Genomic DNA, 288,358 nt, shown 5'->3' with positions numbered 1-288,358 from the left:
AGAGTGGAGTGAGGTGTAGGTGAGTGGGGACTGGCCAGCTGGAGGAGGGTTTTGGGGAAAAAAAGAGGTTTTTTTAAACCCCCTTCAGCTTCACAAGATGAGTTTTGCTGGGGAGGAGAATATGGGTGTCTGCCGATAGAAGCTCTGAGAAATTGATGAAAAATTGATATGTCCATGTACACACTTAAGGAGGCGTCTGGATTTGTGTGTAAACAGAGTGGAGAGGTGAAGGAGCGCATGGAGGGAGGGGGCTTAAAATAATGTCTTATTATCCCTTTGGCTTTGGGGACTCTCATCCTCTGTTCCTCCCCCCCTTTTTTGACCTAGGGATCCAGCTGCATTAGACACGAGTGACCTTTTAAATCTACGCCCACCCTTTACCTGGTAAAGCCCGTTGACAGTTTGGGGTGGGGTGGGGTGGGGTGAGGAGAGTGGTAGGGGTGTTTCGAAGACATATATATTCTCTCTCTCTCTCCCTCTCTCTGCCCCCCTCTCCCTTTCCCTCTCCCCCTCTCTCCTCCCTCCTCCCTCCTCTCCTCTCCTCCCCTCCCCTCCGTCTCCTCCTCCCTCGCTCTCCCCCCATCACTCTTTCTCTTCCTCCCTCCCACCTCCCTCACTCCCTCCCTCCCTGCTGCATTTTGCATGAGCTATCTAGGTCATTAGCATTTTAGCGTATGCAAGACTTGACAAAGCTGATGAGGGGCCAGATGGGCCTCGCTCTTATGGGTTTTTTTTTTTCCCTTTTTTTCCCCCTCTTTTCCTTTTTCCCCTCCACCACTTGGGACCTGAGCAAGAGGACTGCAGCAGGCGAGTTTCGGAAGGCTGATCCCGGCCCGGAGCGCGGCAGTTCGCCCCTGCGGCACGCCCGGCCAGGCTGCGCCCGCACTCAGCCAGCGAGGTAAAGGCGGCGGCGGCGCGCCCTGCTCTGGCAGCCGCTGCCAAGCCCCCGCTGCCCTCCGCTTTCTGTGCCCTCGACTTCCTCCTCCTGGCCCCCTCAGTTTACTGGGCTAAACTGAGAGTGAGAGATGGGTGGGTAGGGTTTGCTGTGCTGGGGCGAGGTGGGGTTGGTGTTGTGTTTTGTTTTTTTGTTTTTGTTTTTGTTTTTGTTTTTTCATTGTCTGGAGCTGCAGGGGAGGCGAGGCGTGAGGAAGGGGGTAAGGGAGTCGGGGTAATTAACACGGGGGAGGCACCCCTCCGTCTCCCACTTCCACCCACACCCCCAACCCTCCACCCCCTCCGCTTTGCAGGAAAAAGCCTGGATCCGAAAGGATGGGGGAGAACAAAGAGCCTTTGGAAGACGTCGCTGTTATCTCATTGTCTGTGTGATTGGGGGAGCTGCGGTAGGGAGGATGCTGTGGTCCTGTTCTCCCTGCCTCCCCACCCCCAACCCTCTCCCCGCTGTCAGTGCGCACGCACGCGCCCTTCTTTTTACTTATTTTTCCTTGTTTTTTTCATCCCATCTTCTCCCCACCCCCCTTCCTTTCTTCCACCTGTCCTTCCTTCCTCCTTTACTTCCTCAGGAGAAAGGCCTCTCTCTCCGTGTTCACAGCGGACCTTGATTTAAATGTCCATACAATTAAGGCACGCGGTGAATGCCAAGAATGGGGCTGGCTGAGCACCGTCGGTCCGCGAGGGCCCGCCGGGAAGGAGCCACAGAGCCGAGGCGCCCTCCGCAGAGCTCAGCGCCGCGGCTTCGGGCGGGAGGGGTCTCGGGCTCCCGCTGGCTGGGCTAACCCTGAACCGGAGCCCTTGGGGCGGGGAGGTGTGCAGCTTGTGACAGACATGGGCTTAGAGAGGCAGACAGACTCAGGGAGAGAAGCTGATTCTGTGACAGAAACAGATCTGTGCAAGCACAGATGCGATGGGGGCGGAGGGGGGGTGCCTGTGAGCGCATTACGGAGTGCTTCTGTGTGCATATTTTTCTCTGGGCTCGGGGCGCATTGTATGTGGGTCGACACCTTCCGTGGCTGTGTTTTTGTTCTGGGCTTAGCTTTTGGTTCGCCCTTTAAAAAAAATAATCTGGCATCCAGAAGACTGGCAGTCTGTGCCAGGGCTTGGACCACAGATATATTGTGTTCTCCTTGAGGCTGGGGGTATGGGGGGGGGCGGAGTGGGTAGCCAGTTGGAAGGGAGGAGGGAGGTGTTTGTCATTCTTTGCTGTCGAGCTGTGGGCACCTGACAAGCTTAAGGAAGTCATTGGGATATAGAAGGAAGAAGGAACAAACTCCTGGAGGGTTCATAAGCTCAATCAGGGCTGAAAGCGTGGCCAGGGCTCTTAGGAGCATCTCACTTCCTCCTTGCGGCTGTAATTGTAGTTTCAGGCAGAGATCCAGGAGATGCAGAGGAAGGGAGAGGCGCAGTAACCTACATGTACCAAAGGGGGGAGGGGATGAATTCCTTCTTAAATCTGAACTGAAGGAAAAACAGAATGTGCACAAGTGTTGATTCTGAGGAAAGCCTCTTTTGAAAGGGGCTGTCAGGAAATGGAAAGCGCTAACCCTCCTTCATTCTGAAGAACCTGCTTCCCAAATCAAGCCTTCCTCCCCAGCACTCGATACAGACCAGCAGCTGATTCTAGAGAGCCCCCGTAGCTGCAGTGGATGGTGGCAAGACCTAAACTCATAAATTTCCAGGTGGAGGAAATGGGAGAGGGACAGGTCCCTGCAGAGAAAGGAGGCCAAGAGCTGGATCATCCTACCAGGAAGCCGGCTGAATCCCTTTTCCCACCCTTGGCAGAGGCCTGTCTTTGCAAGACCAAGGCCATAAGGGATGCACAGGATTTTAGTCTTGATTCTTCACGCGTTAACCAAGGCCTAAAGGAGTTTCGGGGTGAAGCTTACTGAGGCATTCTTTCCTCTGCAAAGCCTCAGTCTAGCCCACTTAGCAAATTAGCATTTAAAGATACCATGGATCCCAAACCTCATTTCCTCCCAAATATTTATTAAGTACCTATTATGTGCCAATCACCGTGTAATGATTATATCTTAGGTTCTTCCTCTGCCCTCCTAAAGGAGTATCTGGAGTCAGGAGAGGTTAAACGTGCTGTATCCCATCTAGATACTCCCAGAACCTTCTCTGCCACCACCTGCTTACCCCTTCTCTCTAGAAGGCTGCAGTTTCCATCATGCAAACTGCAGGCATGGTGCTATCCCTCAACTCCCAGAAGGCAAGTTTGGCTAAAGGACAGAAGAGAGCGCAGTTTCTCTGCCCCCTGAACCTTAGCCAGGGTTGTCCTAAGAGGCACAGGCAGCCACTGCCTTCAAAACAGATCATCCTCCAAATGGTGCCTCCTTGGGGTATAAATCCCCTTGCCTCCCTCCTCCACTAAGAAGGCTGCTTTTGTGGTTTTGGGGCACAATTTAAGCCTCCGATGACCAACCCTTTGCCCTACGGTTGCCCACGATAGTGAGATTCATCTCTGATTGTTTTCCCATAACTCCATCAGACAGGGCTGTACCCTTCACTGATGTGCCTGCCCGTCAGCACAATCTCCAGATGCCTCCCCCAAGTAATGGCCCTTTTAGGTGGAAACCTAACACGCTTCTCCCTGAGAGCTTCAACCACAGGCACCATGGACAAGGCCTGCCAGGTTCCTGCTGCTGATAAACTATGGAAGGGAGGGGCATATTTTTTATTACTTATGTAAACTCTTGTTCCAGAAAGCTTTAATGGGTGTGGGAGTGTTCTAGGTTTGCCGGGTCTGTGTGCATGGGTGTGGGGTTTTCCTGTGTTCACCAGGTCTCACTATGAAATGTATTTTTATGTGGGGCTTTAATGGCTGCAAATGGCAGAGATGAATGTACACTCTGCTCCTGGTGTAATTTCAAGGCCCCCTTTGTGTTCACCAAACAGAGGTATCTGAGTGAAGGTCAGTCCTAGCTTCTTCCCTTCTGCTATATTCTGGGCCTATTTATGCCCAGTGATATTTATGTAAGAAAACTGAAGACTGATGCTCTTCCAAGGCATTTCTCAGATCCCCTCCCTGTCCATTTGAGCCCCTCTAATTATATCCTGTGACTTAAACGAAGGGAAAAATACATGATTTTTAAAACACAGGACACGTTGAGGCAGTGTGCTGACTGAATATGCTAAGAAGGCCCCCATGAGTCCACACACATCACCATCATTATGGTCCTCGTGACCATGGGAGCTCATATGTTGCCCAAGGTGACTGTATGAGATACATTAAGATGGATTTAGAAATGTATCAAAGGAAAAATTGGTAATATTCTTGTCTCCCCTGCCAGCGACAGCCCAGGCTGAGATCTCTGTTTAAGCAGAAAAGAAACTGATCTTTTAACAAAAGCTAAGGTAAACTCCTCTGTCATTTCTATCACCAAAGGGGTGGGGAGCAGAGACAATTTTTGTGGCTGCATGAGGAGCCTTAGCCAGAGAAATAAATAATTGGGCGGAGGGGTGCTCTCTGAGCAGGCATATGCCCGTGTATGTACATATATACATACATTTTCTCTCCTAACCACATCCATCGCTAACATTTATAGGAAAGCATTTAAACACACACACACACACACACACACACACACACAGAAATCTATCCATCTATACTGTCTCCACAGGGAAATAATTTTCTCTTTGCCTCTACTGAACTTACATAATACCCCCACCCCCTTGTTCCAACCTTAGAATGGAGTCCTCTGGGGGCAGCTGCAAAGCACTCTCCCTAGGACAGATGGAGCCTCCCTCATCTACTCTGTGGGTGGTTTTAGAGCCCCATGAGTCAACCGGGACTGAGGGCTGTGCTGGTAGTATGTGTTTGAGGCTCGCCTGGCTGATTCACAGTGATGAGTATGTCAATAATAACAATTATGAGAATTATGATGCCTAATAAAGATTTTTTTCTTCCAAGTCCCATCTACAATTCTTTCATTGGGGTGTTTTTGCCAAGTCTTACTCAATTTGACTCCAGTTTAAAAGAAAAAAAAAAAAAAACTAAAACATTTAATAGTTCATTGCATCTCCAATGTAGACCTAAAACAAGAGAAAGGACTTCAAAGGGGCTGAAGTCCAGTCAATGTGTGCTGCTCTGTGCCACCTTATCCTGGATGCCTGGGGCCTGGAGAGATCTGCACCAAATTTAGATGGCCTGGAAAAAATGCAGGCCTTATTGAGAGCAAAAAATGTTCCAGGTCAGAAATGAAGTGTCAGCAGCTCTCATTAGGGCTCACCTCATTTCTTACCCTTCTCCCTTTGTCCTAAGAAGTGTTTCCCCAGAAATGAGGACCTGGGTCATTGCTGCATAAGCCCCCCAAAATAAACTTCAAGGATCACTAGGGGCTTTCTCAGAATTAAAGTGGGGGCAGGTTTATTTTAAATTAAAATCCAGTCTATTTCTTAAACATGTCCAAATATTGAGACTTAGAACCTAGGAGGCAGTACTGTCGGGGGAAGTTCAACTTGCTACTTCGCCTAGCCCGTTTAAGGCCGTTCTTTGCAGAAAGCACGTGTGCAGTCCAGCCTCGGTAGCGGTATCGGGGGATACCCAGCTAGGCCTCGCCACCCACCCGGCCTGCGGCCCCACCCCCAGGGCTTCCCAGTGACCTGCTTTCCAGCGTGCAGGAGGCTTTCACTTTTCTCTTTCTCCAATGCCCCTGAGACCTCTAAATTGAGCAAGGCGAAGAGGAGCAGGAGCTGGGCCCCAAGGCCCTGGGTCGTCCTGCATTTCCCAAAGCTTCGGACCGATCCGAGGTTCAGGGGTAGCCGCGGAAACCCCCACGGTGAAGACAGCCCTGGAGGGCCTACCTCTTTCCCCCTGCCGCTCACCTCCGTTTCTCAATTTGGCTCAAGCGCCAGATGGACACACGACAGTCAACGTTAGAGACGATTACGGAGTCAGGGTGGGAATAGGGGGAGGGCCAAGGCGGGGGTACATCTTTAGCTTTGAAAAATGGGACGTGGCAAACCTAAGGCCTTGGCAGAATGGAATGTCCTCCCTTCTCGGCACCCCAGCGCTTGCCCAGCCGCAGGCTGCGGCCTAGACCCTGTGCCTTCCCGCCGTGGCCCCCGGCCTGGCCTGCGCGCGCGCGCGCGCGCGCGCGGGGAGGGCCAGGGGCCGTTCTTCTCCCCTCATCCTCCTCCAGGCCGCCTTCCTGTCCACTCTAGAAGCTGCAGTCTCCACAGCCTCATCCTGCACCCCGGAAAGCCTCAGAATGTGCGAGAAAGAGGGGTGGGCACAGCCCAGGGAGGAGGTTGAGACTGGGGCTCTACCGAAAGGTCACTGTTCAGCCACTCCCCCGACTCCCCACCAACCCGGCGGCAGAGTGAAAGCACTTTAAGGGTGGATTTTTGGAAGGGGAGGGATTTCCGTCCCAGTGCATCCTACGTGACTCCCCTTTATGGCGCCCAGCCTCCCCTATCCCCATACCCACGGTGACCTGGCCACGGGGCCGGGGCAGCGGGCACCTTCCCCCAGGACCTAGCAACACATCCTCATCATCCCCAACACCCTCCTTCCGCACCCTCACAGCACTCTTTAGAGAAGCCAAAACAGCAACACAAAACCCTCAACCCAGAAGGAAAATACACATTTCTCCTTTAGCCTTGATGCTAGTCTTACGCCACAGGAGAGGGAGCCGAGAAATTGGCTCTGAAAGAGAGAAGCAGACATGCTCTTTCTTCGTGAACCTCCGAACCCTTGCCGCTCTCCCAGGAGTCCTTCCCGTCCCCTGGGCGCGGTCTCTCTTCTAAAAAGAACTTAATTCCCTCCTTTTCCTCACCTGCTAGGCCCACCAGGGTGCAGAGTCCATGAAGTGAGGCTCCTTCGGATTAACAGACCAGTGCCCTGAGATAACCTTTAGAGCCCTGGTCTCAAGGTCATGTGCCCCAGGAAAAGGAGGACGACTGGCCTCAATAGACCACAGGTCAGGACCAGAACGTGCCTGGCAAAGGTCATGCCACGGAAAGCTTCTGACATACAGGAAAGTGCACCTGGACTTCACAGGGGGCCTCCCTTCAGCCCCCTCTCACACTTACACAGATTGATGTGGCAATATTTATTCCCATTTAATTGAGACACTGGTTTAATTTCAGATTGCCTCGGTTTAAGGCCCAATGGGGTTTTCTGCAGCTCTTTTCCCTAGTGCCTCTACAGAAACTAATTGCTGTTAATATCCAATTTTGGCTTTATTATTCGTTAGCCAATTATGTATCCCATAGCCCAGGCCCCTTGCTGCTTACTGCCTCTGCTGGAATCAGCTAACACTATGCCTGGCTTCTGCTTTTTTCCCTTTGCCTGATTCAGACCCCTCCCCCACCCCTAGATGATTTACAGGGCACATCAGTCATTTTGTTTGTCCCAGCACTTAGCGCAGTTGGGGTGGGGGGGGGTTACTTTGAGACTTTTTTTTCTCCTTTTGAGAGAAATTTCTTCTTCGCAGGTGAAGTATACAATCGGCACTTTTTAGAAAAGAAAAATTTAAGTTTTTCAACTCTCTCTTCACCACCTCTGGGCTTCCTTGTTCTGGAGCGGTTTTTGGAGTAGCCTGTTTCAGCCAGAAGCAAGGGTGCCTCATCCTTAGAGTTTCCCCTGCAGCCTGGCTCTCCTGTCACCTCCCCCAGGGGCCGCCTGCGAGCTACCTACTGCATGTATATGACACCTTGGACTCTAACAGTGCCCAGACCATGTCATTTCATATTTCAAGGAGGGAAACTTGAAAATGCGATTTGAAAAAGGAACCATTTTCAGAGATGAGGAGGCAGCTTTTGTCTCTACCACAGATACCCTGGAAACCGCTCCTGCTTTCACTCCTTAGCATGTGGAGCTGATGCAACTGGGGACAAGAGCCTTAAAAAAAAAAAGTAGTTTTTTGCCTCCTTTTATTTGTGTGCCCCGAGTTCACTGATACACAGAAGCAAGCACTTCCCATTACTGGTGCTCTGGAAACAGGAAAATAAAAGTAAAAATCATAACGACAGCAGGAAGATCCTTCTTTGTCTGTTTTCCCTTCTTCCAGCCCCCCTTTGAATTAATGCTTTAAATGCTCTGATGTGCTCTTACATTTATCTCTGGCAGTTCTATAGCAACCTGCATAGTGTCAGCATCGGAATCGAATGGAGAGAAAACAAAATGTCAGAGCAACTGGTTTTAGCTGAGGCCTCCCTGAGCCACCTGGAGGCCCCCTCCCCTTCTGATAAAGCCAGAGGAGACTGAAGGCTTTCACCATGGCCTGGGAATCCCATGGTCAGGTTTTTCAGAGGAAGGAAGTGAGGGTGCATGTAGGTCTGGAACACTGTTAAGAAGGTGCCTTACACATAAGGCTCAGTAAATACCACCAAATTGGATGTAATTAAATTAGCAGCAGCTGTCCTGCTTTTCTTGCAGAAAAGCTCCAATTGTGCATTCAGGGCTTTTGGGCAGAGAATAGAGTGACCTCACAGAATGAAGGGGTCTAAAGATGTTTCTGGTTTGTCCCCTAGCCTCAGCCTTGCTTAACTCATCCAGGTGTCTGGAGTTTGATTTCCAAGTGGTCCATGCGTTGTAGAGACTGTGTACATGCCCAGTCCCAGACATAAATTCAGAGTAAAAACAAACAAACAAACAAACAAATCCTTCTATCTTCCTTGTAGAGCACTTCTTTCACTTTCTAATTACCCTTCTATGCAAATCTCTCCAATTCGTGGCCCCCAGTCACATTTCATCCAAGGTCTGCCCCATGGGGGTGTGCTATAAGTAAACACAAAAATACCAATTCTATTCCCTTCTACTGTCCTCCTCCCAGCCCGCTGAAAACATCTATATTCTCAATGGTCAACAGGTGTTAGGAGAAAATCAGTGATGCCAAGCCATCTCATACCAGTATGTGAATGGCTCAGTCTCTTAACTGTCCCAGAGATATTTCCACTTTAGAAGAGATGCTTAATGTAGCAAGTGGGATTCAGTTGTTGGAGTTTCTTGTAAAGGCATTTAAAAGTGGGAAAGCAGAGAAACATCAACTTGGGAAAGTTGGGAAATACCAGCTTTCCCACTTTTTGTGTGAGGAAAGCATCGTTGCCAGACAGACCAATGCTCCAAACACATAGATATGACATAGTTCATTAAGAAACACATTCCAAGGGAGTGTCTGGGTGGCTCAGTCGGTTGAGCATGTCCAGCTTCAGCTCAGGTCATGATCTCATGGTTCGCGAGTTCGAGCCCTGCTTTGGGCTCTGTGCTGACAGCTCAGAACCTGGTGTCTGCTTCGGATTCTGTGTCTCCCTCTCTCTCTGCCCCTCCCTGCTCATGCTCTCTCTTTCTCTCTCTCTCAAAAATAAATAACATTTAAAATTTTTTTTAAAAAATCCCACATTCCAAGAACCCCAAATGAATCCTTGTTGGTTCCCACCTTAAGCTCTGACATTATACTAATCCGTATAGAAGGCAGGGAGGAGCACCTAGAGCCTTTAAGAAAAACACCTGTGATTTTTGCATAATAAATGTCTACTGGCCCAGGCTATGGCCACCACATTTAAAACCAGCCCTTTCATGTCACTTTGCACAATTGTGAATTCTGATTTTGCTGTTCCATGAATCACAATTAATTATTCACTTAAATGCTGGCCTATATGACATGGTGATCCCACTTCACTCCAGAATCCAAAGCAGACTCAAAGGAGTTCCAGGCACAATTGGAACTGGGTAGAGCTTGACTTTGCCACAGTCCAGCATTGGTTTTGTTCACTTTCCTCTCTCTAATTGACCCTTCCCTTGTCTAGTGGAGCTCCCTCTTCCCCTTGACACCCTGACTGTGTCCTGTCCCCACAGCGCATCCATGTTTCAGACAATGGCAAAGTCAGGACCCGGAGCATGTTCTTGTAGGGCAAGAAGCAGAAAAGGTTGTGACTTTTTTCCAGCACATACAGTAACTGCCTTCTCAGCTTTTTGCCAACCTCTTAGAAAACTTGGATTTGGAAAATGTCAAATGTCTTTCATCTTTCCACTCTTCCTCTTCTACCTCAGCATCTTGCCACCTTCTTGTGGACAATTAATCAATAGCAACAAGGTAGCATGAGAAGTTAGGAGAATAATCTTGCTGTCAGGCCATACTGCATCCCTGTTGCGTTAAACCTTGTCTTATTCAATTCCCGAATCACTCATCATTCTATTGACTAAAACCTATCCAAGACAGCATTTGGGGCATCTAAGAACATTATTTAATGCAATACCAGAGCCTCCCAGAAGTCTGGAGGGATTTGGTTTTCTCCATTTTTTGAGGCCTCCAGGATATTATAAAATTAAGACGTGGCGAAGGCAGGGTTACCAAACTTGTGATGTACTTTATGTGCTTATAGTTAAGAATTTGATGGGTATTGAGGAGGGCACCTGTTGGGATGAGCACTGGGTGTTGTATGGAAACCAATCTGACAATACATTTCATATTAAAAAAATTAAAAAATAATACATGAAATAAAAAGAGAAACTATCAATTTTTAAAAGAAAGAAGAATTTCAAATTACATGGTTAATGTCTGCTTTCAATTCTGCTACTCAACCTGGGTGGTATGTATAGCATCTTCCAAAAATGTTACCAAAAAGTCTGCATATGAGACCCTTTGTGACTCTGGCACCCGAGCAGAAAATCCTGTATGCTCAGGCATAGCCCTAGGCCCCCAGAGAGAGCATAGCATAGGGTATATGATTGCAAGCTCTAGCATCAGACCACCTCTGTTTGATTCTTGGCTCCATCACCGGGCTATGTGACATAAGGTACGTTGCTAAACCTCTCTGAGCATATTCTGTAAGACAGTGATGATAATTATGCTACCTACTTTATAGAGTTGTTGTCAGGATTAAGTTAGACAACGCGTGTTAAAATGTTTAGCGTAGCACGGAGCAGTATTCAACAGAATTATATGCAAGCGTATATGGAATTTTAAGCTCTCTGGTAGCCACATTTTAAGTAGAAAGAAACATGTGACATGAATTTTAATCATGTTTTATGTAACCCAATATAAGTAACCCAAAACATTATAATTTCAACATGTAATCAATATAAAAATTGTTACTAAGATATTTAACATTCTTTTATTCATCGTTAGTCTTCAAACTTTGATGTGTATGTTATACTTACCATTTTAGTCAATAGAATGACTCAATTCATATGCTAAATTTTCATCAGAAATACTTGCTTCATACTCCAATTTCATACAGTGTATAGTTAAAGAGGTAAATTCACATGCCCAAGTTAGTTCTAACCATTTTTAACAGTTTCTAATAACCAAACAGAGCATGTGTTTTTAACCTTAAATTAAAGATTCCATTCTTCAGTTGTAGTAGTCATATCTCAAATGCTCACTAACAACATGTAGCCAGTGGCTCCCATGCCAGACAATGCAGGTTTCAGCATAATACTTGGCACACAGTAAGTGCTCAATAAATGCTTACTGGCCATTACTCTCAGGGTCCATCCCTCCCCAGACACAGGGAATGACTCCTTCTCTTCCCTCAGATTCTGGATTGGACCAGGCCTGTCCTTTGCTCTACCCAGGGCCTGTGAGACGAGCCCTTCCTGACCTTCCCCTCTGTGATTTCATGAAGCCTTCTGCAATTGCTAGGAATATTTTGCTATGTGCATGTGTAAGGAGCAGGGAGAGCAAGGCTTTTGTGGAGGGTTATTCTTGGCAACAATAACTTGGTACATCTGTGCAACAGAAATGACAGGACTAACGTGGTCACACTAGTGACTGACATTTGTTCCTATTCACAGACCAAATTGTATGTGAGAGAAAATAGACACGAGTATGGGACATGCTCCTAAATTTAATTCTGTGCTAATTTCTCATACTGTTAATTACGGACCTTTTCTAGCTTTCTCCATATTCATTTTTCAAGCAATTTTTATTAAAATCTTGCTGTGTGTCAAACATTGGTGTCAGCTAGGAGGAACTTGTAGATACATAGGATTCACTCCCTCTCTGCCCTCAGTAATCTTACAGACCAGTAGAAAAACTAAGATAAGTGTGATTGGTGTCATATGAGAGAGACAGTCAAAATGCTAGGAGAGTTCAAACAAAAGAAAAATGCCTTTTCCAATGAGAGAGTTAGGGAAACTTCAAGAGGCAGGTGGGATATTGAGGGGAGGGGAGCATCTTAAATGGAAAGATTAGCTTGAGGACCATCCCAGGGATGTGAAGACTCTGCAAGACTAAGCCTAGGTATAATGACAACATACCAGAAAGAAAGTGTGGGGCCAGATTGCATGTGGGAATTGCTGGATCATATAATGTCTTAGTCAGCTCAGGCTGCCATAACAAAATACCACAGACTGGCTGGCTTAAACAACAGAAATTTATTTTCTCACAAGTCTGGAGGCTGGAAGTTCAAGATCAGAGTGCCAGCATGGTCGAGTTCTGGTGAGAGCTCTCTTCCCGGCTTGCAGATGGCTGTCTTCTTGCAGTGTCTTCATGTGACAAAGAGGGAGAAAGAGAGAACTCTGGTCTTTTTTTATAAGGGCAATCATGATAGTCCCACCCTCACCCAAGCCTAATCGCCTCCCAAATACCATTTGCCAAATACTATTTGCCATCTCCAAATGCCATCACGTGGGGAGTTAGGGCTTCAACATATGAAGTTGGGGTGGGAGGGACACAATTCAGTTCATAGCACATAGTAATCCTATTTTTTAATTTTTTGAGGGACCACCATACTGTTGTCTATAGTGGCTGCACCATTTTACATTCCCACCAACAGTGCACAAGGATTCCAGTTTCACCACAACATTGCCAACCCTTGTTATTATTCTGTTGTTGTTTTTTTCTTTTTTAAATTTTTTTTTCAACGTTTATTTATTTTTGGGACAGAGAGAGACAGAGCATGAACGGGGGAGGGGCAGAGAGAGAGGGAGACACAGAATCGGAAACAGGCTCCAGGCTCTGAGCCATCAGCCCACAGCCTGACGCGGGGCTCGAACTCACGGACCGCGAGATCGTGACCTGGCTGAAGTCGGACGCTTAACCGACTGCGCCACCCAGGCGCCCCATGTTGTTTTTTTCTTAATAGCAATCACCCTAGTGGATGTGAGGTGGTATCTCGTGGTTTTGATTTGCATTTTTCTCAAGACTAGTGGTGTTGGAGCATCTTTCATGTGCTTATTGGCCATTTATATATCTTCTTTGGATAAATGTCTCTTCAAGTCCTTTGCCCATTTTTTAATTGGGTTTTGTTGCTGCTGTGACAATCATTACTCTGAGGCAGTTCTGACAAATGGAGTGGAGTCAGGAGTCCTAACCCACTGAATAAAATTTTACTGCCCTAAGTCTAATATCAGGTAGTCGCCCTGGTCACCTGCATACCCTCTGATCATCACGTGTCTCCTGCCACTTTGTGCTTAAATCCTCAAACGTTCCTCCTTGGTTGGATCTCTGAAACCCTTCTTGCCTGCCTCCAATTCCTCAGGGCAAGGCTTGACCACTGGAGGATTCCTATTCCAAATCTGATGAAGGACTTCAAACAGTAGTATGTTTACATCCATGACCCTGACCTCTGGCATATTATTCAGAACTCTGATGATTTCAAGTGACAGACACCCAATGTGAACCAGTTTAAGCATGAAGGGGAATTTAGTGACTCACGAAACCCTGTACAAGAATCTGTTTGTAACTAAAGGACGGCTGGAAACATGCACTCTTTTAGTCTTCTGTCTCTATGCCTTTCTGCTTGTATTTAATTCTTCTCTTTCTGCAAACTGGCCTCTGCTTCCCAGGTCTTCACAGCAAGACATGTGGCCATTGGGATTTTCCTGGGTTTTACATTTTATAGCCTGCCTAGCTCAGATGCCCACCCCTGGGCCAATCAACTTGACCAAAGAGATGGAAAGCCCCAACTGGTTAAGTGTGAGTTAGGTGTAGGCATGGAGCTCCCATGTTAACTGTGGATGTAAGGGAGGGGTGTCCACCTAGAAAAAGGTACTGGCTAGTTAATACCACAATGTCCTGTGACCACCCATGTCCTGTGAATGGTGCCCTTGGACTTGTGATGGAGGTCCTGGTAGAATATCCTATTTCTGGACTCAAAGCCACCAGGCTGGTATCTCTCTCCTATATCCTCCCTCTTCAGAAGGCCTCAGCACCAGAGCCCATTACATCCTCTGGAGTCCTGTAGTGTATTTATTTATTTATTTATTTATTTAATTTTTTTTAACGTTTATTTATTTTTGAAACAGAGAGAGACAGAGCATGAACGGGGGAGGGGCAGAGAGAGAGGGAGACACAGAACCAGAAGCAGGCTCCAGGCTCTGAGCCATCAGCCCACAGCCCGACGCGGGGCTCGAACTCATAGACCGTGAGATCGTGACCTGAGCTGAAGTCGGACGCTTAACTGACTGAGCCACCCAGGCGCCCCTGGAGTCCTGTAGTTTAAAATGCTAATCACTTCTGACCCTGGTGCCAAGCTCCCAGCAAGCTTCAGGGTCAAGTTTAGTTTATGAGAGAAGCTGGTTGTGAAGACCACAAATTGTTACTTTTTTTTTTTAACCAACTGTATAACATTTGGTGATTTTCACAACACCACCCTGCTTCTATCTTACTGTGCTCTCTCCCTCGCAAGCCACTAATACTTCTTATCTCCTCCCTAAGAAAGGAAAAGGTGGGGGGAGCACCAGAAATGCCTATGGCCTCATCTCCCAGGGGTTCCTGGACACAGAGTAATTTGGGACCTGAAGGAAATCCCCACAGAAAGGCCCTGCCTCCAGGCCTCACTAATTCTGGATTTAATTCTCTCCTGTGAGCCAGGCATTGAATTACTGTCCCCCAGCCCCCATACCTCCTGTTTTCCATTGTCTCATCTAATAAAAGTTCCAGATCTGAAAGTATCTGAGACCCTAACCCTAATCCAATTAAACCTGCAAAAGCAACTAGACTTGGGAAAGACAAAGAGGTGAAGAGGTTAATAGCAGACAGAACCTCCACTGAAGAGCTAAATTAGCCTTGCCCACCTCAGGAGAAATGTTAAAAGCAGATTACTAAGACTGCTGTTGGTGATTAACATTTGCTCAAAATTCTAAGTAGCTGATTTTTTTTCCCCAAGTTAAATGTTAACCTGAGGAAAGAAGGACAGGAGCTATGGGAGAAGAATGTAAAAGAGAAAACAGAAAGAAAGGCCTGTTGTGTGGATGTCTTCCTCCCAAAGTAGTGGGGATTGAGAATGTTTAGGAACCGCTTCCCATTCCCCTTCGTTTCCTTCTCAGGTAGGAAAGATGGAGATTTTCACCACCTTCATTCAACAGAGAAGCTGTGCTCCAGGATGGGAATGGAAGCAGGGTACCAAGCCTGACCTTGACAGGGAGGTTGGGAGCTACCTGGAAGCCTTCCAGTTTTGTATCCTATCTTGGTCAGTTAGGGCTACTATAACAAATACCATAGGGCACCTGGGTGGCTCAGTAGGCAAGTGTCCAACTTCCATTCAGGTCCCCGTATGGAGCTCTCTGCTGTCAGCGTGGAGCCTGCTTCACATCCTCTGTCTCCCTCTCTCTGCTCCTCCCGCACTTGTGCTCTTTCTCTCTCTCTCTGTCTCTCTCACATAAATATAAATAAATAAATAAATAAATAAATAACATAAAAAAAAAAGTACATAGCCTGGGTAGCATAAACAACAGACTCTTACTTCTTACTGTTATGGAGGCTGGCAAGCCAACTCAATTGCTGGTGAAGACTCTCTTTGTGGTTTGCAGATATCTGCCTTCTCCCTGTGTCTTTAAGGTTTGTTTATTTATTTATTTATTTATTTATTTATATTTTTTGAGAGAGAGAGAGACAGAGCATGAGTGGACGAGGGGCAAAGAGTAAAGGAGACACAGAATCTGAAGCAGGCTCCAGGCTCTGAGCTGTCAGCACAGAGCCTGACATGGGGCTCAAACTCACAAACTGCAAGATAATGACCTGAGCTGAAATTGGACGCTCAACCGACTGAGCCACCCAGGTGCCCCATCAAGTCAATACATTCTTGCCTGTCCAGCATCACATCCCATGTACTTGATCAAGTACCCCTAAAATCCAATCCCAGACATGCCCCCCGGCTCCTGCCAGTATATGTCATCTAGTTTTTATAAATCTTTAGGTATAAAGTCTCTTTTCTCCTTCATCTTGCTGAGCACATCTCCAGTCAGATTTAAATCTATGCTGAAATTTAACTAGTTATCAGCCTGGCAGCCAGGAGAGGAGATGAGGTCAACTCCTTAGGGGAAGCACCTGATTGTAGGGGAATGATTACTGCAGCATCTTCCAGCACAACAAAAGTTCTGGGCCTTACTAGGGAAGGATGAGCTACCTTTGCAAGCCCAGAAGGTCCTATGGTGGTTGTAGAGTTAATATCTTCAACATCCATCCAAATGCCCAGTCTCATGGTTTAGGGTCCCAGGCTGCCATAACATAATACCACAGACTGCACAGTTTAAACAACAGAGAGTTATTTTCTCACAGTTCTGGAAGCTTGGAAATCTAAGATCAAGGTGCTGACCGATTTGGTTTTTGGTGAGAGCTCTCTTCCTGGCTTACAGATTGGCTGCCTTTCTGTGTCCTCACATGGCAGGAAGAGAGATCTCTGTTTCTCTTCTTGGAAGGCCACAGTCCTGTCAGATTAGAGTCTCACTCTTATTATCTAATTTAACTTAATTACCTTCTAAAAGTCCTGTCTCCAAATACAATCATGCTGGTGATTAAAGCTTCAACATATGAATTTGAGGGGAACACAATTCAGTTCATAGCACAGATTTTCACAGTGCCCTGTCCTTTGTATAATGCACCTGCCTTAGCTGAGCATTCAAACATATTTGGGGCTTTGTGACTCACAATGAGGTCTTCAGCCTGCTGCTCAAGTGTGTCTGCCTTTTCACTCTGGGTGGAAAAAGTCTCTTTGTGAACTACCACCAAGGCATTCTGGATCTTGCATTTAGCCATTATCTGCTTTTTAATAGCCTTCAGTCTCTCATTATCCTTTTGCAGGATACCAGTACAACTTTGCAGTAATCAGTCAGCTCCATTGTCTCTGTAGGCACTGTTTTCCCCATTTTCTCCCCAAATTCCTGTATCATCACACCGGCCACAGAATTACCCTCCACCATGACATTTTCTCAAGTCACCACCAGTGATAGCTTTAGCAATTGAGCCACCACATTGAGGTGACTATTCGTGACCCACCTACTAATCAAAATGGCTTCCTCTTTCTATATTGGGTGAGTGGTGGGCATACCCATCTTGCCCCTTATTTTCTCACACCACTCTCACACCACTTCACTTGTGTTAGTCCAAGTCCTCTGAGAATCAAACCCATGAAAGGAATAAGCATGCAAGGGGAAATGCCTATGGGAGAGCAAATGGGAAGAAAGCCCCAAAGGCTAGAGAGCCATGTCAGATCACTTCTCCCAGGTGAAGGAGAGAGGGAGAAAAGAAGGTTAGATGGAAACATCCTGGACTGCCATGAAGTCTAAGAAAGTTTCAGCAAGGCCACTAAGAAGTACTGGAGTCAACATCAACTATCAGTATCCTTGCACATTTAGTCACTGACTGGGAGTACCCAATGGGAAGTCCTGATTCAGCACAAATGCTGCTGCAGATTTCAGAAAAAAAGAGCCAGGGAAATTGGTCCCTTATGATCCCTGTAGCTAGAAGTCGGCCAAGCTCAGTCACTACTCCACAGTGCTCCAGGCCTTCTCTGACTCCAACTGGGAAGAAAGAGAAAAAAAAAATGTTACATTCAACAAAAGAATAAACACATCATGTTTTTAAATCCTTGAATGTTGATCTCAATATCCACTTCTTCCAATTAATTGCAGAGGTAAACTTCTTATCACTGCATAATCTCCACCATATTGGTAGGTATTTGTTATTTTCTCCTACAGGTCAAAAACAACACTGATGGCAGTCCGTGAAGGCAAGGGTGCTAAAGGCCATCTTCACATTTTTCCCCCATAATTTTTTTGATAATTGCCTTCTGAGAAGCTCACCACTGAGAAGTGTTCACAATGATTTGCCACTGCCATGGCATCATTTTATAATGTTCACAATGTGAGGCTAATCTCTGTGCATGAAAGTTTAATGGTCGATCAAAGCATATCCCCATGCTACCTCTGAAAGGAAAGGAGTGGGCAGGTGGGATCGTGTCCCTTTACCCAGAAAGGAGAAACTCAAGTCCATGGGAGCAGAGTGGCCACTGTGCAGAGTTGATCTGGTGCAGGCCTGAGTCCCTCTGGTTGACAAAGGCATTCCCCGGGTGCAATTACATGTCAGTCCTTTGTCAATGGTTTTTTATATCTCTACTCAGCTTTTTTCTTTTATTTTATATCCCGTTCCAGATCCTTCTGACACTAGTCAAAATCAATTCGCAGCCATGAAAGGCAAGTTCATAAGCTTCTCCTAGCCTAACTCATATAAAATTAGAGAAAAAGATCCTCTAGGTTGTCAGTTCAGCATTTATCGAGCTCCTGCTGCATACCAAGCACACACTGTTAAGTCCTGAAATACAGAAATAAGATGCCGGCCCTACTTTCTGAAAGCTCCCAATCAACTCTTCCACAGTCCTCATGCTCCTCACTGCATTTGGAGTGCCAGGGTCTAAATTATTCACAGAGGATAAAATGGTCTATTTTGGGGTAACTCCTATCACACTTCGTGGTGGCTGCTTCCATTTTTAAAATAGCCTCAAGTGTGACTATTAATCAGGATATCATTAAAAATAATATCTGTCAGGATGACATTCATTTCTGTTCCATAAATAATGTCACCAGCATTGAATTCCTGAACAGTGGAACATTTACAGAGTTACAGAAGAACTCTAGGTAATGAGCTTCTGGAGGACAGGGCTGTGTCATTTGCCTTTCTGACACAGAGCACCTAGGACAGTGCCTGCCACAAAATGGGAGCTCAGCAAAGGTGTTCTGAATAAATTTAAAAATTCCTACATCTCACATTGTGACCGTGTTGTGAAAGTGTGTAGCTCTTCTTTGTGACATCGAGCTCCAAGATTCAAAAAGTTTCCAAAACATCTTAATGTGTCTTAGAGACCATTATTGCTTTTTAAAAGTATATTTAAATCTTTAAAAGTGTGCTTATCTCACATCTCTTAGGTGAATACATTTTGTAAGTTCATTACTCAGTGTGTGAAAGGATACATAGTCTCATTGGTTTTAAATCTACTTCTATTAAAGGTCAAGAGCTGCCCCTTTTTGAATGGGATAAAAATCAATGTCAGTGTTGCTTTGTCCACTTCTAATTTTCTCTAATGCTAATATTGTAGGCTTATTTAATTTTTTAAATTAGATTTTAGATAATTGTAGATTCACATGCAGGGGTAAGAAATAATACAAAGTGACCACATGCACCCTTCACCCAGTCTCCTACTAATGGAAGCATTTTACATAACTACAGTATAATATCACACCTGGGAAATTGGCATTGCTACAATCCACTGACCTTATTTAGACACTAGTTTTACATACACGTGTGTGTGCGTGTGTGTGTGTGTGTGTGTGTGTGTGTGTTCAGTTCTATGTGATATTATCACAGGTGTAGATCTGTGTACTCACCACCCAATCAAGCTTTAGTACAGTTCTCTTGCCACAAAGATCTGGCATGCTACCATTCCAAAGCCACCTCCTTTCCTCCCTTCCCTCCCTGACCCCTGGCAACCACTACTTTGTTCTCTAGCTGTATTTAATAGAATGTTACATAAATGCAACCATATAGTAGGTAACCTTTCAAGATTTGAGATCCACCCAATTAGCTGCAAGTTGTCAATAGTCTATTTCTTTTTCTGACAGAATAGTATTCCATAGTATATATGGAATACTATTCCATAGTATATATGTATATATGGAATAGTATTCCATAGTATGTAGCACAGTTGAATAATTCACCTGCTAAAGGACACTTGGGTTGTTTCCAGTTTCAAAATCTATTTGATTTTATAAATTTTTTTTCAAAAAATTAGGTCTTTGGGGGCACCTGGTTGGCTCAGTCAGTTGAACATCTGACTTTGGCTCAGGTCATGATCTCACTGCTCATGAGTTTGAGCCCCACGTCAGGCTCTGTGCTAACAGCTCAGAGCCTGGAGCCTGCTTCAGATTCTGTCTCTGCCTCTCTGTCTCTCTCCTGCTCAGGCGCTCTCTCTCTCTCTCTCTCTCTCTCTCAAATATAAATAGAAACATTGAAAAATAAAATTAATTAATTAAATAAATAAAATATTTTAAATTAGGTCTTTAGCCATCAGTTTTATCATATTCAAAAGCCCAACTACTTTGTTTCCTCTCTTATCCCTATTGTTGCTTGTTCCTTTAACTTTTTAAAATCCTAGCATATTTTTCAGAGTCCTAGCATATTTTTCTGAGGTTTATTGACTAAAATTCCACATAGAAATCAGAATCAAGAACGCAATACTTTTAAATGATAGTACAATGATAATATTTTCTCTTACGTTTTTAATACCTTTCTTGGTTGGGCCCACACTTAGTTAACTTTTTTTGGCTACATGAAGCTGATAAACTCAGAGAACAGTCTAATATTTTCCACAAACAATTAGCCCAAAAAGCTGTAAGTATAGTTTGGATTATTATTTTTCTCAATATTCCATCTTTTATTTAGCCATGCTGAAACTCATTTGATACTTTTCTGCAGCTCAAAGAGTCTGGCAAGAGATTCTTCCATCCTATGACCCTCAGTTTGTGTTTTCACTACCTGGTAAGTTCTGTGCAGTCTGCATACTTGGAGACTGCACCTTGCAATCCCCTACCCTCCTTTTGTGTGCAGATCCAGGGCTTCAAGCCAGCTTTTCTCAATTTCCTGTGACTGTGTCTCTTGCTAAGGAGTATCTTATTTATGACTGCTTTCTGTTCATCAGAAGCAAGGGATTCACTTGACTTTCCAGAACCCTGAACCAGATTTCTGAGCTCTGGTAAACCAGCCTCATTCTTGTCATAGACTGAAGAAGAAAGGTACCAATAAACTACCCCAGTGGTTCTCACATCTGTCTGCACATCATGTCCAGATATTAAATCTGGGGCAAACCCAGAGCATGAGCATTTTTTAAAAGTCCTCAAGAGTCACATAAATTATAGGGGCTCCTGGGTGTCTCAGTCAATTGAGCATCTGACTCTTGATTTGGGCTCAGGTCATGACCTCACTGTTCATGGGTTTGAGCCCAGCAGCAGGCTCTGCCCTGACAGTGCGGAGCCTGCTTGAATTTCTCTCTCTCTCTCTCTCTCTCTGCCTCTCTCTCTCAAAATAAACAAATAAACCTTAAAAAAATTTAAAGATTCACATAAATTATAGTAAATCCATATATTTTGAATATTATGCAACCATAAAAAAGAGATCTTAAGGGGGACTCTGTGAGTGAAATGTTACAAGGACCACAAAGTACCAGAGACATCACTACAAGCATGAAACCTACAGACATCACAATGACTCTCAACCCATATCTTTCTATAATAACACTGAATGTAAATGGACTAAATGCGCCAACCAAAAGACATAGGGTATAGGAATGGATAAAAAAACAAGACTCATCTATTTGTTGTCTACAAGAGACCCATTTTAGACCTGAGGACACCTTCAGATTGAAAGTGAGGGGATATAGAACTATCTATCATGCTACTGGAAGTCAAAAAAAGCTGGAGTAGCCATACTTTATCAGACAAACTAGACTTTAAATTAAAGGCTGTAACAAGAGATGAAGAAGGGCATTATATAATAATTACAGGGTCTATCCATCAGGAAGAGCTAACAATTATAAATGTCTATGTACCAAATACAGGAGCCCCCGAATATATAAAACAATTAATCACAAACATAAGCAACCTTATTGATAAGAATGTGGTAATTGCAGGAGACTTTAATACTCCACTTACAGCAGTGGATAGAACATCTAGACAGAGAATAAAGAAAGAAACAAGGGCCCTGAATGATATATTGGATAAGATGGACTTCACAGATATATTTAGAACTCTGCATCCCAAAGCAACAAAACATACTTTCTTCTTGAGTGCACATGGAACGTTCTCCAAGATAGGTCACATAGTGGGTCACAAAACAGCCCTTAATAAGTAAAAACCTTAAAAAATTTTTAAAGAGTCACATAAATTATAATAAATCCATATATTTGGAATACTATGTAAGCATAAAAAAGATGGAGGAAGTCATTCTGTGCACTGGAACATCCTTTGAATAAGAAGGCAAATTCCCTCTTGCCCATCACCTTTCCAGTCTTCTATCCTGAAATAAGAACTTGATGTCAGGAGATATGGCAACCATCTTCTGATAATGACAACAAAAGTAAAAGAAAGATCAGGCAGGCAGCTACAAGGTATCTAGGTCTTTGATGATCTAGAACCATGGCACCAACCCTGGACTGCCTACCTTCAGACAAGTCTGCATGAAAAGAAACAAGAAAATAGAAAAAAAGATGCATGGAGTAAAGCAGGGATGAGGAACAGGGAAGGTCTGATGGGCTTGAGTGTCAAGTCCCAGTTCACTGCTAAACCTGGTTGCATGCTGCTCTCACACTTTGCAATGCACCTGATCTTCTCATAAATCCTTCTTCCTTTGCTTATGTGAGCATCGCTGGATTTCTGTTACTTCAACCAAGGGTCTCACCAAAAGCAGTACTTCAGCATTGTGTTATCACTAATGTTTATAATTTTGTCTCTCATCAAGAAAAGGTTAAAATATACTTGATAATCTGGGAATGCAAGCTGGTGCAGCCAGTCTGGAAAACAGTATGGAGGTTCCTGAAAAAACTAAAAATAGAACTACCCTATGACCCAGCAATTGCACTACCAGGCATTTATCCACAGGATACAGGTGTGCTGTTTCGAAGGGACACATGCAACCCCATGATTATAGAAGCACTATCAACAATAGCCAAAGTATGGAAAGAGCCCAAATGTCCATCGATGGATGAATGGATAAAGAAAATGTGATATATATATATATATATATATATATACACACACACACACACACACACACACACACACTATGAAGTATTACTCAGCAATCAAAAAGAATGAAATCTTGCCATTTGCAACTACATGGATGGAACTGGGGGGTATTATGCTAAGTGAAATCAGTCAGTCAGAGAAAGGCAAAAATCATATGACTTCACTCATATGAGGACTTTAAGAGACAAAACAGATGAACATAAGGGAAGGGAAACAAAAATAATGTAAAAACAGGGAGGGGAACAAAACAGAAGAGACTCATAAATATGGAGAACAAACTAAGGGTTACTGGAGGGGTGGGGGGGTGGGCTAAATGGGTAAGGAGCACTAAGGAATCTACTCCTGAGATCATCGTTTCACTATATGCTAACTAATTTGGATGCAAATTTTTAAAATTAAAAAATAAATATATACTTGATAATCTCTAATTTGTAAAAAGTAGGAGAGTTATCACAGTGTGGTAGCAATAACATTGGCTTTGGAGTTGGACAAAATTGGATTCAAATCCCCATTCTGGCCTTCACCCAACATGTGATTTTAGCCAAGTGACATAAGTTCTGAGTCTCCGTTTTCCTTACTGCATAGAGGGTTGCTTACTGCATACCCATTTACAGGGTTGTTAAGGGCTGAATACAATAATGTATGTACATGGCTATTATTATTATTATTCAATAATAGGAATTTTTGAAAAAAGGTGAAGTATGTATTATATCTTAGAAATGTTTACCTTGAAAGTGACTTTCCTATGTAATAGGATTATCATTTTTTTAGAGAGAGGATTACCCTATTTTCCTAATGATCCAGATGGTAGACCATCAGTGCATACTGGCCCAAACTTGGAATATTGCAAATATTATTTTTGAGTGTCAATAAACCATCAGAAAAATTATATGCTAGCTAAACAATATCCTTAAAGTAAGATTTCTAAAATTTATAGTCACTGTGTAAAGAGATTGGCAGCCAAAGGCTGCTCTGAACATCACTTGCCAGAGCTCAGGGACAAATTGGGTGTCTCAGAACACCAGATGACTTTACAGACCACACGCCTCCCATATTCATCTAAGCCCCAGAGACTTTGTGCAATCTCTGCACTAGAAAACCACATCCACAGGTCTGCTCTTCATCATAAACAACCATAGCTTTAAATACAAGACAGAACTTTACAATCAAACAAATCCAGATGGACAGTTCTCTCAAAGCCAAATCTATACCCAGGACACAGATTTCTAGAATAAAATGCAGCCAAGACTGATACAAAAACAACCCAGGGAACAAAAAGTCCAGTCACTATAAAGTCATCGATCACTCTGCTACTCAGAATTGAGCACCACGTGCACATAGGGTGGGGGAGTAGGGGAGGACCACAAAGTAGATACCAAAGCCCTGGAAATGTGCAGGGTGAGTGGAGGTCAGTAGAACACAGTGGTAACAGAGGGAGGGCATATGCTCCTCTAACAACACAGTCCACTTGATCTCCATTCCTTGTTAAAGAATTAGGGCTTGCCTTCACACATACCCATGGCCCTGCTAAGGGCCCTTATGCTACCCATGTAAGCCACCATGGTCATATATGATGCATCAAGAAGGTGAACTGTTTAGAATACTTCGATCTTCCAGGAGACACAGAGGTTATAGCTCCTTCTCTCAGCCTTGCAGGCTAGGACTTCAACTTGATCAGTTTGCTCCAAAGTGGCCAGGCCCTGCAGGACTACCTTGTGCTGACCAATCTTGTAAGAGACTCACTAGTAAACCAGATGTCTGTTGACTGACTCTTTTATTAGGAGAATGCATATCCTGTAGGCTGTCCTCATTTGGTAATAACCTTTGCTCCCAACCTTCTTCTTTCCACCAACATATCTTTACCCTATATCCATGTCTTCAAAACCCTTCTCTTTGAGACAAACTCTTAATAAACTGTTAATGATGGTGGTGGGTGCTCAAGGATAGGCTATTTCTTTTGTAACTACAATAATAATGGTTACCATCTATTGAATAATTGTTATATGCCAGGCATTTGGTAAGCATTTTACATACATAATCTCATGTAATTCTCAACCATATGTAATGGGCCTATTATTATTATGGTTTTTATAGATGAAGATGATTTTTATAGATGAAGAAGTGGAGGCTCAGAATGGGCAAGTAACTGAATTGTCCCAGATTGGGCTGCCCAGGAAGCAGACCCTGGAGTTATTGTGCTGGATGTTTGTTAGGGAATGCCCTTGAGATTAGGACCTGTGGAGCAGAGGGGATGGTAATGGGAGTGGGTAGAAGGAGAAGTTGAGCTATGATGCCCATTGATAGCCTCGGTCAACCCATGGGTAGCTCTGGAGCCAGAATGGTGCTTCAGAATTGCCTCAAATTGGGCTGAGATGTCCAGGTCTTTATATTCCCTCTCAGTCATTGGACATGGATCCTTCAGAAGGGTGGACTTTAGGTAAGGTGACTCTGCAGCTGAAGTAAATCCCAAAGAGGCCGACAACTGGAAAAAGTCTGCTCATCACACTTCCAGCAGCTGGGGCAAAGAGTCCTTCATTGACACAGGAAATGCGTGGCACATCACCCATTTGATGAGTCTGGAATGTTAAGAAGGTCCAAACCTAGTGAGTGGTAGAAGCAGACTTGGAACAGAAGCCTCTCTGACTCCAGACCTTTCCAATGAACCAGCTTTCTACAGCACCTCCCACAACTCTTTAAATTGACTGTTTAAGTTTCAGCTCTCAAAAGATGGTTTTCTTCTTTTATGCGCTTTGCCTGCAAATTGGTATCCTCCTCCAAGATAGTAGGGCCCTTGGGCACATTTATGACTCTTGCTAGAGAAGAATGACTCTCCTCCCCTCTATGGAAGAATAGTGGCCTCAGCAGTGTTGACATCTTGAGCCTTTAGCCTGCAGAAAAATCAACAAATACTTATGTCCCTCTCATAACACACTCAGTGGTTATTTTAGCCTCAAGACCAGACATGCATGCTCACAGGATGAAACCAAACATTTCAGCACTTCTACTTCATCCTACTGCTCTAGAACAATTTCCATCCATTTCCCTCTTTAAAAATTTACTTTTGAGACCTTATTTAATTTGCTTTTCTCCATCAGAGCTATTAAAGTAAACAGCAGTGCGTCAAACAACGTAAGACTCACAGATCAATTTTGTAAAAGTGACACTTTAACTCTGTAAGAATTTCAAACCATATATTAAGTTCCTCAAAATGACATTACCCAAGGTTAACCACCGTTAACATTTTTTAGTACATACTTCCAGTATATCCTGTGCATATATTCAAATTAAAATATAGGTATTCACTTTTACATAAATGGGAATAAGCCATAAATATGATTCGGTAATCTGCCCTTTCCCTCACCAGTGGGATAGGGCATCTTTTCATGACTACAGATTCTCACACTGAAGCATATGAGTAGCTTACAATGACCCTAGAGATACAGAGAGAGTTGCAGAGAAGGGGGTAAGTTGTGATAAAGCTTTAGGATTTTATCCTAAGAATAAGGAGAAGACATTAAAGGACTACAAAATTTAATCTATTTTTTTTTATTTTTTATTACATTTAGTTATTTTTGAGAGATAGAGAGAGGCAGAGCACAAGTGGGGAGGGACAGAGAGAGAGGGAGACACAGAATCCAAAGCAGGCTCCAGGCTCTGAGCTGTAAACAGAGCTCAACATGGGGCTCGAACTCACGGTCAGCGAGATCATGACCTGAGCCAGAGTCAGATGCTTAACTGACTGAGCCACCCAGGCGCCCCTAATTTATTTTTTAAGTGGCTTATTCTGACCACTGGTTGCATCAAAACAAGTCACTATTTGTTTGCTTATTGCCATTATTCAGTAAAAAAAAATCTACATTGAAATGATGTTCCCATGGTGTTCAACCTTAGACATGAGAAAGGTAAATGTGAGCAACCTCTACTCAATCCACACATAAGCTTTTGGGGTTAGAATTTATTAATTATCAGAGAAAGAACCATCAAATCAAAAGGGTTTCCTCTCTCTATAAACCATATCTGCTTCCAGAAAGGATAAATGTTTGTGGTAGAAAATATAGAGAATTGAAAGAAAAAGAAAAGTTAACTGATTTATAATTCTACCATCCAGAGATAACCACTAATCATTACCATGTTGGTATATGTTCTCCCAGTCTTTTATCTAAGAATATTTTTTTTCTTTTACAAACAAGAGCAATCATTTCACACAAACTTTTTATATTTTAATGTATTGTGAACATCCTTCTTGATCATTAAATATTTTCCCATGACTTCATTTTCAGTGGTCATCTAGTATCCATTATGTGGTACCATTATTTGTTAAAATGGTCTCCAGTTGTTGGCAATTGGGTTGTTTCAAATCACTGTGATGAACAACCTTGTAAGTAAATCACACTGTGATGAACATCCTTGTAGAAAGGTATTTGCATGTATTGCCATTTTAAGATTACAGCCTATTCTTACAGCTCCATCCCACATCATCCAAACATTATAAAATACACCTCCAGCTCACATCAAACATCACTGTTTTTGCAGTAAAAATGTAAAGGATTTTTATAAGTTGCTTTTGAAATAATTTAGCTGTAAGGAGCACATTTAATTTGGCTATGACTTTTCAGCAATCATTTACCATATAGCAGAATTCTTGTAAACTGAGAAAAATCAAACCAACAGATAGCTTTTAAATATAATGAATTTTAGGGGCACCTGGGTGGATCAGTCAGCTGGGTGTCTGACTTAATTTTGCCTCAGGTCATGATCCCAGGGTTATAGGATGGAGCCCCACCTCGTGCTGGGCATTGAACCCGCTTGAGATTCTCTCTCTCCCCTCTGCCCTTCTCCCCCGCTCATGCTCTCTCTCTAAAGAATATATATATATATAATACGTATAATAAATATAATGAATTTTATGAACAATAACTTTAATAATTTATTAAATTGATATAAAATTATATTTTGTGGATATTTAGTTCAACATCTGTTAATTTCTTTTTTCTTTTTTTTTTAAGTTTTGGAGCCATGCATTTTTTTTCTATGTCTCATTCCATCTGTTTTGTAGGCTCTTTATTTTATTTATTTATTTTTTTTAACATTTATTTATTTTTGGGACAGAGAGAGACAGAGCATGAATGGGGGAGGGGCAGAGAGAGAGGGAGACACAGAATCGGAAACAGGCTCCAGGCTCTGAGCCATCAGCCCAGAGCCCGACGCGGGGCTCGAACTCACGGACCGCGAGATTGTGACCTGGCTGAAGTTGGACGCTTAACCGACTGCGCCACCCAGGCGCCCCTTTGTAGGCTCTTTAAAAGCTTACAAGCCTCAGTCAGTATGACTGTAGATCCTAATATAAAAAGTGACATTGCAAATTGCTAAAAGGGGCCAATAATATAGAAAGGTTTTTTTTTTTTTTAAGTTTATTTGTTTTTGAAAGAGAGAGTGTGCACAGGGGAGAGGCAGGGAGAGAAGGAGAGAGAGAGAGAATCCCAACCAGGTTCTGTGCTGTCAGCATAGAGCCTGACAGGGAGCCGATCCCACGACCGTGAGATCATGACCTGAGCAGAAATCAAGAGTCAGACCCCCAACTGACCAAGCCACCCAGGTGCTCTAGAAAGATACTTTTAATAAAGCATGGCCACTATCACTCTTGATAAATTGTAAACTATGTCTGTGTTCCCCTCCTCTTCTTCTTCCACCCCTCTGCACATGAATTTAACATTGACCACCTGTAGGTCAATGGGTGTCCCTGGGAGAAATAAGAGAAGAAAGGCATATGGCTTCTTAGGAGTTGATGGCCTGCTTTCCACTTTTTGGTGGAAGGATCATATGGGTCAGCCCACACATTAGCACTTGAACTTGCTGTTGCTGAATAGACATCTGCTGAGATGGACATGCTTATGTATTTGCATGGATACATATCAGCAGGGCTTGAAGACGTGGCATAGTAATGGAGGCACAGGCCACCAGTAAACAACTGGACCCCATATCCTCCACTCTGCCCAGCATTGACTTTCTACACCCAAGGAAGCCGACTTCCCCTTTTGTGTTTTCATAAGGCCAAGGGGTCCTCATTCGAAAGGCATCTTTGGCACAGACACAAGAGGAAAGAAACTCACCCCCATCCAGCCATCTGGGATTAGACAGGCTTTAACATGCAACCCCCAGTATATTGAGGCAGGATTTCTCAAACTACCTCCAAATGTCAAGTGGAGGAATGTATTACAGCTCATCAATAGATGTTTTTTTTCTTTGAAGAGACATTTTAGGCAGCAGAAAAAGTCACTGCCTGTCCCTACCCTTCCCTTCTCACTCATTTTTTTAGTGCCTTTATTTTTTAGAGCAGTTTTAGGTTCATGAAAAATTGAGGAGAAGGTGTAGACATTTCCCACAGACCCCTTGCCCCACACATGCATGGTGCCTCAGGACTCTTCCCTCTTCCAAAAATGCCTCTCCTTTCATTTCACATTTTGTTCTTTGTGTTTTAGCCCCTTATCACTGGCATGGAATCTCTGAGGTTTCTTCCTTACATCTTTACCCTAGCTAAGTTTTCTCTACCAAAAATTTCTCTCATTATTCTCTGAGTTTATTAGCCATGCATTTTCTTCTTATTGCATTTTATTTATTTTTAGTTATAAGAGAAATAATATTAACCGAGCATATCTTGGTATTTAGCTATGATTAAGCCACCCACTCAACCCACCTCCACTAATTACTACCACCAATCATATATTCAACAAACATTTACCAGATTCCTGTTGGTACTAGGGACCACACTAGGAATTGCATAAGACAAGAAGCAATGGATTTAAGTTGGAGCAGATACGGTTTTTATGAAATAGAATTGATGTAATAACTCTTTACGGCTTAGCCAACGTTTTCACCAGAATGACCCCCGTTTACTTCTTATGACAACTCTAAGGTTGCCTCGAACCACAGAGCCAATATCTACATGTGCCAGACATCTGTTGTTGGCCCCTCCACATCCACTCTTCCCACCCTATCAGTGTCACAGAAAGTTGACTTTCATGTGACCAGCAGGGTCCTGTGCCATGTGACTTTGGTTGAGTCTGGCCAGTGAGGAGCTTGGCAAGGGATTAGAAGAAGGAAGGGAGGGGACAGAGGTCAGGATATTTATTCCCCTGGTTTCTCTCCTTAAGTTTCCTCAAAGGGGGACGCCGGGGTGGCTCAGTCAGTTAAGCGACAGACCTCAGCTCAGGTCATGACTTCTCAGTTCATGATTTCAAGCCCCACGTTGGGCTCTGTGCTGACAGCTCAAAACCTGGAGCCTGCTTTGGATTCTGTGTCTCCGCCTCTCTTTCCCCCTTCTCCACTAGTGCTCTGTCCCTCAAAAATAAATAAACATTAAAAAAAAATATTCTCAAAGCGCTATGAATCTGGACCAAAGGTCATTGCTCTGGACCAAAGGTCAAGGCAACCTGTTCTACATAACTTTCCCTCCCAGTTCTGGAAACTTCTTCCCCTCAACCTTAAGAGTGGTAACACCTTCAGTGCTGCTAGCCCCATGTTCCTACAACATTCTTGTAGTTCCTCTTCACCTAACAACACTTTTGAAATGAGTTACTCTGTAAACAAAGCCCTCTCAAATTGTTTTAATTTGAAAGAGAGAGTGGAAGCGTATCCAAATGTGGTATATGTTAATAGGTGACGTGTTTATGAGTGTTTCTTGTACTATTTTTCTACTTTTCTGAATTATCTTAATTTGCGTGGTATAATTTATTTATGTTGATCCCTAACTGATACAGTAGTCAAGCCAGAGTCCAAATCAAGGCTTTGTAAGCAGACGTAGAGTGACCAACCGTCTTGGTTTGCTGGGACTGTCCCAGTGTTATCCCTGAAAGCCCTACATTCCTGAGGGGAAACCCCTCAGTTGCAAGCACACTTTTCTACAACCCCAAGCATTTATCCAAGAAAGAACCAAACTGGTTGTGGTACAGGAAAAGCCCAGGCAAAAAAAACCCTGACTATCTTTTTGGTTAAATAGTGAGGCTTCAGCCTAACTTCCCAGCCTGGAAATGAATATGGAGAGAATCTTTATTTCTAAAATACTTAGGTTGTTTTGATTGCATATTAATGATAAAACTAACTCAACCCTGAAAAAAATGTGTTGAACTGTAGAGCCTTATGATTTCAAACTTAACATTTCACCTTATATACATATTTTATAGTAGCAAAGTACGATAAGATGATCAATGAAGAATCTGCCAACACACGAAAAAAGTCACATTAGGATAAAATTCTGTGCAGGAAGTATAGTAAAATTATAAGTTCCAAGGAGAAATGGAATTATGTGAAATTTCTAATTATTAAAGAAATGTTTAATTTAGTTTTTTAAGTGGGTAATTCTGGGTATCAAATCACCATAACATTTATGTTCCAAAGGATATACTAAGAGTTATATAATAGTTTGTTTAAAATTTTCAGTGTTTGCAGTATATTGGATTTCATGGCTCTTGCAAATATTTAAACTTATAATGAAACATTTTTAGTGTCAACTTTAAAATGTGTCAGAGAGAACATAGTTGTTTTTAATTGTTTAAGTTTTTTAATGTTGATTTATTTTTGAGAAAGAAAAGGAGCAGGGAAGGGGCAGAGACAGAGGAGGACAGAGGATCCAAAGCAAGCTCTGTGCTGATAGCAGACAGCCCAATGTGGGGCTCAAACTCACAACCCATGAGATCATAACCTGAGCCAAAGTCTGCCGCTTAACCAACTGAGCCACCCAGACGCCCTGAGAACATAGTTTTAAAAAAACCAAAAAACCAAAAAACCAAAAAAACAAAACAACAAAACAAAACAAAAATCCTTAAGGGCTACATAAGCACGTACATTAACATGAATGAACATATGATCATCATAATAGTGACTTTTTGATCACCTGCTGCATTATCAGGCACATAACATTTCATTTCTCTCCCAACTTATTTGTTCAAAAAAGTGATAGACTAGCATAAGAAGCTCCACAAACCCTTCACTAGTTAATATTTGCCATTTTGCCCATTCCCTTTTCATATTGTGATATTTCTTCTCTAAATATTTCAATAATGCATTGTTTAAGAAAAGAACATCTCCTATAGAACCACAACAGCATTATCACACTTAAAAACTTCACCATAATTTTACATTATCCAATATACAGTTAGTATTCAAATTTCTCTAGTCATCTAAGAATATTTCCACTGGTTAGGGTATTGTTTTATTTTGATCCAAGATCTAATCAAATGTCATGTTTGGTATAATGACTTTCTACTCTATTTTAAGTTAAAATGGTCTCATTGCCTTTTTAATATATTGTCTTATATTACTTATATAATATTATTATATTATATTATATTATATTATATTATATTATATTTATTATAGTTTTTGACAAGTCTGGGTCACTTGCCCGATTGTCTTATAGAAAGCCTCATGTTTGGGATTTGTCTTATTGCTTCCTCATAACTTAGTTTCAAGTTAGACATTTTTGGCAAGAGTACATCCTAGGTGATGTTGCATCTCTTGTCCATCACTCTACTTCAGGAGGCACAGAATGTTAGGATGTCCCATGACTAGTGATGCTAAATTTAATCTCTGAGCTCCGGTAATGGCCCACTCTAAAGGTCCATGTTGCCCTTGGTAATTAGTAAGATTCTGAGGGGGGAAACTTTGAGACCATGGGAATAAGTTATTCTTCAACAATTGTATTCATCCACTCATAATCCGTACCTGAATCAACTATTACATTAGAGGTTTTTTTTAAAAAAAATTTTTTTTAACATTTATTTATTTTTGAGACAGAGAGAGACAAAGCATGAACGGGGGAGGGGCAGAGAGAGAGGGAGACACAGAATCGGAAGCAGGCTCCAGGCTCTGAGCCATCAGCCCAGAGCCCGACGCGGGGCTTGAACTCACGGACCGCGAGATCATGACCTGAGCCGAAGTCGGACGCTCAACCGACTGAGCCACCCAGGCGCCCCTGTAACATAAATAACATAAGAATAATATATAAATATATATAAATATAACATAGTAGCAATAGGGGATAACATGTATTGAGCATAAATATGTGTCACGCATTGTGCTAAGCTCTCTATACATCTTTGATCATTTACTTGTCATAAAAAGCCTGATTCGTGGGTGTTATTACCATGCCCATTTCACAGATAAGGAAAGTAAGGTGTAGAGCAGCTGGGTCACTTGCTCAAGATCATACAGCCATTAAGTGACGAAGTCAGACAGGGTGGTTCCACACAACAATGCTGCACAATGACAGTGTTTGATGGTGCTTGTTAACAAATGTTGCACAGAGACAATGAGTGGTTGTCAGTAAAAGGGCAGGTTTCAGTGAACGGAAGGATCAGTGAAACCAACAGTCAGTAGAAGCCAATGTTAGTTTTCTTATCAACAAGATTGTAACCCTCTTTGGGGATAAGGACCCTACTGTACATTTCTTGCTTGCCAACACTTAGCATAGTCCGTATGCGTAAAAGCTTCTGCTGCTCTGAGAATAATGCCCAATTCAGTTGATGTCTCTAACCCAATCACATGGAAATAACCCTCCCTCACCCCCTAGCCCCACCCACATCCCATGAGTCACCTAAACTGGGTCAATTCCACTACTGAAACAGTTTTCCAATCCCTCATCTCTTCTCCATCCTCACTGCTACTGCTCCAGACTGGATCCTGAGCATCACTTGCCTGGCTTGGGACAACATTCTCTTCGCTGCCTGGGACACCCTCACAGATTCTGCAATATCCAGGGCTCCCTTGACTCTCTAGATAGTGTCTGTTACTCTTTCCCAGCAGGGCTTATTCCGTTATATGACAATTCCCTATAAACACTTTTGTGGTTTCCAGTTAGACTGAGTTCCTCCAGCAAAGGTGCTGTGTCTTTTCACATCTCATCTCTTCTGCCGAGGACAGAGTGTAGAACACAACAAACGTCAGGAAGTGTTTGCCGAATTAATGATGTCCCAAAGAACTTTACTAAAATATTTTAAATTAAAAATCATACTTAAAAAAGCAAAATGTAAAGTGTTCGAGCAATACAGAAATTACAAAATAAAGATAGATCTCCCTCTCCAACGCCAGTTCTCCCCAAAGATTACACACATACACACACACGCACACACACACGTACATATATTTATAAAAAAATGGAATTACCCTGCATATATGTATATATACAGCTTGCTTTTGTTGTATGCATCTGAGAGATTTTCTACAGAATTTGTCTCACTATTTAATTTTTTTTAATATTCTTTTAATGTTTATTTATTTTTGAGAGAGACAGAGACAGAAGGTGAGTGGGGGAGGGGCAGAGAGAGAGGAAGACACAGAATCTAAAGCAGGCTCCAGGCTCTGAGCTGTCAGCATAGAGCCCCATGCGTGGCTCGAACCCAAGGACTGCTAGATCATGACCTGAGCCAAAGTCGGACACCCAACTGACTGAGCCACCCAGGCGCCCCTGTCTCACTATTTTAAACTACTGCATAGTATTCTACCACATGCATATTTACTTAACCAGCTCCCTACTGGTGGATATTGGGTAATTTTCAGTTCTTTGTTGTAATAGTGTTCCAATGAAGTTGGCTTGAGGTCCCCATTTTAAGTCTATTTTTTAAAAAAGAGTAACACGTCACATGGTTCAAAATCCAAATGTACAAGAGGGTATAGAGTAAAAAGTCTCCTCTTCTTTCCTATAATCCCCATTCCACCAACCCCCAGCCACCCAGTTGCCCCATCCATAGAGGCAATTAATGTCACTATTTTCTTACCTATGTCTACATTGCCATACAGTGAAGAGAACATCCAAGAGCTATATTCCAAGTATAGCTTGGAGTAGTGGGGTCTTTGTTGGGTCAAAGAATAGTGGTTTTGTGGGGTTGTTAGGTGATACTGCAACTTGTCCTTCAAAAAGTTTGCACTCAGTCATACAGAGAAAGACAGATACCATATGTTTTCACTCTTATGTGGATCCTGAGAAACTTAACAGAAGACCATGGGGGAGGGAAAGGGGAAAAAAAGGTTAGAGAGGGAGGGAGGCAAACCATAAGGGACTCTTAAAAACTGAGACTAAACTGAGGGTTGATGGGGGGGTGGGAGGGAGGGGAAGTGGGTGATGGGCATTGAGGAGGGTACCTGTTGGGATGAGCAATGCATGTTGTATGGAAACCAATTTGACAATAAATTTCATATAAAATTTATGATATAAATTTACTCACATAATTTGACAATAAATTTCATATAAAATTTCTGATATAAAATTACTCACATAATTTGTAAATATTGAGTTATTAATAAACATCAATTCAATAATTAGTAATACTAATTAGAACTTAGTAAATACCAATTTGCACTTCTACCAGCCACAAACAATGTTTATTTCCCTACACCCTCACCAACCCCAGCTATTTTCAAACCAGTAAATATTGGCCAATCTGACAGGTGATAAGAAATAGCTCTGATATACAGTTCTTTAATTATGAGGGAAAATGAGCAGCTTTTCATATGCTTATTATTCATGTGTTTGAATTTCTTTTTCTGTGAACTGCCTACTCAGGTCCTTTGCACATTTTTCTATTGGATTGTTCTATCTTATTGCTTTGTAAATTTTTTTGGCACTCTATCTGCAAATATTTTCCCTCTTAATACATTGGTGATTAAAACCCCATAATTCAAAATTCAAAGTTTCCATTCAGGTGTCAGTTTTGTCTCCCCAGTCAGATTGAAAATTCTTTGAAACCAGGGACCAAGAATCTCATCTAGTCCAAGATTATATGGCAAATTCTAGTTGATCAGCTGCAACCTTCATTCTGGGCACCTGACATGGGCTGAGATCCTCTGGGGAAGAATTGTATCTTCTGTAGTTACAGAAGAAGATGAGATTTGCCTTCCTGGGTCAGCCCCTCCATCGATCCAGTCTAGCTTTCTATCTGACAGCAGCAACAAGAAACATGTTGAAGGGAATCCAATTACCCTCTTTGACATCCACTTCAAAAGGTTAGGAATTTATCTTATGTATCACCACTTGAGATCTCTCTTCCATCAATTCATCTAAACCTCTCCTGAACCTCAGCGTATGGTCCCACTCCAGGCACTACTGACAATGAGTTCTTTTGTTTATAATGCAGTATATCAACTTCTGGGTCAGGAGGGCAGTATTATATGTAAGCACATATAATTCTCCCACTTCACTCCAAATACCTATAAATAATAAATAAAAGTGGGTTTAAAATATTAACACAATGTTCCTTGTATTGGTTCCAAAAGTTTCTTCAAACTTTTCTTTGACCCTTTTTTATTGTGCATTATTTCATGCAGAAAAAAACCAAAAATGTATAAATATACAGCTTAATGAACCATGCTAAAGGGACAGCTATGTACTCATACCACGTCAAGAAAAAACATTGCCAGGGTCTCCAACCCCCCTGTGTGTCCCTTTCCCACAAAAGGAAGGTAAACACCATCCTGACTTCTGAGATAATCATTTTCTCACATTTCTTTTTGTTCTACCATCTATGGATATACTCCTAAATGCTAAACTTTAGTTTGGGCTGGTTTGGGCTTTATGTAAATGGACTTTGTATTTTTGTATTTTGATTCTTTCCCTCAACATTGGGTTTTTTAGGATTTATTCATGTTTGCTATGAATAGGAGTTTTTAAATTTTAAATTTTTATTTTTTTATTTTATTTGTTTTGAGAGAGAGCGCACATGCACACATGTGTCTATGTGCTTGAGCAGAGGAGGGGCAGAAAGAAAGAATCCCAAGCAGGCTATATTCTCAGTGCAGAGCCTGATGCAGGGCTCGATCTCATGACCTTGAAAGCATGACCTGAGCTGAAATCAGAAGTCTGACGCTCTACTGACTGAGCCACCCAGGCGCCCCAAACAGTTTTATTTTTTAAATTTTTGTTAATTTATATTTTCTGCTGAAAACAGTTTTAGATCATTTCTTTTCTTTCTTGATAGTCTTCCATTATATGGCTATACCTTAATGACACATTCTACTGATGATGCACATTTGGGTTGTGTATTACAAGTAATGCTGGTATTCCTGTAAATGCATCCTGGTATGTGTGTGTACAAGTTTCCCTAGGGGTACACTCAGGAGTAAAATTGCTGAATCAAGGGTATGCATATCTTCAACTACTAGATATTGCCAGACATCTCTCCAGAGAGGTTATACTAGTTTCCACCCCCAGCAACAGTGCCTAAGATTTCCCATTGCTCTATATAACCCTTAATACGTGGTATTGTCAGAGAGTTTTTTAAAACAACTTTGTTGAGATATAATTCACACACCATACAATTCAGCCTTTCAAAGTGTACAATTTGATGGGTTTTAATATAGTCACAAAGTTGTGCTTCTGTCATCACAATAAATTTTGGGGAATATATATATATATACATATATATATATATATATATATATGTATATATATAAAACAAAGCATCAAAATGTGTACTTCAAACATCTCACAATTTTATTTGTCAATTATACCTCAATAAAGCTGAAAAAAGAAGAATTAATATCTTTAAATTCTTAGGACATTTTAATTACCACCCAAATAAAAACCCAACACTCCTTAGACATCATTGCTCAATCTTCCAATCCCAGCCCTAGGCAACCATTAATCTACTTCTGTCTCTACACATTTCCTGTTCTGATCATTTCATATAAGTGGAATCATACAATATGTGGAACTTAATGATGGCATCTTTGACTTAGCATAATTTCTCAAGGGTCATCAATGTTGTAGCACGTATTAGTGTCTCATTTCTTTTCCAAATAATATCCCACTGTATGTGTATACCATATATTATTTATCCATTAATCAGTTGATGGACATTAGGGTTCTTTCTCTATGGGGCTATTGTGAACATATGCTATGAAACGTTCACATACAAGATTTTGTGTGGACGTGTGTTTTCTTTTCCCTTGATTATATACCTAGGAGTGGAGATCCTGATCACATGGAGTCTGTGTTTAACCGTTTGAGGAACTGTCAAACTGTTTTCCAAAGCAGCTGTGCCATTTTACATTCCCACCAACAATGCATGATGGTTCCAGTTTCTCCACATCCTCTCCAACACTTGTTATTATCTCTGGTTTTTTATAATAACCATTCTAGTGGATGTAATTTGGTATCTCTTTCTAGTTTTGATTTGCATTTCCCTAATGGCTTCTGATGTTGAGCATCTTTTCATGTGCATATTGGTCATTTGTATATCTCCTTTAGAGAAGTGATTTTTTTCTGTATCCATTGACCATTTTTTAATCGGGCTATTTGTCTTTTTATTACTAAGTTGTAAGATAGATATATCTTCCTTACTGGATACATGATTTGCAAAAATTTTCTTCCATCCTGTGGCTGTCTTTTCGCTTTCTTGTTAGTGTCCTTTGAAGCACAAGTGTTTCAAATTTAACTTCCAGTTTACCTATATTTTATTTTATTGCTTATGTTTTTGTGTTGTATTTAAGAAATTATTGTGCCTAATTCAAGACCATGCAGATTTACATCTACATTTTCTTCTAATACTTTTATAGTTTCAGCTCTTACACTTAGATTTTTAACCTATTTTGAATCAATTTTTATATATACTGTGAGATAGGAGTCCAATTTTATTCCATGAGGATATCTATTTGCATATAGATATTCAGTTTTCCTAGTATTACTGGTTGAAATGACAATTCTTTTCTCATTAAATTGTCTTGACGCTTTTGTTAAAAATCAACTAACTGAAAATGTGAGGGCTTATTTGTAGACTACTCTCAATCTATTCCATTAATGTATGTGTCTATCCTTATACCAATATCACACTGTCTTAACTACCACAGCTTTGTGGTAAATTTTGAACTGGGAAGTATGAATCCTCCAACTTTGTCCTTTTTCAGAATTGTTTTTGGATCCCTTGCATTTTCATGTGAATTTTAGGATCAGCATGGCAATCTCTGCAAAGTCAACTAGGAGTTTGATCGTGACTGTATTGAATATGTATATCAATTTGGGGAGTATTGCCATCTTAACAATATCAATCATGATAACAAAATCAATCATGAACATAGGATATCTTCTCATTAAAGGCCCAAAGAATGAGCCTTTAATTCCTGTCAACCATGCTCTGTAATTTTTAGTTTCCTTGCCTAATCCTCCTGGCTAGCACCTCCCATACAATGTTGAATGGAAGTGGTGAGGGCAGACATCCTTGTTTTATTCCTGATCTTAGGGGAAAAGCTTTCACATTAAGTAAGATGTTAGCTGTGGGCTTTTTATAGATGGCCTTTATCATATGAAGGAAGTTCCCTTCTGTTCCTGGTTTGTTGAGTGCTTTCATCATGATGGAATGTGCTGGATTTTGTCAAATGCTTTTTTCCACATGTTTTCAGATGATCATGTTCTTTATTCTATCGATGCTGTGTATCACACATTTTTTTTTAAATGTTGCACTGATTTTTGAATGTTAAGCCAAACTTGCATTCCTGGGATAAATCCCACTTGGTCACAATGTAAAATCTTTGCATATATTGCCATATTCAATTTCCTAATTTTTGTTGAGGATTTTTGTGTCTACAGTTGATTCTCGAATAACGTGGGGACACTGACCTCACACACAGTCAATGTAAGCCTTACCAATAACAGGAACAGTCCATTAACATGTATTTTGTATATGTATTATATACTGTAGTCTTACAATAAAGTAAACCAATAAGACATTATTAAGAAAATCATGAAAAAGAGAAAATACACTTATAGGACTGTACTATAAAAAATCTACATGTAAATGGCCCTTGTAGTTCAAATCCATGTTATTCAAACCCATATCAACTACATATTCATAAGAGATATCAGTCTGTGGTTTCCTTTTCTTCTGATGTCTTTGCCTGGTGTTGATATGAGGATAATACCAGCCTCATAAAATAAAGTGTTCCTTTCTCTACTGTTTTTTGAAAAAGTTTGTGAACAATTGGTATTAAATTTTCCTGACATGTTGGATAGTTGGCAGATTTTTTTATTTCTACCAGCTGATGAATGCATATTGGTATCTCACAGTCATTTAAATTTGCATTTCTCTGGTTACCAAAAGTTGAATAATTTTTTATATTTTCATTGGACTTTTGAATTTTCTTCTATTCAAGTGTTCTGCTCATTTGGGGAAGGCTGTTTGTCATTTTATTATTGATTTACAGAGATTCTTTTTATGTTCTAGATCTATCTTTTGTAAATTATATGTGCTGAAACAAATATCTTCTTTTCTGTGTCTTTTTAAAAAGGCTTTTCATAGCCTTGATAAATATAAATTCTTATTTTTCTTTTTTTCTTTGACTATATTCTTTTTTAAACTTTATTTATTTTTTTTAATTTACATTCAAGTTAGGTACCATATGGTGTGATAAATAGAAATTCCTAATGCTTATGTAGTCAAATATATAGTCTTTTCCTCATCATAAGATTAGGAAATTTTGTATGTCCTACATAAAAAAAATCCTTCTCTTCTTCAAGATTATTAAAATATTCTCTTATTGTATCTCCTAATTTTTCTTCTTCTCATTTTAAAAACTTTTTTCCACCTGGGATGCTTTATTGCAAATGATGATGTTACATAGGAATCCACCTTCATTTTTTCCCCCAAATGGGTATCCACTCATCCTAACACTGTTTACTGAAAATACCATTCCTTCTGCACTACTCTGCAGAGCCAACTCTAGAATACATGTAGTATCCTTAAATGTTTCTGGATATCTCTGCAGTTCCAATGATCTATCTGCTTATTTTTATCCCAATACTACCCTTTTTAATTATTATAGCTTTAGGGGAGCTTGGGTGGCTCAGTTGGTTAAGCGTCAGACTTCAGTTCAGGTCATAATCTCACAGTTCTCAGGTTCAAATCCTGCCTTGAGCTCTGTGCTGACAGCTCAGACCCTGGAGCCTATTTCAGATTCTGTGTCTCCCTCTCTCTCTGTCCCTCCCCCACTCATGCTCTCTCTCTCTCTCCCTCTAAAATAAATAAACATTAAAAAAATTTAATTATTACAATTTTAGAATTATTTTCAATAACTTGTAAAATAACTGCTTCAACCATGTTTCTTTTCATGAGTGCCTTGACTCTTCTTGGCCCCTTATACTTCTATACATGTTGTGGAATTGGCTTCATCAAGTTCCCCCCAAAATTTGTTTGGATTGCACTGAATCTACTGATAAACTTGAGTAGAAATAACATTTTATTTTATTTTTTTATTTTATTTTTATTTTATTTTATTTTGATTTTACTTACAATTTTTTTTAACATTTATTTTCGAGAGACAGAGAGAGACAGAGTGCAAGTGGGGGAGGGGCAGAGAGAGAGAGAGAGAGACACAGAATCCAAAGCAGGCTCCAGGCTCTGAGCTGTCAGCACAGAGCCCCACGCGGGGCTGGAACCCACCAACCGTGAGATCATGACCTGAGCTGAAGTCGAACACTTAACCAACTGAGCCACCCAGGCACCCCAAGATAACATTTTATAATATTGAGTCTTCCAAACTACAAGCATGGTATATTTCTCCATTTATTTAGGTATGCTTTAATGTCTCATGCTAAAGATTTTTATTTATTTTGGTAAAAGTATTATACAGACATTTTTATGTACTTCATGTTTTTGATGTTATAAAATTATATTCACATTAAATATTTTTCATTTTCTGTTTGTGACTAGTAGAATAGAAACATAACTGTTTTTTGTATCTAGTCAATTGGCTAAACATTCATTGATGTTAACCTTTGAACCATAAATTCTTGGGGAATTTTTATGCATACAACCAGATTACATAAAATGATGACACTTTTTGTTCCTCCTTATGAATTTTGTTTTTCTTGCATTACTGTGCTAATGAGGACTTCTATTTACTGAATACAGCAGTGATAGTGGATCCTTATTTGGTTCTCCATCTCAAACAGAAAGTGAAGTTTCGTTAAGTGTGTGGCTTGTTGAGGATTTAAAAAAAATTTTTTTTAATGTTTATTTATTTTTGAGAAAGAGAGAGAGACAGAGCGTGAACAGGGGAGGGAGAGAGAGAGAGGGAGACACAGAATGTAAAGCAGGCTCCAGGCTCCAAGCTGTCAGCACAGAGCCTGACATGGGGCTCTAACCCACGAACCGTGAGATCATGACCTGAGCTGAAGTTGGATGCTCAACCGACTGAGCCATCCAGGGGCCCTGAGGATTTGCTTTTTATTTGTTTGTTTTACTCTACTGTGTTTTTTTTTTTTTTTTGAAGACAGTTTTCATAAAGTTAAAAAAAAATCTATTCCCATTTGGGTATGAATTTTACCATGAATGGACACTAAATTTAATAAAATGCCTTTTCTCTAACTTTTAAAATGATCACAAGTGTTTTTTCTTTAATCTGTTACTGTGCTGGTTTACATTAATTGTTTCTCTAATTAAACCAACCCTAGTATCCTAGAATAAACCAACTTGGTGCTAATATATTATCCTTTTTACATTGCTAGATTCTATTTGTTATTATATTGTTTAGAGTTTTTGTATCTGTGTGCGATTGGCCTAGAAGTTTCTTTTCACATACTATCTTTATCAGATTTTTTTTTTGCAAGTGGTCCTTAAGCCGAGTGCAGAGCCTAACTGGGGGCTTGAACTTATGACCCTGAGACCAAGACCTGAGCTGAGACCAAGAGTCAGATGTTTAACCGACTGAGTCGCCCCATACCCTTATCAGATTTTGATAGCAAAATTATGACAGCTTCAGAAACGAATTAGAAGTAAACTCTTTTCCTGTTTTCTGAAAATTTGTTTAAGACTGCCATCACTTGTTCCTTGAATATTGGGTCGAACTTTCCAGTGAAGCCTGTGGGCCTGGGATTTTGCTTGTAGGAAGATTTTTAATTACTAATTAAATTTCCAATCACTTCTACAAATTTTCAGGGTTTTTTTTTCTCTTCCAGAGTCAGTTTTCATCTTAAACATTATTGAGGGATAACTTATATAGCATCAAATTCAAGCATCTTTTTTTTTAAGTTTACTTATTTTGAGAGAGAGAGAGAGAAAGAGAGAGAGTGAACAGGGAAGAGGCAGAGAGAGGGAGAGAGAGAAAGAGAGAGAGAGAGAGAGAGAGAGAGAGAGAGAGAAAATCCCAAGCAGGCTCCACGCTGTCAGCACAGAGCCCATCGTCGAGCTCAAACCCACGAACCATGAGATATGACTTGAGCCAAAACCAAGAGTCAGTAGCTTAACCAACTAAACCACCCAAGCACCCATCAAATTCAAGCATCTTAAGTGTATAATTGAATAATTTTTAGTACATTTGCAGAGTTGTGCACCTACAATCCTATTTTAGAACTCAGACTCAGTTTGGGCAAGTGTTCTTTTTCCTAAGAATTCATCCATGTCACCCAAGTGTTTTGGCATAAAGTTGTTTATAATACCTTATTATTATATTGTTAATTTTTCTAGTATCTAAGTTATCTCTCCTTTCCATTCCTGTATTTTTGTACTATTTTTCTTTATTCCTTGATCAGTCTCACCAAAGGTTTGTCAAATCTATTAATCTTTTTGGAGGAACAATTTCTGGTCATATCAAACCTCTCTGCTGTGGATTCGTTTTTCATTCCACTAATGTCTGCTTTCATCATAACTAATCCTTCTTTTTTACTTTCTAAAGTTTATTTTATTATTCTTTCCTAGTAGTGAAAATGGATGTTGAACTCATTTATTTTCAGTCTTTTTTTTTCTTTTAGAGTAGAATTATTCAGAGTTGTAAATGCCCCATTAAGTATTATTTTAGCTGTAACAATGAGTTTTGAAATGTAATATTTTTATTATTGCTCAACTCAAAATATTTCAAAATTTCTGTTATTATTTCTTTTTGGATTCATGGTTATTTACTGGTACATTTCTTAATTTCCAAATTTATGGAGATTATTTTGTTATATTTTCATTATTGATTTCTAGCCTAATCATATGTTGTTCAAAAAATAAGCAGTGCATGATTTAATACATCAAGATTTTTTTCACTTGTGGCCCAGAAGTGGCCACTCAAAAAAGTGTATAACATGTGCACTCAAAAGAAATGTTTTTATTCTGAAGTTATTGGAAGCAGTGTTCTAAATATTTACGTTAGTTCCCTTTTGTTAATCATGATGTTCTAATCTTCATTGTTAGTGATTCTTTTGCAGCTTCTTCTATAAATTAATGAGAGATCCCTGAATTATTAAATTTATATCCCTAAATTATAAATTATTGAGAGTTTTTTTAATCTTCTAGGATAATTGTAGATTGGTTCTTTCTCCTATGATTCTGTCAAGTTCTCTTTTATTAAGTTTTGTGAATGGTTATTAGGTAAATAGAAATTTAGAAATTAATCAATATTTCTGATCATTTTCATGTGACCTTCTTTATGTCTAGAATTGCTTTTTGCCTTAAAGTCCTTTTATAGTGTCTTTTTATTTTACAAATACTGAAATTCATTCTTTTTGGTACAGTTCTATGAGTTTTGACAAGTGTATGGAGTTGTGTAACCACCACCACAATCAAGATATGGAACAATTCCTTCAGCCTCCAAAATGATTTTATGCTTCTCCATTTTACACACTCCTACAACTGATCCCTGGCGATCTGATTTGTTTTCTATCACTATAGTTTTGCCTTTGCCAAAATATCACACACAGAGAACTGTGAAGTATACAGCCTTTTGAGTCTGGCTTCTTTCAAATAGCATAATGCATTCAGGATTTATCCATATTATTGTGTACATCAATAATTTGTTCTTTTTGTTGCTAAGTGGTATTCTATATTATGATTGTACTGAAATTTACTTATCCATTCTTCAGCTGAGAAACACCTGGGTTCATTACAGGGTTTTTTTGGTGGTTAGAAATAAAGCTGCTATCAACATTCACATACAGGTTTTCATGAAAACAAACCTTTTCTTCCTCTAAGGGGTGGTATTGCTAGGTGATATGGTACATCAACATTGAACTTCATAAGAAACTGTCAAACTATTTTCCAAAGTAGCTGTACCATTTTGCATTCCCACCAGTGATGGGTGTGAGTTTGATTGCTCTGTATTGCTGTCAGCTCTTGGTATTATCAGGCTTTTGTTTGTTTTATTTTAGCCATTTTGTTAAGTATGTAGTAGTAGCTCATTGGGCTTTTAATCTGCATTTCTCTAATGATTAATGATACTGAACAATTTTACACAGGTATACATTATATCTTTGGTGAGTGTCTGTTCAAACCTTGGCTCATTTTAAAAATTTTAGTTGGTTTTTGTTGTCAAGTTTTGAGAGTTCTGTGCACAAGTCCTTTGCCATATAAGGTTATTTGCAAATAACCTTCTTCCAGTTTGTGGCTTGTCTTTTCAGTCCTTTAACAATGTCTTTCAAAGATAAATAATTTTTTAAAATGTTTACTTATTTATTTTGAGTGAGAGAGAGAGAGAGAGAGAGCAGGGAAAGGGCAGAGAGAGAGAGGGAGAGAGAGAATCCCAAGCAGGCTCTGAACTGTTAATGTAGAGCTTGATGCAGGGCTCAATCTCACCAACCACCAGATCATGACTTGGGCCGAAATCAAGAGTCAGATGTTTAACCGACTGAATCACCCAGATGCACCACTAAATAGTTTTTAATTTTATTGAGCTCCCTTTTTTTTTCTTGTATGGATCATGCTATTGGTGCCATGTCCAAAAACTTTCTCAAACTCAAGGTCAAAAGTTTTTTTCACATGTTTTCTTTGAGAAGTTTTATAGTTTGACATCTTACACTTAAGTCTATGATATATTTTGAGTTAGTTTTTATATAGTATCTAAGGTATGGGTCAAGGGTTTTGAGGGGCTTGTTTGGGGGCAAGGGTTGCAATTGTCCAATTGTTCTGGTATTTTTTGTTGAAAAGATTATTCTTTCCTTCTTGAGTTAGGTAATGGAAATTCTCCAACTTTTCTTCCTTTTCAAAATTGTTTTGACTATTCTATTTCCTGTGCTCTTTAAAAAAATGTTTATTTTATTTATTTTGAGAGAGAGAGAGAGAAAGCACAAGCAGGGGAGGGGCAGAGAGAGGACAGAGAGAATCCCAAGCAGGTTCCTCCCTGTCAGCACAGAGCCCATCACAGGGCTCAATCTCACCACCGTGAGATCATGACATGAGCAGAAATCAAGAGCCCAAAGCTTAACCAGCTGAGCCACCCAGGTGCCCCTCCTGTGCTTTTCTATGTAAATTTTAGATTTAATTCATCTATCTATAAAACCTCCAGCTAGGATTTTAATTGGAATTGCATTGAAGATACAAATCAAACTAGGGGAAATTCACATCTTAATGAAATTAAGTCCTCCAACTGATGAACAGAGCATATATCTCCATTTATTTAGACTCTCTTTGATATCTTTCTTAAAGTGTATTTTGCCTGATAGAAATATAGGTACACCAGCTTTCCTTTAGGTCAATATTTGCATGGTGTATCTTTTCCTACCTGTGCCCCCTCAGAAATGTCCACATCCTAATCCCTAGAACCTGTGCATAATGATAGGTTACATGGCAAAGGGGAATTAAGGTTGGTGATGGAATTAAGACTGATCAGGCTAATCAACTGACCTTGAAATAGAAAAATTACCCTGGATTATCCAGATGAGTCTGATGTAATCAAAAAGTTGTTAAAAATATCAGAGAGAGGCAGAGGAGAAGAGTAGGTAAGATTGGTACAATGTAAGAAGGACTCAGCTTAATATTGCTCACTTTGACGATAGAGAAAGGGGGCCATGCACCAAGGAATGTAGGCGGCCTTCAGAAACTGGAAAAGGCAAACAAATGGATTCTCACCTACAGCCACCAGAAGGAACACAGCTCCAACAACATCTTCATTTTAGCACAGTGAGACCTCATTTGTATTATTTAAGCCACCAAGTTCATGGTTCATGTAACTTGGTTACAGCAGAAATAGAAAAGTAATACACTATCCCTTTACTCATACTTCTTAAGTGTTATGCTTAAAAAGTCTCTTGTAGACAGCATATGATTTAATTTTGCTTTTATTTTTCCTTACAGTCTGATAATCTTTGTTTTGTAACTGGAGCATAGGATCCACTTACACTTAATGCAATTGCTTATATATATTTGGGTTTAAGTCTAATACCTTATGTGATACTTTCTAATTATCCTATCTATTCTGTCTCTCTTTTTTTTTTTTGCTCATATATTTTCTTTTCTCTTTCCTTGCATCTTTTCACTTGATTATGTTTTATGATTCTGTTTTCCTCCCTACTGATTTATATATTATAATATTGTAATTCTATTATTTTAATGGATAACTAAAAATTAAAACATACATAATTAACTTACCAAAATCTAAAATTAGTCAATTGGTATTCTTTCCTTAGACAATTAAAAATCTTTAGAATGCTTTAACTCCATTTATCTCTGTCCAACATATTTCCTATTATTGTTATGTACTTTAATTTTATTTTAAACCTTACAAGACATTATTATTGTTTTATCTAGTTTATGTTAATTTAGATTTTATCTGGATATTTGCCACTTTGTCTTTATTCATTTATTAATTTGGTATCATATGATTTCTGTTAGAAATGTATCCTTTTAGGGTGCCTGGGTGGCTCAGTCAGTTGAGCCTCCAACTTCAGCTCAGGTCATGATCTCACGGCTTGTGAGTTTGAGCCCTGCGTTGGGCTCTGTGCTGACAGCTCAGAGCCTGGAGCCTGCTTCGGATTCTGTGTCTCCCTCTGTCTCTGACCCTCCCCCATTCATGCTCTGTCTGACTCTGTCTCAAAAATAAATAAACATTAAAAAAAAATTTTTTAAAGTATCCTTTGGAATTTGCTTTATTGAGCTTCTGATATTATCAAACTCTCTCTTCGTGTTTCTCTGTATGAAAAAATCTCTATGTCACCCTTATTCTTGGAATCTATCTTCACTGTATAGAAAGTGACAGTTATTTTCTTTTAATGAATTGACAAATTTCATTCCATTGTCGCTATTGAGAAGTCAGCTATTAGTCTTGCTGTCAATCCTTTGAAGATCTTTTTTCTCTGGATACTTTTCAGATCAGGTCTTAGTTTTTGGTCTTCTAACCTCAATATGGACTTAAAAAGAAATTGAAACACCTTGTGATTCTTAAGTTTTTACATCTCTGGGTTGGTGTCTCTTATTGTTTCTAGAAAGTTCTAGAAAATTCCTAGCCTTTCTCTCATCAAGTATTGCTGTTGCCCTTTTTTCTTCTCTCCTTATAGAACTTTGATTAAATATACGTTAGACCTTTTCATTCTTTTATCCTTTTCGTGTGTGTGTGTGTGTGTGTGTGTGTGTTTATCTTTTTGCTTCTTTGTGCTACCTGCTGAAAAATTTTCAGACCTTTCTTCAAAATGATTTATTCTCTCATCAGCTGTGTCTAATCTAGTGGTGAACTCATCCACTGAGGTTTTAATTTCAGTTATTGAAGTTTTGCCTCTAGATATTCTATTTTGTCCTTTTTCTATTAAAATAACTTTGTTCTTGCCATTTATTTCCATTTCCTTATAAATATATTCAAGCTTATCTTTTATCTATTTAAATATAGTAAGCACAGTTGTTTAATTATGCTTGACAATTCCAATAACTTGTGTCTCTGTGAGTCTTGTCTTATTGTTTCTTCTGGTTCTCAGTCATAGTTTTGTTCTCCTTTTGCATTTATCATCTATGTGTGCTGCTAATGTACTAGAGAGAATTACTTACAAGAAGTATTTGAGGCCTCAGATGAAGTTTTTTTGCCCAGAGAGGATTTGCATTTGCTCCTCCCTGGTGTGGAGATGCTACAGGCCCCAACACTGCCCAAAGTTTCCTGAACCACTCAGATGGTATAAACCTGACAGACAAATCCCTCTGAGGGCTAGGTCATCACTACTCTAAAGATATGGCTCTCTGAGTTTCATATTATGATCTTCATTCAAAATATCCTTCACTGGGAACTTTTCTCTTAGAGTACCAGAAATTTCAGTGTTCCATGTGGAGAAATATCTAGCTTTAAACAAGGAGAAGACAATAATGTCTGGGTTCTTTCTTTTTAATAACATTCTCTATGAATTAAGAATATATTAAGAAGCTTGTCCCCTAGAGTTAAAGCAACATGTTATGTTAGTTTCCTTGGGAAATAGTTCATAAAAAAAGAGCATATAATTCAGGAGATATTTATTAAGTGTCTGCCATGAATCAGATGCAGTGGTGCTAAGAATACAACTCTGAGAAATACAGAAACCAGCCTTCTAATGATTACTTAATTTCTTTCCTGGATATAATTGGCAGCTTAAAGATTATTTTATTATTTTGATTGATAACTTTAGGGTAAAATAAATCATTGTGTTTCCATTATTTTACATTTGTTACTGTTCCTCAGAGAGCTCAAAGCCTATTTGGGGAGAAAACATGAAACAGCCTGGGTAATTCAATCTACAATTATTTATATGAGAGGTCTTCTACCAGGAATACGTAGAAACTAATGGTCATTGAGTTCTTAATTACAAGGTGCCCAGTACTCTACATCTACTTCTTACCTATGAGATAAGCATTATTATCCCCATTTTACAAGTGAAGAAACTGAGGTAGGAAGACATTCACTTTCCTGAAGTCACACTTCATGACACACAACTTCCACAATGGTTCCCAAAGATCCCTGCCTCCTGGTATCCCCACCACACTGTGTATTATCCCTCCTCCTTGAAAGTGGGCTAAAAGTAGGGGCACCTGGGTGGCTCAGTCAGTTAAGTGTCTGACTTTGGCTCAGGTCATGACCTTGCGATTCATGGGTTCAAGCCCCACGGGTTCTGTGCTGACAGCTCAGAGCCTGGAGCCTGTTTCAGGTTCTGTGTCTCCTTCTCTCTCTGCCCCTCCCCAGCTCGTGCTCTGTCTCTCTCTGTCTCAAAAATAAATAAATATTTAAAAAATTTTTTTTAAAAAGTGAGCTAAAAGTAGTGACTCACTTTAATCAACAGCATAAAGAAAAGTGGTCGGATGTCCCTTCTGAGATTAGGCTATAAAAGACTAACTTTAATCTCACTGTCTGTATTTCCTTCTGGCTCTTTTCATTCCAATGAAGCAAGCGCCTATGTCATGAGCTGTCCTATGGAGAGGCCCATGTAAACAAATAGAGGCCCTCAGTGCAACAGCCCAAGAGGAACTGAGGTCTGCCAACAGCCACGTACATGAACATGAGAGCAGATCCTCCCCCCAGCCATGCCATCAGATGAGGCTGCAGCCTCGGCTATCTTCATGATTGCAGCATCTTGAGAGACCCTGAGCCAGAAAGCCCAGCTAAGTGATGGCCACATTCCTGACCCATGGGAACTGTAAGATAGTAAGTGTTGTTTGGAGCCACTAAGCTTTGGAGTCATGTGTACACAGTAGAGAACAAATACATACTGCTAAGATGAGGCAGTCTGATATTGGACAGGTCTATCTGAGACCACACTGTCTTCCCGAGCATGTTTATACACTAACACATAATTAAAATCATCAGAGAAAGTACCTCTGAAGAGAAATCCAGACAAAAATACAAGTAAAACTACAAAAGTGGAACTGAACTCATTCTTAAAACTCACTGAATCCAATGCTTTCATTTTACAGTTGAGGAAACTGAAGGACTGGGACTTTCCCAGTGCCCCATGGCCATTTGGGTAGGGCTAAGTCTAGAACCTAGTTCATTTCCCCAGCCAAAAGACTTTATACTGCTTCATCCTTGTTTGCCTTGCTATTTAAGGAAGGGGAAAATGCCTTTTGGGTTTTGTTCACTAATATGTTTTGTATAAATGGCCTGTATATGTTATGAAGTAATGGATACTTGTTGCAAGAGTAGAAGACCACCAGCAACTGGCCCTTGATGGTCACAATGAAGAGAAATTGCTCAATATCTCCTTATTCCCTTTTCTCTACCTTTTGCCCCAGTGGCAAGAAATGGACACTGAACAGAACTAGGAGAAGCCCTGGTTAATGGGTTATCTGGATGCTTTATGAATAAGAAATTGTAATCAGGCCACATGCAGGCAAGAGGAAAGGTACTAGTTATGAGAAGTAGATGATTAGGTAGCTTATTAGTCAGGGAATTATAGATATTTTGTGGCTGCTAGGATGTGGAAGATGGTTAAGAAGATAAAGAACAATTTTTCAGGGTCCCAAGGAATCCTCTTTTTTTTTTTTTTTCTGAGAGAGTGAGAGAGTACACACACACACACACACACACACACACACACGAGCTGGGGAGGGGCGAAGGAGAGGGAGAATCTTACGCAGCTTCCACAACCCGCAACGGAGCCCAATATAGGGTTTGATCTCATGACCCTGGGATCATGACCTGAGGCCAAAATCAAGAGTTGGATGCTAACCTTACTTTTTAAAAATTGTTTAATCACTTAAAAATTTTTTTGTTTTAATATTTACTTATTTTTGAGATACAGACAGAGTTCCAGCAGGAGAGGTGCAGAGAGAGAGAGAGAGAGAGAGAGAGAGACGGAGACACAGAATCCAAAGCAGGCTCCAGGCTCTGAGATGTCAGCACAGAGCCCGACATCGGGCTCCAACTCATGAGCAGTGAGATCATGACCTGCATGAGCAGGGTTGAGAAGAGACAGAGAGAGAGAGAGAGAGAGAGAGAAAATCTCAAGTAGGCTCCACACTCAGCATGGAGCCTGATGAGGGGCTCCCTCCTATGATGCTGGGATCATGACTTGAGCCAAAATCAAGTTGGACGCTAAACCAACTGAGCCACCCAGGCGTTCCCCAAAGAATCCTCAAAGAAGAAAACAGCACTCTACAGAACGCATTCTATAGCCACTTGTCCAGCAGTATCTTTCCCCACACCCCCAGCCTCATTCATAGGTTGTAATGTTATGTAGTTCCACTAGAGGTCAGCACTTCTCCCTTTCTAAAGCAGAATTGCTACCTTTTTCATTTAAAGCCTAACCGCCTTGAAATATTTTGTCTGCCAAACAAACTGAGTTTATAAAGAAATAATCAACTTGGGTTTCAAAATTTTATTTATCAAAGATGCAAATAATAGCCTCCATACATTTCAGATCACTCTGAGATAACCAGTATTACAAAATTCTACCACCACCCCCCAATAGTTTTTAGTTAGCTTTCCCATGGGGAAATGTAAAACATCCAGTGGAGCTTTGAAATGCTTAAAATTAAAAAGAAAGAAAGAAGGAGAGGGAGGGGAAATAAGAGAGGGTTGGAGAGAGGGAGAGAAGGAATCTGAGATGTATAGGGCTTCCCAATTCCCTTGGGATCCAGAGGCCAGGATGTTAGGAAACACCAGTTTTAGCTAGAGAAGTCCAACTATCTACTAGGGTAAGATAATGATATTTTCCTTTTCAATGTAGGAAGACACATGTCCTTGGATAGAGCTTCCTTAGGTTAAGGAAGAACTAAATATGTATTGAGGAAATCTTCTAGATCAAGCAAGCTCCTAATTATGTTTTTGGCTAATGACAATGTGTTGGAATTAAGTGGTGGTATTTGGCATCAGCTGAATGTCGGTGTTTGCTCACATTTCGGTGTCATAAGCTTGCAGGAAGGAGACATCAGGCCAGTTTGAGGCAAGATGAATTTAATCACCTTGACCAGGTTGTAATCTGCTTGAAGTCAGAGATTCTATACCATATGTCATGTCTTCTCCAGTGTCACTACAGAGCTTGGCGATGGGTTGACGATAATGTATTAAAAACCAAGACTTGTTGGGGCGCCTGGGTGGCTCAGTCGGTTAAGCGGCCGACTTCGGCTCAGGTCATGATCCAACGGTCCGTGAGTTTGAGCCCCGCGTCGGGCTCTGTGCTGACAGCTCAGAGCCTGGAGCCTGTTTCGGATTCTGTGTCTCCCTCTCTCTGACCCTCCCCCATTCATGCTCTGTCTCTCTCTGTCTCAAAAATAAACGTTAAAATTTTTTTTTTTTAAAAAACCAAGACTTGCTAGCAAGCCTCTAATGAATAAAGTGCATCAATTCTCCAGAATCTACGATTCTCAAGATACATGTGGAAATGGGTAACATACTATATACATCTATGGTTTAGATATATAATCCATGTTCGATGCTCAAGTTAAGACTTCAACAGTTGACAAAACTCAAAGGATTTGAAAAGGAATATTGTGTATATTCTTTACACGCTTTTGAAGCCTTACTGCTGGGACACGTTGACTGCAGAAAAAATATTGGTCACAAGGTGGCGCTGTTGCCTTAGCGTCAACCTTTCCTCTGCCTCTCCTTTCAGCGGGGATGCCGGGTCTCCACCCATCAGACTAAATGATCCCCACGTTAGTTTGAATTACTAAATCTGGAAAGTGAGGAAAAATCATGGGCACAATGATGAAATCACAGTCAGTCTCTACCTTTGGGTCCATCTGAGACTCAACTTGATTTTATCAGAGCAAGAAAAGAGGGAGACAAAATTTAGAGCTCATTTCCTATTTCTGATAGGGTTACTCAGCTAAGAGGTTAAGTTTACTCTGCTTGGGCTCGATTTTCTCTCTGTGTCTATTCTATGTGGTCATTCAGTAAGACATGGCCAAGGTCTTATTCTTTGTGGAAGAAAGAAATGAGGGTTGAATGTGTGTACACGGTGTTGGGGGGGGGAGGGGGGAGGGAGGTTTCCAGAGGTGAGTTAAAAGGTCTGTGTTTCACCAGACCCTGACCCTGTTTTCAACAACACAAAGGAGGGAAGGTTATCAAACACTTTTGATCATGATTCAGAACGACCTAAATTGGCAGCAACAGTTAGCTAGACCCAATTAGGTGAAGTTGAATCTGCAATAAATGTAAAATCTCAAACCTGGAAGCAAATAAATGAATGACCCCAATTCAGCAGAATGCCCCCACCTCCTGTCCTCCAAACAATTCATTTGTATCTACTCTGGGCCATCCTTTATTTAATCCTCACAACAGTCCCAAGAAGAATCTATGATTAGCCCCATTTTTTAAAGTTTATTTATTTATTTTGAGACAGAGAGTGAGGGGGAAGGGGCAGAGAGAGAGAAAAAGAGAGAGAATCCCAAGCAGGCTTCATGCTATCGGCACAGGGCCCAACGCAGGGCTCAAACCCATGAACTATGAGACCATGACCTGAGACAAAACCAAGAGCTGGCCACTTAACTGACTGAGCCACCCGCATGCCCCGATTAGCCCCATTTTTATGGAGGCAAAACTGAGGCTAATGATCTTGGCTGGAGGCACACAGCTGACGGTGGCTCTGAGATGTGAATACATCTTCCTCTCAGAGAATCCTCTTTCTGCTTTGCCTGTGCAGCCTCTCCCACAAATTTTAGCAAAGGAGGTGGGGCCGGGGGGGCCTGTACTGGAAGTGGGGTTCTTTGTGAGGATCAGTGTGGGGGCTCCACAGTAATATGCTCATGGTTGGGTTTTATTATTATTATTATTATTATTATTATAAGTGGTTTTAGGGTCAGCTTTGTCACTAAAGCCATCTAAACTGGAGCAAGTGACTTAACCTCTCTGTGCCTCAGTTTCCTCATCTGTACATGAGGGAGAATAAGAGTACCCATCATCCAGTTGCTGTGAGAATTTAGGGAATTAAATACAGGTAAAGCACCTTACGCTCCACTCTGCACATTTTGAAAACTTTATTTTTGTTCCTGTAGCCAAACCAGTGGGACTAGGCTCTGATACGGCTTTAATGAAGATTGTTCAATTCCATCAATGAGACAGTGCATACCTCGAGTGCCTACTGTGTGCTAAGCTCTCGCTAGCCATTGGGGGTTGACAGATGAAGCCACTGGCTGCTGCCATGCAGGGTCTCTCAGCCCTGCAGGAGAGATAGTTACAAACAAGGAAAACAATGTGTTGCTGTGTGACGACATCACCAGATCAAGGCCCTTCAAGGGTGAAGGAAGGAGAAAGCATTTAAATCTGCCCAAAGCTGTCAGGGAAGGCTTCCCAGAGGAGGGGACATTTAGCTGAGTTCCCAAGTAAACAAGAAAAGAAAGAAAATTTATTTCTTTAATGTTTATTTGTTTTTGAGAGAGAGAGAGAGAGAGTGTGTGAGTGGGGGAGGGACAGAGAAGAAGGGGGAACAGAGGATCCGAGGCAGGCTTTGTGCTGACAGCAGTGAGCTTGACACAGGGCTCTAACTCACGAACCAAACCTGTGATCATGACCTGAGCCAAAGCCAGATGCTCAAGCAACCAAGCCACCCAGGGGCCCCAGGAAAGAAAATTTAAACCGGAGGCAACCCAAAAGCAGGTGGGCCTGCTGAACAGGGTGGGTAAGTGTGAGGAAATGGCAGACCAGATGCTGGAAGCAAGCAAACGTCCTTGGAGGGACTTCATACCCAAGATCCTGTGCAAGAAGAGCATCCTGGAAGAATGGAGCTCCTCAAACGTTAATTTGCAAACAAATCACCCGGGGATGGTGTTAAAATGCAGGGCTGAGGAGGGCCCAGCTTTTAGCATTTCAAGCTTCCCAGGCTGCTGGTCTTGAACTACAGTGTCCAAGGGTTCTCAGCTCAAACTGCATGCTATAGTCACCAGAGGGATTTCAAAATTCCCTTACTGCCCAGAGCACACCTCGAGCCAATTAAATCTGAATCTCCAGGATGAGACTCAGACATCAGTGGCTTTTACAGTTCCCCAGTGATTCCAGTGTGCAGCTGACAGTCTACACAAGAGGTGGTAGGGATGTGGGAAGGATGTACATACAAGGAACTTTAAGCGGCTCATAGCCCCGTAACACTGAATGGAGGAGAAGAAGGTAGACCGAGGAAAGAATTCACCACATCATGAATTAACCCTCTTTGGAGAAGCCGTCCCTGGCAGCCGCGGGCAGAGTTAAGTGCTTTCTCACCCCCCTCCCTCAAAGGGCCTTGATCACCTGCCTGTTCCACACTAACACGCTGATCTCGTTTGTAACTTGCCTCTCTCTCTCTTGTTTTTTAAAAACTGGGGTAAGATATAATAACACAAAATTTACTCTTAACCATTTCCAAGTGTACAATTCAGTGGCATTAAGTACATTCACATGGTTGTGCAGCCATCACCAACATCCATCCACGGAAAGTGTCACCTCCCCAAATTGAAACTCTGTACTCACTAAACAACAATGCCCCATTCCCCGCTTCCCCCACCCCGGGTCTCTGGCAACCACCATTCTACTTTCTGTCTCTCTGACTCTGACTACTGTAAGTGGAATCATTCAGTGTTTGTCCTTTGGAGACTGGCTTATTCCACTGAGCTTGATGGCTCTCAAGGTTCATCCATGTGAACGAATTTCAATCTGTGTCCGAATTTCCTTCCTTTCCAAGGCTGAATAATATTCCATGGAACGTGTACAGCATTTTGTGTATCCATTTATCTATCCACGGACACAGGTTGTTTCCTCCTTTTGGCTGTTGTGAGTAATGCACAGCTATGTACAGCTTTCTGTTCCAGACCCTGCTTTCACTTCCTTTGGGTATATGTCCAGAAGTGGGATTGCTGGATCGTGTGGTCTTTCTGTTTCATTTTATGAGAAACCTTGCCCATCGTTCTCAAAAGACTGGGAGAGTCTGCAAGGCAGGGGCTGGCGGCTTCACCCGAGAACACCTCTACGCTAGTCATTATCATGACTCTTTCTGGCCTGTTTGGGGTGTGCTGAGAATATGTAAAAAATTGAATCACAGAAAGCAGACAATTTACGGAGTCATTTCTAGCAATTTTCACTTAGTGCCACACCTGGTAGGGACAACAACAACAACAACAACAAGAAACTGTAGTCAATGCAGCCAAAGGGTGGGGGGTGCCTGGGTGGCTCAGTTGGTTAAGCGTGGGACTCTTGATCTCGGCTCAGGTCATGATCTCTCGGTTTGTGGGTTCAAGCCCTGCATTGGGCTCCGGGCTGAACGTGGAAACTGCTTGGAATTCTGTCTCTCCCTCTCTCTCTCTCTCTCTGCCCCTCCCCCGCTGTGCTCCCTCTTCTCTCTCTCTCTCTCTGTCAAAATAAATTAACTTAAAAAAAAAACAACAGGGGCGCCTGGGTGGCTCAGTCGGTTAAGCGTCCGACTTCAACTCAGGTCACGATCTCACGGTCTGTGAGTTTGAGCCCCGCGTCGGGCTCTGGGCTGATGGCTTGGAGCCTGGAGCCTGTTTCCGATTCTGTGTCTCCCTCTCTCTCTGACCCTCCCCCGTTCATGCTCTGTCTCTCTCTGTCTTAAAAATAAATAAACATTAAAAAAAAAAAAAACAGCCAAAGAGATCAGCAGGTCAAGGTGAGAGGTCAACAGAGAAATACCTCTCTGCTCTGGAGGCCGCTGGTAGGACAGCAACATGTGTCAGAGGAGCCCCTGTGTGGCTTATACGAGGAGGAGATAATATGTATATGTATATGTATATGGGTGTATCTATATATATCATGTGCCCATTAGCAGACCTTCCCTAAAAAAACAAAAATCAAAAAACCCCAAAAACATCAGAGTATTTTATGGCATCAATTTCTGAGCTCTAGAATGAAGGGAAAAAATTAAGAGTGCTCTTCCCATCAATAGACATCACCGACATGGCTATAGAGGTGTAAGTAGAATCTGTGATGAAAAATGAGGGGTGACAAATGAAACACCTGCTTGAATGGTCATTGCAGTGAAAGAAACATAGTCCCGGAGTGTGCACCCTGAGCACCTCCGGGCCCGATGTGTGTAGAGTCAAAGACTTTAGTGATAACTTCTGGCAAGAGGAGGAACAAATGAGAAAGAAGCAAAGGAGAGAGACCACAGAGAAGCAGTGAGCCTGCCCCAACACATGTGGTGGGAGTGAGGGGGGTGGTGTAAATTAACTTTTGAATATAGAAAAATGATTTTTTTTAAGTTTATTTATTTATTTTGAGACAGGAGAGAGAGAGAGAGAGAGAGAGAGAGAGAGAGAGAGAGAGAGAGGAGGGAGAGCATGCTAGAGCAGGGGAGGGGCAGGGAGAGAGGAAGAGAGAGAATCCCAAGTAGGTTCCATGCTGTCAGCTCAGAGCCCCATTCAGGGCTGGAATTCACAAACTATGAGATCATGACCTGAGTCAAAATCAAGAGTCAGATGTTTAACTGATTGAGCCACCCAGGTGCCCCAGAAAAGTGTTCTAGAAGACTCACAATCACATCACTGAAAAATATTGACCAAAAATAAAATAAAATAAAATATATACATGTAGTTAAACAATTTTTTTAGCTTCCAAAAAATGCATGAAATAAAAGCAAAAGTCTTTTTTTCTCTGCCAAGCTCCTGCTGGCATACCTTTCTAGAAAACAGCATTTATGCATGCCAGTTTATTTACTTGTATTATTTTTTATATTTGCAAAGAAATATTATTATATGCATTATTCTATACCATCTTAGAGAGTGTTTGTTTTTTTAACCCAAAAGAGGGAAAAAAATACCCAGCAAAGACCATAAAAAATTAAAGGCAGGAAAGGGCAGAGAGGTCCATTCATACCAATGCTATTCATATGAATCCACTAAAATTTTTTTTTAATTATGTTTATTTTTGAGAGACAGAGAGAGAGACAGAGCATGAACTGGCAAGGGGCAGAGAGATTCAGGGAGACCCAGAATCCGGAGCAGGCTTCAGGCTCTGAGCTGTCAGCACAGAGCCCGACACGGGGCTCAAACTTACAGACTGTGCGATAATGACCGGAGACAAAGTCGGCCACCTAACCGACTGAGTCACCCAGGCATCCCCCACTAAACATTTTTTAGCCCAATTTTCCCCAAACACCCTTTGAGCAATTAAAAATGTCAGCACCTGGAGTTGGAGGTGAATATGGCAAAGATTAAGGTTGCCAGTGGCTAGGGGCGCCTAGGTGGCTCAGTTGGTTAAGCATTCGACTTCACCTCAGGTCATGATCTCACAGTCCATGAGTTCGAGCCCCATGTCAGGCTCTGTGCTGATAGCTCAGAGCCTGGAGCCTGCTTCGGATTCTGTGTCTCCCTCTCTCTGACCTTCCCCCGTTCATGCTCTGTCTCTCTCTGTCTCAAAAATAAATAAACATTAAAAAAAGTTAAAAAAAAAAAAAGATTGCCAGTGGCTTCAACTTTCTCAATACATTTGACTTCATAGCAGCATCAGAAATATCACATTTCTCATTAATTACACAGCATGAGAAAAGAGAAATTACTTGTTTCATGTGCTTAAGTGGGCCACTTGCCCTGGTTCCCACTCTCTCCTGATTATGAACGAAGGAAGAAAATATTTTGGACCATTTTAATCAAATCTGGATTGGCAATGTTTTCAGAAGAAAACCGTCAGGCATGCTTTCACTCTTTTGTCCTTTGAAGCTCCCTGCAAGAAGTAGCAAATATTTCAATAAGGCCTTACATTGCCAAGCCAGATTAAGAGTAAGAGCCAGAGTTTTCCCATATACTCTCTGCTCCCACACCGGCACAGCCTCCTCTATTATCAACATCCCTCACCAGAATGGCACACGATGAATCATGGCAGCCCATTTTTTTCACAGAGTAACTTTGCTGACATGCATGTTCTCTTGCAGTGGGAATTGAAATGCTTCTAGAAGAAAATTCTACAGAAAATTCACAGTTCAAGTTTCCAGGCATTTGTTTGAAGTGCTTCGCTGAGTCCGTATTTTGAAATGCCCACTGCAGGTGAATGTATTAAATATACTGTACTTGTTCTTCATGATTCTCCTAACTTTGAATTTCAAAAGAAATTCTTCTTCTCTATTCTTGCCGAAAGTTCATAATTCTATTTTTATTCCTAGTTTTTAGATCCACACATTCAGGATCATCTTTGTCTACTTAATTTTTTTAACGTTTATTTATTATTGAGAGACAGAGAGAGACAGAGCATGAGTATGGGAGGGACAGGGGAGGGGGAGACACAGAATCTGAAGCAGACTCCAGGCTCCAAGCTGTCAGCATAGAGCCTGACGCCAGGCTCAAACCCACAAACCGCAAGATCATGACCTGAGCCAAAGTCGGACGCTTAACCAACCGAGCCACCCAGGCGCCCCTGTCTACTTAATTATAAAAGCTTAAAACATAGCGGATGACTACATTTCACTCAATCATTTTATGGAGCACTATCATGTACCTGTCCTTCAGACATATAGGGATGAGATATCAGTCTCTGCCCTCGAGGGGGCGCTCACAACCAACTGAGTAGAAAGGTTAGTCCCCATCAGCAAATGGTATCTCCAAGTTGCCAAGCCAGAAACCCAGGAGAGCAACAACATGGATAAACCATAAAGACATTATGCTAAGTGAAACAAGTCAGTCCCAGAAGGACCAATCCTATATGATTCCACTTACATGAAGTATCTAGAGTAGTCAGATCATAGAGACAGAACATAGGATAAAAAATGGTTGGCAGGGATGGTGTGGGGGGTGCAGGGGGAATTGGGGAGTTGTTGTTCTTTAAAGGACACCGAGTTTCAGTTCGGGAAGATGGCAAGAGTTCTGGAGATGGATGGTGATGATGGTTGCCCAACAATGTAAATGTTCTTAATGCCACTGAACTGTGTATTAAAAATGGTCAAGAAGGTAAATTTGTGACATTTACTTTGCCACAATAAAATTCTAAACAAAAACAAGAGTCACCTTTGAGGTCTGTTTCTCTTTTATCTCCATCTAATTCATCAAGTCACATTAGCTCTACTTTCAAAATAGATCCAGAAAGTGACTGTCTCTCACCTTGGCCCCCATCACCCTCTAAGGCCAGGCCATGCCATCTCTCACCTGGACTCCTAAATGGGCTCCCTGCTTCCTCCTGTGGCCTGTGCTGCCTCTCTTCCACATAGCAGTAATAGAAACTCTTGGTTTCTGCTTTTTTTAATCCAAATCTAAGCATTGGCCAAATTCCATTCTGAATGATTTTCTTTTTTATTATTATTTTTTTAAATGTTTATTTATTTATTTTGAGAGAGAAAGAGTGTGTGTGCACAAGAGGTGGAGGGGCAGAGGGAGAGGAAGGGAGAGAATTGCAAGCAGGCTCCACACAGGCTTTGTCAGCACAAAGCCTGATTCGGGGCTTGATCCCAAGAACCGTGACATCATGACCTGAGCCAAAAATCAAGAGTCAGACAGACACTTAACTGACTGAGCCACCGAGGTGCCCGGGGAATGGGATATTTTAAAAATTGAAATACCCTGCATCATGTTAGTAGGGAAATGTAAATTAAAACTTTAATGAGATGCTACCACACACCTATTAGAGTGGCCCAAAGGCAAACACCGACAATAACAAATGCTGAGGAAGATGTAGAACAACAGAAACTCTCATTCATCGCTGGTGGGAATGCAAAATGGTCACATCAGTTTGCAAGACAGTTTGGTAGTTTCTTATAAAACTAAACATACCCTAAGATCCAGCAATCGTATTCCTTGGTATTTATCCTACGGAGTTAAAAACTTATGTCCATTCGTGGCTCAGTTGGTTAAGCATCTGACTTCAGCTTGGGTCATGATCTCACAGCTCATGAGTTCAAGCCCCGCATTGGGCTCTGTGCTGACAGCTCAGAGCCTGGAGCCTGCTTCAGATTCTGGGTCTCCCTCTCTCTCTGCCTCTCCCCAGCTCGTGCTCTGTCTCTGTCTCTCAAAAATAAATAAATGTTAAAAAAAATAAATAAAAAACCTTATGTCCATTCAAAAACCTGCACACAGATGTTTATAGCAGCTTTGTTCATAATTGCCCAAACTTAGAAGCTACCAAGATATCCTTCAGAGATGAATAGATAAATGAACTGCAACGCATTGGAATATTATTCTGCCGTAAAAAGGAATGAGCTGTCAAGGACAAAAAGACATGGAGAAAACTTGAATGCATATTACTAAGTGCAAAAAGCTAACACAAAAGACTACATACCGTATGATTCCAACTACATCACATTCTGGAAAAGGCAAACTATGGAGACAGTCAAGAGATCAGTGGTCACCAAGGGTTAGGGAGAGGGAAAAGTGAATCTGCAGAGTCCAGAGGATTTTGAGGGTAGTGAAAACACTCTATGATATTATAGTGATGGGTACATGTCATTCTACTGTTTGTCCAAACCCATAAAATGTCCAACACCAAGAGTGAGCCCTAAGGTAAATCATGGACTTTGGGTGATGACGATGTGTTAATGTAGGTTCATCATTAGTAGAAAATGTGCCATTCTGGTGAGGGATGTTGATAATGGAGGAGGCTGTGCATGTGTGGGGATAGAGAGTATATGGGAAATCTCTGGCCCTTACTCTCAATTTTGTGGCAAACCTAAGACTACCAAAAAAAAAAAAAAAAAAAAAAAAAACGAAGTCTTTAAAAAACAAAACAAAATGAATAAAAAATAAAATAAAAAATTACTCCATTAAAAATGTAGAAATCATCACTAGAAAAAAACAGTAAAACTGATGGTTGTTTCCGGTAGTTGCTTTCTGTTAGGTTACATATAGTTTCAAGTGATAATAATGTACGTGTTCCTGAAAGTAAAAAGACACAACTTTTTAAAGTCCATTTGGAGGGGCACCTGGGTGGCTCAGTTGGTTAAGCATCCAACTCTTGATTTCGGCTTGGGTCATGATCTCACGGTTCTTGGGATCAAGCCCCACATGAGGATTTGTGCTGACAACGTGAAGCCTGCTTGGGATTCCCTCTCTCTCCCTCTCTCTCTCTCTGCCCCTCCCCCCTCATTCTCTCTCTCTCTCTCTCTCTGTAAATAAACATTTTTTAAATGATAATAAAAATAAAGTCCATTTGGAATAACAGCACTAACGAGTCATTCTGAGTGGTGTCTTCATGCTTTTCAAAGTGCTTTCATGTATATCACCCCACTGGATTTTAATAACAGCCACTAGGCTGGCATAGCCTAAGACACCTGCAAAATTGCCACAGAAAGTGGATAGAAATGATGAAAGAGGAACTATTTTATAACTCAGAATTCTATTTTAGTCACAATAAGACAAAAGAGAACAGACACAGGGCATTCTTCTAAAATTCCTGCCTAGGTAAATAAAATTTTCAGAAATAAGGAGGAGACAACTTTCCAAAAGGGCATCTTGAAGAATGATTGGAAAATATCAGAATGGCTAATTTCATTAGAGGAAGGGAAATAAATGATAGGTGTGTTATAGTCCTTAAAAATCACAAGAAATAGGGGCACCTGGGTGGCTCAGGCAGTTGAGCATCTGACTTCGGCTCAGGTCATGATTTCATGGTTCATGAGTTAGAGCCTCGCATTGGGCTCACTGCTGTCAGCACAGAACCTGCTTCAGATCCTCTGTGCACCTATCTCTCTGCCCCTCCCCTGTTGTGCCCTCTCTCTCAAAAATAAATAAATAAACCTTTCACAAGAAGTATAATCATTGACTAGTAATTAGGGACCAGATGAGAACTGCATAATTTAAGTGATTGCATACTTTGTGTGAGAATGGAGGCAAACCCACCAATGAATACTATAGATACAGGGGCATGATACAGACCTGACTATTGGTCCAAGTCCTGGGTTAAGTCCTCTTCTGCACTGGCCCAAGGAGGGGCTGGCTCACAGACACAGAAGCTATGATGGTGAGCTGGGGTCTTCTCACCCCCCATCTAGTCCATCAGTGTCATGGCTTGACCTTCTCCCAAATATACTTGGAGAGTGGTCACTCTCCCCTCAGCCAAATACAGAAAAGATTTAGAGAATGAAGGTCAGGTTTACCCTGGATTTCCTCGTTCTTTAGGACCTAGGTCATGAGGGTGGGACCCTTGTAAATGGGATTAGGACCCTTAGAGAGAGATCCCAGAGAGATCTCTCACCCCTTCTACCATATGAGGACACATCAAGAAGATGGCCAGCTGTGAACCAGGAAGCAGTCTCTCACCAGACACCGAATCTACCAGCACCTTGATCTTGGACTTCCAGCCTCCAGAACTGTGAGAAACACTTTTTTGTTGTTTATAAATCACCCAGTCTGTGCTATTTTTATTTTAACAGCCTGAAAGGACTAGGACACTCACCTTAGTCCCACCCTGCTGACCCTTGCTTTCCAACCCCAAAGCCACAGTCCCAGCTCCTGACCTGATTATTTTCTACTAATAATTTTCTAACTAGGCCCCTGTTTCCACTCTTTCTCTTCTTTAAGATCAAAGACATGCCCACTGTTGCTTTCTTCCAGCATCATTCCCCTAGGCAGAATTAACTGTGCCTCATTTGTGTCCTCAGAACACTATTAAGGCACTTATCCCCCAGCATTGTGGTTATTTCTTGACTAGTCTGTGATCTCTGTGTTCTCGAAGAATTCATGGGCACAGTCATTCATTGAACAAGAAGCTGTGCAGCTAAGTGGTTACAAAGGGGGTTTCGGAGTCCCACTGCCTGAATTCAAATCCTGACTCTCTGCTCTTTACTCATCTGTGACTTTGGGCAAGTCACCTCACCTTTCTAATCCTTAGATTCTCCATCTACAAAACAAGGTAACCAAAGTACCCACTGCACTGGACTGTTGACAGGATTGAGTAAGACTGTCACAGGGTTTGCTTCAATAAATTCTAGCCACCAGAATGCAAACTGGTGCACCCACTCTGGAAAACAGTATGGAGGTTCCTCAAAAAATTAAAAATAGAACTACCTTACGACCCAGCGATTGCACTGCTAGGTATTTTATCCAGTGGATACAAAAAAGCTGATTCCAGTGCTATCGACAATAGCCCAAGTATGGAAAAAGCCCAAATGTCTATCGACTGACAAATGGATAGAGACAATGTGACGATGTGGTGTGAGTATACACACACACACACACACACACACATATATATATATATATATATATACATATATAGTGGACTGATGGTTGCTGGAGAATGTTGGGTGGGGGATGGACCAAATAGGTGATGGGCATCAAGGAGGGCACTTGTTGGGATGAGCACTGGGTGTTACATGTAAGTGATGAATCACTGGGTTCTACTCCTGAAACCATTATTACACCACTCCTGAAACATTATTACATTATTTTTTAAATAAAATTTAAAAAATTTTTAAATGCTAGCCACCATTATTAATAATTGCTTGCTGAATTGAATTTCCTCTACCCTGTACATCAATGTTCAGTTACTCTTCCTACAATGTCACTTTTGTCATATCATCCCCCTGATCAAAATCCTCCAGGGGCCTGCTCAATTTGGATGAAGCCCCAACTCCTTAACTTCAGTAGGTATTGATTTATGGTTTAGATGTGTTTAAATAAACATGTTTATTATTGTTTAAATGTTTTTTTAAGCACCATTTTTGTAAAGCTTCTTTTGTAATTAGGAGTTGATCACAAGAAAATGAATCTGTCAGGATTAACCTTTCAGGGAAGCATTCTGAGAACCTACCTGAAACTCAGTGGTTCCCACCCCTAGGTGCATATTAAAATCACCTGGGGAGCTTTTTAAAGCATACCAAAGAGTAGGCCCAACACCCAGAAATTCCAATCTAATTGGTCTGGGGGTGTGGCTGCACGGTGGGATTTTTTTTTTTTTTTAAGCTCCCCGATGAGTCTAATATGCAGCCAGGATCGAGTGGCACTCTGATCACCTCTGCTTTGTCATACCTGGTAGGAATTTCATGCCAACTTACCTGCAACCACACAGTTCTAAGGTTCTTGCTTTTGAGCTGGCTGTCCCTGTTTGCCTGGTATAGGCCCCGGACACACATCCTACCCTGAAGGATTCATAAAGAAGTACCTTGGGAGGAAAACAAGCCTTGTCTTCAATCAGGCCACGAACACATCTTGACTCACCCTCATAACTTCCTGGACTCTTGATCTAGTTTACACTTTACTGATAACATCCTAGCTGGAGAACCTGTTTCTGACCTGCAGTGATCCCTTCACCCCTTGGCTGGGTCTGGAATTTCATGTTCTCTGGGCTCCTCCCTGGTCTTAGACTGGCAGGAGTTGATTATTTCTTTGACTCTTAGGACTTAGCCTCCTGACTTTCACCTGGATAGCTCCTAGCCTTCTGAGCATTTACAATCTTTACCTTCCATCTTGTGGTTCTAACCCCATCCCAGGCCCCCCCCCCCCGGGCCCCCATCCCAGCCATCGGTACACTTGGGGTGACCAGATTCTACTTACTTTTCTGATAGAGAACTGGGTGATAAGCTGAGCTTTGAACAACAAGGAAGCAAGAGGTCTGGAATAAGTTAATCCAGAGAAAAAGGGAGGGGGGCAGTTTTACATTTGCATGTGTGTGTTAGGAACCTAAAGTAACACATAGGGTATTCCAGTAGACTGCAAAAATCACAGTCCTTTCCATCTAAATAGCATGTTTTCCACTCCTTATTTCTTCCTTCCTCCAGGTTTGCTTTCCTCCCTTTTAGCACACAAAACACATGGAGCCCAAATAGGAAATCTGAATTTCTATTACAGTGAGGGCAAAATGAGATTTCAGAATCAAATTGAACCACTGCAGAATGGCAAAGAAAGTGACAGGTACCAGCATTCAGTATTTGTATAGGTCCTTCATGTAATATCTGTATCGTTAATCTGGAAGGGCCCTGCTCTTTAATTAAGGCCCCTGTGGTACACTTGAGATGGTCATCTCCTCCCTCCTTGCCTTGGGTCATGCAGGTCTAAGCTGCCAGTCTCAATTCAGGAGAAGGGGTGCTGCTTCTCACATCAGCTCACTTCCGGCACCTACATCCCTTCCACAGTTGTCAATTGAGGGCAACCTAGCTCACAAATCCAGCTGGGATGACACCTCAAGGGGTTCTTTCACTTAAGACTTGACAGGCAACTAAAAGATTTCTTAAGAATATGGGAATCCACACTATGGAAATGACAACTGGGTACAATTTACTCTATAGTTAGCTTAAATATAATCATTTAAATTATAACTATAAATAATATGGAGTAGCGTTTTGATATTAATTCCTTTTCTACATCTTGGTGAAAACTTGGACAAATTTCTTCGCAGAGTCTCCTATTTTCTTATGATTTACTTCATCAGTAGCATCCCATATTAGCCTATAATGAAAAACGTAATTTCCTTCCATTATGACCCTTATGACTAATTCCAGAAAACTCACATTCATGGTTGGCAATTGCTCCTTCCTCAGACAGTATTAAAACATTTGATCTAATTATGTTTTTAAGCCATCAGGCAAATCTACAAGAGAAGGTCTGAAGGATAATTACATCAATTGTCTATGAAAGAAACAATGGCTCCAAGTCTGAGAAGAGCCTGTGAATGAAGGCCAGCTTGAATTTTATGCAAAGTGTAGCTGAATGAAGTGACCCTAAGGGTAGGGTCCCTTGGTGTCGCTCGCTTGGACCTTGGATGATATCTATCAAAATTCTGTTTTAACCTTTTCATCTTGACAGTGGCTAATCAAGAAATCTGGCCATACCTTAAAACTGCTCTGATTTCATTACAGTACAGAGAAGTTTACTGTCTTATTTTTATAGCACTTTTTTTATCATTGAAATATGTAATTCAAAAATATGAAATGGTTAAATGTCACAAAAGCAAAAAAGTCAGAAAAAATTTATTGATTATAGAAAATTAGGAAAATATGGAAAGTATAAAGTATAATAAATCATTAAAATTAGCCATAGTCCTCCCAACTAAAATCTAACATTCTGGGGTATTTCTAGTTGTTCTTTTTCTTTTAGTGTACAGGTTTATATATGGGTATATATCTTAGGTAAAAATGGGATCATACTGAAAACTGTTTTTAAAAATTATTGTTAGGAGGCGCCTGGGTGGCTCAGTCGGTTAGGCGTCTGACTTCGGCTCAGGTCATGATCTTGTGATTTGTGAGTTTAAGCCCCATGTTGGGCTCTGTGCAGACAGCTCAGCGCCTGGAGTCTGCTTCAGATTCTGTGTCTCCCTCTCTCTCTGCCCCTCCCCCACTCACACTCTGTGTCTCTCTCTCTCTCTCAAAAATAAATAAACATTAAAAAATTTTTTTTAAATTATTGCTAGAATGTATTTTTCCATGCCATTAAATATTTTCCAAAAACATGAATTTTCATGATTGTGTGTAATGACTGCATCCCCTTATAAAAAATACATATAACAGTTTATCTATGTCCCTATTGTTGGAAATTAAAACTATTTTCAGTTTTTGAATACTATAAATAAAACCCAACTGATTATCCATAATTGTAAATGTTTATTTATGACCTCCTCTAATTACTTCTTTAGGATAAACTTCCTAGAAGTGGAATGACCAACGGGTTCACAGGCATAAACATGTTTAAGACTCTTTAATGTCTAAGTTGCTCTCTAGAAAAGTTGCACCAATATATACTTCCTACCAGAAATATCTGAAAGTGCTGTTGTCATAGGGACTGTCCCCCTGTGGCTTTAGCACTGAAAGTTCCACATTCCAGGAAACCCCTCTAGATCTCCAAGTTTTCATTCAGTATGGGTGTGGAGGCTTGGGGGAAAAGTACAAGATGCACGTGGTTGCTAAAACATGTGGGCTGAAAACAACATTGCTTTTAGCGTCAAATGGATATGGCATAGATTATCCACCCTCCATGGTCACCAACTACCTATGTTGGCTGCCATGACTTTCAGTTCCTTGTGATCATCAGCATGATTTGACTTAAGAGTGTAACTCAAAATGCCTTGTAACTGTGAGGCTTAACTGTCTTTGTCTCTGCCTATGGATTAACTGTTGTGCTTTGTTTGTACTGAGAATTTGTATTGAGTGCGAGTTTAATATTTAACATCGTGAATATTGTGATCATGTTTTCTAAGAATTCAGATTATAATACCAACTCCAGCATGACCCAGACGTCGCTGAAAACGAAGGCTAAACTGTGTCATTTTACTGGCAGATGAAAAGACACAGGGACGTGGTTGGGGAGGTAAATAACCAAAACAGGGCACACTATGCAGGTGCAGAAAAAAAATTGGAGTCAGGTATGGTGGAGAAGATATAAAATCACAGATGAAGAATGAATCTCAGAAGTCTGGGATGAGACAATCAAAAGTTTGTTTGTTTGTTTCTCCAAAGGGCACCAATGCTTTGTGGAAAAGAGTGGCCATTGAATTAGTGTGAACATACCACACTAAGGAACACACAGTTTCATATTGCTCCTTTTGATTGCTCTGTGACTGAGTGAAGTCACATTTCCTGATTCAGAGGTTAAAACTGAAGTGTCCTATGGGAGAACAGGAGAACGAAAAGAGGAAATTCTGATAACGAATGTATTGGCCTCCTGCAATGGAGAGCGATTCTGGCAGAGCTCACCAACGTTACACTTTCTACAGTGTATCAAGTGATAAGTTAAATCACAGCAACAGTGGTGTTAATAAAGGGGATCAGGATATGCCACCCCCAAATATGCCAGCTTGGCATATTCTTTTGAGCTGAAGTCACTAGAGAAACAGCGGATACAAAACATGCTCTCTGCCCTCTTCCATCTGCCTCAAAGCACTATATAAATTTTCCCTGGGGGCACCTGGGTGGCTCAGTGGGTTGAGCATCTGACTTCAGCTCAGGTCATGATCTTGCGGTTTCTGAGTTGGAGCCCTGCCTCAGGCTCACTGCTGTCAGCACAGAGCCTGCTTAGGATCCTCTGTCCCACCCCCCCCCCCCCGCCCCTACACGCCTCACATGCGCTCTCCCTCAAAAATAAATAAAAAAACATTAAATTTTCCCTGGAGAAAGGTGCCTCCCCACCCCTCCCCCCAGCCCTGCCCCTTGCATCAGGAAGAAGAGCACTTTCATCATCAGAAATAGGGAGTCGAAACTGAGATGGGTTTGCATAAACAGACCTTACTAAAATATCCATTATCTTCCATTAGTTCCCCCATATATTCCCCAATCTCTTCCCTGTGATTTATCATCTCTTGGAACCCAAACCTCCTTTCCTTTGTTCAAATGGTATATACACACCCAAGTCTAGCTGCTTCTTTGAGTTTCACTTCTTTTCTGTGAACTCCTGGGCACATAAATATTAAATAAAAATTATACCTTTTCTCCTGTTAATTGGTCTTTGTCAGTTTAATTCACAGGCTCCAGCTACTGAACTAAGAGGGCATAGGAAAACTTCTTCCTCCCTGACAGCAAAAAAAGTTCTATTTCTTGGGTACTTTGATAGGAAAAATGGAATTCCAAATCATCTTCTTGATTTCTATGAAGACTTTAGTGCAACTATAGAAAACATAAAACAAAAGGTTGTTGATATATTATCCAACTACAAGCTGGATCATGCTTATCTGCATATTTGGCAGACAGTTCAAAATGTAAATTTGGGCAAATTACATTCCGTCTATACTTTTCTCACCAAAGACTATGAAAAAAGATCTTTTCTGCTACATATTTTGCATACCTTGTACACCACCACCACATTGCTAAAAGAGGGATGTGATTTGCTCACCTATGAAATTGAGATTTTCATTACAAAAGCTTTGGTCCTTTTTCAGGCTTTTGAAAACTGCAGAATAACTTAATGAGATATTTGGCTATAAAAATGGAAGGAGATAGCCTTCTGAGACATGGGCCTGGAGAATGGCTTGCTTTGGAGTGCTCACGAATGATGAGCATTTTAGATATGAATAGTTGATAAGATGGATATAGAGACGCAAAGACGTTATTGATAAAGACATTGATAAGCTGTTATTTCTTCCAAAACAAGATTGTAGTTGCAAAGTGGATGAACATTTTTGGAGAGTTGGATACAAATTCTTACATGTCTAAAACCCTGCTATTACTAGTAAGTAAAATCCTAAGTATTCCATGCTGAAATGCTTTGTTGAGAGGATATTAGCTTGTTTCCATCACATTGGAATTAGTGTAATGTGGGCTTGATAGGAGCATCTCTGGAAATCAAAATGACTTTTACATTTGAGTATATTCATTCTATCACTATATAAAACAAAAGGAGGCTCTAAGTTATTATAAAAGGAAACAGAAAGGGTAAAAATATCCTATGGTATTATGGGAGAGAAAGAAACATCTTTTGTTTTTTTTTTATTAAACATAGGTTAAGGTTTGTTTAATTAGTCCTATTGTATTTACACTCCCCTTTTGAAAAGTATTACATTTGTGTATCTTAAGCATACACAATAATAATACAGCCTACAAAATGTAAATATCCAATAAAGAGTTTTAAAAAGTTAAAAGTAAGTTGCTGTATCAGAGAATCGAAAGAAACATGATAAAAATATCATTTTTTCAAGGCGCCTATCTGGCTCAGTTGGTGGAGTGTGCGACTCTTGATCTTGAGGTTGTGGGTTCGAGCCCCACATTGGATGTAGAGGTTACTTAAAAATTAAAAACATTAAAAAAATCATATTTTTCCTGCACATCATTTTCTAATTTGTCTTGTTACCAAATATATGTTGCCCTTGTTAACTAGTCTTATTGTGGTTTTGTTTAAATAGCATTTATGGGAGTGCCTGAGTTGCTCAGTTGGTTAAACGTCTGGTTTTGCCTCAGGTCATGATCTCACAGTTCGTGGATTTGAGCCCTGCATTGGGTTCTCTGCTGTAAGTGCAGAGCCGGCTTTGGATCCTCTGTCTCCCTCTCTCTTTGCCTCTCCCCCTGCTCATGCATATGTGTGTGTGTGCATGTACTCACTCTCTCAAAAATAAACATTTAATAAATAAATAAATAATTTATGTAATGGATAAGTAAACAATACTACATAACATATAGTTTTAGATTAATATCTTGTTTTCATATTTTTATCTTAAAATAACAACACATATATCTAGTTATTTATTATATATTCTATTGTTATTAATTGTTTTCTGGAATGATTGTGTCCTGGGTTGGCTCTCTATAAAAACAGTCCCTTTACCAACTTTATGTCACCAAAACCTAGGCATTAATTTTTTGTTAGAAGTTTACCAATTTGTTAGAAGGAAAATTGCCATGTCTTTGCCAAATGTGCATTTCTTTTTTAAATATTTTTTATTGTTTATTTTTAAGAGAGAGAGAGTGACAGAGACAGAGACAGAGTGCAAGTGGGGGAGAGGCAGAGAGAGAAGGAGACACAGTATCTGAAGCAGGCTCCAGGCTCTGAGCTGTCAGCACAGAGCCTGACGTGGGGCTCAAACTCATGAACTTCGAGATCATGATCTGAGCCAAAGCCTGACGCTTAACTGACTGAACCACCCAGGCACACCATCAAATGTGCATTTCTTTACTATGAAGCAGATTGAGCATTTTTCACACGTTCATGAAACACATATTTTTCCTTTGGAAACAGCCTGTTTCTTACTTTTATCAAAATTTCTATTGGTCTTAAAAATAAATTTAAAAACATTTCTATCGGTCTCTTTCTGTCTTTTTGATTTATAAATCTTCTTTAGGACTGTAAGTCTACGTCAATCAAACTTGCCACACTTCTCAATTTGTGGCTTGGTCTTTCCATTTTTTTGGTGAAGTTTTTGGGCATACTTTAGAAATCTTTGTTTTTTGAACTACCCGTTTTTGTTTTTGTTTTTTCTTAAAGAAGCAGTTTTGTACAGGGTTGAGAATAGGGTTCTGGAGTTGCTCGGACCCACGTTTGAGTCCCACTTCCACCTATACAGACCTCGAACAAGTTCTTGGTACTTGTACTATTACTGATGACTTCTTTCTTTGCTTGCAATCAGCTAAATATTCACTTTTACTTTTCTCTAGTTCAAGTTGATGCATGTAAGCCTTTGATCTGTCTGGAATCATACTGGTGAATGATGGCTACATCTTTCTATATTTCGAAGGAGGTTTTGCTTTTCCTTCCACAGATGATGTGCCAGTGAGAGAATAGTGCAGCTGTCCCCACTCCGTTCTGGGGCTTGTTCAGCTGCCTCTGAGTCATTCTGTGGCATTGGGCGGGTGTTATAGCTCCTGGCTTTCTAGTGGGTAGAATAGCTTCCAGATTGGGTCCCAGCTGAATGAAGTCTCCCTTGGTGACATAGAAAAATGAACTCTATGATACTTCCTATTACAGAGGCCCCCCCCAGGCTACAGCTGTCTTGGGTTTCTCTTTAACCACTTCATGCCTGGTGCCTAGAAGATTAAAACCACACGTGGCATCTATCCTAGCCTGGAACATTTCCTCTCCTCTTGTCTTCCCTCCAGTATCGGGATTTGGGTGCCCCACCCTCATGCTTCCTGCCTAGGTGACACCTTCTAGATCTGAATCTGTGGTGACTCAGAATGGTCCTCTCTCCCCAGCTACACTTTGGCCTCCACCCCACCCACCTGCTACTGTGATATGTGACAATCTCCCCGGGAAAACAGGATCTTAATTACCTCCCTCGTATCAAAGGTGGAATTCTGTGGATATTTCCTTCCATTGTAACAGCATACTTATCTTCAAATAAATTGTAACCTTCTGGAAATGTAGAGCTTGTCATACTCATTTTTTGCTTCCTTATCACAGGCAAGTATTTGATCACACACACATGCAATCAAATATTGGTTAGATTAGTTGCACCTGGGTGGTTCAGTCAGTTGAGCGTCCGACTCTTGGTTTCAGCTCAGGTCGTGATCTCACAGTTCATGGGATAGAGTTCCGTGTCCAGCTCTGCACTGACAGTGTGGAGCCTGCTTGGAATTCTCTCCCCCTCTCTAGACTCTGCCCCTCCCTGCTCATGCTGTTTCTGACTCTCTCAAAACGAATAAATAAACTTAAAAAAAACCCCATAAATATTGGTTAGATTAAATAATATTTGATTTAACAATATCAATAAGGAACAAAGGGAGGAGAGTATCTCTGATGGCAAAGATTCCTCTCAAGGTATATTCCTGAGAGATTAATTTTCTTCCAACTCTATACAATATTTCCCAGAGGAGGTTTTTGCTCCTTTTCCAGATAGCCTTCTTTGTGAAAAAGTCAGTCGCTTCCCTTAGGCAAGGAGCCTGAGCCAAATAGTTTACCTCCAGCCTGCCCTAAACTTTCAAAGATTCAAAAAATCCCTTTAAATTCTAAGTCAGATTTGTTGATGAGCTGTGGAAATCTCTGAGTTTAAGGGAGTAGACCACTGCAACCACAGATCTGACTAATCTAATCCCTTAGGGGGTGCAGCGGGTCCCCCAAGCAGTCAGTGCTTTGTGCCATAGCCCATGAATATTTTATAGATGTCCTTTTGTGCTCACTTATGGGCACTGATCTGTACAATCTGGCTTGAATAATATCAAAAGAATACCTCCTCTTGACCTCTGTTCCTGAATGATTTATGGAGATGCACTAAGCCTATCAGAGATTCGTTATTGAGGTCCTTAAGAGATGCTTTTCTTTTTTTTTTTTTTTAAGTTTATTTATTTATTTTGAGAGAGACAGAGTGCACGAGCAGGGGAGGGGCAGAGAGAGAGAACCCCAAGCAGCCTCCAAATTGTCAGCACAGACCCTGATGTGGGGTTCAAACCCACAAACTGTGAGATCATGACCTAATACGAAATTAAGTCAGATGCTTAACCGACTGAGCCACCCAGGCATCCCAAGAGTTGCTTTTCAGCAAAGGGGGAAGTAAATTTATGTTTGTACATAGAGTGAACACTTTGGGGGGGCTTAGTGTAAAATCTGTGTTTTGGAAGGCCGTCTTCTGGCTCTTCAGAGATTAGTAGGAATTTAAATTTCCTCAATAAAAAGGGCCAAATGATGTTCTAAAGATCTTCTACTCCACTCCCTCTCCAGGCTTATTTATTCCTGGAATTTCTTGTTACTCTAGAATATCAGTCAAAATAATTAACTTAAATCCCTTCTCTTGTCTCCTGGCTCTTCCACCTCTGTGCCTTTTAAAAATGGAAACAATTCAGTCACCTAGTATATGCGGTGTTGGCTGTGTGCTCCTTGCTTTGAGCAATACCAAGAATGAGAAGACATCATCCCTGCTACTGAGTTCTCAGTCTAATTGGAGAAGACAAGACTTATATACATTATTGAAGTCGGCTCGTAACCCGACGCTAACATAGTACGGTACTAGAAAAGTTTCCAGAAGGGAAATAGTAATGCGTGTAGGATTAGTGAGGGATGACTTTATGGAGAAAATAGGGCTTGAATGGTTAGATTTCAACTGGCAGAGGGAGGGCATCCTAAGGACAGTAGCAGTTTTGAGTGAGAGTAATCAAAGCAAGTTTGGGGGATGATAGAGACTGTACCAACAGTCTTGGAGAGCAGTAAGTGGTAAGGGCAGATGAGGAATGCCACGCTCCATAAAAGAGTAAAACCCAGGTCTGTGAAGCCAGCATGAAGAGAGGACTCTCCTGGAGCAGAACCCAGTGATCTCAAATCTGTACTTCTGATTTGACTCTTGTGGTCTTTTCCCAGTCCCCACTGCCCTTACCACATTGGCCTCAGAGATAGACTTGCTTTTTAAAGATCTGTCAAAAAGCCCCTTCCTTTGCTTCCCCTTAGCATAGGTCAAATAAACATAAGTTTAAGAAAAGTTTACTAAGCACAAAAAGAGAACAAAAAGAACATTAATACGTAAATAATTGAGTTTACAAGTTACACCTTGCTCTCTGGTCTCAAAAACCATATCTCATTCCAAATGAGATCCCAGGGAAAGAGGGCCTTGTCTGGGGCCACCCTACTTAGTATATTCAGAGGACATCTTTTTTTTTTTTTTAATTTTTATGAGAGAGAGAGAGAGAGAGAGAGAGAAGGGCAGAGGCAGAGGTAGAGAGAGAGAGAATCCTAAATAGTCTCCATGCTCATGTGGAGCCCGATATGGGGCTCAGGATCATGACCTGGGCTGAAATCAAGTTGAATGCTCAACTGACTAAGCCACCCAGGCGCCCCTCAGAGGAGATCTTTAATCTCCAATACTCAAGAGCACCCTTCTAATCATCTAAACCTCTCAAAATCCAAGCTAATTCCTTCAGCCTCCTAAACCCCAAGGCTGTGGCCTTACCCTTTTAGGAGAGTGCATACTACTGTTTCTTTCCTTTGTCTTCTTCTGTGCCTACTTTCTCTACCTCTTAGCTGCCCATTCTATCTCTTGGCTCTTCCTCCCCCACCCTGGAACTGGCTGGAGTATCCTTAGCTTTGCCTTCTATGTGATCTCTCAGGCCTGGCATACTGAGCCTGCCCCTTTTTGAGGCCATTGTCTTTAAAGGGGACTCCTACATGGCACTGAGAAACAACCAAAGAGGCAGCAAAAGAACTTGAAGAAGTTACTGATTTTCCAGAAATCTAAGCAAATCTTTTAGTTTTTAAGGACGGTTACCATGTCTTTCTTATCTTTGTATCCAAAGCACCTAACACAGTAGTGCCAAGCACATGATAGGGAAGTTTGTTGACTGGGGTAATAAGTTAATTAAAACAAGGAGAACAGAGTGCTGCCATAGAAATCAAGGGACAGACTCAAAAGCTTCAAGAAGAGGGATGGCTAATAACGCCAAATATCACAGAGAAATCAAGTATTAAGTAAAATGCTGAAAGATACCCTACTGGGTTTGCAATAGGAAGGCTGATTGCAATGACAGTTTTATTAGAGGGGTGAGGGTGGGTGAAAGCATGATTAAATTAATAGTTGGTTGACTAATGACAGGTGAGGAAGGAAAAACAATGAGTATGGATTATTACTTGGGGGAGGATGGCTACGAGGCAGAAAGGCTGGTAACTACAAGTGGACCAAGGGGTGACACAAAGTTGTCCTTGTTTTTTTTTTTCCCTTGAGTTTTATTTTTTGTTTTGATTTTTCTGTGGGAGATACCAGCTAAAGAGAAGGGGCTAGTGGAGAAGGAAAGGTTGAATTGGTTAGACAGGGAATGACTATTAGACTGGGGAGGTTAGACCTCCCCCCATGGAGGTGGGATGAAAGATCATGGAACAGAGGTCTTAGCCTTGAGCTGAAGGTGCACACCTACCTCTGCAACTGGAGGGGAAAAGTTCGTGCTAATATAGTCATAGATAAAATTATGGGCATAGGAAATTTAGGGAATTTTCACCTGAGAGCCTTGATCTTTTACAGCAATGCAGGAGTGGCATGATTTGGGAGTGGCCATGCTGGGCTGGGTGGCCTTGTTGGGCTGGGGGCTTGAAGACAGTGATGAAGATGGTAAAAGCCTCTGGAGGAACAGGAGGGAGACCCGAGCAGGAGAACAGTTTTCAAGCTCTACTGAGGGCCACGCTGAGATCAAAGGCCACAGATTTGGTCTTTGATCAAAGACCACCACTGTCTATGGATGTGTGACTTCCTCTAGCTGGGTTCCTGGGCACACAAGGGAAATTGATTACATAAGTTTAGGGATTTACAGGTCATGAGTGGTGTTGATGATATAGTCAAGAGTAAGGTTTAGACTAGGGTTGTAAGAAAATGAATTTCTGGGGCACTTGGATGGCTATCAGTTGAACGTCCAACTTCGGGTCAGGTCATGATCCCACAACTCATGAGTTCAAGCCTCATGTTGGGCTCTCTGCTGTCAGCACAGAGCCTGTTTCAGATCCTCTGTCCCCCTCTGTCTCTTTCCCTGTGCCACTCACTATCTCTAGGAAGAAAGAAAGAAAGAAAGAACAAAAAAGAAAAAGAAAGAAAGAAAGAAAGAAAGAGAAAGAAAGAAAGAAAGAAAGAAAGAAAGAAAGAAAGAAAGAAAGAAAGAAAGAAAGAAAATAAGGTAAAAATGAACCCCTGAAGGAGTCTGAGTATGAGGGACACCTGGGTGGCTCAGTCAGGCATCCAACTCTTGGTTTCAGGTCAGGTCATGATCTCAAGGTTTGTGAGATTGAGCCCCATATCAGACTCTGAACAGACAGCATGGAACCTGCTTGGGATTCTCTCTCTCCCTCTCTCTCTGCCCCCCTCTCTCTCTCTCTCAAAATAAATAAACTTTTTTTTTAAAAGGAGTTTGAGTATGAGAAATGAGGTAGGTTGAGGAACTAGAGGCTTAAGAACGATGTACTTGGTCCTTGGGAGTAGGAGGGTGAGGGAGTTTGGATGAAGTTGAGGTTATGGATGAGAGTTATTGAATTTCATAGGTGGAGCAGTCTTAGGTCATGGCAAGATCCAGGTGTGGTCCTGTTAGTGGGTGGTTGATGAGGAGTGTCAGTAAACACTGAAAGACCAGCTGAGCATCAGGTACTACATGAAGAGACAGGGTGGGGTACTGGTAATGGTTTGGCAGTCTAGACAAGGGACACCCAGGATTTGCATTCAGGAACTTCTTACTCAGGCTACTGTGTGAGTTAACTTGCCTTATTAAGTCTCAGTTGTCCATCTGTCAAAGGCTATAATCATAGCACCCACTTCATGGGATAGTTGTGAAAACTAAATGAGATCATATATGGGGAGTGCTGAGCACAATGCCTGGCACAGAAGTATTCCATAAATAACAGCTATGACATGATGACTGCTATTATGGAGGCCGAGTCTCCCACCAAGGATTCACAAGGTAGAAAAGCATGAAAAATACATGAAAGGACCCATGGGGATGGCTTCTTTGTGAAAACAGCCTAGATTTCTGGAATCAGACCAATTTGTGTTTGTCCTCCAGCCCAGCCGCTTACTAACTGTGTGATCTGAGGCAAGTCATCTAATCAATCTGTCTGAGGTCAATTGTGATGCTGTGTTGCTAGTATCTTCATTCCCCTAAATGTATTAAGTGCCTGCTTACTCAGTTCCAGGCATTGTAGTGAGTGTTGGAGACAAAGAGACTTGAAAAAGACACCCTCCTTGTGCTCACAGTATAGCTGAGGAGACTGGAAGAGACAATTCTAATTGGGAAAACTAAGCTCTGGCACAGCTTAGACACACAGGTAAATCCTGATTTATGCTGGAAAGAAATGTTTTGCCTGATGGAGCCATTAGCTCATTCCTTCCTTTTTAAAGGCAAAAACAGAACTTAGTACACAGTTCCCACTTTTTTACAATAATGGAGTTTTAGAAACGATTTTTGGAAAGTAGAATGGTGAAAAATAAGTCTCAGGTTCCAAGGGGCTGCGCAATCTGCATGTAGACACCTCCCATCCGGGAAGACTGTGGATGGGAGGTCTGAACAGGAGGAGCACTGCGGCTCCTTTGGTGATTTGCTCAGGTCCTTGGTTTCCCCATCTGTAATGCAGGGATAATAACAGTAAGTACTTCACAGAGTTAGTGAGTGGTAAGTGAATTAATTCGTGTAAAATGTTTATGACAGTATCTGGCACATAGTGAGCATTCAGAGTATGTTAGCTAGTATTATTCTGTAAGCGATGATCTTATAAAGAGAAGGCAAAATGTATTCCTCAGTCTACGCAGGCGTCTCCAGAAACTGCTGAATGAGTGGATCAAAGTAACAAAAAGTAAACCAGAAATCAGGTTTAGAATGAGTAAATTTGCAAAATGTCAGGGCAAAAAATAAGAAACTTATCAACACAGCTCAAAATCAACCTTAAACAGACCTATCACAATGCCTTGAATCTAGTAGGTACCCAATAAATATTGGTTGGCTTCTTAAAGCCTTGCTTTACAAAACAAAAGTCCAAGGGAGTGCTTTATTTACTAAGTTCTTTTTTCTCCCCTCATTCCTCTGAGTAGTTAAGAGAGAGACCTGACTTTTCCTGTCTCCTGTTGGAGCCTGAGCCCACACCCCCTGCATAGTGACTAGGCAGCTTTCCAGGTTCGCCTGATGTTAAAGCCCCCAAGCTCCTGGGCTGCAGGTTGTAACCTGTATCTCAGTCCTTTCTCTCTGATCTACCTCAGGAAGACTTTCCACGGGAAGATAAAGGCACTTCTGGTCTTGGGCTCTCTTCTCTAAGAATCCTCTCTCCTCATCTATATTGCAGAAGTTAAAAGAGAGAAGTTGGTGTGAATAGAAGTCAGAACAGAGAATGGCCCACAGGGGTTTTCTCTACAGTTCCTTGGGAAGCTACTATCATTTTCTTCCAATCAAACATTTCCCCGACAATTTAAATGATTTTGGAACTTTAGAGAAAGTCCTCACCTCTTCCCTATTAATTTCTGCCCCACCCCCACTTCACCTCCTTAGGGGCTTTCTTCTGAAATTTGAGCATAAATTCAAACACAAAGTTCCCACAGAAACTGTGCAGCCTTCTCTTTTTCTGCCTGTCTGACCTCGGTTTACAATGCTAGATTCAAGCTATCATCACAACATGCCTTTAAAAAAAATTTTTTTTAACGTTTATTTATTTTTGAGACAGAGAGAGACAGAGCATGAATGGGGGGAGGGTCAGAGACAGAGGGAGACACAGAATCGGAAGCAGGCTCCAGGCTGTCAGCACAGAGCCCCACGCGGGGCTCGAACTCGCGAGCCACAAGATCGTGACCTGAGCCGAAGTCGGACACTTAACCGACTGAGCCACCCAGGCGCCCCAACAACATGCCTTTTAAAACCAACATTTGCCATATTATAAAAGAGATATAAAGGGAAGAATGGCTGCCCAGGAACCTTGACACATTGCAAATCCTTATTTGCTATAATCTGAATGTGGGAAGACGGTTATTAGGAAGTATGTTTAGGACCAGAGTACCCAACTCTGGTAAAGGGGACATAACAAAACCTTTTTAAAAAGTTGTGGTAGGGGCACCTGGGTGGCTCAGTCGGTTAAGCGTCTGACTTTGGCTCAGGTCATGATCTCGCGGTCCGTGAGTTCAAGCCCCGCGTCGCGCTCTGTGCTGACAGCTCAGAGCCTGGAACCTGTTTCGGATTCTGTGTCTCCCTCTCTCTGACCCTCCCCTGTTCATGCTCTGTCTCTCCCTGTCTCAAAAAAAAAAAAAAAAAAAGTTGTGGTAAAATATAACATAAATTTACCATTTAAACCACTTTTTTTTTTAACGTTTATTTATTTTTGAGATAGAGAGAGACAGAGCATGAACGGGGGAGGGGCAGAGAGAGAGGGAGACACAGAATCGGAAACAGGCTCCAGGCTCTGAGCTGTCAGCCCAGAGCCCAACGCGGGGCTCGAACCCACGGACCGCGAGATCGTGACCTGGCTGAAGTCCGACGCTTAACCGACTGCGCCACCCAGGCGCCCCTCATTTAAACCACTTTTAAGTGTACAGTGGCATTAAGTATATCCCTGTTGTTGTCAACAATCATCACTATCCTTCTCCAGAACTTTTTTCATCTTTCCAAACAGAAACTCTGTACTCTATTAAACACTAACTCACTGGGGCACTGGGTGGCTCAATCGGTTAAGCATCCAACTTCGGCTCAGGTCATGATCTCACAACTCATGAGTTTGAGCCCCGTGTCAGGCTCTGTGCTGACAGCTCAGAGCCTGGAGCCTGAAGCCTGCTTTGGATTCTGTGCCTCCCTCTCTCTCTGCCCCTCCACTGCTCGAGCTCCATTTCTCTCTCTCTCTCTCTCTCTCTCTCTCTCTCTCTCTCTCTCTCTCAAACATTAAACAAAACAAAACAAAACACACTACCATTCCTGCTTTCCTCCAGCCCCCTGCAACCACCATTCTGCTTTCTGTCTCTATGAATTTCATTTTTCTAGGTATCTCATATACATGAAACCACACAGTGTTTTTGTGTGTGGTGTCTGGCTTATTTCAATGAGCATAATGTCTTCAATGTTCATCTATATGTGGTACAAGAATTACATTCCGCTTAAAGGCGCTTTTAACCTTTTTGACAGGTCAACGATAGGATGGTTGGTAAAAGGGCAAGTCATGCTGGCTTTCTGTATTTATTCACCTGTAAAATAGTTCTGAGTTTTGTACTATCATTAAAACATATCCAAGTAGGCATCACAAACCTACAGGATCCAGGCACATGAGTGGTAAAGCCGAGTGGAAGTAGGCAATGGTGAAAGGGAGAAACTTGCCTCTCATAAAAGTGGCCACTGCCACCTAGTTCTAATCCATTATTCTCAGGATGTAATTGCACAGGCCCAGAATTACACAGACAAGCCTCCTAATTTTCATGACAGTACTGTTGGTCCAAATGGAACATATTTACAGGTCAGATCTGGCCAGTAGGCCACCAGTTAGTAGTCTCTGCTTGGGTTTAATAACGAGCTAATTTTAGCGCGGCTTCATGCATTCATTCATTCACTCATTCACGCAATAAATGTTTACTGGGTCTCTACTACCTGCTAAGCTACACACATAAGATATGGTTTAAAAAATATATGGCAGGAGAACAAATAATCGCAGCATAAGTGCTATAACAAAGCAAAGATAATAATGACTTACTTTTATTGATCACTTCTTATGTGCCAGGGAGTTTTAAAAGAACTTATTCGTATTAACTCATTTAAGCCTTGCAACAATCCTATGAAGTAGGCATTAATGTCTCCATTTTAATCATGAAAAGACAAGCGCTAAATATCAAATCGCTTGTCCATGGTCACACCGCTGGAAAGTGCTAGTGCAGGATTTGAATTCGGATTGGTTCCAGAGACCAAGGTCAAGACTGGAATAGATTGGTAGGGGCTCAGAGGGCGAGGTCGTATACGGTTAACCTGCGGATCTATGAAGACATCCTGAAGAGGTTAACTTTTGCCTTGTCTTGAAGGAAGATTTCAGCAAACAAGGCCGGGAGTGCAATCCAGGCAGAGGAAGTTGAGGCGGGGATCAAACTTTAAGGTTAGCGGGAAATAAGTCTGAAGAAATTGCTCTCAGGGTCTCCAATGTCATCTATTCAACTATTTTCAGGTGTGGTATCAGCCTACCGACGGCGTATGTTTCAGTACTAGCTGTGAGAGTAGAATGATGTAGAAACAGAGGAGCATTTACACGTTCCAGAGAGCGAAATGCGTCTAATGTCTCCTGCCCCACCCGAGCCCCTCCGCCGCTGTCCTGCCCACTGCCCACGACTGCCTTCAGGGACTACAAGTCCCGTCATGCAACGAGGGAGCGCCGAGAGCTCGGCGACCTGCCCCGCCCCGCCCCGGCTCCGCCCCCTCCCCGCCCCTCCCTCCCGCAGCCCCCTCCCGCCCGGCCAGCCCCGAAGAGTTGCCCGGTGGCCGAGGCAGACGGAAGCCGAGGGAGAGTCTCGGCAGCAGCAGGATGGGGGATTCCAAAGTGAAAGTGGCTGTGCGGATCCGGCCCATGAACCGGAGAGGTGAGAGCCGAGCCCGCCCGGGGCCGCCACGGTGGAGGCGGCAGGTGCCTGGCGCGCCCTTCCCTCACCCGCGGCCGCCGTGTGGGGTCCGGCCGGCCCCGCCCCTGCAGTCCGCGACCAAGCGAGAGGGCGGCCGGCGCACCCCGAATCCTTGTCTCCCCGCGCCCGCCCGTCCTGCGCGGGGACGCCCCTCCCCTCACCCGCACCGCGTCCGGGACGCGGCGGGCCCCACGTCCCGGTCCGCTGCCCCTTCCGCCGGCGCGCCCGCCCCGCCCCGGCGCCCTTTCGCCCTCACGCCTCTCCTGCCCTTGCGGGAGGGCGCTCTGGTCCTTCGCCCCGGGCTCGTTTCCTCCTTCCCCCGCCGCTACTCCTCGCCCGTGCACCGACGCGTCCCCTGCTTTTTCCTTGCTAGCTGTCAGAGTGGCCCCCGCCCCTCGGTCTTCACCCCTCCACCCTGGCCGGGACGGCCAGGCACCCCGAGGCCCCACGTCTCCGGCCCAGTCACCTCAACCCTGCACTTTTGTGGTCCGCGGCAGGAAAAAATGGCAGGGAATTTGGTTTACTCTTGAGAAAGCACTCAAGTGCAAAAATTCCTCGTCTTCATTTTTCATTCTATACGTTTAACTGGGCGGTCATAAAGAATTGTAAAAACTTTGAAGTGAGAAGAGATGCCCTTCCATCCCCCGCTTTTTTGACTGTTGAGATAGTTTTGTTTTTGCTTGAAGTCATATTCGTCATCTCTCAACAATAAATAGTTTAAGTGCCAAGATTCTTGTGAAATTGTATCTTTCAGACATTCTCTCAATTCTGCGGGGAGGGTAGAGAAAGCAGATAAACCGAGTACATTTTAAATCCTCTTTAGACTGTCGAATGGAGTGAAGAGTACCGCGAGGAGGTGGGCTGGGTCTTGGCTTTAATGCTTAAGCAGCAGCGTGACTGAGCAAGGAACTTTAAATGAGATAATATATTTGAAAACACTTTCTGTACAGGGCTATGTTATTGAGATCACTGTTATAATCCCAGGAGATGACTTTTCAATTGATAAGACTCTTTTTGCAGCTTCTGTGTTCATATTCAAGTGTTAAGTCTGTAGAAATCACGAGTTTTCCAATTTTCCTTTTCTCTGCTGTCTTTTGTATATATTGAGATATACATATCAGCTAGTTGACGGTCTGTTTTGTTGGTTTGTCCTTCTTTTCCAAGTTGGTTTATGTCTTCCCTAGGAGTCAGATCTTCCCAAAAGATCATTTCTTTTGGCGTTGCTAGGTCAGTGTAAGGCTGTCATGTGACCTAGGAGAGTTTTGTTTTTTGTTTTTTTCTCCTTCCCCTAAGAACTTAAACTAGTGCACATTTTGGGTCTTCAGTCTTTCCTTTGACAAAATCAAAGGGTCTTAGATGAACTCTGAAAGTTTTCAGAAGCTTTTGTTCTTAGGTGCTCAGGCATCTTTATTCAAGTTTATTACCATTACAATGATTAAAAAAAATGAAAAAGCAGGCCATATAAAACACAACTTTATCTGGAACTTGATTCTGAAAGGATGATTTCAGCACATTCTTAAAATTTCCTTTTCACAAAAAACTTGGAAATGTCAGTGCTAAAAAGATGTAGCTAATCATCACAAAAGACCTATCTCAGATCATTAGAATCCTACCCTCGTCCCCTCCCCACATGAATTTCAGTTTTTAAACATTTTTTAAATGTTTTTTTAAATTTATTTTTGAGAGAGAGAGAGAGAGAGAGAGACAGAGCATGAGTGGGGGAGGGGCAGGGAACAAGAGGAAAACAGAATTTGAAGCAGCAGTTATTTTTTTTTTTAAGTTTATTTATTTATTTTAAGTGAGAGAGAAGGAGGGAGAGCAGGGGAGAGGCAGAGAGAGAGGAGAGAATCCCAAGCAGGCTCCACGCTGCGAGTGCAGAGCCTGACATGGGGCTTGATCTCAGAGAACTGTGAGATCATTACCTGAGCCTAAATCAAGTCAGATGCTTAACTGACTGAGCCACCCATGCACCCCATGAATTTCAGTTTTTGAGGGAAGGTACTATATAAATTGTCATTAATTAGATTATAATAATTGTATCAGAGTGCCCAGGGACATGTAGAATACAAATTTTCACTGTGGAATGGATATTAGCTGTTCCTTTGGTTGAACTCATTTTAAAATTAAGGTTTGGGGTGCCTGGGTGTCTCAGTGGGTTGAGTGTCTGATTCTTGATTTCAGCTTAGGTTATGATCTCGTGGTCATGGGATCGAGCCCCATATGGGGCTCCACGCTGGGTGTGGAGTCTGCTTGGGATTCTTTCTCACTCCCTCTACCCCTGCTTGTGCTATCTCTAAAAACAAACAAACCTGCCCCCCCCCCCCCCAAAAAAAAGATTTAAAATTAAGGTTTATACATAGATTCATTACTCCGTAAATAGAAGTGCATTATTTTGGTAACTGCTTCCCCCTCATTTAGTGCCATCTCTTACCTAGCCTTGTTATTTCCTGAATGCATATGGACTTCTTTTTTCTGTAATTACCACAGATAATTAAGATTGGTTCTATTTGTCATGAAGTAGTCATTTACATAAATCTAGAAGTTATGGAATTCAGTGTATTATTATTGTGAAGCCAGTGATTTTTTTTTTTTAACATTTTATTTTTAAGTAATCCCACTCCCAGCTTGGGGCTCGAACTCACAACCCCAACATCAAGAGTTGCATGCTCCACCGACTGAGGCAGCCAGGCACCCCTAAAGCCAGTGATTTTTAAACTGCTATCTAGAATTTGTTTAAAAAGACTACAATGGAACTATATTCCTTTCCAGGAATTTTGAGAAGAATCATATTACTTTGTCTAATCATTACTTCTGTGAAAATTAGTGTATTAAGTAGTAGTATATGATTATGACAAATAGTAAACTTTTAGTCATAACTGTTTCTCTCATAGCATATTAGTTCAGGAAGCAACCTCAGATATCACTCCTCACAAATAAGATTGAGATGAGAATGGGTTACAAGGATGTTTTACCATGTAGTTTCTGATGTTTGGACTCATCGGCTACTTTTTGAGGAAAATTGAAATTTGCAGGAAGCTTCTAACATACCGTTAAGATCTTCATGTGGTTCAGTATCTGCTAAGGTGTTAAGGTAGTTAGTTGGCTTATTATTTAACATTTATCATGGAAGTAAGAGTGTTTCAGTCTTTTTTTTGCTAAATTATACGTGGGTTTGGGTATATGTAAATATACCCAATATAAAAAATTATATGTAATTTTACCTAGTTTTAACATTACAACTTCTGTTTTGCTTTTCTTCATCTGAAATATGAACTCAAACGAGCTGAAGAAAAGCTGTAAACCTGTTTTGTCATGCTATCTTGAAGTTCTATTTGCAGATACTGTTTGGTTTTTCATGTTCTTTTTCAGACGTGGACAACTCACCACGTAACTCTGGTCGTGTTCTTCCGCTGTAAGGAACACCCATTCATACATTATTAACCAGTATAATTATTAAATGAACCGAAAGGTTTACAAGCATAATTGATGGCACTAGGTAGATCAGTGACACTCTCCTATTCAGGAATTTGATGTTTTATGACTTCAGATGGTTTAAAAAATATTTAGTATTTACTGAATGCCTGCCAGATGTCTAGCTTATATTAGATAGTATGGAATATTACTGCCTTTTTGCAAGAGGTTTCCCATATTTAAATATGTGTAAAATCAATTACCAAAATAAATAAATTTACACCAAAAGTGTTTGGAAAATACCTTTGCTATCTATCTGGTCTAAGGTAGTGAAACCAAAAATTACATTAGATGTTTAGCTAGAGAGAAGAGTAGTGAAATGGGTTATTTCAGTTGTTAGGAAACATGGATAATAAATTTATTTCAACAGGTATTTCTCAAGGGTTTACTTTGCACTTTATAGTACTTAATTCAGTGAAAGGCTCAAAGACACAAAGAAGAATGTACTGATAGAAGTCAGTGCTTAAGGAAATCATAGTCTAGTATCTCAGTGGAAAAATTGTTATGTATCTATTAAGAATGATGACAATGGACATCATTTAACAAGGAAGGCTTTTCTATGTTAGCAGAAAAACCAGAATGTAAAACAGAATGTGTAACTGTAAGGTTGAATTTGCTGTTAATTTTATTACTGTATAAAAATGTAAACAGGGATGGGCAAGGGCTAGAAAGAAACATGAAAAAATGAGATTGCTTATTCTTGTTGGGAGAATCTTAACATCCTAAAAACTCTTAGTGTTGACTAGTATTGTAATATTCAGTTTTTTAAAATGTGCTTCATGGTTCACGCTCATGAGGAAATGGCTGTCCCGTGAAAAGATAAGATTAAAAGGTAAACACGCACCTATCACAGATTGCCAGGTGAGTGATCTGGCAATACTGGAATTCAGAGGAGTGAAAGGTCCCTGGAAGCCTGGTGATCAGGGAAGGCTTCTCTGGGGAGGGAGAACCTTGGTTAGACTTAGAGGGAGGAAGCTTATGATCGGAATGGGTGTGTGGTAGGAGGGGAGGAGAGAGCTTTGGGTCTTTGAGGAGGAAGTGTGGCCTGAGAGCAAAGGCACAGAAACAGGAATGAACCAGGCAAGTTTAGGCGGCAGAGACAGATAAGCCTGCCAGAAGGATGAGATTAGAAAGGTAGGGTGGAATTGCAGGGAGCCCTTAGTGCTGGCTCGGCCCAGAAGTCTGGGTTAGGGTGGCTGGTCCATGTGCTCTCTTTAGCTCTGTAGAACTTCGCATGGATCTCAGACACAGCATGGAGAAGGAAGACTGCCAGGTCTCAGAGCAGGATCAAAAGCCGGGGTAGATGCCTGATTCAGGGCACAGCTGGGCAACATTTAAGAGCGGGTTGTGAAAATGAAGCCATGTGAATAGGAAGAGTAAGGAGGCTGGTCAAAACTTAGGTAAGCAGTCATGACTCAGAAGACAAGGTGAAACTACAAGGTGAAACTGAGGAAGTAGGAAGCTTAGAGAACATGCTGACAGTCTGGGAAGACACACGTGATCCTTAGGAAATGAAGGGGCAGGGTAGCAAGGAGATTCTGATACAGGAAGGTGGTTTTGACCCTCAGGACATTGGTGGGCTCAGAGAGATGACTGATACTGGAGTTGAGGACGGCTGTGGATGGAAATTTCTGACATACTTTCTAAAACAGAAGATCCTTGTTTTCTAGCATCTGCTTGATATGCTAATGGAGAATGAGACACACAACTCTTACAACATTGTTTTGTTTCTGCTGTCTACTCAGTGACTGAAATTGGGATTTATACATACAGGGCCACAGGCTTTTGGAAAAGAAAGTACAAGTTTACATGATAAAATAAAATAAAAACTTGTTTGAGTTGGCATTTACTTTTACCCCCTCACCTCCATAAAACAATGACTAATGTCCAACTTTTCCAGTCCTTAAGGTCTGAAGATGGAGGATACTACTGACAAAACTATTCATTAAGCAGATGAATGGAGATGTTTATTGAGTGGAAATGGATTATTATTGATTGATCTCTTGGCTTGCTGATCAGGTTTCCCTTGTGTTCAACAGAACATATTAAAAAAAAAACTTGGCAAAGATGAGCAGTGTAATTTATGGGGAAGTATGTGAAACTAATTGATCTCTAGGACACAAACCCATGACTTAATTGGTACTGGGCTTGAGCTTTTGGGTGCTAGAGATACCTTTATTATTTTTTAAAATTTATTTTTGATTGAGAGCACAAGGTGGGAGGGACAGAGGATCTGAAGCAGGTTCCATGCTGACAGTAGTGAGCCAGATGTGGGGCTTGAACTCATGAACCATGAGATCATGACCTGAGCCAAAGTCAGACACTCAACTGACTGAGCCACCCAGGTACCCCTGCTGTAGATATCTTTAAAAGATGGTATTAGCCCATTCAGTATGCGTTGATTGAAGAAAAGAATAATAGCTACTCCTTTTTAAGAGCTGTTTGTTAGCTACAGAGTTCAGTACTTTGTATATGTTATTCTTTAAACACAACTTTGAAAGGTAGTTTATAGAATTACCATTTAACAAAATCTCAGATAGGGATAAGTAAATTTCCCCAGGATTACAAGACCAGTATTTTGGAGCCTGAGTTTCACCTACATTCCCATTGAAGCCTGTGCTTTTACTGCTATATTGGATGTGATGATCTTTAAAAGGACCTTGCATTTTTGAGTTTATGTAATTTTCAAAGATGTGCAGGATATACGAGAAGCATAAGTCATGATCTATGACCAAAGGGACTCCCTGTTTTGTTTGTAATAAGAGATGCATGCACAGGTGAGTCAATTACAAGAATATATGTACACAGTGATGCTAGTGCATTACAAATGAAAGAAATGGGGGTGGGACTTGAGAATGGTAAGGGTTGAGTTGAAGACAGTGGGCAGGGAGGCATGCATGGTAGGTGGGGTACATAACACAAGTTGTTGGAATTAATCTATGTATTTTTACCTTGCTCATAAGCTAATAAGTTAGCTAGTTACTGTTTCATGGATGCTAGGAGAAGACATAGGACTTCTGGGTCAGAAGACTTCATGGCAGAGCAGCCATTGTGAGTTGCTCCCCTCACTGGCCAATCCCACAGGGGTGATGTGGAGTGTCCAAATCGATGCCGTGCAAGCAGTTGGTTTGTGCTGCATCTGAGGAACACAGGGCTTGGGGAATCCATTGTTTTAAGTGGTAAGCAAGACTGCTCTCTGTCCCGAAGGACAAACTTGTCCCTCAAAGTTGCTGACTGCAGACCGATTCTTGACAGAGGTGCTGGGTAAAGAGCATTTATGGCTTAGCTCATACCACCAGCACGAGCATGTCAAGATGGCATTAGAGCAACTGAAAGTTAGGAAATACAGGAAGACTGTAAAGCTTCTGGTTTAGATGATTTATATGACTAAGTGAACAAATGTTGGGGTCATTAACTGACATCAGAAGTATAGGAGAAGCCGGTTTTAGGGTGGAGGTGTAGGAAATGATGAGTTCTGTTCTTGGGCATTCAACAATATTTAGTCAGTGGTGCCTACTGCACCTACGACTATGAATAAGATATTGTACATAGGTGGAAGAAACTCTTAGGTGTCTGCAGTGCAGTGGGTGGATCCAGAAGGTTATTGCATAGGAGTCTGAACCTAAGGAACTGGAGATGTGTGTAGATTTGGGGGTCATTACTGTAGGTATAAGATAGAATACCAAATTAAGGTGTGTGCAAAGGAGGAGGTCATAGAGGCCGAGAGGAGAGACATAAGTAGAAGCAGGTAAAAGTAATATGGAACCCAGAGAGAAAATGTGTCAAAGGATGAATAGTCAGTAGGAGATCACAGGAATGGCATGTATGATAATGGCATGTATGAATTGTGTTCAGTGGACTAGGCAATATGGTGGTCAGTGGTAATTTTCAGAAGAATAATTTTGACTGAATGAATAAATTAGTGTTGGTGTGTTGGTAGTGGGCTGAGATGTAAGTGGGTTGCCAATATGGTGGAAGTGAGTATACATGAATATTCTTTCAAGAAACTCCATTTATGAAATTCTTTTTTTTTTTTTTTTTTTAAGTAGGCTTCATGCCCGATGTGGCTTGAACTCATGGCCCTGAGATCAAGACCTGAGCTGAGATCAAGAGTCAGATGCTCAACTGACTGAGCCACTCAAGCACCCCTCAAAAAACTCCATTTAAAAGGGAAGGATAGAGTGGCATCCGGAGGTGTCCTAGGAAGAGACCTTTTTCCCCTTTGAGTCTGAGAGATGTTTGAGCCTTGTGGTAGACAGAAAAAGCCAAGAGAGGGAAATTTTTGAAATATGGGAAGAAGAGGATAATTATATAATGGGAAAGCCCTGGAGTCCTTAATTTTCTTGATGAGGTGGATTGTGAGGTTGTTATTTGAGAGTAAGAAGGATTGGCTTGACTGGGATCTTCAGAGCAATGTTCAGAAATTTAATTAAAGGGCTCTAACCATATTTTATATCTGTTGAGGGCAGTGGGGTCATTCTTGCTAATTTTTTTGAGATATAATTGACGCATCAAAAGTGTACAATTCAGTGGTTCTAGTGTTTTTGCAGAGTTGTGTATCCATCACCATTATCCAATGGCAGAACATATTCATCATCCCAAAGAGACTCTGTCCCCACTAGCAGTCACTGTCCACCCTCCTGACACCCTCTGTCCTCCAGCACACACCTACCCCTCTCCCCTGTCCCGGGCATCCACTGTTCTACTTCTTGTCTCTATGGATTTGCCTATTCTGAACGTTTCATGTAAATGGAATCATGCAGTATGTGGACTTCTGTATCTGACTTTTTTCACTTGGCATAATGTATTCAGGGTTTATCCATTGTTGTAGCATGAGTCAGTACTCATTCTTTTTTAAAGTAGAATAGTATTACACGATATGGATATGCTGCATGTGTTTACCTATTCATTAGTTGATGGGCATTTGGCTTGTTTCTACTTTTTTAGCTATTTTGAATACTGCTATGAACATTTATGTATATAACTTTTTGTGTGGATGTATATTTTTACTTCTTTTGGGTATGTGTGTATGTGTATATATGATACATATATGTACATATATACATACATGTTTGTACATACACATACACACATATATACTACACACACGCACATAGAAGCGGAATTGCTGGGTCATATAGTAATTCTGACTTTTGAGGAACTCCTAAATTGTTTTCCAAAGTGACTGCACCATTTTACATTCCCACCAACCATGTATGAAAGTTTTTCTCCATGTCCTTCCTTGCCAATACTTGTTTTATCTTTTTGATTATTGCTATCCTAGTATGTGTGAAGTAGTACCTCATTGTGGTTTTGATTTGCATTTCTCCAGTGTCTAATGATGTTGAACATCTTTTCATGTGTTTATTGGTCATTTGTATATCTTTGGAGAGATTTCTATTCAAATCATCATTGTTTTAAAAATTGGGTTGTCTTTTTATTATTGAGCTGTTGGAGTTCTTTATATATTCTGGATACCAGTCCCTTATCAGATAAATGATTTGCAAACATTTTCTTGATTTCTGTGGGTTGCCTTTTCATTTTATTAATGGTGTCTTTTGAAGCACACATTTTTTTTCTAAGATTTTATTTTTAAGTCATCTCTACACCCAATGTGAGGCTTGAACTCACAACCCTGAGATTAAGACTTGTATGCTCCACCAAGTGAGTCAGCCATGCACCCCTGAAGCATAAAACTTTTTCATTTTGATATGGTCCAATGTATCTGGTTTTTTTTTTTCTTTAGTTGCTTGTGCTTTTGATATCATATGTAAGGAATCATTACCTTACTCAAGGTCACATGGATTTATGTCTATATGTTTTAAGAGTTTTATAGTTTTAGACCTTGTATTTAGGTCTTTGGTCTGTTTGGAGTTAATTTTTGAATGTGACATGAAGTAAAGGTTCCATTTTATTCTTCTGCATATGGATATCCATTTGTCCCAGTACCACTTATTGAAAAGACTGTTCTTTCCCCACTGGATTTTCTTGGCACCCTTGTTGAAAATCAATTGACTATTGAATTTAAGAGTAAGATACAATAAGCTCTTTAGGAATGTGACTGGTAGGTAGAGGGAAGTACATTTACACTTCTGAGTAGTATATGTGGTTTGAAAATTATTAATAATTTTCTGGAGAATTAGAGAACAGATTAATAAATGGGCAAGTCAGAATTATTTTATTCACACTGAGAATGATACATTTCCTCAGATGCAACATGAGTTATGTAAAGGGAGTATCCCAGATCCTGCCTGTCTTTCACTGTGATGTCATTGAGGAACGAGCCATAGTTGATTTATGCATTGAAGAAAGACTTGTTTCAAATGATTGTTCACTTGTACAGGGTGACTAATTTGCTGGCTGAGTAAGCTGAATTGTCAGCTGTTAATATTTTAATATTCATCTTGAGGAACTTGACCTAGAAGAGGATCCTGTTTGGGAAATACTATGGGATCTTTAATGTTAGTGGAGTAAATTTCCTTTTTTTTAAGGACTCATGGATACATCAAAGCATTCATGGCTCTAAGTATGATAAAACTCAATTAGTCATGACATAAACTTATAGTATTACTTAACTTTAAGATCATTCTGGTTTTTTATTGGTTTTCAGACATAGTACTAATTAAACCCCAATCTCATTATTATAGACTTTGCTAGGTATAAACTGTTGTCCATGTGTTACTTATTATAATAGTGGTGAGTATTTAGTGCCTTTTTTTTTTTTATTGTGGTAAGTATATATAACAAAATTTACCATCTTAAACCATTTTTAAGGGTGAAGTTGAGCGGCATTAAGTTGTTGTGCAACCATCACCACTATCCACCCCTAGAACGTTTTTATCTTGTAAAACTGAAACTCTGTATCCATGAAACTCCTCTGTTGACTCTTAAGCCCAACCCCTGGCATCTACCATCTTACTTCCTATCTCTATGAATTTGATTACTCTAGGTACCTCTTATAAGTGGAATCATATAGTATTTGACCTGTTACAACCAGTATATCTCATTTGGCATAATGTCTTCAAGGTTCATCCATGTTTTAGCAGAATTTCATTACTTTTTAAGGTTGAATAATATTACATTGAATTACACCACATTTTGTTTTTCCATTCATTCACTGATGGACACTTAGATTGTTTCTACCTTTTGGGTATTGTGACTACTGCTGTGCACATGGGTATACTTTAATGCAGTTTTTGCAAAGGCAGCTCATAGAAGTTAGGTCCTTATCCTTAAAAAACAATTTTTTTTTTTACATTTTATTTATTCTTTTTTTTTTATTTTTTTTATTTTTTTTAAATTTTTTTTTTTTTTATGTTTATTTATTTCTGAGACAGAGAGAGACAGAGCATGAACGGGGGAGGGTCAGAGAGAGGGAGACACAGAATCTGAAACAGGCTCCAGGCTCTGAGCTGTCAGCACAGAGCCCGATGCGGGGCTCGAACTCACAGACCGTGAGATCATGACCTGAGCCGAAGTCGGCCGCTCAACCGACTGAGCCACCCAGGCGCCCCAACATTTTATTTATTCTTGATAGAGAGAGACAGAGCACAAGTGGGGGAGGGGCAGAGAGAGAGGGAGGCACAGAATCCAGGCAGGCTCCAGGCTCCGAGCTGGAGCACAGAGACTGACGCGGGGCTCAAACTCACAAACCGTGAGATCATGACCTGAGCCAAAGTCAGACGCTTAACTGACTGAACCACCCAGGTGCCCCAGGTCCTTATCTTTTTAATCTAAGTGTTGCTCCAAACTAAGAGGAAGCTGCTTATCTTTTGAATTTTTGGTAGGTGTTTTAAAATTTTTTTTTAATTTTTAAAATTCACATTAAAGTTAGGGCCTAAATTTGTTACTGTTATTTAACTACTACTTACTTTCTAAGCAGTATAGATCAAGAAGTCTTAAATGGAGAACATATCATATTTAGAATCTTGTTGCAATATAATTGAATTCAACCAACTAGTAGCATTTGATGGTACTCTAGCTATAGCATTTTATAGTAAATGTTTTTCATATATCTGATCCTTAAACTCTCTTCAGATCTCACAGATTTTATTTGCTTGTGTGTGTGTCCTAGATGTTCCACCCATATTCTAAACAGTCTTGTGAAAAGCCTTGTCTTAATATCTATTCATCAATCAACAGAATTGGAGTGGGAATTTTGTTTGATTAAAAACTGAGCTAATGAGGGGTGTCTGGGTGGCTCAGTCGGTTGAGCTTCCAACTTTGGCTCAGGTCATGATCTCGTGGTTTGTGAGTTTGAGCCCCACATTGGGCTCTGTGTTGATAGCTTGGAGCCTGGCGCCTGCTTCAGATTCTGTGTCTCCCTCTCTCTGCCCTTCCCCTGTTTGCATTCTGTCTGTCTCTCTCAAAAATAAATAAACATTAAAAAAAAAAAAAACTGAAGTAATGAAGTAAAGATAGTTGTGAATATTTTAAAGGCCACCTTTCATGAGTGTTCGATGTAGGGACATTTCTAAGTGTTGCAGTCTTCAGGACAGAATGAATTTAGGTTGGATAATAGTTATTAGGTGATTCTGTGTATTATATAGGATTTTCCAGGCATTGGTTCCTTCATGATGTCATTAATGCTCCCAAATTATTAGTTGTATCTACCGAAGTCATGAAGAAGAGGCAGAGAAGGGAGGAGCTATGAAGAGAATAAGGAAAAAGTATACAAATGTTGAAGGAAAATGTTTGGATCCCTTCTCAATTCAAGATCATTTAAAATGATGGCAGAGCACTTAGTGAGAAAATATTGGATTTACAGTTTTTCAGGCATGCATTCTAATGTGTACTTTTGCATGCAGAACTATACACACAGCTCCTTTGCTCAGACCAAACACTCTTGCAAGACACTAATAACTAATTTTGTGGTGGGTGGTGAGACAGTAGATTCTGAGTCACAGCACAGTTTCCGGAGGGTTGATAATGCATTTGTGTATAATATAGATTTGACTGTGAGGGGCCAGCCAATACAATGTGGTCAGACACCATTAAGAAGTGGTGTTAACAAAGTATGATGATTATAAACTTTCTTGAGCTCTGGGCCTATAGACTTTAGTGTCAGTTGACCACAGTGGAACACTTGCTGCTTTGGGATTAGTCTTCCACACCTAACTCTGTAGTTTTCCTTTCAGTTTTCTTTGCCTAAAAAAATGTGTTGGCTAAAAGAAAGACTGCTAAATTTTTTATACTTCTAGAATACATTTTTGAGAACAAATGTAGAATAACCAATATAAGTAAAATTGTGTCAGGTACAGGGAGGGAATTTTTTGTTTTGCTTTTTTTTTTTTTAAATTTGTCTCAGTTATGTAAGTTAAAATGTAAAAAATAAATGACCTTTCCTGGGAGTGGAAATACTTCTAAGTTATAATGAGATGACATTGACATTTGGCCAAGGTTCTTTGGGAAATACAAAATAGCTCCAGGGCAGTGCAGCTCCTTTCCTTAGGGTTTATCTTTTGGTAATGGCAATAAGGCAAACAAATAGTTTCATACTTTGGGTCAGAAAAATATTAGAATATAAAAATATGAGAACATAAACATGCCGTGGCCTATACTTACAAAAAAATAGCTTTATTGAGATATAATTCACATATCATACAATTCAACCAATTCAGTGGTTTGTATTATGTGCAGTTATCAGCATAATCAATTGTAATATATCTTCATACCCCAGAAGAAAACTATACCCATGTAACAGCATGGTTACTATAGTTAGTGATACTGTATTGCATATTTGAAAGTTGCTAAGAGAGTAGATCTTAAGAATTCTCATAATGAAAAAAGTTTTTTTGTAATTGCATATGGTGACAGATGTTAATTAGACTTATGTGGTGAGCATTTTGCGGTATACATAAATATGGAATCATTTTACATGTTTTATACCTGGAACTAATACAATGTTATATGTCAATTATACCTCAATTTAAAAAAACCCTGTCATACCCATTAGCAGTCACTCCACAGCCATAGGAATAAATAGTCTATTTTCTGTGTCTTGTTTGCCTATTCTGGACATTTCAAATGAGTAGAATCCTATAACATGTGGTATTTTGTAACTGACTTTTTTCAGTTCACACAAGCTTTGTTCATGTCGTGTAGTATGTATCAGTACCTTATTCCTTTTAATTGCCAAATAATGTTCCATTTTATGGATATAATAAATTTATCCATTTATTAGTTAATGGACATTTGGCTTGTTCCACTTTTTGGCTGTTATGAATAGCCAAATACTAGGGTTATGAACATTTATGCACAAGCTTTTGTGTGGACCTAGATTGTCATTTCTCTTGAATATATATGTAGGAGTAGAATTACTGGGTCATATACCAGCTCTCTGTTTAACCTTTTGAGGAGCTGCCAGACTGTTTTCCAAAGTAACTGCACCATTTTATATTCCCATCAGTGATGTATGAGGATTCCATTTTCTCCACATCCTCATTAACACTTGTTATTATCTATCTTTTTGACTATAGTTATGCTAGTGGGTGTGAAGTGGTATCTCATTGTACTTCTGATTTACATTTCCTAATGTGTAATCTGTTGAGCATCTTTTCTGCTTATTGGCCATTTTTGTATCTTTATTTGAGAGATATCTGTTCAGATCATTGCCCATTTAAAAGTTGGGTTATTTGTCTTTTTATTATTGAGTTGTAAGAGTTCTTTATATTTTCTGATGTAAGCCCCTTATTAGATATATAATTTACAAATATTTGTTCAATTCTGTGGGTTGTCTTTTTACTCTTTTGATGGCGTACATTGAAGTACAAAGGTTTTTCATATTGATGCTGTCCAGTTTATCTGTTTTCTTCTTTTGTGTTTGTGCTTTTGGTGTCTAAGAAACTATTACCTAACCCAACATCATGTGCATTTACTCATGTTTTTTTTTTTTTTTTCTTATGAGTTTTATAGTTTTAGCTCTTACATATTTATTTCTATGATCTGTTGGAATTAGTTTTTGTGTATGGTGTTCATTTTTGTGTGTGTGGATATCCAGTTGTCCCACCACCATTTGCTGGAAAGACTGTAGTTTCCCCACTGGATTGTCTTGTCAAAATCAGTTGGCCATACATATGACAAGTCTATTTCAGGACTGTCTATTCCATTAATCTACATGTCTGTCCTTCTGTCCTTATAGTAGCACTGCACTGTCTTGATTACTATAGCTTTCTAGTTAAGTTTGACATTGGTGAATGTAGTCTTTCTATTTTGTTTTTTTTCAAGAGTATTTGGCTATTCCTGGTTGTATGCATTTCTATATAGATTTAGGATTACCTTGGTAATTTCTGTTTAAAAAAAAAATCTAACAAACTAACTGGGATTTTGATAGGGATTATCTTGAATTTTGTAGACCAATTTGAGATATATTGTCATCTTAATAGTATTAAGTCTCTCAGTTAATGAATGTAAAATAATTTTCTATGTATTTAAGTCTTGAATTTCAACAGTGTTTTAGAATTTTCATTGTACAAGTCTTACACTTTTTTTTTCTTTTAGAAAGAGAGAGTGCAGGTGTGGGAGAGGGGCGGAGGGAGAGAGAGAGAATCCTAAGCAGGCTCCATGCTCAGCTCAGAGCCCTATGTGGGGCTCAATCCCATGTCTCTGGGATCATAACCTAAGCTGAAACCAAGAGTTGGACTCTCAACCAACTGAGCCTCCCAGGTGTCCCGGTCTTGTACTTCTTTTAAATTTATTCTTTTATATTCTATTTTATATTCTTTTAATACGTTTCAAAAGTATTTAAATCTTTTTGATGTCATTATAAATGAAATTGTTTTCTTGTTTCTGTTTTTTTTTTTTTAATTGCTGGTGTATAGAAACACAACTGCTTTTGTATACGGTATTGATCTTGTATCCTACAACTTTGCAAAACTTGTTTATTCTAATAGTTTTAAAATGGGTTCCTTAGGATTTTCTTTTTTTAATTTAATTTGTTTATTTAGAGAGAGAGAGAGTGCGTGTGGGAAGAGGGGGTAAAGGGAGAGAGAGAGAGGGAGGGAGAATCTTAAGCAGGCTCCATGCTCAGCAAAGAGCCCAACACAGGGCTCCATCCCATGACCCTGGGATCATGACCTGAGCCAAAATCAAGAGTCCTCTTCTCAACTGACTGAGGTACCCAGGCACCCCTGATTCCTTAAGATTTTCTGTCTATAAGACCATATCATCACAAGTAGAGATAGTTTCACTTCTTTCTTTCCAATCTGGATCCTTTTTGTTTATCTTGCCTAACTGCCCTGACCAGAACTTCTAGAACAATGTTGAACAGAAGTTGCAGTCATAGAATATCCTTTTCTTATTCCTGATGTTAGTCTTTCACCATCAAATACGGTATTAACTGTAGGCTTTTGTAGATGTCCCTTATCAGGTTGAGAGGTTCCCTTCTATTTCTAGTTTGTTGAGTGTAAAGAGTGTTGGATTTTTGTCAAATGATTTTTTCTGAAATAAACTACTTTAAAAATGACTATTTTCTCTGTTTTTTTTTTCTTTTTTCATCTGCAGAAATTGACTTGCATGCCAAATGTGTGGTGGATGTAGATGCAAACAAGGTTATTCTTAGCCCTGTAAATACTAATCTTTCCAAAGGAGATGCCCGGTAAGTTAAGAAACAGTGTTATGTTCAATGGATTTTTATTATTTATTTATTTATTTAAAACAATTTTTTAGTGTTTATTCTTGAGAGAGAGAGAGAGACACAGAGTGTGAGTGGGGGAGGGTTAGAAAGAGAGGGAGACATAGAATTTGAAGCAATCTCCAGGCTTTGAGCCATCAGCACAGAGCCTGACGTGGGGCTTAAACCCATGAATGGCGAGATCATGACCTGAGCTGAAGTCAGACACTTAACCAACTGAACCACCCGGGTGCCCCTGTTCATGGATTTTTAAATGACTGAAAGCAACAATGGCTGCTGAGTTGAGTTCAGCTTAGCAGATAACAAATGCCTAATGACTATGTAGAGACATGTAGCTGTCAAGTCAAAGAGGAAAGGTCTATAATATGGAATGATTACGTGTTAGAGCGAGTGTTGTAGATAGCAGTTGTACCAGAAGCTCAGAGAAGAGAACTTTAGGTAAGATGGTGGAGTAACTGAAGAAGCCTTGAAAGAGATGATATTGGCTAAAGGATTAGTAAGATGTAAATGGGAAGAAGTAGAGTAGAAGAGAAGGCCTTTAGGTTGTTCTTCAGCTTGGGCTGTTTTTACTTCTGCCACTTTGAATCCTGTCTGTCAGTTAGAGCCCATTTCAAGTGTTACTTCTTCCTGAAGGCATTGCTGCATCCCTTAGTGATTCCTCCCCTCTAAATCCCTGTAAACTATAATGTGTACTACCTAACTGGATTATTATACATTGTTTTAGATTGTTACTTGTAGCTCAATGGTGGATTGTAAGGTGTTGGAGGGAAGGGACTGTCTGTCAAGGGTTGAAGATGAATCACTTCCAGATTTGGATGACAGTATAAACAAAAAAAGAGCAAGAAAGTGTTAAGAAAGCGAATTTGGGGAAGAAGCAAGAGATTTATTTGGTTTTTCTGAGCAAGTGCAGGGAAGTCAATTTAATAAAATAAGGTATGATCAGATTACAGAAGATCTTGAAAGAAGATAAGGAAATTTGACCTTTATTTTTATGGGTAAGATGTCATCTTTGACAGTTTTTAAACACTGTGGGTAAGCAGGTAGATTAGGAAAAGTTGGTAATTGGCCATATAGAGAATGGTTCCAAGTGGGGAAAGACTGGCTTTTCATAGAGATCAGCTTTAGTCGGAGTGAAGAACATAAATTAAACAGTGCCTTCCATGGTGCTTAGCATGAAGTAGATACTTAAATTTGTAGAGAAAATGTTGTATGTGGAAATATACACAGAAGGCATTGCATAAATGTTCTTTCACACTTGATCTTAGCCAAAAGGCCGAGAAGTGATCCATAAATGTTCTTTCAGATTCTTTGAGTTGAAAGAGCACTGAACTTAGTGTCAGAAAATCTTAAATTGAATCCCTACTTAACCATGATGTTTTTAACTATTAAGTAGCTACTAAATTAGTAGCTAGTTATTTTTGACTTTTTTTGAGCCTCATCTGTATGGTCTATGCCTTACCTATCTAATAGAAGTGTTTTCTGAAGATCGAATTAGTGATTGTTAAAGTACTTTGTAAAGTGTTCTGTAATTGTCCAGGTTTATTGTCATTGATGTAGAAAAAAATTTTTTTAAGTTTATTTATTTGTTTTGAGAGGGAGAGGGAGAGAGTGCAAGCAGGGGAGGGGCAGAGAGAGAGGGAGACAGAGAATCCCAAGCAGGCTCTACACTGTCAGCGCAGAACTGGATACAGGGTTTGAACTCACAAACCGTGAGATTATAACCTGAGCTGAAATCAAGAGTGGGATGCTTAATGGAGTGAGCCACCCAGGCACCCCAACATAGATTTTGTAAGCATCACTAGGATATGGGTACTATTAGATAGGATGTTATTAGGGTGTGAAGGGTATAGATGTGTCAAAAATAATGCTAGAATTTTGAGCTTGCTAACTGAATGACCTATTGTCCTAAGTATTAATTGAGGTCATTAATACTGGAGGCTGTTTATTGCTCTTAGAATTCTCAATCTGGAGATTGTTGCTTTATTTGAAAATGTGGGTACCTTGGAACAAACATGGAGGCAATATCCTATGGTAGGAAGAGTATAGGCTTTACCTATAGGCTGACATGGATTCGAATTCTGGCTTTGCCATTTGGTAGATGGTTACCCACCTGTGATCCTTATTTATAAAGTGTTTTAGTTTCTTATTGCTGCATAACCAGTTACTTTTAATAGCTTAGTGGCTTAAGAAACAATAATCATTTATTATCTTATGGTTTCCTGTAGGTCAGGAATTCAGACAGGACAAAGCAGGGAGGGCTTGTCTCTGCCCCATGCTGTCTGGGGTGTAGCTGGAAGACTTGAAAGCTGGGTATGGGAATCATCTGGAAAAGGCCCAGTCACCCAGGTCTGGTGGTTAATGCTGCCTATTGGCTTGAGTGTAGCTGGGGTGGTAGGCAGAATACCTACTCACAATCTGGTGGCAAGTGTCCTGAGAGAGTGAGAAAGCCAGGTGGAAATAGTATTGGCTTTTATGTCCTAACCTTGGGAGTCACACAGTATCTTCTGTCCCACTTATTTACTCAGGCTGATATAAAGATCTAAACAGTTTCCAGAAGAGGAGGCATAAACTCATCTTTTTTTTTTAATGTTTATTTACTTTTGAGAGAGAGAGACAGAATGCGAGTGGGGGAGGGGCAGAGAAAGAGGAAGACACAGAATCCGCAGCAGGCTCCAGGCTCTGAGCTGTCAGCACAAGGCCAATGTGAGACTCAAACTCACAGACTGCAAGGTCATAACCTGAGCTGAAGTTGGACCCTCAACCAACTGAGTCACCTAGGCGCCCTTTAAATTTTTTTTTTTTAATGTTTATTTATTTTTGAGAGAGAGAGAGAGAACATAGACTAATCTTTTAATGGAGGAACATCAGTGTCACATGAGAAAAGCCTTTGGGTTGGGATATGTATTGTTGTGGCTGTCTTTGGAAAACACAGTCTCCCACAAGTGTGTAATAGTATCTACCTGATAAAGTTGTTGTGAGAAAAACATGACAATATAAAAGCTGAAAAATGTTTTCTTTCCTTTTGAGATCTTTAAATCTTAGGGGTTTCTGAAAGAATCAAATAGCTTTTCTTGGTTTCACAGAATATCTTGGATGGCTCTTTTTTTCCATGTGCTGAAAATACAAGTCGAATATCACTCAGTGCTATAGAACATTGTAAAAAAAGTTTGTTTTTTTTTTTAAATGACAGCTGCCAGTAAGGTTGATATGTAATGGTTTTTGATGAAGGAAAGTTAAGCACAGACTTAAAAAACAGCTTTTTAAAAAAAGCTTATTTATTTAAGTAATCTCTACACCTAACGTAGGGCTCGAACCCACTACTCCAAGATCAAGCATACATGTTCTTCCTACTGAGCCAGCCAGACACCCATTAAAAAACAGCTTTTATTGACATATGTAATATACATATAGCGAAGTATACATGGCTTCATAATTTTCATAAGTTGAATACACTCCTTTAAGTGGCACCCAGAGAAAAAACAAGAACATTGCTGGGATGCCGGCTGGTTCAGTCTGAAGAGCATGTGACTCTTGAGCTCAGGGTTGTGAGTTCAAGCCCCATGTTGGGTGTAGAGGTAACTAAAAGAAAATAAATAAACTTAAAGAAAAAAAAACAACCAAGAACATTGCTAGTAAAACAAAAGTTTGTCTCTGGGTGCCTGGTTGAGCATTTGACTCTTGATCTTGGCTCGGTCATGATCTCTCGGTTCACGAGATTGAGCCCTGCATCCGGCTCTGCACCAACAACGTGGGGACTGGTTGGGACTCTCCCTCTTCTTCTCTCTCTGCCCCTTCCCTTCTCTCTCTCTCAGAATAAAGAAATAAACTTAAAAAAAAAAGATTGCTTCTGGAGAAATGCTTTTTCTTTTAATATAATATCAAGGTAAAAAGAGAAAATAGAAATTTTGGAATATAGCAGTCTAGTGATATGTGTTGACTTTATTAAATCTGAGGAGTAATTGGAAGGAAAGCATAAATAAAAAGCTATTTTATGTGATGTGTGGTTAATTACAGTCTAGCTTGTAGAATGGCTAATCCATAAAACAACAAGTTATGCTAGCATATTTATAACTAGAGAGCCAGGAATTTGAAGTTAACATGTAAGTGATTTGAGTCCGTTTAAGGCTCAGGTAGTCAGTTTAGGACTTAAGTTTAGTAGTCAGAAAGACTCAAATTAATATTTTTTCTTTAAAAGCTATAAAATCCTTGCTTTTAGAATAGTATCCAATTTTATTAAAGTAAAATCATGACTAATTTTATATGTATACTTAACAACTCAAGTTGATATACTTTGAAAGTGAACATATATACATTTTAAAGTAATGATTTGTATATTTTTCTGATTAATTTTGTGTTAACTTCTGGCAGTTGTATGATTTGATGTTTGTGCTTATTAAAACTAATAGAAGCTATAGTTGAATGGGTAAACTGTTTCCAACATAACAGCTTCATCATGGGGATTTGGGAAATATTTTTTGCTGTGCTAGATATGGAATTTCAAAACTGTTCTATAAAGTAAGATGCTTAAAATTCACAAAATTGATAACACAAAGCTAGAGAAGAGATTAAGAATGCCAACTTTGGAGCCAGAAATAGTGGATTAAATCTCAGCCTCACCATTTACCATGTGTGTTATGGAGCAGGTTACTTAATTGTCCTCTGCCTCTGTTTATTCACCTATAAAGTAGAGATTACATCAGTACCTGCTTGTAGGTTGTTATGGCAATTTAAACAAGTTAAAATATGTAAAATGGCAGTGCCTGGTATATAATAAACCATATATAAATATTAGCTATTACTTTATTAAAATTTTTTTAATGTTTATTTTTGAGAGACAGAGTGCAAGTGGGGGAGGAGCAGAGAGGGAGACACTGAATCTGAAGCAGGCTCTAGGCTCTGAGCTGTCAGCACAGAGCCCTATGTGGGGCTCGAACTCACAAACAGCAAGATCATGACCTGAGCCGAAGTCAGACGCTTAACTGACTGGGCCACCCAGGCGCCCCTGTTAGCTATTAGTTTAAATATTACTGTTATTATTATGGGCTGTATTTATGGTATATTCAGTGAGATATAATATAACTTCATAAAGGAAGTAAAAAATTTTAAAACAAAATATATTCAGTTCAATAATAGAGTATATATGCTTATCAAGAAATTATCTAGTTTTATAAAAATTTCAGCTGTGCAAGGTCAGAAACTTAATTTTATCTAGTTTGCCCAAAGTTGATGGAGCACTTAGGGACTAACATGCCATCTGTTAGAAAGCTATGACCCTTCATTTTATGTTTACAGTGAATAAAATAATTAGTCCCTGCCATCAAGCTTCTCCTTAGTATCAACTAATTTGGAAACCAGATCAAAACATTGCTTGTGAGCATAGGGTAAGAACAAAAGGACATTTTATCAAATATGGAAAAGATTACGGACGAAGTATTTCTATTTCTACAATACTCAAAACACTAGAGACTATGGGGCGTCTGGGTGGCTTAGTCAGTTAAGCATCTGACTTTGGCTCAGGTCATGATCTCATGGTTTGTGAGTTTGAGCCCCGTGTCAGGCTCTGTGCTGACAGCTCAGAGCCTGGAGCCTGCTTCAGATTCTGTCTCCCTCTCTCTCTGCCCCTCCCCTGCTCATGCTCTGTGTCTCTCTCTCAAAAATAAAATAAATATTAAAAAAACAAAACAAAAAAACCCACTAGAGACTGATACATTTGCATCCACCAGACCGATCTTTTTCTTGTGTATGGAGGACTGGGTACACACTCACAGATTTGCTCTATGTGTTTTCTCATGCGGTGCCACACGGCTTGGACTACTAGTACAATTAACTGTTTTTTTGGAATTTCTTTTTTGCCCTGAATCAGTTTAGTTTTCTAGATTTGTCCTGGGGTTTTTCAAATCTTCATAAGCACCATGTTCACAGATCATCTTTTAGAGCTAATGACCAATTCATTATCTATTTTTGGTACATTTTTATAATTATAATTCTCAATGTTTGATTCTTAGCATTTAGGAGCACTTTAAGTTGCAAATAATACCATGGTGTAGAACAGCCTCCTTTTATGTATGTATGTATGTATTTATTTGTTTGTTTATTTATTCAACATCATACTTTTATTTTTTTAAATTTACATGCAAATTAGTTAGCATATAGTGCAACAGAGATTTTAGGAGTAGATTCCTTAATGCCCCTTACATGTTTAGCCCATCCCCCCTCCCTCACCCCCTCCAGTAACCCTCTGTTTGTTCTCCATATTTGAGTCTCTTATGCTTTGTCCCTCTCCCTGTTTTTATATTATTTTTGTTTCCCTTCCCTTATGTTCATCTGTTTTGTCTGTTAAAGTCCTCATATGAGTGAAGTCATATGATATTTGTCTTTCCCTGACTGACTAATTTCACTTAGCATAATACCCTCCAGTTCCATCCACATAGTTGCAAATGGCAAGATTTCATTCTTTTTGATTGCCGAGTAATACTCCATTATATATATATACACCACATTTTCTTTATCCATTCATCCATTGATGGACGTTTGGGCTCTTTCCATGCTTTGGCTATTGTTGATAGTGCTGCTATAAACATTGTGGTGCATGTGCCCCTTCAAAACATCACACCTGTATCCCTTGGATAAATACCTAGTAGTGCAATTGCTGGGTTGTAGGGTAGTTCTATTTTTAATTTTTTGAGGAACCTCCATACTGTTTTCCAGAGTGGCTGCACCAGCTTGCATTCCCAAGAACAGTCTCCTTTTAAATAACTGAATAAACCTTTAAGCCTTATTTGGTCTAAATTAAAAGAAAATTTTAATTTCAACTCAGGTCACAATCTCATGGTTTGTAGGTTCGAGTTCCGCATTGGGCTCTGTGCTGACAGCGCAGAGCCTGCTTGGTATTCTTTCTCTGTGTGTCTTTCTCTCTCTCAAAATAAATAAACTTAAAAAAAAAAACCCAAAACTTAAAACTTAAACTCTTAAAACTTAGTAAAATTTTATCCTGTAATAAATGTTAATGCTAGTTAGCCTGTCACCATGATAGGGCAAAATAGTTTCTTAGGCTGAGGTTGATCTTCTGCCTTTTGCCTTATTCCTCCCTCATCTACCCACCAAACAGGCCTTTCCTACTAACCCTGGCTAAAGTCCATTGAAATACTAATATTGTTTTAAAAGGGAGTAAAGTGTGATTTCCCATGGAGAGTGGCAGCATCTACTTTATGAAACAGTTATGTTATAAAATTATGTATAGGTGAATTTGGAAATGGGAATGCATTTTCCCATGGGAACTGACAGTTGTTCCTCGTAAAAATGCTATTCTATTAAAAAAGTGACTAGTTTGGCCCACGACTCATGGAATCAATGACATATTTTTACATTTTGGTATGCAGCAGAAGTGCTTCATTTTGTCACACATAATTTTAAAAAGATTGTATTCAAGAGTTGAGATTGAATAAAATTAATAATTTTTCCTCCTTATTGAGGACATTCTGAAGTGAGAAAAAAAATATATATATATATTTTGGCTCTGGGTGTGTGGCAGTGAATAATGCAAGACTATCAATAACCAGAATCCTTTAGTGTCACCATGCAGAAAGTCCCAGCAGTTAAACCCACTATTGTTTTTGAAACAATGAAAAAGGCAAATAACGGTATTATTATGAACATAGTTCTTACCTCAAGACCACTAGGAGTCCTTACACAACAATTAACATTTTTTAAAATGTTTATTCATTTTTGAGAGAGAGAGAGAGAGACAGAAGAGAGAGATAGGGGAGGGGCAGAGAGAGACTGGGACAGAAGATCTGAAGGTTCTGCACTGTCAGCAGAAAGCCTGATGTGGGGCTCGAACTCACAAACTGAGATCATGACCTGAGTTGAAGTCGGAGGCTTAACCAACTGAGCCACACAGGCACCCCATCACATGACAATTTAAGAACCAAATTTAGGCATTCATTCATAGCCTGTAAGAACTGGATGGATGTCTTTGGTTATTTACTTTTAAACTACTTTATTGAAATATAATAAATATATCATGTAATTCACTGGAATTCATTGTTTAAACAGTTTAGTAGTTTTTATTATATTTACTGAGTTGTGCAACCAGCATCATGATCCAATTTTATGACATTTTAATCATTCTGTCACTCTACTTTCTATCTCTGTAGATTTGAGATTTGACAATTTTGGACATATAAATGAAATAATACAATACATGGTCTTCTGTGATTGGCTTCTTTTATGGAGCATAATGTGTTTGAGGTTTATCCATGTAGCATTTATCAGTACCTCATTCTTTTCATGGTGGAATAATATTTCATTGTATTCTGTTTTGTTTATCCGTTCATCAGTTGATGGATATTTGGGTTCCACTTTTTGGCTATTATGAATAATGCTACTGTGAACATTTATGTACAAGTCTTTGTGTAGACATATGTTTTCATTTCTCTTAGGTAGATATCTAGGAGTGGAATGGCTGGGTCATGTGGTAACTCCATGCTTAATACTTTGAGGAGCTGCCAGACTATCCCAAAGCAGCTGCACCATTTTACATTCCTAACCAGCATTGTATGAGGATTCTCATTTCTCAAGCCTTTAAAGAAGGCTTATTTACTGAAAGGAAAATGGTGGTGACTCTGGCTAATTGGAGAGCGCATACCCTGCCTGAAGGCATTCAAATTACAGTTAAAAAGCAAAACAAAACATTGTGCTGTCCAAACAAAACAGGTCTTGGCCAGATTCAGCCCTTGGCTGCTGATTTGGAACCCCAGGTTCCAGGATACTTTCCTACTGAGTCTGACTTCTTGACAGCTTTTTAAAAATTGAGCAAATTTTAAAAAGTAACAATGCAAAAGGTTTAAAGAATAAAACACTTTTATGTTAATCGGTCATGTTAACAAACCATTACCAATCCAAACAATTTAAGTCTTGTGTGAACCTCCTTCCAGTTTTTTTTTTTTTTTAATTTTTTTTTTAATGTTTATTTATTTTTGAGACAGAGAGAGACAGAGCATGAACAGGGGAGGGTCAGAGAGAGAGGGAGACACAGAATCGGAAACAGGCTCCAGGCTCTGAGCAGGCAGCACAGAGCCCGACGCGGGGCTCGAACTCACAGACCGCGAGATCGTGACCTGGCTGAAGTCGGACGCTTAACCGACTGCGCCACCCAGGCGCCCCCTCCTTCCAGTTTTAATCCCGTTCCTCTCTACTACGGTTAACCACTTTCCTGAAGTTTTTTTTTTTTTTTTTTAATCTTTCCCTTGTGTTTCTTTATGTTTTAGTTTGTATACTTGTAAATTGTTTGCATATATTCCGTGTATGCGAATGACTGTTTCTAGTAAAAGATCAGATAGATAAGTGACTCAAAGTTTGACTATTTATACAGTATAATGCCTGATTGATTGACTGATTTATAGCCTGGGGACAGGACGCGTGGGCTGGAAGAGCTGCCTAATGCCTGATTTTTAAAAGCAAAAAAAAAAAAAAAAAAAAAAAAAGTGTTAATAGGAGCCAAAAGAAATATCATAAGTTTATCTTAGGAGGGAAGCTAAAAGTTGATATTTAATCACATACCATATTCCTCCTTTTTTCCTCTGAAAAAACCCAGACCTAAACCAAAGCTTTTCCCTCCTCCTCTATTGTTTGCAGTGACTTCCAGACTAGAATGGCAGTGACATTGTATTAGTGTGCCTCCAACCCTTTGAGGAGACTGTGGATCAGTGAGCTGTGCCTGTTCAGAGGTGCTGCTTGAAACACCACAGCTGAAACCTAATAAAAGAGAAGGAAATTCTCACTAAAAATTGCATTGTTCAATCCCTTGGTCCACTAGTCTACTTTCCTCTTTAGCTCTGTGTTTTCTATCGTGTGCGTGTGTGTGTGTGTGTGTGTGTGTGTGCGTGTGTTGTGTAACACCGTAAGAGTTAATACATTAACTTGGGAGTTTCTCTTACAATTCTTTTTCACCCTGTCCCACCAAATGTAAGCTTTGAAGGTAAGAATTTTCTGAAATAGAAAACATTTGAGAGTTAGACTTTAAGACCTTAATGAATGTGAACACTGATTTTTTCGTGGTATTTTGTGAAATGCTCTGTTCTTTAGTACATGGTCTATATTTTGTGAAATGGGCTGTTCTTTAGAAGAGTTTCTTCAACATGGATGTCATTAGCCATAAATGGCACAGATATGCAGTGTTTTTCTGTTCTATAGTAAAACTATGGTGCTTCCTTCTTTTTTCCCATTTGCTCATGTTTAACCTAAAGACTAATTGATATGTATGAGGATAACTGCCAGTCTAGTGAGAAAAATACCTGAGATGTTGGTCTCAACCAGTACTGGTTAGTAAGGTCATTAAAAATCTTTTTATTCTTGGGGAACCTGGATGGTTCAGTAGGTTGAGTGTCCATCCAGCTCTTGATTTCGGCTCAGATCATGATCTCACTGTCGTGGGGTTGAGCCTTGAGTCAGGCTCTGTGCTATGAGCCTGCTATGATTCACTGTCTCCCTCTCTCTCTGCCCCTACCCCATTTGCACTCTTTTGCTCTCTCAAAAATAAATAAATAAACTTAAAAAATTTTTTTTATTCCTTCTGATTTTATACTAGACATCAGTTTAGTCACGTCATTATTACTTAATATGAGCAAAACATACTCTGTCTTTCTTTGGAGGTTCATAGTACTCTGATCCTGGTAGAAGAATGAATATGTGCATATACATTCAAATATATACAAACTTTAGTGAGGCTGACCCATGCATATACATTTCTCTTGCAGATGGATTGAGCAATGCTGCCTAGGAGAGGGCCTAATGCCAATAATTGCTTTGAAATATCAGAAGTCATTTTCGGAGCAATTCCTTGTTAGTGGAAGGCATCATTAGGTCATATTAGATGATGACTTTTAAAATTTTCTACTGCTATATGGATACTAATTTAAGTAAAGATTTTAATTGAAGGAAGTCATGCAAAATGTAATTATGGTATGTACAATAGACCTGTTTGTTCTTTCTGCTGTGAAATGACTTGAGTGAGGCTAATAATTCTGCCCAAATAGAATTTACTCCTCTGGAGAACAGTATGTGGTATGTTTTAATTTTATAAAGACCCTCTTCCTTGGGGAGCCTGTCCACCCTGATTATGTCAGAGTAAAGTGAGGAGAGCATTGTTCAGTATACTCAGAAAGTTAAGATGATTTTTCCCTCTATTTTAAAAAAGTACTATGACCATTGAGTATAGAAGTCATGTACTACTTTTGAATATAGTTATGAAAATGAATCAGATTGTTAAAGCTGAAAAGATAATAAAATATGTATAACTGTATTCATATATTTATACAGTTAATATAGCAAATAATTAAATAGCTTTAAATATAGATTTTTTTGAAGTTTTGCCAGAAAAGGCTAGTAGATGGCCAAAATGAAATGTGAGATAGTTTGTTAGTAAACCTGCCTGAACAAAAATTAGACTTTTATAGTAGAATTGGTGATATTTTAACATTGCCATTGGGTATATAAATATTAATTATCTCATCCTTTTATTGGTATAACAAGAAATAAACTTTTAACTTTATTTTTTAAATGTCTATTTATTTTGAGAGAGAGAAAGAGAGCATGCGTGTGTGAGCAGGAGAGGGGCAGAGAGAGGGAGAGAGAGAATCCCAAGTGGAGTCCATACTGTTAGCACCGAGCCTGACATGGGGTTCAAACCCACAAACTGTGAGATCATAACCTGAGCTGAAATCAAGAGTTGGACACCTAACTGACTGAGCCACCCAGGTGCCCAGAAATAACCGTTTTTTAAAATACGAGAATAGAGAGTGTCTATCACTAAGTCTACTTGTTTACTAACATTTGCTATAATGAGAACTTAGCGTTATGTGTGTTAGTTACTAGGTTAAGGTTAATAGGAATTAAATGTTTTGAATTTATCCAGAATTCGAGATTTGGCACAGAAAATTTTCAGATAATATATATTAGATATCTAATTACAAATAAAGTTTAGGTAAAACTATTAAGTCTCACTATTGAGGTTTTTAAATTGTCTTTGTTCTTTAGCAATACATTTTTTTAAGGGTTCTTTGTCTCGGCCTCTAGTGTAGGAGTTGTTGCTAACGTAAACTAGATATTGTATAAGCATCCAGACTTTTCTTTAAAGATAGAGGTAGCACTACTCCTTGAGGAAGTGTCACATGAGAAACCACTCTAACCCAAAAAGTTGCTGTATCACAGTACCTTAGCAATCTTTATGATCCGTTCAACAGTTCAACATCAGCTCTTTGCCAAGTATCAAGCTAAGAGTTAGGATAATCTTTATTAATCCTTAGTTCCATTACATCGTGGTTAAATTATTTTTAGCTTAGAATGTCTGTAAACACTAGTAAAACAAAACACAAAGCGAAACAGAAGACTGAAGAGTTGAGAAGTTGAATTACTCTCTTGTGGACTTTGTAAGGTTAGATTTTTGCAGACTCAGATTTGAAATGATTCTATTGTTTAATTTTGAGCATTGTGCATTTTTTATGAGAGTGATATTTAGCTAAAATGAGAAATGATTTATTTTGAACATGAGTAGTTTACGGTTCTGGAGCCCTGTTTACTTCTTTCTAAGTTTGTTAAAGAAGTGTCTTGTTTGATGGTGAATTTTACTTTTGCTTCATTTTCATCAAACCTCATTTATATATATTTATAATTAAATAAAAACTTGTATAAAATGGGTAATAATTAAGAGCAATACTGAGTCTTTATCTTCCTATTTTGGCCCTTATATAAAATAAGTCGGTAATCCCTTTGTTCTACTTTTAGGAAAACTGAAATGGAATTTGCATAAAGATCACTAAGTAGGTAAAAGTTGTATTTGTCACTTAATTTTTAAAAACTTTTTGTTACAGAGAATTTAAAAGATACACCAAAGTAGATAGGATAGTATAATAAACCCCCATGTGCCTGTTACTCAGCCTTCAAAATCATTAGCTCGTGGCTAATAAGGTCCTAATCAGATCTTCAATTCTTTCCTCTTTCCTATATTATCATCAAGTTTTCAGTGTTCACATGTCTAATTATCTGAATAAGTTTTTTCCCTATAGTTTGTTTTGAATAGCATATAAATATGGTCTCTACATTGTGATTGGATTATGTTTTTTGATTTATTGCTCCTTCAGTTGTTGAAGAAACTGGGTTGCTTGTTCTGTAGATAAAGAGGTGAATTTATTACAGAGGATGTGTTATCCTTAGTTAGATGTCAAATCTTCCTGATTTTTCTGGTGAGTATTTTTATCCCAAAATTCCTTTCCTCTCTCTGACATTACCCTAGTTAAGGACTGTAATTGCCTTATGTTTAGATTACAACATAGCTTTTAACTGATTTCTGAAACCCACTAATACCAGACTGATCTACCTTCAAGTCTGCCACTACTTCCTGTATTCTAGAATCTTCTGAATTTAGAGCATTTATTATTTCTAGTAACTAAGAAATGTCACTGTCTAGGTGACATCTTTTATGTTTGTCCTGTCCTATTTTCAAATGCTTATATTGTTTAGCTTTTTTTTGTGTGTTTTGAGGCCCCTCCCCTTTTAGACTGGCTACTTGAAAGCTGAGACCACTTCTATTCTTTGTGGCACTTGCAGTGCTTTCCAACGAGGTGTTCAGTGAGTGTTTCTTGATTATAGCTATTGTATTAGTGCTTGTTTTCAGAAGCTCCCTCGTTCTGGTATTACCCCCAATTAGTAATTGGAAGGGTGATTTATAAATCAGGGAGTTAGATTTTATGAAGAGTATTTTTCAAGACAGTGGTAGAGCCTGATGAGCCTTCTCCATCCACTTTACCATATGGAGGGCAGTTTTCAGTATCCTTGTCCACTAGATACAGTAGCTTGTTTACTCCCATAGCACCACGGCTTTTGTTTTATTTTTGTCGTTTGGACAACAACCTTTTGTTTCAATGCTGTTTCATTATATTTAAGTTTACCATTTCCTAGTGATCTAATATTAGGATCATACTGTAGGATAAATTTCCTTTGGGAAGAATTTCCTGAAGATTAAATAACTCTGTAATATAGAAAATACATTTTGCCAACTGGGGTGCCGTGGGGTACATTTACCCATAGATGTGTTTTGTTTTGGTTTGCAGTTTCAGTATTTAAAAATCAGAAAGTTTCATATAAAAATTCAGATTTGTAGTTTTTCTTAAACAGCCCCAAAATCTGGCAACACTGGGCTTATTGCCTCCTTTGACAAGTCCATGAGCTCTTCAGGTCCCCAGCTGGTGAACTCCCTTATTTATGTTGTTTACCTGGCCCCTGTGGACCTTTCCATTTATAACCTTTGGTGTAGATTCTTACTGGTTCAGTCACAAAACACATTCTTTCCTGACCTCAGCCTAGGGGTTTGGGGCTCACGTTACTCTTTGAGACCATCATTGTTTGCACTCTAAATATGTTATCAGTTCTTCTTTATTAAGAAATGCAAATTCCATAATTGTTGACATGACTTTATTTATAAACTATTAAGTGTTCAACTTAATACATTGTATACATTTGTAAAAATATAAAACAATACTATCTTCACTAAATGTATAGTTATATTTACATATATAGTTTTCAGAACAGTGTTATTTTTCTTAAAATACTATGTTAACCTATAATCTTGCTATTTTTTTTTTTTTAAATTTTTTTTTTTCAATGTTTATTTATTTTTGGGACAGAGAGAGACAGAGCATGAACGGGGGAGGGGCAGAGAGAGAGGGAGACACAGAATCGGAAACAGGCTCCAGGCTCTGAGCCATCAGCCCAGAGCCTGACGCGGGGCTCGAACTCACGGACCGCGAGATCGTGACCTGGCTGAAGTCGGACGCTTAACCGACTGCGCCACCCAGGCGCCCCTCTTGCTATTTTTTAAATTAATTAATAAAATGTTTTAAAAATTTCTCAGTTTTAAATTCTCACTCAAACATGGACCGTAATTTATAAAAAAAAGCTCTTTATGGTCCTCAGTAATATTTAAGAGTGTAAAGGAGTCCTGATACCAAAAGGTTTAAGAATTTCTGATCCTAAAGGATAATTAAAATTGTCTGAGGCACACACCAAAATTTTAGAACATAATTATTTTTCCCCTTCTGAGCAAATCATCTCTAGGTCCCTGCAAAAGCCTACTTAGCCCATGGTATTTCTGAAGTTTATAGCACTATTTAGCTAAGACATTTTAAGCAAACAATTCTTTGATTCAGAGTTCCAGGTTAGCAAGGCCATGAAATCTAACCCTCTCTTTTATAGTGGGGAGTCAGGGATTACCTGGTTCTAAGCCTTTCTGATTGTTCTCTTGCTCTTGATAGAGTTTGTCGGGTAAATGGTGGGAAGAGGATTTGAAGAACTGAGATGTAATATTTTGTGATTTGGGATTTTTTGGGGGGCTCTCCTGTGAGATTCAGATGCTAGGGGGTGAGAGAAGGAGTTGTGGAGAAGAAAACAGGTTTCTTAAAGACTTTGGGGGTTTGAAATAATCCTACCTCCTTCCCTTTGAGGAGTGGACAAATTAGGAGAGAACATGCCCTGCCAGGAGTTCCTGAAGTTTCTCCTCCCTCTTCTTTCCATCTATCAGTCACCCATTACTTGTCCCCAGCAGAGGATCAAGGAGGGAATCTTTCTTCCTCTCTCCACTTTGGTGTACTTTGTTCTATCATTACAGAGTCTTCACCTTATATTACTGGAGTAATAGAAGAGTTAAGTAAAGCAAGATATGGGTGGAGAAGAGGAATTCCTTTGCTTTTGCTGTGGTGAGATAGACAGGGAGATAGACACTATGGAGAGACGTTCCCAGCAGCTGTTTGCGGATAGGGGAATTCCCAGGCCAGTTCAGTTGGGCAGCTGTCCAAGTAGAAGGATAGCACGTGTACTCCTGACACATGCTTGGTTTTTTTAAATTCTCTAGTTGCCAACACCTATCTTGTTCCTCCAACTATATTTTAGATCCCTTTGGGTTAGGGATTGAGTCTTATCCAGTTATCCTTCGTGTTCAAAGGATTAATAGGTATAGAGTATCTATGTGCTAATATCTAGCATAGGGCTGGACATGCAGATGCTCAAGCAATACTTTTAGATCGAAAAAAATCACGTATATTGTCCTGTTGCCCTAAGAGGAAAGTGGAAAGTCCTCAGCCTAATCTCATACAATTTCCTTTATGATGTGGATTGGAACAGGCTCTACAAGTCTTACAAGAGTATATGTGGAGAAGACAAATTTAGGTGTATTTTAACTGTAGTGCTGATCATTGGAGGGACTTTGGCCTGCCATCCCTGGTCCTGAGGAGGGCTAGTTCTGATGGCTCTCTTGGTCTGTTTTGTACCTTTCAAGAAGGAGCTCCTCCAGGTGTGAGATTCCCGGGACTGATCTGTTCTTCATAGTGGGTTATGTGAAGTTCTGTGTCTACCAGGGTATTAAAGAGGACAGAAAGGGCAAGAAATGAGTTTATATTAAAAGTGAAGTGAAGAAAGCAAGAAACCTTTGACAAATCAAAATCCTGCTTACTGTCAACAGGATGGATTTATTTGATTGTAAATTTGTATGTTGGAAAATTTATAATAATTTAACAAAAAAATTGAAAAATATCTCTGAATAGATGGGGCGCCTGGGTGGCTCAATCAGCTGGGCACAGGTCATGATCTCATGGTCTGTGGGTTCAGGCCCTGCGTCGGGCTCTGTGCTGACAGCTCAGAGCCTGGAGCCTGCTTTGGATTCTGTGTCTCCCTCTCTCACTTCTCCTCCCCCTGTTGTGTTCTATCAAAAATAAATAAACATTAAAAAAATAATTTAAAAAAATATCCCTAAATAGAAAGATCGGTAACTAAAGATTTCAGATGTCAACGGAATGTAGGTACTGTGAGGGAGAAAAGGATGGCCAAGACTAATCTTATTTTTATTTTCAATTGGAAATATAGTAATTTAAGTTTCAGGATATCTGTTAGTTTTTATGTAGCTGGAGCCTTACAGATTTCTGGGAAGTTGAATTTGTGATGCATAAGCACTTTTGATTAGAGTTCTTTGTTTTGCAGCCTGGGACTTTTATAGCAATTTTATGCAAGAATACATATATATCTAAATCTTTATTAAGGTAAAACCTTTTCCTTTTTATTTCTTAGATGTTATAAACCTAAAAAAATTATCAAGTGTTGTAAAAAAATAAATTTTACCCAACAAAATGAAAACCATCATATGAACCTGAAGAGTAGCTACTGTTCTTATAGTTATACTTTATAATTTTACTTGACTTACGTATCCTTCAGTGTAGAAAATTGGGTGACTTGATGTTTTGGTCATATGTAACAAATAAACTTCCTTGTTCAACTTTATTCGCAAAAAACAAAAACCCCATATGTAAGCAAAATCTTAGCCTGTTCAGTTATTACTCTCACTTAGTCTCTTGGCCAGTCATGGCTACCCTTGCAGTCTGCTGTATACTCTTTGGGGGGATTGGAAACTGCAATATAATGGAAGCAAGTGGACACCATATACAGATTTGGTACTATTTCACATTAGTCATTATAATTAAGTTATATAAGTTAGTATAGGAAAACCCTATTCTGTGAAAATTCTTTCCCTGAAAGTTTGATTTATTAGAATTGAACCCATATGCTGGCCTTTATCCACTTGCATCAGGAAGGATGCTTAAAAGCAGCATACTGGGACAGAGGCTGGCTCAAGATTAAGTCATACCTTGGCACTGAACTAAGGCCTTGTCATTTCTGTAAGCTTCATAGGTTTTCTGACTCTTTCACCTTTGTCTCCTGTATCACACACTTCTTATGTGTCACTTCAGATCTTCCTGGCCTTATTCTCCCTAGAGCCTTTGATCATGTTGTAGCCCTAGCTGTTGCCAACTCAAACTGGATGCTGACCAACTTCATGTGGACATAATCTGACACCTCATGGCTCCCTCCTCTTCCCCTTTTTCCCTGGGACTGTGTTCTATGATAAGCCTTAGGTTTTGCTTTCTGAGGAATCCATGCTGAGAATGGACATCCTTTTTGTATGCCCTCACTCTATATGGTAATGGGTTCCCTTGATTGTGCCTTAAGCTGACTATCAGTTGATCTGATGTGTTTTGGCCTAACCTGGTACTAATAATAAAGACTTGAACTTAACAGTTAGGAAGAGGATAGGCTTGTTGATCATAGAGTGAATTGATTTTTAAATTTATCAACCTTGGAAGAATTAGAAATGGTAAGGATTGAGGTACTGCCAGTAGAGTTAACCGTCATCATTGCTTATAAGGATAGGAAAAGGCAAGAGCTGGTTGAAGGGCATTCAAGAAGTAGGACTCAGACTACACTTTGAATTCTGGTCTGCCATTTACCAGCTGTGTGACTTTGGAAGTTTCCTTTACCTCCCTGAGCCTCAGTTTCCTTTTCTGTAAAATGGAGGTGATAATACCATGGGCATAAATGAGTTATTTATATCGGATGCTTGGCACATGGTGGGTTAGTAGATGGTAGCTGCTGTTATTAGTCTTTGATTTATTTATCTTGATCAACTATCTAAAACTTTTATTTATTGAAATGTCATATTTTAAGTAATTTTTTTTCTTTTTAAAAGTTTTTAAAATTTTATTTTGGAGAGAGAGAGCATGAGCAGGAGAGAGGGGCAAAGGGAGTGAGAGACTTAAGCAAGCTCCATGCTCAGTGCGGAGCCTGACGCAGGGCTCAATCCTACAACCCTGGGATCATGACCTGAGCTGAAATCGAGTCAGATAGATGCCCAACTGACTGAGCCACTCAGGTGCCCCAATAATTTTTTTTTTTCAAACAACACTGACATATGCTAGATACTCAGTAAATATTTATTGGCTGGGTTAGACATGTGGTAAACTATCATACCATGTTCCTAATAACAAATAATGCCCTTTTGCTTTTAATTGGCAAGAATCTGAGGTGGTTTAAGCTGTGGTTTCTAGTTTCTTAACCCTCTAGATAGCAACTGCAAGATGTTTATTTCAGGGATTGTGGGTTTCCTCTGAAGTGCATTGATTTGCGTACTGTTTCTCAGAGTTGGTTTCCTTGTTCTGGGCAAAGAACTATTATATATAGTAAAAGGAACTCAGTGGTCAAGGTTTTCGAATACTTGAAGGTATAGGAAATGCAGAGACAGCTAGTTCAGAGTTCTTAGAAATACAAGGAGTGAATAGAATTTAGTTTTTGGATCTTCTGATTGTTGATAAATAGCACTTATTTATAGGTTGTATTATTGCTTACAGTATGTTAGATCCTTTGCAAGAGTTTTTTAATCTATAGGTATAACAAAAGTACCTACAACAAAAGATACAGGCACCATGCTTTCTCATAATTTTCTGGAGGTGAATGAGGCAGTAGGGCTTTCTGATATCACACAATTAGTAAGTGGCAGAGCTGGAATTGGAACTCAGGTTTTCCTGAGCTCATTTTCTCAAAGTCAGATCAACTCATTGTTTCTGTTTCCTTCTGAGATTTTACAGAAGAGTTTCTTCTTGATTTATAAACATTTGAAAAAATTATAATTGGTTATTTCATATTAGAGCAAATAGGCATTCAGCAGTTATCGATTGATATTTATTATATGTAACCCTGGCAAGGTTCCTGATAAGGGAAAGATAAATATGACATGCTCTTTTATTTATTTTATTTTTTAAAGTTTATTTTTAGTAACCTCTACATCCATGTAGACCCTGAGGTCTAGAATCACATAATCATCCCACTGAGCCACCCAGGCACTCCTGAACTGCTCTTTTAAAAATGATTTTTAAAAAAATACTTTTAATTTTGGAATAGTTTTAGACCTACAGAAAAATTGCCAAACTATTATAGAGAATTCTTCTGTTTACCCATCACCCAGTTTCCTTTATGTTTATTTTTTTATCATTAATTCAGCAAATATTTATTGAATGCCTACTATGTGCCAAGCATTGTTCTAGGTGCTAGGGATATAGTAGTGAATAAAACAAAGTACCTGGTCTTACGAAATTTACATTTTTGAGGAATGAATTCATTTGGGAACTAAGGCTGGAATAACAAGGTACAAAAGGAAGGCTTATCCAAGATATAACTAGAACTTTTGATTTCAAAACTTAAGTAACCTGAGATTTGTTTAAAAAAATGTTTTACTCTACATCTGTCTTTAGTTTTTCCTTTTCAGACCGAAAAGGTCTTTTATTTTATTTAATTATTCCTCTGTAATTTATTTTTATTTTTTAAAATGTTTATTTTTGAGAGAGAGAGTGAGAGCATGAGCTGGGGAGGGTCAGAGAGAGAGAGGGAGACACAGAATCTGAAGCAGGCTTCAGGCTCCGAGCTGTCAGCACAGAGCCTGACGTGGGGCTAGAAGTCACACACCACAAGATCATGACCTGAGCCGAAGTCGGAAGTTTAACCGACTGAGCCACCCAGGTGCCACCCTATTTCTTTGGAATTTAAGCAGCACTTTTATTTTTATTTTTTCACCATTTTATTATTAGTTTTCACTGAAATATAGTTGACATACAAAGTTACATTAGTTTCAGATGTGCAACATAGTGATTCCACAACTCTATGCATTATGTTGTGCTCACCACAAGTGTACCCACCACCTGTCACCATACAACACTGTTACAATACCATTCATTGACTGTGTTCCCAAGGCTGTACTTTTTATACCTGTGACTTATTCATTCCATAACTGGGAGCCTGTATCTCCCACTCGCCCTTGTCTATTTTGCTAATCTCCCCTCCCCCTTCCTGTGTGGCAGCTATCAGTTTGTTCTCTGCATTTATGGGTCTGTTTCTGCTTTTTTGTTTATTTGTTTTTTAAATAACACATAGTATATGTGCTGCCGAAGCGAGCACTTTAAATAACATATATAAGCAAAATCATGTGGTATTTGTCTTTCTCTGAATGCTCTTTTTTTTTTTTTTTTTTTTTTTTTTAAAGGAACTGACATCTTGGAGTTAGGGAAACCCATACACTGTTAAGTATATCACATTCATTAATTCATTCACCAACTATTTGTTGAGTGACCTCTGTGTATGTCAGGATGGTATTGACCCTAAGAAAGCAATGATGAACAGAAGAAAATTTAGGTTCCAGGCTTTATGGAGCTTTTTAGTCTAGCAGGGGTATTATGAACTGCTATCTTGGTTATTTATAATCAGATTAGATATAGATTAGATATAATCACCTAGGATTAGAGCTAGGTAGTCACTTATAGGTATTTTCACCTCCGTAACTACACTACCAGGAAATTCTGACTGAATTCTGCTACATGTTCATTAGCAGGTAAGCATAACGTTAGTCAGACAAACCCGTTTGTATGAGCTCAGGGAGGTCACAGCTTTTAAATAAGAATCTTGCTAGAAAGTTTCCCTTGAGACAAATGTAGCAGAATTTGGTACCCCTTGGTTGGAATTATGTGACAGAATCTTAATTCAGGTCAAGCTGGAGCCCTAGGCCAATAATACTGTTCTCACTGGCACAGGATGCTAGGTTTGTGAGAGTCCTGGACTTTGTTCTCCTAAGAATGGAAGTACCTATTATAATATTTCTAACCAGTCTACATGGTTTTAACACAACACTTTTTATCAGTGAAAATTTATTTCTAACATTCCTTGTGTTGATTAACAAACCTTCCACTGTTGATCAGAAAAAAGATTAAAAAAATAAATAAAAAGGAAAAAGATAGTGGATGGTGTATAAAACCTACTGCTAGAGCAGAAATTCGTAACCCATTTTTGCCATGAACCCTTTGGCAGCCTGATAAAGTCTGTGGGCCCTCCTCAGAATAATCTTTCTTTTTAAAAAAAAAAAAAAATTTAATGTTTATTTTTGCGTGCACGAGAGAGACAGAGTGTGAGCAGGGGAGGGGCGGAGATAAAGGACACACAGAATTGGAAGTAGGCTCCAGGCTCTGAGCTGTCAGCACAGAGCCCCATGCAGGGCTCAAACTCACGAATAGTGAGATGAGACCTGAGCCAAAGTCGGATGCTTAACCAACTGAGCCACCAGGCGCCTCTCAGAATAATCTTTTAAAAGCATAAAATACAAAGGTTTACAGGACACCGAAAATGATGAAATGTAGTCATTAGAAATATTTTATTTATGTGAGGCAGTAATATGTGCTTATTTATTATGGTATTAACTAACAAGATCTAGTGTTGGGAACCATTGCTGCTTTAATTTCAAAATTGTGACAAATGTAAATGTAAAGTATTTGCAGCAATTGAAATGTGCTGAAAATAGGTGTGATTTTTATTGGTAACAGTGTCACTGCTAATACTGTAATGTATTACCTACATTAATAATTGAGAGTAATTGCTAAACTTCAGTTATAAGTTCATGAAAAATCAAAGTATAACTTTTTCCCTGTCTTTTCAGGCATTCATTCTTTCTATCCAGTTTAATCTTCCCTATTCTAAGTTGTGCATTTTTTAAAAATTTTTTTTAGTTTAGAGAGAGAGAGAGAGAGCGAGCGAGAGCGAGTTGGGGAGAGGGGCAGAGGGAGAGAGAGAGAATCTTAAGCCCAACATGGGGCTAAATTCCGTGACTCTGGGATCATGACCTGTGCCAAAATCAAGAGCTAGATGCCCAACCGAGAATCTTTCATATGCTACCTAATCAACCCTGGAGTATATATTCATGATCAGGATATCAAATGTTAACTAATTATCCCTATATGTGGATTAAAACAAACACTTGCATTTATCACTGTTTTCCTTTTGGGGGGGTATAATTTAGTAGGGATGATGGCATTGTACAAATGATGAATACAGACGGTGTGAGGAGTTCCATAGGACAGAGCCATAAAGAGGATCTTGTCTAAAATAGAGGCTATATGATAAGAGGATCTAGGTAAACATGAATACAGTGGTGTGTGCTGTGGGTGTTGGAAAAAAGTGAGGAGAAGGAATGAAGGTTATAATTACTGTAATTCTTTCTTTGAGGTTGAAAAAGACATCAGAAAAATATATGATTAGCAGGCTTTGTTCTGTCTGGTTCAGAAATAAAGATATTTCAGATATAGAGACTAGTATGATGGTGGGGGCGGAAGCTGGAAAGGCAGGATGGAGCCACACGTGAAGGAAGGGAGGGCACAGAAGGTTCTTTCACATGTGAGTGACCTAATTATCCAAACACAGTTATAAGTACTTTAAACATGTTAAGTTATCTAATCCTCGAAGCAGTCTTATTATTATTTGCATTTTATGGATGAAGAAACAGGCATGGAGGGATTAAGTATCTTGCCCAGAGACAACAACTAGGCCTGTCTGGCTCCGCTGGACTGAGGACAACTCAATACAAGATCACAGTGATGATGATGTGGAGGAGAGGGTAGGCAGGGCATGACTGGAGATAGGAAAATCAGGTCAGAGACTTGTTAAGGTGATACTGGTACAAGATTATTGTGGCCTGAACACTGAGCAGCGAGAATAGGTGAAAAGCATTTTCCAGCTTGGAAGTCTACATGTTTGTATTTTCAAGTTAGGCAACATCTTCAAAATTGGAAACGAAAGTCCAGGGTTCTACATAGAGATTTTTACCAGCCCGTTTAAAATATGTACTTGGCTGGATCAATTCCTATAAGTATCTCTTACTGACTGTAGAATGATCATTGTGGGCAGGCTTTTGTTGTAAGCACCAGTTAATGTTTACAGTAAGCATCCACTTAGCCACTTGTCTGGATAGAAACACCAGCAGAAAGCTTCCCAAGTGTTACATGGTGACTAAGCTCACAGTTATAAGATACACATACCTAGGCCTTGTCACAGCAAAGGGAACATTCAAATTCTGGCTCACTGTTAGCAATCACTTTGAGAAAATTCCGGAGAAGTACGAGGGAAAGTTTTAGGCCAAGGGGAGACTAACAGTGCACTTCGGACCTGGAGCAGGATTGATTCATACTTGAATGTAAAATGCAGCAGACACCTCAGTGAGTCCTGATTTCCTAGGTCTAGGACAAGTTCCTGGCAGTGTAGTGAGTTCTTTGACAGATTCAAGAGGGCTCAAAAATGTGAACTTGTACTGCCTGGCAGATAAATAACCAGGGCCCATAGTTCTCCGTATTATAGATGATTGGCGCTAACTGGGAGTTCATAGAACATTCCTAATCCACATTCTGCATTTATAGGGATGAAGTAAATTCATTCCTGGTCACAAAGCTTTCTACTGGCTGTGTCCAGGTTCACCTCCAGGCCTCATAGATTGGATGGACGTTTCTTAGGGGCCTGTGGCAGGTAGGCAGGAAGTCCTGTGATGTCCTTTCCCAGCATGCTTACCCACACAGCTCTTCCTTTGACCTCAGACTCCCTGATATCTCTGCTCAGAAGTATGGCGTGGTTTTTTTTTTAATTTCTTTATTTTGAGAGAGAGAGAGAGAGAGAGAGTGAAAGAGGGAGAGAGAGAATCCCAAGCAGGCTTCACGCCTGGCACAGAGCCTGATGTGGACTCCATCCCATGACCATGTGATCATGACCTGAACTGAAATCAAGAGTTGGATGCTTAACCAACTGAGCCACCCAGGTGACCCTGTTTTTAATCCACCATAAAGCAATGAGGATTTTCAGGTCAGTCAAGACTAAATGTTAAAAATTTCACCCTCATAGTCCCTCAAATATGTTCTCTTTTATATTCCCATTTTTACTTCCATGTTTCTATTTTTCACTTTGATGCTGACAGACTAGCGGTCTGATTTAAACTGTGGTTTCTTGGGGCGCCTGGGTGGCTCAGTCGGTTAAGCGTCCGACTTCAGCCCAGGTCACGATCTCGCAGTCCGTGATTTCGAGCCCCGCGTCGGGCTCTGGGCTGATGGCTCAGAGCCTGGAGCCTGCTTCCGATTCTGTGTCTCCCTCTCTCTCTGCCCCTCCCCCATTCATGCTTTGTCTCTCTCTGTCTCAAAAATGAATAAAACGTTAAAAAAAGTAAAAAAATAAACTGTAGTTTCTTGATAAATTGCCTCTGTTTAGATCTAGTTGTTAATTACAGTTACCAAAGTGTAGGTTTCCAGGCTGGAAGGTGCAAGCAGTTCTTTTCTATTCTTAATATTCATCCCTGGGACAAGCTGTTAATTGGAAGGCAAGGTACTTTCAGTCAAAGCAGGAAAACTGGAATTATTTCCTTAGGATGCATCAGCAAAATGTACAGGTAAAATTTTTACACCATTTGTTTCAGGTTTTCGATGTACCTTATTTAATAGGGATTCAATAAGGTAGTTAAAATGTACTTTTATTAAATCACATCATGAAGTATTTATTTCAGTTATAGTTGATCCTCATTTCAAGTGATAAAATATTTAATATTTTCTGCCACCTGTTAACAGCATTTTATGCCAACTGCTAGAGTAGTTTACAATCTTCCATTAAATATGTAGAAAAAGTCTAATTTGATGTTTAAAAAAGTTAACTGACTGGGGTGCCTGGGTGGCTCAGTCGGTTAAGTGTCTGACTCTTGGTTTTGGCTCAGGTCATGATTTCACGGTTTATGAGATTGAGCCCTGTGGGCGGCTCTGTGCTGACATTGCAGGGCTTCCTTGGGATTCTCGCTCTCTGTTCCTCTCTGCCCCTCCCCCGCTCACGTGTGTAATATTTAATAAATAAATATTAAAAAAAAAGTTAATGGACTTCTTTCTCATTCCTATTTAATTATTTTCAAGAACTCAGTATACTAGAGTTTGATATATGTGTTAACCGAATGAATACTATGTCTTTATCATACCCTGTGTTCTGTGAATAGCTTCTAGTTTTAGTTATACATTAAATTTTATTATTATAAATCAATTAATGAGAAACAACATACTGATATATCTTGTCTTTTATCCATTTTAAATTACTAGATGTATATAATTTAAATCCTTACCTGATTATTTTTAGTGATTTATCTTACGAAATGTATTCCATAATACAGTTCTCCTTGAAATGAATGTTAAAACTTTTACTTAAATTTTAAAAAGAGGTCAGGCTATTTTGTACAGAAATCATGTTTATTTACCTGGTTAGTTTGATAATAAGATAACCAAGATTTGATAAGATATGTACGATAAGGATTTGATACTAAAGCCACATTCCAGTCATATTATATGGGATAAACTTTCCCATAAATTGAATCAGCTAAAAAGGCTGCTTCAATCTTTTGAGGAAAATATATTTAAAGCATGTCATAAGAGGATATAATTTTGTTAAGTAGTAGTATTTTCTGAAAGGTGTAATGAGTTAAGGTTTGATTTTTTTTTTCTTTATGAGTTTCAGAGGCTAAGCAAAGTTCCAGTAAGTAAAACTGTAGCAAGTGTGATTAATTTGTTATGATGAAGTCTTTGGCATATATCCATGAATATACTTGTGATGTGAGTGCAACTTCTCTTACAAGTCAGGCAGTTTCCAGTTCTTTGCTTTCAGGAGCCTAATTGATTCATTAGCTTATAGATCATTAAAAATAATAGTTGATGTTAGATCACTATGTGATTTTTTTTTTTTTTTTTGGCATGTACCATGGCAGAAGTGCAAGGATTTGAGTGATGTTGCTATAACAAACTCCTTCCAGTCTCATACCTTATATATTTGAGCAAGGTTTTCAGTGTTTTGCTTTAGTACAAAAGAAAACAGGAATAGAATTAATGCTGAATGAGCAAATAAATTGAACCAGTTATCAAAAAACTCCCAACAAACAAAAGTCCAGCGCCAGATGGCTTCACAGGTGAATTCTGCCAAACATTTCAAGGAGAGTTAATACCTCTTCTTCTCAAACTATTCCAAAAAATATAAAAGGAAAGAAACCTTCCAAACCCATTCTGTGAGGCCAGCATTACCCTGATACCAAAACCAGATAAAGACTCCATTAAAAAAGAGAACTACAGGCCAATATCCCTGGTGAACATGGATGCAAAAATTCTCAATAAAATACAAGCAAGCCAATTACAACAATGCATTAAAAAAATCATTCACGACAATCAAATGGGATGTATTCCTGGGTTGCAAGTGTGTTTCAATATTTGCAAGTCAATCAATGTGATAAGCCACATTAGTAAAAGAAAGGATAAGAACCGTATGATCATTTCAATAGATTCAGAAAAAGCATTTGACAAAGCACAACATCCATTCATGATAAAAATCCTCAACAAAATAGGCTTAGAGGGAACATACCTCAACATTATAAAGGCCATATATGAAAAACCCACAATAATATCATCCTCAATGGGGAAAAACAGAACTTTTCCTCTATAGTCAGGAACAAGACAGGGATGTCCACTCTCATCACTGTTATTTAACAGGGTACAACAAATCCCAGCCATAGCAATCAGACAACAAAAAGAAATACAGGGCATCCAACTTGGCAAGAAAGAAGTCAAACTTTTACTATTTGCAGATGACATGATACTCTATGTAGAAAACCTTAAAGACTCCACCAAAAATTGCTAGAACTGATATATGAATTCAGTAAAGTTGCAGGATGCAAAATGTTCAGAAATCTGTCACATTTCTACACATCAGTAATAAAGCAACGGAAAGAGAAGTTAAGGAATTGATCCTATTTTCAGGAATAAACTTAACCAAAGAGGTGAAAGGCCTATATTCTGAAAACTACAAAACACTGATGAAAAATTGAAGATGACACGAAGAAATGGAAAGATATTCCATAAATTATCATGGATTGGAAGAATAAATATTTTTAAGATGTCTATAGTACCCAAAGCCATCTACACACTTAATGCAATCCTTACCACAGTACCAACAGCATTTTTCACAGAGCTAGAACAAACTAAGAATCTGTATGGAACCACAAAAGACCCCAAATAACCAAAGCAGCCTTGAAAAAGAAAAGCAAAGCTAAAGCTGGAAGCATCATAATTCCTGGCTTCAAGTTATGTTACAAAGCTGTAGTGGTCAAAACAGTATAGTACTGGCATAAAAACTGTCACACACGTCAGTAGAACTGAATAGAAAACCCACAAATGAACCCATAAGTATATGGTCAATCTTGGACAAAGCAGGAAAGAATATCAACAAATGGTGTTGGGAAAACTGGACAGCAACATGTAAAAGAATGAAACTGGCAAATTTTCTCGTACCAAACACATAAAAAAATTCAAAATGGATTAAAGACCTAAGTGTAAGACCTGAAACCATAAAAATCCTAGAGAACACAGGCAGTAACTTCTTTGACAACAGCTGTAGCAACTTCTTTCTAAATAGGTCTTTTGAAACAAGAGAACCAAAAGCAAAAATAAAGTTTGGGACTTCATCAAAATGAAAAGCTTCTGCACAGCGAAGGAAATAGTCAACGAAACTAAAAGGCCACCAACAGAATGGGAGAAGATACTTGCAAATGACATATCTAATAATGGGTTAGTGTCCAAAGTACATAAAGCACTTGTAAAACTCAACACTGAAAAAGTGAATAATCCTAAAAAATGAGCAGAAAACATGAACAGACATTTCACCGAAGGAGATATCCAGATGGCCAACAGACACATGAAAAGATGCTTGACATCACTCATAATTAGGGAAATACAGATCAAAACTACATTGAGATATCACCTCATACCTGTCAGAATGGCTCAGATCAACAACACAAGAAATAACAGGTGTTGGCAAGGGTGTGGAGAAAGGGGAACCCTCTTACAGTGTTGATGGGAATGCAAATTGGTGCAGCCACTGTGGAAAACAGTATGGAGGTTCCTCAAAAAGTTAAAAATAGAGCTACCCTATGATCCAACAATTGCACTACTGGGTATTTACCCAAAGAATACAAAAATACTAATTCAAAGGGATACATGCACCCTGGTGTTTATAGCAGCATTATCTACAATAGCCAAATTATGGAAACAGCCCAACTTTCCATTGACTGACAAATGGATGAAGAAGAGGTGGTGTGTGTATATGTATATGTATATGTATATGTATATGTATATGTATATGTGTATATGTGTATATGTATATGTAAATACACACATACAATGGAATATTAGCCATAAAACAGAATGAAGTCTTGCCATTTACAACGACATGGATAGAGTTAGAGTATTATGTTAAGTGAGGTAAGTCAGACAAAGGCAAATACCATATGATTTCACTCGTGGAATTTAAAAAACAAAACAAATGAGCAAAGGGAACAAAGTAGACTCTTAACTATAGAGAACAAACTGGTAGTTACCAGTTGGGGGGATGGGTTAAATAGGTGATGGGTTAAAGGCACTTGTGATGAGCACCTGTGATGAGCACCAGGTGTTGTTTAACTGACTGAGCCACCCAGGTGCCCCAAGCACCAGGTGTTGTATGGACATTTTGAATCACTCTATTACACACTTGAAGCTAGTATTACACTGTATGTTAACTGAAATTTAGGTAAAAACTTAAAAAAAAGAATTAATGTTTGGTGATGTCTCATTTTAGTAGTAAGCTATAGTCAATCCATGGATTCATTTCATTAAAAGATGTTTTTCCAGGGGTGCCTGGGTGGCTCTGTTGGTTAAGCATCTGACTCCTAATTTTGGCTCAGGTCATAATCTCGGATCTCATGGTTTGTGGGATCACACCCTGCATTGGGCTCTGTGCTGACAGTTCAGAGCTTGCTTGGGATTCTCTCTCCCTCTGTGTCTACCCCTTCTCCACTAGTGCTCGCTCTTGCTCTCTCTCTCTCTCTCACACAAAAGAAACTTTAACCTCCCCCCCTAAAAAAAAACAAAGCAACAACAAAAGAGATACTTTTCCAGTACAGTTTTACTTTTTATGTCTATCACAATTTGTAATATGTTTTATTCTGATCAATCATGTACTACTACTAATTGTATTGACAGCCCAGGTTAGAAGAAAAGTAGAGAAATTAAAAATTTTAATTTACATAGATTTTTTGCTGAAAAGAATGGTAGAGTGGTTAACAAAAGATTTTATATTAGGATAAGATACTTTGTGGAAAGTGGAATGGAATGGAAAAATGAGTTCATGGGGAAAAAAGTAAAGGTATAAAATTACTATTAAAGAAGAGTTTTTTATTAAAAAAATAGTTGATAATATCAATAATAAAAATCATAAAATACCCAAATTTGCAAAAATGTATGGTACTTGGTTTCTGAAGGATATAATTAAGGGAATTTTATTAAAAAATTTTTTTTTTACATTTATGTATTTTTGAGAGACAGAGTGAGACAGAGCGTGAGCAGGGGAGGGGCAGAGAGAGAAGGAGACACAGAATCTGAATCAGGCCCCAGGCTCTGAGTGAGTATTCAGCACAGAGCCTGACGTGGGGCTTGAACCCACAAACCGTGAGATCATGACCTGAGTCGAAGTTGGATGCTCAGCCGACTGAGCCACCCAGGCGCCCCAAGGGAATTTTATTTTAAAATACGGTATTTCAGAAATTTTATCTTTTGTAACTATTTAAATTCAATTTTGAAAAATTTTATATGTCAACTTAAAAATATATTAGAAGTTATAAGATAATTTGGGGGTCCATGAGTGAAAAAGCTTGAGGATTATTGTAAGTAATGGGCATGTACTTTGATTTATTAATCTTAGACATATATTCAATGATTCACTGAAGATTTACTTATATAAAGTATATAGTATAAGGTTTATACCTCTTTTCCCACTGTTTGATTTTTATATTATTTTTATTTCTTCTGTTGGTCATTTCTGTGATGTTTTTACATAATATATTGAAACTTGTATTTCTTATTAAATTAACCTTAAATATTATCTCTTCACTATTTCTTTAACAAGCTAAGGACCCTGTCCTCCTCCTGTCTAACTCATTTCATAATCTACTTGCTTTATTTTTAAGTTGACATTATTTTATATGATATGTGTATGTATCCATCTATCTATCTACCCACCTGCCATCTTGCCTGTCTGTCCATCCATCCATCTACGCATTCACCCATCCATTTGTCTATCTATCTCTCAATGCTAGACCAAATAGTGTGTTGGGATTGCTGGTCTTTCTCTGGGTTCAGTATCACAACCCACGGGCTGTTTGATGGAGATTGTTCTAGCATAAAGTGCAAATAAATTCTCTTTTCTTAAATTCCGTCACTTGTATTAGATTTTACTGCATTTTTGTTTGCGTTGTATTTGGACTATGGCTTACTGAATAGCTTTTTATTTTTCCTGCAGTTTTAAAAAATATTTGATTGTCTTTCTCATATTCTTAAAATTTTCCTTCCAAATTCTTAGCTATACCATTCTACTGAATTCTTCCAGAGATCTCTACCTCAGAGCCTTCTGTCTTGTGGTTGCTCTTTCAGCCTGCTCCTGTGCAATTCCTTATCTGGAATTCAGTGAAGAATAATTAACATTTTCAGTTTCTTTTTAATTTTTAGATCAATTCTTAAGGAAATTAGTACTTTGGAGTCTAGTGTGTAACAATTGAGGAAGGACAAGATGTTGACAAAGAATATACATAGGAAAAGTGGCTACTGGAGATTTGAGGAGAGGCTTATAAGGAAAGATTTTTTTTAGACAGGGCGTAGTCGTGGTTAACCTAACTCTTAGTCTCTCATTTCAATAAACAGTCATTGATGCCTACAATTTGGCAGGGACTGAGCTGTATTTAGAGGCTGAGATATCAAGATGAAGGAGCTGGTGTGGAAGCAGCAGGCTGCAGAAGCACCTGTAGGCAGTTGATATAATGTAAAACATGTTATAAGAAAACATATTTAAGGAATTCTGGAAACTTTATAGTATTTTAATCCTTCACTACTGTGATTCTTTTATCTTATCCAGGAAGCATGATGTAACTATGTTTATAATGTCCTAAGACGCAACGGGTGTTTCAGATAAGAAACAAGTCTAAAGAGGTTCAAGGGGGAATCAATTGATACCCATAAAAGAAAGGAAAGGGGAGGGGAGGTGGTATTAGGAAAAGCCGCCTTACTTTAGCATATATTATTAGTGAGTGATCTGATTAATACAGCAAAGTATAAAGAACCATCTTGAGGGGTGTGCCCTGACAGCCCTTGGGCCTGGAAAAAACTTATTTTTGCCAATGAGTTTCCACTTGGTAGAATATGACTGGGGAAATTTTGAACTAAGCACTTGAGTTCCTTGTCTTCTCTGGACTAGCTCTTATTCTGGTGTTTCCTCCAAACTAGTTTACCAGAGAGTAAAATAAGACATTTGCATCATCTTGTAGCCAAAAGGCATTCATCCCCACTTTTGAAAGAGATTCTTTTTCTCTGTTGGGATTTTTGTCCACCCCAACTGTGAACTGAGGTAGTCATGTGGGTTAGTAAGATAGAGGAAATATACAAACCAAAAATAAAAACACTACACGTGGTGTATAATATGCTCCAGGCACTGTTCTAATCTTCATAGCAATCCTGTGAAATAGGTTCTCTTATCATCTATAGGTAAGGGAAACCAGAGCATGGAAAGTTTAGGTTAGTTGTCCAATGTAACATAGTAAGTGGTAGAGCCGGGATTCAAAATCAGGCAATTTGATTCCAGAGCCTGATCTCTTTACCACTATTTTTATGCATCTCATTTCACCTCAGTTACTGATAGAACAGATGGAGAAAATGGCTTTGGGACTGAAACAAGTGGGTTTCCCGATTCCTCACCCCTGAATTACAGACTTTCCCAGGCACAGGCAAACTGGACAACTGTATGCCTCCTTTGTGGTTGTGGAGGAACAGATCCCGTGTACTACCCTGTCCCTTCTCTTGAACATCACTGACTGGATAATTCACCCTTCCTTTCCTCAGGAGGATGGAGTGAAGGGACTTAGAGACATCAGGAGTGTTACTTCGAATTTTTCCACATGGAAACACGAGGAATGAGGAATTAAATATCTTCACCTTAGCACTTCTGATTACTAAAGGCTGAGTCTTTTGGATACTTAGTATAGGTATGCAGGAGCTTAGAGAAAGGGCAGCCTTTCCCCAACAGGCAAGATTTAAACTAAGCACCTGAAGCTTACATAACTTCAGTTTTCTGCCACTGTATATACTTATCCATATAGCTTTCTGCAGTTTATAGCTCACTTTGTTATGCCATCCATTTCATTTGAAGGCAAACAACAAAAAACTATAAAACTCCAAATTAGGTCGTTTTAAACAAACATCCTTCCTCAAGTTTCCTGAAACAAGCAAAGTTGTTTTTTGCTTGTTCCCCCACGTCATTTGCCCTAAAAAGAGAGAGGCAAAATCCTAAAGTAGAAAGAGCATAGTTTTTAGAACAAGAAACTTAGGTTTGAATCCCAATTTTGCCACTGAATAAATCATTTAATCTCTCTGTGCTATTCTTTCCTTATTAATCTATAAAATAGAGAGTGTAAGACCTACGATGTAGGGTCGGTGTGAGGATTAGAGATAAAGTATGCCAGGTATTTGACAGTAACAAAAAGTAGCTTCTAATGTTAATAAAGATATGAAAAATACAGACTTAAGCTTGTTGAATGCTTAAAAAATAATTTCGGCTTAAAAAATAATTTTATATGAACAGGTTTTTTAGGCAAGTCTCCTTTCAACACTGCTGGGAAACAGGAATACTGATGAATATTTGGGTATTTTGTCTGGTTATCTGTAGGCACACTCATGTATGAAGGTGAGTGCACAAAACTAATTTGCAACTAAGCCTCCAATATGTGGTACTGGTTATCTATATGTTGTATGCAAATCAGGTTTTAAATTTAAGAATTCATATCCTCATCTTTTTTTTTCCCTTTTATTTCTGAGAGTCGAAATTTGCATTCAAAAGCTTCCAGTGCTTTTTTTCTTTGTCCTTCAAGCTAATGCATTCAAAGATTGCTGCTGCTTTCTGTAAAACATTTTAGCTTAGTTGAAGAATATCATAAATTCTGATGGCATAACTGTTTCTTTAAGAGTTTGTTGGTTATATCTTGGGATATTAAATAAACAAAGGATGTAGGTGCTTTTTTTCTTTTCTAGCACATTTCCCTTGTCCCTCTCATCTTTACCCCCCAACCCCTAGCTCCCACTGCTGTGTTGCACAAAAATTAATGTTTTTGTTTGTTAGGTAGGCTTGATAAATCTTTTGTACCTGTAACCCCCCTTCCCTGTTCCCTACACACCACTTAGTCTACTTGGGGACTGGAACACATTTCCTCAGGTCTGTTTTCCTATTCAGGAAAGGAGGGAGGGAAGGAGGACCAAAACAAAACCATGAAAGACTAAGTCACAGAAGGAAGAGCCACCACACAATTTGCTTTAGCAACTTGGTCCTGAAAAGAAAATTCAGTGTTGATGATCTCACAAGAACTGTATGGTTTCGATTTTGTCCCTCCAGCTGAGTATTGCTTCTGTCTTCGTTTGAATCCCCGTCTAACATGTAATTGTTGACTTTGAGCAAGTTATTTAATCTTTCTGAGCCTTGGTTCCCTCACTTATAAAATGAGGATAATAATAGGATCTATCCTTTAAGGTTGTAGTGAGGATTAAAGAAAATGATACATGGGATGCACTTAAAATAATGCTTGGACTCAGGAAGATCACAAACCTTTATTGGATCCAGATTGAAACCCAAGTTGGCTTACTTCCACCATACACATGACATTGTACATTAGTGTCAAGTAGGTTATGTATGTAGTAGTAGCCCCACCAGATTACTGAAGTAGCAGAGAGGTTTGATGAGGTTAACTGACCATTAGGATCATAAGCTAGTGAAAGGCAGAACCTAACTAAACGAAGGTTTCTCTTTAACTGCTGGTGTAGATGCCTTTTGCTCTACCAGCATGTCATGAAGGCAGTGTCTTTGATATCTAATGATGTGTTGTTTTATCCACTGTATTGCAAGGTTCTTGAGGACTTCAGCTAAGTGCATGGTACCATCTGATTATAGATGCTTACATAGTTAGAAACTGGAGACAAAGCAATAAAGACTACTTTAGCATAATGATTCAGGTGTATTTGTTGAGTCATCCAGTGTGGACATGAGTAATTAAATACAATTTACTGTAATTAATTTACACATGTTGAGCTTGGTCCAAAAAAGATTGGTCTAAATTTCAATAGGCAGTTTTGCACATATGGACCATTAAAAAGTATTAAATGTGAAGTTAAATGTATGCTGAACATATGACCTAGCAGTTTTACTCTTAGCTATCCAAGGGAAATAAACATGAATGTCTACACAAAGATTGTGAAGTAGCTTGGAACTGGTTAAAGAGATAGAAAAAGTGGACGAAATAATAGAAATGGCACAGGGAAATGAGTATGAATGAGAATAAAGAAAAAGTGTGGATTTGACCAGGAGTTTGCCAATCCTTATAGTAGTCTAAAAGTAAGGATATGGGAATTTTCCTGTTCTCTACAGTGAAACATAAACACTTCTTAAAAAACTCAACCACTTTGGTCCTTATGGAAATGTAAATTAGCATCTCAGTGAGATGCCACTCTATACCTACTTGAATGGCTGTAATATGAGACAGGTGGTACTAAGTGATGGTACAGATATGGAGCGGTTGTAACTCTCACCTGTTGCTTGTGGCAATATAAAGCAGTACATATACTTCAGAAAACAGTTTGTCTCCTGAAAAGGTAGATATACACTATGTGACCCAACATTCCTTCTCTTGGGCATCTCTTCAAGAGAAATAAAAAGAATCGTCTGCACAAAGACTTGTTCTTGAATGGTCACAGCCACACTATTCATAAGATCCCCAAACCAGAAACAATCCAAATGCCTATCAACTGATGAACAGAGAAACAAAAATGCTATTCAGCAGCAATAAAAAGGAACCGAGAACCGATAACATGCTACAACGTGGATAAACTTCAAAAACATGCTAAGTGAAAGACACCAGATGCAAAAGACCACATATTGTATGATTCCATTTATATGAAATGTCCAGAAAATAAGGAGGAAAGAAAACAGATAAGTAGTTGCCTGGGGCTGGGAGTAGGTCCTGGGATTGACTGCAGTCAGGCACGAGGGAACTTTTTGGAGCAATGACGGAAATGGTCTCAAAACAGATTGTCATTGAACTGTTCACTTAGAATGGGTGATTTTATGGCGTATAAATTATATCTTAATAAGTCTGTTAAGGAACTATGTACACACATATTTAGAATTTGTTAGGTTTTTTTATATCTTTGAAACTTGCGTTTTTTTTTTAAGATGCCAGAATTGGCAACTCTTAAGGAAATGCCAAAGATTTACCTGAGCTTTCACTCCTCTGTGACTTAGTATTTCACACTTCTTCCTGATCTTCTTTTAGCAGCTGATATTGGCTAATTCACACAAAATGTGAAGGAGCATGAGGTGACTGTGCAGATGCATGTAGTCTTTTGGGTTTTGTTTTGTTTTGTAAGTAGGCTTCACACCCAGTGCAGATCCCAAAGCGGGGCTTGAACTCGCGGCCCTGAGATCAAGACTTGAGCTGAGATCAAGAGTTGGACTCTTAACTGACTGAGCCACCTGAGCACCCCAGATGCATATAGTTTAAAGAATCCATTTGGTCTAAAGAAGGAGTTCTTCCGGTTGGCATTCATTTTGGCTCTTGCTGGTCCAGGCATTTTTGGTTCCTCAAAATAACTATCACCATAGCTTTGTTCCTACATTGTAAAATGTTGCCATTTTTTGCTAGTGGCCTCAATTTAATCCTTAATCCTTTTTCTTCTTTCTATAACTTGACTCTTTTCTCATTCCACAAATGACCAAGGCTTTTATTGATTTATTTTGCTTTCTCTGTTATTTCTTTGCTTATTAAAATCAATATTTACAGAGATGAAATTAATGGAAGCAGGGTGTTTTTTGGATGATGTAAAAGTTATTTCCTTTGGGAAATGTTATAAGGTGAATGAACACAATTCCTGCTTTCAAAAAGGAAAAAAAGACTGTTGTAACTATACAATGAGAAATAGGTGTCTTTTTTCCTTCACATTTCAGGCTTTTACTAAAACAATGGTAGAATATTTCGCTCTGTGATATGTAGCAGAGATTCTAGCAGATAAATCCAAGTTAGTTTTTGGCAGAAGAAATTAATATCAATAGTATAATTAAAATTGATTAAAATACAAATGCAATTTTGATTTGGAGGTTTTTTGTGAAAATATTCTGTTTACCTTGTCACATTTATCTTTGTAAAGCTAAGTAATTTCCAAATATTGTATTCCTACTTTGTTCTCTGGCACATTTTAGCATTACTTTTTAATGTTTTATGATTTTGCTTTTAGCACATTCCCTCCAATAGTATCTCAGATTATGAAATTTCTTTTAATGAAGAACAAGAGTGTCATGATTCATTAGTGACCTTCACCATGAGCTTGAAATGGGGAAATGGCTGACTGCCTTGTATTTGCTCCATTTTTGTAGCACCCAGCCTTCTATTTATTTATTTATTTATTTATTTATTTATTTATTTATTTATTTAAAAATTTTTTTAACGTTTTTATTTATTTTTGAGACAGGGAGAGACAGAGCATGAACAGGGGAGGGTCAGAGAGAGGGAGACACAGAATCTGAAACAGGCTCCAGGCTCTGAGCTGTCAGCACAGAGCCCGACGCGGGGCTCGAACTCACGGACCGCGAGATTGTGACCTGAGCCGAAGTTGGCCGCTTAACCGACTGAGCCACCCAGGTGCCTCGCACCCAGCCTTTTAAACGTAGGCTTTGGATCAGGCAGATGCCAGTTTGAATCTTAATTCACCTCCACTAGCTATATTAATTTCTGAGTACTAATTGACCCAGGTGTAAAATGAGGATACTATCTCATAGGGTTTACCATGTTAGATATGATTGTGAAGTACTTAATATAATGCTTGGTGCTTGGTTACCATTCCATAAAATCAGTTCTGTGTTAAGCCTGTATCTACAGGATTCCAAGTTAGAAGAGTCCAGATTGAGTGAGTTGTTGCTCCATCCTTTGTTGGTGTGAGTGAGACACTGGAAAGTCCTCATGGGTAATTTACTTATGGATCAGCTGGATCTTGGCCTGTTTATAAGCTTTGTTAGGTTAGGGCCAGAGGAGCCTTTATTCTAGGGCAAGTTTAGCTGTACATCTAAATTGAGGCCTTTTGGGGCTCATCCACTAGCTGCTCTTAGTGTCCAAGGAGATCTGTCCACTGTGGCTGCTTGTAACTCCTGTCTCCGAACCCTGTGTGAGCTCTGCAAAGTACACCTACTTCTCCAGCAGTAGTCTTTCCCAGATAGTTTTTATGGCCGGTTGGCATCTCACCTTCTGCATGTGCAATTTAGTATTCAGTCGGAGACAGTGGGGGCCCCATGCACATCCCTGGAGTTTTTCTTCTGGACTGTTTACGTCTCTGGCCAACAAATTCCAGCTGCGTCAGATCTCAGATGTCCAATCTTACCATCTCAGCCCAGGCCAACCTGTTCTGGCTTGGTTCCCTCTTCCTGTACAGAGCGTCTCTAGGTAGAGAGCTCGGGCAGTTGTAGGGCCCATCTTACTTGTTTGCCTTCTCCCCAAGATCATAATCCTGCACTGCCATTTTATGAAAACATTTGCTTCATATCTTTTGGGCAGTGTTCTTGTTTATGGTAGGAGAGCTAGAACCAGTTATTCTGTCTTGGCTAGAGTTGCAGACTTATCTTAACTTCCTTGTTGAATACTAAGGAGAAACATTTCCTGCAGCTCTGAGGGCAAACAGCTACTGTGAGTCCGAGTACTCTACAGGGCTTTTGTAGCAAATGGTGCTTTTGTGCAAATAAAGAAAAGGTGGCCCCTCTAGCCAGACCAGTTAGAAATAGGCATTCCTTCTGAGCTGTCCCAGTCTTGTGAAAAGCAAATGGTGCCTTTGTATTTGAGCCCCTTCCTTTGCCATGGCCCATTTAGTGCTTGGTCATTGTAGCAGGGGCTGTGTTTTAGCTCGCACTGCACCTCTGGCCAGGTGTTCCTTTGTGCAGTACACTGACATGCAACTGTGTGTCATGGCCGGTGGTCTGGCTTAACGTGGTACAGCTCTTCTTCCAGCCCCACATAGTATATCAATTGCTGGAGCAAATGAAAATTAATACTGTTATTCTGGAACATTTGTACTCCAATTGTACCTCTTATGTTGAGGAAAACTTGCTGAAAATTTCTTTTTCTACATTCTCCATTCAAAAGAGGGGTCAAATAAATTTGGCAAGAAGTTAAAGGCTAAGGACAGGGAAAAAGGTCCTTGACATTATTTTGAATTACATAGTAGGAAAATGTGTCAGGAACTCATTTTAGTAGATATCTGAAGACCAAATATTTCCTTTGGGTTCTCATTAGTTCGCTTGAAACAAATGTTATCTGCCCCACACATTTTGTTTCTGTCAAACTAATCAAAATGGAGTCCTATAAATTTGGGGGGGAACATGGTATTTTCTCGGGGCATTATTTTGGGGAGTGAGGCTGGAAATGGTATTGGGTGTGTGTGGGTGTGACTTCACCTGGAAGGGATCAGAAAAAAAGTCCTGTGCTGGTGTTCCCTGCAAGAAACATTTAACCACACAGCCCTCTGTGTGGGGGATGGCTCTATAAGACTGGCTTTGTGTTCTGGAAAGAAACCTGGAATTCAAGGTTTTTTGTTGTTTTTTTTTTTGTTTTTTTTTTTATTTTTTTTGCAATCAAAAGTATAATGAATAATAATTCTGTGAACTTTTATTTAAAAAAATTTTTAATGTTTATTTTTGAGAGGGAGAGAGAGACAGAGTGTGAGTGGTAGAGGGGCAGAGAGCCATGAATACACAGAATTTGAAGCAGGCTTCAGGCTCTGAGCTGTCAGCACAGAGCCTGATGCAGGTCTCAAACTCACAAACCACGAGATCATAACCTGAGCCGAAGTCAAACACTCAACCAACTGAATCACCCAGGCGCCCCTGTGAACTTTAATTGTAAATGTTTTATTTATTTTTTTTTTTGAGAGAGAGAGACAGAGAGAGAGAGAGGCAAAACACAAGCAGGAGAAAGGTAGAGAGAGAGGGAGACAGACAACCTGAAGCAGGCTCCCAAGCTCCAGGCTGCCAGCACAGAGCCCAACACGGGGCCCAAACCCATGAACTGCAAGATCATGACGTGAGCCAAAGTCAGACACCCAACTGACTGAGCCACCCAGGCGCCCCATGAACTTTAATTTTAGATACCATCCCCTTGAGCCTATTACTGTCTTTTTTTTTTTTGAGATATAACTGACATCTAAAATTTTTTTATGTGTACATTATTTCACCACCAAAAGTCCCCACCAAAATTAGGAGGTAGACCAAATGGAGCCTTCTACCCTCCTTAATTTGCTTGCTCTCTCAATAGTGTTTGATACTGGTTATGCTTCTTCCTTCTTGAAATTCTCTTTTTCCCTGCGATGCCACTCTTACCTGGTTTTCCTCCTTTGGTCATTCCTTTTCGGTTTCTTTTCAAAGTACCTTATTATCGAAATAAAAATTTGCAAGGTAGTGTTATTTTCTTATTCTGCTGATGACTTTCATTTATATTTGGTCCTCAGTGTCTTTCTTATTTCTTATCCAAAATGTTAGCTAATCAATCTATGGAAATTAAACTAAGATGGGAACAAATAGAGGCTATTTGTTCAGTGTTTACTATAGCAAGGGAGTCTGCCACAGTCACTTGTGTTTGTCAGAGACTCAAAGGCAGGCAGAGGAGCACAAAAGTTTTATAGTAAAAAAAAAAAAATGAAAAGAAAAAAAGAGCACTTCAGGTGTGCTTCTGATGGAGGTTGTTGGCATGAGGAAGCTGGAGGCTGGTTAACTAGAAGCAGGTGTCATTTGTGGTTGGTTTGGGAGCATATTTGGCTTTTTCTGGTTGGTTCTGAGTTGTAAACAGGGGCAGAAAATAGGGAAGTCACTGACCAATTCCTGACTGTTCTGGGTCAATTGCTGCAGAAGTTCTGGGTTCTAGTTGTCATATATGGTCTGGACATTGCCCATTTGTATATTCAGTCTTTTTTTTTTTTTTTTAATTTGCATGTATTTCTACATGTGAGAGTAATCTTTGAAATTCGACCAGGCTCATCTTACAACTGGTTGAACCATCTTAAAATCTGACCAGGGCTGCTTTAGACCAAGACATTGAGCGATGAGCTCTGTGGGCTTTTGGTTACATCGTGGGTTTGCTCTGGCCTCTGAATCAGCAGAATCAGGCCCCTCACTTGTGAGGACAAAGCCACAGCTGACTTTTCCCCTTGCAGGCCAGCCCAAGGGACTTCCAGAAGCCTGGCCTCAAGGGGCTGTGTATATTCAGTCTTTTAAGCCAAACGTGGATTAGGACATGAAACTCCATTGCTCTTCGGAAAATGTCTCTGCAGCACTCTTTCTTAACCTTTTTTGGGTTATAGACTCTATTTAGAGAATCTGAAAACTATAGCTCTTCTACCCAGAAAAAAAAAATCAGGAATTTACTGACCCACTGAGGCCCATCCATGGACCAAAGATCTCACCTATTTTCATGCATATTTACTCATTTTGTTACTATGATACAATATTTTGTTTGTATGAAGTTTTGACTAGTCTTCCCTATACCTTAGGAGTCATTGTGAACAAGTATATGTACAAATGTGTTTAAACAGCACAATTTTTATGCAGTATCATGGGAGGTGACATGCTAGATGAGTCAACATTCCTGGATATGAGAAATAAGCTCATTCAGCCACAAAAAAGATTGAACTTTTTATCATTTTAATAGTTTTTTTATATAAAGCTTTCTAAAATACATCTTATTTCCCTGACAGGGAAAAAAATCGATGGAAGATAATGGCTTAGAATCTTTTTCATGAGGAACATGAAGAGCTCCTTGAGGGCAAGGAGTGGTTCCTTATTTATTCTGCAATCTGTCAGTAAATTTTAAAACGAGTACTTGCTCAGGGTTTGTACAGCAAATCGGCCCTAGGATATTGTGCTTTTCTTGTTGACATTTCTTTTCATCCCTTCGAGCAACAACTGATGGCTTCTAGTAAGATGTCACCTCAGATTCTCCTTAAACTGTCAAGATCGTTAGAGGGAAACAGATGAGCCGAACTCCTCTGGTCTACAGCTTTATGTTACAGTTATGATATTAAGTCTTTAGGTCCTGGTTTGTTCTGTAGAGAAAAGCATGGTGTCTGGCTTTTTTTGTTTGTTTGTTTGTTTCTGGAAGCATTGTTTGCTTTTGATTTAAACATATTCTGAATAGTTGGTAAATGATATTCTAATCTCTGGTTAAAAAGGTATCTTATTGTATGTACCTAACAGCAAATGTTTTTTGGATGAACATTAGGACACTCAAAGAATTATAGAGACCCTGGGGATATTGTAAATCAGGAGTCCATTTAAGAACTGAACAGTTTGGACAAGCTCATCATCTGGTAATTCCAATAAGCATTGTTGTGCGCCTGCCATATGTCAGGCACTGGGAAAACGAAGAAGAATGAAACATGCCCTGTGTTCTCAAGGAACTCATTATCAAGGAGGAGGAAATACAGCCACAACACTTTCTTAGGAAAGAAGACCCAGGGGACCTAAAAGTTCCTAAAAACAGATAGAGAAGGTACATTTTTGTAGTTTTGGACAAGAAGGTCATTACTAGGCTGAAAAGTGGGAGAAGTACGCAGGTCGCCGAAAGTACAAAAGTAACCAAGCCTGAAGGACACGACACATCCAAACGTGTGTAAAGCACAAGGCATTAGCAGGGAGGAGCAGTAGGAGACTGAGACTGGAGAGGTGGGAAGAGGTTCAACCCCAAGTTACCACTGTATCAGGACTCAAATCACGATAATGATGATATCTAACATTTATGGAGCGTGCACAAATGTATATGCATCAGAGCCTGTCCTGCTCGAAGAGTGGATTTTACCTTCTAGGGGATAGGGAGCCAGTGAAGGGTTGTAGGGCAGAATTATGACGCTGAGACATGTGGCTTAAATACATAGTGGATGAGAGAGGAATTGTAGAGAACAGATAGGAGGCACGTGAGCACAGTTAGGAAGCTACATGGTGGGTAAATCTAGAGGGAGATGAAGAAATAGGGCATTGCTGCCAATGCATATGCCTTCTTACTTCCCATAGGCCTCCATGCAAATGCTATTCCACGAAGCTTCTAACCACCCTGTTTAAAATGTCAACCCCGCTTCACTTCGTACTCCCCTTCCCTGCCTTATTTTTTTTCCCATAGCACTTACTGTATTACATATTCATTCATTCATTCATTCACTCAACTGTAATAGGATTTAAGCTCTAACCGGGCTAGGATTTTTGTCTGATTTATTCAGTGCAATTTTGCCAGTACTGAGATTAGCACCTGGCTTTTCCTAGATACTCAGTAAAGACTGCTGAGGGAAAGGGTGAATGAGAAGGGACGAGGGGATGGGTTTGAGAGACGTGTCAAAGATGAAAATCATGTCTCAGGAGAAGGATAAACACAGCAATCTTTAGTAAGTTAACTAAGCAGTTCTTATCCTTCTAAGTAGTGAAGTATGTAGTTGGGGAATTCTTGGACATTGAATTTCCACTTAAGGAAGCTAAGGAAATCTTTGCTAAGTAATGGATTTGGAGAGTAATTATAGTAATGAACTAGAAATTACAGTTTTTCTCAACCTGCTAACTGACTTAACCCCCAAGTTAACGTTGTTTCATGAATCAAAATTGAACGTGCATGAATGTATGTGCACCGGGCATGATATATATGCTCTTTTTTTCCTTGAAGCCCTCAGCCTTTCCACTTTTAGTCTGAATTCTAGGCCTGTTACTGCTTATAGTGAAGATAAGGGCTTTAGCTCTCATTCTGTTTCCTGGCTACTGATTCTAATGTCATTACTGCTGCATGTGACATTTGAGTTTGGGACTCCTTATTTAGGATTTGACAGCCAGGATTATGTGTGGAGATATTAAAGAGGATTGTATTATTTAATTGGGTGGGCAGAATCTGTAGTATAGTCCTGATAGGATTATGATGGCACTCTACTTTGGGTTCTTGAGATTGGATATGGAAACCTTCTTATGTTTGTGAATTTGTAAGCCTCCATTTTCTTTGAGTATGAATAAAATCCAGTTCTACTTTTCTTTCTTAATAGGAATTTAAAACTCAGCTGCCACCTGGCAGATCCATGTGGAAGACAGCAGTAGTTCAGATGTAGCCAATGTTGATGTGTGGGAATTTAGGCCTCGTGTTTCCAGATCCTCTGAATTTTTAAGAGAATTCTGATGAGGAATCTTCCAATTTTCGACTTTTGTTCTATACTGTGAGGACTAAACAAAAGACAGCTGTGAGCTATATTGGGCCTGTGGACCTTGAGTATGTGACTTCTGGTTTGGAGACTGAAGTCTGGATCTAGCTAAAAAGAGTAAGGGAACAGGAGAGTTAATTTCATACTCAGTAAAAACTTTTTCCTGCTAAATCCAGTCCAATCAAAGAGAAGTCTAATCACAATAAAACTGGAGAAATATGGGTTCATAAAATTAGAAACCCAAGGATAACTACAAACACTGAGAGAAGTAATTATAAGAGCTGCTTTGCTTGGAGCCTAAGAGTCTTTCGGTAATCTATACTAATCTCTTGTGTACCTGGAAGTTACTTTAACATATGATTACTAAAATGAATATGTATGATTCTGTTAACATAGATGTGAAATATATTTCACAACCCCCCCCCCTCCCCGCCCCCGCCTCCACACACAAAAGTGCACCAATATTGTTGTAATTCTCTGGCCAGATTTAAACTTTCGAGCTCAGGTAGACAATAGATTAAAATTTACTGTGCTCGTGTCTCAGGAGAAAGATAAACACAGAGGGGAAGAAGCAGGTGATTTTCAAGTGACTGAGTTAATAGTGAATGTATTCTTTGAATTGCACTATCCCAATATTGATCATTGAAATCGTATGAATTTATAAATAAGGGTTTTCATATTTCTAAAGTTTTGTGATTGTGAAATATGCCAGTTGTGGTTCACCAGCCATATTTTTTGGATGTTCCCCTGTTCTCAACCAGTTGTAGTTTGTGTGGGTGGAAGATTCTAATAGAAGTGGATTGTTTCTCCAAGGACTGTCAGAGGTAGTGACTCAAATGTTCTTCCATTTCTGAAGACCCCTCCCTGCCTCATTTTTTGGGATATTCAGCATTGCCCATTTCTGATCTTTTCTGGCAGTCCATGGATGCATTTTCTCTCTTCATGTAATGTGTGTCATTTATAATTATCTCCTAGTTTCTCATTGAAGACAGAATTTGTATTTGTTCTTTGTTTGCTTTATTGTTTGGGGGATGATGTTAGCAGAAATGCTGGTGGAAATGTCTTTATTCTATCTGGGGTAAATGCGACTGGGAATAACATAAGTGACCATTGGATGTTTAAGAAAGATAAATATAGAGAAATAATTAAGCTGAGAAATGATGTATGGATAGGAATTAGCCTCAAGATTTCAGGACAGAAAGAAAGTCACAAATGAAAGCCCTGAGGCTAGAAAACTGGGCACCCCTGGCCAATTAGAGATGGCCAGCGTGGGCCAAAGGCAGACGGTGCCGGATTGTGTGCCGGATTGTGATGCTGGATTGCAGGTGAGACAGAGGCAGGTGCCAGGCCACCTAGAGAGCTTAAAACAGTGTTTGCCAAATAACAAAGAGCCTTGTGTTGGATACTGATAAATTCAGAGAGATATACTCTGTCCTGTAGAAGCCTATGGTCTAGCTGAAGAGATTACCCAGGTATTAAAAAGTTTATATCATGCAGCCAAATGATAGGTAATATGACCAAATGATAGGTAGTAAGTAAACGTAGAGATAGTTTTGACTTGTAGGAATTATGGGAGGAAAACTCACTTTTGGGGTTCTTGTAGAAGGATTCTTTTTTTTTTTTTTTTAAGTTTATTTATTTATTTTGAGAGAGAACAAGAGCAGGGGAGGGACAGAGAGAGAGATGGAGAGAGAGAATCCAAAGCAGCCTCTGCATTGTCAGCATGGAGACCAATGCAGTGCTCGATGCAGTGCTCAAACTCATGAAACATGAGATCCTGACCTCTGAGCCCAAATCAAGAGTTGGACGCTTAACTGACTGAGCCACCCAGGCGCCCCTATGGAAGGATTCTTAAGGGAGCTAGAGTTTGAGCTTTACTCATGGGGTAGGGCTTGAATAAACATAGTTGTTAGAGGGAGTGGCATTGTCTGAGTGTAGGTATGTGGAATACAGGAAGTATGCTAGCTTGCTGGAGAGGAGGAATCTTATAGGGCTGTGATGTGGGAGATGATGCTCGACTAGTAACTTGGGTTGCCTCTACATACCAGGCATCTGCAAATATCAGTGCTAGAAGTAACCAGAAATAGAACTTGTTGAATGCTTCATGTTCATGTTCTTATTGTAAGTAAAAAGAGCTATACAAGTGATCTGGTTTATAACTTCTCATTTCTTCTGCAACATCGTTACCAGCTGCTTCTCTCTTCTCTCTCTCTTCTCTCGTTAGATAGTTCCATTAATGGGGAACTGGCTCTTTAACACAGTGCTAATTATCCTTCTTTCTTTTCTTTTTTCTTTTCTCTTCTCTCCTCGCCTCTTCTTTCCTTTCCTTTCCTTTCCTTTCCTTTCCTTTCCTTTCCTTTTCTTTTTCTTTCTTTGAGAGAGAGAGCATGAGCAGGGAAGAGGGGCAGAGGGAAAGAGAGAATCTTAAGCAGACTCTATGCCTAGCACAGAGCCCAACGTGGGGCTCCACATGGGACTCAACACAGGGCTCGATCTCATGACTATAAGATCATGACCTGAGCTGAAATCAAGATGTTGGATGCTTAACTGACTGAGTCACCCAGGACCTCCCATACCTCCTGCCTTTTTAAAGTAGACTTCATGCCCAGTGCAAAGCCCAGCATGGGGCTCGAACTCATGACCCTGAGATCAAGACCTGAGTTGAGATCAAGAGTTGGATGCTTTACTGACTGAGCCACCCAGGTGCCCCAACACAGTGCTTATTATTCTTGTATTAGAGAGAGATCCCTCTTCTTTTTGCTTTCTCCAGTGGATCACCAAATTCAGCCTCTAAACTGACCTAGAACAAGTCTGTTTCTCCTCTTGGGGACAAGTATGTGAACCCTCTCAAATCAGAAGGTGGTATCATGTCTTCCTTTAATCTTCCCTGCCCTGTGCCAGGCTACATATTTCCAGTCCTTTGATATATTCTTTCAGTGGTAGCATTTTCAAACCCTTCTACATCCTAAGTGCTGTTCTCCAAAATATTCTAGTTTATCAATGATGCTTTTAAAATTTTTCTTCAAAAGTGGAGTACTCCAAATGTCAATAAAACAATAAATAGGGCTTTTAGTGATGTTTATACTTATTAAAGTTGGCTAGAGAAGCAAAGATTGACTCATGAGTCTGGTCAGTGTCAAGATTTTTAGTCAGATCAGCTTTATTCCTTAAGTGGAAAGCACATTGGGGGAAGGGTGACCAAGAAAAAATAATGATCACCACACAGATTGTTGTTTGGTTGCTGGTACTGCCAGCTAAGTCCAGAAAAGCAACAATATCATTACGTAGCATGGCTGTGTTAGAATAAGCTCTTTGTGATATATACATCCGTTATGGAGTAAGTTGGAGAGAGATCCTGTTAAAATTGAGATTTCAAATATTTCTAATTGTGAAGGCTTCAGAAACTTAAATCTTTAAAAGAGGTGTTGATATTTGGATATAATGTTTAATTTTGGTAGGTGGACAGCATTAATTGATTTGTAACTTGTCATTTTTTTAAAAATAAAGTCTTCTAATGTTTATTTTTGAGAGAGAGTGCAAGCAGGGGAGGGGCAGATAACAGAATCTGAAGCAGGCTCCAGGTTCTGAGCTGTCAGCACAGATCCCAACGTGGGGCTCGAACTCACAACCCACGAGATCATGACCTGAGCTGAAATCAGACGCTTAGTCAACTGAGCCACCCAGGCGCCCCTGTAACTTGTAATTCTACTGATATTGCTTTGTATTTTACACATAGAGGGTACTATGTGGGTTATTTTAGTCCCAAATTGATTTTTTTTTGTTATGGTAAAAATATCAATAAAAATTTCCAAAGATCACTAACATATAAAATCGTCATTAAATTTCTTCTTCATATTGTGGCATTCTAAAAATTAGTGTAATTAGACATAATTTTATGGTATGGATTTATTATTTAAATGAGACATAAGCTGCACCCCTAAACCAGGTCAGTAAAAAGAAGGAGATGAGTAGCTTATCCACAGATAACTGTTCTGTCCAAACTATGCAACTAAATCATTTGTTTCCCAAGTTGACTTCTTCCTGAAAAGCACATCCATCCATGTTCATCCACCTGAGCTGTTAACATCTCCAGTAACTAGACAGTCACCATTTGGGAAACAGTAATTGTTGCAGGCAAGATTCATCAATGGATCCTCAAATTCATGGGTGAAAGTATGATGAGAAATGGTATTTACATAGTCTCAAAGTCTCCCCTTAAAAGAAAAATGTTCAAAGGGAAAACTAGTAACATTACTAGTAATGTTAGTGGAGAAACCTAGTAGATACAACCATAAGCAAGTGATCACAGAGTTACTGTCATCAGTTATGAGATGTGGATGGACATCATCATGTGCCTTCTGGTATGAGGCACTGAGAAGGGCACAAGATTTTTTTGTGTGTTGTGCTTGCCAAAATGCTTAACCTGAATTTAGTTCTGAGGAAGCATTAGAGAAACCCAGATTGAAGGACGTTCTACAAAATAACTGGCTGGTCCTCTTCAAGTGTCAAGGTCATGAGAGACAGACTCTCCCAGATGGGAGGAGACAGACAATTGCATCTCAGGTGTGATCCTGGACCAGAGAAAGGACATCAGTGGGACACAATTGGCAAAATGTTTATATAAGGTTGGCTGTAGACTACTTAATATGTTTTGTGTTGATGGTTAATTTCCTGGTTTGATCATTATGACTATGGTTATGTAAGATGTCTACATTTGGGGAAGTTGGGTGAAGCATACACAGGAATTCTTTGTGCTATTTTTGGAATGTTTTGTGATTCTGAAGGTATTTAAAGTGAAGTTAAGCAATAACAACAAAGTAATTCAACTCAGCTGAGAGAACTAAGACTTTCAGGTTTTTATTTTGTGACATCTCTCTTGATTGGTCAGGGACTGATTTTCTTTGCTTCCTAAATGCCCACTGTGAGCTGGACACTGGACACTGGACACTGTACACTGTGAGGTTTCTAAATGAGGGATTTGGGGAGAAGTTAGCCATTACTATATTGGATTGCAACTACACTTTTTGTAAGGTTTTGTTTAATTCATTAATTTACTTATTTATCTTTGTACAGAGCTGTAATTACATCTTTGGGTTTCCAATGGCTCTGTAGGTTATTTGAGCTTTGCTGCTGTAGTCACCAGAATCCCTAGTTGGAAACTTAGCTCTGTAATTAATTTGCTGGTTTGTTTCTGTTTTTATTATTAGGTTCTGAATTCAGGTTAGTCTCATGGATTCTTATGTGATGGGTCATATATTACTGAATTTTATATTTGTCGATTGTCTCTTAGGAAGAGCTGAGTTTTGTATAAAATATTTAAACTTGAAATATCATGCTAAATATCATATTTTTACCTCAGAAAAGACTGTCTGGAGTTTTATAAATATAATGAATAAGTAAACTGACACTGGCATAAGCACCAGGTGGTAATCTTTTATTGGGTAATAATTAGAATGGAGGAAATTAATACATTGGGAAATGTTTCTGTTAGCAAGAACAGTTGTTAATGTATGACTCATAGATTTTTAAATCTAGAAGAAACTTGATGAGGCTGTTTTGATCAGTGTGGAAGAGGGGAAGAGCCTGGACTGGGGAGTCAGAAGACCTAGTTTTACATCCCAGACTCGTCATTGCTCTTTATTGTCTAAGTCAGGTCATTTTACTTTTCTGAGCCTTGAGTTTCTCATCTGTAAAACTGGAAAAATTATAGTATCTTGAAAAATTAATTGTGAGAATTACATGAAGTAGCATGCAATGTCCCTGGCCTGATGTGGGCGTTTCATATATGCCGGCTCTGTTCTTACCTCCAGCTAGGTTTATAACTAAGCCATCTGCAATGGATGAGAATCTGCTTTGCTTTTAAAGACCTATGCAAAGATGCATATATGCAATGGAACATTACATAGTCATAAAAAAGGATGAGATCGTGCCATTTTTGACCACATGGATGGACCTAGATAAGTCAGACTGAAAAAGACAAAATACCATATGATTTCACTCATGTGGAATCTAAAAAAATAAATTAATAAACAAACAAAAAGAATCAGAGCTGTAAATATAGAGAACAAAGTGATGGTTGCCAGAGGGCATGCAGTGGATGGATGGACAAAATGGGTGAAGGGGAGTAAGAGGTACAGGCTTCTTGCTACGGAATGAATAGGTCATGGGGATGAAAGGTACAGCATAGGGAGTATAATCAATGGTATTGTAATAAGGTTGTATAGTGACAGATGGTGGCCCTGCTTGGGGTGAGTACAGCATAATGTATAAACTTGTGGAATCATTATGTTGTATGCCTGAAACTAATATAACATTGTTTGTCAACTATACTAAAAAACAACAATAATAACAAAACCCCGAAAAACAGTAAAACCACAAAGATGACAGCATGTGTCAGTGATCTCTGCCAGTATTTCATAGGGTCTTTTTGTTGGGAAGTTTTTCCATATCTCTTATTCCAGAGAAATTACTTTCTTTTGTATGTCAGCCATAATTGGCTGTCACCCCAGGATCCATTAGACAAGTGTCACTCTTTGGTAGACTTTCCTTGGTATTTTCTTTTTTTTTTTTTTAAATTATTTTAATGTTTTTATTTATTTTTGAGACAGAGAGAGACAGAGCATGAGCAGGGGAGGGGCAGAGAGAGAGGGAGACACAGAATGTGAAGCAGGCTCCAGGCTCTGAGCTGTCAGCACAAAGCCCGACGCGGGGCTCGAACTCACAGACTGTGAGATCATGACCTGAGCTGAAGTCGGACACCCAACCGACTGAGCCACCCAGGCGCCCCTTTCCTTGGTATTTTCATGTTCTTATCTGAAATCATTTGATGTAAGCAAGTATTAAAATTTAAACCTTTTTTCCTTAGCCAGAACAGAATTCAGGTTTTTTAAAAAAATTTTTTAATGTTTATTTTTGAGAGGGAGAGAGAGACAGAACAAGAGCAGGGGAGGGGCAGAGAGAGAGGGAGACACAGAATCCAAAGCAGGTTTTAGGCTCCGAGCCATCAGCACAGAGCCCAACGCGGGGCTCAAACTTACGAACCATGAGATCGTGACCTGGGCCAAAGTCAGATGCTTAACTGACTGAGCCACCCAGGCACCCCAGAATTCAGTTTTTTAATAGAAGGACCTATATAAAGAGTGAGCTACTGCTGTATCAAAGCAGAGAAAACTACTTGGGAGTGAAATCAGATGGTAAAAAGTAATGAAGGTTTAAATTATATTTTTTACAAGACCCATACAAGGATAAGCAGAATGGATAAAGCAGAAATATTAGGACTTTAAAAACTATCCAGTGCTCAGATGATGCTTCTTCTTCCTGAGAGATACAAATTAGTTTTCTATAAATAAGGACTCTTAGGGGTGCCTGGGTGGCTCAGCTGGTTGAGTGTCCAACTTCTGCTCAGGTCATGGTCTTGCGGTTAGTGGGTTTGAGCCCTGCATCAGGCTTGCTGGTGTCAGTGGGGAGCCCTCTTGGGGTCTCTGTCTCCCTCTCTCTCTGCCCTTCCCCTGCTCGTGCTCTCTCTCAAAAATAAATAAACATTGGGGCGCCTGGGTGGCGCAGTCGGTTAAACGTCCGACTTCAGCCAGGTCACGATCTCGCGGTCCGTGAGTTCGAGCCCCGCGTCAGGCTCTGGGCTGATGGCTCAGAGCCTGGAGCCTGTTTCCAATTCTGTGTCTCCCTCTCTCTCTGCCCCTCCCCCGTTCATGCTCTGTCTCTCTCTGTCCCAAAAATAAATAAACGTTGAAAAAAAAATTTTTTTTAAATAAAAAAAATAAATAAATAAACATTAAAAAAAATTAAGGACTCTACCCTACTAGTTAATAGATATTAATTTACCCTTTATTTTAAATTGCTATTTGATTTCAAAGTTAATAGTTAGTAGTAGTAATAAAAATTTACATGATATTTATTATCATTTTACCCTTCAAAAATTGTCTTCTAACCAAGAAAAAAAATTTTTTTTAACTTTCTTCCTCTTCTTTCATGTCCACAATGACGTCCCTTTTGGAAACTCAGAAGCCAGCCAAAGGTAAGATACTTGATTTATTATAAATGCTTGTGAAGATCTTATGTGTGTATTTATAAGTACTGGTAATTTTCTTCTCAAAAATTTTTTCTGTCACTTTTGTAAAAGTAATGCAAGCTGTCAGCCTGTTCATAAATCCAAAATCATTTATTGGCATAGGAGGAACTGGAGGTTTATGGAAAAGCTGTATTTGTACTTTGACCAATTCTGGCCAGTTTCCTGGCAGCTATAACACAGATTCCTTTTGTGCTCTACTGTTCACCATGGATTGGCTCGAAACTGGTCGTTCCAGACTGTGGTCAGAACCGTGCTAGGCAGACTCATCCATGTTGCTCCTGAGACAGCTGGGGACACATTCCCAGGCCAACAGAAAGCAGTCCTGGCCCACAGGTTTGTCAGGCAAATGTGCTTTCATCTTAGATTTGAGCCCAGATTCTAAAGAAACTTCTGTGGAGCGCATCAGTATCTCCTAAGGAATTCATAGGTGTGCCAAAGTGGGCACAAGGACTATATTTTTGAATTGACCATACTCTGCCATTACTTGGAACTTGTCAGGAAATTCAGATTTTTATCTAAGTTTTTAGAATTTTGTTTTTGTTTTAAGAGTCTGTGGTTGAATTGTAATTCCAATCTCTATTATTGTTGCTAAAATATGTATAGGAATGGCTCTTTGGGACTGAATAATTTTTTAATAGTATAATGTGGCACTGGATTTCTTTATATTTGTAAAATTCACTTTACTAGTTTGATCTCTTCTGTGTACAGGTATTGGATTATTTTTTGTTTTCTTATTTTTTTTGATGGAGCCAGAGACTGGAGATTGCAATAAAGCTGTGAGGAAGCATTACATGACCATTTAAAAACTATTCATGTTTTATTTAATTCAGTTGTGTCTTCATGTTTAGAGACAACATTTTGTTGACATAAAAAGTATAGAAGGACCAACATCACATTACTAACATAGTGGTTACTTCTAGGGAGAGGTATGCTTGGTGAATGGGAGACCTTTTATTTTTACTTTATGTTTCTGTGTTATTTGACTTTGTGTTGTGAATGTGTGCTTCTTTACTGTTATTTGAAAAAAAAGTTTTATTTTATTTTAAGGGAACAATATTTAGAAAGAAAAGGGCTTGTCCTTTAGGACATCCTTGGCTGAAGATTCTTATAATAAGTGGAAGATTCCTATATAACAAAATTGCTTAAACTTAGAGACCATTCAGCATTGTGAGTAAATAAGAACTAAGTGTTCATTAGTTCCCAACTTTGTACCAGGCTGTGGCACTTTCACATAATTTGAGGAATACAGCTAATCCAACCTAATGATGGAGAGCCTAGTGATAAGCAGACCCCAGCTGAAAGGCTGGTTTCCAATCCCAGCTCCCTCACCTGCCAGCTACCAGATTCTTAATTTCTTTATACCTCAGTGTCCTGTGAACAGGGCCTAGCACCTGTATTGACTAGTGGTTTCTGTAATGGTAGCATCTCTACTGCAATTGAGAATTAGAAATGCAATTGTTAAAGAAATCCCTAAATTAAAAAAAGAAAGAAAAGGAAAAACAAACAAACAAACAAACCCATAATGACTGAGAGAGGAGTGCCATTCTGAGCCTGCTCTCTGGTAAGTGCACGCATATGGGGATGGCACCTTTGAAGTGAGAGCTAAGCTTACAGAACAAGAAGCAGGATAGTTTCTACTTATCCTGATTAAGAACAGAATTAAATAAAATAAGAGATGAGAGTTGAAAGCTAGAACAGAAGAAACCTAATTTGAATTTCACATTTTATTCATTCTCACCATGCTGTAATGATTGTCACTATGGCTGACAAATACAGTTTGAAAAGGACCCAAAATGCAGTTTGCCCCAACCCAAGTCCTTTGGAACCACCTTCCATATTCCTTTTTCTTTTCCTCCTCTCTCTGTTGGAGTATTGCTAACACAGCGAGCCACCACTCTTGACAGATACAGGTCTAGCTTTGGAAAAATGTTGAGGGTCAGTAATGTACAACATAGTGCTTCAGCCGGCGGATGGCTTCTGGGCTCCAGGGCTCCTACCTCTTCCTGGGTCTTGCCAGTCATTGGGCTTCTCCTTGCCTTCTTGGCCTAGCATTCCCATCACTGCCCCCTCCCAGGGAACAAACACCTCCCTGTCTGCTGTTTTGCAGAAAGATAGGGGTGTTCTGATCATTCTTTGCTTTAAAGGTCTTTTTAACCAGTCATCCTGGCGGCTGCCCCCAGGGTGCTCTCATGCCCATTACTTGTTCTCTTGGTGCTCTCCCAGAACTGCTTACCTTTGCAACCATCTTCTTCTGCAGTGTTTTGGCCCCATTCTGCCCTACCCTGTCCCCCATCAGTCTCATTATAGCTATTTTTCAGAGAGTCTCCATTTCTATCCAGATAGAAACAAGCAGTCTAGCTTTCAAAAACTTGCTCTCCTTTCCCCTCTTCTTTCCCCTTTTGGCCCTTTCCCTTCTTTCGCTCCATCATTTTGAGTTAATTTCAAGTGGGAGGGGGATATAGACATGCATACTTAACTTACCATTTTAATCTAATTTCCTTTCTTTAAAAAAATTTTTTTTAACTTTTGGAACTTCAATCCAGGTAGTCTTGTGAGTTTACACAGATGCACTCTCCTGGAGGGACAGATAAAATATTTTAAAATACTGAAATCATGTCATCATACTCAAAAACAACATAATGTGGGGCGCCTGGGTGGCTCAGTTGGTTTGACATCTGACTCTTCATTTCAGCTCAGGTTATGATCCCAGGGTCGTGGGACTGAGCCCCTCATTGGGCTCTGCACTGATCTTGGAGACTGCTTAAGAGTCAGTCTCTCTCTCTCTCTCTCTCTCTCTCTCTCTCCCCCCCCCCCATCCCTCTCTCCCTCTCCCTCCCTCCCTTTCCCCTCTCCCCTTCCCCGTCCCCCCTTCTGCTCTCTCTCAAAAAAAAAAATTGCTTCAAAAACAACATAATGTAACTTTAGGGACTAGCAGCAAGCTGGGGCTGATGCAGTGTTTACTGGACCTTGGGATCAGACACAGGTTCTCAGAAGTGATTAGAGGTTCACCTCTTATTAGATTAGATTAGAGGGGGCCCTGATGTATGGGTGGATGAGGACTGGAGAACTCATCATATGAAAACTGATTTGAGTGAGGCTTCAACATGAATGAAGTCTTAAGAAAAAGATTTTGGCCACCAACATTGAGCTGTCTGTGGAAATTAGAGGGCGTGGAGACATTGGACTTTGGAAAGACCAAAATCTGGGCTTCGGTATCTGGGAGTGGCCGTGTGACTAGTCATGTAAAGGTGGCCAGAGGGAGAGGAAAAAAACAAGCAACCACGTAAAACATAAAACACAAACTCCCTATTCAGATGCACTTGCAAACTGACATATAAAGGCCCAAGAGGAAAACTGTTATCAGGAAGTGAGGCAGCCGACTCCCAAAATTGGAGAGAGGCTGAAATGATTTTAAAAACAATTACACTTAAAATCCTTAGAGACCTGGGGCGCCTGGGTGGCGCAGTCGGTTAAGCGTCCGACTTCAGCCAGGTCACGATCTCGCGCGGCCCGTGAGTTCGAGCCCCGCGTCAGGCTCTGGGCTGATGGCTCGGAGCCTGGAGCCTGTTTCCGATTCTGTGTCTCCCTCTCTCTCTGCCCCTCCCCCGTTCATGCTCTGTCTCTCTCTGTCCCAAAAATAAATAAACGTTGAAAAAAAAAATTTAAAAAAAAATAAAATAAAATCCTTAGAGACTTAATTATAAAACATGAAATCAAAAAAAGAAAAACCAATGAAAAAAAGTTAAAGATTGCTAAATAAATAAATAAATAAATAAATAAATAAATAAGCAAGCAAGCAAGCAAGCAAGCATATTTTGGAAAGTAGTAAATGTAAAAGATCCAAACAGAGCTGGTCTGTGATATCTCACCAGGTGGCATTAACCACTAACCACTTTCCAGTGTGTATTCTTACTAAGCTTTTCATCTGTATAGATTTTGGAACAAACATGGGACTGTGGTCCAGACTTTATAACTTTTACATTAATACATGAACATTTTCTTATCAGTGTTCTGCTGATAAAAGCTATGCAGTGTTGTACATGGGTGTGTTATAATTTTTCGATTCTGCTGTCTTGTAACATTTTCAACATGCTGTAGTAATCATCTTTACATCTTAATTCTTTTAAAATACCTGTATTTTCTCTGAGAAAACTAAAACTGTAGAGAATGTATAAAAGCATAAAGAGGACAGAGATCACTAATCTTATGCAGAAATAAATTTTATATGTGTAACTAGGTGTGTGTACATGTATATGTGTATATAATAACCACCATAAATATTGTTTTGTAACCTCCCCCTTTTCACTTAACATTGTGAAGGGTTTTCCATGTGAAATAAAAGTCTATATCATTTATAGAGTATTCGTTGTAAAACTGTACCATAAATAATTTAACTAACCTCCATTGTGAAGACGGTAAGTTATTTTTATTTCACTACTGTGAACAATGTTATCAATGTTACAACATTGTTATAGCATTATAAGTATGTTAAGGGTTTATTCTTAGTACATACTATACTGTTTTTATTTTTCAACAGGTGTTTGCATATGATCATTGTTTCTGGTCCATGGATGAATCAGTCAGAGAAAAATATGCAGGTAAGTACAGCATCCTATTAACTACTTACAATATAGAAAAGGTGTTTTTATGTTTTTTCCATAAAGTATGACAGCATTATTTTTTGTATAACTTTAAAAACCATATAGAGAACTTCCTCCCGTCTTTGCTGTTTTTATATTAATCAGGAAATAGATTAACAAGGTGCTGTTCTTGGTATAAGACAATGAAGGTAGATTAATAGGGTACATGGTTGAAGTTATCACATGCATTCCCAGGCCTTACATGGGACCTGGAGTACACTAACCATTTAGATTCTCTTCGATGTCCGTGATGAGTCTAGCGAGGCAGCTTGATATAAGGAAAGATGAGCCAAGGAGAAAAGGAAACCCTTAGTTTAGTCCAGGCTCTGTTCCTACCTGCCTCTGTGACTAGTAAGTCACTTATGTTTCATTGTTTCATTTCTCTCTTTAATGGATTCTCTAAATTTGCTTGGAATTCTGTTATTTTCTTACTCAACGATGACTGTCTTAAGTTTAGAACTTGTCTACAAGTTTAGGACTACAGCGACAGCCTTCTAATTTCTTTTATTCCCTACTGCTTTTATGACACCTGTTTCTAAGCAGTATCTTTTAAATATTGTCATATTGTATTGGCTTTTGTCATGAGACAGAGTAGTATTACAGCTGGTTCAAAAACTTAAGGTTAGTTTAGTATAGCTGGCCTGACAGATTACTTACAGATTGCTTCTGTATTGGAAATAAGAGGATGATATGCTAATCTGGGAAATTAACTAGGAAGTGGGGCATATTGGAATGCTATTTTTAGCATTCTAACAAACATACTTTCTCTGTAAGTATATATATAAGTATATAACAAACTGGATGCATAACAGCATCCAGGCCTTTCATATTTCATATTATATTCAAGACTCAAAGAGAGGCTGAATGATTTTGTTTGTTATTGACATACTTAATTTAGCCTGTAGAAGAGAATTTGAACCTATTATTTTTGTCCATGATTGAAAGCTAGAAGAAATTTTCAAGATCTTCTCTCTTCTAGCTGGTATGTATTGTAGGCCCTATAATTAAAAATTATCATTGAAGAAAAGGAGAGGAGATTGATACATATAATTGTTTAATTCAGGTTTACTGAGGTTCCAAATATAAACTTTGGATATTTTTAATCATCGTTTACAAAATTAGCAGTTCATTAGCTTTTTGCATTGCAGAGGATTTTTGGCCAGTGTTTATTAATTCAAGTTCATATTATCCAGGAACTTTTTACTCATTTCCTATCCTGGGCTAACTAGAAATACTTGAAAGACATAAGCCTTTGGACACCTTCATCAAGTCCTAAAATCTTGTTTGGAGATCTACAACTTGAAAAAGTGCATTTTTGAGGGGGTTGTTTTAACTAATATGTAGTTAAAATATCCTTTCTTATTCTTTTTCTCTCTTTCAGGTCAAGATGATGTTTTCAAGTGCCTTGGGGAGAATATCCTTCAGAATGCGTTTGATGGTTACAATGCATGTATCTTTGCCTATGGACAGACTGGTAATGTTAAATAATATATACTTTTTTAAGCTTTAAAGACTGTAACAGAGAAAGTAACAAAGAGAATACATATTGTTAGCATCTTATCAGTTACAATTGATAAGGAACATTTTGAATTCTGTACTTCTGTGGTTAACAGGAAAGAAAATCTATATAAAGTGAAGGAGTCACTCTTATAAGGGTATGTTGCATAGGTTGTCCAATTGAAAACTAGTCTTTGTGGAAGAATGGTTCTGGGAGCACCTGGGTGGCTCAGTCATTTGAGCGCCGACTCTTGATTTCGGTTCAGGTCATGATCTTATGTGAGATCAAGCTCCATGTTGGGCTCTGCACTAACAGCATGGAACTGGCTTGGGATTCTTTCTCTCCCTCTCTCTCTGCCCCTCCCCCACTTTCTCTCTCTCTCAAAATAAATAAATAAACATTAAAAAAATTAGAATGGTTGTGATATTTTTAAGAGCCAGTATATGATGTGGTTAAAAGAGCACAGATTCTGAGCCAGGGTAGCCCAGCTCCAGCCCAGCTCCTATGAAACTTACACCTCAGTTTTCTTATCTGTAAAATGTTGGTAAGTGTAAGCCTTCCTTATAGGGTTGTCACAATTAGTTAACATCAAAAACTTACAGAAAAAGCCTGGTACTTAAGAAGTAGTGTATTGGTTTGAGATATTATGACAATGATAAATTTTGTCAAGTGATAAAAGCAGCAATTTGTAGAATTAAAAATATGTTTATAAAAGCATTGCTACTAAAGAAGGAATAAGAGTTATACTTAAGTTAGGACTATGCATGATTTAATGTTTTCCTTTCTATTTTCCTGTGTTTTCTAAATTTTCTTTAATGAATATGTATTTTTGGTACAATGGAGAAAATAATTTTATAGTAGAGAAAGAAGATTACTCTGGTTTTTACACTGTTGCCAAAGGGTAGTAAGTTAATTTGCTCTGGGGCCTATAGGGATAATGTGTATTTTTTGTGCTATGATTAGTGGTTGGGAACAGTCACAGTAGTATTCATCATATGGATCTTCCCAGTTAATTTTAGAAAACTAGTTAGACCTCACTTTTTTTCAGTTGTTTTAGGTAATTTTTTTAAAGTATGAAGATGGTTAAATTATGTTTTTATTTTCTTCCTAAAAGGTGCTTATTTTATTTATTTTGAAAGAGAGAAAGCATGCGTGCGCAGGGCAGTGGGGGCAGAGAGAGAGGGAGAGAGAGAATCCTAAGCAGGCTCCACGCTGTCAGCTTGAAGCCTGAGGCAGGGCTCAGTCCCACGAGCTGTGAGATCACTACTTGAACCGAAATCAAGAGTTGGACGCTCAACCAGCTGAGCCACCCAGGCTCCCCAAAAGTGTTTACTTTAGATTTTACATGTGTAATAGGAAAGTTTCCATATTTGGTTAGTCTTATCATTATACTTGGTATATTTCTTATTTTATTTTGGGCATTTTACTAAGTGCTATAATTTATTATGAGCAATGGAATGGGAGTTATGTATTTAAACTTCTCAGAGACAGTAATAACTATGATTTCCACTTTATAGGATCTGGAAAATCTTATACCATGATGGGCACAGCCGACCAACCTGGATTAATTCCAAGACTTTGCAGTGGACTCTTTGAACGAACTCAGAAAGAGGAAAATGAAGAGCAGAGTTTTAAAGTAGAAGTGTCCTATATGGAAATTTATAATGAAAAAGTTAGAGACCTTCTTGATCCCAAAGGGTAAAGGACTTTGAAACTTTAATGTTATAACATTAAGGACTAAAACAGACTTCTAAATTGACTTAAGTGAATTTTTTTATATTGAACTCTGGTAGAGTTCTTTGTGCTTTTATTTGTTTATCTAGTTATTGTCCTTGTGACTGTGTTTTCAGTCACATTGAGCAGCTTCCTGCAGTCAATTCTGGCTTTTGAGTTTAGGGCTGAGTTGGGGAGGGAAGTATTGTTGAGCCACATGTATTTGCCTCATACTGCCTTTTTTCACATACATCCAAAGCCACAAACAAAAAATACGCAATGAAAATTAAGTTGCTTAGTATCATGAGAGACTGGTATCCTTTTTTTTTTTTTTATAATTTTTTTTTTTTAAATTTTTTTTTTCAACATTTATTTATTTTTGGGACAGAGAGAGACAGAGCATGAACGGGGGAGGGGCAGAGAGAGAGGGAGACACAGAATCGGAAACAGGCTCCAGGCTCTGAGCCATCAGCCCAGAGCCTGACGCGGGGCTCGAACTCACGGGCCGCGCGAGATCGTGACCTGGCTGAAGTCGGACGCTTAACCGACTGCGCCACCCAGGCGCCCCAAGGGACTGGTATCCTTAATCAAGTGGAGTTTGTCTCTTTCTTTTCTTTCTTTTATAAAAGGCCAAGAAATTTCAGGTCATTAGCCATTTTTTCTTTGCTTGCTGAGAAGGGCATAATCAGAGATTTGAAACCTGGACTTTAGGATAGTTAATTTTAAAGATCCCCAGAGAAAAAGAATGTCCCATTTTATGGCATAGACTTTGAAAGAGAAGTGGTTTGAAAGTATTAGAAAGCCTTAGAAAATGCTGTTCTCACTCTGCAGTCATAACTGAACCTAATGAGGAAGATAAGTATCTGAGGAAATCTGTCCATTGCACAGTTTTCTGAGTCAGATTTTAAGGAAGTGCAACAATGGTGAAAAAGAAACAGATAATAACCACAGCATGTGGTTTATAGATGTGAGAACAGTGTTTATAAGGTCAAAGAGCCACATGAACTGAGGCTTAGAATGTGGAGTTACAAGGGGATGCATAATTATGCTTGGATGAAGAAGATGATCAAAAAAAGGTGGTCTTAGAAGCAGTGAATCATAGTGATGCTCAATCGTAAGAAAAAGTGTCAATCCCTCACTGGTATCTGTTTTCTTTGTCAAAGGTAATGATCTTCAGTCCTTTCACAATGACATTCAATTGGCACTTAGTGTTTCTCTGTAAAACTTAACATTTAGGGGCGCCTGAGTGGCTCAGTTGGTTAAGTGTGTGACATCGGCTCAGGTCATGATCTCACAGTTCATGAGTTCGAGCCCCGTGTCGGGCTCTGTGCTGACAGCTCAGAGCCTAGAGCCTGCTTTGGATTCTGTGTCTCCCTCTTTCTCTGCCCCTCCCCCAGTCATTCTCTCTCTCTCTCTCTCTCTCTCTCTCTCTCTCAAAAATAAGTAAACATTAAAAAAAAAAAAACTTAACATTTATTGAATGATCATTATTACATGCCAAGCACTAGGCAAGTTGTAAAGGAAGATCTCACAGTGTGGACAGAATGAGAGTTTTGGAAACAAGTAATTATAATACAGTGCAGTGATGCTTTTAAATTATGAAGGAGGCTTATATAAAATAGGTGAGGGGAAAGAGGGAATGAGGAGAAGGGAAGAGTCCACGAAGAGTACTGGATGATTTTTGTGCTGAGTAGCAGTTTGTCCACTGAGAAGTTAGGTGAGAACCATTCAGGCATAGGGGACAGCCTATGCTAAAAGGATGGAGGTATAAGACATCACTTGCTTGGAGAGTGACCCCACTGTCCAGGGTGGCTGGAGGACCCTGAGCATGGCTGGAGGGCACTGAGCATGAAAGTCTAAACAGGGAACCAAAGGAGGCCAGAGGTAGGAAGGTTCTAGCTTAAGTACCCACATCTTGCTGAATACTGTGTCTTGTACTTTTTCTGCATCTTCACCTCAGTGAAGAGCATCACTTTCTTTGAGATCCCAAAGTTCTTCTTGCCAGGAATTCTTAGCTGACTTTGTATTCCACATTGCTTGTGTGCAATAGTTCCAACTTTTATCCACAGTTTGCCTGGAGTCTTTAATAATTTCTTATGTTTGTCTTGTATATAGTTAGTATTTAACAGCATGGGCTTGGGGTTCACATAGCTCTGCATCTGGGTCCCTCTAATTGTTACCTATTAAGCAAATTTCGTATGCTTTCTAGGCCTCATTTGTACAGAGGGGATGATAATATTACATAATATTGCAGAGGGCTGTTGTGAAGATTGGCTGGGATGATAGACCTGAGGTCTTAGAACAGTTATATAGTAAGTGCTCAGTTAGCTGCTGTTGTCTCCTCCATGAAAGTTTCTTGAGGATTTTTGTAATGTTTCTGAAGAGTTGAAGTGAATAGAATTAAAAACTCTAAAAGTGATCCCTTTTCAGTGAAAGACTGTCTGAGAGAACTTAGTTTTTTAAATCAAGTACTGATTTTATGAATTCAGTATCTACTGTGTGTAATGATGTAATTATGTTGTTTTATACTCAGGAGGTAATACAGTACACATTATCTTTTAAAAGAAAAGAAAAATTAAAGGAAAAAGTTATAGTACATCTTGAGATCAGAATTAAGTCAAATATTTGTTCTATATTTACTTCATGTACAGTTCTATAGTGGTAAGTGAAATTTTTGGTGGTTGATCCTAGGGTGCTAGAGGATTCCAAATCATTAGAAAATCAGTACATAAAATAAGAATCACTTGTAATCTCACCAGCAACAAATATTCTTTTTTTCATTGTAATGTTTATATTTAAAAAAATTTTTAATGTTTATTTTTGAGAGGTGGGGGAGGGGCAGAGGGGGGCGGGGACACAGAATTCGAAGCAGGCTCCAGGCTGTGTGCTGTGAGCACAGAGCCTGATGAAGAGCTGGAACCCATGAACTGTGAGATCATGACCTGAGCCGAAGTCAGACGCTTAACCTACTGAGCCACTCAGGTGCCCCATTGTATTGTTTATATTTTTTAAGGAGCTTTTTTGAGAGAGAATTCATGTACTATACAATCATCAACAAATATTCTTAATGTTTTTTGGTTGATGTATTAAGTACGCTGTATGTTCTAGGTTTTGGCAGATTCCCCTTATGGGGTTTATTAGTTCTTTGTTTTAAGTGGTATTTATTTATTTTTTAATCATGAATAAGTATTTAATTATACTGAATCCTTTTCACTACATTTATTGAAATGATTGTGTTTTGTTCCCCATTTAGTCTATCAGTCTAGTGTGATAATGGGCATGAATCAGTGTTAAAACAACCTAGCAGCCCTGGGATCAGCCTAATGTTACATTTTTAAATCATGATTAAATTCAGTGTATTGGCTTGTTTGTTTTTATTCATGACTGAGATTGGTCTGAGCTTTCTTGCACAGTTAACATTTATTGAGTTCTGTTCTTTGTACCACTTTCTGTGAAATGACAAGTAGATTGTTTGTATTTATTTGACTCTGCATTCTTTGTGGTAGGAAATAGACATCCCACAGTGTACCCTTTTGAGTGATGTGATATTTTACCACGTTATGAAGTTTTTCTTACCAGTCAAGATTTTAAATTTTGGTTTAGATTCTTCTTGAATCAAGTTAGTTGGTTCTTTTTACTTGGGATCTTTATTGAATTCAGTGTATATTTTTATGGAGGACGATTGAGTCGTTTTAAAAACACGTTATTGTTTTAAAATTCTTTCTTTTTAATGAGCAGAAGTCGTCAAACGTTAAAAGTCAGAGAGCACAGTGTGTTGGGACCCTATGTCGATGGACTTTCTAAACTGGCTGTCACAAGCTACAAGGTAATAACATCCTTTATGTAAACTGCTTACAGTCACTGTAGCAAATTACTTCTTGTTTAAATTGTGATGATGATTTTTCTTGAAATTAAAAAAAATTACAGTAGTATTACTTAAAAGCTACTTTTTACAAAAATCTGTCTTGAAAAGCTATGTATGGCTATTAGGACAGTTTAATTTTGAGAGAAGGTTATACACATTTGCCAAGCATACCTGGTCATCTGTTGTGAGATACAAATTTTTTCATATTTTATGAACTCTAAAATTGTGATATTCCTTATGGTTACATCTTAAAATTATAAATGGCAGCATTTTTCTTCCCTAGCAGTACATAAAATAATGAAGTTGCTTATGATTTCATTGATTTAATGAAATAAAATATATGAATTGGGTAGTTGGAATTCAAAGTCTGTTTCTAATTTGAGAGGATCACGCATTGGTCTTTTATTCTCTTCATTTTCCAACTTCACACTTCTGCTTTGTGTGGATCCATCAGGCTTTGCGTGTTGGGGAAATGGGGGTGGAGTGAGATGCTGTGATGTCATGTACCTCGGATTAAGAGTCACAGAATATTGATCTGGTGATACGTAATCCTATTGTGTGACTCTTGTATGACTTTGGATTCATCTACCTCACTAAAAGCCTCTTTGTCCCAAGTTATAAAACGGAAATTAGTTGTATTGTCTTGAGTATATTATGTGGTAGGCCCATTTGGTTTTTTTTGTTCTTTAATCAGTTCTGTCATTTGGTCAATGATACTTCATTTAGTAGGTGTTAGTTACTTCATTTGGTTAACATCTATTGAACATCTATCATGTGCCAGACATTGTACTAGGTGCTGAGGATATAAAAAATGAATGAGATGGTCCATCCCCTCAAGATACTTGTAGATGTTATTATAAAGGTATTCTGAAACAAAATGACTAAGAGCAATGAGAAATTCTTGTCTAGGATTAGTAGTTTGGAGGAGGGGGATACCTAACTTAAATGAATATGTAGGTGTCTGGGGAGGGTGGAGTCTAGGAAGACTTCCTGGAGGAGATCAAATGAGATAATGCATGTGAAAAGTCTTTGAGAAACCTAGGATATTAATGTTAGTAAGTATTGTAATTTTAATAATGATTATTTGAGGACTTATTTATACAACACTGGAGAGAGATCAAGATGTTTTTGAATGCTCAGAGGAGATTGGAAAGTGACAAGAGACATTTTGCTTGTTTAAAAAATTTAAAGGCTCAGGGCACCTGGGTGGCTCAGTCAGTTGAACTTCTGACTTTGGCTCAGGTCATGATCTCATGGTTCATGAGTTTGAGCCTCACATCAGGCTCGCTACTATCAGCCTGTTAGTGGAGAGCCCACTTAAGATCCTCTATCCCCTTCTCTTTCTGGCCTTCCCCCGCTTGTGTGCACGTGCTCTCTCTCTGTAGAAAAAAAAAGGACTCAATACAGAGTTTATGCATGAGACAACAAATTAGAGGCCAATGAATAAGTGTAGGTTAAATAGGGTGAAGCTTTTACATTAAGTCTCAGGATGGTCAGATTTAATAGATCTAAAAAATTTTGAATTTTTCTTTTTGTGTTGAATTTTCCATTTTGGTGCTTACTTAAACTTCTCTTTATAGTTAATGTTTCTACTTTGAGGCTTTTTATTTGTCATATAGAATTTTTCCTTAAACATTATTCTTTTTCATTGCTATGGCAAAATAGAAAATTATGATTTTCAAAGTTTTTTATATATATGTGTCAGTTAGGATTGTGTTGGCTGCAAGTAACAGGAAAATATAATAGGATTTAAGTTCTTTAGAATGTGAATTGTTATCTATTTTGTTCATTATTTTCAGTATTCAAAATGCACTAGCATCTAATAGGTGACTTCAATATATATTTAAATGAATAAATGAAAGAATGAATGGTGAGAGGGCTGATATAGTGGCTCCAAGATGCTGTTAGGGATCTAGATTCCTTCCAGCTTTCCACATAGAGCCAGCTCTGCAGTAATACCCTTATTCTCATAGTTCAAAATCTTAGCTCTTAGAACCAAGATGTGACAGCATGCCTACTCCCTTTAAGGAGAATTCCCAGATGACTTTACATCTCATTCACTAAAACTTAGTCCTATGGCCAGACTGAGCTGCAAGGGCATCTGGGAAATATAGTCTCTTAGTTCCACGGCAAGATGTTTAGCTAAAATTTGGGTTCCTTTACTAGAAAGAAAAGGAGATGGGGTAAGAGGAGACAACTAGTCAACTCTTTCATACATACATCTTTCTTGTTCCTCATTAAAATTCTTGTAAGGTAGATAATATTATAGCTCTGTACTGTTATTTATGAAACTAGAATTCAGTTTGGTTAAGTAACTATTTTTAGAGCTTGTAACATTTAAAAAAATGAAGATCCCATCCCATGATCTTTCAAGTGCATCTTGCTGTCTCCTTTTAGCAGTAATGGCAACGAAGTAGTAAATCTGTGCAGACATTCATTTCTTGATGTCTCAGTTTTCAGAAACAGGTCTGGTATAATACACACTAACATGGGTGATGCAGCACTGCTATGCCTGTGTGAAGGGTTTAGAATCATTTTTGTTTGTTGCTTATTCATATGATCTAATTTAACAATTGTCTTCTGTTGCTTCTGTGATTAAAGAAACTAAATTTTTTGAAATTTCTAGATTAGATGAGGGGTGGCATCGTATGTTTGTCCATCTTGTGGGTCTCCACCCGTGGCTTCTAAACTTTCCTAATTCTCAAAGCTGCTACTTTATTTGGCATCTACAGAAAATAAATGTGTTTTTTTTTTAGTTTTCAGAGACAGCATTGGCTATTTTACTCTGTTGGGCTTAATGTTCACTGAAAAACAAAGTGTAGATGTGTAAACTCCAAATGTGGTTGTCTGAGTAGTGATACTTGTAATGCATTTCATAGGATAGCAGAGTTTTATTTGACAATGCAATGTGTATCTATGACTTATTTCCACTTAGGATATTGAGTCTTTGATGTCTGAGGGTAACAAGTCTCGTACAGTTGCTGCCACGAACATGAATGAGGAGAGCAGTCGATCCCATGCAGTCTTCAAAATCACCCTTACCCATACTTTATATGATGTGAAGTCTGGGGTAGGTATTCAGATGCCTGACCTTTTTGTTTGTTTGTTTGTTTAATATTTTAAAAGTGGATCACGATTTATCTTACTCTATTCCTTCAAGTGTCATATAACTTAGAATCCTAGCTAGACATGGGTATGAATTAGGAGTCAGCAAGAAACAGAAGCCGCTGTAGATTAACAGAAAGGGATTTAACAGAGGGAATTGGGTGATTACAGCGTTGTTAGAACACCTGAAGGGGAGTGGGCTCTAGAGTAAATCTCTAGGAATAATCACACAGATCTCACCCATCAAGGATGAGACTACCTCTGAGGCTACCACCAGGGCTGTGAGATCCAGGCATGCTCAGTAGCTGTGATCTAGGCCATAGGAGTTAATGAAGCTGCCTCTTAGTGACCTGGAAGCTGGAGAATGTAAGCTGAGACACTTGTAGAAACCCTCATATTTCTGTGATCCTGCTTGCCAGCAGAAAACAGCCAAAACAGTCCGGGGGATGACCTCTACTTTACTTCTCCTTTCCAAATCTGAAGCACATATATCTGCTTGACAGAACCTAAGTCACATCATGAACCCTGGCTGTAAGGGAATCTGAAAAATGTAGTTTTTAGCTCCATCCTGTCCAACTAAAGGAACGTGGAACAGAAGTTAAACATGCTGATGGTTCACGGTCTCTGCCACAGAATTTTTTGAGCTTTAAACTTTGATGGCTGACTGCAGAAGCTAATGTTAACTCTAGCTAATTTAGTAGAGATTCTTTTGAAATGTTCTCTTCTGCTAAACAGCTAAGTATTAGAAGGAAAAAACTATACTGGGGAAATTGTACTATAAAAGTATCGGATTTGTAATGTTTTGAATACTTGGTTTTGAAGCTTATGAAGAGTAAACAGAGCCAGAGATGTATATGCTTCCACCATACTGAAACTTTTCTTGGTTTACTACTTACTTTTTATGTGAATATTTGCATATTTTATTATGATGCCTTACCCCCCACCCCAGCAAATGAGTTTCAAATGCCAGAAGCTAAAATAATCATGCTGGCAAAATGCTAGATTTTGGTAAGATTTTCATTTGCTGAAAGCATATTTTTCTTTTTTTTTGCCATCACAGCAAGATTAGTGTAACAACAAAGAGTTCTTTGTTTTCTGTTTCCTTTTCAGCATAAAACAAAAAACATACTGATGACTTTTTTTTTAAACCAAAAGTACTTTTGATTTGGGAAGCCGAATATCCTTTTGTTAGCAACATAGTTTATTTATGGAAATAAATATAAATGTGTATATTAAAGAAAAGTTTTAAAAAATAATTCAGTCTGGGGGGTGCCTGGGTGGCTCAGTCAGTTAAGCATCTGACTTCGGCTCAGGTCATGATCTCACGGTTTGTGAGTTTGAGCCCCACATCAGGCTCTGTACTGACAGCTCAGAGCCTGGAGCCTGCTTCCAATTCTGTGTCTCCCTCTCTCTCTGCCTTTCTCTTGCTCTGACTCTCTCCCTCTCAAAAATAAATAAACATTAAAAAAAAAAAAGATCCAGTCTGTAGATTTGGGCATTGCTTTCCCACATTTCTTGTATTTCTGCTGAAGTATAAAATATGTGTTATGTGTGTGATTACATTACAGAACATTTTTGATAAAGGACATATCAATATATGTGTATATATATATAATAACTAGAAAAATATGTAAGTTTATACTTGAAACTATGAAGTAAGGGAATTATTATATATAAATAATATGAAAAACTTAAGCAAGTGTTGGGTTTTTGAGAGACCCCATTATATAAAATTTTAATTTTTTTTTTTTTTTTAATTTTTTTTTTCCAACGTTTATTTATTTTTGGGACAGAGAGAGACAGAGCATGAACGGGGGAGGGGCAGAGAGAGAGGGAGACACAGAATCTGAAACAGGCTCCAGGCTCCGAGCCATCAGCCCAGAGCCTGACGCGGGGCTCGAACTCACGGACCGCGAGATCGTGACCTGGCTGAAGTCGGACGCTTAACCGACTGCGCCACCCAGGCGCCCCTAATTTTTTTTTTTTACATCAGTAAGAATTGCAAATATTTTCCTTCAGGGTTATTGGTAAATATTTGTGAAATTTTAAACAACTTTATATCATTAAAATTTATATTTTACAAGTGCCGTTATATGAAAATTTTATTGGGCTCCCTTCAAATATCCCATTTTGGGGGCACTATTTTTCTGAGGCAGCTTTCACTCTTGTCTGAATTAGTAAAGCCGTGAATATTTTGTGTGTATCTATCTACTGCTAGACTGGACAGTTCTCTTACACTGTTTTATGTGAGCACAAGATAATTTTGAAATAACAGTAAATGTTTTAATAAAGGATTTAGATAATAAAATCATTCGGTAGAGATGTAGCATTTTCTGTATTCTTTAACTGTTTATAAGTGTTTGTTGATTTACTTTGTAGACATCTGGAGAGAAAGTGGGCAAACTGAGCTTGGTTGACTTAGCTGGCAGCGAGCGGGCAACGAAAACTGGAGCCGCAGGGGACAGGTTGAAGGAGGGGAGCAACATCAACAAGTAAGTTTTCCAGAAGCTTACTTTTATTACTTTACTGACTTAAGAGCCAAATGGGGAACTTCTGTGGTTATTAAAAGAATAAGGTTCTGGAATTATTGAGGCTATATTGAATAAATAATTGAGAATTTTTTCATATATATATACTTTTTTCAAATATATATCTATATTTATATAGACATAGATATTTATGGGCCCAAGCATATTTTATGTTTTGTTGAGATGTCTAATGGGGCTGAAGAGCACAGTCAAGTCAGAGGTTTCTCAAGAGCAGCCCTACTGAGATTTGGGGTGATTCTTTGTCCCAGGGACTGTTCTTTTGTGTTGTAGGATGTTTAGCAGCATCCCTGGCCTTACTCACTAGATGGCAGTAGTACCTGCCACCTCTCTTCTCCCACCCCCAGTTGTAACAACCTAAACATATCTGTGGACATTGTAGCTGCTCCCTGTTTGGGGCACAGTAGCCCTCCACGGGAGAACCACTGGTCTAAGCTATGGAAAAGCTGTTGAGACATCTCAGCCTGGGTGTCACGGTCTGAGCAAACATCAACCTGTGTACTAGCCACGTTGAGCTTTTCCTTTTATGACTGTTGTGGTGCTTATTTATACCAAGAAGCCGGGGTTTTATAAAGTAATATTTTGTGTACCAGTTCCTTTAAATGGTTATATTTTCTACCTCAAGCTAAATTATTAGCTCCTGTGGGCAGGAATCCAGAAGGAAACACAGTGAGAGTCACTAACTGGAGATCATAAAAGACCATCATCCAGATGCTATGTTGTTATTGTATTATTGAATGGTGATATATATGAATGATATTGTGTGTGATATATTTATAGATATATATGACATAGATAGATAGATACACTGACACACATATATAAATGTTTTTGCCTTATACTAAGTTTTAATTAATTGTATTGTGTTTGTGGCTTCCTTTCTTAAAGATATGTGGTGTTTGTATCTTATCTTAACCTAAAGGTTTACAGCTCATGTTGCTATTTACAAAAATGAAAAAAAAAACAATAGAGCTAAGCAATTTAATTGCTTGCAGTAGTATTAGAAGGATATTAGCTTTTAGAGTTCATGGGTTTTTAAACTGAGCAACAAAATGCTGATGGCAGTGCTGTTCTAATGCAGGTACAAGGCATCTTGATGTTCAGTTTTGTGCTAAAATATGATACTTAATATACTCAGTTTTTTATGGTTATTCCGGTTTGTTGCACCATGCAGGTCCCTCACGACCCTCGGTCTCGTTATCTCAGCCCTAGCAGATCAGAGTGCTGGCAAAAACAAGAATAAATTTGTTCCATATCGTGACTCAGTTCTCACTTGGCTGCTCAAAGTAAGCTCCCCACTCCCCCACCCCCATCCTTTCTGGCGTACTCTTAGTGGTTGGTAGAAAGGAAGAGAAGAGTAGATTGTTAATTCCTCCCAATTACCATTTCTTCTAATAATGTTCAAGTTTAAAATCTTACATGATAATCATAGTTTCAGTAGATTAAGCACCTGATTCATCAGAATCTGGAAGCAATGGGATTTAGGGCACACTGAATCACACAATTGCCTCTGAGATTTTGGGGTGTAGCAGAAGGACCTCCTGCTAATCTGATAGCCTAGTGAGTCATAGGAAAGGATTTCCACTGGCTTATGGACTCAGCTGGACTACTCTGTCTTTCTCACAGACTCCTTTTGTTTGACTGACATTTTGGACCTTGTTTTTCTGTTTAACATCAAGGCTACTCATGATCATTTTAATTTACTTTCAGCTTAGGTGTTGTTTAAGGATACAGAGTAGAGCACACAGTCATTAATTTGTTAATTGACTTAGTATATGTAAGATAGATGGAAATGAGAAAGAAAAAAGACTATGGAGTGCTATGAGGAGAATGTAAAGAAATGTAAGACCCTCCTCCCTCTATAATAGCTCAGGATCTAGTAAGGGAGATAAGATGTGTACACAAAATATTTTAAGAGAGTCAGTGATTCCATAAGAGAGATAGTAAGGACATGTAATAGGTGTTTGGTGAAGAGAGAGGCTATTTCCAGGTCTCTTCTCGTCTTCAAGTTTCCCTGTAGTCTCTTTTTTTTTTTAAGTTCATTTATTTTGAGAGAGAGAGAGAGAGAATAAGCAGGGGAGGGGCACATAGAGATGGAGAAAGAGAATCCCAAGTAGGCTTTATGCTGCCAGTGCAGAGCCCGACACGGAGCTCAATCTCAGGAACCATGAGATCATCATTTGAGCCAAAATCAAGAGTGAGACGCTTAACCGACTGAGCCACCTAGGCAGGCGCCCCTCCCTGTAGTCCTCTTGGAGGTGTCGTGGTGAATTGGCTATGGGACTGGGAGCTAGAGGATTGAAAATCCAGTGACAGTTTAACTCTGTATAGAGTTACCAATCTAGAACAAAATATTTTACCTAATACTTTTTCTATTTTTTTAAAATAAAGAAATAATTTTATGAGCTCTGTTTAGTTTTGTGATAGGTTATTCTGTCACTGATCAAGACTTTATTGAACACCTGTTGCTCACTGTGCTAGGGGTTGAGAATATAACACTTAGTATAGGACACAACTCCTTTTTTTGGCTGTTTTAAAATTTTATTTTATTTTTTATTTTAATTCCAGTGTAGTTAACATACAATGTTATATTAGTTTCAGGTGTACAATATAGTGATTCAACAATTCCGTACATCACCCATTGCTCTTCATGACAAGTGCACCTCCTAATCCCCATACCATAATTCACCTCCCCACCCCTGTAACCATCAGTTTGTTCTTTATAGTCATGAGTCAGCTTCTTGGTTTGTCTCCCCCTCTCTCTTTTGTTGTTCCCTTTGCTTGTTTGTTTTGTTTCTTAAATTCCACATATGAGTGATATCATGCAGTATTTGTCTTTCCCTGACTGACTTATTTTTGCTTAGTATTATTCTCTGTAGCTCTATCCATGTCATTGCAAATGGCAAGATTTCATTCCTTTTCATGGCTGAATAATATTCCATTGTGTATATATACCACTGCTTTATCGATTCATCAGTTGATGGACACTTGGGCTGCTTTTGTAATTTGGCTATTGTAAAAAGTACTGCTATAAACACTGGGGTGCATGTATCCTTTCACATTAGTGTTTTTGTATTGTTTGGGTACATACCCAACAGTGGGATTACTAGATTTTAGGGTACTTCTATTTTTAACTTTTTGAGGAACCTCCATACTTTTTCCAGAGTTTCTGCACCATTTTACATTCCACGAACAGTGCAAGAGGGTTCCTTTTTTTCCACATCCTCTCCAGCACTTATTATTTTTTTGTATTTTTTATTTTAGCCATTCTGAGAGGTATGAAGTAATTTTAATTTGCATTTCCCTGATGATGAGTGATGTTGAGCACTTTTCATGTGTCTGTTGGCCATCTGGATGTCTTCTTTGGAGAAATGTCTGTTCATGTCTTCTGCCCATTTTCTAATTGGATTGTTCATTATTTATTTTTTTGGTGTTGATTTGCGTAAATTCTTTGTATATTTTGGATACTAACTCTTTATCACATAAGTCATTTGCAAATAATCTTCTTCCATTCAGTAGGTTGCCTTTCAGTTTCATTTACTGTTTCCTTCACTGTGCAGAAGCTTTTTATTTTGAAGTAGTCCTAATAGTTTATTTTTGCTTTTATTTCCCTTGCCTCCAGAGATATATCTAGACAGATGTTGCTATAGCCAATGTCACAGACATTTCTGTGCTCTCTTCTAGGATTTTGTTTTAAATTCTTTTAACGTTTATTTATTTTTGAGAGAGAGAGAGCAGGGGAGGGGCAGAGAGACAGAGGGATACATAGAATCTGAAGCAGGCTCCAGGCTCCAAGCTGTCAGCACAGAGCCCAATTTGGGGCTCAAACCCACAAACCATGATATCATGACCTGAGCTGAAGTCAGACGCTTAACCGACTGAGCCACCCAGGTGCCCCTCTTCTAGGATTTTTTATGGTTTCACCTCAATTAAAGGTGTTTTTAATCTATTTTGAATTTATTTTTGTGGGTGGTGTAAGATAAGTGGTCCAGTTTCATTCTGGACCACTCAGTTACATTCATTCAAATGTAGCTGATGCCATTTGTTGAAGAGACTTTCTTTTTCCCATTGGATATTCTTTCCTGCTTTGTCGAAGATAAATTGACCATGTAATTGTGGGTTTATTTTTGGGTTTTCTGTTCCGCCTCATTGATCTATATGTCTGTTTTTGTGCCAGTACCATTACATTTTGATTTCTCCAGCCTTGTAATATAACTTGAAATTTGGAATTGTTTTCCAAAATTGCTGTGACTATTCAGGGTCTTTTGTGGTTCCATACAAATTTTAGGATTTTTTGTTATAGTTCTGTGAAAAACGCTATTAGTATTTTGATAGGGACTGCATTAAATGTGTAGACTGCTTTGGGTAGTATGGACATTTTAACAATATTTGTTATTCCAAGGTGACACAACTTTTGACTTAGTCTATAACATGTTTATAAAGGAAGCTGGGTTTTCTTCTATTTTCTACTCTCTCAAAAGGTTAGTGGTATTCATCTTTACTTTCTAGAACTCTGCACACCATTTGAGCATGCTTCATTAAGTGAAACTGGCCACAGTGTAAAAAATCAGGTAGATTACTTCCATTGGCCAAAATGCAAAAAAAAAAAAAAAAAAAAAAAAAATAGAAATTTAAAACAAAAGAAATAAACAAACAAAATTTGATAATTAAAAAACACTTGTAGATAGGTCTTGAATTTAAGGGGTATTACAAAACATTAATCATGCTGGTCATCAGTAACTAACCTTGAAATCTCATGTGTTTAATATCCAGGAGACATTTTGATAAGATACTCATTTATTCCTCAGACTTTCCCACAGAAACGTTTCCTGATCATTCATGATTATTCCCTGGATGTGCCTGATTTAAAAGACATAATATTCATTGTCCTGTTTCAGTGTTACTACCTCAGTCCATTTAAACAAACACTAGGAAATATCTTTTATTAAATTAATTCACAGAATTAAAATAGCCAGTGTAATTATTGAGTGTCCATTCCATAGGTTGGAGGCCAGAAGAATCAATTACTTTGCAAAGTGCTTCATACACATGATCTCATTTACTTCTCTGAAAGCAAATGGTAATGTTCCCATGTTACAGTGGGACAGTGGTCGCAGAAATAAGATTAGGGCTGACTTCACTGCCCATCTTCTCTTGCCTAGGCTATGTAGTGTACATCCTGTCAAAGGTTACTTTTCGTTAGAAGGAGAAACACTTTACTTTTACCACATGTTGATAGAAACTCATGAAAATACTTGAAGAGCAAAACTAAATATTTTCGAAAACTCACTTTATCTTCTGTTCAATAAAATTAGGTTGTAATTATAACATCCGTGTGTCAGTTCTTAGGCTAACAAAATGAAGTTTTCTTGTCATGTTTTTTACTTGAAAACTATGTGACCTTCTTTGTCATGTGTAACTTTTGCAGCAAGATCACAAGTGGGGCATTTTTGCAAAACTTATTCCGATGTTTAAACAGTTTTCCCAAAGGCCTCTCAGAATCCATTGATACATAAATCAGTCTCCTTTGAAGTAGCTTTTATGCCCTTTTTGCTCTGTCCTTCTTTAATTCTAAATTAGTCTAACTCTCCCTGATCCTTGTTCGACTTCGTATGATTCTAGTATTCTCCAACATAGCTATCATTGAACTCATAAAATTTCTCAGCCTTTATCAGATTTGCAGTTTCTTTTAAAAGTGTTTTTGCATTGTGTTTGCATTATAATTGTGTTATGCTCTTGATATTTACCACATCTGAGAGTCAGAGAAAATGAGTACCCTAGGTGATTTGGTGGGGCATACATATGAGTGCTCTTCTGTCACTCTTCTCTCCGGGTGGGTTGAGTGGTTACTCATTTGGTAAGTGGTCAGTGGAGAACCATTTCTTATCAAGAGATTTTTTTGCTTCTCTGTGTAACCTTCTAAATGTGAGCCTCTTAACATCAAATAATTTCTGGTAATAAACACTCAAATAATACGTATCTTTTGACTTCATCCACCTTCTTCGTTCTTACTGCCACTTACCTAATGAAGGCAACTTTCATCCCTTGCCTGGATGATTGAAACATCTCCCTTGAGTTTTTTTATTAATCCATTCCTTCTTTATAGTAAGGTTGTACTGTCTTAAAATTAATACTCTTCTTAAACTTCAGTCTCTTCAATAATTCTGTTAGAGGCCCTTATGATAAAGTCCAAATTCTTTAATGACTTGTGACTTTCTAGGCCTTCAATAATCTGACCCCTCACTACCTCTTATTGTTCTTCTTGCTCTTAATATGATCAGTCCTAGCTAAGTGTTGAGTCCTCTTACTTCTAGGACATTATTCTTACCGTGTTTGGAACATTCTTCCTCCTCTCTACAATCTCCCCTCCCACTGCCCTCCCCATAAATCTTTATCTGGACAATGCTTATTCATCTTAGGTCTCAAATGTCACTTTCTCTGAAAGTCTTCCCTACCGTTTCAAGACTGGGCTTTCTGCTCATTCTCTGTTTTCTGTGACCATGTTGTGTTTATCCCTACTCTAGTTCTTACCGTGTTGTATGTAGAGCACCACCCTCTAGATGTAAACGCTGTAAAGAGCTGAGTGAATGAGTACCTTCAGCTCTGCTCTGAACCAGCATTATGACCTTTGGTAAGTCTGTCAATCTTCCTGGGTCTCAATTTCTCATCTGTAAAATGAAGTAATTTCATTAGATGACTTCAAAGAGTTCTTTCAGCTTCAAAAAATCCTGCCTTCCAAAATTCAATTTCTTTCCTATGTCCATTTAATTTGCAATTGCCACATTTGAAACAAAGCTTGCCTGATTTGCCTAATTAAACAATTAAAGAGTAACAAGAAGCTTTATACTTTCTCCTTGAATGAGTGCCAGTTCTTTTGTTGCTGTTTCCTTTTTGCTAATGGCATGAGGCCATTTTTGAATATAAGCATATTGTTACTCATGCACAAGGGCTTTTAAAATATCAAGTATTTGTCATTTGCCAGGTTTCCTTTTCTCAGCACAAATTAAAGCACAATATGCTTGCTTTTTCCCTTTGGTAGTTATTGTTACAAATCCCCTTTTACCCAATAGCATTTGCTGTTCATGTGGGCTAACAGAATGCCGTAGTTCTTGAAGGGCAACACTCCACCATGGTGCTGTTGGTGAACTGAATTATAATCTGACATGTAATTCATGTGATCTTTATATATAACATTGGAATTTCATTAATGTGCATCTTCATTAATGTGCAAACAGTGTGATAGATATCAGTGTCTAGAAGCGAAGAGGAAAGCAAGTGATCACACAGACTTGGCGGAAGTTGCTTCTGCTTTCTAGAGTCTAGATTACTTATGTTTCCTTCCTTTTCATGTGCTGGAGTGTATTTCCTTCAAAGACCTCATTAAGCTTTGTTTTCTGTGGAAAACCTAGTTTTCAGTAGTGGATGAATAAACAGATACATAGTCTGTGATTGTATTGAACTGTTAGCAGTACCTAGGGAATTATTTTGACTCTGGCACTAAGACAAAATAACTTGGAAAGCTATCCAGTCACCTTACTTGCTCCTCAGATCTGAGCTCTCACTCTGTTGCCAAGTGGCACTTTGTTGCTATATTATTGTGGGTGACTGGGGGGGAGTGAAATCATATTGGACTTGAAGGCAGAGTACAACTGGATTAGAATATTGTTCAGTTTACTAGTTCTGGATCTTTAGGCAGAGTATTTGACCTGCTTTGTCAGAACAAACCTCTGGTTTTTCTTTTGTTTTTTATCTGTAAAATAATTCACAAAAGGCTGAGGACTAAGTAAAATTTGTACAAGGATGGTATAAATCACAGATTGCACAAACAAATTTTAGATGTATTGATATTGGAAAAACCTTTTATCTTCAAAGATAAAAAGTTGACTTTTTTATGATCTTTGATTCCCCATATTGGCCTGCTTGAGAATCCATAATTCAGTGATATCCTATTGCTGAAAGAGGGTATCAGATCTCTTTTTTTGGGTTGTTCTTTTCATCTTGGGATAGTATATTAGGGTATTATTAGATGTCTATTGCTATGTAACAGATTACCCCTAAAACTTAATAGCTAAAAACAACAACCATTTATTATCTCATAGTTTCTGTGGGTCAGGATTCTGGGTGTGGCCTAACCAAGTGGTTCTGGCTGGGGTCTCCCATGTGGCTGCAATCAAAGTGTCATCTGGGGCCTTCATTGCAAGGTTTGACCCGGGGTTGGATCTGCTCACCTCAGTGGTTGTTGGCAGGCTCCAGAAGATCTCTTTCCATATTCACTTTTGAGGTCTCTTCATAGGGCCACTTCACTTCATGACAGTGGTTTCCCAAGAGTGAGAGAAAATACCCACAACAGAAACCACAGTCTTTTTATAATCTAACCTCAAAAGTGACATGCCATCACTTCTGCTGTATTCTGTTCCTTAGAAGTAAATCAGAAGTCCTGCCCACACTCAAGAGAGGGGGATGGTACTGAGGTATGAATACCTGGGGATGAGGATCCTGGGGGGCTGTCTTAGAGGCTGCCTGCCACAGGAGGGTGACATACAGCCTTTGGATGGTGAAGCGGAGTCCGGGTGGACTTGATTTCTAGTTTTGTAATTCTGAGTTATATGTAGTTGTTTTTTAGTGTTGTCAAGTGAAAGTTTTTTGAATTTGTTGGAGCCTGTTCTAAAGCCCATTTCACCATACTGATCAGTTTTAGTATAATGAAGAGAGTATCTTTTCTTCAGTACCCTTGTCTGAACTGTAGAAGTGGTCGTGTAGAAAGTAAAGCCTGTTTGAGTAGTTTTTGAAGTGCTGTCAGAGGGAATAAAATCAGGTGCCTCCAACATATCTTTTGTTTTAAAGACTATAATTCTACCTAGAATTCTTGAAAAATTCTTGAAAAAAATTACAAGATGACTGATAGTCTGTAACAGCAACACTTTCTGAGCCATTATTTAGGCTTCACATAGATTCCAAGTACATGGCATCATGCGCTAGATTGTAGGTAATCACTCTTTGATCAGATAACAAATAACATTATGATTGTTCAGTTTCTCTAAGGAAGATTTTTAGTCATTTAAGAAATCATTGTTTTTTGTTTTGAGTAGTGTGCTGACTTACGACATCATATTGCCTGTTAGAAGAGGACAAATTAACTTAGAACCAGTTGTTATTAAACTGAAATAAATGGAGCCTTTTTTGTATTTCCCCGTCCTTTCTTAATAACCAGATCTCCCTTCTGCAGAAACGTAGCTTGGCAGAGAAGAAAGAGCATGGGACTGGGGTTCAGCATATCGGTATTTCAGTTCTAGTTTTGTCCTTAAATATGTGTTCTCTCACCCTTTCTGACTTCATCTTTCTCATATGATGTTTTCTTCCAACTTAAAAATCCTACTCAATTTCATTCTTCATCTAGGACAGTCTTGGGGGTAACAGCAAGACAGCCATGGTGGCCACTGTTAGTCCAGCCGCTGATAACTATGATGAAACCCTTTCAACTCTGCGGTATGCAGACCGCGCCAAGCACATCGTGAACCATGCTGTGGTGAATGAGGATCCTAATGCACGAATTATCCGGGATCTCCGGGAAGAAGTAGAAAAGCTCCGAGAACAGCTAACTAAAGCAGAGGTATAAGGCACAGCCAAGCCACACTTTATGGGTCTAGGAAAAGCTAGAACTTGAATTTTCTTCCCCTTAGCTGTAAGTGCTAAGTACTCCACTTAAAATTTTTGAGTTTCCTATAGTAAGAGAAATTTGAGATGAATAATAAATAAAGGCAGATAGATTTTCATAGTTGAAATTTAGAGAGTTTTTTTTTTTACAGGTGTGAAAGGATTGAACAGAAAGAGAGAATATAGGGAATTGAGAAAATGTTCCTTTCCACAGTATAGGCAGCAGACAAGAAAGAAGAGGTATAATTGAATAAGGGAGAGAGGGAGAGAGACGCTTGAAACAAAATGTATATAATTTTAGCACAGAAAATGGTGAAGAGTGGGCATAGACTAACTGGAAGAGAACTCAAGCAGATATTTGCTGTATCATTTGTTCACTGGCTGAAGTCAGAATGAAAATCTTAAGGACATCTTCCACTTCTTGATAACCTAGTTTTTTCATGTGGCTTAATTATGTTTATAGAAAAAGTATTTTATAGCAGAAATACCCACCTATTTAGAGGTACTCTATTTCTACTACCCTATGTACATTCTTTTTTTTTTTTTTTTAATTTTTTTTTTCAACGTTTATTTATTTTTGGGACAGAGAGAGACAGAGCACGAACGGGGGAGGGGCAGAGAGAGAGGGAGACACAGAATCGGAAACAGGCTCCAGGCTCCGAGCCATCAGCCCAGAGCCCGACGCGGGGCTCGAACTCACGGACCGCGAGATCGTGACCTGGCTGAAGTCGGACGCTTAACCGACTGCGCCACCCAGGCGCCCCTACCCTATGTACATTCTATAACGTATGGTATTTATGTTCCATTACTGAATTTGAAACCTACACAATTCTAACCTGCAACCAAATGTTTTTCTTTTGAAAAGTGAAATAAAATACCAGATTCAGGATCTCCACTTTATTAGCATTTCTGTTCCCACAATTTCCCAGGACTATGGGACTCTTTCCTGGTGTTGGGACATTAGCCCTTTCTTTTCTTATAACCTGTTTTCTGGTAGTAGATTGGTAAAATACATGGTCAAAACGTCATTTTGGTTATATTTTTGCCTGTTGAAACTTATCCTGTTTTTATAGGAATAATTTTATGGTTTATTAAGATTCTTTGAAATTTTGTTTCTGTCTTCCTGGTATTAATAACACCATTCAGTTTGTAACATGTACGTCTGTATATACTTGAATCAATACCTGAAGTCATCAGTAGAGACTAGAATGAATCCTGTGTATAAGTCTAGATATATGACCTATTGGGATTTAAAAATAAGCCCTTGAGAACTTGAACTTTCTGCGAAGCTACATCTTCACAGTGACAATTGGTTGGAGGAAAAGGAAGCAGTTAGGTCTTCCTTTCAAGCCCACCTTGGATGACTGAATGAGCTTGTGGGGTGCATACAGTCTGGATGCTGTGTGTCAGTGGCATTCATTGTTATGTCTTAAGTAGATCAGAGACCTTGGTGACTTGTAGAGCTGAGAGGAGGCAGACTGTTATTTTTATCCTTCTGGATTTAGTTAATGCTTTCTTCAGAGCATGGTACAGACATTTCATGAAATAAACATTTTGCTTATAGGCAATGAAATCTCCAGAGCTAAAAGACCGGCTAGAAGAATCAGAGAAGCTAATCCAGGAAATGACTGTGACCTGGGAGGAGAAATTAAGGAAAACCGAGGAGATTGCACAGGTTTGTGCTTTCTGATTAAAGACACAGAAACCTCTTGGCAGTTTGTGCAATGCAACTCAGATGTCATTTTGGGTTCCTATTTTGATTTTTTAGCTTTGAAGATGGCAAATCTAGCACCACTAATAAGAACCTAGATTCAAGAGTCTCTGCCTTACAAAGATAAAGAAGACAAATTACAATTAATTGTTCATTGTGTAAGAAATATTTGTTTAGGGTCATAGAAGTTTTTTAAATGAAATAACTACTTTGTAGCCTCTGACTCTGAATACCTAGTTAAGTAAGACCTAAGGAACTTACCCAAACTATAAAATGCTTAGTGGTAGATATTAGGCTATAAGCCTCTGGCTTCATTATGACAACTCAGTAAAAGTAATATGAAATACCTAAATCTGAGGTGACTGTCTCTCACACTTAATACAGGTAGAGTTGTGAAATTTTAAGGTAGGAACATTAGCGTTTGGAAAGAATCTTAAATGTCTAGTTGTTTACTTAGTAAAAGACTTGCTCCATGGCTTTCCTGTTAGATGGATGTTCAGCCTCTGCTCTTAAAAATAGAATGTGGAGTTCAGTACCCCATTGAGCAGTCTTTTCATGGTAAGGTTACCTCTGCCTGTTCCCCTCCTTTTCTAAAGTTAAAAATCTCGAGTGTTTTCAACGGTTTCTTGTTTAGTAAATATATATAACTTGGTATTTCTTTTGTCACCCAGCAGGTTCCATCTTTAAATGTGCTGCCCAGAATCAATCTATACATCAGATGTTGTAGGATGGTACTACTGTCATGTAGCATAAAGTGGATGTTATATTTATATTAGTGCAGACAGACTTTAAATATTTTTTATTATAGTCATTTTCAAAATAGATGAAAACAAGAGAAGAGTATGATGAATCTACATGTACCATCACCCAGTTTCATTAAAGATCACCATGTAATCCATCTTGTTTTAACTGTATCCCTATCCTGGGTTATTTTAATACATATCCTTCAAATTACAGAGAAGAGAATATTCCAGTGTATGAACTCCATTTCTCGTTACATATTTCACTTGTTTTTCATAAATTATAAGTCATTCTAATAATTATCCAGTTTAGAACTAATTTGTGTGAGCCTTTTTGAGCTACTCCAAAAGTAAACATTGACCCTGAAGTGCTGCTGTATTTGAGTTGCTTTGCTGCTACAAGACAGGGTCGGTCTTAAGTAAAATTGCAGTGCAAATACTGGTGAATACTGGTGAATCTTATCGTTAGCATATTTTCCTTACCTAACTATTCTCTGCCTCTTTCACACGTCCCTTTTGAGAACCCTGCCTGATTTTATCTCACACCTCATTTAGCACCTTATCTTTGCAAACCCCCAGGCTTCAGTGCTGCTGAGCTTGCTAACTCCTCTTTCATGGGAAAAGACCTGGTCTGTTAGTCATTGACCTTTTTCCAAAAGAGACGAGCATATCCCAAATTGTATTTCTGGCAGTATAGACACAAATTGTTAATAAGTCTTCTGGGAAGAAAAATGGTCCATGGTCAAATAACTTTGGGATGGTATCCCTAAAAATAGCAAATTCTTCAGGCTGTAATTTAATTGTGCTGCAAACTTACTATGTGGCCCTAATTAAATGACTTAGCCTGTCTTGTCTTTCCTCAGAATCAAAGGCTTTTGGTGGCTGTGACTCATTACTATTTGTTATTTATATATAGTCAAAGACACCCTACTTTGCCCCAATTCATATACTTTAATCGTAGAGCATTGGTTGCAGGAGTCATGCGTATCCCCCTATATGCAGACATTCATATATTGTGTGGTCTCAGAGACAGTCATAAAAAAGAAAGGTTCATACTCTTATTATGAAAGTAGTACTTGATGCATATGCAAGTTTTATTCATTTATTTATTTAGCACATGCTCAAGCAGAGGAGGGGTGGCAGGGAGGTAGAGAGAAAGAGAGAGAGAGAGAGAATGAGAATAAGAATGAATATGAATTGCAAGCAGGCTCCACGCCCAGTGCAGAGCCCAACGTGCAGCAGGGTCGATCTTACCATTGTGAGATCATGACCCGAGCCAAAATCACAAGTCAAATGCTTAACTGACTGAGCCACCCAGGTGCCCCTACAAGTTTTATTTTGATAAATTTACAAACCTGATGTTTTGAGTGCTCACTGGTTATGCACTGTGCTTGCTAGGTGCCAGGAATTCACAGTGGATAGATAGGATCCATGCCCTCATAGAGAAATGGTCAAGTAAACAAGTCTGAGTTACCAAGTATGAGAACAAGTATACTTCAGATAGAAGAAACAGGTGTAAAATCTCTTAGAGCATTCTTGACACTTTGAGGGACCTGGAAGAGTTCCATTTAACTATAGCACAGGCTTTGAGAGTAGGAATGATAAGACATGAAGGTGGAGAGGAAACGGGCCAGATTGAAGGGCCTTGTGGACTTTGTTGAGGGAGTTTGGCCCTTATCTTGCTGGGGAATCACTGAGGGTATCAAGCAAGGGAGTTTATTGAAAATTTGGCCTTTTAGAAAGATCACAGTTGGTAAAACACCTTTGCTCATATGTATAGAACTAAGTGAGAAACACAAATTCAAGATGTTAGATATTTTTAAGAAGGAACATTGAGAATTCATAGTATACTTGGTTGCTATTGGTAATGGCTTATTTTTCAAAACAAAGTTTTAATTAACAAAATGAAAAACATTATATAGTTTGGAAAGAAAAAATGCAATAATCTATAATACCATGTCCTAAGATAACATAATTAAATTATAAAATTATTTAATGATTATTCCAACGTGAGACCTTTTATATCTTGCTGTGTCAATAGCTATGGAATTAATCCTTCTCTAATACATTTATAGGAGCGACAGAAGCAACTTGAGAGTCTTGGAATATCTCTTCAATCTTCTGGGATTAAAGTTGGGGATGATAAATGCTTCCTTGTTAATCTGAATGCTGATCCTGCTCTGAATGAACTTCTGGTTTACTATTTAAAGGTGAAGTAACAGGCTTTGCTGCTATTTCCTGCCATGATATAGAACAATATTTCATAGTATTTTTTTTAACTTGAAGAAACATGCTTATTCAAAAATAATGAATTAACACAATTGTTTCTATTCGAATAAACTAGAAGGTAGAAAAATATTGAGTTTCTGAGATTAGTTACCCTTTTTAGTCTTCAAGTGATGTAATTCAACCTAGTAATATAAAAACTAATATTCTGATGTTATTTTCAAGACATTACGTATCTTAGCTACTATGATTGACTGTGATTTATGCCAGGGAGCTAAGTAGATAACTTTAAAGCTTAAAGAATGACTTTTCGAACTAAACAATTTATTAGTAGACTAAAGTTTTTGTCATTTATATGAAGCACACCCTTTTCTGAGTGGTTATCAGATTACAAGAGGAAATGTTTAAAGAAAGTTATGGTGTAGGACCACTTACTATGAAATTTGTTTCCAGTAATTTAGGAAAATTCAAAAATTTGGATTATTGACTTATAAAAAAAGAATAGATGACTTAGAGAGTGAGAGGGTCAGAAACCCAAATAGCGATGTATGTTGAAATCTGTAAATTGTGGCACTTATCAGGAAGACAAGAGACAACTTTAGAATAAGCAGGACTCCTGAGACACTACATAAATTACGAGGAGGAGCTCACCAAAATCACCTTGTCCCAGGGCGTAAATGAATTAGGTAATGGACTATATGATTTTGACTTGTGGTTAATATATACTGGGAGGAAATCTTTTCCACCCTTACAATATGGATACTATATATGTAGGTTTAACTGAAGTGACTAAGAAATTAAAGATGATGAGCTGGTAAAGTTGGAAACTGCTTTAAAATTAGAAAATTGTGTGGTTTCATTTCTAAAGAGACTAAAGAATTCACGACGCATTGGCCAGTTTCCCAGGTTTTATTAAAGATATCCTGGGGTAATTGGTTTGTGTTATTTTGATAAATAAAGCCCCTTTATTAATGAGTATCTGATACCATGTTGTAGTATGCTGTGAATTAAATTGTGTTTTTGATACATATAGTATATGTGCACTCTCAGCTGTTGTGTTCAAGTGGGAGCAACATGGGAGTGGCAGGGAGATGACCCACGTTTTTAGTTTGGTGTGCTGCTGAACGGATGTGTGATCTCAAGTCCTTTGCCCCCTCCAGTCTACAGATCCATCCTCTATAGAACGGTGCTTTCCCTGTCTGACTCTCTCACAGGAGCCCTATGAGGATTAAATAAGACTTGATATTTACAAAGTACTTTGTAAACAGAAGCACTGTAAAATATAAAATATTCCACATACCATCTTCTTACTTGATACTCAGCGTGGTACCTTATGTATATTACCCTTGTCTATTGCAAAAAAAAAAAATGATAAGTGATCATATCACTTACTATGTTTCTTAATGATGTGGGCAGCATTTTCTGTTAGGGTTTCAGCTATAGGTATTCATATGCTTTAGGAGAGGTACAAGACAGAATAAGGCACAAATATTCTTCCCTTTTTATTTCTCAGAACTATGAATTCTTTTTCTTTCTGATGTGATGAAGTTCAAATTGGAACACACACATACGCCAACAAAAAAAAAAACCTGATTCTATCTGTTCCTTAACTAAAAAATTAAACAAAGAAACTATTTAAAGACTTTTGGAGAGTAGTCAAAATATTTCTGGTCATCTTGTGTGGAGGTGTTGGGATTCTGTTTCAGACTGTGTGGTCAAGCCTGTTTTGGCAGAGTCTAAGGCAGTGTTGATTTCTTCACTGCCCAGGCTAACCTCGTGACAAAAGTATATTCATGACCAAGCACATTCAAAAGGATGATCTCAATCCAAGAACAGTTTTTGCTTCAGTAAAGTGATACCATGATGTGGGTTGGAAGAATCTGGAGGCTGAGCATTTTTTATTTCTTGCCTTCAAATTCTGAAATCAATTTAGATGCTGGACAGATGACTTCATATCTCTGGGTGATTTTCAGCACCCCATCTATAAAAGAGGACCCTGGATTAAATTATCTCTAACGTTCTTTTTAGTTCCAAGTGGTATGATTCTCTTCCAGAACAGAATCCTCCATATATTTGTTTTGTCTGGAACTGGTAGAGGCAAGGTATGGTGGCCAAACCATAGGTGGAACATAACTCACAAGATAATTTTGCATCTAATTTGCATGTGTGGGCAGTCTTTACATGTCATGGTTCCAACATACACAAATTCCAGTTACCACAATCTAGTAGATGATGCTGACGCCACTGCCGTTTGTGAGATTCTACACATGCAGCCAGGGAAATGTTGTGAAGATGAACTTACCGATGTAAATAATGAAAGTGTGATGAGAAGGATGAAGATGGCTCAAAGGGACACTGGAGAACACTTCACACTAAAGGAGCTCTTGGAGATATTTCACAGCATCTAGAGCACAGAGGTTAAAACGGTAGAAGCTTAGAAAGGAGTATCACAGTTTGCCAAGGCACAGGAAATATGCTCCCTCCATATTGTAAGTTACGTATTGAGAAGAAGGCAGGTACTGTTTATACTACTCCTGATAAGCTTTTAACAAAAATAAGATACTTTTTGTTTTTAAATAGGCTGCATGCCCAGCATGGAGCCCAAAGTGGGGCTTGAACTCACGACCCTGAGATCAAGACCTGAGCTGAGATGGGGCACTTGGATGACTCAGTCGTTTAAGCATCTGACCCTTGATTTTGGCTTGGGTCATGATCTCACGGTTGTAAGATTGGAGCCCTGCGTCAGACTTTGCGATGACAACACAGAGTCTGCCTGGGATTCACTGTCTCTTTACCTCTCTCTCTCTACCTCTCCCCTGCTCGTGCTCCCTTTCTCTCTCTCTCAAAATAAATAATCTTTAAAAAAAAAAAAAAAAAAGACCTGAGCTGCGATCAAGAATCCAATGCTTAGCCAGCTGAGCCACCCAGGCACCCCAGAAATAAAATGCTTTAAATTTCAGTGTTTCTTTTTAAAAAAAAAATTTTTTTTTAACGTTTATTTATTTTTGAGACAGAGAGAGACAAAGCATGAATGGGGGAGGGCCAGAGAGAGGGAGACACAGAATCTGAAACAGGCTCCAGGCTCTGAGCTGTCAGCACCCAGCCCGATGCGGGGCTCGAACTCACGGACGGCGAGATCATGACCTGAGCCGAAGTCGGCCGCTTAACCGACTGAGCCACCCAGGCGCCCCTCAGTGTTTCTAATAGTCTAAATTACAGTATACTAAATAAATATCGGTTTTACTATTTTTTCGTTATCCTATATGTTGTAACAGTAAGAAAAATTTTAATGGTTTTACAGACATTTTAAAAAGTCACAGAATAATTGCAGTTTCCCCATTGATTATTAAGATCTCCTTGCAACGTTATTTTTACAATCCTTTGCTCTCATGCAAATCAAGGACTGCCTGTGATTCTAAGACAGTCTTGGACATTTATACCAGTGCCAGCCAAGCTTCTAGAGGGAAGAGCTGCTTCCCCCACCTTAAAAACATTATGCTAGTAATACACTTTGTTTTCTGAAGAGTTTTATAAACACATACTAGAAAAAGAGGGGGGATTTGTGCCCAAATTCCAACATGCAGAGATGACCACAGTTAACATTTAATAGTTTTATCTGTATCTGCTGGGTCTATTCCTATATGTATGTCTATAGGCTTATACTGATATATATATATATATATTTTTTTAATTTTTTTTAACATTTATTTATTTTTGAGACACAGAGAGAGAGAGCATGAACAGTGGAGGGTCAGAGAAAGAGGGAGACACAGAATCTGAAACTGGCTCCAGGCTCTGAGCTGTCAGCACAGAGCCCGACGCGGGGCCTGAACCCACGGACCGTGAGATCATGACCTGAGCTGAAGTCGGCCGCTTAACCGACTGAGCCACCCAGGCGCCCCTGATATATATTTTTAAATTACAGAAATGGGATCACAGTATAATTGATTCTCATCATGCCTTTCAATTATCCTCCAGATCTCTCAGGAGGGCTATTTTGCTTATGTGGTTCTGGATCTGCTCTTTGCACAAGTCAGCTATTAATGGCCCTGGAAACAAGGCTGATTCTGAAGGATTTGGAGCAAATTATACATGTACACACTTGATAAGGATTCATACCAGCGATTCAGCAACAACTTTAAATGTTTTTATTTATTTTTGAGACAGGGAGAGAGCACGCACTAGCAGGGTAGGGAGTAGGGGGCCAAGAGAAGGGGAGACGGAGGATCTAAAGTGGGCTTTGTGGCCCAAGTGTCCATCGATGGATGAATGGATAAAGAAGATGTGGTACATATATACAATGGAGTATTACTTGGCAATCAGAAAGAATGAAAACTTGCCATTTGCAACTATGTGAATGGAATTAGAGGGTATTATGCTAAGTAAAATTAGTCAGAGAAAGACAAAAATCATATGACTTCACTCATATGAGAACTTTAAGAGACAGAACAGATGAATGTAAGGGAAGGGAAGCAAAAATGATATAAAAACAGGGAGGGAGACAAAACATAAGAGACTCTTAAATATGGAGAACAAACAGGGTTACTGGAGGGGTTGTGGGGGGGGGGAATGGGCTAAATGGGTAGGGGGCATTAGGGAATCTACTCCTGAAATCATTGTTGCACTATATGCTAACTAATTTGTATGTAAATTAAAAAAATAAAATTAAAAAGATAATAAAGTGGGCTCTGTGCTGACAGCAGAGAGTGGGACGTGGGGCTTAAACTCATGAACCGTGAAATCATGACTGAGCTGAAGCTGGTCGCTTAACCAACTGAGTCACCCAGGTGCCCCAGGCAGCAGTTTTATTTATTTATTAAAAAAATTTTTTTTTTAATTTTTTTTTTTTTTTTGAGAGAGAGACAGAGTGTGAGTGGGGGAGGGGCAGAGAGAGAGGGAGACACAGAATCTGAAGCAGGCTCCAGGCTCTGAGCTTCCAGCACAGAGCCTGAGGTGGGGCTTGAACTCATAAACTGCGAGATCATGACCTGAGCCGAAGTCGGATGCTTAACCGACTGAGCCACCCAGGTGCCCCTTTAAAACTTTTATTAAATGTTTGTTTATTTTTGAGAGAGACATAGACAGAATGTGAGTGGGTTGCGGCAGAGAGAGAGGGAGACACAGAATCCTAAGCAGGCTCCAGGCTCTGAGGTGTCAGCACAGAGCCCGACACGGGCTGTGAGATCATGACACTCAACTGACTGAGCAATCCAGGCACCCCTCGGCAGCAGTTTTAAAACACATGTCTTTTATAGTATAGCTCCCATTGAAAGTAAACTACCTGTTGTCCTCTTTGCCAGTATTCACAGTCACCGACTGAAGTGATGAGAATGGCAGAGGCATCAGCCATTCAGTGTTTATGGAGCTGTGGGTTGGGCCCCAAGGACCCCAAGATGGAGAAGACACAGTCATGGCACAGTAGGAGTTCTTGGGTTGGCAGCGGTTTGGTCTGTGTGGTGTAGTGTTTGAATTTGTAAAAGATGGGAAGATAGCATTCCTGCCCTTTTCACCTCCATTCCAGAAAAGCTGTCTTCAGAGTCTAGGTTCTGTTAAGCTAGCATGACTTCTTTGTTAAAGAATTTTGATTACTTAGATATGTGAAGAGTAACAGGTACTTTTCTGCTTAGTGCCCTTGGTACTTACTTACCTTTTCCTTCAGAAATTATCTGGGAATGCTGGTAAGACTGAGGGACCTCATGGGCTTTATCATATGCTACTTTTTCTTCTTGCAGGCTGGGAAAAGCTACCCTGTGAAATATGTCACTAGTGGACAAGTCCTGTCTCTCTTCATCTTCCTTTTTCCCCTCCCTCTTTTCCCCTCTGTCTCTGTCTTGCTCTTTCTTTTAGGACTTAGCTGGTCAAAGGGAGATTCTCAAAAGAGCCACATAAATAGTTGATTTTTAAAGGAAGCAAGGTACAGTAAATTCATAGAATAGTTAACTAATCTTCTCCAGTGAAATTAAACTTAAACGGATGAAAAAAGGTTAAAAACCATTTCTAGCCTCTGATTATTTCTGAGATTTTTACATATGGTATTTTATATTTGCTAAAGTTTTCCCTAAAACCAGTCTACTTTATTTTTTTAAATTTGTTTTTAATGTTTATTTATTTTTGAAAGAGAGAGAGAGAGACACAGAGCACAAGCAAGGGAAGGGCAGACAGAGAGGGAGACACAGAATCCAGGCAGGTTCCAGGCTCTGAGCTGTCAGCACAGAGCCTGATGTGGGGCTCGAACTTACGAACTGCGAGATCATGACCCGAGCTGAAGTCAGGCGCTTAACCAACTGAACCACCCAGGCGCCCCAAAAGTAGTCTGGTTTAAGAATCATTGTATCCACCTATCACAAAGAGACTGAAAAGCCACCCCTGATTAATTTATCTTGTTTTGATTACCTTGTACTTTCATAGCACTTAGATACTCATTAGATAAACTGTGCCAACCTATGATAAGTTTATTTTTTTTCCTTGTCATTGTTTTTATTGCAGTGCTTAGAGCACAATAGGAAGAACTTATCAAAAAGCTTATTGTTTAAGTTGCCTAAACATCAAACAGTAAGGCTTTGGCAGATTGAGCTGTTAGAGTGCAGTGTTTGAGATTACAGTGAATCATCATCCAAATCAGGATAGATTATAACCTCAACTGAGAGATTTAAGTTGTCACTGACATTGTAAGCACCATAATTGGGACTTTGTCTCTTGTGACTCAGTGCCCAACTCATAATAGGTACTTAGTATACATTTGTGAAAAAAATGAAGTTTTCCTTCCAGAATTTGGATTAGATCTTTGCAGGTTTGTGTTAATATCTTATCTCCAATAATTTTTAATTCAGTCTATCAATAGATACTTAGCATACACCACGTGTCATGTACTGTGCTCATTGTTGTAGAAGATGCAGGAGTTCTGTGAAGACTGCTGTCTAAATAAAGGAAAAAAGCAACATTTGTGCAATTGATAGTGAAATATGGTATCCCCTCCAAGGGGATTCAGAGAAGGGAGAAGTCAGTGTTGCCTACCGGTGAAACTTTCTCAAGTAGAAGATGACCCTCAATTAGAAGACCCCTGTATTTAGATGAAGGAAAAAGGGAGCCTTTCAAGCAAAGAGAACAAGAGCAAAGGCACAGATGTGGACCTGAATCTGTGTGCAGTCAGACTATGGTAGTGGGAGTTGGTTCTAGACTCAAACCCCAACCTGGGTTATATAGTTCAAGGCAAGTGCTTTGACAATTTTTCCTTCTTTTTTAGGTGGTCTTGGGCCCTTTTTCTCTATAGACTCTTTTCTCCCCCCTTTTGGAACTTCACTTCACTGTGGGGTTGGTGTTGTACGGTGGGGGGGGGGCGGGGGGAGCCAAAGTGGGGAATGCAGATAGGCATGGAATAGATTCTTTAGGCCTGCTACTGAGCATCACAAAGCATTACTTGTAGTTTCATGGAGTCAAACCCTGTTCTCCAGATTAGGAAAGTATAGGATTGGCCAGGAAGCCTCAGCTAATCGTGAAGAGTAAAACTTTATGTGGAATGTCCTCTGTATTTTATATACTCCTTGGGGACTGAATAGGATACCATGGGGCAGCTCTGGATCCCAGCTCTTTGTTTCCTTAGAATCAATCACCACTGCAGTACAGCTGAGAGAGGAAACCCCCAGGAAAGGTGAAATGAATATACCAGTGGGGAAGGGCCCTTTTTATGAGATTGAGGTCCCAGAAGAGATGGGAATCACTGGGACCCACAACATAATTAGAAGGGTTACCAGCAAAGAGGAGGAGAGAATCATCTTCCTTTGAGTCTGAAGACAAATGATCATTTATTTTTCCTTTATATTTTTTTAATGACTAATTGTACCAGGCATGTGTTAAGTGCTTGGATTACAGTGGGGAGCAGGTCAGGCTGTTCTCTGCTCTTGTGGTGTTTCCATGTTAGCTGTGGAGACATATAGTAAACCAACCTATAGTCAGTGCTAGGTAAGGAATTGAAATAGAGTGGTGGGGTGGTTATATCTGATTGTCAGTTCCGAGTACACCTCCCTGAGAATGTTCCCTTGAAAGGTGAGATAGAAATGATAAGAAACTACCAATATCAAGGTTAGATGGAGGAACCAGCCAGTGTGCTCAAAGAACAGATAAAAGGCCAGTATGGCCTTATCGTGTTCCAGGAGAAGGGGGAGTAGTAGGAGCTAGGATAGGAGAGGCAGTCAGGGCCACATCACTGAGCGTTTTTTGTAAGCCTGAGTAAGAATTTGGACTTCATTAGAAGTTCAAAGGGAAGCCACTTGAGGGTTTTAAATAGGGGGTGCTGCATGATCAGCTGTTGTGCTGGGAGTGGATGGGGGTGAGGGATTAGGAGTGGAGAGATAGTAGGAGGCACCTGTATTCACCCGAGCAATAGAGTGTAAAGTGTGATAGTAGAGGTGGAGGGAGAATGAGCCAATTCTTGATATGTTTTGGAGGGACAGTCTGTAGGGATGTTCTGATCAACATGGATCCAGGAGTAGGCTGGTAAGGGGAAGATAGGACTCAGTAGCACCTAACCTTTTTAGTTGACTACCTGGGTGGTGGCAGTACCACTATTAATGGAGAAGAGAATAGACTCATTGGGTGGAGGTTGGGGGAGCAAAAGTTCTGCTTTGGCCCTTTCACTTTGAAATGTCTTTAGATACTCAAATGTCATTAAGAATGACATTTAGAGGGTGGGTCAGTTGATTAAGCCTCCGACTTGGGCTCAAGTCATGATCTTGTGGTTTGTGGGTTTGAGCCCTGTGTCCGGCTCTGTGCTGAAAGCTCAGAGCCTGGAGCCTGCTTGGGATTCTGTGTCTCCCTCTATCTCTGCCCCTCCCCTGCTTGCATTCTGTCTTTTTCTCTCATAAATAAATGAACATTAAAGACATTTAGACACCTTGAAATGTCTTTAGACATCCAAGTAGGCAATAAATAATGGTTATTGAGACTAGAATAGTGGTAGTGGAGGCAGGAAAATAATGAACTAAAGCTTATGGTTCCTGGTTAGTGATTTAATTTATATAGAAACAGTGTCGCAGGCAGGTGAGGTCTGAGGACCCAGGTGGGGTTCTCCAGAACCAGCCAAGAAGGTCCTTGACTTCATTCAGGATGGAAACCAAATGTAAGCCAAGAGGAAATGAGAGCAGTTTATTGAAGATATGTAGAGAAAGCAGATATAGACAGAGCAACTGGGAGACTCTGAAAGGAAAGTAAGTCTCATCTTTGTTTGAAGCCTGGGGTTTTTATTGAGGGTTGTGTCTTCTCAGGCATCCAGGAACATAGACAAGTGTTTAGGTGTCCTCCATAAGCCACTTGTGCCCTAGGGCCACAGTTCTTGGTGGATCAGTGGTCTTGGTCACTCCTTAGATGGTGTCTATTGTGCTGGAAGACTCCAAAGAAATCATTAACTCCTTTGCCTTTACCGGGAGGACACATTATCTGTTCTATAAGATGTGTATGTGTAGGGGGATGTGGGTCCTAGCAAGAACAGAAGCAGGAAAAGGAGCAAAACAAGCAGTTTTTCATAGGGTCCCTTTAGTTTTCCTGTCTCAACAGCATTTAAAACCCATGGGGCTGGATGAAGTCATTGTGATCAAGGGTCAGCAACTGTTTCCACTGGCCAAATCTAGCTCCCTGCCTGCTTCTATACGGCCTGGGAGCTAAGAATGGTTTTTACATTGTTTAAATAGTTGGAAAAGAAATAGAAAAGCTATAATATTTCAGACATGTGAAAATTATATGAAGTCCAAATTTCAGTGTTCATAAATAAAGTTTTGTTGGAAAGTAGCCACACTTGTTCATATGTGTGTTATCTGACTGCTTTCACACTATGAGGCAGAGTGGTTTTATAAAACTTGCAAAGCCTTACATATTTTGTATCTGACCCCTGATCCAGGTGTATGCAAGGAGGTGGCCTAGGGACACATCCAGGTCTTACCAGCGTTTAATTATGTATGGGCAGTCAGATGTTGAAGTGCAGAAGAGGGAACTTAACTTTTACATCCACTTTCTCAGTTGCCATCCAGAAAGCAAGGCTGGTGATTGGGGCTTCAAGAATTGCATAATTGTGACTCTACAGTAAGAAGAACACATCCATCATATCTTCTGTGAGGATTAGAGAGACCATGGGATTCATAAAATAATTGTAATCTTTTCAAAATGCTTAGATTTGAATAGCTTTCTATCTTTGTGGTTGACTCATCTTGATTGAGACCAGGTAAATGATGTGCAGCTTAAGTAACTGGTCTTCAGACCAATATTTTTGGTATATCATTGACATATGGCTCATGCTCTGAGAGTAGTATAAAGTATTTGGAATCAAGATTGCGATGGAAAATAATGAATATAGTATAGACATTAATGTAAAACTATAGCTTTAGGTTTAAAAGGTATAACTCAACTCTGCATTATTCCTTATAAGGAAATACAATTTGTAGAATGTATTTCAGAGAAAGCCAGAAATTCCCCCTACCCCATTCCATTTGCTTAAGAAAATCTTTTAGCTAAGGTAATGGATCAATATAAGAGGGCTCAGGGGAGATGATTTCAGTTTCTATACATGTAAGAATACAATGTTAATCAGTGAATTTGATTCTTTTGTAGGAACATACATTGATAGGGTCAGCAAATTCCCAAGATATCCAGCTATGTGGAATGGGAATTCTTCCTGAACATTGTATTATAGACATCACATCAGAAGGCCAGGTTATGCTGACTCCTCAGAAGAACACCAGGTAATGTACTTTAATTAGTGTTAATGTCATAATCTTTAAGAGGAAGAAAGGACACTACTTGTGGATGCTTGGCCTTTGCTTTTTAAGTTCACTTAATGAAGATATTCACTTCGTTACCAAGGCCTTTACATTTAACTTTTTAGTAGTTCTTAAGCCATGTTCCCTCTCTATACTCACCCTCGTGGCCTTATTTAAATAAGGCCCTCAACAAAAAAAAATAAAAATAAAAAAATAAGGCCCTTATCATATCTTGATTGGAACCTTTTCTCCTGGGTCACTCACCAGATAGCCGAATGGCTTTCTACTATTTTTGATACAAAATCCCTTACATCCCTCCTGTCTGTCTCCTATTCCTCTATGTCTGCCATTCCTTTGGGCAGCTAATTCCTGTTTGACATTCAAGGTTAAGCTCTGTCATTATCTACTTTGGGGGAATTTCCTGTTTGGTCTAAGTGAAGGGCCCCTAGTACATATTCCCATACACCTTATGCTTCCTGTCAACACTTTGTATTTGTATTTTTGTGGTCTCTTAGCCTTTATTACCCCAATGGACTATGACCTCATTGAGGACAAGGGCCCTTCTATTTTTGGTTCTCTGTCCTTAGTATGTAATAGAAGACTAGTATATAAGTGCTCAGTAAGTAATGGATGAATGAAGAGGTGTACCATTATATAATTTAAATGTTTGTCAGTTTGTTTCCTTGGGCTGTGTGTTATATAATGATCCATAACTGTTAACTGATTTATATTGAATTTCCAAATGTTGGACCATTTCATCCTGTGATACTGAATAATCATTAGTATCATTACTGATTTTATCCACAAAGTCTTTAAATATTGGTAAGCAATCAAGCTCATGGTGAAGGATGCAAATAAGAAAGGGGGAAAAAAAGAGAAGACACTGGGCCTGGCACTCCCAGTTAGGGCATGCCATTCTCCTATTAAAAAATCAACCTCAGGCAATGTTACTCTGAGGCTGTGATAAATAAGACAAAGCAGGCCACATCATCATTTTGTTTCAGCACAGACAAAAATCAAGGTCACTCTGCCACACACCAAATACCAAACACCTTCTCTTGGTTGAGGTGAGCGATTATTTCTTCACTTGTCCCATCTTCATCGGAGTCTCCCCTCCATAGATAAGATTTTTTGAAATGCCCGATCATACAGCATCCAGCACATACAGCACCCCATGCTGTCAGAGCCCTTCCCAAGTCATCCAGCTAAAGCCCAGATCCTGCCACAGTCCTTCCCAGCACAGTCTCACTGAGATACCCTGTGCTTCCTGGGGCTGTGTCTTCTCCCTGTGCATGTTCACCACAGGAGTGTTCCTCATGGTCTTTGGGTGGAGGACACAGACACAAGTCTTCCAAACTCCAGTTCTCACTTGAAGTTTACAGTTGGCAACAAATACTGCCATTCGTTTCCTTGCTTTTATTTGCAAGAAAATGCCCAAAATAACACTTTGTGTGTATGTCTTTTGCTCATGACACCCTTCATTCTTTGGTATGAATGGACACAGTGCTTTTTATGTACTTCCCATTTCGTCACCTGAAATGTTTAAAAAGTTGGGTACTCAGAGTCAAGAGTAAAAAAAAAAAAAAAAAAAAACATAGTAATTTTTACTGCATCATCAAAGACATTCTCAAAGGAAACATTTTTTAAAAATTGTGAGTGCATGGCAGTGAGTAGTCCAGTGACTACTAGAAATGTTTGGTGCCACTGCCTTGGTTTATGCTAAAACACCAGCAGTTTTACTCATTTGCTGGTATAAATGGCACAGTGAAAAAGGGCAGGTTAGCATTATTATAAAAATAGCTTTGATCTTGGGAACCCCCCAGAGACCACACTTTGGAAACTGTTATTGTGTTCATGCTTTTATTTACTAATTATAGCTTAACTGCTGTAGCTTTTAAAAATAAGCCTCTATATAAGTTTGCCTTTAATTAAACTCCTCATTGTATTTAAGGAATTTGTGTCATAAAAGCTAAAATCTGCTAATTTTAGTAGGTTCCCTCTTGTTATATTTTTTGAGCCTCGAGATTTACATAATCAGACTATAGGAGGACCAATTACTTCTAGTGTTTAAAAACCCACATGGCAAGTGAAATCTAGATACAGAGAGTAAGATTTTGTGTGTATGCATATACATAAAAAGTAATTAGCAATATAAAGCCAGGTAGTGCTTAGGATGGCAAAGAAACTAAGATACTATAGGCTGGGGTGATGAGCAGACTTTATAGAGGAAGCCGAAACCAGCTGGGCTGTGAGAGCTGAGGACTTGGGGGGAATGGAGAGGGACAGGAACTCTGTTCTAGTTTGCAGGACTGGCTGGTATAAGCCTGGCTTTGAAAGAAGAGTAAGTCAGCCATGTTCAGTGGACAGAACATAAACCTTTTGTTTTTTTGCCTGGAGTTGAGAATTCACTGGAAAGGGGAAAGGAGATAAAGAAGGCTTCCTTTTATGGGGCCTTGAGTATCAAGTTAAAGAACTTGACCTTTATCCTGTATCTAAGCAAATGAGTCCTTCAGCAGGAAGGAGGTTGGATGAAACTGGTATTCCAGGAATATCAGTCTTATAGTGGTATGCATAATTTTTCTGTTTATTTCCTGCCTCTGCAAATTCTTCCCTTCATATCCTTCTGTTCATCCATCTGTTGAACTCCATTGTCAAGATAAGCAGTCAAGTGGACCTGACAAGTCTTTTATATATTGATAGGATATGAATGTTTTTTCTGTGCTGTAGGAAGTTACAGAAGATTTTAGCATAGGTCTCATTTATTATTACTGATATCTGTAGATATTTCTAGATTCTAGTTGGTTGATTGGCTCTTATCCATGTAGATTGGACATATTCAATTTGAGTTGTAATGTATATGCTACCAGCTTTTTATTATTGGCTATAATAGTTCCATACTCCCTAATATACTATATAACAAATTTGAAACTTTGAAAAGTAGAGGATAATAATATATTATACTTAGTACCATAAGCTTTTTAGGTAAATCAGCAAAGAAGTAAATACAAATAATGAAATTTACTGGGAATCAATTTGGGGAATTGATTATTTTATTTTTCCTGGTAACTACATCTCTATGGTGTAGTAAAGGAGAAAACGTTGATAATCATTGTTTGCATGTTTGACCTCTTCTCCCCACAGAACATTTGTAAATGGCTCTTCTGTATCTAGTCCTATACAGCTACACCATGGGGACAGGATATTATGGGGAAACAACCACTTCTTCAGGTATGACATTATTCATGGCTCTTAGAGATTGTTGAAGATTGTACTCTGAAATAGAAGAATATATATTAGGTAAACTTAGCTCCATAAAAATTAGACATTATTTTGTGTACATATATATTTATTGACTGTATATAGTTTGTTCACTATATGGTTTGAGCCTAGAGGCATATGAACCCTATACTCAGGGACAATAAGGAGTTTACTTACTTATTTTTCCCTTTTCATTTCCCAGTGGAAGATGATTGTTTTGCCATCTGGTATAAGAATTCATTAATTTTTTTTCTGACATGCTTATTTTTTTATCTGTTTATTTTTTATTGGAAGAGTAGTACTTTTAGTTTCCTTCTTCATGAAATAAAATTTGTATTTCATTTAGGAATGTTTTCTGCTGCAAGTAATAGCAAACTGAACTATTAAAATGACTTAAACAGTTTGTTCACTGACAGAATAAGAAATCCAAAGGTGGATGGTTGGTAGCATTGGCTAAGCCTTTCAAAACTGTCATGGCAGAAGTCTTGTCACTGTTTCACTGTCTTGGCATTTCCCTGTGGTCTGTGGTCTAAAGATGGCTACACCACTCCAGGCATCAAAGCAGCATCTGGGCACATATGAAGAAACTGAGAGAGATGGGTGGTGATACTAGCCCTGTCTTCTTGATCAGAAAAAGAAATCTTCCAGAGTCCCCAGCAACCTTCTACTTTTGTCTCATTTGCTAGAATTTGCCTGTCACCTGTAAGAGAGGCTGAGAAAGTGTGTGTCCCGGGACTGCACACATTATTTCCCATAGAAAACTGGTGGTGTATTGCTAAGGAAGGGCGGACTAGAGATTGTACAGAATTAGAATCCTGCTGTGTTCCTCTTCCTGTCACTGGTCACCCTGCTTGGGATATCAGCTGACTTTTCTTATAGCTAATGGAGATCCTTTGCTTGTAGGCCAGTCAATATTTTGATTACTGAGGAAAGGGTAGAGGGGTACAAAGTATGTGGAAAATATTTTTCATTTTTTTCCTTCTCAAACTAAATCAAGTGGAAATTGCTTGGCTTGGTTTTCAAAACCTTCATAGTTTGGGATAAATTGATCTTTCCAGCATTATCTCCCACAATTCCTGCTATAGACATTTTGTGTGCCCCTGTGTTGTTTTATTCATAATTTCTCCAGACTATGAGAGTTTCCATTTCTACATCTCTTCTCATGCTGTTCCCACTGCCCTAATGCCCTGCTTTCTCCTTATTGTTTAAGGCTTGCCTCAGATGACTTCCTACTCTGTCATCCTTTCTGTTGTTATCACAGTGTTCCTCAGCTTTTCTTCAGCACCTCGCTTGTTACAGTCATGTGGCCAAGTCATGATGTCTGTTGTAACTATTCACACGTGTGTGTATGTATTTCTACTAGTAGAGGATAAACTTCCTGGTATAGTAATTGCCTTACACTTAACATGGTGCCCCCTTGGCATCTAACAAATACCAGTATTTAATGAATGGAATGAATATGTGCCTATCTTTATTTTAAAAATAATACTCTTTTTTTTCTCCCAAGACTGAATTTGCCTAAAAAGAAGAAGAAAGCAGATAGAGAGGATGAGGAACAAGACAGCTCCATGAAGAATGATACCAGTTCTGAGCAACTGGATGTAGACGGAGACTCCTCCAGTGAGGTGTCCAGTGAAATCAACTTCAATTATGAGTATGCACAGATGGAGGTTACCATGAAGGCTCTGGGTAATAATGGTGAGCAGATCTGTTGTGCATTTTAGAATCTTTTAAAGTTGGTGGAGAGTTAAACATGTTTGTGACTGAGACCTTTTAAATGTTAACCAAAAAAGGAAATCTTTATGTTATTCCCTGCACTCTATTCTTTTGTGTCTTTGGTTTTAATTTATTATATAAACTTTTCATTCTTTCAGCCTTAATTACAAATCACTGCCAACTTTATTCTTAGTGGTAGAATTTCTCAGATTTGACACTTGACTGCCACTCTTAGGTTATGTGTAGAACACACAATAAGACCTGCTTTTTCTGGATGGAAAACAGTTTGGCATATATCTAACAAGAATAGATGATATGATGAGTAATTGTGAGTAAGGAAAACTGAGTTTATTCCAAACTGTCTTCAAGAGTCTTCTTTTACTAATTAGGGTGACAAACAGCATAGCAATATATAGAACAGCATTTGAAATATATTGTGTTGTACAGTCACCTTTCATTCATTATTTACCTTTTTAAAAAAACCCTTGTTTAGATCCAATGCAGTCCATATTGAACAGCCTAGAACAACAGCATGAAGAAGAGAAACGATCTGCATTAGAGCGCCAGAGGCTTATGTATGAACATGAATTGGAGCAGCTACGAAGAAGGCTGTCTCCTGAGAAGCAAAACTGCCGTAGCGGGGACAGGTTTTCTTTCCACTCACCCAGTGCTCAACAGCGACTGAGACAGTGGGCTGAAGAGAGGTAGGTGCATAGGGCCTTTATTACACATGCACAGCCAGTGCTTGTTACTGTAACCTGCCCAGGTCAGATGCAGGGTGAAGAGATCTAGAAATTACTTGAAAAAAAGTTAGATTAAAAAGAGAGTGTTACAGCTTAAGAATCATTTGGCATTATCTTATTTTTTTCATTTTTGAAAGAAATAGGAATTACCAATTTATATTGATTTCTTTAAAGTTGCCCTTGTTAGGTACTGTCACATTTTAGTTTGTATGGCTTTTGGATTGAATAAACAAATATTTGTACTTAGAAGTTATACTTTATCATTGTATTATACTTTAGGTTCTGAAGCTTGGGTAGATGCTTTTTAAAAAAAAAGAAAAAAAAAAGAAAGGTGGTTATCTGGACTGATTAGTTCAGGTAGGTAAAGCATGGTGCTAATGAGATGCAGATTGCAAGTTTGATCTCTATATGGGCTAATTAGCATTGCACTAAAATGTCTCATCCACGGTTACAGATTGTACTTAACTAACCTCTTGCCATTCCAAGTTTGGTCTGCAGACAGGCAGCATCTCTCTCAGGTGGTGATTGATAGAAGTGTAGCATATCAGGTTCCACCCCAGCACTCATGAGTCAAAATCTTCAGTTTATCAAGACCCCCAGGTGACTTGTATACACAGTCAAGTGAGCACTGTCCTAATCAACGGCCAGCTTGTTACACGAGCGTGTGCCTGTATGTATAACGTAGCCCGGATACAAGCGCATGCATGGGTCGGTGTCAGTAATGTATTCCCTGTGTGCAAAAGGCAGTTGTAAAGCTTGGTTCGCAGATTGGCATTTGTGTATTATGTAGTACATAATATTCTGATGTGCTGCTTGACGGTTATCCCCCCCCCCTTTTTTTTTTTAAAGAGAAGCAACACTGAATAACAGCCTGATGAGGCTAAGGGAACAAATTGTCAAAGCCAATCTGTTGGTGAGAGAAGCTAGTTACATTGCAGAGGAACTGGATAAAAGAACAGAGTATAAAGTAACCCTGCAGATTCCAGCCTCCAGCCTGGATGCCAACAGGAAGGTGAGGTTGCCATTCATGGAAGAGGCAAAGATGTCATTGGGGACATTGTCTATTTCACCAGTGTTATTAAACACCAGTGGATTTGCCCTTCTCCCCACCTGTACTTTCTGCAGTCTGTATCCTTTTGTACTTGCTCTCCAGTAGAGTTTATTTGCTTTTAATTCTCTGCCTCTGTGCATATATGTCCTTTGTCCACAAGAATATCCTCTCCACCTCCACCCACCACACTCTACCAATTTATTTCCCTCAACTCCCTTTCTTCCAGTTTGTTTAAATGATTTCTGAAAAGTCTTTCCTGATGAATCTTCTGAAAGTGGTGTTTCCCCTTCATTTTGTTACCACTGTACAACCCTCCTCCCTTAAGGTACCTGTTTATTTTACATAAACCATGTTATTTCCACTTGCTAACAGATTGCTGTGCAAAACTGTTTATTAGTTGTCTCATGTGTGTATTCATGGTCACAAATTTTTGTGGTATAATGTAATAAGCTTAATAAAATATAGAGGGAAGTTCCCATCAGAGTTTTCTATCCTTGCCATTCAGGTGTTTTCTTTGTTATTTAGGTTCTTTTCTAGCTCTCAATCATGTTCATATGTAATTTTTATGATAGAATGTTATATTCAGAAAAGTATTTTGAGGGTCTGTGTGCTTTGTTTCCCCTACAGTATTTGACACAGCAGAGGTTTAATGAATCCTTCTTGGGTGTTCTAATTTGATAGCAAGGACCACATCTATCTTTTTCTTGTGGCATCACAACATCAAGGTCAATGATTCCACAGAATAGGTATTTGGCAAATGTGATACTTAATGTTTTTAGTAATATAGGTATTGTGGATGTGATACATTCATTGCTTTATGGAGACTTGCATTTTTAAAAAAAATTTTATTTATTTGAGAGAGAGCATGCACATGCACATACAGGGGAGGGGCAGAGAGAGAGAGAGAGAGGGAGAGAGAATCCCAAACAGGCTGCATGCTGTCAGCACAGAGCCCGACATGGGGCTCTAACTTACAAACCGTGAGATCATGACCTGAGCTGAAATCAAGAGTTGGACACTTAACCGACTGAGCCACCCAGGTGCCCTGAGATTTGTCTTTTGGTATATATTCTGTGAACTTAGAACTTTATTTTGCTTGTTGGCATCTGTAGGGCAAACCATGGGTGCAGTGGGACTCAGACAAAAAGCAGTAGAGGAAAGCTAATCTTGGGCAGAAGGTATAGGGTTTATATTCTTCTAGAAGACTGAGCAGAGCAAGGTCTTTTTCCATTCTGTAGTGTTTGAGTTGGAAAAACAGAAACATAAACATTTTTCCCCCATTAAGCATGACTCTCTGTAGCTTTTTCTGTGTATCCTGGCTCGGACCTTGTTGGAAAGATCAACCCTGTCTCCAGGCAGCCAGGTCAACACCTAGAAGTGACGCAGGTCATTTTGGGCATCCCTCTCTCCCAGACACCTGGGAGTATGTTCATGGGGTATGTGATGGCCGGTAGAGATGATGCACATTGCTGGTGTTGAAGCAGCCATCGTTAACAGACGGCTACTAATCTACACTGCTATCATAGATTTACTAGATTAGTATTTTCAGATTTCACCTGGAGAGACGAGCTTGACAAGAAAGTATTTCTTAAGTAGAGAGTCTCCTTAACTCAGGCTGGGCCTTAACTCTTTTATCCAACAAAATCTTTTGGTTTTGGTATTTGAAAACTCTTCATTTCACTTAATGTCGTGTCCATGCTGTGCGCACCGTTATTTGTTCTGGTCTTACTCCTGACCTTGTACTCGCCTCTTTCTGGTGATTTTGGTGAGAGGCAGAAATTTCTTTTTTTTTTTTTTTTCTTTTTTCCAATTCTTATTGTAATTGCAGGAGGGCCAAGTCTTGATGCTTCAGCATATTGCTGGTTGCCATTTCCTCCTGGTTCTAGCATTCTCTGCCTGTAGTACCACTCTCTGCAGATCACTGATGAGCTTTTTGTATTGATTCCCTGGTTGGCTGAGTATTAGGTAGGGGAGTCTTTATAGTATGAGAGAATGGTAATTTTTGAGCTTCAGAATTCTAAAATCTTTGTTTCATCATGTAAATTCTGTTTCTTTGAAAATGATTATACGTGGGATGTTAAAGTAACATGGGTGTATTCACAGTCCCCTAAAGTTCCGAGTAGACATATCCAAACAGTTGGTAAATTATCTGGTGACTCTAAATTGATGAGTAACTGATAGATACGTCTCTCTGGGGGAGATTCACAGGGGTATTTTTATTTTCTACTTTGTGGTTTTAAAAACTTTTTTATATTAAAAACATTGCTTTTTTAAGCTGGAAAAACTTCATTAAGTTCTAGGTTTTTTTCTGGTGAGATTCATATAACGTAAAATTAACCATTTTAAAGCAAACAGTTCAGTGGCCTTTAGTGCATTCACAGTGTTGTGTGACCAGCATCTCTATCTAGTTCTATACTGTTCTTTTAAATTTTAAATTTTAAATTCAAGCTATGTGTATTTTTACGTTGGTGTCATTTGTTGCCTCCAAATGGGTAAATGGGATTCTTTTCATGGTTTGCTCTTTTAAACATTTTGTGTTTTGTACCACATTAACATACTACCCATTCAAAAAGATATTTAAATTCAAACTTGAAAGTAAAAGGTCATTTCTTAGCTCTCCATCCCAGCAAACTTTCCCTTCGCATTCAATGCTTATGACTCTTTTTCTACCCACTGGGACTCTGATCATATGATGGTCTGAATAAAACATTTTTAATATCCCATTAAACATGATTTAGTCTGTTAGGTTTTAGATTTAAATTTATATCCCATTTACTATATGAATAATATACTATGTAAATTTACTTTGTAAATTACATCTAATTTATATACTTAAATTTTGATCGCCATTGAATATAATGGCATCATATTAAGCTTGTAAGGTTTCTGGGAAGTTTTGCAGTGAACTGAATAGAGGATGATAGCAGCTTTAGTTTGGGTTGATGACATTTGACTGGTGGGTAGAGAATGGTCAGGGTTGACTTCCGTGATGGATATCTTTGTGTTTCACATGGTCACTCTTACTGTTTTACAGCGAGGCTCTCTTCTTAGTGAGCCTGCAATCCAGGTGAGAAGAAAAGGAAAAGGAAAACAGATTTGGTCTTTAGAAAAACTGGACAACAGATTGCTGGATATGAGAGACCTTTATCAGGAGTGGAAGGAGTGTGAAGAAGATACTCCAGTAAGTTATCTGAGAAAAAGGACTTAACCAGTAGTCATAGAAAGAATCAAGCAGGAAGGAGCCTAACCATTTTAGGGAAGAATTGTTCATTTTTCTAAAATAGTAATCCTGTTTCTAGAATAATACTTATTTTAACCTTCTAAATTGTTTTGCTAATCAAGAATATTCTTTCCTCTCCTCATTGTATGTTCTCTGGATTACTTGTAGAATCTTCTACATTCCATTCTAACATCTGTAGTTGTCATGTGTGTCTGGTCCTGTGCAGGACTGTGAATTTACTTAGGACAGAGACCAGGCCTTATTATCTCTCTTCCCACTTCTCCACACATTTAACCTTGCAAATAGTATCCTGTAGTATCACTTTTTTGAGTACAACATCAGTGGTACCTTAATATTTATACCATTAAGAGCAGATTTTGAAGGTGTTTTGATCCTAAAGTGGGTGATGTAGAGCTGTACTCTGGAACTTTCTCCTCAAGTTGCAGGTTTTCCCATTTAGGTCGGCCATGTACTTGTGCATATTTAAAACAGAAATACATGTTATGTATATTTATACAACTTTCAACACTGTTGGTCTTGTTTCCTCAGAGTTGTTTACTTCCTTAGCATCTTGTTTTTATTTTTTTTTAAATTTTTTTTTTCAACGTTTATTTATTTTTGGGACAGAGAGAGACAGAGCATGAGCGGGGGAGGGGCAGAGAGAGAGGGAGACACAGAATCGGAAACAGGCTCCAGGCTCCGAGCCATCAGCCCAGAGCCTGACGCGGGGCTCGAACTCACGGACCGCGAGATCGTGACCTGGCTGAAGTCGGACGCTTAACCGACTGCGCCACCCAGGCGCCCCAGCATCTTGTTTTTAAAAATAAATGTTTATTTTTCCAGATTGTCATAAAAAATGACTTTATAGTTAGATGACATTTTTTCTTAAATTTTTTTTCTTTTCTTCTGTATTTCTCTTGTATGTCAGCCTAGAAATAAAACAACATTAACAAATTACAAAAAAGCAAACCACTCTTGCATATGGGGTCAGCTCTCGTTAAGCAGCACCATTATCTTATGGTTTGGCAGGAACAAGTGGAATAGATATGAATGACAACTGAAGAGCACTTTTGTACACTCGACTTCTTTTTCTAGCCAATATGTGTTCTCTATTTTCATGGCAAGATTTCCACATAAAGGAGAAGAAATAAAGTAATGATATACTGAGATGGCTCTGTCATGGGTGAAGGATGCTGATCCCCATTCTGATGGGGATGAGGAAGAGGGAGTGGGTGTGACCCATTGTTGTACTTAAGCTGAGTGTGATCACTTTCTTACTGGCCATGAAAAGGTGGTAGTAGGTTGAATTAATTTGTTTTAAATTTTTTTTGAATGTTTATTTAGTTTTGAGAGAGAGAGAGAGCGAGCATGAGCGGAGGAGGAACAGAGAGAGAGGGAGGCACAGAATCCGAAGCAGGCTCCAGGCTCCAAGCTGTCAGCACAGAGCCTGATGCGGGGCTCGAACTCACAAACCGTGAGATCATGACCTGAGCCAAAGTCGGACGCTCAACTGACTGAGCCACCCAGCCTCCCTGAATTAATTTGTTTTAAGTGATTTCTGAAGTTGCGATGTTCCAAATCTCTTTAAAGGTCATACGGTCCTACTTCAAGCGTGCTGATCCATTCTATGACGAACAGGAAAATCACAGTCTCATTGGGGTGGCGAATGTCTTCCTCGAGTCCCTCTTCTATGATGTGAAGTTACAGTATGCTGTTCCAATTGTCAACCAGAAAGGAGAGGTTAGTTTTCTCTTTATGCCTTATACCCTGCAGAGAAAAGTTTAGGAAACATTACAGTGGTGGTAGTACGTTGTTGTGACTCTTTTTCATCAATAATAAGTGTTATTTATGTGTATTATTATTACCTGTATTTCCATCTGCTTGGTGGTGATTATTCCAAGTACTTTGAGGAAAAGTAACTGTTAGAACCTACACTTCTAAATTCTCATTTACCGTTAACCCAACCACCTGACTCTAAAATGGGAGAAATAACAAAATCCCATTTTTCTTCTCTTGTTATAGGTGGCAGGTCGGCTGCATGTAGAGGTGATGCGAATCAGTGGTGACATTGGGGAAAGGATTGCTGGAGGTGATGACACCACAGATCTCTCCTGTGATAAGGAAATCCAGGAGAATAGACTTGTGTGCATGGTAAGTCCCAGTTTCATTTAGAAGTAATGGAAGTGTGGTGGATTTTGAGGATTGTGGGTAGTTAGACAATAAATACTGTGTTCTCTTTCGAATTTTGAAATACCTGTCTCTAAAGAAATCTTTAGTATTGGTATTCTGGAGACCATATTTCATCAAATATACTGATTTACCAGTTAGGTACTTCTACTACCTTCCTCTTTGAAGTTTCAGATAAGTCACCTCTTTTTCCGGGACATTCTGCTCCAAAGTTATATGGATTTATGTTTATGTGAACTTCTCTGTAGAGAAACAAAGTTTTTTTCACATGGACCTCTTGACTTCTGCTGATGCTAGAAATTTACTCCAGTCTTGTTTCTGCTCCTAAGCTCCTATTATATAGAAGTCACTCTTCACGTGTTTTTCCATGTGTTTTTTGTTCCCCTTACCCATGTGCCTTTGTGTATGCTATTCCAGCATGTGCTCATCCCAAACCCTGCTCTTTCTGGTCTTTCCATGCATACAATTCAAGAGTATTTTTGAGTGATATCTGTTAGACATTGTGCTGAGAACATAAAGATGAATAAGACAGGATTTCTGCTGTCAAGGAGCAACCTGTGTAGTTTCTGTTTATGTGGAGGGGGACACACAAGAATCCAATATCGTGTGACCCAAGTGCTCTGAGAGAGGTTGAAAGAGTTGCTCTGGGACATAGAGGAGAGGTAATTAATTCAGAGAGTAAAGTCTGAGGAAAATTTCTGGAAGTGAGACTCAGAGTGAACTTGAAGGGGGGGCGGGGAACATGTGATATAAACCTCTTTCTCCATAGGGTACTATCATATTTTCATGGGTAACAGCTAGGTAGATCTTAAGTAGGTCATTACATTACTGAACTCCTACCCAATTGGTGTAGTTAGTGCCACCTCTGTCACTCATTAGGACAATGAAAAAACTCTTGCACATTTCCAAACAGTGTGGTGATCCAGTGTGCCATTGGTTGAGAATCTCTGTAGGACCCAGTTAAAAGGGTTTTTGAGGAAGAGAAATCCACGAGGATCATAGGACCAGTGTATGAGTGAGAAGAAGGCCATTAAAAGGTGAAATGAAGGAAGCCTAAACTTAACGTGTATTTCATAATCCATCCTTAGTCCAGTTCCGTGTCTCAGTAAATATTGGAGTTAATACTGAAATACTAAATTGGAATACTAAACACTGAAACACTAAATACTAAAATTGGAGTTAATACTGAAAAGAGTAAGTGAGGCATTTGCTGCGAGCGATGGGGAAGCTACTACAGCTGTTAAACATGTGCTCCTTTCTATGGGTCTTCGTATGTATTAAGAAGGCCTCGGATGTTTAAGTCAGGTGCTTCAGAATGTGGGGGAAAATTCTTAATTCACTAAAAGGTTAATCCTTACTGTATTATTCTTGATTCTAGAACATTTTCTCTGAGGTTGTATGATTATCAAAGGTGGAGACATAGACTTGATGACTCCATAATGGCTCCTTTTAAAAGTGATGGACTAGTAAATGCAACTATGTAAAAGTTTACCATTAGTAAGGTACCATACACAGATACAGTTTCACTTGAGAAAGTCAGAACTGAAAAAAAAGTAGTATATAGTGGGTAACATAAGCTTTAAAAAAAAAAGAATTTAAAATATTTTCAGATTTTTTTTAATGGAAGATATCAAACATATAAAAAAGTAGTGAGAAAAATGTTATTGATCCCTATTTACCCTCCCTCCACATTATCAACTCATGGTCAATCATGTCTGACTCATACACCCAAGCTGCTCTGTGCTGTCTGTTTCCCCTGGATTATTTTGAAGCTATTCCAGACATCATATTTCATCTGTAATAGTTTAGTATATATCTCCAAAAGAAGAGTACTTAAAAAAATAACTATTATACCATAATCTAAAATTAATACTTTCTTAATATCATGATTTACCCAGTTTCCTTGATTGGCTTGTGTGATGTGTCACTTAAATCTTAATCTTTAGATTTAGATCTGAATCTAAAGTGTCACTGGCCTTGTGCTGGCTTGCTTCTTCTCTTGTTATCTCTCTCTCTCTTACCCTATAGTTTCTTTATTTTAGAAACTGACTTACTGGTCTTGTATTATCTCATAATCTAGATTTTGCTGATTGGTATTATTGAATGTGTTAAACTGGTAGTTAGATATGAAGGTGATAATATGGGGAAGGGGAGTAGCAAGGGCATTTTATAGGTGTTGGTGTGTTCTTCCATCCGCAGTCATATTATGTCTGGTTTTCTTCTGGAGATGTTAGCAATTACTGATGATTATTACCTAGATATTTCATTAGGAGTTAGAAAAGAATGATACTATAATTCTATCACCATTTGTTAGCTAGAATTCTTCTCTAGATTCTTGGGAGGGAAGCAAACCATAAGAGATGCTTAAATACAGGGAACAAACTGAGGGTTGTTGGGGGCATTGGGGGAGAGGGGAAAATGTGTGATGGGCATAGAGGAGAGCACTTGATGAGATGAGCACTGGGTGTTGTATATAAGTGAAAACGGGAATCTACCCCCAAAACCAAGAGCACACTGTACACACTGTATGTTAGCTAATTTGACAATAAATTATATTAAAAAAATAGAACTCTTCTCTAGATTCTAGAGAGAATCTTCCTATTATATCAGCTATTTTGTTCTTCAGGGATACAATTTGTATAGGAAAGGCAGGGTAAATGTTGCATTCTTTTCTCCTTTTTTTAAAAAACTAATTTTCAGGGCACCTGGGTGGCTCATTCGGTTGAGCAACCGACTTTGGCACAGGTCCTGATCTCATGGTTTGTGAGTTCAAGCCCCATGTCGGGCTCTGTGCTGACGGCTCAGAGCCTGGAGCCTGCTTCCGATTCTGTGTCTCCCTCTCTCTCTCTCTGCCCCTCCCCCACTCATGCTCTGTCTCTCTCTGTCTCAGAAATAAATAAACATTGAAAAAAAAAATTTAAACTAATTTTCAAAATAATTAATTGGTTTTCCTACAAACATACAAAAGTGGCCAGTGAGGTGTTTGTTGTTTTTTTTTGGTTTTTTTTTTTTTTTTTTTTGGCCAAATGTCATTGTGAACTCTTTGATTTAAAAATATTTGATGTGTTTTGATCCATTGTATTTATTACCTATATTGAAGCTCAAATTATCCCATCTTTGGCCTGTGGGCTCCTCTTCAGTTGTCTCTTGAGTCCTTTTGACACAGACGTAACCCTCATAGACTATGCTACAAGCTTTCTTGCTTCCTGGTATGATGAATATTCTAGTTTCATTCTGGACATTTCCTCTCCCAGAAGAACTAGAATCAGCTATGTCTCCAAGGAACCTAGTTCCTTTCAGTGGAAAGTGTTTTTTAGAGACCATATTGTAAGCATATAATAGTCTTTTGTGTAAAATGAGGAAGACAGACTATATGACAATAAAATATTGGTGGGAAAAACAAATCATTCTGGGACATTTAACAATAATAGGTATCACCAGCTTATAACAGCAGTCTAGATTTATTTTTCTATGATGAAAGATAAGTGTGCACATATTCACATATTGATGTTTTCAATTACATTAAATTAAATTAGTGTATTTTAAAACCCCAAACAACATGTCTTCTGACATTCCTGGGCTTTATAATGAACAGTGGCAAGTCGAAATCTGTGGTATTCTGACACCTTGTGGTGATTTTGATTTCTGTATGTAGAAACTTAAAAAGCAAAAAGACCCAAAAACTATGTTCTGGATGCAGGATATTCCTCATTCCTGGTATTCTTCGTTCCTGGCAGTCTTATTCCTGATAAGTTGCCTGTAGGATATAGTTCAGCATATGAAATCTTTTTAATTTATTTCAACCTTAAAATTGAGATTGATTTCTAAGGGAAAAAAATTGGCTTTCCGATGGAATTTAATCACAAAGAATAGTATCAAACATCTGTCCACTCAATGCTTTGATGTGTTTTCATTTCATTCCATTAGTATGGTCAGTACTCAGGCCAGTATCATTAGGTAGCTGTCCTGTTTCACATAGGAGAAGTCTCAGCCTGAGGAAACCAAGAATTTAATCTGTTCAAAAGCAGAAGCTAACATGTGACAGAGATTTTTATTTAGATTTATGTTCTACAGAAATCTTGTAATCTCCTCAAACACCATATTGTCTCACCTTAAAGAATATAATAAAAAAATTTTAAACACTTAGTGAAAAAGCAATGGTTTTTTAAATTTAACAAAAAATTAATTGCCAAACACTGATTGCTCTATTGGGTTTAGACGAATAAAATGCATTAGTCAATCTGTCTTTTTTGTAGCCTATCAGGGGAATTGCTATCTGAATGTCTCAAAATCTTGTTGCCATTGTAGGGAATAATGAATAATAATGGAGTTCTCCACCATTGCTTACCCCTTATGTACCTGGTATAGGAGAAAATAGTCCTCTACTTTGCATGATATTCTGTCTTATTATTGCTTCCTGAAATGTTAAGATGATTACATTTGTGGTTGCTGAACTATACCAACTTCAGCCACATATTCAAGTTTATTTTTATTAAATTTATTTACTGGAGGGGCGCCTGGGTGGCGCAGTCGGTTAAGCGTCCGACTTCAGCCAGGTCACGATCTCGCGGTCCGTGAGTTCGAGCCCCGCGTCGGGCTCTGGGCTGATGGCTCAGAGCCTGGAGCCTGTTTCCGACTCTGTGTCTCCCTCTCTCTCTGCCCCTCCCCCGTTCATGCTCTGTCTCTCTCTGTCTCAAAAATAAATAAACGTTGAAAAAAAAAATTAAAAAAAAAATTTATTTACTGGAGACACAGTACATCATACAACATGCAGGAAGTGACTAAGTGAAAAACATAATAAATAATCAATGCTCAGTCATGAAAGTCAGCCCCTAATCAATTATAAAATCAGAATTTAGTTTTGCTCAATCAATTTTAGAATTTAATTTCTGTCATAGCTGGAGGAGTTTTAGAATGTCACAACTTATCACAAAAATTCCAACTTAAAAATCAACTTGACACTGCCTGCCAAAAGAAATATTTAGAATATTTGACTGCTTTAAAATCCATTATGGGCATTTATTCTTGGCACATTTGGGTCTAATTAGACATACATTTCTTTCTCTTTTCTTTTCTTTTCTTTTCTTTTCTTTTCTTTTTTCTTCTCTTCTCTTTTCTTTCTTTTATAGTAGGCTTCATACACAGTGCAGAGCCCAACACAGGGATTGAACTCATGACCCTGAGACCAAGACCTGAGCTGAGATCAAGAGTTGGACATTTAACTGGCCAAGCCACTCAGGCACCCCTGATTAGACATATATTTCTAATTGCATGTTGTTATCACAAAGCCCTGCGCTCCTACAGTCCAGGGTGCATTTCCTTTGATTCATCTCTTCCCTGAATCTGTGTGGAGGAGGCATTCAGTAAGAGTTGGTACAGAGATGGTCAGCATTCACCATCTTTAATCTCCATTTATCCCTTCAGATCTTCAAAGTATACATTCCCAAGGCGTTTTAAATTTTCCAGAAAATCCTCTAGTAGCATATAATATTCTACTCAAGAACCTTATTCTTTCTTATTCTTTAAAATATCAAATAAATGTTTTTCGCCCTTTACTGAATATTCCTTATTGTCATGGATGCTGATTTCTTTCTTCATAAATCATTCTTAACACTCTTATGTTCTTATGACACATCCATAGTTAGCCAAATTCATATCATTGAATGGTGTTGATGTTGAGAACCTTCTTTTTTCTCAGTTAATTATAATTAATAATAATATGATGATGATGATGAGGTTGATGGTGATGATGATGTAGTTATAAGAAGCTAGAATTGCTCTGTAGATACTTGAAAACATCCAAGTCAAGGTGGTGTTACTCTCTTGTCAACCTCTCACTAAATATAATAGTTGTCGTCACCTTTTCACAGATGCAGAAATACAGTCCCTGAGTGAATGGGATTTGGTCAATAAAAACCAATAGTTGGTGACAGAGTCAAGACTGGGGTCCATCTCTAACTCAGAGTACTTGTTGCACCTTTACTGAGTTAAAAACAAATAGAGCCTTCCTTTTCCTTCAGGTTAAAATACTTCAAGCCACTGGCTTGCCACAGCATCTGTCCCACTTTGTGTTCTGCAAATACAACTTCTGGGACCAACAGGAGCCAGTAATTGTTGCACCTGAAGTTGATACCTCCTCCTCCTCTCCTGTCAGCAAGGAGCCTCAATGCATGGTTGTCTTTGATCACTGCAATGTAAGTTTGTTTTCCAGACTCCGTCAGCATTTAAATACTTAGGTAAAAACAAAACTGTAAAGTGAGCAATATTTTGTTGAATAATTTGGTATCAATATATATCTTTTTAAAAATTTTTTTTTATATTTTGAGAGAGAGAGCACTTGCAAGCAGGGAAAGGGCAGAGGGAGAGGGAGAGAGTCCTAAGCAGGCCCCATACTCAGCAGGGAGCCCTACTCAAGGCTTAATCTCACGACCATGAGATCATGTCCTGAGCTGAAATCAAAAGTCGGATGATTAACTGACTGAGCCACCCAGGTGCTTCTTCCTTACAGTTTTCTTAATAACATTTCTTTTCCATAGCTTACTTTATTGTAAGAATACAGTATAGGATATACATAACATACAAAATCTGTGTTTATCAACTGTTTAGGGGTGCCTGGGTGTCTCATTCAGTTAAGTGTCCAACTTTGGCTCAGGTCATGATCTCATGGCTCGTGAGTTCAAGCCCCGCGTTGGGCTCTGTGCTGACAGCTGAGAGGCTAGAGCCTGCTTCAGATTCTGTGTCTCTCTCTGTCTCTGCCCCTCTCCTGCTCGCACTCTGTCTCTCTCTCAAAAATAAATAAACATTAAAAAATTTTTAAAAACCTTTATGTTAGTGGTAAGGCTTTCTGGTCAATGGCAGGTTATTAGTAGTTCAGTTTGGGGGGGAGTCCAAAGTTCTGTGTGGAGTTTTGACTGCACGGGGTTTTGGTAACCCTTGCGTTGTTCACGGGTCGGCCATATATACTCTTCTCAACGGAATCCATGTGTTGAGTTAGAGTACTGGAGAGATTGTCATCTAAAAATTGTAAGAAACTAGTGTTTTTGAGAAAATGAAGATAGAAAAGAGACAATGATGAACTTCATTGAACACCTGATGCCCTGCTAAGCGGTTTATATTATTCTTCATCTGATCTTTACCACTGTTGTATTTGATGATAGTGCTTTTATTGTTTTAGCAGCAGCAGTCAGTTCAGAGAAGTCAGTTTACCTGTGGCGAGTGATTAAAAGAGCCAGGATGGTCAGACTGTCGATTCTGTTTTTCTAGTGAACCACAGTTGATCCATCTCATTTCTTTCAAGAGAGAGGTCTCTTTTTCATCTATTTTAAACATAGAAATACCTTTGTGTGTTCAAGACCAAGAGAGAGAGTGTGGATTTTATGACTTTTTAAAATAAACTGTTTTGGAACTTAATAATTATTGCATATATATACTTATATATCTTATATCTTATAAAGATGGATAGGTTGGGAGAATTTTTAAAAATTGGGTGATTTTTTTTTTTGCACTGATAATCATTATTTATTCCTGCTCTCCTGTTATTGGAGATAATTGTGTCCTAAAGCTAGAAAAATTGTTATTCTAACACTGTTACCTTATTGCATGTAATAACTTTTATATGAAGACATTGTAGATCATTGTTGGAAATCTTTTTTTTTTTTTTTTTTAAAAAAAAAACGTTTTTTTATTTATTTTTGGGACAGAGAGAGACAGAGCATGAACGGGGGAGGGGCAGAGAGAGAGGGAGACACAGAATCGGAAACAGGCTCCAGGCTCCGAGCCATCAGCCCAGAGCCTGACGCGGGGCTCGAACTCACGGACCGCGAGATCGTGACCTGGCTGAAGTCGGACGCTTAACCGACTGCGCCACCCAGGCGCCCCTCTTTTTTTTTTTTTTAAGTAGGGTCCATGCCCAGTGTGGGGTTTGAACTCACAACCCTAAGATCAAGAGTCACATACTCTACCGGCTGAGCCAGCCATGCACCTCTCATTTTTGGAATTCTTAATATAACTATTTATACTTTTAAAATAGCTTCCCAAATATTGCTAACAAAATAGAATACAGTGCTGGTCTTTCACAACAGATTTTCAAGGCGAAAAGTTTTTTTTTTAAATCAGAGTTACAATTATATTTAAAGTCAAGAACCTTAGACCTTCTGAGCACTCATCATGCATGTTCAAAGATTCTGTTTTAGAACTAAAACATTTTTTTTCCATTTCTCTTCTCCATAATGGAGTAGATATGTGATGGTGGGTATGAATAATCATAAGGTTATCAGAAGGTATTTCCTCTTTTGTCATTATTTTCTTTTAGGAGTTTTCTGTTAACATTACTGAAGACTTCATTGAGCATCTTTCAGAAGGGGCATTGGCAATTGAAGTATATGGCCATAAGATGAATGATCCTCGGAAAAACCCAGCCCTGTGGGATTTAGGGATTATCCAAGCAAAAACACGTAGTCTTCGGGACAGGTGAATTTTGGATACCATCTGATTCCATTTATAATTTTAAAGAGTTGCTAGAGATTAATACTGTTATTTATAAAGGTAACCCTTTCCTGAACATTACTAGTGTTCCAGGGATAGATGGTATTATTTCCAGAGTATTTAAAGCACAGTTAAACTTCCTTGAAAGAGTGAAGGAAGAGAAGTTAAATGTATAGATAGTTAAGAATAAAGAATGAATGAATTTTTAGAGAATAGTTGCTTAGCATTACTTTTTTTTTTTTTAAGTTTATTTTGAGAGAGACAGAGACAGTGCAAGCAGGGGAGGGGCAGAGAGAGAGGTGGGGAGAAAGAGAGAATCCCAAGCAAGCTCCATGCTGCCAGTGCAGAGTCCAATACAGGACTTGAACCCATCAAACTGTTGAGATCGTGACCTGAGCTGAAACCAAGAGTCAGATGCCTAACAGACTGAGCTACCCAGGCACCCCATTCTGAATTACTTCTAGTTAATCAACTAGAGGGAGAATGGATCATGATATACCTGAGAATTCAGGTTTTACTTATTTTGTCTTTAGCTCAAAGTTCTTTTGAAATTCTATCAGTCATCGCTTCTCAGCCTTTTGGCTAAGATCAAGTGTGAAATGCCATCAGTCATGGAAGGAAGCAGGTTTATTTGTTGACCAGAATTTTAAAAAGAAAAGTTGAAGGGGAATGACTGAAAGAGCATATATTTGTGCTTTTCATTTTATTATAGAAGAGAACCAGATTTTCTTTTCTTGCATGTAGAAAGTTTTAGCAACTCCTAAACTTAGACATTGAGACTTTTTTCTTGATTCTTTTACTGACCTGAGCAAAGATACTTGTCAAGTTACCAAAGCATATATAGCACTACCTTTATCTATGAAAAGATAATCACTGTACTTGCTTCTGTGCATCTGATTACCATGTTTGGATTTTTGAATAACCACTTTGGAATATATAATCATCATACCTTTTTTTTTTTAACGTTTTTTTATTTTTGAGAGAGAGAGAGTGTAAGCGGGGGCGGGACAGAGAGAGAGGGAGACACAGAACCCGAAGCAGGCTCCAGGCTCTGAGCTGTCAGCACAGAGCCCGATGCAGGGCTTGAACTCACGAACCATGAGATCATGACCTGAGCTGAAGTCGGAGGCTTAACTGACTGAGCCACCCAGGCACCCCATTATCATACCTTTTAGAATGAATTAAAAGAACTATTTCTAGTTCTGATGTTAAATTTGTTTAATTTTGCTTTTAATTATATGTGCTAGTATGTATTTGTGTATTACTCACTGAATCAGATCATTCTACTGAATTAGTTTGTTTGGAGGTCATTATCATTGCTAGTTGTCATGTGAAAGATCCTAAGCTGTCTGTGCTGAAATAGAAATGTATGATTTTCCAAGAACTTCACGTATTTCCTAGATGGAGTGAAGTCACCAGAAAAGTGGAATTCTGGGTCCAAATCTTGGAACAGAATGAGAATGGTGAATACTGCCCTGTAGAAGTAATTTCTGCAAAGGATGTGCCAACAGGAGGAATCTTTCAACTCCGGCAGGTAACAAAATTGTGAATGTTATCATTCTGAATGTTAACATTAAATTCTTTGGCACCATAAAGCTTAATATTGGATTCCTATTAGCGGAAATGTCATTGATAATGAAATCTAGACTGGCCAAGTCCATTTTTTGTATTAAAATTGTCTCCTACTTCATGTCTATTTTCTTTCATTTAAAAAAATATTGCTGTGTGGGACACCTGGGTGGCTCAGTCAGTTAAGTGTCTGACTTTGGCCGAAGTCATGATCTCACAGTTCGTGGGTTCGAGCCCTGCATCGGATTCTGTGCTGACCACTCAGAGTGTGGAGCCTGCTCTGGATTCTGTGTCTCTGCCCCTCCCCCACTCACACTCTGTCTCTCTCTCAAAAATAAATAAATGTTAAGAAAAAAAATATTGCTATTTATAATACTTTAAAATTAGCACCCGATAGGTTTAGTAAGAAAAAAGATAAGCTTAAAGAACAACTTAGAATTGAATTATGGCCAATAATAGAAACATTAAGCAGCATTAGAATATTTATAAGGACAAGGAGAAGCATTGTGATGTGGCAGAAAGAACAGGCACTTCACAGTCTAACATGCCAGGGTTCAGTTCTGGTCTCCCACTGCCTAGCTGTAAACCTGTGAGCAAGTTCAGTCACTTCTCAGAATCTTTCCTTAGGTATACAGTGGAAAGTGTGATGATAACACCAACTTTGTAGGACAGGTGTGAGGTATAGAGATACTGTGTATGAAGCCCAGTGCTTGGTACTTGGGAAATGAAAGGGTTTTTTTTCTGTCTAGACCCAATTCTCTGATTATCTGTAGATACCAACTGGGTGTCCTACAGTTCAGTTCGGTTTGAATTGAAACCTCAGTTCACTCATAGTTAGTGTCAGACTGCACAGGTTTAAGGGCTTAGACTCAGCACAAGATTGTCCTCATTTCAGATGCCAGTTGCAAGTATCTGGTCCTCAATTCTGTCTAGCTTGGCTACAAAATCGGAGGTTCACCCAACTCTCCTCCCCTTTACTTACTATTTGTAGTTTCCATAATAAAGGATACAGCTCAGGAATAGCCAGAAGGAAGAGATGATGGGACAAAGTATGGGAGGAGGGATAAGGAGCTTCGGCATCCTCCCTTTGTATGCCGCCCTCCCACCACCTTGTTTTGTTCACCAACCTGGAGGCTCACTGAACCTCATTGTTTGTAGGTTTTTATAGATCATCATTATGTAGGCATAACTGATGAGTGATTAACTCAGTCTCCATTCTTTCTCTGCTCTCTCCTGAGGTTTTGGGGTGGACCTGACAGTTCCAGACTTCTGATCAAGGCTTGTTTTTTTTGGACTATTGGCCCCTCTCCTGAAGCTATCTAGGGGCTTGCCGAGGATTGTAAGGTTTAAAGTTGCATCATTAAGGGGTGCCTGGGTGGCAGGGGCAGTTGAGCAACTGACTTCGGCTCAGGTCATGATCTCATGATTTGTGAGTTCAAGCCCCGCATTGGGCCCTGTGCTGGCAGCTCAGAGTCTGGAGCCTGCTTTAGATTCTGTGTCTCCCTCTCTCTGCCCCTCTCCTGCTCACGCTCTCTCTCTGCCTCTCAAAAATAAATAAACATTAAAAAAAATTTTTTTAAGTTGCATCATTAAAAAATGCACCTATAATCATTATCACTCAGGAAGTTCTGTGAGTTTTAGGAGCTCTCTGCCAGGATCTGAGGACAAAGACAAAGTATCTTTGTATGATACTATAGGAGATGTTACATAAATGCAGCTGAGTTGCATGAATATTTGCTAGAAATCAATACAGCAGAGAAATATGTGGAAAATTTCACTTAACTGCAGGCAGATTGTAACCTATAAAGTGTCTACACTGCCATAGGAGAGAATATCTTAATAGAATTTACATAAAAGATTTGGAAATACTCTTTTTTTTTTTGCTATACTTTACATTATTTCAGTATTTAGTAGAATATTGTATCCTATGATAGTTTGCATACTTTATTTATTTATTTGAGAGAGAGAGAGAGAGCGAGCGAATGAGCGAGCATGCACCTGTGGGAGGGGCAGAGAGAGAATCCCAAGCAGGATTCCAACCTGGGGCTTGATCTCATGAACTGTGAGATCATGACCTAAGCCGAAATCCAGAGTCAGATGCTTAACTGGCTGACCCATGCAGGTGCCCTGATAGTTTCCAGACTTTAGAACAATAGTAAAATATTAGAATAGCTTTTGAAAAATGAATATCAAAATCATTCAAAGCAAAACATGAGAAATGGTTAAAGGGAAAAGAAAGTTTGCTTAAATATTTAAGTTTCTGAATGTTTTAGAAGGAGGAAGGTGGTAAGTACTTGTTCTCTGACCCTAGCAAACGAATTTTAGCAAATTCATTCATATATGGGCAAAGATCTAAAAGCAAAAGGAAATTAGTTTAAATTATAACATCAGATATATATATAAAATAGGATTCTCATGGGTGTGAAGAACATCTTTTTCTGAACATCTGTTAAAGAAAAGATATGTGTGTGTGTGTGTGTGTGTGTGTGTGTATACATACACACACACACACACACACACATATATATATATATATATATATATATATATATATATATATAAAATCTTCTTTGGATGCCTTAGAAATTCATCGCCTGGAAGGCAAGACCAGATAATTTTCTGTTAGTATAAATAGAATATATAAGTATTTGTCATATATCTGACAACATTTACTAAAAGTATTCAATGAGTTGAGTTAATCAAGGAAGGCTTTTTCTTAAATTTTTTTTTTTACATTTATTAATTTTTTGAGAGACATAGACAGAGCACAAGTTGGGGAGGGGCAGAGAAAGAAGGAGACACAGAATACGAAGCAGGCTCCAGACTCTGAGCTGTCAGCACAGAGCCCGACGCGGGGCTCAAACTCACAAACCATGAGATCATGACCTGAGCCAAAGTTGGGATGCTTAACCGACTGAGCCACCCAGGCACCCTAGGAAAGGCTTTTTCTGAAGGGTGTAGGTCTTGATGTGGATGCCAAAACAATCGTGCAAAGGCTGGAAACATTTTTCATACCTAAACAGCAAGAATAAAGATACAGTAGTTGGAATTAGGTAAGTTTGGGTAGAAAGTAATATGTAGGAATATCTGGAAAGCAGCAACAGAGGAGGTTATAGAAACATGTGGCAGCTAGTTCATAGAGGGCCTTGGATAGTAGTCGCATTTGAATTTAATATATTTGAAAACCAGAACGTACTGTTCTCGAACAGGAAAGCGGCAGAGGAGAACTGATTAGGTTCGCCATAAAAAATTGCCAGTTTTGTAGTTAAAAAATGCTCAAATATCAGCAGTTACACGAAGTTCAATCTATTAGTTTAGGTATACTGTTCAAAGCTTTTCTGTGGAACAGTAAGCAGTTTCAGATCTTCTGTGTCCTTTTCTTCTTTCTGCCTACCTTGAACGCTCCCCCGACACAGTGCCTGTACTTCACCTTTTGCATGTGGGCACCCATGGAAAGTGGGTTACTTTCTGTCTTAGGGGAAGTAAACAAATAAAACGTAGCTAGTTGAAATGAGTAAACTATTTTAGACAATCAAAATGTTTTCTGGGGGTACTCTTTCCACAAAATAAGTGATGCATAGTTATTGGAAAATATTAAATCAAAAGACATCTGTAACTCATCTCTTCAAATCTGGCCTTCAGATTAATCATTTGCCTAAATTGATTTCCCTGATAATGCAAAGCTCTTGGGAATTAAAAATCTGATGGAAGGGGGGAGGAGATTTGAAAATGTATAGTCAAATTTCATTGTTCAGATTCTGTTTTACATCCCTAAAATTTATAAGCCAACTCTGAAGTCAGTAATTTGGGAATATTGGGAATTTTAAAATACTGTTTCATTGTAAACATACAGGATCACATAGTATTTATTATGAAAATATGCTTAAGAAGGAACAGCTTTCTGTTCAGTTCTTCATTTTGCAACATGGTTTTAAATTATTTGGGATTAGAGCAGTGATTCCAGGATAGTGGTCACCATTCTTATTTCTTACTCTGCTGATTTTTAAAAGTAGATCCTACTATATCTATTGGGTTTGGTAATCCCTCTTTTTTTTTTTCTAAGTCTGGTTAACATTGTTTATCATACTTTTTAGCTTAATATATTATGTATGTTTTTCTACAACAATATTTTAATGACTGTGTATTTTATATTTATATACTGTAGCTTAAGCAGTTGTCAATATTATGCATTTATTTATATCTAGTTTCTTGTTATTCTTAACATTGTTTTAAGATCTTTATACACATATATGATTATTTACTGAGAACAGCTTCCTAGAAAGTTGAATTGCTGAGCCAGGGGATACTTAAATTTTTAAGGCAAATTGCCTTGCAGAATGCTGTACCAATTTATATTCCCACTAACAATGTATGTAATTGCCTGATTCATAACCTTTGGGCAATATTGAAAATTGCCTTTTTAAAAGGTAATTGCTAGTTTAGTAAGTGAAAATAAGTGTTTTGTGCTTATTTTAATCTGCATTTATTTGATGGTGAGTTGAACAGTTTTGCTTGTCCCTTCCTTTTTGCATTTCCTTTGTTAGAATTTTTTCTGGTAATGTTTCTTTTTATTGAAAAAATATGCAGTCCATATATTCCATGTCTTTCTACTTGCTGAAAAGGTAAATTATTATTCCTGATTAGTTTTTCAATTTGTAGTTTACTACTTAAAGATGTGGTGAGATAGGTCTCCAAAGTTAAATGCTTTCTCAACATCAGCCTGTAGGGGTCTCTCTAAACCAAATATTTGGAAATTAAACTGATTTTAATAAATTTAAATTTGTCTCTGATACAGGGACAGTCTCGGCGAGTTCAAGTGGAAGTGAAGTCTGTGCAGGAATCTGGGACTTTACCACTGATGGAAGAATGTATATTGTCTGTTGGCATTGGATGTGTAAAAGTTAGAACACTCAGATCCCCCAAGACTCTTGAGACCTTTCATGTAAGTTTCTGTCTCTGTGCCAGTTATATTCTTGGTGAAAGACCCAATGAGATAAGAGAGTGTTTTGGACCTTGCCAGAAAACTGCCTTCCATGAACACTTCTTTCAGTTTTTAAATTTTTTTTTTTTTTCAACGTTTATTTATTTTTGGGACAGAGAGAGACAGAGCATGAACGGGGGAGGGGCAGAGAGAGAGGGAGACACAGAATCGGAAACAGGCTCCAGGCTCTGAGCCATCAGCCCAGAGCCTGACGTGGGGCTCGAACTCACGGACCGCGAGATCGTGACCTGGCTGAAGTCGGACGCTTAACCGACTGCGCCACCCAGGCTCCCCACTTCTTTCAGTTTTTAATTTGATGTCTTTGTTTGTTTGTTTGTTACTGTATTACTTTTGCATGAAATCAGTGCACCTGAACCAGACTGTGGTTTTGCCCTGGTACGTGGCAAACTGAGGGTTAAGACATCTCAGCCTCCAGAAATTCCTCAGTTGCCTACTAGTGATTAACTTCCCCCATCACCCACCCTTCTACAGAAACCCCCTACTGGCTTGTAAAGACTCTTTGCCAGCAGGTGTTTGATTTCTCCTGGGGAGTGGGACTATAAACCCAGCAGGGAGAGTATTGTACTGGTTCCTGAAAAGGTCAAATGAGCATTCTTCACTTTCCTATGAGAAGCTTAAGGTTTTACTCCCAACTTCCTGAAAACTATAAAGCAAAGAGTGAGGGTGAACATAGGTGGGAGATGAAACAATATTTTCATTAAATTAGAAAATATAAAGTCTGGCAAAAGATTCTGGCTGTTGAGCATAGCCTGATTCTTGAAAAAATAATTGTTTTAGTTATGTGTAATATATTTTTTCTTTTAGGAGGAAGAGGAGGACATGGACAGCTACCAGGTAAGGAAGCGCCTGTTAGCTTCATCAAATGAGCTTGATTAAAGTACTGAAGTACACATTCCTGAGTCTTGCTATACTGTTATTTAATAATTACACAATTAATTTTGATTCAAATATTGCTTTTCTCAAATTAAAACAGAGTTTTGTAGGGGCGCCTGGGTGGCGCAGTCGGTTAAGCGTCCGACTTCAGCCAGGTCACAATCTCGCGGTCCGTGAGTTCGAGCCCGGTGTCAGGCTCTGGGCTGATGGCTCAGAGCCTGGAGCCTGTTTCCGATTCTGTGTCTCCCTCTCTCTCTGCCCCTCCCCCGTTCATGCTCTGTCTCTCTCTGTCCCAAAAATAAAAAAAAAACAAAAAAAAACAAAAACAAAAACAGAGTTTTGTAGTCTTATGTGTAAGAAATCATTTGTGACTTTCATCATTTTCCAAACTTAGAGCTCCCCATCCAAGTTTCCTACAGATCCATTTCTCCAGATCCTTTTCCTTGCACTCCCTCTCTCCTTGAGTGGAGTCACCCCTCCTCTTCCCTGTAAGAGCTATCTCATACTGAGCTTCAGTCAAGCCACACTGCTTAGGTATTTTCCATCTTTTAAACCAGGTCTGCCTTCCCCACTTACAAGAGTCACACAGGTTTGGTTTTGCCCCCTCCACCCTTCCTAATCTCCTGCAAGATTTTGTTTATGTCTGTCCAGTTCTATCATGTTAGTCTTGCTAGTCATTGTTTAGGACTGTCAGAGCTCTTTGGATCCTGATTATGTCATCCAGTGTAGTCACTCTCCTGGTTTTGCATCATTCTAATTTGATAAAAATGTCTGCCTTCCTATAAGTGACTGATAAAAATATTGTATCAGATAGGGTTAAATACAGAGTCCTATGGCACAACAATAGAGACTTCTTTTAAGCTGACATTATTCCATTAATCACTGTTCTTTGGATGTGATATTTCAGTCATTTATGATTTCATTCAAGTAGATTCATTGCACATTTCTCCATCTTGTCCACAAGAATGTCATGAGCTATTTGGTTAAGTGCCTTAGTGAAATCCAGATACACACTGTATCTTCAGCATTCCACTGATCTACCCAGTCTTGTTAACTTTATTACAAAAGGAAATGAGGCAAGATTGGTATACAGTCAGGTGTTGAATGGTAGAGTTCTTAGTCTGTTGATAATGCCCTCTCCCCCTCCAAACTGCCCCTACACACAAGAAACAAGGGAGAAAAACATTACATGTTGTTTGTAGAGACTAGTGAAACAAGTTGAAGGCTGAAACAAGTTAAGAGATTTGAGGAATTCTTATGATGGTTCCCAGGGATATAAATTTTAAGATTGTTGAGTAATATTTGTGATTTTTTTTAATTTACTTATTATTTTTAGTAGGATCTGTATTCAGTTTGGGGCTTGAACTTACAGCCCCGAGATCAAGAGTCACATGAGCCAGCCAGGCACCCCAGTATTTGTGATTTTTATCCAGCAAAGGGACATTGTAGATCTTAGTTGTAAGGCTTGCCCCTTGAACCAATAGAAATAAAACTGGTTCTAGGTATCAGAGAATGTCTTTTCAGAAGCTGTCTTGTTCTAGAACAACAATTCTTTGATTTCTGGAACTTTCTGTTCCAAATAATGATTAGTGTCAACTAGTAGTGGGGACAAAGATATTGATGTGTGATACTTTACAGTTTTGAAGACTTAGAGTAAGGTAGATGGAGCATTGGTTTCAAGTATTTTGTCTTGCCGTTATATTTGCCATAATTTCCCTCGTTTTCTTCCAGGATCGGGATTTAGAGAGACTGCGTAGAAAATGGCTAAATGCATTAACAAAACGTCAGGAGTACTTAGATCAACAACTGCAAAAGCTTGTCAGTAAACATGGTAGGAAAAGCAAATTGAATATTTACCCCCCCCAGTCTGTGCATAATTAATCTCTATTTGCAGCCACATAAATTAGAAGTAGATGAACACATCAATAATGGGGATGGCAAGAGCATAGGAATGTTTCTTATTTATGTCCTGTCCTTTCAGAATAACATTTATTTAACTGTAATAATATCTTTCTATAGGTTTCCCCTTACCCGCAACAAAGAGAGAAAATATAGTATGTAAACATTGTCCTTCAAAAATAAATTAAGGAGGGTGCTAACATTTTTGATTTCTTATCCAAAAGTACTTGAATCCTTCAACTCTGGAAGAAATTATTCATGTGCTGGTGGTCCATGTTGGCTTTCCAAAGATGGCCTTTCTGTAAGAGTACAGCCATGCTCTTACAGTTCACTTTTTATCATGATTGTTTTTTAAATCACTAATTAGGGAAGTAATAAGTTTTTGGTGAACCCTCATCAACCAGTGACTGAAATGCAGGCAAATCCTGTGGATACGCTGGACGGAAGTGTAAATATCAAGTAAGAAATCTGTGTGAGAAATCTGTATTTCATCCTTATTCCTGATGTTCTAGATAAAACAGAGGATGATGCCGACCGTGAAGCTCAACTTCTAGAGATGAGACTGACCTTGACCGAGGAGCGGAATGCAGTAATGGTCCCCTCTGCCGGCAGTGGCATTCCAGGGGCCCCAGCAGAATGGTATGAATGCCATCACATGTGTTCTGATGTTCCAGGTGTTCCCTGAGCTGCCTGCTTTCTGTATGAATTTTGCCTGTGTTTCAATTAATGGAAGACTCATCCTAGCACAGGGGAAAAGAATTAGAGGAAGTGTTAAATTATTTTCATGAATTGGAATAACTATGGCCTAAAACCGTGTTTTATTAAATAATATTGTTATTGGCCCAAGTAATTAAGATTTCTGAGAATCTAAATCAATATTTAATACCAGTGCACTTAGCATTAAAAAAAAGTTAATATGTTAATTACTTGGGTCATTCCCTTAAAAGACCATTCGGTCATAATAAAATTGCATCTCCAGGAGTTTTGGGTTTTGGGGCTGGCTTAAACTGTACTGTCAGCAAATGTTCTGTGCCACTTTATCGAAATTAAAAATAGTAAATTAAGCCATATGAGGCCCTTCGGTATGTAATTTTATAAAAAAGTAACTTTAAACAAGTGAGCTGTATTATAAACAGGTAGAGGTATCTTAGAAGACTGAATTCTAGTATCAGAGCATATGATAATTATACATGAGAGCACCAGTGAAAAGCAACAGCAGTTACAGGTCAGTTTAGGGGCATCTCTGATGTGAAATTATAACAAAAACACAATACCCACAGTTATTATTGGCTTCATCTGTACTATTCTCAGTGTGGATTAATGCTGTGACTCAAGGTACATGCTGCTCAGAAAGTCTGCTTTATTTGAGATGCTCTTTGTTCATTATGTTTTAGGACCCCAGTTCCTGGGATGGAAACACACATTCCTGTTATATTCCTTGACTTAAATGGTAAGTTAGGAGGTGCTTTCTGAAGGCTTACCTCTGACAAATTAGTGTCCAAGTAACACCTGGATTCTAACGAAGTTTGCAGTTAGGCAGTTCTTTGAGCCTAAGGTTAGGGTCTATATTATGTATGCTGAGGGACACTGATACTTGACAAAGAATGACTTTTCTGTAAGAATAATATTTTTTGTAGCAGTGATAGGTATGTTTCATCATGGTGCGTTCTCACATTTCAATCTATAATCTATACAGTTGTGCGTATGCTTTGTTCTCATCATCAGGTTAGGGTGTAGTGGTAGTATTTTCTTGCACTTAAAATAATTTTTTCTTTAATTCCTAGGAAAAGACTTCTGTCTGGAAAGAGATCCTCATGTAGCATGCTTCTTTTATCTGGTGTTTTCTTAGAACTATCTAATAAATTTCTTAGTTTTTCTGTGAGTTCTTATGCCCTTCATTCCTGCATTGCTTAGTTATGAGGACCTGTCAGTTTTTCCTTTCTTTTTTTCTCCTTCATGTAAAATGTTTTGGATGTGGCTACATTTTACCTATACTCTGCCCAGGGAAGGAAAATAAAAATGAAAAGGTAGATTAAAGAGCTAAAAATAAGTTAAAAGTCAGCAGTTACATTCCTAAATATCTGCAGGAAAACCATGTGTTAAAATTAACTATCCTAAATAGACAAGCTTAGATGTCCTCAGTGTGTTTCTTCCACCTAGCTGAAAGTGAGTTATAATATCTGAGGTATTTAGCATTTTGTACTACTTAACTTATTTAGATATATGGAAAATTATTATATGCACACAGAGTTAGTAAATAATATTTAGCCATTTCTACTGTCTGTCTACCTGATGGGGTTTCAGTGTTTTGCCACAGCACTCTATCCTGTCTTGTTCTCTTGAGCCTTGCATGCTGAGGGTTACTCCAGCCTATTTTTATGTTAGATTCCTAGATAGGTGAGGTGCTCTTGTGTGTGCTTGTGTGTGCATGTGGAGGAGGGTAAGAGTGGAAAAGAATAAGCTTATAGAAGACCTGTTTGTATGGATATTCCAAGACATGGTCAAGAGCTTGTTCAGCCTTTTGCCCATTCTTGATCCACACAAGCCCACATACTAGAAAAGATACTTTTGGTGCCTGCTCACAGCTTAAAATGGATAGGGTGTTGGAAGGTCCAGGCTTAGAACTAAATAACTAAAGGGTCAGGGGGCAACCCTCCAAGTTTCCGGCTCATGTAGCCAATTGATTCTTTTGTTGAACTCAACTGTCAGATAATTGGAATCACTCTCACTTCTCATTTTTCAGTGCACTAAAAAATAGAGAATTTCGGTTATAATCCTATCATTAACATTTATGGGCTGACCTTGAATAACCTCTTGGATATCTTGGCTTCATTTTCCTTCCATGTAAAATAAAGCATAAAGGTAAGAGATTGGATAAGATAATTTCTTGAGAGTCTATCCATCTCTAAGAACTGTTTAATGGTCCTCTTCCATGTCATGTAAGATTTTAGAGCCAAAAGCAAATGAAATTTGAGGCAGTAGAATTTTAATACCAAGCACATTGAAATTTAGCTGGTAAGGGTTATCCCTTAAAATGATCTCTGTATTTAATGGAACTTCTTTGCTTTTAGCTGATGATTTCAGCTCCCAGGATAATCTTGATGACCCAGAAGCTGGTGGATGGGATGCTACCCTCACTGGAGAAGAAGAGGATGAGTTCTTTGAACTGCAGATTGTAAAACAGCATGATGGAGAGGTAAACAAAGCATAACTAGGGAAAATCAGATGAAAAGTAGTTTCTTTAACCTTTCCTTGAGTCTTTTTAAACAATCAGCAATGTAATCACTTTAATGCTTACATTTGTCAAGATGCATAAATGAAAACCTTTCATTACGACTTCCAGAAAGATTGGAACCGCTTCCAGAAGGAGTAGATGGTCAAATTACATCCATTTGCCATTTATTTCCCCTCCTGGTAAAGGATCTCTCTCTGTTAGTATTCATAGTTCAGGTCAGCTTTGGTCCATCATAAACCGACATGATGTTTGGGATTTGCTTTGAAATTCTTTACTAAAGACTTTTTTTTTAAAGTTGATTTATTTTGAGAGAGAGAGACAGAGAGAGAGAGAGAGAGAGAGAGAGAGAGAGAGAGAAAGCATGAAAAGGGAGGGGCAGAGAGAGAGAGAGAGAGAGACAATCTCAAGCTCTGTGCTGTCAGTGCAGAGCCTGATGCAGGGCTCGAACCCACCAACTGTGAGATCATAACCTCACCAATTGTGAGATCATAACCTGAGCCAAGATCAAGAGTCAGTCGCTTAACCGACTGAGCCACCCAGGTGGCCCTGTGGTAAAGGCTTTTTAAAGAGGAGAAAAAAGATGAAGTCAGTGTGGCAAAATCTAGATAATGTTTGAATCCGGGTGATGGGTATATAGTGGGAGCTTATTTTCTAATTTTGAGTATATCGGAAAAACAATAAAATAGTTTAAACAAGGAAAGCTGATGTGATGCTTAGGGCACATTATCACTTAGTGGTATTCCTAAGATGCAAAACTTTAATAGCAGGGAAAAAGACAACAAACCCAACTGTGATACATTCTGTACAATTCTGTACATTCTGTACATTCTTTAATAAGTCAGTGTCATGAGCAACAAAGAAAGGGTGGGGAACCATTCCAGATTGACATGGACTAAAGGGACATGACCTCTAAATGCAGTTAGTGATCCTGGATTGGAACAGCTGAAAGATTTGAATGTAGACTATGTATTATATAATAGTATTTTATTGATGTTAAATTTCCTGAATATAGTTATCCTATGGTTAAGTCAGAGGATGTACCTGCTGTTAGAAGATACTTGTTAATGTATGTAGGCATGTAGAGTTACAAGTTTGTAACTTCCTCTAAAGTAGTGCAGCAAAAAAATAATACTGCGTGTATATGTGTTGCGAGGAAGAGAAAGGAAAAGTGGCAAAATATTAACAGCTGATGATTGTAGATGGAAGATACACAGGAGTTCATTGTCCTGAGCAGCTGATGATTCTAGATGGAAGATATTCAGGAGTTCATTGTCCTGAATTTGCACTTTATGTTTGAGCATTTTTCAAAATAAAAACATTTTAAAAGCCAGCCAGCCAGGAACATCATGCTCTGTTCTTCCCAGACTAGGGTGATGGAGACCATATCTTCCTATCCCATAGCTTTTCAGGGAGGTTCTAGTACATCTGCACTCATGACCAGCCTGTAGGACTGTAGCCAAGTCAAGATGTTTCCTCGTGAGGTTGTTTTTTTTTTGTTGTTTGTTTTGTTTTGTTTTTCCAGGAGGAGAGGGAAAAGTATGTTCTTTCTGTCTCTGCAGGTGAGAGCAGAAGCCTCTTGGGACTCTGCAGTGCACAGCTGTCCTCAGCTCAGTAAAGGCACCCCTGCGGATGAGCGAGTGTATCTGATTGTGCGGGTGACAGTCCAGCTCAGCCATCCAGCTGACATGCAGTTAGTGTTACGGAAACGAATTTGTGTCAATGTTCATGGCCGGCAGGTGAGTCATTAATCCTCGTTGAAGAAATGACTTTAATCACAGGTCTGACGTTGAGGGCAGGGCCAGGGAATGATTGTTCTGGCCTCTCATCTAAGCAGACTCTATGAAGCATTTTCTCTTCAGCGTGCCTGTTACTGTCTTGTAACTGTGCCTGCTTCGTTCTGGCACATTCCATCCCGACTTCTCCAAGACAACATTAAGTTGTTACAATCAGTCTTCCTTATTACATAGTCACAAATTAATGCCATTCTTTTCGCTGCCACAGAGCCCAGTCAAGGTGAAGTTCACTGTATTGTTTTTTGACTTTTCGTTTGGGTCACGCAAGATGTGAAGGTTCTCTGTAGGTTTGCTGTTGTTTGGACATCTTACCCTCCGCTTTGCATCTCTTTCTTCCCTTTCAGTCATCTCTGCTAATTCACTGATTCACATATTTAGAGAGTGTACTCTGTCAAGCTTTGGGTAACAGGATAAGTTAGAAGTAGTCTGCATCTTGGAATAGCTAGTGTCCGTTGGTGTATGTAGACATATATGAACAGGTGATCTGTCTCTGTTGGGTTAGTGCTGTAATGCCGGTGCTCCCTGAGTGCTGGAAGGCTGCAGGCCAAGGGATGGAGAATTCACACCAAGGGAGTCAGAGCAGGTGTCAGAGAGGGGGGTAGCATGCGAGCCACTCCTTTACAGACAGGGGAGTTTGGCAGGCAGAGGAGGAATTGACTCTTCTGTGGAGAGGAGATAACACATGTGCAGGGGTAGTGAGGAGGGACAGGGCATGGAGGGCTCAGACCATGAGAAGCAGAGTGTTGACAGGTGTGCTGGGGGGGGGGGGGGGGGCAGGTCCGTGGCCGGCCACGCAGTTGCAGCTGGATCAGGAAGGACCTTGTGCCATGTGACTGGGGTTAGTAGAAAACTTCTAGGTAAGGGTATAAACTGTTTCTTTCATTGGCTTTGCAAATATAGGACTTGGGAGGCTCATTCTGGAGATTCTTTTAACTGTGCTCATTTTTTTTTTTTTTTTTTGAGGCCTTCTCAGTACACTGACTAAAACCAGGACATATGAAAAGAAATCTTTTCATTTAAAAGAGCACAGTCATGGTTGACAGAGTCCTAGATGTAATCTCCACCCCTAAAAATTAATCTTTAGTTCTAAATGTCACACTGATATCAATCTTTGAAATGAAGACTGGCGGTAATGCTGTTAAAATTGCAGCTCTTTAGCTTGGCAATCCAGCATCAATAAAATCCAGGTCATCGGGTTAGCTAGACGTATATGGTGTGGCTCCCGTTCACTCTTCTCCATCTCTCTTTTCTCGGAAGTCTTTAAGGGATTGAAAAAGACGTGTTGCTCTTGAGCGTTTTGAAGAGCGATTTGCCATGCCTGAGCTAGAGATTCTGGTTGCCAGGCACTGAGACTGCCCTGGGACAACCACCAGCCCCACAGAATCCTTAACAGAAAGGGTGCATCATGGCATCACTGAACTCCTTCTGGGGTGTGTGTGTGTGTGTGTGTGTGTGTGTGTGTGTGTGTGTGTGTTTCTCTAGTTTGTTTTTATTTTTTATTTTTTATTATAGCGACAAGAAGTTGCCACATTTTTTCCCTGGTTGAAATGACTTGACATTATCAAATTGATGCTGAATGATGTAATAGTGTTTTAGGGCATGCCAGTTTCCCTCCTGATTTCAGATACTTCATTCCCAAAATTTGCTTCTTTATACAAGAACAGGGACTTCCTTATGACGCTAATGTGTGCAAATCAGCTTCAGTAGTTCCATACAGAAGGAAAGCAAAAAGTAGGTAACAACAGCACCCACACCTTCCCTCCCCACCTGTTAAAAAGAAAACAAACCTACAGCTGAGCTCTGACCAGTGTAATTGGCAGTGGCTCAGCATTGCAAGGCTGAAGTGGGTAGAATGAAGGGCTGAAATCAGTGGTCTGTTTGCATTCTAAAACTACAGTTTTTATTTTATTTTTTAATTTTTATTTTTTAATTTTTATTCTTATTTTTTTCTTCATGCTTATTTATTTATTTTGTGAGAGACAGAGAGAGAGAGAGCAAACAGGGGAGAGGCAGAGAGAGAGAGAGGGAGAGAGAGAATCCGAAGCAGGCTCCATGGTGTCAGCACAGAGCCTGCTTTAGGGATCGAACCCACAGACTGGGAGATCATGACCTGAGCCGAAATCAAGAGAGGCTTAACTGAGCTACCCAGGTGCCCCATAAAAGTTACAGTCTTTTAAAAAGTTAACTATAGATCACTGAAGAGGAGAGAAATTATTATTAAGGAGGTTTGTGAAAATATGTACTTCTAGGACCAAACAGCTGGATTTTTCTATTTTTTTTCGGAGGTTCTCACATATTTCCTGCTTCCCTTTTGAATGAGGGAAAAAGTTGGGCATCAGTTTAATATTCTCTCTTCTTCTTATCTTGATTCACCAATTGTATTCTGCCCTCATCCCTGCTCTCTTCAACCTCTACAGGATGTTCAGTCTTAGCAGCATCTTCAAATGAGTCATCTATGCATTAATTCAACAGTTCAATTCTTAACTGTGCAAAGAGCACAGTCAGCATAAACAATGACCATGCACTCTTAAATCATTCTTCATAACGATCCTGCTTTGGTCAAGAATTTAATGCCTGAACTTGTCAATATTCATGCTGCAAGATGTCCATTGTACTGGAAAAAAAAAAAAAGTATAAGAGTACCAGTCCTTGCTTACATCTCAGAAGGTCACTTTATTGTGTTGAAGTCAACAGTCTTTTTTTTCTGTAGCCTTTAAGCAGAGCTGAACCAGATGCCCAGTGTCTGTTTCCAGAGTTTTGGGTTTATACTCTTCATATAATGGGTCTAGCACCTGTCACGTGGCAAGAATCTAATAAATTGGTTTTGTGCACTAAAATGAAGTTGAGGAGTCTCTAATTAGTGATTTGGATTTCAGCTTGCTTATGTTGGAAATATACTCTGTTTCTTTTTGTTAGAATGAATGCAGTATCCCTTATGCTTTGTTAATGAACACTCAGTTTTTGAGGTAGGAAACCATATCTTTCTGTTTTGTTTTTCTCTAGGGTTTTGCTCAGAGTCTCCTAAAAAAGATGTCACATCGAAGTTCTATTCCTGGCTGTGGAGTGACTTTTGAGATTGTCTCCAATATTCCAGAGGTGAAGGATTGTACAAAATTTGAGTTTACTAAAAATAAACATGTAAAAAGAGCTACGTCCCTGAAAAGTCACCTACCCAAGAAATACATAGTCCATGAAAATGTGTGTTTAGGCAAATGCTGTAGGTTTGTAGAGGAATTTTCTAATCTTAATGTGATTCATAGTAAAATGTACTTGTGGCTTCAAAGGTTCTGGTTTTAGTATTTTGTTGGAGAAGAACTTTCTTTTGAAAAGCAAATCAATACTCCTAGAAGACAGCACTCCTTTTCATTTCTAGTAGACATAAGGTAACAATATTGTAACCCTCAAAGGGAAGCAACATAGCTCAAAATAGAGATTCAAGCTTTGGAGATTCATTTTGGAATCACACAGAAATCTTACTTTCATCACCTCTCAGTGAGGTGCACTTAGTGAGTTACTTTGAGCCTCAATTTTTTCATTTATCAAATTGGGTTAGTGATACCTCTGTACAGGGTTGTTTTTTAAGGACGTTGTACACACACACACAGCAGTAAATTGTAATTGCCATTATTATAGATCCTATTATTATTTTCCTCTCCTTATTTCCCTTTCTGAACTGAGAGAGCCATAGGAATCAAACAAATGGAGTTTCAAATACCCCCGGACAGAAGCTTGCTGGACGATGTAGTTTTCATTTGCTTCCTAATATTTAATCCCAGATTTATTCACCTGGTCTTCGACACAGCTGGCAATGGAGGCCTTCCTTACAGGGGTAGGAAGACATGACGGTTCTTAGAAAAGGACTCTGCAAAAGGGAAATCAGAGCGGTCCCGTCTGTCACGCTCACCATCCAGAATCGAGGAGTGAGGAGGTGCAGATTATACTTTCCTAGGGAGTGAAGAATGGGAGAGTGCGCTGGGAGTGGACACACCCTACTAACCACACGGTCCACATCAGCACCCTATGCTTCATTTTCGAGTGCTGGAAGTTGTTGATTCTGTTGAGTGACAAAATGTATTCTAAGCAGTGAGTTTTTGGAAGGGTGAAAAGATTATATAGTGCTTAGGCTCTGCTTTAGATTTCTTATACCGCAGGAAGTCTTGTACTGGATCTCCAAAGTGTTAGACTTACATAGTAAGTATTAGCTGTTTAACTGTTTAATTTGGAGCCTGCTGCACATTTTAAAAATAAGTCTGTTTTGGGGCACCTGGGTGGCGCAGTCGGTTAAGCGTCTGACTTCGGCCAGGTCACGATCTCGCGGTCTGTGGGTTCGAGCCCCGCGTCAGGCTCTGGGCTGATGGCTCAGAGCCTGGAGCCTGCTTCCGATTCTGTGTCTCCCTCTCTCTCTGCCCCTCCCCCGTTCATGCTCTGTCTCTCTCTGTCCCAAAAATAAATAAACGTTGGAAAAAAAAAAAAAAATAAGTCTGTTTTCAGAGTTAGACTAGCTGCAAAATCTTGGGTCTGTAGTCGATTACTCTTTGTATACTTATATGCTCAGCAAGAGATGCAGTGTTTATTCTCTGTGTCTGAATGTTTTATGTCTTTCTGGTTGTTTCATACTTTAACTCTATACATGGTTTGAATGCAGTTGAGAAACAATGACTGCTGTAGTGAACTCTCTTCCATTTTTCCATTTCTCTCATTTTCCTTCCCCTCCTGTCTCATCCCCTCCCAACTGTAGGTTCCTTATCCTCTTTAAAGGTGCTTTTATTCCCTGAGTGATACAGTTTTCAAAGGGAAGAAATGCAGGGGGATCCATTGAGAGAGAAGCATATGACCTCATGTGGTTGGGCTGCTTGTTAATAATTATCTAAACATCTAAGTTGGCAAGTGTTATTTTCACATTATCAAATCCTGATGATAAAGAAAAAGGAACAGCGAGACTTAAAACTTAACAGGAAAAGGACTACACTTAGTTTATTTTTTATTTAGAAACAAAAAGATTCCTCAAGGAGCTAGGTTTCATCATGAAAAATCCTTGAAAAGTTCTCTGTGTTCCCTGTTACAGCAGCTATGAGAGCTTGGTGGCAAAAGAACTGATGGTAGGCCAGAGAATAGGAAATGGTTTCAACTGTCTACCCCAGGACCCAGTAATTCCACCTCTAGGTGCTTACTCAAGAGAAGTGACCATGTGTGTCATAGAGATGTGTATAGGAATGCTCATAGCAGCTGAATCCAGAGGAACCCAAAACTGGAAACAATCCAAACATCCATTAGCGGATGAATGGATAAGCAAATTGTGGTATATCCATAGTGTGGACTATCACTTAGCTACACAAAGAAATGAACTTCTTCAATGAATCCAGAATCGTTATGCTGAATGTAAGAAGCCAGACACAAGAAAGGATGATTCCATTTATGTGAAATTCTAAAACCGGTGAAACTAATCTGTGGTGAAAGAAATTACCTTGCCTTGGGGGGAAGGGTAGGCCGTAAGTGAACTTTCTGAAGTAATGGAAATGTTTTGTATCTTGATAGGGACATGGGTAACATGAGTGTATCTGTTTCTATAAAACTCAAGTTTCCCTTTTCTTATAAAATCAGGATAATGCCTGTTACCTTCAGACACCAAGAAGTATTGTGTGTTGAGAGGTAAAAGGACTACTTTGTCAGGAGTATCAGGGGACCTAAGTTCTAATCTTGACTCTCTTGCCAATTACGTGGCCTTCATCTTTCCTCATCCATGAAATGAGGATGATTGCTTCTTTTCAGAGTTATTAAAAGGCTCAAATGAATCCTATAGTGGTAGGAGACAGAAGTTTTGTGAAGTTAAGCCATCTTCCAGATTCTTCCACATTTTATCTGTTCTTAAAGCTTATTTAAATTTTAAAAAATATTTTTGACGTTAGAATGTGTTTAATAATTGATATCTTAAAATTAATTGGCAGAATTTTTTCTTTTCTCCTTAGTGGTATATAAAATAATGTTTTTCTTTTCCTTAAAGTTGATGGCATCTAAAGATGCAGTGGCATATGGATATATATTTTGTGGGTTTTGACATTATTCTGACAAATTCGCAAGTAAATAAAGTATCAGATTTTCTCTGAATAGAGTAATTTGTTAGGAGCCAAGCTTGCTTGACATGATTAAATACATTAACAACGTCCCTCCCTGACTTGTGAACATCTTGTTTATCTGCACGGGCTGCCCATGTCAGAGGAGCAGGGATGGGCTCTTGGCAAGAGCACAGCAAGTGAGAATTTCCCAGGATACTTTTCTTCTTGGTGGGTGCAATGCTGCCTTTGGCCTGTCTCACTCCAGAGTTGAGGACCGAGACCAGTTTTAAAAGCTGCTACTTCTTGGACGTGTAGTCCGTGGTCTGCTGCTTAGGGAACGGGTGGAAAGCCAACCTTCCTTTGCATTCTTCTTCTCCATACCTGTGTCTGCCTCCTACTGGAGTTATTTGGACCCGACCCCTGTCCTGCTGTCACCCCAGCTTCTTGTTCCTCTCTCTTGCCTCTCATGATGTATTTCTGAAGTATTGTGGTGGTGGTATATTTCCAGCTATTTCCACCAAATCCTTTGTAACCAGTAACATTTCTGTTTGCAACAGAAACATAGCAGAGAACAATTTTATTGAGAATGTGCTGTGTTTCAGTGGCACTGTGTTAACCTTTCAGGTTAACCTAACCACCAATTCATACCGTAATTTCTGTGGGGAAATGCATTTTGAGTTCTGAAAGCTGGCAGTAAAGTGGAGTTTTGGAATATGTCCCATTTAGTTCAGTACTCTGTGTGTGTGTGTACTTGTATAGATGAAGAAGCTTTTATGTTTTCTTCTACCAAGTACTTAATTTTAATACACAACTTTCTGTTCTCCAGGATGCCCAGGGAGTAGAGGAACGAGAAACATTAGCAAGAATGGCAGCTAATGTTGAAAACACCGCTTCTGCTGACTCAGAGGCTTATATTGAAAAATACCTCAGAAGTGTGCTGGCTGTGGAGAACCTTCTCACTTTGGATCGTCTTCGCCAGGTTAGCCAACAGAGCTGGTAGCAGTGGTGCTGACCCAGCCTGATTCTCTTTGCCTCTCTACAATTCACAGGATTGTTACATCCAAACCTTTGAAGCATCTGTTTAAGTGGGGCATATTAATTTAGATTCAACTTATCAGTTAAGTCTTGGAACATACAAAAGCTATACTGGGAAGTTACTTTTCCCAGTACACTAAATGGTGTCTAGTTGCCTTGAGTTAATGGGAGAAAATATTTAACTCTCTCTGGCTGAAGAATTATTTTAAAAACTCTTTGGTAATGGACAAGAATGTTGTGGAAGAAATACGTAGGTATGAGGCAGAATGGACCCTTCTTTGCTTAGCTGGATATGTCAGCCACAGCCTTAGAGTGGTTCTCTAGAAGGGATAATAGAGATGCCAGCAGTAAACCTAATCCTTAGTGGAACCTTAAACCTCATTTTACATAGCAATATCGAGACTTTTATTATTTCTAACCAAAGATCCTAATGAAAAATAAAAGTGAATGATCTAATTTTCATGATCTTTCTCCTGGAACTAACTTCTGGCCAGCTTCAAGGGGGCCATCAAGAGATAAAAGAGTGATCTAAGTAACCAACAGCTATATAATTAACTTTGAATATTCCACAGTGATTGGAATTGGGTCATTCCACCATGTGAAGTAACAGCCATTATTTAAAGAACGAGGAACGTGTGTGTAGAGATAGTAGCTCAAAGACTGCTTTACATGCCATTGCTTTGGAGGTCTGTCTCAGATACGTGTTTTTCCTGTGTATATTTTCTGACAGGAAGTTACAGTGAAGGAACAGTTGACAGGAAAGGGGAAACTGAGTAGGAGGAGTATTAGCTCTCCAAATGTGAACAGAGTGAGTACATGGACTCCCCATTTGGTGCTCTACCTGGGCTCTCCTTCCCTTTTCTTCTTTGCTTAGATAACTCTTCTCCATCCTTGTAACTCTCATTTCGGGTATCATTTCCTTCTCTGAACTGATGTAGCGACTGTGCTACTGTGCTAGCCAGTGTGGTAAGGAAAGTATCCATTAAAGTATGTTTCTAATGTCTCTCCTTTATTTTTGTATGAGCAGTGCCTAGCACAGTGACTGGGTGTTCAGTGAGTGTGTGTTGAACTAAAGCAAAACTAGCCAAGTGCCTTGTGTAAGTCATTTAAATTTTCTGGGCCTAACTTCATTACTTTTAAATTGGGGAGAAGTCTGGACTCGGTTTACAAACTCAGTTGCTGAAAGGCCATCCAGGGTAGCATAAATGAGTAAAATAAGTTAGGTTTGTTTCATAACAGTGTCTTAAGTTTATTGTTGTTTTTTGAAGCATAGATATAATTTATGTGCATATTAAGCATACAAATAATTCTTCACAAAGAAATATGATTGTGGCCCTGTGATTTATCTTTCCTTTCCTTACTTCTGACAAAGATGTGGGTATGAAAAATACTACCTTTGTCTGAATTTTGCACTAAGGAAAACCACAGTACAAACATTGTAAAGAGCAGCTGACCCTTAACCTTAGTGTTTGAGAGATCATAGTGACAGGTAGGGAGAGTATCAGATGGTAGGGCACATGGGGCCTCCGAGTGACCGAATGACATCACTAATGATCTCAGACTGAAAGATTGGGAACATTCTCAGACAGTAAGAAATATCATTTTATTTCAACTTAAAATCTTCTCATTTCTTTAGAAAATGACACATCAAAATGCAGAGATACTTGCAGAGGTTTGGCATTTAGAATCCTATGGTTTAAAATTAAATAGCTTGTGTCTATACATCTGCTACGAATACCCAGAGAAGGAAGTCGTAAGATCAGGACATGGTAAGATAACCAGTAACCTGGTATCCTTTCAATAGAAGGGGAAACACAGATGAAGTACCCTTACTCAGGCCCAGCCAGTTGTTGCCTCAGTGTAAATGGGGTATCTGATCTTATACAAGCCTTCTGCCTTAAAGTTCCATTCAGTTAAAAAGAAAAAAAAAATTGTGCCTAATAACATCCCAAAGTTTACGCTAGCCTGGTTTACAGCTTTGGTCTCCACAACGTCTCTGCTATCAGACTTTAACGTCCTGTTGATTTGGTTTTCAAATTCTTGTATTTCCAGGACTGTAGATTTATATACTTTCTCACATAAAGGACTAACACCCTCTGTATTTCTTCTTCAGTTGTCTGGCAGCCGACAAGACCTTATTCCATTCTACAGTCTAGGCAGCAACAAGGTAAGTGTTTATAACTTGTTTTCTGTCAGTCTTAGAACAGTTAGTTGCCCATTCAGCTTCCCCTGCTCAAATACCACACGCTAGTTTTGCGTGTCAGAATTTCTCCTTCTCTTCTATACTGTGTGAAATTTATTTGAAAGTGTTTAGAGTTCATTTCTTTTTATTTGCCAGTTAAATTAAGGTTTACTATGCCTTATTACTCTACTCTTTAAGGGTTAAACCCCAATATTATTACTTAGGTTCATGTTTCTACTTAAAATAATCTTCCTGTTTGTGTCAATAAAAGAACTTCGAATCAGATTTTTAATAGTAAAATGTCGATGGAATGATTACACATCTGTGAATAAGAAGATTTTATCTGAGAGTTAATTTGCTAGAAGAAAGAAAAATAAGGGAACAGAACTTTTGTTAGCTGGAATTTATTCATTGTTAATGTAGTGTTCCCCAATTTAAGAGACTTTTAAGCATAGATAATTCTTTATCATTTACTTAAAGGGATCACACTTGAAATTGTTATAACTGGATGTCCTATATCACAGTATTTTTTGTGTCTGATGTTTTTTGAGGGACCTGGTTAGATATTGTGACATTCAACCAACTGTGGGCAACAAGCCCTGTATTGGTATCTTAACCCTTGAGGAGGTTAAAAGTGACTTATAAAAAGTGTCTTATAAAATAGCCTGATGCCAGGCATTTGTTTGAAAATAATCTGAGGGAGAGGACAGGGGTATAGATTAAAAAAAGATGGACTATTTACTGATAATTGTTATAGCTGCATGGGATTCATTATACTATCCTTTCTACTTTTGTTATTCTACACTCTGTTTTTGTGCATTTGAAATTTTCCTCATGAAAAAGAACAATTAACTTGATGAATAATTAGACTCATTCTTAAGATCTAGGTTACTAGGAGTTTACCTGAAATAATACATAAAAATGTGTGTATATACATATACATATATGTATATATGTATATGTATATATATATATATACACACACACTATTGTTTCAGGCAAACTTCTAGTAACCTAGATCTGAAAAATGAGCTATATATATATATATATATATATATATATATATATATGTTTATCGACATATAAGTTTCTTTCTTTTTTTTTTTTTTTTTTAACATTTATCTATTTTTGAGAGAGAGAGAGAGACAGAGCATGAGTCGGGGAGAGGCAGAGAGAGGGAGACACAGAATCCAAAGCAGCCTCCAGGCTCTGAGCTGTCAACGCAAATGTGAGATCATGACCTGAGCCGAAGTCAGACACCCCGTAATCAATTGAGCTTAATCAGTTGAGCCACCCAGGCACCCCTGATTTGTTCTTGATAAACACAGCATAAGTTGTGATTACCAGAACAAAGCTGAGATTTTGGGAAATTGATTATGTCATTATTTTTTAATGTAAATTAATTAAATACTTTAAGGAAAATATAAAGAAAAAAAAACATGACTTTTGCATTTTTTACGTTACTTCCAACCCAAATTCTCAATTATATTATAAATTCCTTGAAAGAAATGGCCAAAATTTTCTATCTACCCCGATTTCCTTATGTTTAAATAATATCATCACTCGAAAGAAAATTATTGTGCTTCATCTAAATCACAAATAAATGGAGTAAGGGAACATGGATGCTATACTAGAAGTATGATAGAGTAGAAGACCAAAGGAGGGAGTGGACACTTTTATAGGCAGTATTCACAGATCAGGAGAGGCTGCAGAGAGGTGATAATCCCTGTAAGCTGAAGAATAATGAAGTCCACCCAAGGCAGGGAAGGAGTCAAAGCAGCAGTGTGAACAAAAACATAGAGGGATGAAAAAGCTTGCTAAGTTCATGACAGTGCATGCATTGTGACTGAAAGAAGGCGGGGGGTGGGGTACTGGGGGGTAGAACCCAGAGGAAAGGGGCCTGATTATAGAAGTTCTAACATTTTGTGCCGAGGAGTAATGGGGAGGCAGGTAGCTGCTGAAGGAGTAATGGCAGTAACATGGTTAAAGTTGAAGTGGAAAGTATTTTTTAACAGTCCACCTAAACCCCACTTGGGTTCCTGGCTGTGGCCTATAAAATTACATTAGAATAATGGATGTAGTACAAATACATACAGTTATCAATGTAAAAGTGTGAAAAAAATTTAATTGGAGGATGGAGGAGATCAGGGGAGTAGATTCAGCAGTGGGAGGGAGAGGGAGAGCGGTTCAGGTATATAAAAGAGAGAATGTCTAACTCTGAGGACCTGAAGAATGAGGTTGGGCAAGGGAGGAGACAAAGGTGACAGAATGGAGAGATGAACTGTAGGAGGGACAAGTTTGGGGCAGAAAATGATTTAGTTCAATTTTTGACATAAGGTGTCTGTGCCAGTTGAAGGGTCTGGAAGCCTGGGCAGTGTAGACAGATTAGGGAGCTGAGGGGCATAGCTGAACAACTGAGTGAGGACTTAGATCTAAATAAAGGCTGAGCTCAAGGGCTTGATAATACTCACGAGCATGTGCCCGAGGAGAAGCTGGCCTGGCTGATGGAGAAGGAGTCCCCAAAGAGGAAAGAAGACCCCACAGAGAGTGGCTTGGAAACTGGGCAGAAAGGACTTTTTAAGTTTGAAGAAGGACTCCTTCCAGTTTCCTCAGGGACCGCAAGATGAGGACTGAAAAGACTGTTTCAGATGTGACAGTGAAGAGATTTTTGGAGCCTTTCCCATGGCAATTTCTGTGGAGGGTTGGGGAGAAGTTAGCAGGACCTATCATATTAAGTGAATAAATGTAACATTACACATTTTTGTTACTCTACTGAGGACCTTCCTTTTTTAGTCATCTTGACCTCTTGGGGTCCCTGAGTAACTTAGTGAAAATGAGGAAAGTCTGATTTTCACCCTCTCAGGTTTTACTGGTGTCATGGTGCCATCACAGCAACAAGGATTTGGATCCCTCCACTCTATTTCAGTGTATATGAGTAGTTGTCATACACTTCAAACAAGTTAAATGCCTCTTTTTTCCCATGGCAGCAGTTGGCAATCTTCCTCAAAATTTGGCTTCAGTTGCTTCTCCCCAACCATAGCATTCCCCACCCTCTGGAAGTATTGTCAGGGAAAACGGAAGGTGCCAGCTTGCCATTACTAACTTTGCTCCCAGTTCAGCTGTGAAGCTATTATTTTACCTCTTTTTGGACTCTTGGCATCCCTGGGCCCTGAGGTTAGTAGGTGTAGCTGGGCTTTAGTCACCATCTCATTGCTGTGGGCATCCTGGGACTTCTCACTAGGTTGAATGAAATGTCCATACATCATAATTAGAGACCTTTTGCTTTTCACTAGGAGAAAGGGAGGAGAAAACTGTTTCTAAGACTGATTTTTATGGGATGGACCTGTTGAATGGGTAAGGATATTCAGCTGATAGAGGCTTATATCCGTGATGCTAGAAAACTAAGTGAAAAGAATATAAAGCAAAGAGGATTTGATTCTAGGCTCACTTCAGAAGGGAGTACAGAGTAGCTGCCCCATTTTCAGAGGAGGGGTTCCTCAGTAGTTGTATCATCTAAAGCAGAGCTTCTTAAAAGATTTTTAGGAAAAATAAATATTCTTAAAGTTATATTTTCTTGCTAGCGAGAAAACAAAAACAAAAACAAAACCCTTTCCCTGCTAATAGCAGCAAGGAACAGAGGCTCTGCCTCTGGCCTTTAAAGGAAACAATGGAAAACATTTTCAAATGCAGCATTGGCCTTGTATTCAAAACCTGTTTTTAACACTACCCATAATAGAATTCCTCAAGATTGGGTGGTGCTTTAACTAATTGACATACAAAATACCAGAATCCCTTTACACAGTAGCAGTGCTTACCTACATGTGAAGTGAGATATGGACAAGAGTGTCCACGAAACTTTGTTTATAATGGCAGCAGATTGGATGCAAATGTCCATTGGTTTGGTCTGGTTAAATACACTTTATCTGGGCACATGCTGCACATGTGCATGCGCGTGCGAAACACACACACACACACACACACATAAATAAATGGGATACTATGCAGCTGCAAGAATGATTAGGAGCCCTTCCAGGTACTAATATAGAAAAATAACCAGGATATACCTAATGATTAAAAATGAAGTGCAGACTGCTGGTGGGAATGCAAACTGGTGCAGCCACTCTGGGGAACAGTATGGAGGTTCCTCAAAAAACTAAAAAGAAAGCTACCTTATGATCCAGCAATTGCACTATTAGGTATTTACCCAAAGGATACAAAAATACGGATTTGAGAGGGTACATGCACCCCAGGTTTAATAGCAGCATTATCAACAGTAGCCAACTGAGAGGGACCTGGGGGGCTCAGTCAGTTAAACATCTGACTCTTGACTTCAGCTCAGGTCATGATCTCATGGTTTGTGAATTGCAGAGCTTGCTTGGGATTCTCTCTCTCTCCTCTCTTACTGACCCTTCCCAACTCTCTCGCACTCACACGTGTACATATTTTATCTCTCAAAATAAATAAAAGAAAAAACTTTAAAAAAACCGCACACAATAGCCAGACCACGGAGAGAGCCCTAATGTCCATCAACTGATGAATGGATAAAGAAGATGTGGTGTATATACAATGGAATATTACTCAGCCATCAAAAAGGATGAAATCTTGCCATTTACAATAATGTGTATGGAGCTAGAATGTATTATGCTGAGTGAAATAAGTCAGAGAAAGACAAATGCAATATGATTTCACTCATGTGGAATTTAAGAAACAAAACATATAAACATATGGGAAGGGAGGGAAGAGAGAAGGAAACAAACCATAAGAGGTGCACAATGATAGAAAACAAACAGAGCGGATAGAGGGAGGTGGGTGAGAGATGTCTAGATGGGTGATGGATATTAAGGAGGGCACTTGTGATGAACACTGGGTGTTGTATGTAAGTGATGAATCACTGAATTCTCCTCCTGAAACCAATATTACACTGTATGTTCACGAAAATTAAAATAAAATTAAAATTAAAAAATTAAGTGCAGAATAGTTTGCTGCCATTTGTATTACAAAAGGGACAGGAGAGAAGCGTGTGTGACTGTGTATAGATTTGCTTGCATATGCCTATGAAACCCTACAAGGATATATAAGAAGCTAATACCATTATTTACCTGCCTGGAGAGAGGGTGGAAGTGTGTGGGGAAGAGCAGGTAGGGGTAAAGGTACGAGGTTTGTCATGATGCCTTTTTCTATTGTTTGATTTTTGGATCATGTGAACATATTAGCTATTTAAAAAATTAATTAGAATTAAAAAGCATATATAACATATATAAAACATGTATGTATGAAAATCTCAATAGGAGCAGAGAAAAACATTTGTCAAAATTCAACACCCTTTAAAAAACAGAAATGAAGAATTTTACTTCCTACTCTTTTAAGTAGGAAGAGTTCTCTTGTGTATAGTGTTTGAGGAGGTCTCCGATTGCTTTATTTATAACAATTTATACACAAAATCCTAAAAGAAACTGTTTTGAAAAATCTCAGACTCATTTTTTTTTTCTTTTCTTTGGGGAACTTCCTGCATTCTTCAGTTTTCAGAGATCCAGGGAGAGGTAATTAATTCATTAGGTTTTCCTAATGAGTGGGATATAAATACTATCCTACTACCTAAAACTTGTATCATGCTTGTTTTTACCTTGAGAATAAGAATGAATTTTTAGGGGTACCTGGGTGGCTCTGTCAGTTAGGCATCCGACTTTGGCTCAAGTCATGATCTCACAGTTCCTGAGTTTGAACCCCACGTCGGGCTCTTTGCTGACAACATGGAGCCTGCTTCAGATTCTGTGTCTCCTTCTCTGTGCCCTTCCCTGCTCATGCTCGCCCATTCTCAAAAATAAATAAACATTTTTAAAAATTATAAAAAATGAATTTTTAAATCTAGCTTTTATAAGATGACTAAATTTGACACTGTAATCATTTTTTTGGCTCTTTATTGTAAAAATAACTTTGGTAGTCAGTATGTAGGATTCCTTTCAAATGTTTCTTATTCTAAGACTGTGAAAGTATCTGTGAAAAGAGCCCAGGAATTGAGACATCTTACTGAATTTAGAAGGCTCTGGAATGTGAGAAGTTGGAATAATTCATATTAAGCAAATAATATAAATAAATATTTGAGAACTTGTAAGATGTCCTTTTCTCGAGCATGGGACAGGGAAAGAGGAGTAAAAAAAAAATGGCAGAAGTGCTTGGGGCATTTCTTTGACACCACAGAACTTTCCTTAGCAGGACCATCTTGGTTTCTTTGCAATGAAAGTATTTAATGCACAAGAGAGTTGAGTCAGAAACATAATTTTAATCTGAAGTTGATGATGCTTGCTTAAGATGCTAGAAAATGAGTTTTGAAATACTTGAATATTAGTTACATTTACCTTGCAAACTTGTATTGGCCTATTTCTGGGTTCTGTGTCCCATTCATTTCTGTGTCTAGCCCTCTGATCTTGATTATGAAATCAGAATTATAGACCACAGACTTTGATATGCTGTCTTCCCCTGTGTAATATGGGAGCATTCAGGTTAGATGAAATGATGTTCAGAAGCGGGGAGAGGCCACAGAAGAGGTTCACATCTCCCTTTTCCTCCTAATTTTCAGTTGATATGGCAAAGATTAGTCATTTCAGACAAAGTGACACTAAACGGTGTGGGAGGGAGGCAAGGGCAGAGAGTTCGTAGGATTAGGGCTCTTGGGTAGGTGAGAGGAGATGGTGAGCTACTTTTAAAACAGTCTCTAGTTTGGCCTATGATACTTGCAATTCGCCATATTTTACATGCCCTTATTATCGATGCTCACTCCGTGTTAGAATTGGAATTGCTGTACTGAGCTCCACCAAGATTGAATTGATGGACTAATTAATCTTAAAAAGATAAATGGAATTTGATGAACCACTCCCAACTTTTAAGTTCACCTTAGGGCCTAAAAGCAATCATTCATTTTTTTTTTCTCAAGTTTTTATTTAAATTCCAGTTAGTTAACATACAGTGTAATACTAATTTCAGGTGTAGAATTTAGTAATTCATCACTTAAATAAAACACCCAGTGCTCATCAGAAGTGCCCTGTTTAATACCCATCACCCATTCAGCCCATCTCCCACCCATCTCCCCTCCAGTAAACGAACAATAGCAAAAAAAAAAGACCCTTAAAAACCAGACCCTTAAATACAGAGAACAAACTGGCTGTTGCCAGAAGGAAGGTGGGTGTGAGGATGGGTAAAATAGATAAAGGGGATTAAGAGTACACTTATCTTGGGGCGCCTGGGTGGCGCAGTCGGTTAAGCGTCCAACTTCAGCCAGGTCTCGATCTCGCGGTCCGTGAGTTCGAGCCCCGCGTCAGGCTCTGGGCTGATGGCTCAGAGCCTGGAGCCTGTTTCCGATTCTGTGTCTCCCTCTCTCTCTGCCCCTCCCCCGTTCATGCTCTGTCTCTCTCTGTCCCAAAAATAAATAAACGTTGAAAAAAAAAAATTTAAAAAAAGAGTACACTTATCTTGATGAGCACTGAGAAATAGAAAAATCTATCTATAGATAGATAGATAGATAGATAGATAGATAGATATAAAATTGCAGTGATGTTGCTATTTACTACTATTTACTGTTACTGTCATTATTGTAAGCCAGTTTTTTAATAGATATAATGAAAACTTAGCAAGCTTTTTATGACCAGTCTACCAAGATGGACTTCGCTTGCAGAATTAATTTCAGCAGATTGTTTGTTTTTCCATCTAAAATTGGCTGTGCACTGAGACCTTTTGTGATGCAAGGAACACTGTCAACTTAAAAATATTGATATTTCTAAAGCCATTTTAGATGGAATTGTACTTTTTATAATTTTTATATTTTTTAAGTTAGTAAGATATTGTGTTTATTGTCCTCCGATTGGAGTTTTCGATGCAGTAGCCAAATGCCTAAATGAATATTCAGTTAACAAAACTGATTTTTGTGTGTTTTGGCTGCCTCACCTTCCTGAAAACTGCAGTGATTTAGTGTGGCACAGGTAAAGGCTGATGCCAAATATGAGTCATTTCTTCTTTGGTTGCATTGGAAGCCACCTTTGGACCTGTAATGTCACTGGCACTTCTCATTCTTTACCTCTTTATCTCTTTCCTGATTAAAAACAGACCTCTTTCTGAAAAACCTAAAGAATTTGTGTCTGGAAAGAGCAGTAACGGAAATTTTAGGTGCACCAGGAGGACCTAAGTATGTTCTCAAATCAGCTGAGAGCCTCTGTGTTTTCCCTGTTTGATTTTGTCTTTAAGCATGATGGTAGCCACACATAACTGCTGTCTCAAATAGGGTTTTATTTCTTTGAATTCAGCCTGTTAGCACAAATAATCCCTAATAAGTATGAAGCTAGTTTAAAGATCTTAAACAAAGCTGGAGTTTTCTCCCTTGTATATCCTCATCTTGGCTGATTTCTGAAGTTTGATAGACATGTAGAATGTTAGAAACAAATCACAGATTTATCTTTTTTTTTTTTTTTAATTTTAACGTTTATTTATTTTTGAGACAGAGAGAGACAGAGCATGAACAGGGGAGGGGCAGAGAGAGAGGGAGACACAGAATCTGAAACGGGCTCCAGGCTCTGAGCGGTCAGCACAGAGCCCGACGCGGGGCTCGAACTCACAGACCGTGAGATCATGACCTGAGCCTAAGTCGGATGCTTAACCGACCGAGCCACCCAGGCACCCCAGATTTATCTTTTTAGATTCCAGGTATGTATGTATATATATGTATACATACATACATACATACTTTCTTCATTTTGAGAGCTGAGCTCCTAAGAGATCAGAATGATCTAGTGTTTGGCCAAGTCCTATTTATTCACTGTCCTGAGTTCATCTCCCTCTGAAGTATCTGTAACTGGGATGCTACCTCCCCCCCTCCCCCAACATTTTAGTAAAGGGAGAATAACTGTGGAACAGCCAGGGATGTAAAATTTATTGGGAAGACAGTAATTGCCTTGTCCCTGGGGGGCAGTGTGTGTAGTTACACACTGAACCACAGGTTTCATTTCTGGCAAGAGAATGGACATGCATTATAGGAGGAAAAGAATAAGTGAATGATTTCAGTAGAATGTTTCCCCAGAGATCTGTGGGTGTCAGAAAGAGGAGGGAGGAGTGTTGTACCCAGTTTATCATCCAAATTTGTTGTTCCCTCTAAAGCAGCGTCTGTTCTACCCCAGATCTCTGTGTCCCTGCCTTTGATTGGTGAGACCTGGGAATAGTTAGCATGTGGAATTCCTCAAGGTTAAGATGACGGTTAAGGTAGATGGATGAAGCGAAATGTATTTCCATTTTTCATTATCCGACAGGGCTAGTGGTATGGCTAAGGCAGTATGTATATACTGTGTGCGTCCTTTCAAATGTTCTCACTTGAGATATTTGAATATATATATGATGCAGTAAAAGTTATTGCTTCCATTCCGATTTGTTAGTAACATTATGTGTGGGGGTGCCAGCTGGGAAATATTACCCGGGAAGCTAGCGGAGCCCCGAGTGTGCCTTGGGGGAAGAGAGGACACCAACATTATTTGTCATTGGACCATTATACACCAAATGGCTGAGGTGCTGACTCCAAATCAGCTACTTAGTTTTCCTAAGGGACAGAGTGCCACTATGTCAGCTGCCAAACAAGAAAGAGAAATCTGAAACACAAAAATACATTTATTCTCAAATTAAGTAAGTTGTCTTCAAAACAACCTTGCATGAGCTTAACACTGTAAACAAAGAATGAGGCTTTTCTTCCTCTGAGAAGCTCCAAAGAATATTGACCTTAGTGTTCAGCTACCTGATTGTGATGTCCCAGAATACACAAAGCTGCAGCTTCCCAGACAGACAATTAAATTTAAATGCAAAAGACATTAACGAAACATTAAAGTATGTAAATGAGTGTGTGATTCATAGTAACACAAATGCTCCTACAGTGAAGTATTTCAGCGTTCATGGTTTCCCTAATCATCTTTTCATGTCTGTTTTGTTTCCTGGCTTCCTAATGCTAAAACATCATACCATTTTTTTTAAAACTATCAAGGGCTGAGAGAGTTCCTAGGGAAAAGTGGCATTCTCAGAGGTAAACAGGATCCAGATCACTTAGGGCTTATTGATTTTATGATCAGTACTTAGGTTGCTGCTGAAAGTGGATAGGTTTCCAATACGTATCTGAAACCTTAGAGGTCTTTCCACCTCCATCCATCTTTGGGAGCAGTGAAGAACTCACTCTGCAGGCGATTACTAAGGAGAACTCAAAAGTCGTTAGCATCACTCATCTGTGGGATACCAGCTTAAACTAATGTAAAATACTCTTATTTAACTTGGATACAAAAGAAGTCAGAGTGATTATCAAAGGATCAAAAGGGAACTTAAAGCTTTTATAAGATTTGCATCTCATCCCCATTACTGGGTGTTGTACTTCTAGCATTTGGTTGGGGTTTATTTCTTTACGAGATGGGACTGAAGTTAAAAGTGCTTTGATGATATCACCATTAATCCATCACCCAACTGGTGGTGTTCTTGTATTATGCAATGAAATCTTTTTAATGGGGATTTACAAAATAAGTTAGCGTACAATAAAATTTGTTAATCCAGAGACTTCCATTATTGGGAACTGGTGATTACTTGATTTGTGCTCAACTGGAACTTTAATGCGTGTTGAAAATAAGAGCCTTGGTAATATACTGTTCTAGAATTTATACTTTCATGAATGGTGTGTGAATGGATGGGAAGATACACCCTGGAGAAGGGAGAAGACACAGCCTACACCATTAGAGTTTTTCCTCAGTCTCAGCTGAGAATCTGAAGTGAAAGGATCTTGAGGCAGATGAGCAGAAAGAAACAGCCTCTCTGAGGCAGAACGTAAGGGAGGTTTTCAAAAGGAATGTCTTCATGTATCTGTATTTCCTGGGAAGCAGAATGATTTACAGACAGAAGGTTAGGACAGAGCTGAGGAGACTGAATTGTGAACTGGAGAGGAGGTCCAAATTTGAGGTATTGTTAGTATTTGGGAAATTTGCACTATAAAGATGAAAGTACAAGAGGAAAGGTACATAAACAATCAAATCGGTCATGTCTTTAAAGGGAATAAAGCTTTAGAAATGATAACAGGTTTTTCTTAAATATCTTCAGGTTTTTCTGTCAACTATTTGATTTGAATAAAAATTGCTGTTTTTGTTTTTAACAGGGCCGGTGGGAAAGTCAACAGGATGTATCCCAAACTGCAGTTTCCAGAGGGATAGCTCCTGTTGCCCCATCTCTCCCAGACCGTCACCATAATAACCATTCTCCCGACCCAGGTAGGTTACATTTTCATTTGTCAACCACTGTCATGGAAGTTGAGCATCTTTCAGAAGTAGTTTAAAACAGGATTTCGTGGGGCACCTGGGTGGCTCAGTTGGTTAAGCGTCCAACTCTTGGTTTTGGTTCAGGTCATGATCTCACAGTACGTGAGATCCAGCCCTGCATCAGGCTCTGTGCTGACAGCATGGAGCCTGCTTGGGATTCTCTCTCACCTTCTCTCTCTCTGCCCCTCCTTTGCTCCCATTCTCTGTCTCTCTCAAAATACATACATACATACAACATACATGAACAAACAGACAAATTTTAAAACAGAATTTCCTACCCTGTAACTACTATCCTACTAGTGAATGCTCATCTGATTTTTTCCCTTTTTTGGTTTATAACATGTTGTTACATTGATTTTTGAATGTTGAATTTATCCTGCATTACTGTGCTAAGTACCACTTCATGTGTTATCATTTATATCTTCTTTATTCTACTTGCTAACTTTCTGTAAAGGATTTTTGTGTTTATGTTCTATGATGAATACTTCTCTTTTCTCATAATAATGCCTTAGTTAGGTTTTGATATGAATATGTTGGCCTCATAAAATGACTTGGGAAATATTTCCTTACCATCTTTTTTTCTGAAAGATTTTATATAAGCTTGGTATTACTTCTTCCTTAAATGTTTGACAGGATTCACCAGTGACACTATCTGGGCCTGGAATTTTCTCTTTGGGAAACTTTTAAATTATGACTTCATTTTCTTTAATAAAGTGCTATTTAACTTTTTGTATTTCTTTGTGAGTCAGTTTTCATAAGTTATGTTTTTCAGGTAATTTTCTGTTTCATCTAAATTATTACTCTTATTTCAGCAAATGTTATGGTGTTCCTTTATTGCCCTTTTAATGTTTATAGGATCTATTGTGATATTCCTTCTTTTTATTTATTTATTTAAAATTTTTTTTAATGTTTATTTATTTATTTTGAGGGAGAGAGAGAGTGAGAGAATCCCAGGCAGGTTCCATGTTGTCAGCACAGAGCAGGATGTGGGGCTCAATCTCACAAGCTGTGAGATCATGACCTGAGCTGAAATCAAGAGCCAGATGTTTAACCAACTGAGCCATCTAGGCACCCCTCCTTTTTATTTTTGATAATTTTTGTTTTCTTTCTGTTTTTCTTGAGTACATTTGAGGCATGTCTTATTTTTCTCAGTCTTCTCTCAGAACGAAAGTTGGTTTTACTTTCTTCATTGTTTACTTTGTTTCATTGATTTTGTTTTTATTTTTGATTGTTTCATGGATTTCTATTTCTTTCTGCATTTCACAAATTTTGGAATATGGTGCTTTCATTTTCATTCTATTCAAAGTATTTTCTCATTTCCCTCTGATTTATTCTTTGACTCGTAAGTTATTGGGTAGCATGTTAATTCATTTTCATATGTCTGGTGAGAATCTTTTTATTAATGGATTGCGTATTTGATTTCCTTATGATCAGAGAGACTCTTTAATATTTCAGTCTTTTGGAATGTTTTTGAGACTATGTTCTACCTTGGTAAACATTCCATGTATGCTTGGAAAGAAGGTCTGTTCTGTTTGGGGGCATAGCATTCTGTATATATCAGGTCAGTGTGGTTGATAAGCTTATTCAGTCAGATCGGTTCTTCAAATAGTCTGTCCTTCTACTGATTTTTTTCTATTTGTCCTATCCATCACTGAGAGAGGGCATTAAATCTCCAAATATGATTATGAAAAATTACCTACTTTTTCATTTATTTTATCTGTTTTTACATCATTCTTGTAGGAACTTTGTTGTTAGGTATATACATTATTTTTTCCCAATGAAGTGATATTTCCATCATTATTAAATGTCCCTTTATATCTTTGGAATTCTCTTACTTTGAAATCTGTCTCACTTGATATTAATGTAGCCTCATCAACTTTCTTTTGATTATTGTTTGAATGGTGTCTCCTTTTCTCAGTCTTTAAAATTTTAGCTATGTTCGCTCTTTAAATGAACAAATATTTGCTATCTTGTCAGCATATAGTTAGCTCTAACTTATTTTCTAATCTAGCTTGACATTTTTCTTGGCATATTTTGCCTTTTTCTTGGCATATTTAATTCTTCTACATCTAATATTATTATTATTATTATGTCTGCTACATTGCTCTTGGTTTCTCTTTGGCCTTTTGTATTTTATTTTATTTTTCTGCTGTAACTTCTTTTCTGCCTTCTTTTGGGATAATTGGAAAAATATTTTTTAGTATTTAATTTTATTTCCATTTCTGGCTGTTTGGTATTTCTGTATTTATTTATTAAAGTCTTTGCTCAAGGATTCTAGTATAGATTCTTAACTTATCATAGTCTACTTAGAATTAATAATACATCACTTCCCACTGCACAAATATAAGAACCTTGTAAGTGTATAATTCCATTTGCCTGTTCCTGGACCCCTCTTATTTTGTATTATTGTTGTTATATCTTTTATAGACATTATGAACCCATTTTATGATGTTACTCTTTCTGCTTTAAAACAGCCAGATTAAAAGACTATAGAAAATCTTTTATATTTTTCTTCATATTTATTATTTCTGGCACTATCCAGTCCTTCATGAAGTCTTATATTTATCCAATATCATTTCTCTATAGTCCAAAGAATATCCTATAGTATTTCTTATTGTGAAGTTCTCTTGGAGAGAAAAGAATGCTGTCCCCCCTTTTTGAGATTATCTTCATTTCACTTTATTTGAAGAATTTTTTCACTAGCTAGAGAATTCTGGGTAGATAGCTTCTTTCAACACTTCAAACATCTTACATTGTCTTTTAGATTCCTTTTCTGCTGAGAATCAGCCATCATTTCTGTCTCTTTTTCCTACATGTAATATGTCTGTGTTTACTCTCTTGTTTGCTTTCATAGTTCTCTCAATTTTTGTTTTCAGCACTTGGACTAAGGTATACTTAGGTATGGTTTTCTTAGTACTTATCTTACTTGTGTTTCATTGATATTCTTGGATCTGTAAGTTGTGGTTTTCAACAAATTTGGGAAATGTTCAGCTATTATTACATTTTACCCCCAACAATTTTTCTCTACTCTTTCTGAGATTCAAATTACACGTATTAGATTGTTTGATATTACCCTACAGGTCACAGGAGCTCAATTTTTTTTAATTTTTATTTTTCATCCTTTTGTCTTATTCTTATATCTTCTGGTTGCATAATTTCTCCTTCCATTTCCAACCTTCTGTTAAGTACATCCAGAGAATATTTTATTTCAGTTATTATTCTTTTCAGTTCTAGAATTTCACTTGTTTCTTTATTTAAAGTTTTAATTTCTCTGTGGATATTTTATACCTATACATTTGTTAAGATCAGATTCTTCTTTACTTCCTTGGCCTGTGTCTGAAACTACTTCAACATACTTGTGTGCTAAATCCAGCATCTGGACCGTCTCATGGTCTTATTTACATTGACTGCTTTTTTCTTGACTATGGGTCATATTTAATGAGTTTTGACAAATGCATTTACCTGTATAACCTACCCACCAGTCAAGTTTACAAGATGTACAGGACTCCAGCTACTTTCCACAATCAGCCAGTGTTCTGATTTCTATTCCTTCAGATTAGTTTTGCCTGTTCTACAATTTCATACAAATGGAATCATGCAATATGTGCTCTTTTTGTGTTATGCTTCTTTTATTCAACATTTCTGTTCATGTTATCCACACGGTTGCATCCTTCAGTAATTTATTTTTTTGTTGTTGAGAAACATTCACTATCACAATTGAATTTGTCACAATTTTTAATTAGTTCTTCTATTTATGGACATGTGGCTTATTTCCAGTTTTTGGTTACTGTGAATCAAGTTTGTTCTTGTATAAGTGTTTTTGTGAACACTTCTCTTGAGTTAATACCTAGGAGTGAAATACCTTGTTTTAAAGTTCTGTAAATTTGTTGTTGTTGTTTTAAAGCTTGTAATCCATGCTTACTTGATTTACATTATTCTCCACTTTGCTTTGGTCATCATTGCTTCTTGCATCCCACTCTGTCTTTCTGAGTTTAGTTTCTTTTTTGTGAATTACATCTATCATCAGTGCATTTAGCAGTCATCAGTTAGTGACAAACCCTTTAGAAATTTTTATTTTGGGGCTCCTGGGTGGCTCCTTCGGTTAAGCGTCCGACTTCAGTGCAGGTCATGATCTCACAGCTCGTGGATTCGAGCCCCACGTTGGACTCCGTGCTGACAGCTCAGATCCTGGAGCCTGCTTCGGATTCTGTGTCTTCCTCTCACTCTGCTCCTCCCCTGCTCATGCTCTGTCTGTCTCTCAAAAATAAATAAACATTAAAAAAATTTTTTTAAGTTTTTATTTTGTCTTCACTTTGAAGAATCCTTTTACTATGGAAAATATCAAACATACAAGAGTAGAAAGAATAACACCATATGCTCTCAGGTAGCCCTCCCAACTTCAGAATGATCAGTTCATCACTAGTCTGATGTACCCCTACTCCTGCTACATCTCCCAGCCCTCTCCTGGATAATTTGAAGCAAATCCCAGATATCATTTCATCTGTGAATATCTGTACATGTGTCTCTAGAGCAGTAACATTTCTCTAGAGCTGATGAGCTGATAACATTTCTCTCCTAAGAAAAATTAAAAATAAGTCCTTGATATCATCAAATATCTAGTCAGTATTTAGATTTCTCCAATTGGCTCAAAAATACCTTTTAGTTATTTTGAATGAAAATCTAAGTAAGGTTCATTTATTGTGATGAGTTGATATGTGTCTTGAGTTAAAGTTTAATCTATATGTTCTTTGTCTTTTTCCCCCATCCATTGTATTTGCTGAAGAGACCACGTCTTTTGCACAGTAGACTATGTTACCATCCCCCTGAGGTTGTTTAAACAGGGTTCTCTATCAACCGTATTTCCTGTGAATTGGTAGTTAGCTCTACAGGCTTGAACAGATTCAGGCCATTTTGAGGGAGGGGTGGAAGGTAGGATAAATGGAAGGGTAGTTTTGTGTACTTACCTCAAGAGACACCTTGTGTCTGATTGTCTCACTTTGTGATATATGCAGCCTTTGAAAGATTTTTGGCCAGATCTTCATTTAATTAAGGGTCTTCCTCAGTGTAGAATGTTAATTTAACTGTAGGGAGAAGTCTAGATTGTCCCTGTTGTTTGGTCTCAGCATTTAGATGATTATGTCCTTCTGGCTCTTTATTCGTCTCAAACTTATTTTCTATTTGTTTCCTTTGTTTTGTTCTACTCTTTCCTAATTTTGCCTTCTTGTAAATTATTTGACTTTTTTGAAATCCGCTTTAACACATCTCTTCGAATTTATAGCTATCTCTTTGCTTTATTGTTTTAGTGATTGCTCTCATGATTATAAAATATCCTTACCTTTCACAGTCTACTTAGAGTTATTATACTACTTTATGTAAAATTTACAAACCTTGGAACTGTATGGGTCCATGTCGCAACTGTATTGCCAATGAACTTAAAGTCATTTCAGGGGCCAGTGTAGAGTAGAAGTATGCTGGTGGCTGTGTGCTTCCATTGGGGCAGCGTCACACACAGTTCCTCAGGTTGACTTGCTTGTTGTTTTTAAAGTATTATGTGGATACAGTGTTTTACAGTTTGTGACTTAGGTTACATTTTCCTAAAACTTCAGTTTTATTCACTAAGGGGAGAGAAATCTTTTTATATCATAGATATTGTCTGCATGTCTGATCCCAGCCTTTGGTAATTTAGAGCAAGTAAGAACGTGGTTGGTCAGGGCATTGATCCCTCTCCTGTAAAAACAACTCAAACACCACCTTCTTCCTAAAAGCTCCATTTCATCATCTTCATTCAGTAAGTAGGTATGAAAAGCTAAAGCTGGAGAAGACATAGTCAGTCCCTGACTTCAAAGAGTTTAAAGTCTAGATAGAGAGCTATACATGTGTGTCACCAGCTGTGTGATGTAAAAATGAAAACCCCCATCTTATTCTAGGGCAGAAGGTAGTGCTTGAACCAATTTGTGACAGGACTGGGGTTGGATTACCCTTCGGATACTAACAGGAACACTGGATATTAGAACGTTTTTGGACTACCCTAATTGCTGTTATTTAATTGGAAAAGGAAATAACATTTTGTTTGAGGAGAGCCATAATAATACTATGTTTTTCTAATATTTTTAAAGGATACTTTTGAATAATTTATATTGTTATATTTGCTACAAATGAAATTTGGCAAACTTGCAAGAAAGAAAACGTCTATGTAGTTGTTTACATTTTATCTCTTTTCCTTTCAATACTGTTGACAGGATTTAGTAGCCTAGCAGCCTCCTACTTGAATCCAGTAAAATCCTTTGTGCCGCAGATGCCAAAGCTCTTGAAGTCGCTCTTCCCTGTCCGTGATGAGAAAAGGGGCAAGCAGCCGTCTCCCCTCGTACATCAGGTAAAAGCATCAGGAAAACAATGGTGAACATTTCCTAATTCCTGGTGGAATGATGCTCTGTGTCGTCGCATTGATGCTGAAGGGGAGGGATAGCAGTGGTGGTGGGGCCTTAGAACCAGCCTTTTTAGGCCTAGTAAAAGCTTGTGATAATTTCTCCTTCACTCTTTCAGAGGTAACAGAGCTGTTGAAACTTACTGACAGTCTCAATCCTTTCTGCTTTTAAAAAGTGCCGAGTACACTGCTAATGTGATTTATGGTAATATTACTTAGAGCAACAATAGTAAAATTTATGAAGTGCACTTAGTGTTGTTTGTGTATTGCCAAACAGAAAATGTAATTCTATTTTTAATTCTTGATTTCATTTCTTATTTCAAACAATTTTATGTCATCACCGTCCTTCCCTCTCCACCTCTTTTTCCTCTGCTGTGGTCTATCTGTTCCTTCATTTAAAATGTTACAAGTGAGGGGCGCCTGGGTGGCGCAGTCGGTTAAGCGTCCGACTTCAGCCAGGTCACGATCTCGCGGTCCGTGAGTTCGAGCCCCGCGTCAGGCTCTGGGCTGATGGCTCAGAGCCTGGAGCCTGTTTCCGATTCTGTGTCTCCCTCTCTCTCTGCCCCTCCCCCGTTCATGCGCTGTCTCTCTCTGTCCCAAAAATAAATAAACGTTAAAAAAAATTTATAAAAAAAAATAAAAAAATAAATAAAAAAAAAAATAAAATGTTACAAGTGATCACTTGTCTTATTTCCCCTTTTTCTTAAAACTCTCCACCCAGCCTTCAAATAAGTTTTAAAGAAAATCTTAGAGGGTTTTCAACATAATCAGGAATCTGCTCTTATGCGATGGTGAATGGGAAGCCTGTTGGAAATGTAATTTCCAGCCTTATGTAGGTGTGAATTCAGCAGAAAATGATAAATGAGGATTTATTTATACTCCTTCAAAAACACATACAGTGCAAGTTCAGTTGTTGAAATAGGTCTTTTGACATCAGCTTATCCACATTCACTTAAAACGTTCAAGTTGCAGAAATGCAGGTGAGTCCTTGTTTGAGACCTTTAACTATTTAAAAGAATTTTCTAAGTTTATGAATGCATATTCAAGGGGGGTGGTATTAGTTTTGTAAGGCTGCAATACAGACATGTAATTTTTTCAACTTAGCATTATATAAACATTACTTAAGCAGACATTTACACATATTGGATGGAAAAAAAATCATGATTTTGGATGCTTAAACTAAATTTAAGCACATAAGAAGGAGTGCTTGACAGTTATTGAAGGAATCTATGACCATGAGAGCTAAAAGAAATAGCAAGTCTAATCCTTGGTTGGGGTTTAGGCAAAAATGATTTTTCCAAGGATTTGTATATATTATTCTGTTACTACATCATTGGTTTGTAATGTATGATGCATGGACTCTCTGTGTCAGAATTTCCATGGTAGATTTTTAAGAATGTAACTTTAAAAAAAGCAATAACAGCCTGACCTCATAATCCATACCCCATCTGGGAGTGCCTTTATAATCTGTATTTATAAGCACCCAGGTGATTTTATCAAAATATAAAGTTTGATAACCACCATTTTCCAATTGCTATTTGGTGAAGACAGTTATAGAAGTTAAAGGAAATTGACACGGCATTAGAAGTTACTGAATCATACTCTGTAGTTATAGTTAGTTTTTCAGTGCTACTTTGAGTTTTGATGTTGCAAGTCAAATCACCTGCTACAATAAATTATTTTTACTGTTTTGCCAGTAAATGATTGATTCTTCTGGATATGAGAGGAACAATAATGTGTTAGAAAGAAATGTAGTGATTGGCAAATAACTGCATTTTGTAATGTCCAGTTTAAGAAGGTAATCTTGAGATATTTCAAAGATACCTTACGCAGTATTTGTCCATTTGGTTTACTTTTTTTGAGCATATATGAGCAATGGCATTGGAGAGAGTAGCCCAGATATTTTACATTTCATAAATAAATGATATTATAAATACAAAACTTGCCTGAATGAGGATGCCTAGTGGTGGAGTTAAACAGTCCAGTTGGGGTTCGGTTTGTGAAAGCTCAACCCCACTGCAGGACCTTTCCTGAAGGTCACCAGGGAGCTGCATCTTGCCTGCACCATTCCAGTCCTCATCTGACTTGACATCATACCTGAAACACTTGCATCTCTAGGCTTCAGTGCTGTGACATTTCCTGGCATCCCTTCCTCTGACTGCTCAGTCTTTCTCAGTTGACTTTTCTGGGACCATCTATTCCATCAAGCTGCAAATATTCAGGTACCCCAGAGCTCCATTCTGGGCCTTCTTTCCATGGGTCACCCCATTTACTTCCATGGCTCTGTTTATGCATTTTCAACGCTCAAATTTCTATCGCCAGCCCAAACTTTGCCCCTGATCTTGGGCTTCATGGAGCCAACTACCCATTAAGCTTTTTCACTCATAAATCAATTAGGCATTCACATTTTATAAGTCCAAAACATTACCGTTGGTTTCAGCTCACAAGTCTATTTACTCCCAACACACAAACTACTTAAAACTACAAATCCATCTCAGTATGTAGCACAAATGTCCACCTAGTTGCTCATATCTCAGATTGCATCAGTAAAATTTTATAGGTACTGCTTCCAATCCAGTGACTTCTGACCATCTCCATCTTCATCAGTCATTCATGCCACCATCATCTCTTGCCTAGATTATTCCAGCAGCCTACATACAGGTCTGTCTGACACTTTTTGCCTCATAAAGTCTATTATTCATGAAGTAGCCAAAGTGACCTTCCAAAATCTTACTTAAATTCATGGCTTGAAGTCTTCCACTGCTTCTCACTAAAACTGAATAAAATCTAAATTCCCTTACTTTGCCTTACAGCATCCTATATGATCTGTTCCCCTGACTTCTAATCTTTATGCACTTTATTTCTTCTTTGTTCACCATACTAAGTCATGTTGGCCTTTTCCCCTTCTTCCTTCCTTCCTAACTTCCTTCCTTCCTTCCTTCCTTCCTCCCTCCCTCCATCCCTCCCTCCTTCCCTCCCTCCCTCCCTCCTTCCCTCCCTCCCTTGCTTCCTAATCTCATGAACACATGAAGTTCATTTTGGTCTCAAGAATTTTTTACATTTGCCTTTCCTTATACTTGGAATACTCTTTCCCAAAGTTTTTGCATGGCTACTAGGTCTCTAATAGAGTGGTCTACTATTTACAGTGGTAAAGATAGGCCAGTCTAAGGAAGTACACTTGCATTTAGAGAGGCCTTGACCAGCTAAACTAAAACAATAGCTTCCACCACATTAGTATACTATTACCATATTTAATCTTCATTGGATGTTATTGTTATGTTTATATGTTTATTAGCTCTTCTCTAGAATTGGTTGACCATTGGCATATGCAGATTATAATATTAGATAGTTTGTATGTGTCAAGTGTCATCCAGTGGTATAAAGTACTATGTTTGCAGCTTAGAGGTGAGGGAATCACATCTGAGTGGGGATTTGCGATATCAAGACATAATTATGAACTTTCTTGCCTAGATTGATACAAGTTCCACTGAAGAACTATTCCTAAAGGAGGGGAAAACTTAAGCGTATCATCAGGACTTAGTTGATCAAAGATGCTTGTGCTCACATCATTTTTATTGACTGTCTGGGATAAAGCTCTCAGAGAAGTAAAGCATAATTTTAAATGACATTGCCAATATGGAGTTTTCTTTTGTTTAAATATGTTTTAAATTGTTGCCACCTGAATGTTGTTTCATCCTTGGAAATGGAGCACTGTAATGCAAACGGAATTTCAAAGTAACAGCAGTAAGAAGAATGCTGTATTGGTTAGACTTCTTTAGTGCTCCTCAATTTTTTTTAAATAGTAGTCTTTACTATAATGGCATCCCATTCACTTGGAAATGAGCTTTGATACCTAAAGTTGAGGGTCTTACTGTTGTTGATGATCTGTCCTGCCTCTCCTTGTGGGAACTCTTAGTCTTCCAGGAAAAAAATCCGCTTCCTTCCAACCAGTTTTTGCCTCAGAGTTTCCTCTGGTGTTACCTAGGAGTTAAAGGGAGGGGAGGAGAAGGTTCTCTCTAGACTTAATTAATAGCTATAGGTTAGTCCACTATATCTCATAATAAATGCTCCATCATTCTTCAGTTGCCTTGTCAGAGTCTTGCTTCAAGTGGGGAGCCTGGAAGTATTTTCAAGCCCACACTTGAAAATAGTGGAGTCATCATCTTCCTCTTCTAAATAATGTACTTCTACCAAAGCAACATATGCCTGTCCTTTTTTTTTTTTTTTTTTTTTAAAGCCAGTATTAGCTTGTTGTGCCTCTGGTCAGTTAACATTCCCTTTTTTGTTTGTTTGTTTACACTCTTGTCAGTGCAGTTCTTTTTATTACTGTGTTGCTTAGCTGATGTATAAAAATACTTAAGGAACTTTAGATTCATTTCTAAATTTTTCATCTTAGTTTTGTTTTAATGCTCCTAGAATATTAAGGTACTTTTTTTTTTTTAATTTTTTAATGTTTATTTTTGAGAGAGAGAGAGAGAGCGTGAGTGGGGGTAAGGGGCAGAGAGAGAAGGAGACACAGAATCCGAAGCAGACTCCAGGCTCTGAGCTGTCAGCACAGAGCCGGACATGGGGCTCGAACTCACGAACTGCGAGATCATGACCTGGGCCGAAGTTGGACGCTCAACCCACTGAGCCACCCAGGTACCTATCAAGGTATTTCTTAAGTAATTATTTAGAAAATACATTGATCCAGCTATCTCTGCAACTTTTAAGGGCATAGTCTGTGTTCATTTGAGTCATAAGTAAAATAATTGAACGTTAGAGGGCCTAAGAGAGGGCCCTGTCGTAGGCAACTAAAGATCACTCCTCAAGTCACAGGGTGACAGATCAGCATATTTCAGCTTACATGTTCAGCAACTACCATCTCCAGTCCACATTTCTTCCTCTCTCTACCAAAGAGATCATGGGAGACTTTTTTAGATACATTATGGAAATAAAGGGACACCATGTCCATGGTCTTTCTCTGTATCACCAGTCTTGTAACAAGCCTAAAACACATTCATGCTGGGAAACATTCCTAAACTACTCTGTTCACTGCCTGGCTTTGCCATAGCTCTGTGTGAATTATCTAGTGGTATCATTTACCAGTAGTGCAAAGAAATACACAAATGCCATGAACCTTGCTCTCCTTTGATTCTGTGTTTATTTGCTGCTAGTGCTTTGTTAGTACACTCATTTCAGTAGCCTGTATAAATAGTCATTAAATAATCAATACCTAAGACTAAAAAACTTAGTGTGTTATAGAATAACATCAAAGATAGAACCCAGAAAAATAGAAATCAGCGCATATCCTAAAAGGAATCTGGATCAATTCTACAGTATGGGAAAGGATAAATTATTAATACTGCATAAGATGTAGAGATAATAGATAGTAACCTTGCTGAAGCTATATAATGTGCAACAGCACAAAAAACCCCCAAAACCTCAATGGTTTGAGTATCAACAATATGTGGTAACAAATAGACCACATATGATAGGATATTATTTTATTTCTATTCCCCCAACTTTATCTTTTTATCATTTTTAAAGCTGTTTCCCACTGAACTATGATGAAAGATACTAAAACTTCTTCCTTTTTTATATTTCTGTCCCAGTTTAGTTTGAAGACTTAAAGTTCTTCTCTGAAATAGTCACAATAATGAAGAAACTCACATGGACTCACCTGAACACCACCCTTGGCATTATTAGACCACGCTTAGATTACTGCAGTTGGTCCTGGATGTGTCACTATGGGAAATCCATTGACCAATTGGAATTATTTCAGGGGATAACGTCAGAAATGATTTATGAGGAAGGATTAAAGGAGTTATTTATAGCTTGACAAACAATGACTAAGAGAGCTGACTGTATAAGCAGTCAAGGGACGGCAGCACCGAGGCGGTGAGACTGTGTAGGATGGCTCTGCTACAGCAGGGGGTGGAAAGGCGCAGAATGACAGAGGTGAAATTAACGAGAGACTGGTAACAGCTGTGAATAAGTAGAATGATTAGAGATAGCAGGGTGCTCTCTTCAAAAAGCACCATGGAATTGCTGTCACTTCTGTTTTTAAAAAATAAGATTTTGAAATATAAAATAGTCCAGGTAATAACTGAGGAATGGGATAGGTCTTGTTTCTACCAGTCATTCCTATAATCTCACTGTTAGGTGGAAGAGAGACAGAAGTTGTGTAATGAAGGCAGGATTATTCTCAGAAAAGTACTTTTAATCAGAGTGTCCTTGACATTTTCAAACAAGAGTGTTCAGTACTCTCCCTCATGGAAAGATACAACATACAACTATGGTGAAACTCTAACGAAAAGATTAATGTTTATTAACTTGTCTTTGGAGTCAGCAGGTTTTCACATCAAGATGCTATTATTTTTTGGCATTATATTTCAGTATTTGAAAAGATTCATGGATCTTTTCTTGTACGGTAGAAGTTAATAGTTTACTCTGACGATTTAAAAACAAAGATTCTTACATTGTACAAAATGTTTTGGTTTGAACGTGTTCATAAAGACTTATGTTTCTCATTTTTATGGAGATTTGTTTTGTTTGTAATCATTTCTGAGTTCCAGAAATGCAAAGATATTGCACTGAAAGAGGTGGCAGCTGACAAAATTGCTGTCTTTGACCTTCTGATGCAAGTTTAGTAACTAATCTGGAAATAATGAACTGCAATTAATGAAATCTGTACTCATATTCAAGTGTGTGTCTCAGACAGCACATAAAATAATTGAAAGAACTTCCTGCTCTCTAATTAGTTAGATTGAATTAATTTGGCATAATAGCTTTTTTCATGTATCAAGAAGTTTGTGTTCAGATGAAGCTATTTATGTGCTTCAAACTTTGGGACTCTAAATAATGCCTCTGGTTCATCTGGAGAATTAAAGAGTTAATATTCAGGTTTAATTTTCACCATCAAAAGCACAGTCCCATTTTCAGCCTATCTATGTTTTACAGTCTGTCCCTTTTCTGTGTCCTGCACTTTGCTTGGGGCTATCTTGTCAACCACCAGGGATATTTTCTCTCTTTCAACACTGTTTCCAGCATGGAGGATGGACAAAGCCTTGAGGTGAGAGAGCAGCACTGCACATCTCCAGTACTAATTGAAAAGATGCTTGTGTAGTTAGTTATTCCATCCTTTGTGTCAGCAATCCTTCTGCACATAAAATGGGGCGGGGGGGAAAGGGGCACCTGGGTGGTGCAGTCAGTTAAGTGTCTGACTCTTGATCTCGGCTCAGGTCAGGTTTGTGAGTTTGAGCTCCCGTTGGGCTCTTTGCTGACATTGCGGAGCCTGCTTGGTATTCTCTCTCTTCTCTCCGCCCCTCCCCGGCTTGTGCTCTTTCTCTTTCTCTCAAAATAAATAAGCAAACCTGAAAGATAAATAAATAAAATGGGAAAAAAACAAACCAACTACTAGTTCTTCCCTTGTGCACACAGATGCTGTTTTTAATGGGTTACTCATACGTGGACTCCTTGATGAAACAAACCTTATCAATGCTGCCCCATGTGTCATCACCATAACTAACTAAAATAAGAAAAAAGGCTTTATATCTTGTTTCCAGCTTCAGTGTTCGTTAATTGTTCAGATTCTTTAAAAATAACGTAGGGGTGCCTGGGTAGCTCAGTAGGTAAGCATCTGACTCTTGATTTGGCTCAGGTCATGATCTCATGGTTCATGAGATCGTGCCCAGAGCCCAGCTCTGCATGGAGCCTGTTTGGGATTCTCTGTCTTTTCCTTCTTTTCTGCTACTGCCCTGTTGTATGCATGCTCTCTTTCTCTTTAAACTAAATAAATAAACTTAAAAAAAAATATGTAATATTGCATTTCCCGTCTGTAATTTAGTAAGTGCCACATGTAATAAATATCTTTGAATATGTTATCGTACATCAGTTTGTTCTTGAGTCATAAAGGCAAGTTGCCTTTGGAGTACAGACTTTTTTTTTTAAGTTTATTTATTTATTTTGAGACAGAGTACGAGTTGGGGAGGGGCATAGAGAGAGAGGGAGATGAGAATCCCAAGCAGGCTCCACATTGACAGTGCGGAGTCTGATGTGGGGTTTGAACTCACGAACTGTGAGATCATGACCTGAGCTGAAGTTGGGTGCTTAACTGACTGAGCCAACTAGCACCCTCCCCGCTTTTTTTTTTAATTTAAGGCAAATGATTTCCATTCAGTTGCTTTGGGGATGAATTCTTAGTCACTTTTAGTACTGTCAGTTTTCCAAAATTTTCATGTTTTGCTGCCTATCTTTGCCCCAGAAATGTATGGACACTGTATTGAAAGATACTGAGTTGACAGTGTTGTCTTCACAGTCAGGTATAATAGCTGATGTGAAAAATAGTGAAAATATGAGTTTCTGAGTCATTACTGAAGTTGATTGAAGAGACCTCAGTCTGCCAGTCATTTTTCAGAAATTGTCATTGTATACTTTTGTATGATTCTCTAGATCAGGGATTGGGAAACTTTTTTTAAGGGCCAGAAAGTATTATTTTAGGTTTTGTAGGCCTGTCAAAACTAGCCATAGATAATACTTCTAATAAATGAGTCTGGATGTGTTCTGAGAAAATTTTATTTATAACCCCCAAATTTGAATTTCATATAATTTTTTCATGTTACAAAGTATTCTTTTATTTCAATAATTTGAAAGTGTAAAAATCATTCTTAGCTTATAGGTTATACCAAACAGGTGATAGTCTAGATTTAGACCCAGTTTTTAAAATTTTAAGATTAACAAATATTCTCTTTTAAGTAAACACCTTTTGTCCTTCATAGACACTTGAAAAACCAACAACCGTTATTTTTAATGAAGTGAATATTACATCCTTTAAAAAAATGTAAGTTTTTTTCACATGAATATTTAAGTCACCATTAATAGCTATCATGTGGAAGTTTAAAAAGTAAAAATAAGAAAATCTTTTATCACAACTCCAGAAATACTAGCATTTAAAATTTCCTATACATAGTACCTCAAATAAGTTGAACTAACACATATATAAATAATATAGTAAAATAAAAAGTCTGTTTTGATGGTCTCACTCACTTTTACCCTCTGATAAATAGTTTACTTGTTGATGGAAGAAATGGGCCTTTTAGTTGTTTTATATAATTAAAGTTAAATGGGAGTATAAGTTAGTCCCCGAGTGCCTGTTTCTGAGGAGCAAGGGACTCTGTGTGTGGTTTGCTCCCCCTATATCCCCAGCTTCTGGCGCAGTCATTGGAATATAGCAGACACCTGACATGTGTTTGTGAATGAGTAAATTGATGATATCTAAGGTTCTTTATTTGAAAGAAAATGGAATTAAAGTCCATGGGGGAGGGGAAGAAAAAAATAAAAAGAGGTTAGAGAGGGAGAGAGCCAAAGCATAAGAGACTCTTAAAAACTGAGAACAAACTGAGGGTTGATGGGGGGTGGGAGGGAGGGGAGGGTGGGTGATGGGTACTGAGGTGGGCACCTTTTGGGATGAGCACTGGGTGTTGTCTGGAAACCAGTTTGACAATAAATTTCATATTAAAAAAATATTGTATCCTGAATGGCTTTGGGACTGATAACCGAAGTAGAATCTTTGGATTTATATTTTACATCAGATATAATTGTTGATTATTTAAAACTGGGCTTGTAGCAACCTAAGCTAGAAGTATCTTTGAAGATACCACAAAATTCCAGTGATTAGGAAAACCATGGTATTTCCCAAATGTGCTGAGTGTTTACTGCGTGCCAGAGATTTTATATGCATTAGCTCAATAGTGGTGCTAAGTTCGATCAGCGCTGTCCAATAGAAGAATGTGAGCCCCACGTGACATTTTAAATTTTCTGGCAGGCACATTTAAAAAGGTAAAAAGAAACAGGTCAAATTAATTCTAGTAATATAATTTACTTAACCTAGTATAGTCATAATACTGTCACTTTAACCTGTAATCAGTATAAAAAATTTACTGAGATATTTCCTTCTTTTTTTCTGTAAAGTTCTTGAAATCAAGTGTGTATTTTACATTTCTAGCACATCTCAATGTGGATACTAAATTTTTGTCGGAAATACTTGATCTGCATTTAGAGTTCATGAAGTAGACAAAATAGATCCCCGTGCCCAATCTGTTCTAAACGTACTCAAAGGCACTTTAATTTTTAAATTTATATTTATTAAAATTAAGTAAAATTAAAAATTCACTTCCTCAGTCACATTAGCTTCATTTCAAGTGCTCAGTAGCTACATGGGCTGGTGGCCACCATGTTGGAGAGCACAGGGTTAGAGGGTGATATTAGATACTGAGATATTGAGGAAAATGAGACTTTGGTAGGTTAAACACCTCATCTAAGGTTACAGAGCCTAGTGAGTGGCATACTGAGATTTATATTCAAGGAACAAAATTGCATGCACAATTGTGACCTTAAGAGATTTCACTGGATCTGACTAAAATATTACAAGCGATTATATTTATAGAATGAATGAATCTAAAGTATTTGAAGGAGTGGGGAGCACCTGGGTGACTCAGTCGGTTAAGCATCTGACTTCAGCTCAGGTTATGATCTCATGGCTCACGAGTTTGAGCCCTGCATTGAGCTTTGTGCTGACAGTTCAGAGCCTGGAGCCTGCTTCAGATTCTGTGTCGCCATCTCTCAGCCCCTGCCCTGGTCATGCTCTGTCTGTCTCTCTCTCTCTCAAAACTAAGCATTAAAAAAGCAAAATAAGTAAAATATTTGAATTAGGGACTGGTCAAACCATGGAAATACACTGAGTAGGACCTATTTGTATTTTCTTGCCCATTCCTTTCTAAAAAAATTATCTGTGGGCAGTGGAGAATCATTAACTGCCTTTCTGGCAGGAGAGTGACATGGTCAAATTGTATTTCAGAAAGTTCTTCTGACCTGCAATTTGGAGGGTAGATTAGAAGAGGATAAACTGAAAGAATCTATTTGAGTGTATCTAAAAACCTCATGAGGCATTGTAATTTGGGGCAGAAAAATGAAGTCACCTTCCCATGCCTGCCACATTGATATTTGATGTCACTGATTGAAAGGGGCAGGTGGAATAAAAGTGTGTCTGGGCAGGGGACCAGCTGGTGGCCACCTGTCTTCCACTCTGTGTGGCATTGCTCAGAGAATGCATGTGGACTGGATTACCACCTTCGGATGTGCAACACCAGAGATGATCAGGCTTACACACAAACAAATGACTGATGGGTCAGGTAGAACGCTGAGTTACTCATTTAAATAAGAAATCTAATTGCCAGATGGATCAAAAGTGCTGGAGTCATCATAGCTAACACATCTTACCCTGATCACCCTGGAGAGGCAGCGTGTAAATCATGACCAGCTCTGTGAGTGGGGAGCTGGCTATGTGAACCAGTTCCTGCAGGCAGCTGAAGTGTCAGTCTCTGGACTAGTGCAGGGTTGCTTTCCTACCAGCCTTCCTCCTGTGACTTTCAGTTCCCTTCTTCCACCCTAACCACTCTGCCTCTGATTAGCATAACCTTTTAAAAGTATGTGTATATGATAGGTTATTTATTGCTGAGTCTTGATCTTTAGGTAATTGTACTGACTGTTTTATCCATTGTTTATTACGCTTATCAGAACATATTCAAAAGATTAGGAATATTTTATTATTATGCACTCGCCCTGCTTGGTTGGTCTCGTTTATTATATTTTCTCACTTTAGCAGCATGAAAATCAAAGGTTGTCTATTGATTATTTGTAGCAAGGTAAATCCTACATCTCTTGTTATGTATTCTTATGCTTGGATTTAAATGATTGGTTTAGAGTTTAAAAAGGGAGCGGGGTGGGGGGGCGCTCCTGGCTGGCTCAGTCACCAGAGCATGTGACTCTTGATCTTGGGGTTGTGAGTGTGAGCCACATGGTGGGTGTAGAGATTACTTTAAGAAGTAAAATCTTGAGGCACCTGGGTGGGCTCAGTCGGGTTAAGCATCCAACTCTTGATTTCAGCTCAGGCCATGACCTCACGGTTCATGAGATAATCCTCGTGCTGGTGAGGACCTGCGTGAGATTCTCTCTCTGTCCCTCTCCTCTTCTCAAAACATAAATAAAAATAAAATCTTAAAAGACATGGAAGATCATATTTGCGTAGGATCCATTGGAAAATGACATTTAAGAATTTATCGAGTTTCAGGGTGAAGGGGTGATTATTAGGAAAGGTTCATTTTCAAACAAGAAAAAAATTGCATCAGAAAATTCAGTGTTTTGGAACAAATTGTGTATTTTTTTGCTTTAAAATATTTCTTCTGGGGCACCTGGGTGGCTCAGTTGGTTAAGCATCTGACTTCAGCTTAGGTCATGATCTCACAATTTTGAGTTTGAGCCCTGCATTGGGCTCTGTGCTGACAGCTCAGAGCCTGGAGCCTGCTTCGGATTCTGTGTCTCCCTCTCTCTCTGCCCCTCTCCACTCATGCTCTCTCTCTCCTCTCTCTCTCTCTCTCTCTCTCAAAATAACAAACATTAAAAAATTTTTTTAATATTTTTTTCTCCCCTCTCCCTACCCTTGTGCCCAAATTTCAGCATGTCTAATCTTTTCCAGATTGTCTGTAACTGTACAGTTTGGCCTTCTTCATGTCACTTAGGTAATTTGTTCATTTATGTATGTATTCATTCAACAAACATGGAGTTATTCTCCTCTGTGTGGGAATACAGAGATGATTGAGCCATAATCCCTACCCTTCAGAAAGCCAAATAGGATGATGTTGTAGATGCTGTAGTCTGTGTATGTCTGAGGCTGGCTGACATGGTGAAGGTGTGCTCTAGCTGAGACAAACGTGACTGGCTACGCACCAGGAAGAAAATCTTTGCCTAGGGAGAAAGAGGAGTGCAGGGAAGTCTCTGACAGAGCAGTGTAGTCAGTGCAGAGTGGAGTTAGCCTAACAAGTGAGGAGAGGGTGCAGCCTCACGGAGAGGTGAGGGTCTGTACGTGTTGCCAAGATGTTAAACCTTTATATTCTTTTAGGCAAGGGGGTCTCCCAGTAAGTCTTATGCCTAGTTGAAATTCTGAGTTGATCTTCCCTATTTTCTTCATTCACGTGGCATGTGAAAACCAGAGTTAAAAAATGATGGGCTATGATACGGCAAGTGACCCTCATCTTTTCCGTGAAATACTTCTAAGCGGTTCTCTTGCTTGTAACCTACTCATCTGTTAAGTTTCAGTGATGCTCAGCAGACAGCACGATTGCAGGTTCAGCTGGTGCTTGAGAAGTCAGTCCTTTTCCATCTCTGTCACTGACTCATGGGGTGCCCTGGATGCATTTAACCATTAGGTGAATGTCTCTGAGCCTTGGTTTCTGTAGTGTGAGATGTAGATAATTACACTTCTATTCACTTGCCTCATGGGACTTCTCCTTAATATTTATAGCTGCAAAATACTTTGCAGTCATTTTTATTAATAGTTGCCAGATGTGTCGTAAGGATTAATGAACTTATGATCTGAAATGTTTTGAGCTCCTGAAATAGGAGGCAACTGCCTGCACAAGGGATATGTAAAAGAGCATTAAAATGCAAACAATACACATTTGGAAATTTGAGCTCTTATGTGTGAAGGACAAATGGCACACTTAAGATTTCAGTACACTTTGTAGGTATTTTTGGTATCCTTAATGAAGTTCTTGTATTCATCACAGGCCCTCACCAAATACAGAAAGCTGGGTGCCCCCTGCCCCCCACACATAGGCACATGCACAGGTGTGTACACAAACAGACACCGATTCTGCTAATACCACTGTTTGCCCTCCTCCCTGTTATCCATCCTTTCTGGGCATCATCCTTTGACTCTGTTTCCCCAGCCTCCCCCGACGGTTGTTTCCAGGTGTTCAGTAGTCTCCCTCATATCTCCAAATTTCCATTTCCTTTTTCTCTTACCATCCAAGTTATTGACTTATTGACTCTCCACCAAACCACTGAAGCAACTTCTTGATTGATCTCTTCAAGCTTCGTATCTCCCCTGGTTCAGGATTAATCTTGTCTACATGTAGCTCTTATCACTGCTCATTCAGTACCTTTAATAGCTCATTCCTGTGGGTGAAAATCAACCGTGAGCTCACAAGGCCTCCTGAACACCACCCTAACCTGCTTCCCTCTGCCCAATGTGGGTCACTCTAGATCATTCTCTCTTCCCCAAGACCTCCTGGAAGATTGAGTAGCTTTTCTTGGGGCAGAGGTGGCAGTAGAGGGAACAGATCAGACTCAGAGAGCAGCTCCTTTGCCATGTCATTCTTCATGTTGAAAGTGTCCTCCTGCCCCAGGAAAGCCACTCAGTCTTCAAGGCCTGTCTCAAAGTAAAATCGCCCTCATGAGGGTATTCTAGACCTGTTTCATTTATCATTCCTTCTACTCTGAATTTTCTCTGCGTTTGAAACTTTGATTCTAATATCTATCATTTTCCTTGATGTTTCAGTTATTTGCATACATGTCCTTGCCAGTCTGTTGAGAGCAAAGCCTGTGACTTTGTGACCTTTGTGTTCCTCACAGCGCTTGTTGCAGCAACCTGCACACCCAGACCTGAGTGTTTGTTGAACTGAATTTGGACATTGAATCAGAGTCCCAGTTATCTCCTTCATGTAGGACAGCTTTATGGAAACATTTGAAATACATAAAAGTAGAGAGGATACTACAGTGAGTCCCTGTGTGCTCGTCACCTTGTTTCAGTAACAATTACAGGTGCCTGGGTGGCTCAGTCGGTTAAGTGTCTGACTCTTGGTTTCGGCTCAGGTCATGATCTCACGATTTATGGATTTGAGCCCCACATCAGGTTTCACTCTGACAGTGTGGAGCCTGCTTGGGATTCTCTCTCTCTCTCTCTCTCTCTCTCTCTCTCTCTCTCTCTCTCCCCCCCTCCTCCCCCCTCCCTCCCTTCTGTCTCTGCCCCTCCCCCACTCTCAAATAAACTTTTATGCAAGCCACTTAATTTCTTATTTTTTTTAATGTTTATTTATTTTTGAGACAGAGAGAGACAGAGCATGAAAGGGGGAGGGTCAGAGAGAGAGGGAGACTCAGAATCGGAAGCAGGCTCCAGGCTCTGAGCTGTCAGCACAGAGCCCGACACGGGGCTCGAACTCACGAACCGTGAGATCATGACCTGAGCCGAAGTCAGATGCTTAACCAACTGAGCCACCCAGGCGCCCCTTAATTTCTTATTTTTAACCTCAAGCTAATTAAAAATAATAGAGGGACACCTGGCTGGCTCAGTTGGTTAAGCAACCGACTCTTGATCTCAGCTCAGGTCTTTTTTTTTTTTTTTTTTTTGATATAATTTATTGTCAAATTGGTTTCCATACAACACCCAGTGCTCATCCCAACAGGTGCCCTCCTCAGTGCCCATCACCCACATTCCCTTCTCCCCTACCCCCCATCAACCCTCAGTTTGTTCTCTGTATTTAAGAGTCTCTTATGGTTTGCCTCCCTCCCTCTCTGTAACTTCTTTTTCCCCTTCTCTTCCCCCATGGTCTTAAGTTTCTCAAGATCCACATATGAGTGAAAACATAGGGTATCTTTCTTTGACTGACTTATTTCACTTAGCATAATACCCTCCAGTTCTATCCATGTTACTGCAAATGGCCAGATTTCATTCTTTCTCATTGCCAAGTAGTATTCCATTGTATATAAAACCACATCTTCTTATCCATTCGTCAGTTGATGGACATTTAGGCTCTTTCCATAATTTGGCTATTGTTGAAAGTGTTGCTATAAACATTGGGGTACAAGTGCCCCTATGCATCAGCACTCCTGTAGCCCTTGGGTAAATCCCTAGCAGTGCTATTGCTGGGTCATAGGGTAGGTCTATTTTTAATTTTTTGAGGAACCCCTACACTGTTTTCCAGAGCAGCTGCACCAGTTTGCATTCCCACCAACAGTGCAAGAGGGTTTCTGTTTCTCCACATCCTCTCCAGCATCTATAGTTTCCTGATTTGTTCACTTTAGCCCACTCTGACCGGTGTGAGGTGGTATCTCAGTATGGTTTTGATTTGTATTTCCCTGATGAGGAGTGACATTGAGCAACTTTTCACGTGTCTGTTGACCATCTGGATGTCTTCTTTGGAAAAGTGTCTATTCATGTCGTCTGCCCATTTCTTCACTGGATTATTTGTTTTTTGGGTGTGGAGTTTGGTGAGTTCTTTATAGATTTTGGATACTAGCGCTTTATCCGGTATGTCATTTGCAAATCTTTTTTCCCATTCTGTCGATTTGCCTTTTAGTTTTGTTGGTTGTTTCCTTTGCACTGCAGAAGCTTTTTATCTTGATGAGGTCCCAATAGTTCGTTTTTTGCTTTTAATTCTTTGCCTTTGGAGATGTGTCAAGTAAGAAATTGCTGCGGTGGAGGTCAAAGAGGTTTTTTCCTGCTTTCTCCTCTAGGGTTTTGATGGTTTCCTGTCTCACATTCAGGTCCTTCATCCATTTTGAGTTTATTTGTGTGTATGGTGTAAGAAAGTGGTCTAGTTCCACTCTTCTGCATGTTGCTGTCCAGTTCTCCCAGAACCATTTGTTAAAGAGACTGTTTTCCATTGGATACTCTTTTCTGCTTTGTCAAAGATCAGTTGGCCATACATTTGTGGGTCCCATTCTGGGTTCTCTATTCTATTCCATTGGTCTATGTGTCTGTTTTTGTGCCAATACCTGAGTCTTTGTTGAACTGAATTTGGACATTGAATCAGAGTCCCAGTTATCTCCTTCATGTAGGACAGCTTTATGGAAACATTTGAAATACCTAAAAGTAGAGAGGATACCACAGCGAACCCCTGTGTGCTCATCATCTAGTTTTAGTAACAGTTATGGGTGCCTCAGTCGGTTAAGTGTCTGACTCTTGGTTTTGGCTCAGGTCATGATATCACGGTTCATGGGTTTGTGCCCCACATTGGGATTCACTCTGACAGTGTGGAGCCTGCTTGGGATTCTCTCTCTCTCTCTCTCTCTCTCTCTCTCTCTCTCTCTGTCTGTCTCTCTCTGCCGCTCCTCCCACCCTCTCCCCTCTTCTGTTTCTGCCCCTCCCCTACTCTCTCTCTCTCAAAATAAATAAACTTTAAAACAAAAAGAAAAAAATATCAAAAAAAATGAATACATGGCCAAGCTTGTATGCCCATACCCCACCGTCATTTGCACGCACCTCTCAGAGTCCTCTGGTGGAGAAATATCTACCTGACGCTTACTTGGCCAGAGTCGGTTTTCTGGCAGCCACCACTGCCTGGCTTCCAACGGTAGAGGGCATCATGAGTGGGGTAGCATGTGAACCAGAGAAGTAGGTGTGTGCAAAGTACTTGACATTACACTCAGGACCCCGCTCAGACCTGATCCCATCTTATTTTTGACACATTTTTTGTGTGTCCAGTGTCCTGCTCTGCACCCCTGTCATCTGACTGGTGGAGGTTGGGTGGGCCTGTTTATGAAGCAGATGTGTTTCTTGATGAAATGGCCAATGGGGGTGACTGACTATGACAGGAAGCTTGTGAGAGGAAGATGTGAGGTCTCAGCTTAGTGGCCTATAGCCATGACATTGGGCCCTGGGTACCAGGGGTAACTTCAGATACTATGGGAGGAAGTAAACTATAAAAATAAAGACAGTAGCCCCTGTATTCGAAGACTGTAAAGCAGGGTGGAGGATACTTGCTTGGAAATAACTCGAGTATCACTGTCTACTGAGTTGACAGCAGAGTGGAAGAAATGGAGATTCCTGTGAGAGAGAACTGGCTAGGTGCTGTGAGGGATGGGGGAGTGATGTGTTGTGCGAGTTGAGGGGAGAGGCTTTCCTGGTCCAGGAATCCAAGGAAAGGCTGGAAGGTCTTGTGGTTGAGGCCCTCATCACGTGCAGCTGCCTTTCCCCCACCAGGATATTCTCCTTCATTCTCTTCCATCACATTGTCTGTCTGTCTTTCTTTCTTTCTTTCTTTCTTTCTTTCTTTCTTTCTTTCTATCTTTCTTCTTTCTTTCTTTCTTTCTTTCTTTCTTTCTTTCTTTCTTTTTTTCTTAAGTTTATTTATTTTGAGAGAGAGAGAGAACATGAGTGGAGAAGGGGCATAAAGAGAGGAGAGAGAGAGGGCCAAGAGGCTTCATGCTGTCAGCACAGACCCAACGCAGGGCTTGATTCCATGAACATGAAATCATGACCTTAGCCAAAATCAAGAGTTGGACATTGGATGCTCAACTGACTGAGCCACTGAGGTGCCCCTCACATTGTCTTAAACATACCTCTGATGATAGCTCTCCCTGGCCATTAGCCCCTGGTGGCTCCCAGTGTTGCAGGGTAAAGTTGTACTTTCTTAGTTTATCCCCTAGGTTCTTCCATGTGTTTAGACTTACCTCCCACCGTTTTCTTAAGTGCCTGTGGTCTCTGCCTTTCTGAGATCCCACCACCATCCCCCTTACCTCAGCAGAATTAATCCCTTCTAGCTCTTTCTCCCAAAGGCAGTCGCAAAGCATGGTTACAGCAGTACCCTTTGCTAAAAAGTGGTACTCTTTGCTAAATGCTGTTATTTGATGCTGTGAACTCAGGTTAACCTCTAAGTGAGCCATCTGTTCCAAGTGGGCCCCTCTCCCTTCAGGTAAGAGTTGGGCTGCTTAGTAGGAAGCAGGACTTTGGCCATCTAGTCTTAGTGCCTGTACACTGTCCAGAGCATCTTAAAAAAAATTTTTTTTAACATTTATTTATTTTTGAGAGAGAAGAAGTGGGAGAGGAGCAGAGAGAGAGGGAGACCACAGAATCCCAAAGCAGGGCTCCAGGCTCTGAGCTGTCAGCACAGAGGCCAACGTGGGGCTTGAACCCCACAAACCATGAGATCGTGACCTGAGCCGAAGTCAGACACTTAAACGATGAGCACCCAGCACCCCTGTCCAGAGAGCATCTTTATGGCAGAGAAGCCTCAGGCACCCAGATACATCTTGGGAACTGGGAGGACCTGGGGTCTGAAGGGGGTCAGAAGGAAATTGGGGAGATATGAAGTCTACATGTCTAGGCACTTTAGGTCAGGTTAGTAGATCCGTGGTTTGCTGCTTCTCCTTTTGGATCCAAGAAGAGAAAGGACACTCCTACTGTACGGAAACAAACTGTGACACCCAATTTTGGCTCCTCCTGGGGGCTTGTTTGTGGTGCCAGGATGGAGCCCTCTTGGGGCTGAGCATTCTGAGGCAAGGTCCATGACTCTTGCATTGGCACAGGGAGACCTGGGAAGGGGCCAGAGGTTGATTGTTGGAATAAAGGCAGAAGTGGTGGATTCTTGGTTCTTTGAGAGAATCACGTCTGTAAACCAGCAGCTACTAAAGGAATATCTGATTTCTTCCCCTTTGCAGTTACCAGCTCCTTCTTTTGACATACTGTTTTCCTTATCCTGGTGCTAATATTTTTTCACTGTTTGGTTTTTTTTTTAATATTCCTTGAACCACATGTCCATAAATAAGGAGTCCTTCCTTGTGCTGTTGCTGACACCCATTAATTCAGGCTCTTACCCCTCATATCTGCTCTGTTGCTGGAGCCTCATCGTAATTTATCTCCCTTAGCCTTTAAATATTTCTCCAATCAGTTTGCCTTCTACCACCAGATCCATCTCCTCAAGCTTCTGCTTTCTCCACTCAGGCAACTGTAGTGGTTTTCGTCATTACCTGATGAGGGTAGTTGCAGACACCAAAGCCTCTATCCATGTGTCTGTCCTGCTCTGTTTTGTGCCCCAGACTTGTGTGCTAGCCAGACCAGCTTCCTTACTCTTCACTTCCTGTGACGATGCTTGGGCACCACTTCTCCTGGCCATCAAGGCTTGCTTTGTGTCCCACCTCCTGCCTGAAGCCTTTCCTGTCCCAACCATTTCTCTCTAGAGTCCTGCAACACTAGTATGTGCAGAACAGCCCTTGACAAACAGGCTCCATATGTGAGTGGAGAGGGAACCTGTGAGTGGTGTAGGTGTGCCATCTATGGTGTGGTTTTTTAGCATGTGTCCTGTGTTGCCAACTGGGGTATACGTGCTCGCTGTGCTCCGTATTTCCTACACTTCCCTGTGGAGTGTGGCGCCACTAGCCTTGGCATGCCTAACTGGCAGGGACTTGTTAGAATTCCTGAAGGTGTAAAAGTTCACGTTGAGTGCGTCCTCCTGATGGGCTGTCCCGTCTGTTCAATTAAAACCTTCTGTGGTGATCTCTCTGCTTCTCTTGGTCCCTTACGCCTGCCTGTTCACTGTTTTCTCAGCCCGTGCCCCGGAATCATGGTGCAGTCTGCCTTCCCGGACGTGGGGACGCCCAGAATGGTGGAGGTGGAGTTAGTCGGGCGGAGGTGGCGCCTTTGCTGGTGGCTGCCCCACATGTGGTGGGTGGCCCCAAGGCTCTAATTTTTGAGTCCACACCCATGGGTTTTTTCATTTTAGTGTTCCCGTTTTGATAATTAGCTATAATATAGGTCACTGTCTTCTCCCTCTATATTTTCCTTGTTCTACTTTTCTATTTTCAACTTGTTAATCATATGAGTTGCTAAACTTTTAGGTGCTTGACTGCTAATGTAGTCTGCTGCTTTAATAGCCCACTGCTAGGCAAAGGCGATTTCTATAAACAGAACAATCTCCTTATCCTGAGTGTTTGCTTAATTCTCAGTTTTACATTTCATTCTGATTCATGATATCAGCGTGAAAAGACTAATGCTAAACTGGGGAGAAAATAGTCTCTTATGATCTCCCACAGATGAACAGCACTTCTCATCTTATGAATAGCAAATCTATTTTCTCCCACTGTGCGTTCATTCTCTTAGGAAGGGCTGTATCTTTATCGGAAAATTTTTATTTATTAAAACAACGGCCAAAAAGGGCAAATGATTTGAAAGAGAACTCAGACCTCCACGGATTCACTCCTTTCTAAAAGGCCCTTTTCAATCCAGAACATATTTGTGATGTTTCATGTGCACCACCCCCCTCAACCCCGTCCCCTGTGAGTTGTGTTTGTTATTTTGCTGAGGCAGGATTGGGATCCCAAGGCCAGTGGGACAGAGGGAGACCACGTCTTTCACGGGTGAGGGCACCAGACCTGTGACAGCCTCTGTGGCTCAGGGCAGCTCTGGGAGTGTCAGCGGTAAGGGAATAACCCACAGATGGGGGAGACGCTTTCCACTCACATATCAACTCCAGTCAAGTGGGAGCGGCTTCCTGCAGTGCTGTAACGGAAGGAATCTGAGGCTGTGCTCAGGCTCAGCAGGAAAGAACCGAGCAATCAGCGCTTGCCTTCTGCCACCTTTGGTCCTTTTTGTCACTGTGGATCTGACCTCTGATCCCTGGTTGTCACTTACTGGAGACTTTAGATAAATCCTTTAACCTCTCTGGGCCATGTTGTAAAACGCATATGGTAGTACTTGCCGGCCTACATCGAAGGATTCATGTGGAGGCAAATGGGATAATGACCAGGGAAATCCAAGCCACTGTCACTGGACTGTCACCTCCTCAGGACGGGACTGAGTTGGCCATTTGCAGATAGCTGTCCGTGTGGCAATGATGCAGTGTTACCATCGGAGAATAGGGAACATGTACTATTTCAGAACCACAGTTCCTGTTCAGATTCTAGACTCTGGTAGTTTGTTTGTATATTCTTCCCTGCCTGGTCAGTGATATTAAAATAAAATAGAAAAGGATAAATAAAACATGTACAAGTTGCAAAAGAAAAATGATTGAAGGATTGCCTAATCTTTTAGAGTATTTATGTTGGTGACAGTTATTGATCTATTGGATTTAGTAAATTTTGCAGCCTGGAGATCCATCACAAAAATGGGCTGTTAATCTCAAGAGGTGCCGTTAATTTCGTACCCTGAAAGTGTGCCTTGTGGGGAAAGGAGGGCCCTCTGGAGACAGGAATATAAATGACAATTCACGTGAAAATGCATGATTATCAGACTGCTGAGTTAAGCCAAGTAACTGTAAGAGACTTATAGATCTCAGCTGTTTCCCAGTTCAAATAAATCCTGTATTTCAAATGGAAAATGGCCATTCCTGTAATATAAATAATCTTTCCGTAAATATTGGAAAACATATTTCTTTTTCTGAACAGCATCCTTCTCCAGAGCACCAACCCCATTCCCTGTTCCTGCCTTCTCTCTTACCCCTGTCATTGTGAATCAGAATAGAGAGATAATCTGCTAACTTCTTCAAATGGCTTCAGTTATCACCGAAAGAGCACCCTAGGAGCACCTCAGAACCAGTAGAATGTGGACGAGCAGTGGCTGTCGTCATTCCCCAGGGGATGGGGCTTTGTGTGTCTCTGTCAGAGTGAGGCAGACAAGTCATACGAGATGGGGAAGCCAGCCTCTGCGGCTCCTTCCACTCTCAGCCCCCCTTCACTGCAGGGGAGGTTACTGCCTGGCCTGCATCTCCCTGGACCAGAGGGCCCCCGAACCATGACATGGGACCAGCTGCAGGCAGCCTGTCTCCTCTTCTTCCACCTGACTCCCAGCCAGGAGCCACAAGCTAGCCACCAGGCCCGAGGGTCATTCCTGGCAGCACTGGCGAAGCTGTGTTGAGGCACATCCACACCCTTCACTGAGATCCTCATTTCAACTCTGCAGGAGAAAGTATTCTTCTGGCTTCTAGTGATTCTCTCAGTCCCTCGTGAAGTTGGTGGTGGGCAGGAGGATCTGTTTCCATCAGAGCAGGGTGCTTAGCCTGAGTGCCGGGAGACTGGGGATGCTGGTGGGTAGGGAGGGAATCGAGATTTAATGTGGCACCTATTGTGTGCTGCACCCTGTGGTAAGGACCTTGCCATGCCTCACTGACCCTACTACATGGCCGTCGAGTAGTCTTCTTTCCCACCACCAAGCCCTTGTCCCACAGCAGCTGAGTGTTCAACTTAATTCTGACACCGTCTTCCCTGGAGATGGCATCAAAGCCCATGGGTTAAGGGCTCAGGCCCACAAGAATGTCCCTGCTTTGAGTATCAGTCCCAAGTCCAGGTGGTCGGTCACCTGTGCTTCTGATCAACCAGCTGTAGATAAGGGGTTCCAATGAACCTCCACTTGGGTTTGATTAATTTGTCAGAATGGTTCGCACAACTCAAGAGAACATTTACTTACTAGATCACCAGTTTATTACAAGGGATACCACTGGGGAACAGCCACGTGGAAGAGGTGCATAGGGCCAGGTGTGGGGAGAAGGCGTGGACTTTTAATGCCCTCCCTGTGTGCAACAGTCTCCCCATACCTCCATGTGTTCATCAAACCAGCAGCTCCCAGGAGCCTGTCCCTTTCGGTTTTTGTGGAGGCTTTATTACATAGGCATGATTGATTAAATCATTGGCAATTAGTGATTAGCTCACCTTTAGCCCCTCTTCCCTCCTTGGAGTTGGCTGTGGGGCTGAAGCTCAAATCACAAGGTGGGTTGCCCTGGCAACCAGCCCCCATCCTTAGGTGCAGGCCCAGAGTCAGCTCATTAACATGAACTCAGATGTTGTTGGAAGGGGCTGGTTAGGAATATCAAAATGCCTTATCACTCTTACCACTTAGGAAAACTCCAAGGGTTCCAGAGCTCTGTGGCAGAAACAGGATGAAGGCCAAATATGTATTTCTTATTATAAGTCACTCTATCTCAGGCAGCGAGCAGGTGGGTGGCTGTTGCTTGGTGCTCAGCATAGTGCAGAGTGCGGGCTGCTCAGTGCTGCGGAAAAAACTGGGGTCACCCGGACGGAAGTGGTGGAACAGAACTGGCACCGGTCTGCCCAGGTGCATGGCAGCGCTCTTTTCACTGTCAAAGCTGTAATGTTTCAACTGACCACAAGATCTGTCTGAATTCTTTTGGAAATGAGCAGCTGACTTTGAATTTTAACCTTTATTTCTTGGCCTTCCCTGCTTCAGGCTTACCGAGAGAGCGTGGGGATTAGTGCGGCTCCTGATGTGACTGTGCAGATGGCCCCCGTGAAGATGTGTGACAGACCCACGAAAGCACCTCCCCAGCAGTCCGTCACTGCCAACACCCAGGCCCCCGAAGTTCAGGAAGGGCCGCCCAGCCCCCTGAGTGAGGCCTCCAGTGGGTACTTTTCCCACAGCGTCTCCACCGCGACACTGTCCGATGCATGGTCCCTAGCCTTGATGCTGCGGCTGCAGTGGGGGGCCAGACGCCTGGCTCGCCCCCTCCTGCCCTCTGGCCCGGCCACCCCGGACACGGAGCTCCCATTTCCATCTGCTGCTCCCACTGCAGACAGTGATCTTCCTGCCCGGTTGGAGGGTCAGCGCAAGCCTTCTGTCCCTGCCACTCCCGGCAACGCAAAATGCTTGGGGCAACAGCACTGGTGCGTCCGAGGCCAGGGGAGCAGTTTCCTCGGAGAAGCAGAATGAAGAAGCAAGGGCTTCACTGACTCATCTCCCCACGCCTGCCCCCCAGAAGGAATCACCCAGCCAGCAAAGCGGCGGCAAAGTTTCCTCGGCCACCAAGCAGCTCGGAAGAGCCACGGACCATGTGAAGCCTGCCGCCAGCTTAGAGCGGGATGTCTCCAAACCACAGCCTCCAGACCTCCTGTCCAATCACCTGCTCTGGCGTCTCCATTCAGATCCAGAAGGTGCGAACCTCGGAGCTGAAGTCGTTCTCGCGCATGCTGGGCGGGGACTCCAGCTGCCCCTCTGGTGCTGAGGAGGACCTGCCGGCCTCTGGGGGGCCGAGTGACAGCAGTGCTGGGACACAGGCCCTGGGAAAGCTGGAGGTTTCCTCAGATTCTGAAGAAGCCAGCGAAGTCCCAGAGTGGCTCAAGAGGGAGAATGTGTCACCGTGGGCACCAACAAGATAGGCATTGTGAGGTACATCGGGCCAACTGACTTTCAAGAGGGGAACGTGGATCGGAGTAGAGTTACACTCACCTTCAGGTGAGTGCTGCTTGTTTGGGACGGTTCCCTGGGCTCCTAAGGGGATTTCGCCAACTGTGGTCTTGGGGGGAGAGTACTGGCCCTGTTCCAGCACTGCGGGGAACTTGCTATGTGCCCTTGGGCACATCATTTGACCTCCCTGAGCCTCCAGGTCACTTTTCAAAATCAGGAATGAAAGTTACCTAAGTGTTCTCTTTGTTAAACTTCCAGACATTTTTCAGAAACCTAAGACATTGATTGAAAGCTACTATCAATTTGGTAATGAATTTAAATGCCTTTTTTTTTTTTTTTTTTAAGTCACAGAGGCATCTGCTTTTGAACTGTAACAGTGTAACAGTAGCTGTGGTCTGCTGTTTCTGCTCAGGTTGCAAATACTGATGCCTGTGTGCAGGCTGGATGCCTTGGCTTGAGAACAGAAGAGGTGATCTCTTATGTCTCATTACAGAATGGCACACCTTAAAAGCAAATAGATCACCATTTTCTGAAAACCAGGGCCACTACTTAAGGAAATACTTTGTCCTTTAGATATTTCTTTTTATTAAAACAGCTTTACTCTGATACCAATTCACATACTGTAAAGTCTGCCTGTTAAAAGTGTACAATTAATTTAATGGTTCTGACTAGATTTACAGAGTTGTGCAATCACTACCATAGTCTAATCTTAGAACAGGTTTCATCAACCTAAAAGAAGCCACATGTCTGTTTTGAAGGCCCTCTCCCTCCCTAAGTCCTAGCTAACCAACCAATATCAGTTTTTCATCTCTCTAAATTTATATGCAATGTCCTAATCTGGACTTTCACATAAAGGGGAACCTACAATATGCTGGGCTTTTGTAACTGGCTTCTTTCATTCTGCGTAATTTTCCAAGGTTTATCTGGTTACAACTTGTGTCAGCACTTCATCCCTTTTTCTGGCCAAATAATATTCCAGCCTGTGGAAGTTCCACCTTTTGTTCATCCATTCATCAGTTGGTTTCCACTTTTTGGCTGCTGTGAAAAATGCTGTAAGTTGGAAGTGGTTCTAGAAGAGTAATGCAGCACAGGCCAGACATTTTTTAAAGAAGTGTCTGCTATTATGTGCAGGGAAATTGGGAGAGAAGTTTATATCTGCAGTTAGACTCAAGAATTAAAGTGGAATTAGCAAATAGATGAATTCATTCAACAATTATGCACCCACCATGTGGCAATCACTGTCTTGGTTTCCAAGGATACCTTGGGGAGCAAAACAAAGTCCCTGGTCTCACTGGACTGTCATTTGGGAGGGAGAAAATAACCAAGTAAACAACGAAGAAATAATTAACACTTGATAGTAGTAAGTGCTGTGAAGAAAACGAAATGGGGTGAGTGGGCAGAGGACAGTGGGGAGACTGGAAGTGGGGAGCTGGTGGGCAGGGGTGGGGGGTGTGCCCCGGGAGCCGAGGGATTAGCGGTGGCCATGCAGTGAGGGACATGGTCTGTTAGATGCGCTGAGAGGTGCTACTGAGGGGTCCTTGCTGACAGAGAGGAGGTGGTGAGGGTGGCCTGTTTGGAGTCGGGGGAAGAGAGAAGGGTGGGTTAGGATGTGCAGCGAGTGAAGACAATTCATGATTGTTTTTGCTTTCAAAGATCATGTTCCCCACCAACCTGTCACCATGAGATACTGACATTTAGGGGTCAGGGTGGTCCCTTTGCTCAGGTATCCTCTCTCTCTACCCACTTGAGCACTGGGTTCTCATTCTTCACCTTAATGCATTTTCTATCTGTTTTTACAATTTTAGTATATGTGCTGCCGAAGCGAGCACTGTATCTGTTTTTACAAAGGAAACTTCTTTCCTCCATTTTGACACATAAGCATGACATCTGACTAGCTACAATTTGGTAATTTGCCAGTTTCCATCTAATGGATTCAGGAAAAATAATCATTTCACCAACCACCTCCATCCAGGTTGAAAATGGTCTCTTCCCTGGAGGAGGGTGGGGTCGTTGCCACTTCTGCTTTGCTGACTTGCCTGCACCTGGCCATGGGAAATGGCAGGACGGGCGCATCGACCTCACACCTGGGCTGCCTGGGGGTGCCTGTCACCGGTGGCCAGCACATGCTGCCTGGGAGCCTATGCCCTCGGCCTCATCTGTTTGACAGGGAGCGAGGGGCCCTGGGAAGCCACCTCTGTGTCTTCTTCTCTTTTCCCCTCAGGTAAGAATGACGGCTCCATCGGAGGGAAGCAGTACTTCAAGTGCAACCCTGGCCACGGGCTGCTGGTGAGGCCGAGCCGGGTGCGCAGAGCAACGGGCGCAGGGCAGCGGCGCAGCGCGGGGCCCAGGCTGCAGGGCGCCCCTGAGCCCCGAAGGAGCAGCACCCTCTCTGGCTCCGCCACCAACCTGGCCTCCCTGACGGCGGCTCTGGCCAAGGCAGAGGGCGCCACAGCGCTGAGGGCCGACAGGAGCCATAAGAACCCGGGAGAACCGAAAGTCCTGGGCAGCTAAGCCGGCTCCCCGGCCCTCCTCCCTCATGGTCCTCCTGGGCTGCTGGCCTGCTTCCCTGGCCAGTGCTGCCGGAGGGCGTGGCTCCCGAGCCTTGCCGGTGACGGCCCTGGGGTGGGCAGTGACACCTCAGACCCCCTTCCCTGGGGAGCAGGCAGTGAACTCTTTTTGCACAACACAGGGCTCGTGACCTTTCCCTGCTCCTCCCGGGACTCTGGAAGCTTCATTTCTTCCTCTGCTCAGAGAAGAGGCATCTCCACAAGGCAGAGGGGTTGAAGGTTCTAGGAGCCTGGAGCAGTCCTGGATGGTGGGAGCCAGGCCCCTGCCTGGAGATTTCCTGGGGCTGTTGTTCCTCTTTTCTGTTCTAATGACCCCACTAACCTCGTAACCAACCTCGTAACCAGTGCCTTTCTTTCCCAGAGGCAGGGCATCCTCCCTCTGCCTCCAGGGCCAGCGCCCCAGCCGACCTGCCATGGTTCTGGCTTGCTCCCCAGGCTCACTGCATCCTCTGGCCCCCCAGAGACCCAACACCAAGTAACAGACTCCCACAAGTGCCTCTGGTGGGACTTTTGGCACAAGGTCCTGGGCGCCACAGCAACGGGCACTGGGCCTGACCCTCCCACCTTTCCCTCCTCCTTTCCGCAGGGTTTTGTACCGGTTTCTTTGTGGGCATGTTAGTGTCATTATACCTGGAAAGCGTTTTCTCTTTGCCATTTGTTCCCTTAACAGAGTGCTTGGAATATATTTATTTATATTTATTTTTTCAAAATCCGAAATCTTTCGCGAGCCACAATCATCTGCCCAGGCATGAGTGCCCCGGGCCTGCCTTGCACATCACCAGCCTCTGAGGCTGCTCAGCAGCTGCCAGCCTCCTGCCTCTGGCAGGGGTTCCCAGGGGACAGAGGGTGATGCCCCTCCTTACGTTATCATTGACACAGACGCACAAGTGGCCTTACTCCAAGAGAGCAAAAACTTGGAGGATTATGTTATGGTGCATCTGCAATGGCAAAGTCAGCAGAGGTGTCACGACCCTATTTGGTGCAATTTTGTTTTCTTGGAAGGGCCTGAGACCAGTTTAACTTCTTGGCAGTTCTATACCCTGATGACTCCCTAAGGCTGGGGGCTGTGGCCTAGCAGGTGGGCCTGTGCAAGGAGAGCTCCCCACTGTCCCTACCAGTCCAGACCTGGACAGCAGGAGACCCTCCACAAGCATTGCCCAGCTCTCGCAGGACACTTCCTGGAACCCTTCCCCCGCCAGGCTGGTTGGGAGTTGGAACGGAGTCTGCAGAAGTGAGAAGAGGGCTGGTGCCTCTGGACCAGGGGGTGGCGTGTGGCCTCCGGTGGGGAGTGCCAGGTGGGATGGAACCTCCATGGGAGAGCTAGTGCTTCTGGAACTTTCCACGGGAGTAGCCCAGGGACCTAGTGCCCAGCATTCGGTTACCTGCCATGTATGTCCTCACAAGGGAGCAGGAGCCTAGGGGGACATCCTGGCAGCCCGGGACAAACCCTGGGTCAGGATTTGTGCACGGCACTGGGAGGCCTGTTTTTAGTTCTCACATTTAGACTCTTAGAAACGATGCCCAGGAAGCCCTTTTTGAAAAATCTCTGTTCCGTAGGGATTTGAAGCCCCTACGGAGAAGTCATGTCAGGTTCCATGCCCCAGAGTGGGGCTGTGTGGGGGCCCACTGTACCTGAGGGTTTGCAGCTGCCGCAGGCCCGAATCCCTGTTGGGGAGGAGCCCGGGATTAATTAGCTTCCATTAATACACGGGGCGCCGCCTGCCGCCCACCCACCGCTTTGGGGCCCAGCTTCCTAACAGCCAGCTGTGTGCCAGGTGAGAGCTGCCCCTCCCCCCACCCCGTGTGCCCTAGTCCTCACACTCCTCACTCTGGGCTGGGCCCCCGTGACTCGAGCTGCCACAGGAGACGGGCCCAGAGCTGAAGGGCACACCCCTCGTGTAGCTTTATCTCAGCAAATGTTCAGTTTCTGCTAACCTCCTTCCCAGCGCAGAAGTCCTCCACAAATCTGTGTTCAGGTAGGACTTTGCGGACACCAGCGTCAGTGTGGTCCGTTGATGAACGAACTGGCACCACCCCTTCCTCTGAGGGGAGCAGCGATGCTCTCACAGCCTCCGACGACCTGCCTGTGGCAGACGTCGGCACGCTCCGGCTCACTGGGGAAAACAAATGGAAGGTCATTTGGCCGTTTATGATCCTTATTTACCTGGCAAGTACTTGCCGGAGCCCAGCCCTGCGCGTGCCTTCAGCAGCCTTCCGCAGAACTGTGTCGGGAAGGCCAGTCGGGAGATGGGTGTCATGCTCTGTCTCTGTCACTTGGTTTGGTTGACATGGAGTGGACTGCAGTGGAATTATGGACCTGAGCGGGGTCATATCAGCTGGAGCTTGCAGGAGCTGTGGAAGAGACCAGCCTGGGGTGTAAGGAGGTTTCGGGACCACCTTCTCTTTCTCCCAAGGTCCCCTCTGCAGCCAGCATGGCCTCCCTCCGTCCCCTGGGCCTGCTTTTCCAACATTCCCAGTTTCCTCTGCCTGAGATTCCCCACCACCCATCCCGTTCCTTGCAGGTCTGCCTCCCAGGGGAGCAGCGTTGCCCCAGCCGTGGCTTCCCCTGGGTCTTGTGCGGAAGCAGCTGACAGTGTGAGCAGCTGAGCAGAGAGCCTGCCGGGACGTCTGGCTGCCAACGGGGGTGGGAGGGCTGTCATTGGTCTCGGGAGGAAGGCAATTACTGTGGCTGCTGTCTGGTATGCAGCTCTCGCTGCTCTGGAGCACGTTTTGGGCCCCGCCCTGCAGGGTGTGAGAGAGGAGACGTCTGTGCCACTGGTGTCGTTGGCGAGCTGCCACTGTGGCTGGAGAGTCAACAGTGGGCCCTGCCCCAGGACCGGGAGAGGCTGGTCTGGCTGTCCTGACTCAGCTCTGGCCCCACAGGCACCTTGAGAGCCACGAGGCCTGTGTGGCTCGTCATAGGGACAGGGTTTGCAGTCCCAACCCTCCCTATCTTCTTGCTTCACAACCGGCGCGTCCCTTCAAGGTCCGGGTGTCCGCTGGGTTAAGCAGGGTGCAGGCGTCACTCCGTTGCAGTCAGCTGTCTTCCTGGGCAGCTCGGGGCAGCCCTCCTCCTCCAGGGGATAAGCAGTGCGAGTCTGAGGGAGGCCTCCCTGCTCTGGTCTGCGGCCTTCACTCTCGCTCCTCGGTGCAAACTCATGTTAACCTGTTACTAGAAAAGCAGTGGCGTGCGGAAGACGTGCTCACTAAAGCCATAGCCCAGGCAGTCCCTATGGCCCAGCGTTTATTGGGCCAAAGGTGCGGTCTTGCCGGGGGCATGGCCATGGGAGGTGGAGGGAGGGGCTCCATCGCACCCACCTTCTGTTCTCACCTTACTAATAGGCCTGGTTTTAAATGAAGTGTCAGCACTAAGATTTGAGATGTGGTTCCAGCAGGTCCCAGGCTCTGGGATTGGGTGTGACAGCAGGAGGGGATGGGCCACCTGGATGCTGGGGCCACCCCCAACGGCCCCAGACAGCACCAGGATGTGTCAGAGGCCAGGCGGGGGATCCTCCTGGGCTTCTGCCTCCCTTTCTGCACATGTACAATCTCCACTGGCCGTCACCCCCGGGGCACTGCAGTGGCGGTGGGGCGGAGGGGGGGTGGTTGGCCATAGGGGGCAGCCGTCCAAAATCCCAGCCTGGCCAGAGGGCACAGGAGAGTGAGAGAGCACGGCCGGTGCATGTGGCTGGGTCAGCCACAAAGGGCCTTGTGCATTTAGTGAGAGATTTTGAGCTTCCATTGAGCTGTGAATGGGACCTTGAAGAGTTTGAAAGGCTTAAACGGTGTTTAAATCCCTCATTACTTTCTTATGTTTTCTCATCTTGGCTTAACGTTCCCTGTATGTGAAACCCACAAGAAGTTCAAGGGTAGTTATTTTCCTGGCTGAGATTAGCTCCACTTGCTTGAGGTTGGCCTTGTAGGCCTGCGTCTGGACAGGAGTGCAGCTACCTGTCTGTCGTGCCTTTTTACCCTGGGGATGGTGGGTGGGTGCAGCCTGTCTGCAGCCTAAAACACTGGCTCAACCGTCCCCACACATGTCTTTCTCTCAGAGAAGTCCATTGTGCCTTCAGCCAGGCTGCTGACACTAATTTTGTGGGGGGTCTTGGAGGGTCTTCTCCACGTGTGGAGTTCTGTAAATACGACAGGTTCACGTATAAAGAAATGATTTTGATTGGGCGACTATATTGATTTGCTGCACATGAAGTGGGAGTTTAAAAAATCCAAAGACTTTGTAATGAATTGTAAAGACTTAATGATTTGTATTATATAATGAACTAAAGGTCTGTACTTTTGTACCATATATGCCTTTCTGTCGTATGACCAGCAGCCTCTAAATAAAACCAGATGATTTCATGCCTATGTCCGAGGCTGGTCTCCTTGCTTTCCCTCCCCCCCACCCCCGAGGCAGGGGTGTTCGAGCTCATTCCAGGCTGTCCCATGGGGCAAGGGGTGGCCTGGGTCCAAGACTCTTCAAGACTGAGACTAGGATGGGGAGGTTCAGGGAAGCCGCAGGTCCCTGAGTGGCACGTCTCCAGAACCCTGCACCCCTTGTGGTTTGGACTAAAGAAACGGGCAGGCCCCACGGGTTCCGTGGCCAAGTCTTACTCCCCTTGGTCGAGACCCTCTTACAGGAGCCAAGAGCCAATAGAAACTTTCTGATGGCCTTAGAACTAGGGTAACTGGAGCTTCTGGGCTAACTGGGAGACAGCTGGTCTGGAGGAGGTTGGTGGGGGGGGGGGGGGGACAGTCCTCTTCTCTGGAGCAGGATGTCCCAGTTCTCAGGCAACGGCTCCACTGTCCGCCTTGATCTACGTGATCGGCCCCACACCTGCGAGCTGAGGACTTCCTTGTGCTGCTGCACAGCTTGACCCTTGAAGGTTCTGCAACAGGCATTGGGGGAGGAGATGATGCTTGTGGACACTGGCAGGGCTGGGTCACACCCTGCAGGCTTGGAACCCAGTGTTATTTGTTGGTTCCTGCTCGTACCCATGAGGCCAGCATCCTCAGGACGTCGTTCCCGGCCGGGGGCCCAGCACGGTTCGCAAGGGCACTAGGGGTGCTGGGCCCAGCCCCTCTTCCCTGGGGAGGTGACCAGGTCTCCTGAGATTGCCTGCAGGGAGCCCAGCACCAGGCAGGGGCAAGGCTGCTGGGTGTGCTGTTTTCACGGGCAAATGGGCTCCCCGGCGGCCCTCCATCAGTAAATCACTGGGCTCTCCTCTGATGGATCATGTCCTTGCAGGTGGAAGGCCGACTGGAGGTGGCCACCGACCAGTCAGGGCACATCTTTGCAGGGCGGGTTTATATTCCTAAGTTCTCTGGGTTGTTCTCTGAGATAAGTACTGCCAAATTATGACAGAAATTTGGCAGCCAGGAGCTGCCCTGTTCTGAGGCAAGTCTGAATGTAGAATTGATCTAGCTCCTAGGATGAATCTCAATTTTCCAAGCTGCTACTTTCCTGCAGCTCATGAGAACTCCCACAGCATGAGGCTATGGGGTTGTTACGGTCGCTCAGACCCCAAAACGAGCTCTAGTG

The 288,358-nt window shown here is 39.8% G+C and overlaps 1 protein-coding gene and 1 pseudogene across 1 annotated transcript; both read left to right on the top strand.

Moving 5' to 3' along the window:
- The first annotated feature begins 82,647 nt into the window (after positions 1–82,647).
- KIF13B (kinesin family member 13B) lies at positions 82,648–287,184 on the top strand. The gene is given in 44 exon segments (XM_030312696.1): positions 82,648–82,765; positions 98,777–98,870; positions 150,980–150,992; positions 155,584–155,644; positions 157,068–157,160; positions 158,702–158,882; positions 162,636–162,723; positions 165,698–165,832; positions 168,247–168,359; positions 169,588–169,699; positions 177,811–178,023; positions 179,632–179,742; positions 182,594–182,728; positions 193,341–193,471; positions 196,631–196,717; positions 198,255–198,445; positions 198,957–199,167; positions 200,056–200,218; positions 203,292–203,438; positions 205,068–205,217; positions 205,500–205,628; positions 211,685–211,858; positions 213,976–214,133; positions 215,550–215,682; positions 220,513–220,659; positions 221,524–221,553; positions 223,324–223,423; positions 224,004–224,130; positions 224,886–224,941; positions 226,563–226,687; positions 228,286–228,462; positions 231,523–231,615; positions 235,399–235,551; positions 236,338–236,415; positions 237,721–237,774; positions 248,945–249,056; positions 255,344–255,500; positions 275,672–275,735; positions 279,302–279,688; positions 279,955–280,186; positions 280,189–280,265; positions 280,267–280,303; positions 282,477–282,739; positions 282,741–287,184. Coding segments are annotated over 44 exon segments (5,760 nt in total). The 5' UTR covers positions 82,648–82,710; the 3' UTR covers positions 282,954–287,184.
- Positions 214,711–214,880, top strand: LOC115513252 (annotated as a pseudogene).
- Positions 287,185–288,358: the final 1,174 nt, after the last annotated feature.

This window comes from Lynx canadensis, chromosome B1, assembly GCF_007474595.2.
Source record: "Lynx canadensis isolate LIC74 chromosome B1, mLynCan4.pri.v2, whole genome shotgun sequence".
In the NCBI taxonomy this organism is placed as follows: Eukaryota; Metazoa; Chordata; class Mammalia; order Carnivora; family Felidae; genus Lynx; species Lynx canadensis.
Note: the sequence above shows the minus strand (reverse complement) of the source record. Positions and strands in the feature narration are given on the sequence as shown.